This window comes from Macaca fascicularis, chromosome 15 (assembly GCF_037993035.2).
Source record: "Macaca fascicularis isolate 582-1 chromosome 15, T2T-MFA8v1.1".
Lineage (NCBI taxonomy): Eukaryota > Metazoa > Chordata > Mammalia > Primates > Cercopithecidae > Macaca > Macaca fascicularis.
This window is the reverse complement of record NC_088389.1, coordinates 17,493,886-17,782,243: the sequence shown is the minus strand read 5'-3', so window position 1 is coordinate 17,782,243 and position 288,358 is coordinate 17,493,886. Positions and strand designations below refer to the sequence as shown.

The window sequence follows — 288,358 nt, the reverse complement described above, 5'->3', positions numbered from 1 at the left end:
GCAGGGCAGGAGAGGAAGGGATGAGAGAGAAAAAAAGGCAGGCAGGTCAAGGTAAGTCATTTTGGAGAGTTTGAGTGTTACTGAGTGCAAAATGAGCACTGGGAGTTGGGAATGGCTGATTCTGTGTTTTGGAAATACCACTGACTCCAGCATGGAGAATGGGTTGTAGGAAGAGAGAGGAGAGGAAAGAGACAAGTTGGTAGGGATCTGGCCCCACCAGATGCTTGGTGTTCCCCAGGGCTGGCTTCATGGGCGTGAAACTTGTGCAGTCACACAGGGGCCCACGCTCCAAGGAAACCTTTGCTTGGTTGAATGCCCTGCATTTGTTATCTTGAAATCCTTAATAATTTTTTCTTTGCACTTGTGTTTTGTAAGTCAAGACCAATGGGACCAAGAAACATGAGCACGTGTAGGGGAGGTGTGCCCAGTCTGTGTGCCCACCACAGTTCCTCACTGCCCCGTGGCATACAGTGTGTGTGCTGCCCCATGAGCACAGAATGATGGTGGGCGCACAATGTGTGGGGGTCCAGTGAAAATCAAAGCCAGAACAAGGCAGATAGGTTACATCGATGACTCAGGCCATGCTCTCTGTCCCAACCAGAAGCTGCTTTGAATGCAGAGGAGGAGCAATGGTGTTCTCAGAAACGCAAACGAGCAAGGAAACGTATCATAGACTTTCTTATGCATGTGACCTCCCTGTAACCAACCACTTAGGCTGAAATCACGACAGAAGGTAAGGGAAGGATACGACAGTCTATATTGTTCTTTTTCCTTTCAGTACTTTCTTACCCAGCAGTAAGCTGAAGGTAGACAATATTGGTAGAATGTGTGCATATCAAGAAGTGAAAAAAAAAATTAAGTTACTTTTGTGCATCATTCCTGCTGTTCTGGTAAGAATGAAATTTGTATGTATGAGCACAGTAGTTCATGTGTGTAATCCCAGAGCTTTAGGAGGCCAAGGTGGGTGGATCACCTAGGCTCAGGGGTTCAAGACCAGCCTGGCCAACATGATGAAACCCCGTCTAAATTAGCCAGGTGTGGTGGCGGGCACCTGTAATCCCAGCACTTTGGGAGACTGGGGCAGGTGGATTACCTCAGCTCAGGAGTTCGAGATGAGCCTGGCCAACATGGTGAAACCTTGTCTCTACTGAAAATGTAAAAATTTAGCCAGGTGTGGTGGCGTGCACCTGTAGTCCCAGCTACCTGGGAGGCTGAGGCAGGAGAATCACTTGAACCCAGTAGGCAGAGGTTGTAGTGAGCCATGATTGTGCCATTGCACTCCAGCATGGGCAACAGAGTGAGACCCTGTCTCAAAAAAGAGAGAAGTCTGTATGTAAGTCTGAGACACAAATGACAAACTGTATAATTTTGATGTGTTGCATGCTAGTTAAATGTTCTTATATTTGCATTTAAAACTGGCATTACACAGTATAAAGATAAATAGAAAAATGGATGCTAATAACTTACATTTTTAAACTTGTTTTTACTTAGAATAACATTAAATTGTTTATTTAAGAAATATCACCAGTCACGGTGGCTCACGCTTGTAATCCCAGCACTTTGGGAGGCCAAGGCGGACGGATCACCTGAGATCGGGATTTCGAGACCAGCCTGACCAACGTGGAGAAACCCTGCCTCTACTAAAAATACAAAATTAGCCAGGCGTAGTGGCACATGCCTGTAATCCCAGCTACTTGGTAGGCTGAGGCAGGAGAATCACTTGAACCCGGGAGGCAGAGGTTGCAGTGAGCCAAGATCACACCATTGCACTCCAGCCTGGGCAACAAGAGCGAAACTCCATCTCAGAAACAAAATAACATGACAAGCCCAGAGAGAGAGACCATGGAAGAAAGGAAAAAGGTTTATATTTCAGTACCTTTTATACCTTTTATCCAATGTTTCCCCTGCTTTAAGAACAAGGGGCCCTGCATTTTTTATTTCCCACCGGGCCCTGCAAATTACTAGCCAGATCTAGTATCATCTCCTGAAAGTCTCACTCAGCCTTCTCAGTCTTTACTGTTTATTCACAAGCCAGACTGTTACAGAGTGCTGTCTTCTTCCTGCCTTTCTCCCAGACATCACTCCTCACTGAGAGGACAAGGTCCTCCTATTGAGTGGATGTGTGTGTAAAGTACAAATATGCTCACACGACACTTTGTAGCTTGATGTTTTCAAATGGTATATTATGAACACATCCCCCTTGCTAATAACCATTCTTAAACACATTTTAATAGCTACGTATTATTCTAACATTCTAACATTAGACCACAATTCAGTGACCCCCTGTTTTCAGCTTTTCAGAGTTATTAGCGATGCGCTGATAAACCTTCATGAACACTCAGCACAGAGCAACAAAAACGTTCCTCTTACAAATCAACAAATATCGGTTGAATAAATGAAATCATAAATTCACAATAATTTTCTTAAATTCTTACAGGTATACTGTCAGGGTCAAAAAGTATGTAATTTGAACAATTTTAATATTCTCCCAAAATGTAGTACTAGTTTGAAACAGTACTAGTTTGAACAATGGATCTCACTGTTGTGAATTTTTACCAAATTCTTTAAAAAAAAAAAAAAACTCTTCTAATTTAATAGGCAGAATTTCCTATTATTAGTTTAATGGTCATTTCTTTGATTTCTAGAGAGTCTGAACTTTGCTGGCCATTTGTATTTCGACCTCTGTGAATTATCAAGGTACCGTTTGCCTATTTGATATTGAGTATTTTGTCTTTTCCTTACTGATTAGTAAGAGTTCTTCATATGTTGATACCAATTCTATATGTCACATATATTGACAATAGGTTTTCTTACTTTGTGACTTGTTTTATAGTTTCATTTGTTCTATTAATGCTCTTTAATGATTTTATTTTATTTTATTTTATTTTATTTTATTTTATTTATTTTTTGAGGCAGAGTCTCACTCTCTCACCCAGGCTGGAGTGCAGTGGTGCGATCTCAGCTCACTGCAACCTCCCCATCCCAGGTTCAAGTGATTCTCCTGCCTCAGCCTCCCGAGTAGCTGGGATTATAGGCATGGGCCACCACGCCTGGCTAATTTTTGTACTTTTAGTAGAGAAGGGGTTTCACCATGTTGGCCAGATTGGTCTCAAACTCCTGACCTCAGGCAATCCACCCACCTCGGCCTCCCAAAGTGCTGGGATTACAGGCGTGAGCTACCATGACTGGCCTAGGATTTTATTTTTAAGAAGTCAAGTTTCTCCATCTTTTTCTTTGGAGATACTTAATACGTTCTCATATATGCTCAAAAAGCCCTACCTCCACAAAGCTCCCGGCTCTACCCCTAAGAAAAGAAATATATTATCGAATATTCTTATGATTTTCTACCATTAAAAGGCGAGTTAAAGCCCTGTTTACATTATTGATATCGCATTCTTTTGTAAATTTAAATTTTTTTTTAAATTTGATTGGACATGTTTGTTAAGTTTTGTCCTGTCATTTGGCTTCCGATGTCTATGTGCCTACACACGCACACACACACAGTCTTTCACTATGTGCTCTGTTTGCTCTTTGTATTCCTTTTATGCATAGGAATGTGGCTCATGTAATGCTCTTGGTTCTCTCTTTCTAGAGATTATATTGGTTCCCTACTATAAGCAATACTGACATCAGCTCGTGAACTCTTCTCCCATCTCTCCTTCCCTCCCCACCCAGTTTTAGTCACCACTCTTAGTTTGGAGCTTCTCTCTGTACTCTTGAGTACAGTTAAGTTTCCTTCTTGATTTGGAGGCTTCAAGTGACATCCTTTTACTTCCAGCTAGTGCCTCTGAGGCAATTAGTCCCTACACTTCAGTCCTCCTGTGCCCCATGTGTGTTGGCTGTGCTATTTCTACACTGCCAGCGCACACGGCATTCACACACTGTCTCTGAGCCCTTCCGTTTGCCCTCTGGATCCACACTCCCTGCCCTTCTCTGTTCTGACCTGTGTGGATTTCATGAACAGTTCCTACGTCCACCACCTCCCGTGTCCTCCACCTCCACCTCAGCTGAGGAGGAGCCCAAAGGACATTGAAAGAAGGGAGGAGAGTGAATTCTGTGAATTCAGGTTAGTGGTTCCCAGGCTTCCTGTCTAATCCTCTTAGGTTGGCAGTGTTTCTCCACCTAATTTTTATTATTTTTATCTATATTATTTATTTATAGTATTTATTATTATTTTTTGAGACAGGGTGTCACTCTCTTGCCCAAGCTGGGTGCAGTGGCATGATCACAGCTCACTGCAGCCTCAACTTTCCAGGCTCAAACGATCCTCCTGGCTCAGCCTCCCAAGTAGTTGGGACCATTAGGTACATGACATCATGCTCAGCTAATTCTTATATTTTTTTGGAAAGATGGGGTTTTGCCATGTTGCCCAGGCAGGTCTCAAACTCCTGGATGCAAGTGATCTTCTTGCCTCTACCTCCTAAAGTGCTGAGATTCCAGGCATGAACCACCGCACCCAGCCCAGTTGACTTTAGATCCAAAAACCACTTCCCTCATCCCTTGGGACCTAGTGGTAGGCCCGGGGTTAGTGCACCATTCCTGATAGTCCCTGAATCCTATTTTTGTCAGTCATCCCTTTGTAAATAGACTTTCTTTTTGCCAATGTGCCTTCTACTTCCTACTGGGATCCAGAATCAGATACATATAGTTTTATCACGGTCTTAGTCCATTTCCATGCTGCTAATAAAGACATACCTGAGACTGGGCAATTTATACAGGAAAGAAGTTCAATGGACTCACAGTTCCACATGGCTGGGAAGGCCTCACAATCATAGCACAAGGCAAGGAGGAGCAAGTCACATCTTACATGGATGGCAGAAGGCAAAGAGAGTGTGTGTTCAGGGAAACTCCCCCTTATAAAACCATCAGATCTCATGAGACTTATTCACTATCACAAGAACAGCACAGGAAAGACCCGCCCCATGATTCAATTACCTCCCCTTCCCGCAACACGTGGGATTGTGGAGCTACAATTCAAGATAAGATTTGAGTAGGAACACAGCCAAACCATATCAATCACCTTTATCCTTATCTTTTCACTTTAGGTTTTCAGTTAAATATATTCAATACTGACCACAAAACTTATATATCCAATGATTTGTTAATTGTCTAAATATCTTTCTCTACTATTCTCCTTAGGAGAGTCTTATGAAAATAACATTCTCTGGGTTCCTGCATGTTCATAACTGGTTGGTTGGTAGCCTTCATATTTGCAGGACAGTTTGCCCGGCTACAAAATCTTTGGCCCATTTTCTTTCCTTAAATATCTTTGAAATATTGCTGTGTTGTTAAAACATAGAATGTTACTGTCTAGGATCTTGATTCCATTCTGATTTTCTTTTCCTTAGAAATAACTTGGAATTTTTTACCTGCATGCCTAAAGGATTTTCATTTTGTCTTTAAGGAACCATAATATCACCAAGCAAAGTCTCAGTGTTGACCAGGCTAAGCTAATTTTCTTAGGACAGAATGTACCCTTTCACTGTTGAGATTAAACCTTCTTATATTTCAGGAAATACTTTTTAAAATTCAGTTTTAAAATATGTATTCTGTTCTGTTGTTTAGGCTTTATTCTCTAGAGCCTTGAATTATATGTATGTTGGATCTCCTTTGCCTAACTTCTGTATCTATCACTTTCTCTCAAATCCTTGTTATCTCTTTATTTCTGTTTGATCTTCCTCACTTTTCTATTTTCTCTATTTTCCTTTTCGAAACAAGATCTGGCTCTATTGCCCAGACTGGAGCGCAGTAGCACCATCCTGGCTTACTGCAACCTCCCCCACTTCAGCCTCCCTAGTAGCTGAAATACAGGTGTGTGCTTCCACGCTTGGCTAACTTTTGTATTTTCATTAGAATACAAAAATGTTTCACCATGTTGCCCAGACAGGTCTCGAACTCATGAGCTCGAGCAATCCACCCACCTCAGCCTCCCAAAGTACTGAGATTACAGGCGTGAACCACCACACCTGGACTATTTTCTCTATTTTTATTACCATTCTTTTGGAGATGTTTACTCACCCTTGTGTTTCTTCTAATTTAATATTCATTTCTGAAAAAATATTGTTTTCTCTCTGTTTTCCAATTCTATCTGATTTTTAGAAATCCTCCTGTTGTTGAGCCATCTCATTTCCATTCTCTTCTCTTTCTGATGTGTGCTGTTCTTTCAAAGCTTCTTTTATTTTTGTAATTGCTTTCAGCTCATTTAGCTTTGTGTCCACATATGTTCTTGCTGTCTATCACAACAGTATTTGGTTTATTTTGATTTCCTTTTCTTTCTCATAAAAACTATTACTTGGAGTTAGATTGTATTTTGTTGTTGTTTCTTAAATTTAAAAAGCTGATTTTTCCTGGATTCTTAGAAGAAAGCTTCTATAGAAGGGGCAGAGATGGTCCAGATGGCTTTCTTTACCTTTTCTTTTATTATTATGAAACACTCAAATGGTGGTCTCTCTATGCAACTGCTTTTTAGCTTCTCAGAATTAAGCCTGGGTCAAAAAGGCATACTGTCTCTAGCCCTGGGTTTCCCAGAGTGCTATGGGAGTTACTCTTCAAGGTAATGCTCTAAGCTTTAAATTTTCATTGTCCAATACAGTAGCCACTAGCCACATGTAGCACTTAATATGTGTCAAATCTGAATTGAGATATATAAAATACCAAAGACAGTATGGAAAAAAGTAAAATAGCTCATTAATACTTCTTTTGTTGATTACTTGATATGGTTTGGCTGTGTCCCCACCCAAATCTCATCTTGAATTCCCACATGTTTTGGGAGGGACCCAGTGGGAGATAATTGAACCATGGGGGCAGGTCTTTCCCATGCTGTTCTCATGATAGTAAATAAGTCTCACGAGAGCTGATGGTTTTATGAGGGGGAGTTCCCCTGCACAAGCTCTCTTTTTGCTGCCCACCATCCATGTAAGATGTGACTTGCTCCTCCTTGCCCTCTTCCACGATTGTGAGGCCTCCCCAGCCACATGGAACTGTGAGTCCATTAAACCTCTTTTTCTTCCCAGTCTCAAGTATGTCTTTATCAGCAGCATGAAAACAGACAATACATTACATGTTGAAACAATACCATGTTGAGCATACTAGATTAAATAAAATATATTATTAAAATTAATTTTGCATGTTTGCTTTTACTTCTTAATGTGACTACTGGAAAACACAAAATTATGACTTGCATTTGCAGTTCACATCATATTTCATTTGGACAGCACTGTTTTAGACTTTATATTTTTAAATTTGCTATTACAATATGACAAAATCTGCTCTCAAAGACTTCCTTCCTACTATCTGAACCTTTTCTCTCACTGACCCCTAGGTTTCCTTCCCTGTTGGATTTGTTTTCTAGACGTTTTATTTCAATATTAAACTTCTGGAATGAGTCTTGTGGATAAGGATTAAATCCTTCAGGACTTAGACCCCTCATATAATTCATCCTTCAGCATCACCTCTTTTGAACTTACCCCTAACTGGCATTTTAGGGAGCCACATCCCAGTGTTGACAGTGATTCTCAGATCTGCTTGCCCAGAGCCTGCTCTGGATGGAGTATGTAAAATTTTTAGAGATTTTGGGGTTCTGTGGTTCAGAGTGCCCCTCAACAGTCTATCTTCATTTCAACAGTCTATCTTCACTTATGGTGCTCCCGATTCACAGCTGCTACCCTGTCCAGTACTTCCTGGTACTCCCAGGAGTTTGGCCATATCTGCCCCTAACACTGGGGTTTACAGAGAATCTTCATCATCTAGTTTTAATAAAGAGATTGCCTGTGGGCTTTTTTTTTTCCTTTTGCTGTTCTATTGATTTTCAGGAAAAGTTTTGGTGTAATTAAAAACTATACTGCTCCACAATCTCAGTATGACTAGAATTCCTTCACTTGCTATATTTAATTTTGTAAACTATGTGGAATTAATTTTGGTGAATAATGTGAACTGGAAATCTAATTTTATTTCTTCATGTTTTTAAAGCAATTCTACTTTTTCTTATTATGAAACTTGTATGTACATATTGAAGAAAGCATACAATATAGACAAGCAAAAGGAAACAAAATACAATTTTATTATAATTTTCCCACACAGAGAGAATCATTTCAACAGTTTGATCTAGATGCTTCTAGGAGATTCAGTATCATTATTTATGAAACAGGGGAAATGCTACATTTTATTGAATCTAATATGGAATCAATTGTAAGAATTACCTTTTGCTACCATTAAGAGAAAAAAACACAGCTAATTAAACTAGACACACTAGCAATCAATTTTATGTATCTTGATATATGAAAATCTGTTAATCTTCAAATCAGATAAAAGTTATAATAATGACCTTACAGGACTGACCTTACAGGACTGTTGTAGAGATCAAATGATATAATGTATATAAAGTACAATAAATGATAATTATCATTCCATCATTTTAATATACTGAAATTTATTTATCCAACCTCCTATTGTTGAACATCTAGGTTATTTCCAACTATTAGCTACTATAAATATTAATAATTTATAAATAAATAAATGTAAACGATCGCCAAATATAAAGTGTTAAATCTTAACACTAATTGGGAAATGCAACTCAAAACAGTGACGAAATACCATCTGCCCTTTTTGAATTAACAGGATTCCTTCAAGTCGAAGAAAAATTGAGAAGACCTCAATGCCTAACAATAGAATGTAACTAAATAAATTGTGACACAATGGTATTCTCGGACATTTAAAAAAAGATGATATACAAAGGTGAACAATTTATAATGTCAAAAGCTATAACTCTTAATGAAAACATAGTTACGCACATCTGTGTACTAATAGGAGATAAAAGAAGAAACAGAAACACATTAGTAGTGGGAGATTTTAATTCACTTCTCTAAGTTCATGACATGCACATACAAAATAATAATAAAAAAGACCTAAAAACATAGCTAATGAGATAAGTCTCATATAATCACATTGACTAATCATAAAAAATACAGACTATAGGCCGGGTGTGGTGGCTCATGCCTGTAATCCCAGCACTTTGGGAGGCCGAGGCAGGGAGATCACGAGGTAGGAGTTCGAGACCATCCCGGCCAACACAGTGAAACCCCGTCTCTACTAAAAATACAAAAATTAGCTAGGCAGGGTGGCACGTGCCTGTAATCCCAGCTACTCAGGAGGCTGAGGCAGGAGAATTGCTTGAACCCAGGAGACGGAGGTTGCAGTGAGCCGAGATTGCACCCTGCACTCCAGCCTGGGTGACAGAGCAAGACTCTGTCTCAAAAAAAAAAAACAAAAAACAAAAAAAAAACAACTGACTATACTTTCCTTTCTAGTGCTTCTGTTGATTCACAAAATTGATCATATATTACTTCAAAAAGAAAACAACAAAGATAGGAATAATGAGACAATACTCTCTGATCACAGTAAGACTAAAAATTAATTCTAATACCAAAACACACACAAAAAATTCTATCTGTAAAATTTAGAACTCTCAAACAATTCTTGGATCAAGAAGAAGTTAAACCCCAAACTGGAAAGTGTTTAGAAAATAATAATAGTGAAAATCCTGAATATTAGATCTATGAGGAAAATTCATAGCTTTTGAGCACTCAGAGGAAAATTCATAGCCTTTGATACCATATTTATGATTAAGAAAGAATCAGCTAAAATGTTCTAAGTATTTAACCTAAGAAATTAGGGGAAAAAAAATAAAGAAAACCAAAAGGAAGGAATCATAAAAGGAAAAGTAGACACCGGTAAAATAGAAAAGAGAAAAAATATAGCAACACTAAATCCAAGTGCTAATACTCTGGGGGTAAAAAGAATATATCAGTGGTTTGGTAACCTAACCCAAAAATAAGAAAGTAAAATTACACAAAATAACAATGACAATTGGAAAATAAACACAAATAAAGAGACAATTATAAGCATTGTAAGAGATACTTTGCTCAACTTTATGTAAATAAATTTGAAAACTAGAAGAAATCAATACTTTTATTAGGTAGAAATAATTTATCAAAACTGACTCCAGAAGAGAAAGAAATAATATACAGACAAATGACCATAGAGGAAATATAAAATGGTGGTGGAGATTTATCCGTCTTCTCAAAAAATAACTGTGTCCAGACAGTTCTACAGAGGAATTTTATCAATTATTTAAGAAACAGGTAATTCCAGTGGTACTTAAATTGTTCCAGTGCCTATTTTTTAAAAGATATTTAAACTGTTTTTGTGAGACAAAACTATTTGACCCCCAAAACCCAACAAAGAGACACACACATACAGCCCACATGCAAAAACACACTTGTGAAGATTAATACAAAAGTCCAAATTAAAATAGTAAAGGAAATACAGCAGTACTTCAAAACAAAATAAAACTAATATACCATGACCAAGTGAAGTTTACTACAGTAATAGAAGAATAGTTCAATATTTTAAGATCAATTAAAATCAATATTTTAAAATCTATTATCTATTCTGTGATAAGGTAAGTATAGTAACATGTTAATGGTAGAATGCAGGTGGTAGGTATACATGTTTGTTCACTGTAAGATTCCTTCAACTTTGGTATATGTTTGAAAAATTTCATAATAAAATGTTGGGAAATATCTATTAATATAATTCATCATATTAATAGGTCTAAGGAGAAGGCTCATAGAATCATCTCCTAAACATTGAAAAGGCATTTGAAAAAATTCAATATATATTCTTAATTTTTAAGACATTTAATAACATAGAAAGAAATAGTTATTTCTTTAGCATATAAAATAGATTCATCTCAACCCATAAGCCTTAGCTGATACTTTTATTAGGAAAAAAATAATTTATGCTTAATGCTTAATGGGAAAAACACTACAAGCATTCCCATTAAAGTCAAGATAGAACAAAAATGTCCAATATTACTCTATTGGACTATTATTTAACGTTGTTCTGGAATAAATAACCAATGTAATTAAAGAAGGACATTAGAGGTATGAAAATAAGAAAGTGGGATATTAAATTATCTTTATTTGAAGATGATATGATTGTATAGCTGGAAAACCCAAGAGACTCAACTAAAAAACTGTTATAAACAATAAGATTGTTCAATAATGTAGCTGGCAACAAAATTAAAAGGAGAATCAAGAGTATATATGTATTATTCATACCCATATGCACATATTCAGTATTTTATCATAATGAGATATTAAGTAATTTTATCATAATCAGATAAAATATTCAGAATTTTATCATAATGAGATACTCATAATGAAAAATGTGTAATAGATAAGTGAATAAAGCCTTGAGATACTACTGAGGACCACACATGATGACTTTAACAATGGAAAGTTATTTTATGTTCTTGGGTAGGCAGTTTCAGTATGAATATGTCAGTTCTTTTTAAATTAATTTACAATGTATCAGCATCCCATCAAAATGCCAACTGTATAGTATGATGAAACCAGCCAATTCTAAAGTTCAGATAAAAATGAACAAACCAAAATAAGAAACTAATTCTTAAATGCCAAGAAATTAGGGGAAAATAGTGCACCAGATAATAAAACACATTGTAGGGCTGTAATAAGTAGAACAGTGCAGTAATGGCCCGGTACTTACATACACAGATGTCAACGGTAGTTTAATGTATGATAGAGGTGGCATTTAAAATCAGGGTGGGGGAGCGGAATATTGATCATTCAACAATAGATCTTGAGATAACCAAGCAGTCATCTGGGGGGAAAAAGTTGAACCTTGACTTTGTATTTTACATGAAAATAAATTCCAGGCTGGGCCTGGTGGCTCATGTCTGTAATTTCAGTGCTTTAGGAGGCTGAGGCGGGAGGATCTCTTGAGGCCAGGAGTTCGAGATCAGCCTGTGCATCACAAGGAGACCGCCCCCCGATCTCTGCAAAAAATAAGACAATTAGCAGGGCATGGTGGTGTGTACCTACAGTCCCAGCTACTCAGGGGGCTGAAGGAGTTTGAGGTTACGGTGAGCTATGATTGTGCCACTGCACTGCAGCCTGGACAGCAGAGTGAGACCCTGTCTCTCTAAAACAAACACCCCAAAATGATCAAAATAAATTCTGGTGGCTCAGATATTTAAACATGGAAAATGAAAGCGTAAGCTACAAGAGACTGTACTTATAATCTTGGAATGGCAAAGACCTTTCTAATATGACATACACATAAAAAACACCCAGAAGCCATAGGAAGATTTGTAAATTCGACTACATTTTTTAACATTTGTAAAGCAAAAAGCATAAGAAGTTAAATCCCAAGAAACTGCAAACTGGATGGGATTATTTGCAATTCATAGAACAAATGAAGCATTCCTGAAAATGGAAAAGAACAAGAGCAATCCCAAGAGGGGGGAAATGTACAAAGGCTCCAATGCATACATTTCTCAAAGGGTGTGATATGGCCCCCAAAGAGCAAAAATTGCTTCTTGAGGGACAAAGTATCTCAGACATTGCAATGGTCTGTGGCCCTCCAAAGCTGTTGTCTTAATCCACTTATTTTTCCAGATGAGTTTTAGAATAAAATTCCATGTGTGTTACTTGGAGTTTCAAAAATTCTTAGATTAATTGGGGGAGAATTAACATCTGCAGAAAATCTGCAGTCCACTGTTCTCATTCCGGAACATTTCTTGCCGATTCTCAGATATTTCTCATTCATTCAAGCGTCCTTTCATATAAAGTTTTATGGCTCTTCCCACGTAGGTCTGCACATATGTTTTAGTTGTTTAATAATTTGGGTTGGTTTTTTGAGTTATATTTTTATCCCAATATTACTTTATACATATTTATTCCTACCACATTTATTTTATAAACTGCCACTTTACCAAATCATATTAGGTTTTGACTCTTTACCCCTCCATTTTATTTAATTTCCAAAATGAAAGTATCATTATTGTTTTCTGGATATAAAAGTACTACCCATTCATCATTTTAAAATGCAAAGAACTTAGAAGAGTAGAAAGTGAAAGCCCTTCAGTAAGTCTACTTTTGGGGTAACCACGATTTCTTATTCGCTCTAAGTATTTTTCAGTTAATTATCTGGGGTTCCCAGATAGAAAAATCATCTCATCTTTAATTAACATATGACAAGGTAATGTTTGGAGCATTAAATCAGTGCATTTTCTTTAAAAAGTAATTTTAATTATGAAATATGTTGAATATACAAAAAAAGTATAGAAAGTGATGACAGACACCCATTTCAGCGTTACCAGTTTAACACTTTGCCATACCTATCCCTCCCGTATTCTTTTCTCACTCTGCCTCCCCCAAGAATACTACTCTCCTAGAGTTGGTGGATGTCATTCCCATGTGCTTACAGCATAAGTATATATCCACGGCAATGTATACAAGTCTCTTGCGTGTTTTTTTAATTTATATGAACAGTGGCATACTCTTCATATCTTTTTAAAATCTGATTTTTATATTTACTCCTGTTGATACATATAGATTTAGTGCATTCCTTGTATCTGCTTGCTAGTATTTTATTGCATGAATATTTTTCCATTTCCTTTTTAAGGTACTGTAGTATTGTTTCTCTTTTTAAACTACTTCATGCAGTACATGAGAAACATTTTTATTCAGGTCTCTTAGGCACATGGGAAAATTTATCTAGGGGAGATACATGTAAGTGGAATTGCTAAGTCACAAGTTAGGTGCACCTTCGTCTTGATTAGTCCAATACCACCAAAATCTCTCCAATGTTGCACCAGTTTACTCTCCCACCAGCAAGAGTTCTTGTTCCCCCGAATCTTCTCCATCACTAGGTATCATCAGCTTTTAAGTTTTGCTGATCGATAGATGTGAAATGTATCTCCTTGTTGCTCTAATTTCATCCTGATTACCAGTGAGTTTGCAGAGTTTTTCACTTTTATTTACCATTTGGATTTTCTCTTAGAATTCTCTGTTTAGAGCCTTTGCCCATTTTCCCATTTTTCTTCTTATTGATTTGTAAACGTTCATTATATATTGTGGAGACTAATATTTTGTTGCAAATAGTTTCTCCCAGGTGGTGGTTTGTCTTTCACTTTATGATATGTTTATTGTACATAAATATTTTGTTTTTAGGTAATAAAATGTATCAATTTGCTTTTACGATGTAGTGCTTTTTCTATCTTACTTAGCAAATCCTTCCCATCCCAATGTTCTAAACATGTGTTCCTACATTTATTTTTATAAAATTTTGCAAATTAGTCTTTAATCTACCTGGAATTTATTTTTATATAAAATAAGGTGGGAATCTAATTTTATCTTTTCTATGTGAATAAATCACCCCAGCATTGTTTTCTCCCTTTGTTTAATTTTAGAAAATGTCAAACATACACCAAAGTATAAAGAGAGAATAGGATCATAAACTTCATGCGCTCATCACCCAACTTCAATAATGATCTAATCACAGCCAATCTTATTTCACCTCTACCTCCAAATACTCCTTCTCTTGAATTATTTCGAAGGAAATCCAGACATCAAACAATTTCACCTGTAAATATTTTAGCATGAACCTTTAAAAGTTTAGATATCTAACCACCATAACACTATTAAATCAAAAAACAACCCCTTTATATCAATAAACAAATTTCTACAAATTATATCATTTTCTTTTTGCAGTTTGTTTTAATCAAAAACCAAATAAAGTCCATCCACTGCATTTGGTTGGATGTTTCCTAAATTTATTTTAATCTGTAAGTATCTCCTTTCTCATTTTTTCCTCTTGAAAATTCTTTATTTAAGAAACTGGACTGCTTGTTCTGTACAGAGTCCCACATTCTAGATTTGCCTGATTGTATCCTGTGGTATCCTGTAACGTGTTCATCTGCCCTTGTGTTGCCTGTAAGCTGAAAGTCAGTCAGTCAGTCAGCCTAGCGACTTGATCACATTCAGGTTTGATGTCTGGTAGGAGCACTTCCGACAGGATTTTGTGTACTTCCATCAGTAAAGGCTATAATATCTAAAATCACATTTTTGGGATGTTAGCAACCATGGGAGATTATTCTCTAGATCCATCGCTTCATTAGGGCTTTTTCAAAAGGTGATATTCTAATTCCACTACTCCTTGATCATTTATTACAGCATCACTTATTAAATACTCCATCGTGTTCTCACCATTTGTGCAAATCCCTTACACACGTGGGTCGGTTTCCAGACTCTTTTACATTCTTTTGACCTATTTGTGTGTCTTGGCACTAATACCACATTATTTAAACTACTCCATTTTCTTAGCTGGCAGGAGAACCTATCACTGAACTCATAGGCTGATACACACACTTATCAAAAAAAAGAGCTCTTTTTGACTCTCTGTGATTGCAGACATATTCTGAAATCAGCTTAAGTTCCAGAGAAAACTCTCTTTTTGTTTTGGAATGGTACTGCATCAAATCTATATATTAATTTAGATAAAATTTTCATATTTATGATATTGAGTCTTCACAGCCATTAACGTGACTTATCCATGGATTTATATCCTTCAGAGAAGTCTTTTACATCCTTCAAAGAAGTTGCATAATGTTCTTTTTAAACTTCTTGCATATCTTTAGATCTTGTGAGTGGAATCTTTTTAGAAATTACATTTTTAAATGATTTGTTGCTGGTATAGAGGAATGCAATCAATTTTTGTACATGGAATTTGTATTTATTGGGCTTGGCAAACTCTATTATTCTGATAGTTTGTTGGTAGATTTCCTGAAAACTTATTTCAAGTGTGAGCAAGGGTATTTTTACCTGGGAATAATGACACTTCTATCCTTTCCAATCCATATATTTATCTTGCCTTATTAATTGTGTTTGTCCAGTACAATATTGAATACATGTGGTCATAGCAATCAGTTTTACTTGTTTTTTTTTGTTTTTTTTTTTTTTTTTTTTTCTCCTTCTTCTTTATTTTTAAATGGAGACAGTCTCATTATATTGCCCAGGCTGGTCTCAAACTCCTGCGCACAAGCAATCCTCCCACCTTGGCTTCCCGAAGTGTTGGGACTAGAGGCTTGAGCCACCACACCCATTTTTGTTTATTTTTGCATTCAATAGGAATGGTTTTTGCTATTCACAACTAGATAGTATGTATAGTGTAACTTTTTTATACATACCTGATATGGTTTGGATCTGTGTCCCCACCCAAATCTTACCTTGAATTGTAATAATCTCCACGTGTCAAGGACAGGACCAGGTGGTGATAATTGAATCATGGGGGCAGTTTCCCCCAAACTGTTCTGGTGAGGGTGAGTACGTTCTGGCGAGATCTGATGGTTTTATAATGGGCTTCCTCCGTTGTTCGGCACTCATTTCTCTCTCCTGCCATCCTATGAAGAGGTGCCTTCTGCCGTAATTGTAAGTTTCCTGAGGCACGCCCCCCGACCCCAGTCATGGGGAACTGTGAGTCAGTTAAACCTCTTTTCTTCATAAATTACCTAGTCTCAGGCAGTTCTTTATAGCAGTGTGAGAATAGACTAAGACAATACCCCTTATGAAACCAGGCATGTTCCTCTCTCTTCCCCAGATAACTTTTCGTAAATGAGCATTCAATTTTGTCACATGCTTTCTCCCACAATTGTTGAGCTGATAATATGGTTTTTTTTCTTCTCATATATTACTGGGCTAACTATGTAAGTACTTTTTAAGATTAAACTTTCATTCCTCAAATAATCTCTACTTGGTTATAATGTTTTCTTCCATTTTTCATGTATTACTCAATTTGTTTCACTAATACTTTATTAAAGATCTTTGCCTCTGTGGTCATAAGTAACTGTGTTACAGCAGGCGATCCTAGTAGTCGCCTTCTCTGTTTTGGTATTAAGGTTGCATCAGCTTCATAAAATGTGACAAGGCACTTTCCTTCTCTCTCTATTCACTAGAACATATTGTACAGGATAAAGATTTTCTAGTCCTTGAGGTTTTGATATATCTCACTTATAAAATCATCTATACCTAGTAATTTTATTTTGTCTTGTTTTTGTGGTTATAGTTTAAAATACTGATATGATTTTATTAATGTTGTAGATCTATTCAAGCAACCCCTTCTTGGGTCAGTTTTATAAATTCCATTTATCTTAGAACATTGTTCAAACTTTTAATTTATTGTTGCAAAATTCTTCATAGCATCCTCCTTTGACTTATTATATCTGAAGTTTTGTTCCCCTTTTCATTTTTAATGTTATTTATTTGTGCCTTTTTCTTGATAAATCATGCTGGAAGTTTATATATTTTATTAATCTTTGCAAAGAATCAATTTAGGGTCTTGTTTCTCTTCTCTTCTGTTAATTTGTTTCATATTTAATTGATTTCTATGATTTTCTTTGTTCTCATTGTTATCATTGTCCTTGGAGTTTACTTATCTCTATTTTTCTGGAATTGGATACTTAACTCATTGATGTTCCATCTGTTTAAAGTACTTTCTTCTTTCAGTATTGCTACTCATATTTTTTTAAAACATGGCACTTTTATTTTTGTTTCATTTCCTAAATTAACGGGGCATTTTGGCAATCTACTTATAATTGATTTCTAATTTTATTACACTGTTATCAGACTATATGATCTGCATGACATTGCAATTTTCAAAAACTAGTCTGGTCTAGTACTAGGGTGACTTTTATAACTATTCCATAGATACTTGTAAAGACTAATTGTTCTCAAAATTTTCAATATAAGGTTTTAAATAACTTTATTCTTTCAACCTTGTTAACTGTGTTGTTCAAATCTTCTCATCTTTACTAGCTTTACTTTTCATCTCTTTGACGTATCAATAAGAGAGAGCACATTAAATATCTCCATGATTGTGGATTTGTCTTTTTCTTGTAATTCCAGAAATATCTTGCTTTATATATTTTGAATTTGTTGTTGGATGCATACAAGTTTAGGATTCTTACATGTTTCGGGTTGTTTCTTATCATCTTATAACATTACTCCTTGTTTCTATTTTTTATTTTTTGGTCTCAAAATCTATTTTGCCAGATCTTAATATAACTTTTAAATTTGTTTTTGGATTAAATTTCTCTAACATAACACCTTCCAGTTTTTAAAAAATTATCCAGTCATCACTGGGCATGGTGGCTCACACCTGTAATACCAGCACTTTGCAAGGCTAAGGTGGGAGAATCACTTGAGCCCAGGAGTTCAAGTCGCGGTGAGCAATGCTCACGCCACTGCACTCCAACCTGGGCAACAGAGCAAGACCCTGTCTTTAAAATAGGAAAAAAAAAAAAAAAAAAAAAACAATCATTCTGACACATAATCCTTCACTATAGACCTGTTCACTTCCCCAGCCCCAATCTAAGTATCGTTGTCTTTTAACTGGCAAAATTATTCCGTTTACACTTATTTTGAGTACTAACATACATTTCCTTGATCTTATTTTGAGAACTTTCTGTTTGCCATCCTTTTTCCTTACTTCCTCTCCCCCATCTCACCTCCTCATTTCCTGCTTTCTGTTTGATCAATCAGATTTGTTTATTTCCTCTCCTCCTTTCTTCTCCTAATTATTTGGAAAGCTTTATTTAACATCTGTTATATTTCTCTGCTTTCAGATGGTATGCTTAAATTTTTATAATGCATGCTTGAATGACCAAACTCTGAGTTAATCAGTATTCATGCCCTTGTCTCAAACCATTCAGGCATCTGATAACCACTCCCTTCCACATTGTCCATGTTATCCTTGTCTAGAAATTTAATTCCACACTGTTTTAAAACTTACCCAAACTAATGCCCTATGTCATATCTAGTCTTCTCACTGAACAGCTGCTGAACTTTAATTTGTACTCCTACAGCTCTGGCTTTTGCAAACTTCCCTCTTTGTTTCTATCATCTGGGTGTTTGTGTGTGTGTGTGTGTGTGTGTGTGTGTGTGTGTGTGTGTTTATGTGTAAGGGAATAAATAGAACCCATACTTTGAAAGTATTACGGAATATTTGATCCAGGATTTCTAGGAGGATTCTAGGTGAGAGAAAAAGGGGTACCACGTCATCTCAGTTTGTTATTTCCTAAATTGAATGTCACGTCAAGATTTTCTAGGCATTCATATACATGAACTTAGAGAAGAAAATTTTGTTAAACATATAGAGTATTATATTGTATACACTTTCCTGCATCTTTCTTTTTTCTATCGGTAATAAGCATCTTTTCTTGTCAACATCTATGTATCAATCTGATTCATTTTAATGATTACAGTGTACTGCATAGTATGGATTTAAAATAGTTTATTGAACCACATTCTGTTTGATGGACACTTAGATTATTTCCAAGTTTTGCTATTATAGAGAATGCTGCAGCAGACAGCATGTACAAGCTGCCTTAGGAATGTGTGACAATGTTTCTTGCTCTAAGGTAGCAAAGACATGGAATTATGTTATAGAGTGTACAGTTTTTCATCTTAGTCCTGCCCAAATGCCCTTAAAAGTGGGAATGCCATTTTGAGTACATATAATACAAACTTCATGTTGCTCTTATAATGTATGAATGTATTACCCCCATCTTGCCAACACTTATTACATTCAAACTTAAAAAAAAATTGCTAAGGTAATGAGTGAATAGTAGTACCTCTTTATTTTACTTTGCAGCAAGTTCCCTGATTATTAGTAAAATGAAGCATCTTTTAAAATAGGATTAGGGACCATTTTAATTTCCTTTTCTGTGGATTGCCTATCCACATCCTTTGTCCATTTTCTGTGGACAAAGATTGCTGGATTTTTTTTTTCTTCTTGATTTGTAAGAGTCCTTTCATCTTGATCCTAATCCTTTGTCTCTTAAATAGGTTGCCAATATTTTTAGCATGCTTGTCATTTTTCAAAATCTTTTGTAGTGTCATTTATCATGCAGAATTATGACTTATAGTGTAGTCAAATTTATTAAACTTTGCATTTATGGCTTTTGGTTTCTGTGCTTTATCTAAGAAGCTGCCTGTGCCCCAAGTTGATACTAAAGTCTCCTACATTTCTTCTAATACAGTTGTTTTACATTTTCCTCTTAGGATTTTAATTTATTGAACTTTTTCCTTATGGATAGTGTGAGGTAGGATCTAATTTTATTCTTTCCAAATAGTATACAATTTTTCCAATATCATTTATTGAATACTACATAGTTTCCTCAAGCATTTGGCATTGTATCTTGTTTAAATTAATAAATCAATGAACACGATATAGCTGAACTCTATTCAGTTCTGTTAATTGAATAGTCTTTTCCAGCACCAATAGCACACCCTTTTAATTCCTATTATTTTATAAAATTATGACTCTTATAGAACAAAAAATAGATTATTTTAAATATTCCTCTGGTCAATTCATGTACATTTGTTCTTCCATATTAATTTTAGAACCAGCTTGTAAAATTCCATGAAAAATCATATTGAGTTGCAATTGATATCTCATTGATTTTAAAGGCTATTTTGAAATAATTTGTTTTCCAAATGCTTTAAGCTTTTTATTGGCTTAAACTTCTGTTATGAATTTTTCGTTTTATTGCATGCAAGAAAATACAGCCTTCTCCCAGCAGTAAATGCTAATTGAGAACCTACTCAGTTGTATAGCCACTGTACTAGACTCTGAGGATTGAGTGGTCATGAGACATTTTCTCTGCTCTCTTGTGGCTTAAACTTCCTACCTTTTGAAACTTATTAGCATTTCCTTTGTGGGTTAGAAGAATGATTAATTTTTTTTAAATGCTAACTGGAACGTGTTAAGATTATATACTCTATATTTGTAGATTGCCGATTTTGAAATGTATCTAGTAAATAACCTTATTAATGAAATTATTCATATCTCTCATATTTTTATTTCTTTTTGCCTACTTGATTTGACAAAGACTAAGCGATGCAATAATATTAAGGTCTCCCATTAAGATTGTGACTTTGCAAAATTCATCTTAGTATTTCTCATAGCTTTTGCTCGTATATTGCTTTTTAAAAAATACCATTTGTTAGATTTTTTAATAAAGAAAATGTTAAAGAATATCCCATAATCCCACCATCAACATAATCTTTGCTAACCCCCATTGTGTGTGCCCATGCATGCACACACACACGGCTAGGAAATACAAATGGTAGAAAAACACTGAAAACAAAAACTCAAGTTTTCTGTGTCACTATCCCTCTTTCCACTGTTAACCATCGGCAGGCTTTATCTTTAGTAACCTTCTTTACCTCCAGTGCTGTCCCATAGAAGCTTCCGTTTCTGGAACTTCAGTGATGAATTGGATGTGGGCTCTATCTAATGACACAGCCTCCATCACATCTTGGAGCCGGTGTTCTCAAAACCCTACCCCAGTCCTGTTGCCAATGCCTCCTGCTCTGAAAGTCCTTAAGGCTAAGAAGCCTGCCTTCTAGAGCAGTGCTTATCAGGCGTCTACGTGCACGCAGATCCCGAGGCATGTTGATAAAAGCAGATTCTAATTCAGTGGGCTGGTGTAAAACCTAAGATTCTGCATTTCTTTTTCTTTTTCCTTTTTTTTTTTTTTTTTTTTTTTGAGACAGAGTCTTACTTTGTTGCCCAGGCTGGAGTGCAATAGTGCAATCTCGGCTTACTGCAACCTCCGCCTCCTGGGTTCTAGCGATTCTCATGACTCAGCCTCCTAAGTAGCTGGGATTACAGGTGTTACCACCGTGCCCAACTAATTTTTGTATTTTTAGTAGAGACAGGGTTTCACCATGTTGGCCAAGTTGGTCTTGAACTCCTGACCTCAGGCAATGCACCTGCCTCAGCCTCCCAAAGCGCTGGGATTACAGGCGTGAGCCACTGCGCCCAGCTGTTCTGCATTTCTAACAAGGTAACCAGGGTGATGTTTGTGGGCCACCCTTTGAGGAGCAAGGGCCTGTCCTTAAACTTGGCTGTACTTCGGAATCCCTTGGGGAGTTTTATAAAATACTAATATCTGGGTAACACCTCCCAGAAATTCTGATTTGGTATGGGTTACAGTCTACACATAGAGCAGTTGAAAAGCTCCCAGGTAATTATAATATGCAACAAAATTTGAGAACCACTGTTCTACAGATGGTGTCTCCTTCATCTCCACACTTGCTTTTGCTGCAAAGTTACACTCAGCAGGTGCTTGAACGGATGCAGTGCGTGCGGCTTTGGTAGGCTTTTCCCCTGGCGTCCTAGAGAGGACCAAGCTCTCTGCCATGTGCTTCTCAGAGTAGGCTTTCTTTGCCTTGGAAAGTTCCAGGCCCTGAGGATGCTTCTCACTTTGTCTTATTCTGCAATCATGGGGCATGTCCCTGAAGTTTCATGCTCCCTCAGGGTTCCCCTTCTACCAGGAAGGCACTGTTTTTGTCTTGTGGTATCTCCCAGAGTGAGAGATAACAAAATCAGAACGTTCTGGCTATGCTGAAAGCATCCATTGAGCAAATATATCTCACCCCATCTTTACTTCCTAAATCAGATCGTCTTCCCAGGAGATCTTCTCCATCATCCAGCATCGAACCGAGGCCTGCCTCCATCTGCCATTGTCCTACCTGACCCCCCTTTATTCAGCTTTATCTTTGCAGTGCCTTTCCTTAGAAAAAGTGGTCCTCAGAGTGGGTCCCCAGGCAGTCACCTCAGCATCATCTGGGAATTAGTTAGAAATTCAAAATTCTCAAGCTCCACCCCAGACCTACTGAAGCGGAAACTCTGTGGGCGGGACCCAGCAATTAGTGTTTTATCAAGTCCCCCAGATGATTCTGATGCCTGCTCAAGTTGGAGCACCCCTGCCTGAGAGCATCAGATGATGATTAATTTGGCCTGGGATAGTGTTCAAGCATCACTAGGTTGAAAAGATTCCCCAGGTGAATCTTAAGTGCAACCGGGGCAATGAAAACTGCTTTAGAGGGTCCTAATTCCTTAACAGGCCATTTCTCGGGGACCGAGTAATACCCTGATCTCCAGCTACAGTGGTTCTGGCAACTTGAAACTCACCTAGTTAGTGATGCTGCTAGGATTTTATACTGATCTTCCTCTTTTCTTAAATTTGTCTGGATTTTCTGTAACTCTTGGGATTAGGTGCCCCAGTATCTAAGGGGAGAGTTGTCATCTGCTCCAATGGTACGTGCTCTCTCTCTCTCTCTCTTTCTCTCGCTTTCTCTCTCTTTCTTGTTTTTCTCTCTTTCTTCTCTTGTTCTCTCTCCCTCCACCCCCCCGTCTCTGTGTGTGTGTGTGTGTGTGTGTGTGTGTGTGTGTGTGTGTGTGTGTGTAAGGGGTTTCCTGGATATGGTTCCCTCGGGAAGAATCATTCTAATCTCCTCTCTGAGACCTTGCTTCTCTTCCTTAGTGAATTTCTGTGCCCTCAATCACCGTTTCTGGTCTAGTAACAGCTTAGACATGGCCCCTTCTCAAATGCTGTGCCTACATTTATTTCCCTTTCCTGTAAGTCTATTCTGCCTTCAAGATCACATTTGCCATTTCATATCCATCCAGTCTGTTCCCGAGATCTCAATGTTTCTCTCCAGAAAATCTGTCTCTTCCTCCAGCTTAGTGGAGCTGTTTTTAATTCTGTTTCCTTTCTTCTACTGCGTCTGTTGTGATCATCTGAGGCATACTTTGCTCCAGACACCCTGATTTCCTGGACAACTGAATTCTCAGAGACAGAGTCCTTCAAGTATGAGCTTCCTTAGCTCTTTTTGTAATGTTTTGTGTTTGCGATGTTACTGAGTTGTTCCTCTGTGAACCTAAGATGATAACACATCTCTTTATAACAGATTTCCTGTTCCTTCTTTATGTTAATAAAATATGCTATTTTGAGAGTGAAGCCTGGAGTTGAATCTCTAAATCCAAGGCCATGATTATTCCAGAGGCAACTGTAGACCTTATGGTGGGGTATGTGAACCCCAAGAGCCTGTGGGGAAGCCACATTAATTCCCAGCTCTCCTTAGCCCTGTACCACAAGGCAACATAGAAAGACGTGGGGTTTTTGGCAGCCTCTCTCCGCTGTCTACCTCAGCCTCACAATAGCAATACAGTGGTGCAGGCTCGCAAGTGGCATTGTAAGGCATGGAACTTGGATGCAGTATAAATTGTACTGAAAAATCATAATAGCGATAGGTAATTGTTCCTTCTCTTAATGTATAAAAGGTCTGTGTGGGCCGGGCGCGGTGGCTTACGCCTGTAATCCCAGCACTTTGGGAGGCCAAGATGGGCCGAGGTCAGGAGATCGAGACTATCCCGGCTAACATGGTGAAACCCCGTCTCTATTAAAAATACAAAAAAATTAGCCGGGCGTAGTGGCGGGCGCCTGTAGTCCCAGTTACTCAGGAGGCTGAGGCAGGAGAATGGCGTGAACCCGGGAGGCGGAACCCTTGCAGTGAGCTGAGATAGCGCCACTGCACTCCAGCCTGGGTGACTGAGCAAGATTCCGTCTCAAAAAAAAAAAAAAAAAAAGAGGTCTGTGTGGCAGGATATCAAAGAGATATCTGCACTCTCATGTTTATTGCACCACTATTCACAATAGTCAAGATTTAGAAGCAATCTAAGTGTCCCTCAACAGACAACTGGACAAAGAACATATGGTACATATATGCAACGGAGTACTATTCAGCCATAAAAAGAGAATGAGATCCTGTCATCTGTAACAACATGGATGAAACTGGAGGACATAATAAAGTGTTAAGTGAAACAAGCCAGGTACCTGCTTGGGAGGCTGAGACAGGAGAATGACATGAACCCGGGCAGTGGAGCTTGCAGTGAGCTGAGATTGTGCCATTGTACTCCAGCCTGGGCGACAAGAGCAAGACTCCATCTCAAAAAAAAAAAAAAAAGAAAAGAAAGAAACCAGGCACAGAAAGACAAGCTTCACATGTTCCCACTTATTTGCGGGAGCTAAAAATTAAAACAATAGAACTCATGGAGATAGAGAGTAGAGGAGGGTTACCAGAGGCTGGAAAGGGTAATGTCGGGGAGAGGAGGGATAGTTAATGTGGACAAAAATATAGACAACAGGGTGATGATAGTCAATACAAATTTATTATACATTTTAAAATAATTAAAGGAGTATCATTGGATTGTTTGTAACACTACAGTAAGGATAAATTCTTGAGGTGATGGCTACCCCATTTACCCTGATGGGATTATTATGCATTATATGCCTGCATTAAAGTACCTCATGTACCCCATAAATATATATATACCTACTATGTACTCACAAAAATTTAAAAATTTTTTAAAAGGTCTGTGTGGTAGCCTGAATAATGATGTTTCTGTCCAAAGATGTTTATGGCTTAGCCTCTGGAGCCTATGGCTATGGTAAAGGGATATTGAAGATGTGATGAAATTAAAGATATTGAGATGGAAAGATTATGCTAGATTACCCCAGTGGGTCCTAAATGTAATCATCAGGGTCCTTCTAAGAGGAGGCTGGAGGCTCAGAGTGAGGAAAAGTTGGTGTAACAACAGAACAGAGACAGATGAGAAGATGCTACACTGTTGGCTTTGAAGGAGGAGGAAAGGATCACCAGCAAAGGAAGACAGAGGGCTTCTAGATGCTGGAAAAGGCACGGAAATTGATTCTAGATGCTGGAAAAAGCACAGAAATGGATTCTGTCCTAGAGCCTCTGGCGGGAGCATGAATATGCACCTATATTTTCAAGGTGATTATGCTCCTTGATTCTGACCCAGTGAAACCCTTTTGGACTTCTGACCTCCAGAACAGCAACATAAGAAGGTTGTGTTGTCTTAAGCCACTAAGTGTGGTAATTTGTTACAACAGCAGTCGGACACTAACAGAGTCTATATATGGGTAAACTTTATTTTACTTATAATCAAAGTATACTGTCTACAATGCCTGTCCACAGGGGCCCTGAGGCCTACTGGCATCTTCAGAGAACCTTGTGGCCTGTGCTGAGGCAGGCACTGTTTTGCCCTTTTGCCCAGGGTGAGCTGCAGCAACTCTTAGCCTAAGGCCTCAGGAACCAATTCAACCCACTTTTGCCAAGGCTTATGCCTGTATAAAAAATAGCAGCTTGCCTGTAAAAAAAAAAAAAAAAAATCTGATGGCCTGGTCCCCTCAAAAGCCTCGGTCCTTGAGTATTAATTTGCTCCCTATGTTCCACTGCTTGTTCAGTAGGCACTAGGCCCAGTGTGTCAGCTAGGAACGCTATCCTGAATATGCAAACTTCGCCACCCTAACTGGGGCCTTCTTCCCCTGAAGGATCCAGCCTGCCCCTGTACATTTATGGCTTATGGGGGGTGACCAGAATGGGTACTTCCCATAGACAGCTGGCTCCTGAGAATGGAAGACGAAGCAGCTGAGCTACCCAGACCCAGCTCCTGCCTTCAAACTTCCTACCAAGCATATCACCTCCCACTTCCAAAGACAGAACCCAGGGAGCAGACAGAGGCCAGGGGTGCTACCCAGAGGGACCTCTCTCCTCCTGGAAGGAAACAGCAGAAGTGAGGAGATGAGTTTCTCCCAGCACACTCATTGAACACTGTGCACCAATCAAGCCCAAAGTTCTACAGAATCTATCTCATTGAGTCGCTGCAACGACCCTATGGAGATCAAGTCTATTCGCATTACCATTGAGTTCTACACTGAAACCCAGAGAAGTGAAGCAATTTGCAACAACTACTAAAATAATTTTGTGCTTCCAATCAACTAATTCAGCAAGCATCTCTGTTCTGCCATGTTCTTGAGTTGATCCCAATGGCCCTTCCTCCAGAAACAAGAGCAATGCTGTGGTTGAGTGCCAGTGAGCATTGGTGGGTAGGAAGTTTAGTTCTTCTTCCTCTGTTTCTCATTTGCTATGGAGCCCCCACTGATCTGCACCTGGCCTTCAATATCATCACCCATGTGAAGCTTTGCAAGGCACGGGGGACCCACACATCTCCCATAGGTCAATCCTGCGTAATTCTGGAAAGTCAGCCCCGAACGTTGCAACTGGAAACAAAATTTTGTTTTAGAAAAACAAATCTGACATTGTCACTCCCCTGCTGCAAACCCCTATATGGTACCACATTGCTCTTAGGGAAAGTTGCAACTGTTTAAAATGGCCCATGAGGTTCTGCCATGTCTGGTAACCTATTCACCTTGCTAGTCTCATTTCAAGTCACCTCCTAATTTCTTTTTCTAATTGAATTTTAAAATGTTTATCAAAGTACATGTATATGGTTTAGAGTCAAATAGCAGCATGAACTTACAACAAAAACAATAGTCCCCACTATATCTTCAGTTTACTCTCCCACAAGACAGTCACTTTTCATGCTTTCACTGGTCTGCTATTTACCTTTGTACTTCAAAATAATGGTTTATACTGCTAGTTTCACATTTTTAAAGAAAATCTGTTGACTTTTTAGTAAAAAAGAAGAGTATTTAGTTATCTTACACCACACCACACATATCCCCCTTTTCCCATCCTTCCAACATAGTTACATCACAATTTTTGTTGAGTACTCAATATTTATATAAGAACTGTATAAATATTGACCATAGCTGAGTCATGTAGTGTACTATTAATATATGCTTTTCTTGTATGATTTTTGTTTTTTCCAGAGTTAATAATTGCTTTGTTTTTATCATTTGCTAGTTTTCACCCATTTTTCCCTTTGCCTTTCTGTGGGATCTCATTTCCTGGATCCCATGCTTTTCTGTTTCTTGATTTTTCTCCCTCGTTTAGCTGTAGTCATATGTCTTCCAGTAGCATCTTGAGAAGGAACACATAAGAGCTAACTTTACTTTTTATCTTGCATATCTGAAAATGTGTTTATTCTACTCTTAGGGACAGTTAAATTATAGCTACATGAGCTTCAGAATTCTTGGTTGGAAATAGTTTTTTCTTATAATTTTTAAGTCTTTGTGTCACGTAGCTTGCAGGGTTGCTGTTGGGAAGGTATACTGTTCTGGTTCCCAATTCTGTCTATGTAACTTTTTCCTTTCAGGAAGTTTCCAGGATCTTCTCTTTATACTTGATGTTCTGAAATTTCACAACAATATGCCTAAGTGTGGGTCTTTTTTCATTGGGCTACAGTGTTTCCTTCCTTCCATCCTTCCTTCCTGCCTGGCTGCCTGCCTTCCTGCTTTTCTTTTTTCCTTTGAGACAGAATCTCACTCTGTCACCCAGGCTAGATTGCAGTGGTGTGATCACGGCTCACCGTAGCCTCAACCTCCTGGGCTCAGGCAAATTCTTCTGCTTCAGCCTCCTGAGTAGCTGGGACCACTGGCACAAGCCACCATGCCCAGCTACTTTTTTAATTATTTGTAGAGATGAGGTCTCCCTATGTTGCCCAGGCTGGTCCTAAACTCCTGGGCTTAAGCGATCCTCTCGCCCCAGCATCCCAAAGTGCTAGGATTATAGGCAGGAGCCACTGTGCCTGGCCTGGAGTGTTACCTTTCAATACTGAAATTCAAGTCCTTCAATTCTGGGAAATTTTCTTGTATTTTTTTGATTATGTTCTCCTTTTTGCTTTCCCTTCTCTTTTTCTAGAGCACTTATTAGCATCATTCTAGACCTCCTGAATTGATTTATTTCTTCTCTCTTTCTTGGTCTCTGATAGTTGGATGTTGGACCTCCTGGATTGATTCTTTGATTTTCTCATACTTTATACCCTATTTAACAACAAATGTTCTTAGCTGGGCAACATGGTGAGACCCTGTCTCTATAAAAAATACAGAAAAATTAGCCAGGTGTGGTGGCACATGCCTGTGGCCCCAGGTACGTGAGAGGCTGAGGTGGGAGGCTCACTTGAGCCCAGGAGGTCCAGGCTACAGTGAGCCATGATTGCACCACTACTCTCCAGCCTGGGTAACAGAGCAAGACCCTGTGTCAAAAAAAAAAAAAAAAAAAAAATCTGTTTTTATTCTAACTTCTGGGTTATCTGAACTGTATCTTCCAACCCTTTTGTGTTATCTCAACATTCCCTTAAAAAATACATGTGTAACATTTAAATCTTATTTTATGACTGCAATGTATTGTCTCTTTTTCCTCCTAGTTGCCTTTTTCTATTTTCCTGAATCTTTGGTCTCTGGCTTTCATTATACAGTTTTCCACAAATACCTGGTGACTCTTGACTATCATTCATGTTTAAAAGTGTGATGTAAGAAGCTGACCGGGGCCGGGCACAGTGGCTCACGCCTGTAATCTCAGCACTTTGGGAGGCCAAGGCGGGTGGATCACCTGAGGTCAGGAGTTCAAGACCAGCCTGGCCAACATGGCGAAACTCCATCTCTAGTAAAAATAAAAATAAAAAAAGTTAGCTGGGCATGGTGGCCTTTGCCTGTAGTCCCAGCTACGGGGGAGGCTAAGGCAGAAGAATCACTTGAACTCAGGCCAAGATCACACGACTGCACTTCAGCCTGGGCAGTAGAGGGAGACTTCATCTCAAACAAACAAACAAACAAACCAAAAAAACAAGCTCTATGCACCTGGGTGGGGCCCAAGGGTGACCAGGCCGAGACTGGAGATTTCATTAGAGGGCTTCAAATATCAAATCGTGGTCTCTGTACATCTTTTCCCCATGCCAGGTGGTTTCCCCAGAAAAGAATTCTCTAGTCTCCTGACCTGGAGAGGGAGGGAGACATGGGAACAGCTTGAAGCCCAACTGCCCACATCCTGTACACAGCATGGGAGGACAAGGTGGTAATTCCACCCTTTAATTCTTTCATGTGTTTTCCTCCCAGTTTTAGTCTGGAACTCACTCTTTCCTTTGCAAACGCCCTAAATCCTGAGTCGCCTCCAGTCAGCTTCTCAAAGATTCAACTTCTTGTCTTCTGCTGTGCTGGGAGGTATAGTTGCTTGCCTGGCTAAATGAGGTTTCAAGCTGTCCTCTCCTGTCGCTCCCTCTCTCTGCCCTGTGGTCCATGCCTGTGGTCCCAGCTACTCAAGAGACTGAGGCAGAAGAATTTGCCTCAGCCCGGAAGGTTGAGGCTGCAGTGAGCCATGATCATGCCACTGCACTCCAGCCTTGGTGACAGCGTGAGAGTCTGTTTCAAATAGAGAAAGAAGTGCCAGCCTCCCGTGTCTGAGCCTTTCCCAGGTCCCCAGGTCCCAGGGGCCGGTTATTTTGCTCCTGGCAGGCTCCCCTTCCTGCAGGCTGAGATGTCAGCTTTCTCCACTTTGCAAGTCCCTTACCATCATCCATCTGCCCTCCAGCTTCCAAAATCTTGTGAAAATCTCCTGTCTGCTTTGGTCTCCTCTCCTGTTCTCTTTATCCTGTGGGTTTATACGTTTTTAAATTCCACTAAAGTTCATTTTGGTGAGGTTTCAGGAGTGGGTAGGAAAAACACATCTTCAAACAGCCATCTTATCTAACGTTCCTGACATTTCTCCGTGGTTTTCTTTGTGTGAGCAGCATCTGCTTCCTCTGCAGTTCTCAAACATGCCAGAGTCGTCCTGCCTTTGTGCCTTTGTGTGTGCTGCCTCCCCTCCTGGAACATGCTCCCCTCCTTTCACCTGCTTGTCACCTGGCTCACAGTGACTTACCAGACACGCGTCAGCTTAAAAGTCGCCCTTCACCAGTCCCGCGCCTCCTGCCTACCTAAAGCGGTTCTAGTGACTAATTTGTCACATACCAGCGCTGCTGCTCCTGAATCTTCTGTGACCCATTCTTTCCCTCTCAGACTCAGGAGGTTTTCAGAAAGAGATAGAGAAGCCAGGAGGGGTTCCTTCCCGGAGCCTGGAGCACCCTGCGGGAAGCCCCTCGGGCCTGGGCTTCACTCACCCTCTGCACCGATGCCTGGCTGCTGCCCTGAGTAGCTGAGCCCGTCCCTGGGATCCCTTCCAGCTGCTGGCCAGGAGCAAGAGGTCAGCTGAAACAAGGCCTTCTCTTTGTTCTCCCAGCCTCCCCACGCATCCTGGATCTTTTCGTTGCACTCTGTTTTTCTCTGTTCCTGTCACTCTCTGTGTGTCTCTCTCTATCTCCGTCTCAGTGTCTCTCTCCCTGGCTCTGTTTTCTCCTCTCCTCCTCCTCCCCACCCACTTTCTCTTCTCCCATTCTCTCTCTTCTTTCCTGTCCACCCACCTCATTTCCCCTTTGTCTGTCTCCACGTTCCTCCCGCGCCCTCCCTGGCTCTGGCTCTGAGGTTCCCTCTCTCTCTCTCTCCCTGGTACCCACGCACTCAGAAGGCACCTCCGCCTCCTTTCACTGCCTCTCTTCAGGTGCGTGGCTGCCAGGGCCTTCCTGCAGCGAGACCCAGGTGTAGTGTGGCCCGGTGGCCGACCGGACCGCCTGCTGTCTCACACCCTTGTAAGGTTACTATTTATCTAGTGCAACCGAAGTTGGCGCACACATCTGGCGCCTGGTACTTAGTGCAATTATTTATGATTTCCACCAAGATTTAAAAGCTCATCGCCGGCCTTGTAATGCAGTAACTGATTGCGCTGCTAATGTAATTAAGAAAAGATTATGATGTCCACGTGGCGTACCAGATGGTGGCATTCATAGTAATCGGCGTGCACAACTGGCAGACAACTGCACAAGGGCAGCCGAGCGGAGGCAGCTGGAGACCAGCATCTTCCTCCAGTCACTCAGGAAGGAGAGGAGGCTGCTGGGAGTGCTGGACAGGGAAGGGTGGGGAGGGGAAGGGGAGGAGAAGAACCCAAGAGGAGAGGACGGCTCCAGCTCCCCTGATCCTAAGTGGGCTCCTAAGTGGGCTCTGTTTTTGCACACACACGCACATGCACTGATAAAGTTTTGCTCATACACATGCACTCAAGGGCACATGCAGACACACACACACACACACACACACACACACACACAGAGACCTCCACGAATAAGGGACTCTTGCCTTCGTGTATTCAAAAACTTTGATGAAGTGTCTAGTTGTGCTAAGCCCTGAAAATATATCAATAAATAAAACAGTGATTCCCTTCCTTGTGGAGCTCAACAGATTACAGAAGGAAAACCCACTGATCAAATTACCACAAGAATACATGAAAAGTTGAATTGCATTTAATATTACAGAGGAAGGTGGATTGTGTTATGAGGGCTTTGTGGGGCGTTTTACCGGGTTGGGGAGTTCAGGGAAAGCTTCTCTGAGGAAATAACAACTGAGGTGTGATCTGAAGAGTGAGTAAGAGCTAACAGGTGATAACAGAAAGCAAAGGTGTTTGAGCAGAGGGAGCATGTGCAAAGGCCCTGGGGTTGGGGGTGGAGTGGGGAGAGCACAGCTAATACACGAGTCTAAGAAAAATCCAAGGCAAACTTAAAGAAGAAAAACAAAACTGTGTGCCAAGACTTTTAATAAAGCTATGGTAATGAAAGCAGTGTGGTATTGGTGCAAGGGTGGACAAACTGACCAATGGAATAGAGGAGAAAGTCTGGAAACAGACCTACACATACACGATCCCTATAATGACAAAGACAACACCATTGCCCAATGGGAAAGGAGTGATCTTTTCAGTAAATGGTGCTGGGTCCATTGGATATCCATAAGAAAATAAGTGTGTCTTGACCCCTATCTCACACCACACACAAAAATCTATTCTAGATTACTGTGGAACTTTGCAGAGCTAAATGTGAAAGGTAAAACAATAAAGCTTTTTTTTTTTTTTTTTTTTTTTTTTTTTGAGATGAAGTCTCGCTCTTTCACCCAGGCTGGAGTGCAGCAGCACAGTCTCAGCTCACTACAACCTCCGCCTCCCAGGTTCAAGCAATTCTCCTGCCTCAGACTCCTGAGTAGCTGGGATTACAGGCGCGTACCACCATACCCGGCTAATTTTTTAATATTTTTAATAGAGATGGGGTTTCACCATGTTGGTGAGGCTGGTCTCGAATGCCTGACCTCAAGTGATCCACCTGGCCTCAGCCACCCAAAGTGCTGGGATTACAGGCATGAGCCACCATGCCCGACCCAGCCAACAATAAAAGTTTTTACAGGAAAACATAGAACAGCTCTATGACCTTGGAGTAAGCAAACGTGTCCTAAACAAGTCACAAAAAGGCTATGTAAGAAAAGAATTTATAAATTGAACATATTAAAATTTCTATTCCGAAAAGATACCAGCAAGAGAGTGAGAAGCTAATGGAAAGAGTGGGAGAAGATGTTTACAGCTCATTTAATGAAGAACTTAGATTCATAAGATACATAAAATTTGCTACGACTCAATAAGAAAAAGACAAACCACTTTTTTTAATAGGAGAAAAAAACTTTAACAGGCATCTCACAAAAGAAGATATTCAAAAGGCCAATACACATATGATAAGGTGCTTGACTTCATTAGTCATAAGAGAAATGCAAACCAACTAAAATTACAAGATACTGCTACTACCCACCATGATAGTTAAAAAGACAAAACATCAAATATTAAAGAGGACATGGAGAACAAGGACTCCCATTCACTGTAGGTGGGTACTTCGGCAAATTCATTATCTACTAAAGCTGAATATATGCATACCCGTGGCCCAGCAATTCCACTTCTTGGTATGTGCCACACTAAATGTTTATCATGGACATGTACTAAAGTGTCCATAGTTGTACTGTCTAGTCAAAAACTCAAAACTATCTAAATGCCCATAAATAATAAAATGAAAAAATTTATCAAAATAGATAAATTGTGGTATATTCATGCATTTAAATATTATACAAAAATGCAAATAAGCAAATTACAAAAGGGTCTGATATCATAGAACCTTGGAGAGACTTGGCCTCAAAGACGCCATGTGTAAGGGAAAGTGGGAGTGGCACATGGGGCTTAAAACAAGGGGGTTGACTGAAGGCTGGTGGATAATGCTATCTATTCCTAGACCACCCAACCCTACTCCTACACGCAGAACACCCAGAACTCCAGTGTCTAGCCACCAGGCAAGAGGTCAGAGGGTTCCTCATTGGAGAAGGCCCCAGCAAAAAAGACTACCTCATTCTAGCCCTACCTCATTTGGGGTCTTCGGCCCAACTACTCATGTACACAGGGCTCCCAGTCAGCTTTTCATTGCCTGCCTCTTAAATATAAACAGACAACCAAGATAAAATAAGAGAAATCAAGTGTATAAACAGAAAACGTGACTCCAGAGGAAAATCAAGATAACATGCAAAGTAGAAGAGTATTTCAAAAGAATCAAATTAGTGTGCTCAGAAAAATTAAAGATGAAAAACTTGTGACTAGACTGTACTGTACTGTCCATAAAAAAGGAGCTATCAATAAGAAAGGACTCTGAGAAATCAAAAATTGAAGTGCTGAAGTGAACAATTCAATAGAATTAAAAGATAAATTTAAAGGATTTTCCCAGGAGGTAAGATCAAGATAAAGGAGGCAGAAAACACAAGAAAATAAGAAACATAAAGGATTTATTTAAGGGTTTCAATAGTTGACTAATGGTAGATCCAGAAAAAATTTATTTTAAAAGGGGACATGGAGGAAGAATTAACAAAGATATAATACAAGAAGTTTTCTCACAGCTGAAGAATACAAATCTACAGAATAGACAGAACCACTGAATGCTCAACAAAGATGAATGCAAAATAATCAACATATAGACACACTGCCGTGAAATGTCAGAACACCAAAAATAGGCAATATAAAAAGCTTCAAGAAAGAAAAATATGTCATACATAAAGGATTAAGTACCAAAATGCCATCAAATTTTTCAATAGTAACTAACATTGGATGCAATATTTTCAATATCATCAAAATTCTGAGAGAAATCACTTTCAACTGAATTTATATGCCCAGCCAAACTATTGATCAATGTGAGATTGAAAGAAAGAGCCTCAGAAAGTTTACCTCCAGTGCACTCTTTTTAAAGGAAATTATTTGAGAATGTGCTCCAGCAAAATGAGGGACTAAACCAAGGAAAAGGATACATGGTATCCAAGAAACAATGTGCCAACCCAGAGAAACAGCAAAGAGAAATCTCAGAAGAGAAGCAATGCACAGAGCCAAGGAGGAGCCAATCCACATTGTAGATGGAGTTCCTGGAAAGGGAGGGTATAATAAAATATGGAATTGGATGGGAAGGCTGGAAACAAATGAAAATATGATAATGGCAAATAGCACAAGCGGAAAAGGGCAGGTAGAAATTCCAGGTTGGGGGTTGGGGTGCGGAATGGTATTAAAAAAATAAAATACAATCATAATACACGACTTGGCTCTCCAAAGGAACAGTAGTATTTAAATAGTGTTTTTTGGCGTGGAGGGGTATAAGCTAAACGCTCACCTATCACAGCAGGAATACAATGACTAATGAAAGATACATAATAAATCAAGAAACAGAAATGGAAGCATATTATTGCAAGTGATCAGAGATACTGTAACTAAGAGCTGTAAAGGAGCTGAAAAGTGGCTTCTGGGATGAGAACTAGGGATTCAGGGTGGATGTGGGCAGAGATGTATTTTTTTAACCAATGTATGTAACACACTGATGTCTTTTTTAATGGCCTTTAACTGTGGTTGCTGAGTAGAACTCTGATTACAGGTGGTCAAGAACAGATTCAGGGAAACTGGTTAGGAGAATATCTCATCAGTATCAGCAGGAAACAAAGGTTTATTGGACTAGATTTGTGGTTGGTGGAGATGGGGACAAGATGATGGAAAAAACGCCATTAGGAGATCAAATCGACAGTCCTTGCTGGTGGGTTGGGTGAAGGGATAGTGAGAAAGATGGGGATCCAGGGAGGACACCTAGTTTCCTGCTTGTGTATGTGGGTGGACAGTGGCCCTCCACTGAGAATCCTGGTCAAGAATCAAGTTGTTAGGAGGAAGTAGTGGACTCAGATGGAGACAGGTAGAGTTTAAGGTGCTTGGGAGGCAGGGAGGAGAAGATGCTAGACAGGAGGTTATAAACACAGCTCTGAGCTCCCATCACATACCCCGGGCTAGGCAACAAGCCTGTTAATGCAGGTGAGCTCTCCTAGGGAGGGACTGAGGATGCCAGAAAGAAGTAGTTGATGGTATAAGGGTGACACTGGTCTCACATCAGATATATCCAGCACAGAGACCTGAACTGGTACAGATCTCAACATAGTCACACATCCTTACAGGCACACTTGTAACTCAGACCCCCCAAGGATTAGCCTTTACTTCAATTTTTTTTTTTTTTCGAGACAGGGTCTCACTCTGTCACTCAGGTTGGAGTGCAGCGATGTGATCACAATTCACTGCAGGCTCTACCTCCCCAGCCCAATCAATCCATCCACCTCAGCCTCCTCAGTAGCTGGGACTACAGGTGCATGCTACCACACCCGGCTAGTTATTTTTTTATTTTAACTTTTTGTAGACACGTGGTCTCACTATGTTGCCCAGGCTGGTCTCAAATTCCTGGGCTCAAGTGATTCACCCACCATGGCTCCCCAAAGCACTATGATTACAGGCATGAGCCACTTTGCCTGGCCTAATATTAAAATAAGATAGTTCAAGCACTCATCCCCATGCTGTGGAAGACCTCCACCAATATTTCTATCCTTGGGTTTCCAGAAAGTCCCTCCTGAGTCAGATCGCACTGTAGCTACCCTCAGCACGGGCCCCAGCCCCTAACTGTGGTCCTGACTTCCAACTTTGGCTGATTGTATCCACACCCTGCCCCATTTATTTTCCCCAAATGGCACCAACAAAGGTTGTCGAGTGTAGCAGACTTCTATTAAAATGTAGGGACAGTTACAGTACACAACAGGAAGCAAATTAAAACTCAGTATCAGGCATCATTGTTCCTAGAAATTTATCAGCTGTACTGCCTGTACAGGGAATTCTGTACTGGCCATGACTTCCCTTGGAATCCCTCCCTCCCTCCCTGTTAGGGTCCTGTTCATTCCCTCTGGCCTTTCCTCCCCTCTCCCTTTGTCTTGTCTCTGCATCCTCCATCCCCTGCCTTCCAGGCTGACCCCAGAAATTATGCAAGAAATTCAGCTCTCTGTTCTCCTTCACCTTGCAGACCTTGCCAGGCCACTTACAACACCCAAGGGGGCTGACAATTTATTTCACCAAACAAAGAGCCATCTCTCATGAGATGAATGATGTCCGTCCCCTAGAACGGTAAACTGGCTGCCTTCTGGCCATTCTTTATTTTTATTTTATTTTTTATTTTTTCAGAGGCAGGGTCTCACTCTGTTGCCCATGCTGGAGTGCAGAGGCATGACCATAGCTCACTGCAGCCTCTAACTCCTGGGCTCAAGCAGTCCTCCCACCTCAGCCTCCCAAGTAGCTGGTACGACAGGTGAGTACCACCACACCTGGGTAATTTTTTATTTTTTGTAGACACAGGGGTCTTGCTATGTTGCCCAAACTACTGGTCTCAAACTATGGGGCTCAAGCAATCCCCCCGGGCCTTGGCCTCCCAAAGTGCTGGGATTACAGGTGTGAGCCACCACACCCAGGCTGGCTGTTCTCTAAAAAGCACCCCTCACACACACTCATAGGCAGGCATCTACATTTACTTTTACATTTGCTCATGTGCACACATGCTCATAATTGCATGTACACACTCATGTGCACACATTCACACTTATACACACTTGGACATGCAGATGGGCTAAAGGCTTTTCACAGTGAGCATCTAGGGGTAGATGGAAATCACCCCCTCAGGTTAACCCCACCCCCAGTGTGAATGTGTGCATGCACATGTCCGTGCATACACTGACTCTGCTGCTTTACACACTGAACCATTTGAAGGGAGTCTGTTCCTGAACCCGTGCCTGTTACCTGGGGAAAGGCCTCTCCTCTGCCCAGAAGCTAGAACTGAGCTGGTGAGCCTGAGTTGGCTAGGACTGTGCTGGGGTCTAAAACATGGCCCTGTCACAATGTCACAGAGGCGACCTCACCCTGGGCAAACAAGCCAGGAATGGGGGGCTGTGGCAGGAATAACGGCCCCCTCAAAGACGTCCATGCCATGTCCTAATCCCCAGAACTTGGGAATATGCCAGTACCCACGTGCACAAGGGGGCTCTGCAGACATGATTCAGCCGAGGATCTTAAAATGAGCTGGGCAGGCCCAATGTAACCACAGGAGTCATGAGGGAAAGGGAGGCAGGAGTGTCAGAGAAGATGACAGGACAGTGGGGGAAGAGGTCAGAGGGCTGGGACATGGGCTTTGAAGATGGAGGAAGAGGTCCCAAGCTAAGGAATACAGCAGTCCCTAAAAGTTGGAAAAGGCCTGGGAAGGCTTCTGCCCTAGAGCCTCTGGAAGGAATGCAGCCCTGCCTTCCTCTTAATCTTAGCCCTGTAAAGCTCCATTTAGACTTCTTCACAACTGCAAGGGACTACATTTGTATTGTTTAAGCCACTAAATCTGCTGCCATTTGTTTTGGGTTTGTTTTGTTTTGTTTGAAACAGAGTCTCACTATGTTACCCAGGCTGGAGTACAGTGGTGCAATCTTGGCTCACTGCAACCTCCGCCTCCCAGGTTCAAGTGATCCTCCTGCCTCAGCCTCCCAAGTAGCTGGGATTACAGGCATGTGCCGCCAGGCCCAGCTAATTTTTGTATTTTTAGTAGAGACAGGGTTTCACCATTTGGCCAGGCTGGTCTCAAACTCCTGACCTCAGGTGATCCACCTGCCTTGGCCTCCCAAAGTGCTAGGATTACCAGGTACGAGTGACCACACCCAGCCTGCTGCCGTTTGTTACTGCAACATTAAGAAACTAGCACAGGTGTTTAATTAGATCCCATTTGTCAATTTTGGCTTTTGTTGCCATTGCTTTTGGTGTTTTAGTCATGAAGTTCTTGCCCATGCCTGTGGCCCGAATGATATTGCCTAGGTTTTCTTCTAGGGTTTTTATTGTTTCAGGTCTAACATTTAAGTCTTTAATCCATCTTGAATTGATTTTCATATAAGGTGTAAGGAAGGGATTCAGTTTCAGCTTTCTACATACGGCTAGCCAGTTTTCCCAGCACCATTTATTAAATAGGGAATCCTTTCCCTATTTCTTGTTTTTGTCAGGTTTGTCAAAGATAACATGGTTGTAGATGTGTGGTATTATTTCCGAGGGCTCTATTCTGTTCTATTGGTCTATATCTCTGTTTTGGTACCAGTACCATACTGTTTTGGTTACTGTAGCCTTGCAGTATATTTTGAAGTCAGGTAGCATGATGCCTCCAGCTTTGTTCTTTTGGCTTAGGATTGTCTTGGCAATGTGGGCTCTTTTTTGGTTCCATATGAACTTTAGTTTTTTTCCCAATTCTGTGAAGAAAGTCATTGGTAGCTTGATGGGGATGACATTGAATCTATAAATTACCTTGGGCAGTATGGCCATTTTCACAATATTGATTATTCCTATCCATGAGCATGGAATGTTCTTCCATTTGTTTGTGCCCTCTTTTATTTTGCTGAGCAGTGGTTTGTAGTTCTCCTTGAAGAGGTCCTTCACATCCTTTATAAGTTGGATTCCTAGGTATTTTATTCTCTTTGAAGCAATTGCGAATGGGAGTTCACTCATGATTTGGTTCTCTGTTTGTCTGTTTTTGGTGTATAGGAATACTTTTGATTTTTGCATATTGATTTTGTATCCTGAGACTTTGCTGAAGTTGCTTATTAGCTTAAGGAGATTTGGGGCTGAGACGATGGGATTTTCTAAATATACAATCATGTCATCACAAACAGGGACAATTTGACTTCCTCTTTTCCTAATTGAATACCCTTTATTTCTTTAAAGAGCTTCTGCACAGCAAAAGAAGCTGCCATCAGAGTGAACAGGCAACCTACAGAATGGGAGAAAATTTTTCCAATCTACCCATCTGACAAAGGGCTAATATCCAGAATCTACAAAGAACTTAAACAAATTTACAAGAAAAAAATCAAACAACCCCATCAAAAAGTGGGTGAAGGATATGAACAGACACTTCTCAAAAGAAGACATTTATGCAGCCAACAGATACATGAAAAAATGCTCATCATCACTGGCCATCAGAGAAATGCAAATCAAAACCACAATGAGATACCATCTCACACCAGTTAGAATGGCGATCATTAAAAAGTCAGGAAACAACAGGTGCTGGAGAGGATGTGGAGAAATAGGAACACTTTTACACTGTTGGTGGGACTGTAAACTAGTTCAACCATTGTGGAAGACAGTGTGGCGATTCCTCAAGGATCTAGAACTAGAAATACCATTTGACCCAGCCATCCCATTACTGGGCATATACCCAAAGGATTATAAATCATGCTGCTATAAAGACACACGCACACGTATGTTTATTGCAGCACTATTCACAATAGCAAAGACTTGGAACCAACCCAAATGCCCACCAATGATAGACTGGATTAAGAAAATGTGGCACATATACACCATGGAATACTATGCAGCCATAAAAAGGATGAGTTCATGTCCTTTATAGGGACATGGATGAAGCTGGAAACCATCATTCTGAGCAAACTAACACAGGGATAGAAAACCAAACACCACGTGTTCTCACTCATAGGTGGGAATTGAACAATAAGAACACATGGACACAGGGTGGGGAACATCACACATCGGGGCCTGCTGGGGGTGGGTGGAGGGGGAAAGGATAGCATTAGGAGATATACCTAATGTAAATGATGAATTAACGGGTGCAGCACACCAACATGGCACATGTATACATTTGTAACAAACCTGCACGTTGTGCACATGTACCCTAGAACTTAAAAAAATAAAATAAAATAAAATAATTAAAAAAAGAAACTAGCACAGGTGCCCTGAGGTGCTGCCAGCTCTTGGAGGCCAGAGATCAGGTGTTACCTCCTGCGAGACTCAAGTTCGGACCTCCCTGGGTCATTGCCCTGCAGCTATCTGAGGAGCTCACAAAGACTAAGGAGAAAAGTTCTTCCCAGGCTGCCAGGGAGCATGGGCTTTCCGGGACTGCGTGATGTGGCAGCAGGAGGAGGAGGAGGCTCTGGAGAAGGAGTTAGGCCTGATCATGAAGCAGCCCCTCCCCAGAGGCCACTCCTGCAGGAGGTGAAGCTGGAGGCCAGGGACCTCCTTTCAGGAACAGTGGCCACGAGCCCCTGGGTGTGTGGCTAAGGAAGGGGCAAACTCTGCCATCCTTCAGTCTCCCTTTGGAAGGGATTCCAGGTTCTTTAGCTGATGATAGCCAAGCCCCCAGCCTCAGAGGGGAGCCAGTCAATTTCAGCTCGTGTTAATTACCAGACCGGGCAACTCAGGTGCGGGTCTGTGCCGGCCATCTCTGGACCCCACGCTGGAAGAGCTGTCCAGCAAACACCAGTGAGCATGTGTAGGGGGCGGCAAGGGACAGGAAGCCCAGGCCCATCTGGGGTTGCTACAGAAAAGGGGATCCTCTTGGGCCCATGCAATCATCCAGCCATGTTCCTGGGCCTTCTGAATGGAAAATTCCAGGGCATCCTCAACCTTAGTTCCTCACACACTTAGATGAGATCCTAAGTGTCTCTCTTGACTTTGTGCTCATAATTCCAGCAGAACCCATGGTTCTCCTGGGCTGTGGCAGCACAGCCTCCAGTATAATCCCAGGAAATGACCTTGGATGAATGTCTTGAGTTCTGTAGTCCTCAGTCTCTTTCTCTGTGAAATGGATCATGTAATAGTTATCAACCTCACAGTGCTGTTTTAAGGATTAGGTGAAATAATGAGTATAAACTCCCTGGAATAAAGCATAAGAAAAGACCTCTTTTTAAAAATCTTTTAAAGTCTGGACACCAAATTTCTGAATCACATTCTGGCCCGTCACCATCTGATGCCCACCAAGCACTGGCTATCCTAAGAAAGTGAGTACCCTGGGCCATCCGGAATTTTCTGGGTTTTGCAGATGATTGGATCCCACCCCCACACTGGCCACTTTTCCAACTCCACTTCCCTATTGATAAATGTTCTGATGTAAATGACGAGTTGATGGGTGCAGCACAGCAACATGGCACAAGTATACATATGTAACAAACCTGCATGTTATGCACATGTACCCTAGAACTTAAAGTATAATAATAATAAAAAATTTTTTAAAATTTAAAAAAAAGATAAATGTTCTCAAAAATTGGTGGAGAATCCTAGAAATCCTTTCTAAGTATTTATCTATGAATGCTAAAGGATAAGAGAGCAAGAGTGGTGTTTATTATGGTGAAAATGGAAAATTCCATGGCCAATAGCAAAGGTATTATTAAACATACAAAATGGGTTTGCTGACCAAAATGTTATGCATTGATATAAAGGTATCTATACATTTTCTGAAAATTATGATGATGTATCTGTATGGAAATAGAAATATGTTCATGATATATTAAAAAGCTCATTATTTAAAACTATTTTTAAAATAATTATATATGTAACATATAATACATACATTTTGATGTATATATGTGTGTTTATGTCAGATACACACAAATATCTTAGATTTATGCACACATCTTATATACATATACACATATACATATAACTTATATTTTAAAACATGTATATGTGTATATCTGCATGTGTGTATGAATGTATATACACAGAAAATGGAAAAACAATCTGGAATTAAATAGACCAAAAAGTTAGTGATTGAAATGGTTATTACTGATTAGTGGAATTTCAGATGCTTTTTATTTTCTTCTTTATAGCTTTATGCATTGTCTGAAAAAAAGGCAATATGTATATACTAGTCTTTTCGCAATGTTAAAATAAGACATTTTACACACACAAACAGTATTGATGATGTAATAAAATATCATGAAACCACCAATCAACTTAAGACATATGTTACTTTTATTGACAGGAAAATTACTTTATTTTTTAAAATATGTGTTCCATGTCTTTGTTATTGCAAACAGTGCTGCAGTGAACATATACATGCATGTGTTTCTTTAATAGAATGATTTATACTTCTTTGGGCATATACCCAATAATGGGATTGCTGAGTCAAATGGTATTTCTGTCTTTAGGTCTTTGAGGAATTGCCACACTGTCTTCCACAATGGCTGAACTAATTTACACTCCCACCAAGTGTATAAGCACTATTCACAATAGCAAAGACTTGGAATCAACATAAATGCCTACCAATAATAGACTGGATAAAGAAAATGTAGTACATATACATCATGGAATACTAGGCAGCCATAAAAAAGAATGAGATAATGTCCTTTGCAGGGACATGGATGGAGCCAGAGGCCATTATCCTTAGCAAACTAACACAGGAACAGAAAACCAAATACCACATCTTCTCACTTATAAGTGGGAGCTAAATGATGAGAACACATGGACACATAGAGGAAATGAAACAAAATAGGGCTTTTCAGATGATGGAGGATGGGAAGAGGGAGACGATCTGGAAAAATAACTAATGGGTACTAGGCTTAATAACTGGGTGATGAAATAATCTGTACACCAAACCCCTATGACACAAGTTTACCTGTGTAATAAACCTGCACTTGTACCCCTGAACTTAAAATAAAAGTTTTAAAGAAAAGTTTTCTATTATTATTCAAATAAGAAATATATAAAAATAAAGTCTCTAGTTCACCTCATTTTTATTGAATTATGAAATTTTATTGAAAAACTTTAAAATGTAATATGAAAAATTGGAAAATATATGCCATATTTTTGGATGGAAAATCTTAATATAAAATGTCAATTCTCCCAACAGTAATGTATAAATGTAATGAATTACATAATAGTAGCATTATAACTCATTATAATGAGTTACATTATAATACCATCTGATTATAGAACCATTTTTAACTGGATGAAATGACAATGAAGTTCCTGTAAAAAGAATAAATGTCTAAGAATGGTCGAAAAAAATATAAAGGGAAATATCTTGCCTTGCCTTATAGATATTAAAATATACTATAAAGCCACTAGAATCCAACAATATGGTATTGGCATAGAATTAGTGGATTCACAGAAAACTCTGGAACAGAATAAAGAACCCAGAAATATGTCCTAGTATGAAAATTTAATACATAATAAATACCTCCTTAAGAAAAAAATATTAATAAACAATGCTAGCAAAAAGCAGCTATTTGTAAGAAAATGAAGTTGGCTCCTTCAAACCATATAAAAATTTAAACTCCAGTGGGTTAATAAGACTTCAATGTAAAAACAAAACATGAAACCTTAGAAAAAAATTTAGGTGAATACATGTATAATGCAGTATGTAGGGGGTCACTTTTACCTATGACAAGAAACCTAGAATCTATAAAGAAATAATCATTTTTGACTACATAGAATTTAATCTCATCCAGGAAATTTTTATTTCAGATATTTTATTTTTTGGTTCTAGAATTCCCATTTGCTTATTTTTATAGTCTATTTCCAACTGAAGTTTTCTATTTAATCATTCATTGCTAGTATATTTTTCTTCATGTCCTTGAGCATAGTTATAACAGCTACTTTTAAATTCTCGTCTCTTAATTCTAACCTCTAGGTCACATTAAGGTTATTCTCCATTGATGGCCTTTTCTATTAATATGGCTCACATTTTCCCATTTCTTCATATGTCTAGTAATTTTGGACTGTATCCTGGACACTGTCAATGGTAAGTTGTAGAGACTCTGGATTTTATTATGTTCTTCTGAGTATCGACTTTTTATGTTAGCAGGCAGTTAACTTGGCTGAACTCAAAGTTCAAACTCTCTCCTCTGGTAGGCAGCAGCTGAAATCTCTGTTCAGTTATTTTAGCCACAGTTAGGATTCGAGGAGCCTCCCAAATGAATTCACAGTTCAGAAAACAGCCTGAAGTTTGGGTGCAGTTTTTAAGGAGAATTCGGAACATATCCCCCATGGAGTTCTCCTTCCTGGAATTTCCCCCTTTACTTTTCAATTTCTGTGAAGTCCTAGATTCTTCCCTGTGATTCCTTAACAAGTAAGAATGCAGATTTCTATCCAACTTTTAACTGACTTACGTGGTGTTATGTGGGGCCTGCAGGGCAGTGACCCAGGGAGACCTGAACTTGATGGTAGCCAAGCCTCCAGCCTCAGAGGGGAGCCAGTCATGTAAAATGTAAAAATAAGAAACACTGTCATTCCCTTCTTACAAATGTCAGATGTTATAATTTCTGCCTGGTTTGGGTCACTTTTAGTGCCCCCACATAGCCTTTTGTCCAGAATTTATAATTGCTATCTGTGGGAGAGATTGTCTTTTACAAGGTACTCTGTCATTATTGGAAGTACAACTCTCTGACTACATACAATTTAAACTTTTTTAGGCCGGGCGCAGTGGCTCATGCCTGTAATTCCAGCACTTTGGGAGACTGAGGCAGGTGGATCACTTGAGGTTAGGAGTTCAAGACCAGCCTGGCCAACATGTTGGAACCCCGTCTCTACTAAAAATACAAAAATTAGGCCAGGTGTAGTGGGTGCCTGTAATCCCAACTACTTGGGAGACGGAGGCAGGAGAATTGCTTGAACCCAGAGGCAGAGGTTGCAGTGAGCCAACATTGCCCCACTGCACTGCAGCCTGGGCACCAGAGTGAGACTCTGTCTCAAAAAAAAATAAAAAATAAATAAATTTTAAACATTTTTAGATGGCTAAATGTTCCCATAAAAAAAGCTAAAAGACAAGTACTGAATTTGGGGAAAATATATTCGTAACATCTATGACAGAGAAAGAGTTAATTTTTAGCTCTTACAAATTGTTAAGCAAAAGACAAAGCATCCAATAGAAAAATATTCCCAGGATATGAATAGGCTCAGAGAAGAGTAAACCCAAATGGCCAATAAACATATGGCTCAAACTCCTAGTACTCAGGGAAATGCAAATTAAAGTAACAATGAGATAGCACTTCTCACCCATCATACTGGCAAAAATTCAAAAGAATGTTAACACCTACTACTGATGAGAGTGATAAGAAAAGTATATTTTCATACATTGCTGGTTCAAATGAGAACTGATACTGCCTTTTTGGAAAGCAATATGGAACAAATCTATTTTAAAGATCTAAGTATATGTAGGCTTCAACCCAACAATCCCACTCATAAGAAATTTATCCCAGAAATAAACAAAAGCACTCGGATGTAGGAATATATAAAGGTGTTAATGTCACAATATTTGTAGTGGCCGAAGAGCTAGAAACAATCTGTCGATAGAAAAGGGTTTAAATCATTACACGGTCATGCCATGGAACAAGATGCAATCATTAAAAAAAATAGATTCAGCCAGGTGTGGTGGCTCATGCCTGTAATCCCAGCACTTTGGGATGCCAAGGTGGGCAGATCGCCTGAGGTCAGGAGTTCGAGACCAGCCTGGCTAACATGGTGGAACCCCGTTTCTACTAAAAATACAAGAAATTAGCCAGACGTGGTGGCGTGCACCTGTAATCCCAGCTACTCAGGAGGCTGAGGCAGGAGAATCACTTGAACCCAGGAGGTGGAGGCTGCAGTGAGAGCCAAGATCGTGCCATTGCACTACATACATACACACACACTCTATATATATCCATATATATTTAAATCCTATTTTCTTTTTTGATAAAAAGCTCAGAAAGAATAATGAAGGGGATGGGAGGAAACTTTAGGAGGTGGTGAAAATGTTTATGGCCTTGATGATGATGGTTTCACACATATACACTTATCCCTAAACGCATCAAGTTGTATAGATTAAATATGTACAGCTTTTTATATGTCAATCATGTCTCAATAAGGCAATTTTTTAAAAAAGAAAAGAAAGAGTCAGAAGAAGAAGAAAAGATGAAAGTGTAGTCTTCTGGGAGTTTCAGAACCCAGATTACAGAGTCTAACCTGCCCCTCCTCCACTGCGTCTCCTCCTACCTCTGTATTCCTGACACAGGTGCCTGGGGCGCTGTCACAGGAGGTCCTGGGCCTGGGACCTCCATCCTCATGCATTCTTCTTAAGGAACTGTCTCCTGCCAGCACCAAGTATCCCTTAAAAAGGCACCATCTCAGCAGCTGGAATGGTGCAGCACCGGCACAGGCACCCCCAGCTCTGCCAGACAAGGAGGTCCCGTCCTCTCTGTGACTCGAATACATCCCCATACACCATGGATGGTGCTGGGACTTAATTATGTCCTCTACAAATTCATATGTCAAAATTCTAATTCCCAATATGATAGTATTTGGAGATGGGGCCTTTGGAAGACAATTAAAGTGATAGCAGATATTATTGGATCAGTGTTGAACTTCTTGGGTTGACCATGGTACTGTGGTTATGTAGGAGAGTGTCCTTGCTCTTAGAAGATGCTCTGAAGTATTTTGAAGTGAAATGTTCTGATATCTGCAAATAACTCCCAAATGAGGCTGGGTAGGGGAAGAAAACAAATGTTGCAAGACGTTAATAGGTTAGTGAAGCTAGGGGATGGTAACTATTCTTTTCTTTCCATTTTTTGGTGGAGTTGAAGTTTTTCAAAATAAAAGTTGTAGGAAAGCTGGGTCCGTGTCTGGTCACTGGCCAGCTCCCCACGGCTGCTGTGTTGATCCTCCCCATTCTCCCTCCTGATCCTTCTTCCCCACCCTCCAGTCTGTTCTCACAGAGCTGCCCAAGAGATTGTCTTAAGACATGCCATTCCCATGACTAATGCTTTCTTTTTTTTTTTTCTTTTTTTTGATAGAGTTTCACTCTGTTGCCCAGGCTGGAGTGCAGTGGTGCAATCTTGGCTCACTGCAACCTCCACCTCCTGGGTTCAAGTGATTCTCCTGCCCCAGCCTCCCAAGTAGCTGGGATTACAGGTGCATACCACCATACCTGGCTAATTTTTGTAGTTTTAGTAGAGGTGGGGTTTGACCATGTTGGCAAGGCTGGTCTCAAACTCCCGACCTCTGGTGATCCGCCTGCCTCAGCATCCCAAAGTGCTGGGATTACAGGCATGAGCCACCATGCCCGGCCGTCCTAAGGCTTTCTTGACTCCTAAAACAAAATCCAAATTCCTTACTGAGGTCTCTAACTCTTTCCACGATCTGGTCCCACTGGCCTGCCATCCTCAGCACACTCATTGTACCCCAGCCTCAGGGCCTTTGCATAGGCTGTTCCATATGTCTGAACCCTCTGCTCCCAGATTTTCATGTGGCTCTCTTTTTCTCATTATTCACACATCTGCTCAATGTCATCTCCATCGAGAAGCCCTCCCTGACTACTTTTACTTAAATAGCTTCCCCATTCCGACCCAGTCGAACTCTCTCTCTCAACCCAACTTAATTTTCTTCTCAGCTTTTGTTTTGTTTGTCTCCCCTGCTGGAATGTAACATGCTCCCAAAGCAGAGGCTCTGTCTAGTCAATGATGCTCTCTTAGCACCAAGAACAAAGCCCCGCACATAGTAGGTACACAATTAATACGTCTTGAATGAAGATGTAGATAGTCACTGATACAGACACATATAAATGAATGTGTTTACACAAACACACACTGTCACACAGGAAGACGCACAACTGCTCAGTAAAGTACACACAGAGAAATAATCACAGACATATCTGTGAACAGCACACAATTACGTAGCTCATATAAACACATAAACACACATTCATACAAGACATTCGGATGGACTCATGCACTAACACACATTAATCTTTACCTATACATCTACTAATCCACACACATACAAACATTGACATGCACAATCATGTACACCCAGACACAAAAACATGCTCACACAGCCACACATGTATGAAGAGTCAGGAGTACAGTCATGAACGGACACCTACACACACACGCTCACCCTTGCCTGGCCTGGGACTGATGCCCTTGCTAAGCCTGGCTTGGATGGGCACCACTGGGCCACTCTGCAACCCTTGGCCCAGAGGACCTCAAACCTCCTGGCAGCACTCTGAGAGGGGGTGGGGGCTGCTAGGCGCCCCTAGAATTATGACTGCTCTGAGGCTGCCGTTAGGAGCAGCAATGTCACCGAGGCCATTAGCTGCCTGGGCAGGGCCGTAAAACACGCCTGGCTCGGCACCCTCTCCTCCAGCCACGTCTGTGTCTGCGGTCACCCTGCCCACAGGGCAGTGCCGAATGACAGAGACACCTGGCCTCTCATGGCCAGGTGCTAATGAGACGAGGTCAGCAGGAAAAAGCTCCCCAGTGCCCCCAGGTGGCTAATCACCTGGCCGGTCGACTGACGACCCTATGGGGTCAGGGCAGGCAGCAGGCAGTGGTTCTCAGCGAGGCAAGGCAAACTGGTCTATGCTCTGCCAGGAGCCAGCTGGATCCAGCAGAGGCTGGGGCTAGAGAGGCTATGGCCACCAGGGGAGGGACTGAGATGAGACCTGGCCCCCCCAGTTGGGCTCTGCCAGTGCCTGGAACTACCAAGGCACACTCAAGGCCAGACACCAAGCAGCAAGCCAAACCCAGAGCCCAGCAGCTGGCATAGCCCAAGCTGCTCCAGGCCCTCTGCCCGGTGTGCCCAGGATGACAGTCTGAGCTCCCAAAGTCTTCTGGGAGCTGGATGTGCCCGTTGCCCCAGCACCCTTGTGGGAGACCCTAAGGAACCCTCCGTGGCCATCCTCCCCAGCCCCTGGTCACAGGGAACCTTTGCGTGACGTCCCCCTGCTGGGAGCAGGAAATGGAGGGACAGCTTCCAGAGGGGTCCCTACCATACATCCAAAAGCCTAGAAGCTGAAGAGAATGCAGTTTGTTCAGGAACTCAGTGACATAGCTGTGAAGAAGGACCAGCATGATGGAGGGTGGTGGTGGGAGGGGACACGGTGCGTTCAAGGCTTGAGAGAAACCCAGGCTGGCTGGAAAGGGGTGGGGGAGCTGAAGAACAGATGATGCCCAAACCGTGCAGGCCCAAGACAATGATTTGGGGTTTGAACCTGAGAACACTGGGAGCCACAAACGGGTAAAGAGTGATGCGATCTAATTTGACACCATGTCTCTGGCCGTCTCCTGCAGCATATGGCCATTATTCCAATACAGAAGTACAGAGGTGGACTGGGACAGGAAAAGGGGAGGAGACATCTTACATTGTGTCAGGGACTATGCACCAGCACCCCATGTTTTGCCAAAAGAATGCTGCTTGCACCTGGTGTTAAACTGAGAAGCTGGGTTCCATTCATTCATTCGTTTATGAACGCATGCATTCTTGTATCTACCATCATATAACCCTCATGGAGATAAGAAATAAACCAGCTCCTGCTGTCCAGGGGTGTACTGTTCAGTAGAGGAGGAGGAAAGGGAAGGGGCAGGAGCTGGAACCAGCATTTATGGAGCGCCTGCTGTATGCCTCACAATCACCCACTGAGGGAGGTACTTCCCAGGCCGTTTCATAGACAAGGAAACTGAGACTCAGGATGAAGCCACCAGTCCACATTCTCACAGAGGGCTCCAGCCGTGGGGGCAGAAAGGTTTCAGAGTGACAGAGAGCAGCCTGAGCTCCTCCAAGGGTAATTTCAATCCTTGACTTCAGGCGGAGCAAGGTTCTGAAGTTCCCAGAAAGGATGAGACCCTCGGGGATTGGTCTGAGGGCCCAGCACTGCCTCCCCCTCAGCTGTGATTAATGCCTGACAGTCCCGCCACTTGCAGGGAACTCATCAGACTAATATTTCCTCATGTGAACTCCGTGTCGCCCTCAAATGAGAAATCCCAGCCCCTTCGCGTTCCGTGCCCCAGATGAATGGGCTCCCGTCCCAGGGCCTGTGAATGATGCAGCCCACGTCTGCAGAGGGAGGTCGATAAAGGCCCTTTATCAGCAGAACCATGGCTCCCCATGACCAGCCATTGGACCCCAGCTCCCCTGTCACGCTGCTCCCCTGGAGCTGACCCTGGATGCCTGCCAGAGACGGGGAGGCAAGGTCGGTGCCCAGCAGATTGGAAGAAAGGGCTCCGTAAGGGAGAGATAGGCCTTCTCCAGCCCTGCCTCCCATAGCTGAGGCTCTTGGGGATCAGCCGGAAGGGGTGGGGTCTGCCAACATTTTGCGGTGAGCCCAAGGAAGGCGTAAGCATGTAGCCAGCTAAGAGCAGATGCCTGCTGAAGGTAACCTAGAACCTCCAAAGTTCTGTGGAGTGGAAATGGAGGGTGTGGAACCAAGTGGTTCTAGGAACAGAAAGTGGTTGGTCTAGTGGTAAGAGAAATAGAGAAAATAGAAACAGTACCCAGTATCATTTCTTGAGTGCTCACCATGTGCTAGGCATGGTGCCAAACATCAATACGCGTTGTTGCACCTACTCCTCACAGAGCCCCGTGTAAAAGGAGGTATGATCCCCTTTTACAGGCGAGAAAAGTGAGGGCTAGAGCAGTTAAATGATACTCTGAGTGGAGATGTCAAGATTCAACCTTAGATTTCCCTAGCTTCCAAGTTGTGCTTTTAGCTATTCATCATGCAGACATTCAACTGCTACTTGTGAAATGGCATCTTTGTGCCTGGCATTGAGCCAAGTGCTGGGAATACACAAGGCAGACATGGTCCCTGCCCTCATGGAGCTTCCAGTCCTGTGGGGAGCTGACCTCCCACAAGGGGACTGTGGTGCTTCAGTGGGAATGTGGGTGAGGCCTGGGTGCTCAAGGAGAGTCTCACCAAGGAGAGGGTAGCACCTTATCTTGTGCTTAGCACAGTGCTTCCTAGGAAGAAGCCAGTTCAACCCCGAGTGTGGGTCCTGAGAACAAGTCCTCCTTGAGGTGGCCAAAGGTGGGAAGAATCCAGGGCTGAACGTCAAAGCACTGAAGGCCAAAGCCAGGAAAAAGAGAGCAGCCATCCTGCCCAGCAGATGCCCATGGGCTGATAGCGGAAGTGGAGTTGGAGTGTGGATGGGACAGAATCAACCAGAAGGAAACCTGGGGTCTCCTGCTTGAAGGAGGCAGCCAGAGCTATGTGGATCCTGGCTGCGGGGCAGCTTGGGCTGGACTCCAGGTGGAGACGGAGAGGATGGATGTCCACACCCAAAAGGGATCTCCCCGCTGAGGGTGCTCCCTACCCCGACAACAGGAGATACGTGGAGTCAGATACACAGCAGGTGATCCACCTGTGGGAGGCCCCGAGCCAGAGACTCAGGGAGCAGGTGTGACTCAGGGGTGAGCTGGCATGCGTGATGAAGGGAGTTCAAGCCCCAGACAAGCAGGGTGGGTTCCAAGCTCAAGCTCCAGGCCCTGCAGGAAGAGGGACAAGGGTAAAAGCCAGATCTAAGTGGACCCACAGCCAGAGCGCAGGGTGCTAAGAGTAACATTGAAGGTCACCTGCTGACAATGCTGTGGCCAAGCGGCCACTCTCCAGTCAGTCAGGGTGGGCCTGGGGCTCCCACTGGGAAAGACAGGGTAGGCAGAGCCACCCACGCCTGGGGCTGCCAGGAGCTGGAAGGAGGGGGTGGGAAGAGCCTCAGTCCTGGCTGCAGAAGAGCTCCTCTCTCCTGCATTTTACCTGTAGTTTGGCTCTAGGACTTCATCATGTGCAGTTTCCCGTATTGTAAAGGATGGACACATCACACCCTCTGACCTTCTCCCTCCCTGAGCCCCACCTGTGCAAGGCTCCACCCTGTTTCTGAAGCTGCCTTGAACCTGACCCTCAATTCATCCTTGACCCTTACCCTGTCCCTGACCCCATTCCTGAGCCTCACTCCATCCTGAAATTTCTTCCCTCTCTGGGCTTCAGCCCCTCCCTGTCTTTTCACCCCTTCCTCAGTCCACCCAGTTCTAAGCCTCTCTCTTCCCCATCTGGTTACCCCATTTCTGACTCCTGCCCCACCCCTGCCATCCCACATCCCACCCCAGATCCCTCCCCATCCTTCCCACCCACACTGCCTCTGGAATGGGGTCAGGATTCAGCAAGGCTCTGGGAAGAGAGATGAAGGTATCTGTTGTTCATATTCCCTATAAATTATTTCAAAGCTGATCGGGCGCGGTGGTTCGCGCCTATAATCCCAGCACTTCGGGAGGCCGAGGCAGGCACGTGAGGTCAGAAGTTTGAGACCAGCCTGGTCAACATGGTGAAACTCTGTCTCTATTGAAAATACAAAAATTAGCCGGACGAGGTGGTGGGCGCCTGTAATCCCCGCTACTCGGGAGGTTGAGGCAGGAGAATCGCTTGAACCCAGGAGGTGGAGGATGCAGTGAGCCAAGATTGTCCCACTGCACTACAGCCTGGGTGACAGAGTAAGACCCTGTCTCAAAAAATAATAATAATGATTATTTCAAAGCTGAGAGGTTCCTGTTTTCTTTGTGGTGGGGCAAAAATGGGAATTTCAAAATCTACTTTATAAAACAGGTGGGAATTTCAAAATGACCTCATTAAAATGCCAGATACAGTATCAATCCACACCTTGAGACATCAGAATAGTGGTCCCCCTTGTGCGAGGAGGGAGGATTGAGACTGGAGCAGGACACAGCGGGAGGGGGACTTCTGGGGGCGAGTGATGTGGTTTCTGGAGTTGGATGTTGCAAACACAGGTGTATTCAGTTGGTAAGATTCATCAAGCAATATATTTATTATGTGTGCACTTTTCGGTATCTATGCTATAGTTCAATAGAAAGTTTTTTTGTAATGCTCTGTAGCCTGGGCAGATTGGACCCTTAGGGCAACAGAGCTGGCTGTTGGGTCCCTGTAGCAGTGGGGACATGCCACCCTGGGGGCCTTTGGAAAAGCATAGTCTGGTTCTCTGTTCCCAGGACAGCTTCATCCCAACAGGATGCTGACGAGGAGCCCCCCGCCCCCCCTCTGCTCAGCCACACACCCCATTGTCCGCTGGGACCCTGCCTTGGTGCCAGCTGCCTTTCCTACCCTAACAGCTGTATTTTTCAGGTACAATATGACAGGCTCAATCTATTCCTGTTATATATTTCCCAGTAAATGGACAAGGTGAAAACAGTGTCAGTTCAAATCACTATCATGACACTTAATTCTGATTTACTGTACCTTTTGCTGCAATCTTGAAAGTGCCTGCATCCGTGGTGAGCTGGATCGCCCAGCCGGGCCCCATGGGGTCGACGTTAAGATCAGCTTCAATAAAAGAATTTAGGGTAAGGCAGCCCCAGGTGGGCGGGGGGCAGGCTGGGGCCCAGAGGACCAGCCAGCGGAGACGCTGAAGCTGCTGCTGCTCTTCCACACCTCCCTCCCTCTACTCTTTGTCCCCAGCCCGGTGTTTGCAGCAGCTGGGAAATTTATGGAGGCTCCATAAACGGGTTTTACAGACAGCTGTTAGAGCGTGTGGAGCAAGGCTTGGCTGTCGGGGGACCCAGTCGCAGGCTTACAGCCAAGACACTTAAATATTATGGCCCCACATATATAAAAAGTGTGCTGCACACGTCCTCGGCTGCCTCCCTCCTCCTGACCCAGGAGCACGGGGTCTGGCCAGAGAATAGCAATGCTCGCAGTGGCTGGCTCGGCAGAGACAGAGTACCCGCCGCAACCCCTTGCTGCAGCCCCTGCAACCACCACCAGGAAACTCTGGCAGGGCTGGGAGCAGAGAGACTCATCCAAACAGCACTGCCAGCACGTGCTGGCCCCCGCCTGCGTCTGCCCTGCTGGCCCACTGCGCCAGGCTCAGCTCACCAAGTTCTCTTAGCCTCAGGGCCTTGTTCCAGCTGTTTCCACTACCTTGAAAGCTCTCCCGTCCTTTCTCCCAGTCCCGCAGCCTTTTCTTGGCCAATTCCTACCTACCCTTCCAGAACCCAGCCTAAATGGTGCTTTCTCAAAGGCACGGTCATCACCCTTCAGAGTCAGGTCTCCTGCTAGAAATGCTCATAGCCCCCATGGACTTCTTCATAACATTTATAACAATTGTAATTAAATAATTATTGGTGTCATTATCTGTTTAATGTCTGTCTTCCCCACTGGACAATAAACTCTGTGAAAACAGGGACTCTATCTGAATGTATCCCTACTGCTTTGTGCAGGGCCTGGCACTCAGTGAATATGCAATGAATGACGGCATGCCTGCATGAATGAATATGCAAAGATGAATTCCACACAACCCTCAGACAGAATACAGTGAAATGTGCTCAGTTCCTAAGAGCAAGAGAAGGATTCCGCAAAGAGAAGGCACTCTACAAGGGGGAATCCAGACAGGCTTCCAGGAAGAGGCGCCATCAGACCTCATAGTATAAGTAAAGAGCTTTCATTCAGAAGCCCCAACCATGAAGCTTAAAATGTGAGACAGTGGGCCGGGCACGGTGGCTCACGCCTGTAATCCCAGCACTTTGGGAGGCCGAGACGGGAGGATCACGAGGTCAGGAGATCGAGACCATCCTGGCTAACACGGTGAAACCCCGTCTCTACTAAAAATACAAAAAAAAATTAGCTGGGTGCAGTGGCGGGCACCTGTAGTCCCAGCTACACGGGAGGCTGAGGCAGGAGAATGGCATGAACCTGGGAGGCGGAGCTTGCAGTGAGCCAAGATTGCGCCGCTGCACTCCAGCCTGGGCAACAGAGCAAGACTCCGTCTCAAAAAAAAAAAAAAAAAAAAGTGAGACAGTGAATGAGTCCCTTAGTCTCGGTGAGCCTCAGCTTCCCATCTCTAAAATGGTACTGATGATGGTGCCTACATCACATGGTTATTGTGAAGGTCAAATGTACTTAGTACAGCACATGTAATAAGAGTTCCTTAAACTATATCACTAGTAAACACAGCCGGAGCTTGGTAATGCCAGGCAATGGGAATGACATGTATGAAGGTATTGATGAGAAATAAATATTTTCTGCTGCCTCAGAAGCCATGCCTTGTATCTCAGAAATTCACCCTGAGCTATTTGACCAGGAGAGTGTCTGACCTGATAAGAGTCAATCGTAGGCGGCTGGTCAGTGACCTATGACCTAAGGCCAGTGAGATTTCCTCTCATGGGTGATTGATTGAAGAGATATGAGAAGAATTGGCAGGAAGAGCAGAAACTGTAAGTTCCATGATGAAAATATCATGGCACAACAAAATAGAAATTAAGTAAGTGCAGGGGTCAGAGAGAGCCAGTCCAGCCTATCTCAAGCCTTATGATGGAAGTCTTATTTTTTTCTGTTGGAGGAGGCAGCATAGTAGTGCAATTAAATTCGACTTCTCGCTCACAAGGGTACCAGCTGTGTGACCCTGGACAGAATACTTAACGTTTCTGAGATTCAATTTCCTTGTTTGTAACATAGGGATGATAAAAGCATTATCTCAGAAAGTTGTGTGGATTCAATGAAATAATGTGGTGGACTATATTACTGGTATCCTCGCCAAGACCAACCAGCCTGTTTTCAAAGATATTGTGACTGCTTACGACTTGGCACTACCCCGGGGCCTCTAATCTTTTATGGATAGAAAACAGGCTGAGAGGCTGGGCATGGTGGCTCATGCCTGTAATCCCAGAACTTTGGGATGCCAAGGTGGGCACATTGCCTGAGGTCAGAAGTTCGAGACCAGCCTGGCCAAATGATGAAACCCTGTCTCTACTAAAAATAAAAAATTAGCTGGGCGTGGTGGCATGCGCCTGTAGTCCCAGTTACTCAGGAGGCTGAGGCAGGAGGTGGAGGTTGCAATGAGCCAAGATTGTGCCACTGCACTCCAGCCTGGGCGACAGAGTGAGACTCCATCAGAAAGAAAGAAAAAGAACGAAAGAACGAGAAGGAAAGAAGAAAGGAAGGGAAAGGAAAGGAAAGGAAAGGAAGGAAGGAAGGAAGGAAGGAAGGAAGGAAGGAAGGAAGAAAGAAAGAAAGAAAGAAAGAAAGAAAGAAAGAAAGAAAGAAAGAAAGAAAGAAAGAAAAAAGAAAGGAGAGAGGGAGGGCGGGAGGGAAGGAAGGAAAGAAGGAAGGAGGGAAGGAAGGAAGGAAGGAAAGAAGGAAGGAAGGAAGGGAGGAAGGAAATAAAACAGGCTGTGAAATATGCCTAACCCTCAAACTGAATATATTCTCCAACATGGAGAAAGGATAGATGGAGACTATGAAAACTGCCAATATTTGGCCAGGCATGGTGGCTCACACCTGTAATCCCAGCACTTTGGGAGGCCGAGGTGGGCAGATCACAAGGTCAGGAGATCAACACCATCCTGGCTAACATGGCAAAACCCCGTCTCCACTAAACAAAATACAAAAAATTAGCCAGGTGTGGTGGCGGGCACCTGTAGTCCCAGTTACTTGGGAGGCTGACGCAGGAGAATGGCGTGAACCCCAGAGGCAGAGCTTGCAGTGAGCTGAGATCGGGCCACTGCACTCCAGCCTGGGCAACAGAGAGAGACTCCGTCTCAAAAAAAAAAAAAAAAAAGAAAGAAAGAAAATTGCCAATATTCAACCATTTTGGTTCACAAAAGTGGTCCCATAGAGTTCAACATTAGAAGAGGAAGGATCCCTCAGGATCCAAGAGCCCTGGAGAACACAAGACTAGGGCATTCCTTCCCGGAGACAGAATCAGAACCTGATCAAGGAACATTCCCTGTGCCCAGTGAAGGAACCCTTTGAAATGTGTGTACAGCCTGATTTCAAAATTTTCCAGTGCTCTGACTGCCATGTGACTCCCATTCTGATCCCTTCAAATAGGAGTGTTTAACTGAGATTGCCCTGTTCCATTTCACTATGGCATATTGGGTGGGAGGTAGCCAGTCTTTTTGGTTCATAGATCTCTGAACCAAAATGAGCCAGTTATTTCTTCTCCCTGATGAGTTTCAACTTGATCACAAGATCATACAAGATCCTGGACTTTGGGCTTCAGCCTGAACTAGTGGCTGGATGGAACTTTGGATTGCTTGCCTGGAGGTGAGCATGTTCTACATGTAGGAGGTAGAGGGAATTGAACATTTGGTGACCAGAAGAACAGGGCCAATCCAGATTTTTTTTGGCCACTAATGCCCCAGCCCCTTGAAGTCAGTCTTTGCCATGTAACTCACTTTGACCAACAAAATGTGAGTGGAAGTGACATGTCACTCTAAGCAGAAAGTCAGTTTGTACTAGAGTCAGTTTGTACTTGGCCCCATTTTCTTTCCTGCTAAAACAACAAACACAACCAGCAATGGTCCAAACAGAGAATGCTCCAGCAGCCTGTATTCTGGAAGAAAAAAAGTGAATTGCCAAACCCTAGCCAACTTGCCCTGGACAGTAGCATGAGTGAGAAACAGACACTGTAAGACCCTGGGATTTTTGAGATTGTTTGTTACTGCAACATAGCTTGGCTTATCCTGACTGATCCAATCACTTAGCACAGGGCCTAGCTCAAAATAGGTGCCATGATGACTTTTTTCCTATCTCTTGAAAGCCAGAAAATCATATTAAAATTCCTGGAGACATACATAAAGTATGAGTTTGGTTTGGTAAATAATTCAATGGAACTAGAGTGAAGCCTACATGGAGGGGAGTAGTTAACAATAAAAGTGAGAAACTGAGGCTGGGTATGGTGGCTCATGCTTGTAATCCCAGCACTTTGGGAGGCTGAAGTAGGCTGACTGCTTGAGGCCAGAAGTTCAAGACCAGCCTGGGCAACAAAGCAATGCTCTGTCTCTACAAAAACTGTATATATAAAAATTAACTGGGAGAGATGGCAAGCACCTATAGTCCCAGCTACTGGGGAGGCTGAGGTGGGAAGATCACTTGATCCCAGGAGTTCAAGGCCACAGTGAGCTATGATCACACCATTGCACTCCAGCCTGAGCAACAGAGACAGGCCTCCTCTCTGAAACATAAAAATAAAGTGAGACACAGAGGCCAGATTATCAAGCACTTGCAATAGAAGCCATATGTTTGGCTGAACTTATTTTGTAGAGGGTACAAATAAAATCACCTTTACAATTCCAGTGTTAATTTTCCTATCAGAAGAAAGAGTGTCTTTCTTACCCTCTCACACCAAGTTAAATCTGAGATCCCCAGTAGGAGTCAGTTGAGGTTACGGCTATCTCACAGAGAGGAGCAGAAAATTCAATCTGTCCACCAGAGGGAGGGCCTGTGTTCCCGGCTGCTGGCTTCTCTGCCTTTCAGTGGCACAGCTGAAAACAGACCCGCCCAAAGCAAGAGGCATAAAAGAAACAATTGATAGACCTCCCTACGCTAAAATGTAAAACTCCTAAATGACCGCAGACACCATAAACAAGCTAAAAACAAGCTATAGCCTGGGAGAAAATATTTGCAATTTATATAACAGATAAGGGATTAGCATCCAGAATATATAAAGAATTCTAGCAAATCAATAAGAAAAAGACAAATGGCCCAATAGAACACTCAGCAAATGATAAAAAACAGTCGATTTATAGAAAAGGAAATTCAAATGGCCAATAAACTTGAAGAATGTTCAATTTCACTAGTAATCAAGGAAATAAAACATTAAGTGACCATGAACTATATTTCACTCATCGGATTGGCAAAAAAAAAGAAAAAAAATTAAAGCTTGATATGAAATGTTAGTGAGAGTGTGTGGAATTGGGGACTCTTGGATCCTGCTGATCATGATGCAAATTCGTATCACCACTTTGAAGAACAAGAAATCCACTTGCCCGTATCTCCCCTGGAGAGAATGTTTGCACATGTACACAAGGAGACCTCTGTGAGGGTTTTCACTGAAGTACTTTCCATAAGAATAAAAAATTGGACAAAGCCCAAATATCTATCAACAGGCGTTTTGCTGAATAAACCATAGCATGGCCATACTATGAAGTATTTAAAAGAATGGGGTAAATCTATGACATCACCTGGAGAGATATTGTTGGGTAAATAAAGCAACAAGCAAAAAATACTTAGAGTAGTAAATTTTATGTAGAGACAAAGAGAACGAGAAAAACAGAAACACCCAAAATATTTTTTTTACTTTTGTATGGATATGGATGCATAAAAAATATTTGAAACAATGATTCAAAAGGAAATAAGAGTAGCAATCTCTGAGACTTCAGGAAAGGACTTTGTGTGGTGGTGGTGGTGGTGGTGGTGGTGGTGGTGGTGATGACAGTGGCAGTGGTGGTGGTTATGGTTGAGTGAGTGACAGGAAAGAATTAAAGGGGACTTGAGCTTTATCAATATTTTTGTATTTTTTACAGAAGACAAAAAGGAGAAAGTATTTATGAACTGCTTGTATAATTGAAAATTAATTATTCATAAAGAGAAAAACAGGCTGTCTGGCAGCTTGGTGAACCCCCTCCCACTGACAGAAAGACAGTGCAGAGCTAGGAGCACACACATCCCACCACTGGGACAGTCATTTTTCAGGGTGCAGTGGAGGGAGAAACAGTGTGTTAGTCAGGACAAGCTAACTGCTGTAAATAACAACACCAACATCTCAGTGCTTTAACACAAGTTTTTCTCTCACTCACTTCACGAGTTAATGCAGGGTTGGGTGGAGGCTCTGTTCCACACAGTCACTCAGGGGCCCAGGCCCCTTCCATGTTATGGTTCTGTCACCTCAAGGCGCTTTGCCTTTCAGGCCTAGAAGTAACCATACCTCACATTCTATTGGCCAGAACTGAATCAAATGGTTTCACCTAACTGCAAAGGAGGCTGGGAAATGTAGTCTAACTGGGTGCTAGGAAGAGGAAAATGGCTTGGTGATCATATAGCAGTCTCTGCTACACTCAGCCCTGGTGGCTCCAGCTTCTATTTACACAGTTGTTTTAGGACATATCCCAGCCTGTCTTCTCACAATAAAATGGAACAGGGACCCATTACCTATAAACCATCTAAAAATTCAGGTCTTAAACATAAACCGCCCAATTCTCCTTGCTTGGCACCCTGCAAATAAATGCCTTCCTTTCTCCCACTACAAACCTTGGTGTGGATATCTGGTCCTACTGCGCCAGCAAGGGCACGCCAAATCGGTTTAGGACTCCCAATAGCATCTCCCCCGACCTCCCTGCACCAAGCCATTTTCCCCAAGGCACCCTCATGCTGTCAGTTTAGGAGGAGTTTCCAACTCTAACCATCCTCTGAGCCTAGACCCGCCCTCTGTCCCCATCTCACTGTCTTGGTCATGGAGGAAAAAGGAAATCCCTCCCCATCCCCCAGATCCAAATGAAATGCCCACCCTACTTGTATGCCCCGAAGACTATTTTCTCCAGGAGGAAAGTTCACCTTGCTATACAGGGCTGGGGAATGCAAATTCCACTCAGAAGCCACAGGAAACTTGGAAAAGGTTCTGAGTAGGGCACTGAAGTGATGAAATCCATGCCTCAGGAATTGGTGATGGGGCAGCAGTGAGGGGGGTGAACTGGGTTTGGAGGTGATAACGGGGTCCTGCTGTGGTACTTATGCGACAGGATCACTTAGGCAAGTCTGGGGCATAGGAAGAAGATGAAGACACACTCAGCTCTCCTCAAGATGTGTCCTTGTAGCTCCCAGCATCCTGAAATTAGGTCAGCTAAGGGGATGGATTTCCAGACACTGCCCAGTCTCTGGCACAGGGCAGAGGAGCTAGGACAGGTGGGAGAAGCGCTTGGTGGAGGATGGAGCCCCAGGTGAGCCCCCGTCTTTCTGAGAGGGAGCGGCTAGGCCATGGAACCAGAAGCAGCCCAGGGGAGGGGAAGCTGCACGCTAAGGCTATCTTGAGGGCAGGAATGTGGCCAGGGCAGGCAGGGCCGGATTCATGAGTAGGTACCTGTGAAGTCACACCCAAGCTCCAGTGGGCCCTGAGCTTGGTTTAATGCTCTGCTGTGGCTGTTTTGAAATTCTTAGCAATTTTATCTTTGAACTGTGTTTTGTAAGTAAAGATATTAGGGGCAATGGAGCATGCCATGAACACAGTAGATAGCATGCACAATGCACATCCCTGTTCCCCGTTCCCAAGGGTTTCCATGTCCATGAGCCCAGAATTCCAGTGGACCCATGATAACTGGGAGTCCATGACTTCCAAAGCAATCAGAAGGCAAGCGTGTTACTTCTGCGGCTAAGTGGGGTGCTGAAAGCCCCAAGAGGTCACACTCCCTCTGCAAACCAGAACTTGCTTCAGACAGAAAGAAGGTGTTCTGAGAAACGCGAACTACCAAGCAACCCTAGCATATCCTTTCCTGTCCATGATACTTCCCTGCATTAGCCAACCACTTGGCCAAAAACCACAGCGGGAGCAAAGGTACAGATAGCACAACCATTGTTCCTTTCCTTTCAGCCCTTCCATACTCATCTGTAAGCTGGAGGTAGACAAGTGTTAGGAGAGTGTGCGTATACCTAGAAGTGGAATAAAAGCAGGGAGTGAGTGTTGTGCAGTATTTCTGCGTTCTGGTGAGGACAAAAGTCTTATGTCAATGTGAGCTATGAAATATGTGTATTGGTGGTGGGCACCTGTAATCTCAGCTACTTGGGAGGCTGAGGCAGGAGAATCGCTTGAACCTGGGAGGCAGAGGTTGCAGTGAGCCGAGATCACGTCATTGTACTCCAGCCTGGGCAACAAGAGTGAAACTCCGTCTCAAAAAAAAAAAAAAAAAAAAGGAAATATGCGTATAACGTAGGTGACTCTGCACATGAGTTAAATGCTCTAATGTTTGCATTTAAAACTGACTTTGTAAAATACACAGTAAAATTTGCACTAATAATTTGAAATTATGTGTTTTTTATTTTTACTTAGAGTGACATTACATAGCAAACTGAAACCATTATAAGTCAATAGAGAGGTCACTGAGGAAAGAAGAAAACTTTTTCTTTTAATTTTTTTTGTGGTACTTTTCTCCTGCTTTTTGAACAGGGGACTTGTTTTCATTTTGGAACTGGGCCCTGCAAATGATGTTGCCAGCCCAAAGGCTTTTTTTTTAATGGAATCTCGCTCTGTTACTCAGGCTGGAGTGCAGTGGTACAATCTCAGCTCACTGCAACCTCTGCCTCCCAGGTTCAAGTGATTCTCCTGCCTCAGCCTCCCGAGTAGCTGGGATTGCAGGTGCCCACCACCATGCCCAGCTAATTTTTGTATTTTTAGTAGAGATGGGGTATCACTATGTTGGCCAGTCTGGTCTCGAACTGCTAACTTCAAGTGATACGCCCACCTCAGCCTCCCAAAGTGCTAGGATTTCATGCATAAGCCACCACACCCAGCCTGCGAAAGCATTTTGACTTGTTTTCTTCTTGACCAGGGATTTGAACTCTTCTGTAATCTGGCTCTATCTCTGATCCTGGTAGCAAATTGTCCCATGGTTTAGAGCTAGGTTTGAGCCAGGCTGCCTCGATTCAAGTCCCAGCTCAGCTTTTGCTGGCTGAGTGAGCTCAGGTAAGTTACTGGACCTCTCTGGCCTCTATTTTGCCGTCTCTCGAATGGGGATTTTTAACAGCACCTACCTCCAAGGTTGTTGAGAAGGCTGCATGAGTGAATACCTGCGAAGTGTTTGCAACAGCCCTTGAGATTTCCAAATGGAACTCAGCTGTGTGAGCTGTTATCACGGCATTTTCCGTAATTCCACTGCCCAGTGGAGGAAGCCCCCAGGTGCCATCTCCTCTTGTATCTTGGTGCCACCAGGAAATTGGGCCAAACTCAGGCTGAGGAAGGGGCTGTGGCAAATGCAGCCCTGGACTTCATGTCTACAGGAGTCCATGCTGCCTTCAGGGCTCTGTGCAAGGCTGTGGAGGCGGTAGTGGGTCTGGGGTGGCACTGGGGGACATTGAGGGTCTCTTGGCCTCCATGTCTGAATTCATTTGCCAGGGCTGCCATGACAAAGAACCACAGACTGTGGCTTACACAACAGGAATTTATTTCTGGAGGCTGGAAGTCCAAGTCAAGTTGCCAGCAGGGTTGGTTTTTCCTGAGGTCTCACTCGGCGTGGAGATGACTGTCTTCTCCCCGTGTCTTCGTGTTCTTTCCTCTGCGTGTGTCTGCGTCCACATCTCCTCTTCTCCTAGGGACAGCAGTCCTGTTGGATTAGGGACCTCACCCCAGTGACCTCATTTCAACCTTCTTTACCTCTTTAAAGGCACTCCCTCCAAACACAGCACGTTCTGAGGTAGGGAGTAGGGGTTAGGACTTCAACACATGAATTTTGAGAGACACAATTTGGCCCACAACAATGTTTGTGAATGCGTGGCCGTTCCCGGCTGTCTGTGACTGTGTGATTGCACATCTGTGTTTCTGTGTCAGAGTCTGTGTGTCTGTCTGTCTGAGCGTCTGACCATAGAGGACTCTGTCCTTATAAATTTTGGGGGCTGGGGCTCCTGGGTCTCGGCTACCTTTGCTTATGAGATCTCAAAAGGGTTCTGTGTGGACTTGACTGTGTCTGTAAGTTGGCCTGCAATCCAGGATGTCATAGGTCGGGGAGACTGGGACCTCTGAGAACAGGATCTGTCCCTGTCTGGGCCCCTGTGAACGTTGTTCCTATCGTGCATCTGTCTATGATCTGAAATCTAACTGTCTCTGGGCATGTGGCTGTAAGGCAGGATTTGAAAGGAGAGGGGAAGGATCATATTAATTTGAGATTTGAAAGGAGACAGAGTGTTTACAAAAGCAGAGGAACAGCGGGTTAAACATCTGTTGACGATGACGGTGAGGACAGCAGCTGAGGCTGGGCCGGCTCCAGTGTGAGCTCTGTGGCATGTTGACATCTTTAAAACTGTCACAAAACCAGATACAGAAGCAAAACAGTGGGACTGAGGGAATCTGCTGGTGGGGGCCGGGGCGGGCAGCGCAGGAAGCAGAAGGGTCTGGGAGGGGGACTTCATGAAGAGGCTTCTTTGTCTCGGGACCAGGGAAGCACACAGCTGACCCCTCCAACACTGACCTCTTTCTCTCTCTCCACTCATTTTCCCTGCAGCTGAAACAAATCTGTGCACCCCGAGGCCTGGGGCTGCCGGGTGGGTATGGCCCTCACTGCCAAGACCCCACCCAGACTGTGCTGGGGGCTTTACAGGAAGCTTCTCTGTTCCTCCCTACAAGTCTGCAAGGGGCAGAGGGCAATTATGATTCCCATTTAAGAGCTGAGGAGGCTAGGCACAGTAGCTCACACCTGTAATCCCAGCACTTTGGGAGGCCCAGGTGAGAGGATCATCTGAGCCCAGGCATCCAAGACCAGCCTGGGCAACATGGCAAAACCCCATTCCTACAAAAACACAAAAACTAGCTGGGCTTGGTGGTGCATACCTATAGTCTCAACTACTTGGGAGGCTGAGGCAGGAGGATTGCTTGAGCCCAGGATGTTGAGGCTGCAGTGAGCTATGATTGCACCACTGCACTCCAGCCTGGGAGACAGAGAGAGACCCTGTCTCAAAAAAAAAAAAAAAAAAAAAATAGGTGGGGGGGAAACTAAGACCCAAAAAGACACGATGACTTGATCAGGCTGTAGCACCTAGGATTTCAGTGAGGTCTAATTGCTCCCAGGATTCAGAGGATGGTGCTTAGGTAAGGAATGAATAACTTGAACTGAATGATAAAATATTCTTTGTCCTATGAAGTGGAATCTATGTCCAGGCCCTGGTTAAAACCCCCAAGGGCAGTCAAGCATGGTGGCTCATGCCTGTGAAGCCAGCCTGGACAATACAGTGAGACCTTGTCTCTACAAAAATAAGAAAATTAGCCGGGTGTGGTGGAGCATGCCTGTAGTCCCAGCTATTCAGCAGGCTGAGGTGGGAGGATTGCTTGATCCCAGAGGTTGAGGCTGCAACAAGCTATGATCATATCACTGCACCCCAGCCTGGGTGACACAGTGAGATCCCAACTCAAAATTAAATTTAAAAAAAAACTGACCAGGTGCAGTGGCTCATGCCTATAATCCCAGCACTTCAGGAGGCCAAGGCAGAGGGATCACCTGAGGTCAGGAGTTTGAAACCAGCCTGGCCAACATGACAAAAGCCCGTCTCTACTAAAAATACAAAAATTAGCCAGGTTTGGTGGCTGTAATCTCAGCTTCTCAGGAGGCTGAGCCATGAGAATCGCTTGAAGCCGGGAAGCAAAGGTTGAGGTGAGCTGAGATGGTGCCACTGCACTCCAGCCTCGGCAACAGAGTGAGACTCCATCTCAAAAAAAAAACAAAAAAAACAAAACAAAAAAACCCTCAAGGATGATAGCTAACACTTACTTTTCCCCCACCACACCCATCAGCCATGTGATAAATGAGGCTGATCATTTTGATCTATTCTTCTTGGAAAACCAATGGCAAATAAGTGACAGGGATACTAGTGGCTCCTGAGCCAGGGAACAGACCTTTCCTGGGGAAGCAAACAGGGAGGGGTTGAGGTTCTCCCGTTCCTCTACTCTCCTCCGCAACCATAGACACAGTCCCGGCATTGGTTTGGCTCAGCTGTGAACTTGGCTTTGAGTCCCAGCTCCGCCAAATGCTAGCCTGCAATTTTTCCTTTCTCTCCTATTCTCCCCTTGTTTGCATCCCTCCTTTTATTTCATCCAATGGGCTTAAATGCTCAGCTCTTTCAGGCTGTTCTTTCATCTCCAAGTCTTGGGGTGCAAATTATCCCCTTGGTTGTACCCACTGGGTCTTTCCCTTGGTGGCTTGTTTGTGTGCTTTGTAATTTTCTTTTTTTTTTTTTTTTGAGATGGAGTTTCGCTCTAGTCATCCAAGCTGGAGTGCAATGGCATGATCTCAGCTCACCACAACCTCTGCCTCCTGGGTTCAAGCAGTTCTCCTGCCTCAGCATCCCCAGTAGCTGGGATTTCAGGCCCCCGCCACTACGCCCAGCTGATTTTTGTATTTTTTAGTAGAGACAGGGTTTCACCACATTGGCCAATCTGGTCTTGAACTCCTGACCTCAGGTGATTCACCCGCCTCAGCCTTCCAAAGTGCTGGGATTACAGGCCTGAGCCACCATGCCTAGACTGTAATTTTTGTCTATTAACTCACATGAAGCAGGGTCTGTCTTCCCTGGGTTCCCCGTGAGCCCTGGGTTGTGTCTATCGAGCTGTTTGAAGCTTGCCTCCATGGGGAGCCGAGATTTTCCTCCGGTCCCAGGTGAGATTGCTTACTAATTTCGCAGGGTAAATGCCAGTGGCTCCAGGCTTTACACTGGGGCATGCTGTCGCCCTGGACTCCCATTTGTTTTTTCCATTCCTGGCCCAAGAGATTGGCAAGATTTTTTGCCTCCTTTGCATACCAGCAGGCAAAATTTTTCCCCCCAAGTTTTGATAGGTAGAGCTGCTGTGCTTGTTTATTTGTAAGCATGGTACTCTCTAATTTCCATGATATCAAGGCTTTGGGCCCCATCTGTGAGTGTTGACAAGGGGCGTTTTCCAACCCAAGCATTCCAATGGCCCCTGCACTTTTGGCTTTGACCCGTGGTTGATTTACAAATGTTTTGCTTAATTACCAAATTTTCCTTTTTCCTCTGACCTTTTGTCAGTTCTAACAGATTTTTAGAGTGGATACTAACTAGAAAGGATAGAGCTAGAGAGATGTCTAGAGATGTTATTTTAGTTGAACGTTTAAATACATTGACAATGCCTGATTATCAGCATGCAGGCCAGTTATGGAGCGGCGAGGTCAAATCCCTGCTCCAGGCCTGACTTAGCTGTGCCACTTAAATGCCCCGCTCCACTAATGGTCTCAGGCGACTGGCTGCTCATTGGGAGGACAGTGGGAGCCCTGGGCAGAGTTGTTCTGTCCCTCTTCCTCTGTGGCTCCTGGCTCTATGCACATAGCTCTGTTCCAGCCCATTGCATTCACAGGGCCCAAGGCTCCCAACACCCTCCCTCGCCCCAGCGAGCCCCTCAACCTCACATTCTGCTCACTGTCCCACCTCTGAATTTCCTCTTTTTCTGGTCCCTGGGGCCTCCTTTTCCTTGGCTGTGAACTCAATCATGCATTTATATTTTTTGTTTATATTTTGTCGAGAATTATAATATACATAGAGCAGGAGGGGGAATTTCCCATACTGGCAGTTATGGCCTGAATGTGTCCTCCTCAAATTCATATGTTGAAACCTGATCACCAAGGCAATGATATTAGAAGGTGGGGCCTTTGGGAGGTAATTAGGTCATGAGGGCTCCGTCCTGTGCCTGGGGTTAGTGCCCTTATAAAAGAGGCGCCAGAGAGCTGCCGTTCCCTTCTACCATGTGAACACACAGCAAAGAGCCACCTATGGAGCAGAGAGCCCTCACTGGAAACTGAATCTGCCGGCACCTTGATCTAGGACTTCCTGGTCTCTAGAACTGTAAGAAATAAATGTCTTTTGTTTTAAATTACCATGTCTGAGGGATCTTGTTACAGCAGCCTAAATGGACTGAGGCATTGGCTCAGTGCACTGCATTAGTTAGAAGTCCCTGACACAATTAGCTACGTGACTTTGAGCAAGATACATAACTTCTCTGAACCCCAGTTTCTTCGTGTATAAAATGAGTAGGCCCTACAATAAGAATATCTACATAATAGATTTTGTGAGTTTTCTTAGGCAGAGTCTCGCTCTGTCACCCAGGCTGGATGGAGTATAGTGGTGTGATCTGGGTTCACTTGGCTCACTGCAACCTCTCTGCCTCCCGGACTCAAGCGATTCTCCTGCCTCAGCCTTCTGAGTAGCTGGGACCACAGGCACCTGACACTGTCCCTGGCTAATTTTTTTTTTTTGTATTTTTAGTAGAGACGGAGTTTCACCACATTAACCAGGCTGGTCTCGAGCTCCTGACCTCAAGTTATCCGCCCACCTTGGCCTCCCAAAGTGCTGGGATTACAGGCGTAAGCCTGCACCTGGACCCCAAATAGGTTGTTATAAGGCTTGTGTAGACAGGGGTGCCAAGAGTTTAACATATATGGTGTCTGGAACAGGATTGATGCCCAATAAGTGATAGGTGCTATTGTCATTCCTGCTTCTATTTTACATATAAAGGTCTGGGGCTTAAAGAGATTGAGTAGCTTGCCTAAAGTCACACAGCTGGACAGCGGTATAATCTCCAGATGTTTGCGTTTTCCCAGACCAGGAGCCAGACATAGGAGTGAATAGGTCTTCAGAATGACCTGGGCCACAATCGCTGTCTGAATACAACTTCATGAGAAACCCCAGTTGAGAACTGCCTAGTAGAATCCAGCCAACTCCCAGGTTTGTAAGCAAAGAAAACAATTCCTGTTATTGTAAGCCACTGTTTTAAGAAGGCTGGTCCCACAAAAATAGATAACAGGCACAGTGTCCTAACGCTTACAGGGCACAGTTAACTCCTCAGCAGATGCAAGGAAACACAGAGCTGCATCATTTGTTCATCCATCCTGTATTAGGCCATTATTTCATTGTTATAAAGAAAAACCTGAAGGCCGGGTACGGTGGCTCATGCCTGTAATCCTAGCACTTTGGGAGGCCGAGGCGGGCGGATCACCTGAGGTCAGGAGTTCAAGACCAGCCTGGCCAACATGGTGAAACCCCATCTCTACAAAAATTAGCCAGACATGATGGCTGGTGCCTATAATCTCAGCTACTCAGGAGGCTGAAGCAGGAGAATTGCTTGAACCCAGGAGGCGGAGGTTGCGGTGATCTGAGATCGCGCCATTGCACTCCAGCCTGGGTGACATAGTGAGACTCCATCTCAAAGAAAAAAAAGAAAGAAAGACAAAGAAAAACCCGAGACTGGGTAATTTATAAAGAGAAGAGGTTTAATTGACTCACAGTTCCACAGGCTGTACAGAAAGCATGATGCTGGTATCTGCTGGGCTTCTGGGAAGGCCTCAGGAAATTTATAATCATGGTGGAAGGCGAAAGGGAAGCAGGCATGTCACATGGCCAGAGCAGGAAGAGAGAGAGAGGGGAGAGGTGCTACACACTTTTAAATGACCAGATCTCATGAGAACTCACTCACTATCATGAGGACAGTACCACAAGGGGATGACACTAAACCATTCATGAGAAATCCACCCCTATGATCCAATCACCTCCCATCAGACCCCCCACTCCAATGCTGGGGGTTACAATTTGATATGAGATTTGTTGGAGACAGAGATCCAAATCACATCACATCCACTCACTCAACACACATTTATTAGCTCTTGTGTGCCCTGGGCTCTTTACTAAGCCCTGGGGATTCAATGGCAAATAAGACAGAAACATTGGAAAGACAGGAAATAAACAAACAAAAGCACCAGGTAGTGAGGCGTCAAGATTAAAGTAAAACTTGATGGTATAGAATGACAAACGGGGCTTTTCAACTTTTAGGTGACCAGGGAAGGTTGCTCTGAGGAGATGGCATTTAGGTTGAGGTGAATGTTAAGAGGAAATATGATCTGGAAGCAGACCACTCCAGGCAGAATGCAGATGCCATTGGGGGAGTGAGGTTGGTGTGTTTGAGCCTCCTTCAAGGGCCAGTATGGCTGGAACAGGGTGGATGTGGGAGCCGTGGACAGGAGGGGGTGCCTGAGAGGTAGGCAGGGGCCACAACATGGAGTGCTTTGTAGACCACAGAAAAGATGCTACGTTTTCTTCTAAATGCAATGGGAAAGCACTAGTGGGCATTTTTAGCGAGTGGTATATCAGTCAGAGTAGGATAGGCCACACTACAGTAACAAATAAACCCTAGAATCTCTGTGGCTTGCTCCAATAGACATTTATTTCTCTGCTACATCACAGTCTACCAGGTTTCTGGAAGGTTGCTTCTGAATGGTAACCCAGGAGCCCAGGCTGCCTCCATCTTGTGGCTCCATCACCTTGTAGCTTCAAGGTCACTCTGAGGTTATCTACCTGAGGGCAGGTAGAAAGGGAAGAGAGAATGGGGAATCCCACAAGGTACTTAACTACTGTAGCCTAGGATTAATACACAGCACTTCTGCTCACATCTCCATTGACCAGAACCAGTCACATGGCCAACCTAACTGCAAGGGAGGCTGGGAAACATGAAGGAGCACACCAATATGCTCCAGGGCCCCAGAAGCCTCTACCACAGATGGCAATGTACTCTGATTATATTTTAATTGGCATTCTGGTTTCTGTGTGAGAAATTTAAATCATCAGTAGTGGGAGTTTCAGCCACATCAGACTCTGAAATGACATCCTAACTCCTTCCCCTTTGGGTTTGTCATTTGTGGTCTTATGTGCCAGGTAAATTTTACCTCCTGGAACAAAAAAACAAATGCTGAAAGTTGTGTCCTAAAGGGACATTCAGGTCAAAGATGTAGTAAAGCGTTCAAAGCCAGATGTTTAATCAGGGAGGCCCTGATTCTCAGACCTTGGGATTTCATGGACTGGAAAATTCCAAAAACAATTTGGAAACCAACAAAGAGTTGCCTACAGAGAAGCCAACAAAGAGTCTGTCTCATAAGTACCTATGCTGTCACCACAATTTCATAAAATAAAGTCCATCTTAATATTTATCAGTTGGAAGGAAATAATAACACAATGAAAAACATTCCAGCCAGGTACAATGGCCCATGCCTGTAATCCCAGCACTTTGGGAGGTGGAGGTGGAGGATCACTTGAGCCCAGGAGTTCAAGACCAACCTGGGCAACATAGCAAGATCCCATCCATTAAAAAAAAAAGAAAAAAGAAAAGGAAAGAAAATAACACTCTTTTCACTGAAAAGACATTTGACAAATTTACACATATCACACACACGTGCACATGTACCACACACTCGCCAGATAGTCACAGGTACTATACATTAGTTGGCCTTCTGGAATTGCCCCTGAGAATCTTTTATCATCATTAAATAAGTGAATCTGTGCCATGACCCACTGTAGAAACACATGGAGTTGCCTGTGTGAGAAGCTGCTTGATGATAAATTACCCCGTTTCATTCAAAGAATCACCCTAAAAACTTTCAATTTGGGAGTTACACTGAAAATCAGTTTGTCAGCCAGGCACAGTTCTAGCTACTCAGGAGGCTGAGACAGGAAGATCACTTGAGGTCAGGAGTTTCAGGATGCAATGTGTGATTATTGTGTCTGTGAATAGCCACTGCACTCCAGCCTGGGCAACATAGCAAGACCCTGTCTCTAAAGTAAAAAATAAATGAAATAAAATCATTTTGGCTTCTTTAACTGGGGCATCTTAATAGTCACCTCGTGTCCCTCTCAATTGGTAGCCATATAGGCTTCTTATGTTAATAACTGCTTATCTATTTGTGGTGTCTTTCCCCTTCATGCCCCCAAAGTGAAATCTGTGTATACCGTGTAGCTTCAGTTTTAAGCCAGAGTATTCCAAACATCCACTTACATTCAACATGTCCGGCCATTTTCATGCATTGTGGCAACACACAGACAGAAATGCAATTCTGTTTCCATCATGCCGCATTGTCCCTATTTCTCATTTCCCTACTTGCATTTCCATCTCATTGACAAGTGCTGGTCTGTGAACTCATGCTCGGAGCTATAGGGCTGGGTGTGCAACAGGAGCCAAAAGCCAAAACCAAACACAGTGGTCTAGGAACTGTGATTCTGAGAGTCAAGGGTGGCCACATGGGCAATGGGCAGAAGCCTGGGTGAAGACAGGAAGAGTAGACACAGGCCTTGGTGCTTAGTGAGAGGCTATGGAGGACCTCGAAGGGTAAGCTAAGAGACCTAGGAATCTGTCAGGACCTGCAGGAACTGGCCAGACTTCATTCACTTCTGGAGCCTTCCTTCACCAGGTCCCCTTGAGTCCCCATGCCTGCAGTCAGACTGGCCTCCTTGCCATCCCCACACAAGACCTCTTTCTTATATTTTTGTGCCCTTTGCACATGACCTTCCTGCCTGAAGCATCTCCTTCCTGGGCCCCTGCCCCACCACTTCCGCTTGGCCAATGTGTATGTATCCGTCACAAGGAACATGCCTTCTCTTCTTCCGCACAGCTAAAAATAAGTTTGGTGCTCAGTAGAGGCACCTCTTTTACTGTCCTAAGCCTTGAGGCTGACAGCGTGGAGGTGAGGCACAAGAGAAAAAGAGGAGGCAAAGATGGCACCCAGGTTATTGGCTGAGCAACTGGAAACATGGAGCTCCTGATGGATGGGATGGGGAAGACCGAGGGAGGAGAAGGTTTGAAAGAGATGACCAGAGCTGAGGTCTAGATGTGGGATGCCCATGAGCTATTCAAATGGACACGTCCTGTAGGCTGCTGGATATACATGTTCAGGGTTCAGGGAAGAGGACCAGGCTAAAGGCATCAGTTTGAGAATCACTAGCATAAGTGGTTGTAAAAGAATTTTTGGATGAGGTTATGTGGGATGTGGCTCCCACTGGCCCTCAGCCTGGGACACTAGATCCTTCCAACTGGGCGTGGTCCTCCACTCAAGCCTCATGCCTCCCCCTCCCAGCTGTGCACCCTTCATACTGGCCCTAGCAAACCTCTCACCCTTCTGCGCCCTGCACATGTGGACGGCTTTCCTGGCTTGTCTGCCTATTGACTGCCCCTCGTTTCTCAAGGACTGGCTCATACCTTCTTTTTCTCAGTAGCTTGTTCCTGGAAAAGTGAATATTTCTTTTCTTACTTTTCCCACAGCACTTTGACCATATGTATTGATACCTTTGGCAAATGACCTCGCACTATCCTATAATACCTGTGTTGTGGATAAGTATTATGAAAGAGTGTTTTCTCCTTGGCAGTTCCTTCTAGCACCTTAACCTGGTTCTCATCCCTCTTTAAAAGTTAGGCTTCAGCTGAGTGTGGTGGCTCACACCTGTAATCCCAGCACTTTGGGAGGCCAAGGCAGGTGGATCACCTGAAGTCAGGAGTTCAAGACCAGCCTGGCCAACATGGTGGAACCCTGTATCTACTAAAAATACAAAAAAATAGCTGGGCGTGGTGGTGGGTGCCTGTAATCCCAGCTACTTAGGAGGCTGAGGCAAGAGAATCACTTGAACCTGGAAGACAGAGGTTGTACTGAGCTGAGATCGCAGCCTTGCACTCCAGCCTGGGCAACAAGAGTGAAACTCCATTGCAAAAAAAAAAAAAAAAAAAGATTAGGCTTCATATCTCAAGGAAGAAGTGATCCAAAACAAAAACAAAAAATCAACAGCAAAACAAAAGCTTAATTTTGTAGCTTTGAGTTTTTACATTTCATTACTACAAATCTATGGCATCAAGAGAATAAGAAGACAAGCCACAGACTGGGAGAAAATATTTGCAAAAGATATAACTGATAAAGGACTATTATTCAAAATATGTAAAGAGCTCTTAAAACTCAACAATAAGAAAAAAACTGATTTAGAAATGGGCCAAAGACCTTAACAGATACCTCACCAAAGAAGATGATAACATAAGCATATGGAAATATGCTTCACATCATATGTCAGTAGAGAAATGCAGATTGAAACAACAGTGAGATACCACTATGCAGCTACTGGAATGACCAAAATTTGGAACACTGACAATAGCAAATGCTGATGAGGATGTAGAGCAACAGGAATTCTCATTCGTTGCTAGTGGGAATGCAAAATGGTACAGCTACCTTGGAAGACAGTTTAGCAGTTTCTTGCAAAACTAGACCTACTCTTGGCATAAAATCTAGCAATCAGGCTCCTTGGTATTTACTCAAAGGAGCTGAAAACATGTCCACACAAAAATCTCCACCTGATGTTTATAGCAGCTTTGTTCATAGTTGCCAAAACTTGGAAACAATCAAGAAGCCCTTCAGTCAGTGAATGAATAAATTGTGACACATCCAATCAATGGATTATTGTTCAGCCCTAAAACGAAATGAGCTATCAAGCCATGAAAAGACATGGAGGAAACTTAAATGCATATCGCTAAGTGAAAGAAGGCAATCTGAAAAGGCTACATACGTATTGTTGCCGGCATTGAATCCATATCTGTACAGGTCTGCAGCAACCTCAATTCTTGCCTCCTCAGAAGAAAGAACTCAACTGAGGGGCAGAAGGCAGAAGGAGAGATGGAGGCAAGTTTTAGAGCAGTAGTGAAAGTTTATTAGAAAGCCTTAGAACAGGAATGAAAGGAAGTAAAGTACACGTGGAAGAGGGCCAAGCAGGCAACTTCAGAGATCAAGTGTGTGGTTTGACCTTTTGACTTGGGGTTTTATATGTGTGCGTACTTTCAGGGTCTTGCTTCCCTTATCCCCTGATTCTTCCCTTGGGGTGGGCTGTCCTCATGCACAGTGGCCTGCTAGTGTGGATGAGGGAGGGGAGCATGCGCACTGTGTTTACTGGAGTCATACTTATGCTCACTTGAGGCATTCCTCCCGTACCAGTCTAGCATTCCTAGAGGAAGATCATATACCAGTTAAACTCTGCCATTTTGCCTCTTAATGCTTATGCTTGAGCCCACTCGCCCAACTCCTGAGATCTTATTGGGAAGGTGCTGATCGCCAGTTTCAGGTGTTCTCTGACTATTAGAAGACTACCTTTCCCTAGCAACGGATGTTACCAAATATCGTTTTAGGAGACAGTCAACAACCACCTGACCATCAGCTGATGGTCGCTGACATTCCTGCTGTATGTATGTGGGCGAGTGAGGGGAGCCCTCTCCTGCCCTGCTTATGCCTGACCAGCTACCCACTGTAACAGTATGATTCCAACTAGATGATATTCTGGGAAAGGCAAAACGGTGAAGACAGTAAAAAGGTCAGTGGCTGCCAAGGGTCAGGAGGGAGAGAGGAATGAACAGGCTGAATACAGGATTTTAGGGCAGTGAAAGTATTCTGTGTGATACTCCAGTGGTGGACATATGTCATTACACATTTGTTCAGACTCATAGAATGTATACCACAAGAGTGAGCCCTAATGTAAACTATGGAGTTTGGGTGACGATGCTGTTTTAATGTAGGTTCATCCGTTGTAACAAATGTACCACTCTGGTGGGGGATGTTGATAGTGGAGGAGGCACAAGGGGGCAGTAGGGTGGCAAGGGTAGCAACCCTCTGTACTTCCTGCTCAACATTGCTGCAAACCTCAAACTGCTCTAAAAAATAAAGTCTATTAACAAAAACTAGTTAAGACCAAAAACAAAAACAAAACAAACAAACAAAAAAAGCCTTGGCAGAGAAATAGTCTGAAAGAACATATGCTTTCGACTTTTTTTTTTTAAAAAAAGAAAGCTTCCGGAATGGGTGTGAATGTGAGGAAGGCTTGGAAGATAAAACCAGAAGGTTTGGACGCTAATTGTGGGATGGGATGAGCTTGGGATGGGGCGAGCTAGAGATGGCACAGCCATGCTCCTTGAGTTCCAGAACCAACTGAGGTGGGGTTAGGGGCAAGTAGAGGAGATAAGCAAACAGAATCATAACACAGCTTTGGGCCAACACATGGGTCGATTTTCCTGGGACCACCCATTTTCCTGGCAACCTGTTCTTTCTGCAGGAGCAGCTGTGTTCTTTAATGACCCTGTCCTTCTAAATGGCCTTGATCGGGCCAGAGTGGTCACCTGGTCATAGCTAGACCCATTGGAATCTTTTCCCAGGATTTTTAAAGTGAATCTTAGATAGCCAATTCTTATTCAATGGTAGAAGCAATCAGAGGATATAAAACTATGAGCAGTCTGATTCTGCCGTGTGGAAGGAGAAGGTCTGTGATCAGAGAATGAAGCTGAGATAAAGGAAGCTCTGGGCTTCTGATTTCAGTTATTCCTGAGTACACCTGTGGCCCTAAGCTTCCTGAGGTTTGCCTGGCGCAGGAAAGTGGCCACATAGATGTGATGGGACCCTGCTGTCTGTCTCAGTTTATTGGGTCTGGGGTAGTTCTGACTTTTACTGGGTCTGTCAGATCATCTCTCCATAAGTCTGGAATTGGAGTTTAGTGATGCCTTGTCAGAGTCTGCAGGCCACTGGGACTGATGTGACATAGACTGTGGGCTGAGAACACCATCATGGCAGCAATTGTTAGACTGTGGACAGAGAGGAGAAGAAGAGAAAAGTGGTGTGTTAGAAAGGGCAAAAAACAAAGGCAGACACAGGGAGAAGAGGAAACAGGAGGAAGCATAACCCTGGAAGAGGCCTGGAAATGTGCTTGCCATACGAGACTGCTTCCATGAGAGAATGCCAGTTGGTTCCATGAATTCTGTTTTATGCCTAACTGGGTTTGAGAGCATTTCTTTTACAGAAAACCAAATGATCACTGAACAACATCTGAATCTCCCTACAGCCTGTGAACATCTTGAGGGCAAAACTGACTCTGTTTGTCTCTCTAAATTCAGAAGCTTGGCCTGGACTCCCAGTGAGTGAAGAAACAGCCATTCCCGAGAATCAGGGCTGTATCCAACACAATATGCTTCAGGACTCTGGAAATCCTGCTCCAGAGTTTTGTAGACCAGGTGCAGTGGCTCACACCTGCAATCCCAGTGCTTTGGGAGGCTGACAGGGTAGGATCGCTTGAGGCCAGGAGCTCAAGACCAGCCTGGGTAACACGGCGAGATCTCTGCCTTAAAAAAAAAAAAAAAATCTAAAAATTAGTCAGGAGTTCAAGGCTGCAGTGAGCTAGGATTGCACCGCTGCACTTCAGTCTGGGCAGCAGAGTGGGATCCTGTCTCAAAAAACAACAACAACAACAACAAACAAACAAACACAAAAAAACAAACAAAGAGTTTTGTAGAGTGAAGTGCCAAGCATCGACTTCAGAATCTAACACCTCCAACTCTTATTTTCCATGATGTAACTTAAGAAAGCCACTTTATCTCTCTGAGCCCTAGTTTTTGCGGTTATAATACGGCAATCACACTCCCTGCTTTACAGGATTGATGTTGGTTATTGAGTGAAATCGTTTAGGCAGAAGGACCTAGCCTGACCCAGAAGAAATACCCTGTGAATGGCAACGATCATGATTTCTAACAGTTGCGGATAAGGACCGACATTCATTCAAGAATTCTTTGTCGAGTGCCTGCTAAGTCCTACAGTGGTAAATAAAAGAGACAAGGCTCCTCAGGTGCCTGCCCCTGTGAAGCTTACAATCTAAAGAAAGGGAAGTCGCTTTTGTACCAGCTCTCTGCGGCACAAAGGCCCTCTCTGTTAGGGAAGGTGTTGAAACAATCACAAGTTGGATCCGTTATTCTGTGGGGCCTCAGTGTCATAAAAGCAGGTCTGCATGTGTTTATGGCCTCTTCATTTCAACAACACTGTTTGTGGGTATCCTCCGTTCATTTCTCACATCCATCCAGTCAAAGTCTTGTGAAAGAGAGCCAGCCACATTTACACACCTGTCCCACAAACATGCTAATTCCACCTGTCTGCTTTCTGCTCCTACCAGCATCTGCATCCCATTTGAGAGCACAGATCAGGTCAAAAACTGTGCAGATCAGGGAAAAGTTCTGTTTAGCCAGCAAGACTCATAACTGATGAGATTTTACTCTCACTCTTTCAAGGCAGAATCAATCCATTCTAGTTCCCACAGATCAATACCAGAAAACAGCCCTAGGAGTAATGATGTATTTATTATTATAATTGAGAGAGCCCTTAAGGAGGGCCAAAGAGGAAAGAAGTGAGTGGTGGGGATCTGAGCTCCAGGAAGCTGCCCGAGTTGGCCCTGGACCTGTGCAGGTGAGGTCTGGTAAGCGTGAAGACCTGCTTCACATAGCTCTCCACATTTAACCCATCTCTTTCAGAACAAGTACTGTTTGTGGCATTGAACACTTTCTGGGATCTTATCATGGATGAAATGCACTGACATTTTTTCCCCTGATCATAAAGGTCATATAGTTCATTATTAATTTTTTTAAAAACTTAATTGCTTTCTTCTTTGATAATGAAACAGTGATTTTTTTTTATTGGCCTAGAAATATGGCCAGTTTCAGGAAGTGACTGCCATTGACAAAGCCAATTTCCCATCTTCCCTTGCAGTGAGGAGGTGCAATGTGACCCATTTCTAGCCAATGGTATCTAAGCAGGCCTGGTGGGGAGTTTCTGAGAAAGTTTTTGCTGCCAGGCCATGACATCTGAAGCTGGGGGAGGAATCCTGCACCCATGAGGCAACAAGCATGAGCAGAAGAGACATCAAGTTAAGGATGTCAAAGAAGTGTGGATGGACACGTATTCTTAATGGCTTCATTCTTTCATAACAAGAACACTGAAGATGATTACTGGCCAGTAAAATAAACGTCTACTGTTCAAGCTACTGTTGGTCGGGTTTTCTGTTATTTTTATCCATATTCCTAAGTGATGCAAATATGCTAAAATAAAAAATGATAGTCTCCGTGTAAACCATTCCCAAGACAAAGCCACTGTTAAACAGTTAACATTAGGTATATATTTTTTTCAAGTATTTTATGCATATGTGAATACATATAAATAATCACAAATACATATAAAATTCATGGACTCATATAATAAATGCCTTCTGTTCTAGAACCGCTTTTTCACTTAACAAAATACCATGATATATTTCTATGTCAGTACAGCTTTTTTTAATGACTCAATCTATTGCTAGACATTTAGGCTATGTCCAATATTTTCTCATCATAAGCAATGCTGAAATAATTATCCTTGAACATACATCTGTGTGCACTTGTCTGATTGTTTATTGTGGATAAATTATTAGACATGGACAAAGGGTACACAAATATTAAATGTTGACACATCTATGTAGAAAATGTTTATTGAGGGGCTAGTATGTGTAGCACATTTATGCTTAGTGAACAGAACAGATATGTCTCCTGTCTGGGTGGACCTTTTTGTATGCTGGGAAGACTGACAGTTGAATAGGTTAACAAATAGTGTATAGTTAAAAATTGTGATGAGTGATAAGCAGGAAATGAACTAGTGGGGTATGGAAATAACAGGGACCTACTTAGATAGATGACCTGTGAAGGCCTCCAAGAGGGTGACATTTGAGCTGAGAGCTCAAGGATGAGAAGAGTCCAGACCCTACAAGACTGAAAACAGTGCTGTAGGCAGGGTCACCTGGGGAAGAAAGAGCTTTGATGTTTAAGGATCTACAAGGAAGCCAGTGTGGTTAGAATGGCTGAGAGGAGGATGGAGGAGAAGCTGAGTCCATATAGCATGGGTCCTTGAAGGCTGTGCTGGAGCATTTAAATATCATTTTATTTTATGGAAAGTCACTGGAGGGCTTTAAGCAAGGGAGCGCCTGCTGCATTTTTATTATTTATTTATTTTTTATTTACTATTTATTTATTTATTGAGATAGGGTCTCACTCTATTGCCTAGGCTGGAGTACAGTGGCATGATCACGGATCACTGCAGCATTAACCTCCCAGGCCCAAGCAATCCTCCTACCTCAGCCTCCCGAGTAGCTGGAACTACAGGTGTGCTGCACCATGCAAGGCTAATTTTTGTTATTTTTCATAGCGATGGAGTTTCATCATGTTGCCCAGGCTGGTCTCAACTCCTAGGCTCAAGTGATCCTCCTATCTTGGCCTCCCAAAATACAAGGATTACAGATGTGAGCTACTGCACCCAGCCTTTTTTTTTTTAATTTTAAAAAAGTATTTATTTATTTTTTTAGAGACAGGGTCTCTCTGTCATCCAGGCTGGAATGCAGTGGTACAATCATAGCTCACTTTAGCCTCAAATTCCTGGACTTAAGTGATCCTCCTGCCTCAGCTTCCCAAGTAACTGAGACTACAGGTGCACGCCACCATGCCTGGCTAATTTACTGCTTTTTGTGGAGATGGAGTCTCACTATGCTTATTGATCTTGAACTCCTGGTCTCAAGTGATCTTCCTGCTTCAGCATTCTCCAAATGCTGGGATTATAGGCAGGAGCCGCCACACCTGACCTATTATTATTTGTTAATGATTGTTCTAGTTGCTATTTTCCATTGTTTGGGTAGGGCAAAGCCAGGAGACCAGTAAGGAAATCACTAGAGTGGTCTAGGCCAGATAATATGGTTTGGAGTAGGCTGTACGGAAATATACAATTTTGTATATCTTATTTCTATACGTATATACAAATAGCTCAATAGATTAAAATGGCTATTCCTATTACATACAATAGATATATAATATACAATGGATATACTTGTTTTTATAGGAATACTTATTTAAAAATATACACATTCTCAAGGCCGGGCGCGGTGGCTCAAGTCTGTAATCCCAGCACTTTGGGAGGCCGAGACGGGCGGATCACGAGGTCAGGAGATCGAGACCATCCTGGCTAACACGGTGAAACCCCGTCTCTACTAAAAATACAAAAAACTAGCCGGGCGAGGTGGCGGGCGCCTGTAGTCTCAGCTACTCAGGAGGCTGAGGCAGGAGAATGGCGTAAACCTGGGAGGTGGAGCTTGCAATGAGCTGAGATCCGGCCACTGCACTCCAACCTGGGCGACAGAGCGAGACTCCGTCTCAAAAAAAAAAAAAAAAAAAAAAAAAAAAAAAAAAATATATATATATATATATATATATATATATATATATACACATTCTCAGCAAACTAACACAGGAACAGAAAACCGAGCACCACATATTCTCATTCATAAGTGGGAGTTGAACAATGAGAACACATGGACACAGGGAGGGGAACATCACACAGTGGGGCCTGTTGGGGTGTGGGAGGTAAGGGGAGGGAGAGCATTAGGATAAATGACTAACGCAAGTGGGGCTTAAAGTCTAGCATGCCGTGAACCACCATGGCACATGTATACCTGTGTAGCAAGCCTTCATGTTCTGCACATGTATCACAGAACTTAAAGTAAAATATATATGTATACACACAGACACACACACGCACACACACAAACAGATCAATGGATAAAAACAAAGCATTTGTAAACAGAACTTAATATATGATAAAAGTGTATATTCTTACACTAGTGGCCCATAGTTTCTTCTGAAGTTTACATTACATTTTCATATTTGTTAGAGCAACATTTTATCATTATTCTTCCATTTCAAAAATTTCATGGGTATTTCCTCATACTTATTTATCAAGATAAGTTTCTTCTTTTTTGTTTGTTTGTTCATTTGTTTGTTTTTGAGATAAGGTCTTGCTCCGTTGCCTAAGCTGGAGTGCAGTGGCATGATTATAGCCTACTGCAGCCTCAAATACTGGGTTCCAGTAATCCTCCCACTACAGCCTCCCAAGTAGCTGGGACCACAGGCACACACCACCATACCTGGCTCAATAAAAAAAAATTTTTTAGAGACAGGGTCTCACTATGTTGCCCAGTCTATTCTCAAGCTCCTAGCCCCAAACAATCCTCCCACCTTGGCCTCCTAAAGTACTGGGATTATAGGCATGAGCCAACACACTCGGGCCAATCAAGGTAAATTTTAAAATAATTTCTTCCTGTTCCATCTCACCTCACCCCTCAGATCATATTGGTTCCTTGATCTGAATTTTACTAAATTTATAAAGTGAGTTGGGGAGATATGGCATCTTTGCACTGTTGAGACTTCCTCCCCAGGGATTTGTTATATTTTTCCAATTATTAAGATCTTCTTTTATGTCCTTCAGTCAGGTTTCATAGTTTTCTTTCCATGGACCTTGCCATTTCTTGTTAAGCTTATGCCTAGTATATACTTTACAGTATTCATTGCTAATGTGAATATGTTTTTTTTTTTTCATCATACTTCCTAAATGGAAATAACTGATATTTAGTGTTGTATTTGGAGGTCTCTATAAGTAATACCTCCCTCCCTATTCTAAGTTTGGAACAAACTGGGGCATAGACACAGGAAAGAGATATAAGACAAAAATACTACCTTAATTTTTGATGAAGCTGACTGGAAAAAGTAGCTTTTGATCTGTAGCTAAGTGGGCTTGCTATATTTCTCCCTGATTTGAGTAGATTTATTTCTATAGTGACGGGTAGTGCAGGACAATAGTATCACTCTGTCTCTGAAACAGGTTCACTTACCCCATAGTGAGAGCACATGGTAATATTTGCTCTCTGCAGTCAGCTGAATCCAAAAAGAGAACTCAGAAGCATCTATTATTGTCTACATTTTCCAAACTCACTCATCTTCCCTTAGAGTGGAGAGAGGCCAGGAGTCTTATTCTAATGGAAGTCCCTCTATATGGAAAAGAAGGCTTCTCCCTTCAGTACCATAAGACAGGGTAAGGAGAAAGAAGAAGAATGAGAAGGAGAAGGAGAAGAGGGAGGAGGAGAAGCCTTCTCCCTTAACATTTAGGAAAACCATTGATTTTGGTGTTTATCTTATAACCAATCACCTTACCAAAGTCTCTGTGATTTTTAATTGATTCTTTTTTATTTTTCTTTTTTGGGAAACACTTAAATCATAAGCAAATAATGACAATTTTATATCTTCCCTTCTAATATTTATATTTCTTATTTATTTTTCTTATCTTATTGCATTGGCTTTATTCTATAGCCATTATATCAGGCATCCTTTTGACCCCGACTTAAATGAGAATACCTTTAGTGTTTCACCATTAAATATGTTTGTTCATAGCTTCTGATAAACTTTGTCATGTTAAAAGTTTAAAGTTTCTTCCTATAATAGTTTACTAAGAGTTTTTAGAAATTTGTGGGCCTTAGTTTTGAAGTTTATAAAATACTTTTAAAGCATCTATCCCATTGATAATATCCTGTAATTTGTTTTCCTTTAACAATGCAATGAATTTGCAACTTCCCTAATGTTGAATTTTTCTTGCGCCTCTGGAATAAATCTTGCTTGATCATGGTGGGTTTTGAGTTGTTTTAATAGTAAACTGGATTCAAATGGCTAAAATTTTATTTAATAGTTTTACAACTACTATATACTTAAATGAGTTGGTCTATAGTGGAGGTTCACATATTGAAGATTTATCAGTGAGCTTTAGGAGGTGGTCCTGGCTCAGATGAGTTTGGGAAATGCCAGGTTAAACAAACCAAACAGGTTTCTTTACTTCTGGACTTCACAGAGGCCTTCCTTAATATACGAACACTTATCGTGATTCTCCAAAAGGTACACTATAAACGGCATGCAGTACTTTCTCGAGTTGCCTGCAGAAGCCCATTTTCAAAAACCAAATATTAAATTCTCTGGGGGACTCGTGTTCTAGGTTAGTAATCTGCAGTTCTTTTTGGTATTGTCTGTTGGATTTTGGTATCAGGGTTATGCTAAACGTGGGAAATGAAATAATTGTTTTTGTTTCTTTTATTTATGTATTTTTCCTGTGTAACAGTTTAAGTAACATAGGGGTGATCTGTGCCCTGATGGAATGATAGGGCTTGCTGTAAAGCCATCTGAACCCGTGGCATTTCTGAGTAGTGAAGACACTGGGAATGCATAAGTGCACGGCTTCCCTACAGGATGTTTCCCCCTGACAGCCCATTCTGCTTGGAGCCCTTTTCTTTAGGATCAAACAGCTATTATGGAAAAGCCTAGAATGTGTGAAAATGAGACTCAATGCGTTAGCAAATCGATGCTGATCACTCCTGCATGGTCCTCAGTTCCTAATAAATGCTCCAGCCTCCTGGCAAGAAACCTTTCAAATCTTGCACACGCTGGCCTCTGCCGGGGTGCTTGGCTGGGTCGTGTGGGGGCATGGTTGGTTAAGGCGCAGAGTCCGCCTTTCCTACCAGCCACTCTAGCTGAGGGTCAAGCTCTGGACCCTCCCCCAACCATCCAGCTCCATTTTATCCTTGGCTTATGCCTTTCCCCAAGTACTGCAGAGTAGGACTCCAGCTAAAAACCTCTTCTAGATGCTTGCCTGAGGCTGGCCACAGAAACCGGACTCTAGGCTTGGGGGATAAATCATCTAACCAGCATAAGGAGAGGCCTGAGAAATGCTAGGAAATTGGGGTTAGTTTGAGACAACTGGCTGAGTTCACCTTAGGTGAGCTGGTGGGTGGGGGAAGATGAGCTGAAGGATTCTAGGGTTCAGTGAAGCCTAGAATGGCTGGGTGGGCGGAGAGTCCCTAGAAGGGGCCAACTTCTAGCCTGAGGGCCTGGGGGCTTCTAGTGATCTGCAGCCGAGCCGAAGACTGGTCTTGGGTACGGCGAGGCCTACGAGAGCTAAGCGGGCTGAGGGTCCCTGGAAAAGACTAGCCTGGGGGTGGAGACCATCCATGCCCCATGCTCCAGAGGCCGGGGGCTGCCGGGGGCCTGAGGCTGGACTGGGGTCGCCGGCGGGCTCGGGGAGGCCCGGGTGGGCGCACCGGGGCCCTGCCTGGAGCTGACGGGCTGGGCCGAGGGGGAGGCTGGGGAGGCGGGGTGCCGGCCGGGGCGGCGGCGCGGGCTCGGGACGCCAGGGCTCCCTCTCCCTCCTCCTGCCCTAGCCAGCCTCGGGCGCCGGGCGCCTCCCTCGATCCGGAGCCAGCGCCAGCGCCGGGAGGCCCGGGGCCCGGCCAGCCGCCGCGGCCCGCGGAGGGAGCCGCCACCGCCGCCACTGCTGTTGTCGCCGCCGCCGCCAGGCCGCGCCCCGCCCCTCCGCCGCCGCCGCCGCTGCTCCCGGTGAGGCTCGCGCTCGAGCTGCGGCGCCGGCTCCTGCCGCCTGGGCCCCGGGCCCGGCCCCTCCCGCGCCGCCCGGGCGATGAGAAGCTGCTTCTGCGTGAGACGGAGCCGGGACCCGCCGCCGCCGCAGCCGCCGCCGCCGCCGCCCCAGCGGGGAACAGTTAAGTGAGGCCCGGGCGCCGCGGAGGCTCGGCCGAGCCGGCCCTGCAGCCGGGAGGGCGGGCGGGCGCGGGGCGCGGGACCTGGGCCGAGGGGCGGGCGGACGGGAGGAGCCGGGCCGCGCCGAGGCCTGCGGGCTCCGTGCCCGACCTGCGGCGGGGACAGGCCTGGGCGGCCTTTGCCGAGCCCCGAGCGCGCCGCGGCTGCCGGTGCCCGGGCTCGGCCCGGCGGCGAGAGGCAGGAGAAGCTGGGGGACCCGAGTGCCGGCAGCGCCCCCGAGGCCCGGGCAGGTGAAGGGTGCGGAGAGCCACCCCTGCCCGCGTGAGAGGGAGGCGGCCCACCTGGGCACAGACTGGGGACAGTCTGTCGTTTGACCGGCCTGGCCTGGGGTCCTGCTCTCTGTGGTCACGTGGGTGCAGACCAACGTGCACCTGCCCCTGGGGCATGACTGCCTCTGTGATCTGGGCACAGCAGAGAGGATATCTAAACCCTCTGGCACCTGTCTGCAAGGTGACATGCCCAGCCTGGGTACCCGAGACCCACAGCACCCATCCAGGAACATGGTGGGCACGTCGAGCACTCTACAGTGACTCCAGCACCAGTGAGATGCGAGGAGCAGGGGCTGGGACAAGAGCTGAGGCATGGCACCAGGGGACATCACATCCTTAGAGGCAGGCACCAGGGAACGGGGTAGACCCTAGAGCATCTTTTGTCCTCTTTGTTACCAACACACAACTGTTCTAAATCAGCAGCCCTTCTCACCAGGAAAGATGAGACTCTTCTGTTCCCTGCCCCTCAACAGCCTCTTGCGCAAGGCACTGAGGAAGACCACAGCAGGGCAAAAGGCAAATGGCGGTCACCCCTTCCCTGCTCCCTGCCCCCACCCAAGAACCAGAGCCCACTCCAATTGCTGCCACAAAAGCAGACAGCAGACCAGCTCCTCTTAGGGGCCTTTGTCTCTCGTAGTTCCTTCTCAGTATAATCTCATTGTACATTTCTCGACAGCTGGCTGGATCTCATCTCGTTTTAACAGGGCTAGGAAATCTTATCAGCAGCACCAGAAAAGCTTAGAAAGTTAAAAGATAAGCTCTGTGAAGCCTTGACTAGCTGAAAAACTCAGTGTGCCAGGATGTTTAGTTACAGTAGATGGTGACACCTTTCTTGCTTGTTGGAAATCATGTGGGGTACTTGGAGATACTGTACCAGGCTCAGAATCTTTAAATAGGGCCTCTGAGAGCTGCTTCTGCTTGGGACCCGGGCTCCAAGCCCCATGGGAAGCAGTTGATGTGGCGATTACTGGTTCATTTGAACCTAAACTTATCATCGGTAATCCACATTTTTCATTCCCTCCTTCTAGGCTTTAGGTCACACTCCTAATTCAGGCTCAAGGCATTTTCCCTGCCCTGTCTCCATCCTGCTAGGGGCCTTTTACCACTTCCAGCTGGAATATTGTGCAGGGAGTTATGTTATGTGCAGGGAGTTTAGAATTAGACCTCAGCTTAAGGGAGTTTAGAATTAGACCTCAGCTTAAGGGAGTTCAGAATTAGACCTCAGCTTAAGTCTTGGCTTTCCTGCTTACTTTGTGCCCTTGGACAAATTATTGAACTTTTCTGAGTTTCAGTTTCCTCATCTGCATAGTGAAACTAATGATCGTATTCATCTCATGGGATTATGGCGTGATGTAAATGAAATATTGCAAGAAAAGTCTAGCTCTGCCTGCTACTATAGCAAGAAGTCAGTAAACGGTAGGGGTTATTATGAGAGGTTTGTTAACGGATGAATGAGAGGAGTAGCTTATTTATTTTTAGAGTTTCTGTCTTTTTTTTTTTTTTTTTTTAGTTTTTGTTTGTTTGTTTGTTTGTTTTTGAGACAGGGTCTCACTGTCACCCAAGCTGGAGTGCAGTGGCACCATCATGGCTCACTGCAGCCTTGAACTCCTGGGCTCAAGAGATTCTCCCACTTCAGTCTCCCAAGTAGTATAGGTACCTGCCACCACGCTCGGCTATTTTTTAAATTGTTATTATTTTTAGTAGAGATGGGGTCTTGCTATGTTGCCCAAGCTGGTCTTGAACACCAGAGCTTAAGTAATCCTCCCGCCTTGGCCTCCCAAATTCCTGAGATTACAGGCGTGAGCCACCACGCCTGGCCTATTATTTAGTCTTTAACAGGACAACCAGGAAGTGATGGTATAGTAGAAAGAACACTGGGCTTGGATTTAGGAGCTCATGTTTGACTCTCAGGCTACCTCCTGGACCCCAGGTGACCCTAAGTGAGTCACAGAAACTTTCTGAATCCCCATTTCCGTAATGTAAAAGTGTCTTAAGAATAAAGCCTACCCCATAAAGCTAATCAGTCAAGAAGGCTGAAGGAGCTAATGTATGTAACTGCACTGGGTACTGTACGAGGTGGGGCTTCTCATGAAATTTAAGTGCGATTCAGCATCCAGCAGCAGATCGTGGTGTTTTTTTCAGGTCCGATGTTTATACAGTCTGTTGAGGGGAGAGCTTTAAGAAAAAGAACACAAGAATATCCTGTGTTTGTACATGTTACAGAACCACGCCACCATGTGAGCACACTGCTGGATACCCTCTCAGGGCCTTGGAAGCGGTAAGGGAGAAGTGTCGTCTCTATCCATTTCATGGAGGATCTGCTCCTGGGGGGATCAGAATCCAAATGGCATAGGCCCCTCTGAGTTGGCTGGAAATGCTCCATACTCAAAGGGAGACACCCTTTCCACACTGCAAAATAACGATGGTGCTGGAGTCAAGCCTGGGAAAAGTTGAAGGTGCTATGATGATGATGAAGATAACAAATGACTACATGGCTGGATGTGGTTAGGATAAGCACACTGTGTTGCAGAGCCTCCTTTGCAGGTTGGGTTGTGGAGGGGAGGCCTGGGTTTCTTGAATGAGCTCCTTCTCCCCAGGCTGCTCTGTCTCTCACCGAGGCCCACCCTGGCCAGCATTTCCCCAACTACCCACCCCTCAACCCCGGCTCTCCTTGGCCTTCTACTTGCTGGGCTGCCCTTGGGAATCATGGCTTCCCTGTGCTGTCTGCACTAGTTGCAGTGGGTTTGCCAGAGTCAGGTCTGTCTCCAGCTGCCTGGGAGGCAAAGCCACTGCAGAGTGTGCCTGACATTACCTCCCTTGTTGGGGACATCCTGTGGGCATGCATTTGGTTTACTTGACACGCGTCTGGCGAGATGCGGAGCTTGTCCAGGCAGAAATGTGAGAGCCCTGTGGGCCTGGAGCCCAGGAGTTGCACATAGTAGCTTTGTAGCTCCTACTTCCCTTAGGACTGGAGGGCCATCTTGTTGGACCTGTGGCAGGGGTCAACACGAGTTTGTTCTTTCTTTCTTTACACACACCACACACACACACAAAAACAGATTCTAATCAGCAGAGCAGAATATTCAAAAGAATATCCCCTGATCTTTTAGAAGAGAGAAATAAATGAGTTCATAATGTGCTAAATAAGCCTGTGGTATTGATGAAAATGCAGATTCTAGGACCTCATACTCAGACTTCATTCAATCAGAATCTCTGGGGAACGGGACCTGGAATCTGCATGCTTAACAGACACCTTGGGTTATACTTCTGCTTACCAAAATTAGAGGCCTACAGTTCTTGACGCTTTCTTAAAAAGTGTTAAATACACATAACATAAAATTGACCATCCTGCTCATTTTTAAGTGCACAGATTGGTGGCATTACCCACATTCACAGTGTGGTGCAGCTACGCTGCAGAACTTTTCATCTGGCAAAACTGAAACTCTGTGCTCATAAAACAACCTTCCATTCCCCCTTTCCTCACCCCTGGCAACCACCATTCTGCTTTGTGTTTCTGCAAGTTTGACTACCCTAGGTATTCATAGAAGTGGATCATACGGTATTTGTCTTTTTGTGACTGGCTTATTTAGTTTAGCATACTGTCCCCAAGGTTCGTCATGTTGTAGCACATTTCAGAATTTCCTTCCTTTTCAAGGCTGAATAATACTCCATTGAATATGTGTACCATATTTTGTTTATTCATCCATAGATGGATGCTTGAGTTGCTTCTATCTTTGGGCCATTGTGAATAATGTTGCTCTGAACATGGGTCTACAATTCTCTTTGAGACCTGATTTAAATGCTTTTGTGTAGATACCCAGAAGTGGAATTGCTGAATCATATGGTAATTCTATTTATAATTTTCTGAGGAACCACCACACTGTTTTCATAAAATAGTGGCTGTAAGGCCGGGCGCGGTAGCTCAAGCCTGTAATCCCAGCACTTTGGGAGGCCGAGATGGGCGGATCACGAGGTCAGGAGATTGAGACCATCCTGGCTAACACAGTGAAACCCCATCTCTACTAAAAAAAAAATACAAAAAAATAGCCGGGCGAGGTGGCGGGTGCCTGTAGTCCCAGCTACTCGGGAGGCTGAGGCAGGAGAATGGCGTAAACCCGGGAGGCGGAGCTTGCAGTGAGCTGAGATCCGGCCACTGCACTCCAGCCTGGGCAAGAGAGCAAGACTCCGTCTCAAAAAAAAAAAAAAAAAAAAAAAAAACAAACACATAAAATAGTGGCTGTACCATTTTACATTCCCACCAGCAGAGTGCCAAAGTTTCCAATCTCTTCACATGCTTGTGAACTGTTATTTTGTTGGTATGTTTGTTTTTGGTTGTAGCCATCATAATGAGTCTAAGGTGAAATGTGGTTTGGATTTGCATTTCCCTAGTGGCAAGTGATATTGAACATCTTTTTGGGTGGTGGTTGGCTATTCATATATTGTCTTTGGAAAGACTTGTTATTCAAGTCCTTTGCCCATTTTTAAATTAAGGAATTTGTTTTTGTTGTTGAGTTGTAGGAATTCTTTATAGATTCACATATTAACTCCTCATCAGATATATGATTTGCAAATATTTCCTCCCATTCCATAGGTTGCCTTTTCACTCTGTTGACTGCCTTTTGCTGCAAATTCTTGATGCTTTCTACACATTATAACTGTGTAGAAACAATATTATTTGCTATTCCGGTTTTGTAGGGATGGAAACTCAGGCCCAGTTTACTTTAACTTGCCTAAGGTTATGCAGTAAGTCTCAGAGCTGGGATTCAAGCTTGGGTCCCTTGGACTCCAAAGGGGTGCACCCCTTCCATTCCTCTGCTCTGCCTGCCATTCCCCGCTTGGAGCTAATAGCATAAGGAGGCCCCATGGAGGTGTGAAGGAAGGGGCGTTGGTTGGAGAAATGTTCAGTTGCAGGCGGGGAAGCATGAACGGAAGGCCTGGAAATCTCTTCCGTTAGACCACTGGGGTGCCCCTTCCTGTAGCTCAACATCATTGCTTAGATCTTAGAAACAGCAGAGAAGTGCAGACAGGTTTTTTAGTTCAGTTTGATTGTGTTTTGTTTATTTGTTTTCTTAAGCATTTTATAAGCTTGTTTCAGAGCCCATCTGCTCCTCGCAGTTCCCCGAGCAGTCCCTGTGTGTTCACACCACGGTGCCTTTGTTGAGGCTGTGTCTTCTGCCTGCAAGACTTTCACCACTCCACACACCCCCATCTTTCGGGGAGGTCAGTTCTTTGCTCACCTCTCCCTGCCTGACCAGGCAAAAGGAAGAGTCCCCTCTTTTGCAGTCCCTTTCTCTTGGGGTATTTCCCACAGCCCGTGAGCTCCATGTCTTATTCATTGCTCTATCACCCAGCACTGTGGAGCTTCTCCTTGGCTGCGCGCTCTCCAGTCTCAGTCCCAGCCTGAACCAATTAAATGAGAACCCGAGGATAGGGAATGGGAAAGCTGTGCTTCTACAAGCTCTCCAGGGCATTCTTCCTGCAGCCAACCTAGACGCCCATTGGCCCCTGACAGGCCCACATCCAGCCTGGCTGCACTGAGTTAGATCTAAATCTGGAATCTCCTGGAAGTGCCGCAGTCCCTTCCCCCCTCCTCTGCAAGTGGCTAACCTCTGGGGTCATGGTGTGTGTCCTGCATGGAGGTATCAGTGACCCCAGACCCCGGGCTTTCATTGGAAGGGGTCTGACAGTTCTGCTATTCCCCCGCCCCTTTATGTGCCCCTGACCCTTTATGTACCCTCCTTAATCCAGTGAAACCTAGCAATTTTGAGAGGATAGGAATTTTGTTTATCCTTCCCCATTCATTCATAATCCATTTATTGAGCACCCACTGTGAGGCGGGCATTGTGGTGGACATAACACACCTTTGAGTAACTTATGGTCTGCTAGGGAAAGCGTGTTCTAGCCTTCTGAGAGGCAAGGCTGTGTGTATGTGTACGTGTGCATGAGTGCATGTATGCACATACGTGTGCTAAGACTACATGCTTGGATGATGTCAGGATTCTGAGTGGTGGCACCTCTCTGGCTGGGCAATTGGAGAAGGTTTGAGGGGAATGGAAGGTGCGACCCTGTTTGGTTTTTTTTGAGACAGACTCTCACTCTGTCACCCAGGCTGGAGTGCAGTGGCTCGATCTTGGCTCACTGCAACCTCTGCCTCCCAGGTTCAAGCAATTTTTCTGCCTCAGCCTCCCAAGTAGCTGGGACTACAGGTACGTGCCACCATGCCTGGCTAAGTTTTGTATTTTTAGTAAAGACAGGATTTCACCATACTGGCCAGGCTGGTCTCGAACTCCTGACCTTGTGATCCATCTACCTCAGACTCCCAAGGTGCTGGGAATACAGGCGTGAGCCACTGCATCTGGCCGTGACCCTGGTTTTATTTATTTACTTATTTATTTATTTTTTTTGAGATGGGGTCTGGCTCTGTTACCCAGGCTGGAGTGCAGTGGCACCATCTCAGCTCACTGCAACCTCCTCCTCCTGGGTTCAAGTGATGCTTGTGCCTCACCCTCTCTAGTAGCTGGGATTACAGGCACTCAGAACCACACCCAGCTAATTTTTGTATTTTTAGTAGAGACGGGGTTTCACCATGTTGGCCAGGCTCAAACTCCTGACCTCGTGATCTGCCCACCTTGGCCTCTCAAAGTGCTGGGATTACAGGTGTGAGCCACCATGCCCATGCATGACCCTGGTTTTAAATGGTGGGGTGGGTGTCTGCAGGGGAGGAACCTGGTGCTCTTGGCTGAACTGTCAAGAGGAAGGAGGGGGAGACTCGAGGGCTGATTCTGAGGCTTTTCCCCATGGAAGATTACCTTTAGATTCATTTCATCCATTCATTCATTCTTTTCTCCATGGAAGATTACCTTTAGGTTCAGTTCATCCATCCATTCATTCATTCGTTCATTCATCAAATACCCGATGAGTACCTGCTCTCTTGTACTTAAATTTTGGACTGTAGACCAGCTGTTTTAGTGTCAGCTGGGAGCTTGTTAGAAATGCATGTTCTTAGACCAGCTCAGGCCTACTGAATCAGCATCTCAGGGGGTGGGGTTCAGGAATGTCTGCCTTTCACAACCTCTCCTAGTGATTTTTGCACATGCTAAAGTTGGATAACTCCCACCTCAGAATGTGGACTTTCCATCTCATTATTGTAGCCTCAGTGCTTAGCCAAAGTGGCTCCGTACTCATTTGTGGACTCACTGTTCACACGCCAGGCCCCCGTAGGGACCGGGAATGTGGGAGGATGCTTCAGGGGGAAGATGGCAAGGTCAGCCAAATTTGAAGTATTCCTGAGCCATGTGGGCAAAGACACCAGACAGACACCTCTGAGTCTAAGGAGAAAAGCCTGGCTTGGAGGTATTTTGGAAGTTATTAGCATATGGGTAGAATGACTAGATGACTAAATATATGAAAAAATAATTCTCAAGACCCATGTGAAAGTCCGAGAGGGGTGTGGTGGCCTGGCTGGCCTGAAGACAGGTATTCTGATGATTCTGGCTGGGGCCCCTATTTGCCTGGCACTGAGATGATATTAGTGTTTTTACTCTGTGAGCACTGTGCCCCTCAGGGCAAGCTGTGACTCCTATCACCAAACACTCAGGAACCATTGCTTTTGGGACCCTGGGGATGGTTTCATTTGTAGGCATCTGCCTTCTGTTAGGGTCCTTTTTTTTCCTTCTCTACAGGGGACAATATGACACTATCCAGCAAGACCTGATGGGAGTGGACACAGACTACCCTCATTTGCAGTAATCATGGGCAAGCAGGTGGTACCCACAGTGTACCAGAGAATGCCCTACCCTCGAGTAATGTTCCCTGGTTTGCACAGAGTCAGGCCTGTAAGGGGCAGGGCTTTGGCCAGGACAGTGCTATAGAACTTGATCCTGGATTTATTTTTGGAAAGTGAATCCTGGAACCTACCATTGCTCCTTAAGGGTTGGAGGAATCTGAACCCTAGTCCTGCCTCATGTGGTTTATGCAAAATCTATGTTTGGTAATCAAATGGTTAATAGAAATCTAAGCATAGGGCAGATTGAATAGACATGTGCATACAGTGGATTCTTCTGTTGCAGGGAAGAGGAAGTGCTCACAATTGTTAGTTCCCTAGCTGGAAAATTATTTGCGATCTAGGAGAGCTTAGAAAAATATTTACCTTAGTTGCCCAACAACTTAGCAGTCCTTCTAGCAGCCAGTGACTTGTTGCCACCTGACTATGTCCACCAGCATTTGTCAGAGTGATTTGACTCTGACTGGTCACCAGGTAATCTGTCTAAAGTTCAGAAGGCGTCAGGATGCCACCCTGAAGCTCCACAGTGACAGCCTCTCAAGTCTGTGCACTGTCCCCCACAGGTGACCTCAAAGCCAGCTGCCCATTTAACTGGGCACGGCATGGACACTGGCCCCAGCTCTCAGCCTTCTGAGGAGGTAGGTCTCTGCACCTTTCTGTAAGGAGGTGGTTGGGTTTGTGTGTGGTGTGCATTGGTGAGGCCTGGCCACAGGTTCCCTCCTTGGGGATAGGCAGTCCCTTGCCTGTCCTTCCGACCCTTGCTTGCAATTTGCCAGCAGAAAGGTGTCAGTAATCCTGGGGCACCAGAGGTGGGCATGGATTCTTACAGACCATTGCTGCTGCTGGGAAACAGGCAAAGACCCTCTCTATGAAGGCCAGAGCAGCAGCTTTTACTGGGGGACAACCCATTTCCAGCAGCCACCTGCTCTTGTGGCGTTTCCCACGGCGAATGAAATGTTTATTCTTTTCCCTTCCTCAGCCCTGGAAGCTGGTAGATGTGAGCAGGCAGTTTTTGTCTTTGGTGCCCTTGACTTTGGATTTCAAGCAAGCTGATCGCAAGTTTGCCCTTCTGTAGGGATGTAATTAAGCCACGGTTTTTGTCATTTCAATTACAGTAGCCCAATTTAGCCTGCCCCCCTTTAATACTTTGAAATTACTCTCCTCAAAAGTTGTATGCCAGTCATGCTTTCAGCCTTGACCAGCAGTGCTCGCTGGCGCCGCTTCTGAGCCGGCGTCACCACGGCAGGAGGCCGAGATGGCGGGAGGCTGGAACGCGGGCCCACTGCCCACAGCACCTCCTTTGAAGGCAGCGCCCCCTGCCCCCTGCAGTTGTTGCTCCCTGAAAGCACTTTAAACTCCTCGGCCCACACCCCGCCGCTGGAAGGGCCTCAGTGGAGAGAGGTCTGAGCTTTGTTAGTTGCGTTTTGATTTCAGTACAGGAGTTGATAAAACTAGATAAACCCCAGGCTCAGGAGGGCCGTGGAAATTAAACAGAGATGATATCAAAGTTCCCCTGAGTTTTCAACTGTGATACAGTAGCTCAGTTTTCTCCCAGACTGGGGCCGGGAGGCACGCCTTTGATTCCGAAACAATGTTCAGCATCAGTTAAGCCCAGCACTGCTGACTTTCAGGGATTAAGCACACTGTTGTAGTAATTCTTTGATCAGCTACAAGGGAGCAGTGTGCCGTCTGTATGAAGGGTCTTTATAGTTAAAGTTCATTTCTCCGTGAACCTGGGATGACAGTCTTGTGCTAGGTGCTGCAGTGCCGGGAGCTGGGGCCTCCCCAAGCGCTATCTGCAGCACTGCAGGCGGAAGCTGGAAGCAAGCTTGCTCCTGGCTTTGTTGTGTGGTTTGTATGGTGCTCTTTGAGTATGGCATGGTGGAAAAAATCCTCTTGGCTTAGAAAACACTTCACCTTAACCCTCCCCAGCTTTCCCATTCCGTACACATGTGGGCACATGTGCATACGTGTATGTGTATGTGCACACACACACACACGCTACTCTCCTGCCTTGCAGAGGAAGCCTCTCAGGAGGAGACAACGCCTGAACCGAGGCTCTGCAGTCCCCAGCCTTGGAAATGACCTCGCAGAGGCTGTATGCCCGCTCAGGGGAGAGGTCAGAATGGAACCTTCTGGGACCTGATTACCTGCGAGGTGAAAGTAAGAGGACCTGCTCAAGGTCCAGTTTGAGTCCCTGGCATCCCAGCACCTTTATTCCTTACCCAGCATGTATTGAGAATAGACTTAGATTGGCCCAATCCTACAGTTCTGCAAAATCTCAACATTTGTCTTGTCATCCAAAACACTGGGTCAACTTTGGAGGTTCCCTATAGAGACCTTCCTTGCAGCCACAGCTGGGATGGCACAAGTTTCGCCATCTTGCTTCCCCCTCCTCCCGATTGGCCCTGCAACTTCCAGTTGGATATGGAGCCCCTGTGAGCTGTCGATCCTGCTCACACCGTGCCATAGATCAACCTATTCCCTACTGTGCGGTGCTCGGATCTCCCTCATTAGGCCTAAATTTACCTCCATCCTACACAAACATGGCCTTAGCTCATTTTTATTGTTGTAAATTATTTATGAGGGGAATGTTGAATCTTGAAACTGAGGTGTCAGGAAAATTAATCCCATGCTACTTTTATCCTTCTGTACTTTTTCCCCCCTTGCTTGACTTATTGAGCTGTGGCTAGAGAAAGAAAAGCTTTGGCATTTTAAAATATAATTAGTGTTGAAACTGCTTTCTCAATTGGATGCCTTTCTGCCTAGTACAATGGAAAACAGACCAGACCCAGGGAGGAAGACCAGTCGTCCCACTCCTGGGAGGTAACCCAGCCACCTACCAGGTTTGATGTGAGCTTCAACTGGGAAGGAGCCTGAGAAAGCTTCTTGAGAGCTGCAAAGCACTGTCCAAATGCTACGGACCTGTCAGTGTGTTTTGTGGGCAGTTTGGACTTTGAGATACAGATGGATGCTGGATGAGGAGCTGTTGATACAACCTGGGGTTGTTGCAACCAGGCCTCAGGATTTGATGTGAGAGGGCCCGCATGAATGGCCTCTTTGAGTCCTCAGCCGCAGGGCCATCCTTCCTGGCTTGAGGCTCCGCGCGGCCTGGGAAACGTGGAGCACTAGTTAATAAATGGCCTTTTGTTAGGAAGGTCAATTGAAGTGCCGGTAGAGACGCCGTTAAGAGTAATTTGCAGTCAGAAAATATGTAATTCAGGGCAAGCGGCTTTGAGTGATGGCCCCTGCCATGGATATCTTGGGCGTTTCTCATTAAAAGCTGCCTTGGTTGGTGATGGCGCTTGCTCCATGAGTCGGCCGCAGCGCGCGCGGCCCGGAGCCATTTGTCCATATTTCACAAAGGCCGCCTTCGTCTGTCCGGGGCACAGCAGCTGGGGGGAAGGAGAGAGAACGGCGGGCGTTGGTTGGAGATGCTCTGCGAGCAGCTCTGCGGGGCCCTTTGGCAGGCCAGGCCCAGCTCCTTTGTCTGCCTCAGCCGGGGGCCGTCTGCAGCCATCTTTGAACCTTCTCCTGGGCCGCCGCAGGGCATTGTGGGAGCAGCATGGCTTCTTCCGGGGCCTGGTGACCCTCCCTCCTGCTGTTGAGAGCGGGCTCCAGGCAGAGGGCCATTGTCATCATTGTACCGGGAGGTACGATGTGACCAGGGGGTGTGGCAATGAATCCACCAGCAAATAAGATATTGCTTATTCATGCTTAACCCCACTTCCCTCTCTCTTCTCCTTTTTCTTTGTCCCTTTCTTTTCTCTCTCTCTATGATAGTAGAGTCCATACTATCTTAAAAAAAAAAAAAAAAAAAAAACTTACCTCACATGTTCTTTATTAAATTCACAGCGTGATATTTTAGCACTGGCAGAATTCGTACATTCTGTTAATGAGTTGTTAATTGCAAAGCATTCTTGGTAACCAACAGCAGGTACCAATATTTTGCAAACTGCAGCAATGTTATTTTCATGTTACCAATACTACGGAATTTTTCAAGTGCTGAGCCCTTTTGATCAGTGCCTGCTCTGGATCTGCAGGTGCAGATATTTAATTCTAAACCTTTACTGGGGACATGCATGTGTATTCACTCAATAAATATTTACTTAATGCCTACTGTGTGCAGGAAGCACTAAGCCCTGTGTTTTATGCAGATAAACCTGCCTGGTAAATGAAACTTGAAAGTAGAAAATGATGCAGTGATGCAGTGTGATACCCCCTGCCCTGGCCGTTTAGAAGCTTATTTTCAGAAGAATTAGATAAAGCATAACTTTGTTAAGCTTTTGTTGTAAACAGAAGAGGAGACTGCAGCTGTGCCAGGCACTTCCTAGCCTTGATCGAGGACTCAGCTCCATTGCACTGACAAGTCTGTTTCCGGAGCTTTTTGTGGGTTCCACTGACTTCATGGGAGACTTGCATACGGCATTTTGATTGTTCCTATTGAGGAGGCTGCAGTCATTTTTAATGGCCTCTGCCTTTTCTAATTCTAGGCTAGAAGCAAGAATATTCTTCCTGCCTGCTTAGTGAGGTAGGGTGTTTGGTTTGTGTTAGAAGCAGTAACCAGCCTTGAGAGATCTGGCAGACCTACAGCCAGTGGAGTTTAATTGCTGCAGAAGGAGGTGGAATTTGACTTGCTCTTTTTCACTGCTTGTCCTTTTAAAAGTACTTAGGTTCATTTACATATGGTGGTGTCTCTCTTATTTGCTTTCTGGTGCACTGCCACTCCAGCTGCCCAGACCCAGTGCTCTCTATATTCTACCTGTCTCCTCTGGTCACATCAAGAGGCAGTCAGCAGCAGAATAATAATTCCATTTTCCCTCCCTTTCTCTCAAAGTGCCCAGCAAGAATTATGATCATTGTTACTATTTGGCTTTGAGTAAGTGCCCACATGACCCGAGGGTAAAACACAACAAAGGGATCTGCCAGTCCCCTAGGGAGTGACGCCTATCACATTTCTGACCAGTTACCTGGACTTGTATGTCCCACACCCCACCAGCCTTATGTGCTTTTTTGAGCGCCTACTGTGTACCAGGGACCTCTCCAGACCTTTCATTTACATCTATTCTCTTTGACTCTCTTGGTGCTCACAGGAGCTCTGCAAGGGTCAGTATCATGACCTCGTTTTATAGCTGAGAAAATGAAGGGTCCATGAGGTTAAATTGCTTACTCAAAGTCACCAGCTAGTCAGTCATGGAGCCGGGAGTCCAACACCATTCCTTCACCCAAGCCCAGAACACTTATTTCTATGTTTACAACATTCTTTGCTTCTTTGCAAAGCTCTGCCTGCTGAAGGCCTAACCTTGGCTGTGGGTTTGGAAGTCTAGGCCTCCGTAGGAGAGATTGCAAGGGAGAGAGAGGAAAGGTGTTGTTAGGCTTAGCCATGTCTGACGTGTCTTCAGAGCAGCTGCTGGTATCTGTTCAGAAATCAAGCAGCTGATGGCGGAGTTAAGAATGACGTGCTCTTGGGTTTGAGTCAAACTTACCTCCTGAGAGTAGAGACAAGCTCTCATGTTAGCTCAGTGTTCAAAGCTAACTGGAGAAGAGTGGGGACCAGAGGTGATTTGAATTCTTGACCTAGAGAAAGGGTCACATAGGGTCAGGACTCATTCAACTAGTTCAGGTATGTGAACCTCAGGGTATTTGCCCCAAGATTCTGGTTCTGTCTGTTTGAGACTTTATATTATTCACATAAATGCTATGTTTGAATTTTATGCTTTCTTTTTCCTTTGCTGAACCAGGACCAGTCCACCATGCCTGAAGTCAAAGACCTCTCAGAAGCCTTGCCAGAAACGTCAATGGATCCCATCACAGGAGTCGGGGTGGTGGCTTCTCGGAACCGAGCCCCGACAGGCTATGACGTAGTAAGTCAAGATACTAGTTTGTACATTTTGCTCACTGATTCTACAAGTATTTATCTCCTGTGTCCAAGACCCTCTGACCCTTGCGTGTTAAGATGTGCTTCTTCCCTCTAGGAACTTAATCAAGGGAGGGTCTGGAGAGCATCCTGGTTTGGGAGTTAGAAGACCTGAGCCCATCTGGGCCATTTCCTGGCCTTGACCACCTCTATGATGGTCATTTTCACCTTCTGTAAAATTAAGGAGTTAGATTCATTGATTTTCAACTTCTGGTTGTGACATTTCATGAAAAGGATCCAGAGTCTATGAACGACTCCTGGTGGTTGTCATGTATTGTCATGCATGTGTAAATATTGTAAAGGCATTGTCCTACATCTGTGTAGCTCTTTACAGTTTAAAATGTTTCCTACCTGTGAACTCATTTAACTCTCATGGGCTTTTGGAAGGCTGGGAGGGCAAGTAGCTGTATCGCCTCTTTGCTGATTAGGAGAACCCAAGCTCTGAGAAGTGAAGTAACAGAGTCCCAGTCTTTGGATATGGTGAATCATCAGGACCAGACTCCCTCCAAGTCCAGCGCTGTGGCTGACCACACCACCACAATTTAGTGGAGAACTTTCCTTGCTTTTCAGCAGACATCTGTGCAGGTAGTAGTCCTGATGATTGGTAGTAGTCCTGATGATTGGAACTGGTTATTTTGTTGTTTCCATAGGTAAATTCTGCTTCAGTTGTAAAATTCTGATTACATAGTACAGAGGAACATTACGGGAGTTTAATTAACATGGATATTATCATGTGTTCTGAGATTCTAAGGTGGTCTTAGGTTTACTTTCCTCACTTTGTGACGTTTTGTGCTTATTCACTGAAAATGTGCACCAAGAATACATAAGAGTGAAAGAACACAAATCTCATTAGCCAACACTGAAAACCTCCCACAGCAATTAGAATAGTGTCTGATGTCCTGCAGTGAGGAGGATGCAATGCCTGGTCCAGCAGAAGATGCCCCAAGGCAGCGTTTCCCAACTTCGGCACTGTTGACGTTTCGGGCAAGACAATCAGATAATTCTTTGTGCTATCTTGTGCTTCATAGGATGTTAAGCAGCATTCCTGGCCTCTCCTTAGTGAATACCAGTAGCACCTGTCCCTCCTCCCCTAGTGGTGACAACCCAGAATGTCTCCAGACATAGCCAGATGTCTCCAGGAGCAGGGGGTGGCTGGGCAGAATCAGCCCCCTTTGAGAACTGCAGTGGTCAAGGCAGATCTGTACTGGGTCAGCCAGTGCTGGGTCCTGGGTAAGGAAGGAGGAGCCTGTCCAAATGCTACACATCCCTTTTCCAACTGTTTGAAAGCTCATAAACATTTTAAAAGTGAAAAAGTGAAGGAATCTTTTTCTGACAAACATTTGAGTCTTTCCTGCTGCTTGACTTCAAAGCACGATTTGAATGTATAACTTTCCATAAAATAGAATCATTAGGCATGGCTTTGTGCCACGAAACTCTGGGGGAAGCTAATAAAAATGTTCCTGATTTGAGAAGCCAAAGTATCTTTTGATGAATTAGGGATGAAGCAGCAAGTCATGAATCAAGGCAGGGACTGGGAGTTCCCGCTGTGGGAGAGGACGGGCTCAGGGGTCACTCTCCTAGGAGGGCTTGTAGGGAGCTTGAGCCCAGGGCAGGGGTCTCCCCATCTTCCCATGCCCTCTTTTGTTGATCTGTATCTTTAGCATTCCATTTGTACCTTTAGGGTCATCCTGCTTGCTTGGCTAGTGGGTGGCAGATGGCCTTTGATAGTTTGGTTTTCTGGAAGTCTTGGTAAGTCTGACAGGAGCAGAATCTATCCCTATCATTTTCTCCTAACATCGAGCTCAGGGCAGAAGAGCGCAGTGTCAAATGAGTAAAATTAATAAGCACATTTCATGATTGTGCTGTGCCGTGCATTTTAGTGGGAGGTGAGCAGGGCAAGGGGCTTGAGCTCATCCGCCCGGTAATTACCCAGCTCTGCACGGCCGAGGTAGAGACTGCTCCGGCTCCCTCTGAAAGCCCTAACAGGGAGAGAGGTGGGAGTCCCCTCTTGGTGCTGGCCTCTGGACTGTGTGCAGACAAGCGTCTCGTTCCCCAGAGGTCTGGCCCCAAGTTCAAGGAAGGCGGGGAGGGCATGGTGAGAAGAGAGACTTCTCATTCCTTTTATCTGGAGTTTCATATTAAGTCAACATCCAAACCAAAGTGCACGGCGCTCTGTGGTGGCTAGGCTGCAGAAATGCTCAGACAGAACTCCAGCAGATGAGGAAGCCCTGCTGCGGATTGGGCCGAGACCTCTCTCTGTCTGGTGTAGCTGCTGTAGGATTAATTTCTCCCTGCACACAGAGCCCGTTGAGTACTGCCACCGCGCAGCCCTGCGAGTTAGGCACCAGATGGACTGGTGACCCTGAGTAGCACAACTGCTTTAAAATGAGCTTAGGTCCCATTGCTGCTCGAGGTAAAAGGTGCCAAATGTTCATTTATAAAAATTTAATTCAATAACTTCCCTTCTCTCTGGGTCAGGGGAGCCTTCTTAGGCTAGGGGGCTGGGGATTATATGCTAAACTTCTCAATTTATTGTTCCGATGTCTGCAGTCCTCTCTGAAAGAGCCTCCCTTTTCTGTTCTGCACCCACACTATCTGGGAGTGACTGGTGCTTCTCTCCCCTTGCAGTCAGAGTTGGGGTGAGGCTCGTGCGTCTTCGTGATGCCACGTGCCCGGAGTAGTGACTATATGTCATAGATGACTAGTGTTTGCCAAAGATAGTGCATGCGGTTTTATCCTGTGTGGATGGTCAGTTTTCACAGAATTGTAATGCTATAAGAAGCACTTCCTGCTACAATTCCTGTGTGCGGAATGTAACCTTTGATTTACAAGCCACTCTGGGATGTTGCAGTGTCTGTGGGGCATCAAGCTGGACATTACTGAGAATCATTGTTGGGTGTGTTTCCAGCGATATACATTTTACCTTTCACCCACATTCCTTTGCCTTTCTAAGTAAATGCTTATGACCAGGCGTGGTGGCTCATGCCTGTAATCCCTGCACTTTGGGAGGCCGAGGTGGGCAGATCACTTGAGGTCAGGAGTTGAAGACCAGCCTGGCGAACATGGTGAAACCCCATCTCTACTAAAAATACAAAAAAATTAGCTGGGCGTGGTGGTACGTGCCTGTAATCCCAGCTACTCATGAGACTGAGGCAGGACAGTCGATTGAACCCAGAAGGCGGAGGTTGCAGTGAGCCAAGATTGCGCCACTGCGCTCCGGCCTGGGCAATAGAGTGAGACTCTGTCTCTGAATAAATAAATAAATGAATAAATAAATGCCTACAACTCAGACTGAAACTGCAACACTATATTTATGAGATGACTCTTTTTCCATAAAAAACATGTCTTCCTTTCCTTGAAAATATACTTTTCTTGGTTAAAAAAAAAAAAAAAAAAGTTAGCAACACAGAGAAAGTGAGACGAATCAAACACTCCAGAACATTTTAATTTTACATTGTTTATCTGTCCACCCCATTTTTTGAGTACCTACTATGTGCCAGCTAGGAGCTGGGGAAACAGCGATGAGCAAAACACACACAGCTCTGCCTTCACGAAGCACACAGTCTGGAGAGGAAGACAGGCAATGATGGTTGCAAATAAATAAAAGATGAAACTGGGGGTAAGTGCTTTGAAGGAAAATCCTTATAGATGATTTATCTTTCAGATCTAGCTTTCCAGATAATTCTGACAGCATGAACCCCTTGCATCCTACTTCTAAAAATCACGGATCATTCCTTTCTTTCCATACCTGGAAGCCTGCTAGGTGTTGGAGCCTTTCCCAGGAGACCACCTCGAAGGTGCTCACCGTTCTTCAGCGCCAGCTTTCTCACCTGCCACCACATGGCTCCTTTTTTGTTGTTGGTGACATCTGCGAGGTTGTCCCATGGCTGGGTTCAGCTCCCTGCCCACCTGGCTGCTGCTGCTCTGGCCTTTCTGGCCTGTGCAGGGGTTGGACGCCGCTCTCCCTGCGTCTCCCCCTCCTCTGTGACCCTCCATGGTGTCTTAGTCCATTTGTGCTGCTATAACACAATCCCTAAGACTGAGTAGTTTATAAAGAGCAGGATTTATTTCTTACAGGTCTGGAGGCTGGGAAATCTAAGGTGAAGGGCCTGCATCTGGCAAGGGCCTCAATGCTGCATCATCCCATGGTGGAAGGCGGAGGGACAAGAAAGGGAGAGTGAGCAGGAGGGGACCACACACATCCTTTAATCAGGAACCCACTCCAGGGATAAGGCTGTTAATCTACTCATGAGGACAGAACCCTCAGGACCTAATCACTTCTTACGGGTCCCGTCTCTCAACACTGTTACATGGGGGATAAAGTCTCTAGCACGTGAACACTGGGGGCACATTGAAAGCGTCGCACGTGGCTTCCCATAGAACAGCTGAGACCAAACTTACTTTTAATGAGAACTTTCTGGGACTTTGGGGGATAATGGGAGTGAGATATTAAAACTCAGAGGATCTTGACAGCTGTGGTGGGGGTCCAGGTCCATGCTCAGACCTCTTCCTAGCCAGCCCTCTGTCTTACTGTTGGCTGACTTCATCTTGCCTACCTCAGAAAAGCGTTGTGAGCTGCCAGGATAAACTGCGTCCTGGTCTCAGAGAGACTAGGAGATATTTTATTCTTTTTCCTCACGCCAATTTAAGACCTCCTCCATTCTCTTCTTGAGAAATCCCACCCAACACACGGGCGTCTTTCTGGCAAAGTAACCCTGAAGTGACAGATCAACCTCAGGCTCTGTGACTCTTTCGGAAAGTCCAGATAAGGGATTCCCAAGCTTTAGTGGGCCTCAGTCCCCAGGAGGGCCCCGTATCAGAGTTCCTGCCTGAAGGTGCTTTCCACCCTCGGGCATATCTAGAAGAGCAAAGGCCTGATGATAATAAGCATAGGTTTCAGTGGCAGGCAAGGAGCCACTCCCCAGGAGGTCTCTCTGATAACCACATATAGGATAAAAATCCAAATTCTTTGATTTGGCTTTCATGATTTCAGTGTATCTTACAGTTTCACTTCCTTCTACTCATCCTTTCTCCAGCCCCATTGAACGGCTCACTTTCTCACATCCAGAATAAGCAGGAACTTTGTGCCATTGTACCTTTAAACCCTCTTTTTTTCATATTTCTGAAATGCCTATACCCAGCGCCCCAAATTTTAAGTAAAATTTTTCTCATCCTTAAAACCCAGGTTACATAGCCCCTTAGTGAAACTTTTTCTGACCGTTACTCATTCATTTATTTGCTCATTGGTTTCACAAATGTTTATTGGCCACTTAGCTATTGTCCAAGGCACTGGAAATCCAGTATCCTGAGAAGGCCAGGCTCCATCAAGTGAGAGGTGAGAGATGAGGATGGGCAGGGGGGTGAGACCAGATCATAGCCGCTAAGGAGTTTGCTATTATTCTGAGGGTGGTGGGAGTGATTGGGAGATTTTAAGAAAAAAGAGGCTCTTAGCCAGATTTGTGTTTTCCCAAGTTCACTTGGTTGGTACGGAAAACAGTTCGGGGGAGGATAAGCAGTGAGGCAGGTGGGCGTGTGTGGAGGCTGTGAATTTGTGCAGAGTGAGAGCTAGAGCCTGTGCCAGGCTATTGACAGTGGACATGTGAAGCAGTACATGGATCCTGGGGCTGTGGGAACTTGGGACATGGGAACCCAAATACGTATATTCTTTGATGGCAAGAATGGGTTGAATGTTGGGAGTCGGGGGAGTGGGGAGGAAAGGGAAGGATGAGAGTGCCACAGCGTGTCTTGTTGGCCAGGGGTAGATGCTGGTGTTCTCTGCTGGGACAGGAACGGAGACAGCCAGGTCGGGTGGAGGCAGGAGGGAGACTCTTGGGTCAGTTTTGAACACCTTGAGTTTGAGCTGCTTATATGACTCTAGCGGAGCCCTAGGACCGAAGGTCTGGAGAGGGGTCTGGGCACCATCTTCATATAGCAAGGACCGTGGGCATAACTGGGCTTGTCTGGGGAGGGTTGTGGGACTAGAAGAGAGGTTGTGCCATTTCAGACTCCACTGCCGTGGAGGGTCACTGGTTAAGGATGGGCAGAGGAGGAGGCACTCAAAAGGGGACTAAGCCTGAGCATCCAGAGAGGTAGGTGGAAAATTAAAGAAAACTAAGGGGAAAAGTGTATTTCTGTAAGAAGGTGTGGTGAGTAATGTTCAAAGTTGCCAAAGTGAAAGGAGCCTGAAGGGTGTCCATCGGGTTTAATGCAAGGAGATGGTTGTGAACTTGGTGGCAAGCTCAGAAGCAAGGATAGAGTGAACCTGCAAGGTAAGTAGGAGGTGGTAACAAGAGGTTGAGAGTGTAGATGACGTTTGAAGAGGAGAGGCCAGGGCGTAGTGGGAGCTAGAGGATGCCATGACCCCAGGAGCCTTTTCTCCCTTTGTTAAAGGTAGGAAAGTGTTCAGTGTGTCTAGTTGCTGATGAGAAGGAACCAACAGAAAGGAAAGGGTGTAGATATAGGAGAGAGGGACTGGCTGATGAAGCAGGGCCCATGAGGGGGCAGAGGAGTTGGGATCCAGAGCCCAGTCAGAGAGGGGCACCGGGTCATGTTTCTTTAGCCTTTGCCCCGTCCTGCCCCTGCGCGCTGGGAAGCCAGCCTTGGGCTCGGCCTGTGAGGGCAGCACATGGGCCAGCTGCCCTGAAAGTCTCCACTTCCCCTTTTTTGCTGCTCCCCCCTCCCCCTGTGTCTCTTTCTCTCAACACTATTTCTGAAACTAATTAGACAAAGAACCTTTTTTAAAAAACAACTGGACCTTTATAATTTATATATGCCCAAAATGTAATAGGAATTTTCTGAATAATTGGAGTTTCAAATGCTCGAACGCAAATATGAGGGACTATGGGGATCCTAGGAGAAGTCAGCTTCTCTCTGGGCCAGTGGGCTGGGTATAGGGAACATAGGGAGGGATAAGTTTAAAATCCCGAACCTCCAAACGAGGTCCTATTCTTTTACTTACTAAAGTAAGAGAAGGAAAAAGAATCTCAATGGTGATACAAGTTCAAACAAGCTTGCATTTTTATATAGTGCTCAAGGAATTTTTAAAAATCATGTTATGAAAAGCATGTGAAGATGGCAACTATATCTTGTTAAAAACATATGGCAGATATCAAGTGAAAATGTGGGACATTGGCATATCCCGTCTGAGCACAGCTGTCACATGGATTTTCAGAAAGCCGAAGCTGTGGTGGGGGGCTTTTCGGGGGGCAGGAAAATTGCCCTCTTTCCCCATGGGCTGGAGGACAGCGGCAGCCCAAAGCCTCAGGCAGTTGCCCCTCCTGGAACTCTGCCTCCATGAAGCGAATGAGGAAACAAGGGCGGCGGCAGCTTGTTCCGGCTGTCCTGGCTTCCTGAACACAGAGCTTTGCTATCGGGGGCCTACTAACTGCAGAAATAACCACAGACTTTGAGTCCTGCCACACAGATTGGTTTATTTTCAGAACCAGAGCTTGTTTTGATAAAAGGCACCAGGTGCTCCTCCTTTTTGTTTTGTTAGAAAATACATTAAGCTGAGATTTACTGAAAATGCGGAAAGTGGTTTTGTAACTAGCCCTGGGCCTTTGTTCCCTGTGGCCTGGATTAGCAAACCTCTTTTAAGGTCCTTCCCTCCACATTCCCCTTTGTCCTGCCACACCCTGGCCCCAAGGGAGCAGAGCTGCGGTCTGAGAGGATGCACGTGGCACACTTAGCACAGTGCTGGCATCCAGGAGGTGTGCAGGAGGCAAACATCACCTGTCGTTAGGTGATCCCATTAGAAATAGTGGCCTAAAGCACCTGGTTGCAGAGGAGCTGGTCTTTTCTTCTTCTAGGCTTCCCTTCCCTGCCAACCGTGAATTTTTTGTTTTGACCCAAAGTTCCCACTAATGACTTGTTCCGTAGTTGGTTCATTTGGAAAGTGGTAGGGAACAGGCAGTGTTCTGGTACTTCCTTCTGTTCGCTAAAACTTCCTAATTCCCTATTTAAAAAGCCTTCTAACAATGAAACGCCAATTAATTGGATTGATGAAAAAAGATGAGGCGCTTGCTTTAATTTTTCTTTCATTTTTTTTTTTTTCAGTTAAACTTTTTATTTTGAGAGAATGGTGGACTCACATGCGGGTGTAAGAAGGACCACAGAGAGATCCTGTTTACCCCGAGTGGTAACATCTTGCAGACTAGTACAATGCCACAACCACGATACTAACATTAATACAGTCAAGATACAGAACACTTGTTTTAAAATGTACCCAGGTTTTTGTTTTTATTCAGATATGATGTGGCCAATAAATTAGGAGAGGATTGCCACTGGAAAGATTATTACTCACAGTTCCCAAGAGGAGTAGACAGGCCACACCCTGCAGGGCCACCTGGGAAAGTGCAGGTGGGGAAGTGCAGGGTGGGTCAGGAAGCACAGGGAGCCAGGGAGAAATGAGCCAGGAAGGGCAGTGTCAAGCAGGGTGAGAACACTTAGAACTGATTAAGTTTGAATAATTTTGGCAGGTTCTGGGGTACATGGGTGAGTCCCTCTATGTCAGGTACCTGGCCCTGGGGAATCGTGTCCTGGACTGCAAGAGCCCATGAAAGCAGGCAGATGGAGATAAGAACTCAGCACTGGTTGCTCTACATATCCAAGGTGTGCACACGAGCAAGTCATTCACCTGGGAGGGGCAGTCCCTCCCTGCTTCTGTAAGGCCTCAGGATATCAAAGCATCATAAAATATAGAAAAAACCTGCCATAATACAATTTCTATCACCATAAGGATCTTCCATGTTGTCCTTTTATAGCTACACTCACTTCCCTTCTACTACCACCTTCTTCTTCATCCTTGATAGCCACTAATCTGTTCTCCATTTCTATAATTCTGACATTTCAAGAATCTTATATAAATGGAATTATATAGTATGTCACCTTTTGGAATTGGCTTAAAAAAAAACTCAGCATAATTCTCCTGAGATGCATGCAGAGAGTCTATTGTGTGGGTTAATAGTTTATTTCTTTTTACTGATAAATAGTATTCCATGGTATGGATATCCCACAATTTGTTTGATCATTTACCCATTGAAGGACATCTTGGTTGTTTTCATTCGGGAGCTATTATGAATAAAGTTGCTGTACTCACATGAAGGTTTTTGTGTGGCTGTGTTTTTATTCCTCTGGGATAAATATCCAGGAATGCCTTTGCTAGGTCATGTGGTAGTTGCACATTTAGTTTTTAAAGAAAATGTTAAACTACTTTTTGGGATAGCTGTAATGAATATATGAGGATCCAGTTTCTCTCCATCTTTTCCAGCTTTTGTTATTGTCAATATTTTTTTGTTTTAGTCATTCTGACAGGTGTGTAGTGATAATTCATTTGGTTTCACATTGAATTTCCCTAGTGGTTAATGAATGATGTTGAACATCTTTTCATGTGCTTATTTGCCATCTGTATGTCTTTGATGAAAATTTCTTCATGCCTTTTACTCATCTTCTAATGGGATTGTTTGGTTTTTTGCTGTTGAGTTTTAAGGGTTCTTTGTGTATTCTAGCTATGAGTCCTTTGTTGGATATGTGGTTTCCAAATATTTTCTCCTAGTCTTTACTTGCCTTTTCATCTTAGCAGGGCCTTTCACAGAGCAAATGTTTTTAATTTTGATCAAGTCCAATTTATTGCTTTTTCTGTCTGTGAATCATGTTTTGGTGTCAAGTCTAAGAACTCTCTGCCTAGCTCTAGATCCTGAAGATATCTCCTGTTTTCTCCTACAACTTTTATAGTTTTACATTAACACTTAAGTCTGTGATACATTTTTTTCCTTAATTTTTGTATAAGACGTGAACTGAGTTCAAAGTTCCTTCTCCCCTCTTTGAAAGAGTAATTGCTCTAGCATTATTTGTTGAAAAGGCAATCTTTTCTTTTGAATTGCTTTTGAACCTTTCTCAAAAATCAACTGAGCTTATTGTGTGGTTTTCTACTTTCATTCTATGTGTCCATCCCTCTGCCAATACCACCCAATAGTGATTACTGCAGCTGTATGGTAAGTCTTGAAATTGGATACTGTATTAGTCCATTTTCTTTTGCTTATAACAGAATATGTGAAACTGGATAATTTATAAATAAATGAAATTTATGTCTTACAGTTCTGGAGGCTGGGAAGTCCAAGTTCAAGAGGCACATCTGGTGAGGGCCTTCTTGCTTGGTGAAGATTCAGCAGTCCCAAGACAGTGCAGGTCATCTCATGGCGAGGAGGCTGAGGGTACTAACATGCTAGCTCAGATCCCATCCTCTTTTTATAAAGCCACCAGTTCCACTCCCATGATAACCAATCAATCTATTAATCTGATGAATGAGCCCTCATGATCCAATCACCTCTTAAAGGCCCCCCTTTTCAATACTGCTACAATGGGGATTAAGTATCAGCAGGATTTTTTGAGGGTACATTCAAACCATAGCAGGTAGAATGATTCCTTCTACTTTGTTCTCCTTTTCCAAAATGATTTTAGCTATTCCAGTTATTTGTCCATATAAATCTTAAAATAATATTGCCTATATCTAGAAAAAACTTATTGGGGTTTTAATGGGAATTAATGTTAAATCTGCATATCAATTTGAGGAGAATTCACATCCCCACTATGTTGAGTATTCCAATTCATGAACATAGTATGTCTCTTCATTTATTAGTTCTTTCATTTCTTTCACCAGCATTTTGTGGTTTTCAGCAAACAAGCTCTATAATGTTTTGGTAGATTTAAGCCTAAATACTTATTTTTAGATTTTGAGCAATTATAAATGGAATGGTACTTTTAATTTTGATGTTCACATGTTCATTGCTGTTACATAGAAATTCAGTTAATTTTTATAGGTTTATCTTACATCCTGTGACCTTGCTGCACTCATTATTAGTTCTAGGTTTTTGGTTTTGTTTTTTTTAAGATTCCTTGTGGTTTTCCACCTGGGCAACAATCTCATCCTTTTTTCTTTCACATCTGTATGCCTTTTATTTTTTTTTCTTGCCTTATTGCAAAGGGTAGAACATCTAGCACTATGTTACCTGTGAGAGAGTAGACCTTCTTGCCTTATTGCTGATCATAGGTGGAAAACATTCAGTCTTTCACTTTTTTTTTTTTTTTGAGACTGAGTCTTGCTCTGCTGCCTAAACTGGAGTGCAGTGGTGTGATCTCAGCTCCCTGCAACCTTCACTTTCTGGGTTCAAGCAGTTCTGCCTCAGCCCCCAAAGTAGCTGGGATTACAGGCATGCGCCACCATGCCCAGCTAATTTTTGTATTTTTAGTAGAGATGGGGTTTCACCATGTTGGCCAGGCTGTTCTGAAAGTCCTGACCTTGTGATCCACCTGCCTCAGCCTCCCAAAGCACTGGGATTACAGGCTTGAGCCACTGTGCCTGGTCCCAGTCTTTCACTCATAAGTATAGTATTAGCTGAAAGTTTTTTGGTAGGTGCTCTTTATCAAGTTGAGGGAGTTCCTTTCCATTCCTGTTTTTCTGAGGGTTTTTATCATGAATAGGTGTTGAATTTTGTCAGATGCCTTTCCTGCATCAATTGATATGATCGTGTGATTTTTTTTTTCCTTTAGCTTGTTAACATGGTGGATTAAATTGGTTGGTTTTTGAATATTAAACCAGCCTTGCATCTGTGGAATAAATTTCACTTGGTGATGGTATATAATTGTTTTTATTTATTGCTGAATTCTCTTTGATAATAGATTGTTAAGAATTTTTTTCTGGCTGTTACAGATGTCTGAAAAAGAAAGGAAAAAAATGTTGTGTTTGTGTTTATGAGGGATATTGATACGTAGTTTTCTTTCTGTATCCTGTCTTTGTCTGGCTTGGTAATACCAGATTCATAAAATGAATTGGAAAGTGTTCCCTCCTCTTCTGTTTTCTGGAAGAGACTGTGTAGAATTAGTATTAATCATTTTTTAGATGTTTAGATGTGGAAGTCTGGGATTCTTTCTCTGGCCTTGTTGGCATGGGTGGGTGTGGGGCCACTGTATTTTATGTGGCATTTGGCTGGAGTAGAGCAATTATTGTCTAAACATTTTCTCTCTTGCTAGGCTGCCCCCTGACTAGAGAAAGCAGGCTTTTGTTGTTTTTGTTTGTTTGTTTTTTGGTTTGTGTTTATTGCTGTTTCTGGGTTGCTGATTTCTTTAGCTTCAAGTCTGGGATATATGAGGCAGAAAGAAAACCAAGGAACTCACCACCATGTTGTTCCCTGGGTCATGAGATCCCTAGCTGGTCAGACATATTCTTTCACCTTTCAGAGTCTTCTTGTGTTTGTTTGGTATAATTTCCAGTTTTTTTTAGTTGTACTTACTGGGAAGATTAGGGAAAAGTTTGCTTACTCCATATTCCTGGAAGCGGAAGTACTGGCTTGCTTTAATTTTATGTTAGTTCAGAGTTAGCCAAAGAACCTGTTTATTTCTAAGCCTGTCATAAATCTTTCCAAAACATTTAGGTTTCAACCTTAATATTATATATATAGGCAGGAAGTGTGCTATTGTGTTCTTGTAAAATACTTGCTAGTTACTCCTTAAAGTCTGTGAGACTCAAAATGCTTCAGGGCCATCTTTCTCAATTTTTGTGGTCCAGATTTATAGTATTAAAAGGCTGTTTGCATGAGGGATGATGCAAATTAGGAAGAGGAGACATGGCTGGAGATGAGGATTGTGGCTGGTGAGCTGTATTGAAAGGTAGAGACCACTGAAGAAAAGAAAGAGTCCATGAGATGTCTCCAAGAAGGGGAGACAAGACTGGAAGGAAGGATCTGTTCTGGTTCTTGAAGTAGGCAGACATCCAGGGGATCTGTCAACTTGCTTCTGTTATTCATTCATTCATGTCTTTGTAAAGTATTGTTTTGTTTTAATAGCACAAGCATTATACTGCATAAATATACTTTCATTGTAAAAGATTCAAGCAATAAAGCCCTGTCCCCTTCCCTTTCCCAGAGGTAATTATCGTTAACAGTTTGGTCTGTATCCCTCCAATCCTTTCCCCACAAACCTGCAAATACCTATTTATAGAGAGAGGCCCTATAGTTTGGTGGTGACCTTGGTTAAGTTACTTTACCTCTTAGTGCCTCAGTTGTCTTGTCTCAAAAGTGAGGATTAATACCAGGACTTTCCTCACAGAATTGTGTTGAGGATTAAATTAGCTAATGTTTGTGATGTATTTAACAGTGACTGGCAGTAGCGTGAGTGTTGTGGCTGTTACTTAGTGTTATTATTATGTATTCTTATGCAGTACATAATGTGCCTTTTCTTTTTCCCTTAACATTATATGTAAGAAGTCTTTCCATGTCATGATGTGCCACTCAGCCTCTATTCTTCTACTTGTATGTTTCCCTTCTGTAGAGTAACTTAGTAACCACTGCGCTGCTGATAAAAATTTAGATTTTGGCCGGGCGCGGTGGCTCAAGCCTGTAATCCCAGCACTTTGGGAGGCCGAGACGGGCGGATCACGAGGTCAGGAGATCGAGACCATCCTGGCTAACACAGTGAAACCCCGTCTCTACTAAAAATACAAAAACTTAGCCGGGCGAGGTGGCAGGCGCCTGTAGTCCCAGCTACTCGGGAGGCTGAGGCAGGAGAATGGCGTGAACCCGGGAGGCGGAGCTTGCAGTGAGCTGAGATCTGGCCAGTGCACTCCAGCCTGGGTGACAGAGCGAGACTCCGTCTCAAAAAAAAAAAAAAAAAATTTAGATTTTTCTTTTTGGTCTGTGAAAAGCAATACTGATGATGAGTATTCCTATTCATATATCTCTGGGTGTGTGCTGGTGGATCAAAGGATGTGTGCATTTTAAATTTTAGTAGTTACTATACCAGGTAGCTTTTCAAAAATGCTTTACCAGTTTATATATACTCCCAGTAAACAGTATACCCAAATAACTATTTACCCTTGTCCATACCATTACCCTTTATTGTCAGTGTTTTCATTACTTTTCAAAACTGGAAGCTCATTTTGTGAATGTACAGTTCTGTGATTAGCAATAAGGCTGAGCATCTTTTCATGTTTCTTGGCCATTTGCATTTGACTATCAGTTTCCAGTTTTTGTAGTTGGCTCGTGTGGCTGGCTTTCTCTTCCTTGTTTCTAGGCTTCCCTCATATATTCTGTGTATGGATTCTTTGCCTGTTGTATGTGTTACAGATACTTTTCTCTTAGACTGTCAATCTTTCAACTTTGTTCATAGTATCACATTTTGTTGATACTATGTTTGTTCCTCTTATCAAAAGTTGATACTTTTGTTTTGATAAAAACTTTTGTTTTGTTTTTATGTCATCATATCTGTCAATCTTTTTCTTTCTTTCTTTCTTTATGATTGTTATTATTTGTTTGGTCTTAATTCTTTAAAAAGACCTGTCTAGATGCTAAAACTAGGAGGTGATATTTTTATGAGAAACAGTATATTTACAGAGTCTCAGAGTATCTTCCACAAAATACTTATGAATTACAAAGGAATAAAAGTGGGGAAACCAAGCAGATACCACTGTAAGCGAGTGATCCAAGTTAACATTACCAGTAATGAGACAAGTAGATGTCCTGTGCCTGCTGATATGCTACACTGAGAAGGACACAGCATGTAAATGACCATATGGATATGAAAACACATATAGCCGGGCGCGGTGGCTCACGCCTGTAATCCCAGCACTTTGGGAGGCCGAGGCGGGCGGATCACAAGGTCAGGAGATCGAGACCACGGTGAAACCCCATCTCTACTAAAAATACAAAAAATGAGCCGGGCGCGGTGGCGGGCGCCTGTAGTCCCAGCTACTCGGGAGGCTGGGGCAGGAGAATGGCGTGAACCTGGGAGGCGGAGCTTGCAGTGAGCCAGGATCGCGCCACTGCACTCCAGCTTGGGCGACAGAGCGAGACTCCGTCTAAAAAAAAAAAAAAGAAAACACATATATACACACATGCATAGAAATGCAGTGTATACATATATAAACACAGAGAAAGAGGGGAAGCAAATATAGTAATGTTAACATTTTAGGGAATCTGGGCACAGGGTATATAGGCATTCTTTGAATTATTTTTGTAGCTGATCTTGAAATCTGAAATTATTTTTACATAGAAACTTAAAAAAATTAGAAACAGAAAAGCCTGACTATCCCAGGATAATAGAAATATCATCTATTTTCAGCTAATATACCATCTGTTTTATTGATTTGGCTTTTTAAACATCAGAGTTTTATTTTGGAGTGGAGTGTAAAGTGGAGTCTAACTTATTTTTTTCCAATTGTGTAGCCGTTTTCCGAACACTGTCCTCTCCCTGTAGTTTTGATGAGCTGCAGTTGTCATACGCTAGGTCTTTGCATATACATAGATTTCTGCGTTACACTGATGAAAACACTCGTTTCCGATCCCACAGATGAAACCCACAGCAGCTTCTTTTTCCTTAATATAGGGCCTTTATGCAGGGAATACAAGACATGGGGGAAACAGAAATAAACTTTATTACCACCTCCTTCTGACCCCTGATGACCCCAAACCAGACCCCAGCTAGCAGGTGAGGGGCTGATCCTGGAAGCCCGATCCTAGGGGTCTGCAGAAATGCTGGGTGGGCTTTGCTCTTCAGGCTAGGATGTGAGGCCCATGTGCGTAGAGGTTGTAGTAGATATAACAGCAGCTACACTGCAGCAGGCTAGGGCCAGGGGCATTAACAATACTCAGGTTAGGTCGAATCATACCACTGACAGTAAATCATGCCTTTAGCATTCAACACTACTTTTCTGCTTAAATTTAAAGTACTGCGTTATGAGGACATTGTAACATCTTGCTTATAACTTAAGGCCTGCAGGCTTCAAATGATCTAGGAAGCAGCCTGCTGACCACAGGAAAAAATTTTGTTGTAGGGTGGCGTTTGCTTGGGGCCCCAAAGAGAGGGATATTCCAGACTGTTTTTAGGCCGTATTCTCTTTAATTAATCAATTTAACCTATTCTTCCACAATAGCTCACTGTTTCAGTGATCGCAGGTTTATAGCATCGTTTTGAAGTTAGCAAATTGTTGATTTTCTAAAAACTGAGGTAAAGTTGCCCGTAACGTAAAATTAACCATTTTAAAGTGAACAATTTAGTGGCATTTAGTACATTCATAATGTGGAACAACCACCACCTCTATCTAGTTCCAAAACATTTTTATTGCCCCAAAAGGAAATCCTGTACCCATTAAAAGTTGTTCCTCATTCTCCCTTCCCTGCCATCCTCTGGCAACCACCAATCTGTGTTCTGTCTCTATGGGTTTGCCTGTTCTGGATATTCCATATAAATGGAATCATATAATATGTGACCTTTTTGGTTTGGCTTCTTTCACTTCGGATCATGTTTTCAAGGTTTTTATAGTGTGTTTTAATGTCTGCTAGAACTATTTCCTTCCTCCTACTCTTTTTCAAAAATGTTTTGGTTACTACCACATATTATTTTTTCTACAATAACTTTAGATTCAACTTGTCAAATTGCACAAAATACTATGTTTTGATCCTCAGTGCAATTGCAATGAGTTAATAAGTTGATTTGAAGGGAATCGACATATTTGCAATACTGAGTTTTCCTATCTGGGGACATGGTTTGAATACTTAGGTCTTGTTTTAGTCCCTTTTAGTGAACTTTTAAAGTATCCCACAGATGTTTTGTCATTTCTGTTATTGTATGTATGTGTTTGGTTTCTGTTGCACATAGATTCTTTTTTTATAGCTTTATAATTGACATACAATAGACTCATATACTTAGAGGGTATGATTTGATGAGTTTTGGCCTATGTATGTAAATGCCTGGGAAACCATCATTACAGTTAAGATAATGAATGTATCCATCACCCCTAAAATGTTCCTCCTACCCTTTTACAATGCATCCCTGATTTAGCTTGGGTATTTGTCACCCCGAATCTCATGTTGAAATGTAATCCCCCCATGGTAGAAGTAGGGCCTGGTGGGAGGTGATTGGATCACTAGGGCAGATTTCTCATGAATGGCTTAGCATTCCCCTCGGGTGCTGTCCTTTCAAGAGAGAGCTCTGGAGAGACCTGGTCATTTAAAAGTGTGTGGCACCTGCGTTCATTCTCTCACTCTTGCTCCTGCTCTGGCCATGTCACATGCCTGCTTCCGCTTCACCTTCCTCCATAAGTAAAAGCTCCCTAAGGCCCCCCAGAAGCCAGGCAGATGCCGGTGCCATGCCTGTATAGCCTGCAGAACCATGAGCCAGTTAAACCTCTTGTCTTTATAAATTACCTAGTTTCAGGTATTCCCTGAGACTAGCAATGCAAGAATGGCCTAATACAAGCCCTCACTCCCCCAACCCCATTTCTGGGAAACCATTGGTCTACTTATTTTCTGTCACTAGTCTAGGTTGCATTTTCTAGAATTTTATGTAAGTTCTTTATTTTGTCTGGCTTTTTTCTCTAAGAATAATTATCTTGAGATTCATTCATATTGTTGAGTATGTCCATAGTCCTTGTTTGTTTGTTTAATGAGTAGTGCTCTGTTGTACACTTGTATGACAGTTTACCAGTTGAGGGTTATTTGGCTTGTTTCCAGTTTGGGCTATTAAAGTAAAGCTGCTGTGAACATGCATATGCAAGTCTGTGTGTGGACATATGCATTCATTTCCTATGGATAAATACTTAGGAGTGGAAGGGTTGGATTACACAGTAGATGTATGTTTAACTTTTAAAGAAACTGCCAAATTATTTTCCAAGTGGTTGTATCATTTTGTATCCCAGCAGCCAAGCATTAGAGTCTCAGTTCTTCCACATCCTTGCCAACACTTGAGATAGTCATTCTTTCAATTTTAGCCATTCTAGTGGGTGTGTATTTGTTTATGATTTTAGTTTGCATATCTCTAACAAGTTATGATTTTGAGCTTTTTTTGCCATTAGTATGACTTCTTTGGTGAAGCATCTGTTCACATTTTTTACCTGCTTTTCATTGGGTTGTCTTATTCCGTTGAAAGGGTTCTTTGTGGCCGGGCGCGGTGGCTCAAGCCTGTAATCCCAGCACTTTGGGAGGCCGAGACGGGCGGATCACAAGGTCAGGAGATCGAGACCATCCTGGCTAACATGGTGAAACCCCGTCTCTACTAAAAATACAAAAAACTAGCCGGGCGAGGTGGCGGGCGCCTGTAGTCCCAGCTACTCCGGAGGCTGAGGCAGGAGAATGGCGTGAACCCGGGAGGCGGAGCTTGCAGTGAGCTGAGACCCGGCCACTGCACTCCAGCCTGGGCGACAGAGCGAGACTCCGTCTCAAAAAAAAAAAAAAAAAAAAAAAAAAAAAAAGAAGGGTTCTTTGTACATTTTAAGTACAATTCCTTTGTTGGATATGTATGAACTATTTTCTCCCAGTCTGTAGCTTGCCTTTTCATTTTCATTTTCTTAACAGTATTTTTGAAAAGCAAAAGTTTTAAAATTTGATGAAGTCTAGTTTATTAATTTTTTTTCTTTTATAGTTAGTGCTTTTTGCATTACATTTACTAAATCTTTGCTAGCCCTAAAGTCAAGACTTTTCCTTCTAATCCCTTCTGGAAGTTTTATGGTTTTAGTTGTTATATTTAGATCAATGATGTATTTCAAGTTAATGGTTATATGTGGTATGATATATGTATCAAATATCATTTTTATATATAGCCGTCCATTTGTTCTAGTACCCTTTCTTTAAAAATATCTGTTCTTCATTGAATTATTTTGGCACTTATGTCAAAAATCAACTGATCGTAGATATATAGGCACATTGCTAGACTCTGTTTTACTGCATTGATCTATGAGTCTGCCTGTATGCCAAGTCCATACTCTTTGATTACTGTAGCTTTATAATAATTCTTAACACCAAGTAGTCTTTTAACTTTATTCTTTTTCAAAGTTATTTTGGTTGTTCTAGGTCCTTCAAATTTTAATACAAATTTATTTAAGAATAAGCATGTCAGTTTCAAAAAAAAAAAAAAAAAAAAAGCCTGCTGGGATTTTGATTGGAGTTGTATTAAATGTATGGGTCAATTTGCAGATAGTTGACATCTTAACAATATTAAGTCTTCAGATCCATGAATGTGGTACATCTCTTCATTTATGTAAGTCCTCTTTAATTTATCTCAGCAGTCTTTTAGTTTTTAGTGTAAAATTTGCAGATCTTTTGTCTAATCTTTTAGATATTTCATATTTTTGATGCTATTGTAAATGGTATTTATCTTTACTTTAACTCCATTCTTGTTTATAGAAATACAATTGATTTTTGTAGATTGTCTTGGTATTCTGCAACCTTGTTAAACTCACTTATTAATTCTTATACCTTTTTGAATATTTCTTACAACTTTCTGTGTAGATAATGATGTCGTGTGTGAATAAAAACAATTTGACTTGTTCCTTTCCGGTCTGTATGCCTCTTACTTCTTTTTGTTACCCCCCTGCACTGGCTAGAGCATCCAGTACGCTATTGAGTAGAAGTAGTGAAATCAAGCATTCTTGCCTTTTTCCAAATCTTAGGGGGAAAGTGTTCAGTGTTTCACCATTTACATATGGCATTCGCTGTGGATTTTAAAATAGATACTATTTAACAGAAAGTACCCTTCCAGAGCGTTTTTAAATCATACATTGATATCAAATTTTATCACATGCTTTATCTGCTTTTATTGAAATTATCATATGGGTTTTCTCTTTTTAATTTAATTTTATTTATTTATTTTTATGGAGACAGGGTCTTACTCTGTTGCCCAAGCTGGTATCCAGTCTCAGCCTCCCAGAGTGCTAGGATTACAGATGTGAGCCACTGTGCCCAGCCTGGGTTTTCTCTTTTAATCATTTAATATAATGAAATATACTGATTAATTTTTGAGTGTTAAACCAAACTTCCATTTCTGGATTAAATCCCCCATGGACATAATAAATTGTCCTTTTAATATATTGTTAGATTCAATTTTCTAAAATTTTGTTAAGAAATTTTATGTGTATGTTCGTAAGGAATATGGATTGGTCTGTGGTTTTCTTATAATATCTGCTTTTAGTATTAGGGTAATACTGGTCTCCTATAATGAGTTGAGAAGTGTTCCTTTCTTGCCTGTTTTCTGAAATATTTAATGTCTATTTGATATTATTTACTCTGTAAATATTTGTAGATTTTACCAGTGAGGCTCTCTGGGCCTGGATGTGGGAAGGTTTTTAAATAACAGTTCAATTTTTAAAATAGATATAGTGTCATTCAGGTTATCTATTCTTAAATGAGCCTTGGTAGTCTGTGTCTGCTAAGGAATTTTTCATTTAATTTAATTTTTCCAATTCCTGGGCATAAAGCTATTCAAAATATTTCCCTGTTATCCTTTTAATGCTTCTAAGATCTGGAGAACATACTCTTTTTTATCCCCAATAATGGTAATTGGTGTCATCTCTCTTTTTTTCTTGCTCAAACTGCCATCCTGGACCAAAAAGTAGTTCTGTTTTTAGTTCTTTCCATTTTATTTTTAGTTCTAGTCTTAGTTTTATCAATTTAATCAATCTTCTCAAAGAATCAGCTTTTGGTTTTATTGACTTTTTCTCTTGTTTTTGTTTTTAACTTTACTGTTCTTACTTTTTAAATTTTTCTTCTGCTTACTTTGGGTTAAATGTTCTACTTTTTAAGGTGGAAGTTTTGGTCATTGATTTGAGACCTTTCTTCTTTTCTAACGTAAGCATTTAATGCTATGAATTTCCCTCTAAACTCTGAATTAGCTGCATTCCTCAAATTTCGTTGTGTTGTGTATAATTTTATTCCATTCACAATGCTATCTAATTTCTCTTCTGATATCTTTTTTGACCCATAAATTATTAAGATGTATGTTTTTTTGTTTCCATGTATTTGGGGACTTCTGGATATGTTTCTGTTACTAAGAATACTTTCCATGTGGCCAGAGAACATAGTTTTATGGCTTACAATATGAGTCAGCAAGCTTTTCTGTAGAGGGCCAGATAATATATGAGCTATATGTGAGCTATATGATCTCCATTGTATATTATTATGTTTTCAACTCTTGAAAAAATATAAAACTATCTGTAATTTATAGTCTATATGCAAACAGGCTACAGGCTGGATTTGGCCTGCAAGCTGTGATTCATTGACTTCAGCCAAGACTGTGATCCATCTTAGTGAATGTTCCACATACACTTGAAAAGAATGTATATTCTTCTTTTGTTGCAGTTGAGTGTCCTACAAATGTCAATTAGGTCAAGTTGGTTGCTAGTATTGTTCAAGTTTTCTGTATTATTACTGATTTTCTGTCAATTTGTTCTATCAATTATTAAGAGAAGGGTATTAAAATCTCTGACTATAATTGTGGATTAGTCTAGTCTAATTTTTCTCAGTGCTGTAAGTTTTTGTTTCCTGTATTTTGGTGTTCAGTCATTAGTTGCATAAACATTAAGGAATGATATGTCCTCGTGATTAATTGACCCCTTCGTTATTATCGAGTGACCCTCTTTATCTCTGTTAATATTCCTTTCTCTGAAGTCTGCTTTGTCATATGTTAGTATAGCCACTACAGCTTTCTTTTGATTTGTGTTGGCATGAAACATTCTTTTCCACCCTTTTGCTTTGAACCTATCTGTGTCTTTATATTTGAAGTGCGTTTCTTGTAGACATCATATTATCTAGTCTGACAACATCTTCCTTTTAATTGGAATGTTTAGGCTGTTTACGTTTTACATGATTATTGATGTGGTTGGGTTTAAATGTACTAATCTTGCTCTTTGTTTATTTTTTCCCATCTGTTGTTTTTTCCCCTTTTCCTATTTTTCCAACATATTTTTTATTAATTATTTTTATCTCGTTTTATTTCCTCTGTTGGCTTACCAGTTCTATTTCTTGTTGTTGTTGTTGTTGTTTCTCAGTAGTTGCTTTTGAGTTTATACCACGTATCTTTAACTTATCACAGTCTACTTTTAAGTAATACACAACTTCATGTGTAGTGTAAGAACAGGATGTTTATTGCTCCTCTTCTGGCCCTTGTGCTATTGTTGGCATACATTTTTTTTCTACATATGTCATAAACTCCACAATACATTATTATCATTTTTGCTTTAAAATTTTATTATCTTAGACTTAAAAATAATAACATAGTCTTTTATAGTTATCCCTATGGTACTATTTCTAGTGCTCTTCATTGCTTTGTGTAGATCTGCATTTTCATCTAATATAATTTTCCTTCAGCCTGAGGAACTTTTTTGAACATTTCTCACAGTATTGGTTTGTTGGTGATGTATTCTCTCAGCTTTTGTTTGTATGAACAAAGTCTTTATTTTGTCTTTGTTTTTGAAGGATGTTTGCCTTGGGTATAGAAATCTAAGTTGGCATTTTCTTTCAGTACTTTAAAATTGTTGCTACAAATACAAAATATTAGCCGAGTGTGATGGTGCACACCTGTAATTCCAGTGGCTCAGGAGGTTCAGGTGGGAGAATCACCTGAGCCCAGGAAATCAAGGCTGCAGTGAGCTGTCATTGCATTGCTGCACTCCAGCCTGAGCAAGAGAGTGAAACTATGAAAAAAAAAAAAAAAAAAAAAAGATGTTGCTTCATTATCTTATGGCTTGCATTGCTTCTTATGAGAAGTCTGCTGTCATTCTTACCTTTGTTTCTCTGTACATAGGGGGTCTCAGGCTGTCTTTAAGGTTTTCTTTTTATCACTGGTTTTAAGCATTTTGATTATGATATACCTTGGTGTAGTTTTCTTAATGTTTATTCTGCTCAAGAGTCACTGATCTTCTTGAATTTGTGGGTTTATAGTTTTCATCAAATTTGTAACATTCTGTTTATTATTAAAGTATTTCTTGTTCACTTCTCCCTTTCTGAGACTCTAGTAACATGTATATTGAACCACTTGATATTGTCCCACAGCTTAAATAGCTAGAATAACACATGGAAGGAAATAACAAAGATAAAATCATAAATTAAAAGTAAGAGAATAGGAGGGAGAGATGTTAATTAAGAATTGAGTCTTTGTAAAAAGCATAATAGATAAACGTCTGGCAAATCTAATAGTAAAATGAAATAATATAAAGATAAGGAAAATTTACTTGGGAAAAGGAAAGTAAGAATATAGGAAATTTCAAAATTACAAAAGAAGATGATGTGTGGCTCTTATGTACAGCCATGTTTGACTAAAATTGAAAATCCTGATGAGTTAGGTAATTTCTACTGTTATCTGAGAAGAAATCCTAAAAAGCCTGTATCCAAGGAAGAAATTGGAAATATTGTTAGAGAATTATTTGCAACAAAAGCACTAGGCCCAAACTGCTTTAAAGTAACATTTTCTCAAATTATCAAGGAACAGTTAATTTTTACGTGATACAAACTATCCTAAAGCTTTGAAAAAAGATTGGAAGCTTCGTCATTTGTTTTACAGAGCTAATTTAACCTTAACAATTGACCTTGCTAATGTAACTGGTACTGGTTCCCCCACCTCATTTTATTTTTTAAAATGGTTATTGGTATGGTTTACATGTCTTGCATAAAAGAAAATTAATTTTTGGCCAGGCGTGGTGGCTCACACTTGTAATCCCAGCACTTTGGGAGGCCAAGGTGGGCGTATCCCCTGAGGTTAGGAGTTCAAAACCAGCCTGGTCAACATGGTGAAACCCTGTCTCTACTAAAAATACAAAAATTAGCCAAGTATAGTGGTGGGTGCCTGTAATCCCAGCTACTCAGGAGGCTGAGGCAGGAGAGTTGCTTTAACCCGGGAGATGGAGGTTGCAGTGAGCCAAGATTATACCATTGAACTCTAGCCTGGGTGACAGAGTAAGACTTGGTCTCAAAAAAAAAAAAAAAAGAAAGAAAGAAAATTAATGTTTTAAAAATATATTTCTCTTACATTCAACAACCTCATTGAATTATTGTTTCTAATTCCCTCCCATGTTTCCTGGCTGTTCCATGACCCTTTAGATTATGGTTTAGAATGACAAACTTATGAGGTATATATGATGGGAAATTATGTGATTACAAATTCTACCATGTGTGTGGGGAGTGGCAGGTGATTGGGGAAGAATGTAAGAAGTGATTGACCTGTGGACTAAGCAAATACACATTCACTCTGTTCTCCATGCTCCTTTCTTAAGGCCTATTGGATTGTCTTCTAGTGCATCTCCCTAACTCCATTCTAATCTTCTCCGGTTTTCCCTGAACTGTTGCCAATGGAAACTTTCCAAAAAATGAGGTTACTCACCTGCTTAGAATTGTCCTCTGGCTCTCTGTTTTTAGACATAAAGACAAATTCGTTGTTTTACTTACCACCAAGTGCTGAGCACCTAGCACTCAGTAAGTGTCTATCCAATGGATAGACTTCACTGGCATCTGAGACTTGTTTAGATTTGCTCCTTCCCTACTCTTCGTGTTCTCATTCTGCCCCCGCTGAACTGTACACAGTTCCTCAGAGGTGCTGTGCCCATCCTTGCCTCTGTGCTTTCGTGCGTGCCCGCCGTTCCTCTCCCCGTGGAATTATGTTCTGGTTCTGTGTGTTTCGATAGCACCTTTTTCCTCCATTGCAGTGCTTACCACTCTTTAGTTACAGTTTAATTACAGTTACCACTCTTTAATTACTTCCCTGTGTACTGAGCCCCATGAGGAGGAGGCCACGGAGCTGTGCCATTCGCATAGGTGTACCCCCAGTACGCAGCACAGGGCCTGGTGCACACATTCTCCACCAGCATGCACAGGACATTTATTGAATTGAATTAGCTGGCTCCTTTCTGTTTTGCCTTTCTGTGTCTGGGATATTGGATGCCAACATCCAGCTAAGTTATGTTTGTGTTAAACATGAATTGAAATGCAATTACAGCTGGCAATGTGGTTTGAGAGCTGAGTAATAGAGTAAATAAGAAGAGTGACTTAGGCATGAGGACCAGTTTATCTCCTTTCCTTTCTTGCCTCCTGTCATTGGGCATGACTCATGAACGGCGCGAGTTCAACTTGTCTTCTCTTAAATCCCATCACTTTAACTCTTCCTGCCCTCCTTGTCTTGATGGGTCTCTTTCAGGGCCCCTTTGTTAAAACCAGCAAGAAGCCCAGAGCCAGGCCTTGCAGTCTGAGTTGGCTGGCGCCAGAGAAGGCTGCACTCCCCACTCCAGGGCAGAGGTGGAGCCAGCACCATGGTTGGGAGTGTGCACGGGGCTGCTGAAGTTTTGGCTGGATCACTAGTTTTCACTACTAATCACATCCTGCTAGGGCCCTAGCTAGGGCAAACACAGTGTATTTTATCAAAGATGTTGCCACTTTACCTTAGACCCATTGCTTTCATAGCCTTCTTGAATTGCATTCAGGAATTGTGTCTTAGGTTTGGACCCACCCTGAGGTTAATTGATTTGGCTTGATAGAAAAACTCCTCCCTTCTTGTTCTTTTGTTTGTTTGTTTGTTTGTTTTGTTTTGTTTTGTTTTGAGACGGAGTCTTGCTCTGTTGCCCAGGCTGGAGTGCAGTGGCACAATCTCCGCTCACTGCAAGCTCCGCCTCCCGGGTTCATGCTATTCTCCTACCTCAGCCTCCCAAGTAGCTGGGAGGTGCCCACCACCATGCCCGGCTAATTTTTTTTTTTTTTATTATTAGAGGCGGGGTTTCACTGTGTTAGCCAGGATGGTCTCGATCTCCCGACCTCATGATCCACCTGCCTCGGCCTCCTAAAGTGTCTTTTTTTTTTTTTTTTTTTAAGAGACAGAGTCTCACTCTGTTGCCCAGGATGGAGTGCAATGGCAAAATCTCAGCTCACTGCAACCTCTGTCTCCCGGGTTCAAGTGATTCTCCTGTCTCAGCCTCCCGAGTAGCTGAGATTACAGGCATCCGCCATCATGCCCAGATCATTTTTGTATTTTTTGCATTTTTGTAGAGACGGGATTTCACCATGTTGGCCAGGCTGGTCTCGAACTCCTGACCGCAGATGATCCACCTGCCTTGGCCTCCCAAAATGCTGGGATTATAGGCATGAACCACTGCACCCAGCCTCCAGACTGTGCAGTTGCTTATTAATATGCCTTTCTATTGTTTCTCTAAATCAGCTGGCGTGCTTATTTTATAAACCCACTTTCCTGGGTCCAAAGGGAGATTTCATCAAACTTTAGAGATGGAGCAGAGAAAGAGGGAAGCTTTTATTTATTAAGCCCCCACCACGACGGGCCTGTACTGAGTGGTAAATGGTCGGATGTAGCACTTACCTACGTGGAATTGACAGACCCAGACTGAAGGATTAAAATGAAAACAGAGATTGGAGCACCCTTCAGTGACCCTCTTCCTTCCCAAGGTTAATCCCAGTAGGTGAGTTCTCATTTCCACATCTTCCTGCCTGACTTTTGCTTGGAATTCCCTCCCCCATTGTGCTGTCAATCTCTCCCCCTTCTCTATGTCTTCCTTTCCATGAAGACATGCCCCTGTCCCCTCTGTTCTTAGCAGATGCTGCCTCCGCCACCCTCCCTTCATCTCACTAGCCCCGCCAGCTACCATCTTTGGATGCCCTACTCCCCAAAATCGTCCCTGCCTGCCATCTCCTCTTCATTATCCCCACTCACCCCTCAGTTCCTAAATTGTCTAACTCAGTGGCTCTTTCCTAATCCTTATTCTTCTCGACCTCATCTCGACTTTGGTTATTGTTGACCAATTTCCTCCTTCCTTAATATATTCGTTTTCTGAATGCAGAACTAGTACGTGTTCACTCTAGACTATGTAGAAGATGTTAAAAAGCACAAGGAAAAACATAAAAGCAACCTGTAATTCTACAACTCAGGAAAACTATTGTCCACACTTTAACTCTCTTTTAGTTTGTGTATGTATGTGTGTTTTAGCAGTAATGGGATTCTATTTATATAAATTTTATAACCTGCTTATTATTACATCATATTTTCTTAGTGTATTTTTGCAGTATTTTCTTAGATCATCGGATATTCTTCTGTAGTCCTTCTTTCCTAAAATACTGCATTGCTTCCATTTGATCCCAGCTGCATTCAGCTTTGTTCCTCTCTGACCGCCTTTCTTATAGTAGCATCTCCCTCACTGTGCACCCTGCCCAGCTCCCACCCAGCCTCCTGCACTGAGCACTCTTCTCTCACTTGGCATCCGGCCCTGCCAGGCGCCGAGCTTCCAACGGCACGCAGCCAGCCTGTGCTCTCCATAACACCGGGCCTCCATTTCCACCAGCCTGCTGGACAAGCCCACAAATCTTGACTGGCTGACACCTCAACCTGAATATTCCCAAACCGAACTCCTCTTCTGTTTCCTTACCATTCCCAATAGAAGACCCAACCCACAACTACCCTTCTTCCAAATGTTCCCACGAGACAGAAGCCAGAATCCTCCCAAGGGTTCTCTGCCAGCCCTGCCTGCCAGCACCCCATCAGGCACTTCTTTATCTTTTCATCCTCCTCTTGTGTCTCTGCTACCACCTGGATGAGGTCCTCACAATTCTTGACGCGGGTAGTTTCTTCTAAGCAGTCTCTGGTGCCTCCCATCTCGGCTCCAGGTTTCTCCTGTAAGTGCCACTCTGAGAATTTCTCCCCCCTGCCCAGGGCTCTCCAGCCATGCTCCCCCTCTTGCTCCCTAGGATGGGGCAGGTCCTAAGACAGCACCTGCCCTGCAGCCTCCCAGGTTCCAGCTCCTCCCACCAGATCTCTGTGGTCGTATGGTCTGCTGTCTCTGTCTCACCTGTGTGGCCAGTGGTCCAGCCAACCCCATGCTTCCCACACATGCCAGGGAGGACCCACACCCTGGTCTTTTCTGTCCTGTGTTCTAGGGGTGTGCCTGCCCGTCTGCCCCTGCTTCGTTTCTGCCTGCTAGCCCTTTATGATACATCCCATCTGAAGACACCTTTGGTTCTGTTTATCCTCCCAGCAGCCTGCCCCTTCTCCTTCTTCTGCCTTATGCTTGCTTCTGAGAGCTCTCAGCACTTGGCGCTCCCTTACAGCACTGAGGTGATTCTGTCTGACACTTCTAGTGACACCAAATATCCATACTGTGTCTGCCCCTGCGCTAGTTGCTTCCACACACAGTATTTATTTCACACAATAACCCTGCCAAGTTACTGCTGCAATCTTGTTTTACAAGTAAGAAAGCAAAGCCTCCAAGAGCTCAAGGGTGTGGCTGAGCGGAGGTCAAACCCAGGTCTCCTGCCTCTGCGTGGCTCTCTTCCCTGCGTCCTCACTCCTGATTCAGCTCACCTGGGAGCCATCCTCGAAGGGAGAGGAAGGAGTGCCTTACATATCATCAATGCCTAGTGAATGTCTGCTGAAAGAAAAGGAAAGACTTGTGGCCTGAAGAGATGAATTGCAGCCTAGTGATGATGGCCCATGCTGGGGAGGGCTCTATTTGATGCCAGGCCTGCCTGCATATCTAGGTGTGGAAGGGAAGCAGTGGTTTCCGATGCAACACCAATACTTAGCATAATAAGTGATTACTGTGTACTGACCAAAGCACTTTCTTTGGTGCTGTAACTACAACTGTATGAGCTAGGACCTATTGTTTCCATTTACAGACACAAAAGCCAAGGCTCAGAGAGGTTAGCCAAGGCCACACAGCCACTACTGGTTGGTGAACCCAGGATTTGAATCACATCTGTCCAGTATCAAGGCCCACGTTCTAAACTCTGTATGCTGCTGGCGTGGGAGGCTGGTATTGGGTGATTTGGAGCAAACATTGTTATCCCAGATTCCAGCCAGGAAGAGGCTTTGGAGCCTGCCCTGCTTTGCTTTTTCTTCCTTCCCTGCTCAGCAGATGCACCTTCCATAATGAGATTATCTTGAACTCCCTGGATACTGTGGTAGAGAGAGGGTTGGAAAACCTTGTCTTTAAATTTTTTTTTTTTAAATATTGCATGACATTTAAAAAATTATCAAAGCTCATCTCAGAAAATCTAAATCATATAGAATTCTATCAACCAAAGAGTGAAAATATTACCTTTCTTTTTTCCTCTAATGCCAATACATCTCGTTGACAGTTTGCAAGTATCTTTCTAGACCTATGTTTTTCTTTTCACCAAAAAAAGTATTTATTTTTAATTAAATAAGGAACAGAAGAATATCTTTTATCTAAAAAAAAAATTAAATAGTAACAGCCAAAGCTTAAGTACCTTTCAACCACACCAGTTTGCTCATTTTTCTTCCTGACTTTTTTCTCTGCATTTATATGTAAATGACTTACAGAAATATATCGTTGTAATTTGTGTTTTTAATATAAATTAGATCATGCCATCAGCTCATGCTTTATTTTTATGAAAGATGTACACGTGTCATGTAGATCTTTCTATGTTTTCACACTTTATATAGGTAATATCCTACGTGGGATATATGTCACACTTATCCGTATTTTTCAACATGGGATTTTGTTGTTGTTGTTGTTCGTTTGTTTTTGACAGATTTTCGCTCTTGTTGCCCAGGCTGGAGTGCAGTGATGCAATCTCAGGTCACTGCAACCTCCGCCTTCCAGGTTCAAGCGATTCTCCTGCCTCAGCCTCCCGAGTAGCTGGAATTATAGGCACACGCCACCATACCCTGCTAATTTTGTATTTTTAGTAGAGATGGGCTTTCTTCATGTTGGTCAGGCTGGTCTCAAACTCCTGACCTCAGGTGATCCGCCTGCTTGGGCCTCCCAAAGTGCTGGGATTACAGGCATGAGCCACCGTGCCCGGCCAACGTGGTTTTTTTTCTTAGTAGTGTTCTTGAGATATTTTTCCTTGCTGATACAGCTCTAGTTCATATATTTTCAAGTGGTATAGAATTATATTCCATGAATATACTATAACTTAGTTATTCATTCTTATGTTGGCGAGGATTTGGGTCATTTTCAATAATGCAATACTGTAAACAATGTTGTAAATAATATCCTTTTGTCTCTATGCTAAGGATTTCTCTAGGGAACAAGTTAGGAATAGAATTGCCGGTCATTTTCTCCTTTCTGGATATAATCATGTGCCCTCTGAAGTGGCGTGCAGGAGGTTCAGGTTTATACTCCACTCATTTTGTTAGACATTTGCGGTTTGGTCAGTGATTTGCTGTGAATGGTCGAGCACTGCCATTTTGCTTGTGGGTAATGTCTTTTTCTTATTGCTTGATAGGGGCTTTTTTTTTTTTTTTTTTTTTTTCCCCCCAGAGTCTCACTCTGTCCCCCAGGCTGGAGTGCAGTGGCGCCATCTCGGCTCACTGCAACCTCCGCCTCCAGGTTCAAGTGATTCTCCTGCCTCAGCCTCCCGAGTAGCTGGGATTACAGGCACCCACCACCACGCCCGGCTAATTTTTCTATTTTTAATAGAGACTGGGTTTCACCGTGTTGGCAAGGCTGGTCTCGAACTCCTGACCTCAAGTGATCCACCCGCCCTGACCTCCCAAAGTACTGGGATTACAGGCATGAGCCCCTGCGCCCAGCCTAGAGGGGTTTTTTATTTCCTTATTTTGGATGTTAATCCGTTGTCACTGTGCACTGCTCCCAGTCTAAGGCTTCTCTTTTTACTTTGTGTCTTGTGTCCTTTGTAGCATCCAAGTTTTCAATTTTAGGGTAGCAAGATTCATCAGCCTATTCTTTTATAGATGGTTTTGTACATGTCCATCTATTTCTTTAATAATTCTCTCTATTAAAACATAAATATACTCCACATTTTTTTTCTAAAAGTTTGGAAGTTTTGCTTTTCACATTTCATCTTTAATCCATCAAGAATTTGTTTTTGACAAATTGAGGTAGGGCTCAACTTAGTTTTTCCTCTGTAGTGACAATCAGGTGTCTGGGTACTATTGATTCACTAGTCCCTACTTCAGCCACTGATGTGTCACTGGCAGTGCCATGGTAGACCAGGTGTCCTGTGGCTGAGAGGAGCTGGCCTTCCCCTGGGTGAGGACCAGCCACGAGGCAACCTCTCGGCTGCTGATGCTGCTCTCTGCAGGCCTGTGGAGGTCCCGGGCCGTGTCATAGCTTGGCCGTCTGGGTGTGACAGAAATGGGAGCTCTTCTGGCCCAGAGCCTCCCTCCTGATGACCTGGAACAAGGAGGACATACCTGCTCCGACGCGGCCAGGTGCCCTGCCTGCGTGTATCTCCCATTTCCTGTCTCGTAGGCCTCCCATGGAACTGTCTTCCCTGCCTGGCTCCCTTCATCAATCAGGAGGTGCAGAGCCAGGGCTCCTAATCCCTTCGCCTCTTCAGGGGCTTTTGCTGGGAATCGGGATCTGCTTTCTGCCTCCCTGCCCAGCCTCAGGAAGCCGTCCCCTCTATGCCTGGTGTGGCCAAGGCACCTGTGCCACAGGTGGAATGAGGAAAGGGCTATCTTGTGTAGTCTTAGATGCACCAGGCTTCAGTCTTCGTGTATTTTTCATACCGTACATTCTTTTCATGGTTCAATGGTTCTATCAGTCATTTAGCAAATATCTGATTGTGTACTATAAACAAGGCATGGGGCTAGGAACTCAGAAAAATATTCCATGAATAAGGTAAGATCTTTATTTTAAGGACCAGAGATAATAGTAAGTAGGTAACATTTTTTGAGTGTCTGCCATGTGCCAGGCCTTATGCTAAGTACTTCTAGAAATATTAATAGCTTTACTGAGATATAATTCATATACCACAAAATTCACTTTTTAAGAGAGTACAGTCCATTGGTTTTTAGTATAGCCACAGAGTTGCACAATTGTCACTGCTGCCTAATTTTGAACATTGTCGTCACCCCCTAAAGAACCCTCCTCTCATTAGCCATTCTCTCCATCAACTATTCCTGCCCCCAGCCCCTGGCAGCACCAATCCACTTTCTGTCTCTAAGGATTTTCCATTTCTAGACTTTTCATATAAACAAAATAATGTAATGTGTGGTCTTTTGTGTCTATCTTATTTTACTTAGCAAACTGTTTTCAGGGTTCATCTAAGTTGCATTATGTATCAGTACCTCATTCCTTTTATGACAGAATACTATTTCATTGTATGGCCATGCCACATTTTTATCAGTTGATGAACGTTTGGATTATTTCCTCGTGTTGCTAATTAAGAAAACAACATGCTGTCATGAACGTTTGAGTGCAAGTTTCTATGTAGACACTTGTTTTCATTTCTCTTGGGTATATACCTAGGATTAGAATTGCTGGGTCATATGCTAACTCCATGTCTAACATTTTGAGGAGCTTCCAGACTGTTTTCCAAAGTGGCTGCACCGTGTTACAATCCCACTAGCAGTGCAGAGAGCTCGCATTCATCCATGTCCTTGCCAACATTTGGATTGCCTGTCCTTTTAATTGTAGCTACCATAGTGGTTCTGAAGTGGTATCTCATTGTGGTTAACTGCTTTTTGTGCTTTCTCTCATTTAATGCTTACAGATAATCCTATGAGGTAGATATTATTTCTATTGTCATTTTTAGGTGGGGCTCAGAGAGTAAAAGAGTGACTTTGGAAAACCCTAGTATGTAAGTGGCAGAGCTGGGACTTGAACTCGAATCTACCCAACTCCAGAAATCCAAGTTCTTGCCTGCTGGGATCATCAGGGAGGTTGTAGAGTGGCAGGTTCTTTCAGCCAGGCCCTAAATAATGAGAACATTTCAACAAGACAGATGCAAGAAGTAGCAACACGAGCAAAGGCAGGGAGACCGGAAATGGTGGGGCACAGTTAGGAAAGACCTATCTGAGGAAGGAGAACTAGAGTGGAGAGGGGGTACAGTATCAGGAGGCCCAGAGGGGTACAAGGCCAACAGGGCTGGGTGGTCCGCTGTGTCCCTGTGCCCCGTGAGTGGAGAGGACCACCTGGAGACTGAGGGAGATGCATTAGTCTCAGGGAACAGGTTTATGCTTTTCATTTCTTTTGCTAAAAAAATGAGACATTGGCCGGGCACGGTGGCTCAAGCCTGTAATCCCAGCACTTTGGGAGGCTGAGACGGGCGGATCACAAGGTCAGGAGATCGAGACCATCCTGGCTAACACAGTGAAACCCCGTCTCTACCAAAAAAAAAAACCAAAAAACTAGCCGGGCGAGGTGGCGGGCGCCTGTAAGTCCCAGCTACTCGGGAGGCTGAGGCAGGAGAATGGCGTAAACTTGGGAGGCGGAGCTTGCAGTGAGCTGAGATCCGGGCCACTGCACTCCAGCCTGGGCGACAGAGCAAGACTCCGTCTTAAAAAAAAAAAAAAAAAAGAGACATTTCAGTTGAAAGTATAAGAAAATGTTGCAAATAAAATCAGAACTGAAAAACACTTGAGAGTTCCTGCACTCTTCACTGTATTAATTAAATGCCTCTTCCTTTCACTTTATATTTGTAGAAAGCATCTTGGGCGCACCACCTGTTAGGGAGTCCACGGATGGTTGGATAGGCTCCTTGCCTCTGCTGTGCCCACCCTGCTCTTACTGAGTTTAAGTGGCTCACAGTTGGCCGCTGTCTGGCCTGGGCCAAGTGCGTGTGTTTCCACTGTTGATGATCTAACATACCCAGAGGCCTTTGAGCTTCATTCTCGTTCATCGTGTCAGCCAGATATTTCCTTTGGAATGTCTGCAGGATTTCCTGGCCGCTTTCACTGCTTTCTGTCTGCTGAGTACACCTTTGAGTTGTGGGTGGGCTCTCTTGAAACAGCGGGGTGCAAACAGATTGATGAAATTGGTGGTTAGCTTGTCTTTTGAGAGTTTCTCTTTGGCAACGAGCACTCAATTCCAACGTTGGAAAACCTCTGACGGTTGAAATGATTGACTGCACAGCTCCTCGTTAGGTGGCTTAGTTGGATAGCTGATTTACAAAGTGCTTCTCAAGTTTAAATCCAGCGGATTTTTATTTTTCACCCCATCGAATGAAGTATTTACAATTATTTTTCTTATAAAAGCTATATATGCTCATTGCCAAAAAAGCAGAAATGCAGGGGGAAAAAAAGAACATTAAAAATACTCATAATCTCAACTGTGCAGGGCCAAACAGTGGTTAATGCTTTGCTTTATATTTGCCTAGATCCTTTTCTATACAGATAATTGTTTTGAAAACAAAATATAGGATTGTACTTTACAAACCATTTTGTAACTTACTGTTTCTCCTGAACTTCCCATGTTAGTATGTGTATGTGTACAAAGTTGTTTCAAATGGCTGTTGAGTCTCCTATTGTGAGGATGTCCTCTAATCATTAGAAATTTATCATCACCCACTCTTGCCTTTATAAACTGAGCCTCAATAAACATATCAATAACGCTTATCCCGTCTTACCAGGCTCCAGTTACAGAGCCCCACTTTCTGTCCCTTTAATACAACAACTTTATTTCTACCCTAGGGTCTTCACAGTAGCTGTCCCCCAGGCCCCCGGCCCCCAGATCTTTCAGGGATTAAGGGAATCCCTTAAACCAGGGAGACTGCTTACATTTAACCTCAGAGGTCGTTTTACAGTGAGCATGTCTTACAGGCCAGCCGCAGGTAGCCAGTGCCACTGTCCAGGGGACTGTTCAGGGCTTCCTGAACGCACATCATCCTCTGTGACTGCTGCACAGTGGTCCAGAATGAGACCTCTGAACTCAAGCCACAGAAAGCAATCAGAGACCTGGGCTGTGTGAGAAAAGGGTTTGTAGAGCCCTGTGTCGGTTCTGCGGCACTGGCAGCCACCATCCCAGGGACTCCCTGGGTGCTGCAGCTCCGCCTCCAGGCATCTGCATGTTGAGTTTTGATGAACTCTAGCAGTGGGGAAGGTTGGAATCAGCTGGACTTGCAGCTTTGGACATTGTCACCCACTTGGGAACACACTAACAAGCTAACTAGGAGTGAGATTATGTTGCATTGCTAGTCACGTCCCTGATGGCAGCAATAGCGGCAGCTTGCCTAAAAGAAATAACAAATTATCATACTATCTTCCGTGAGGTATTTCTTTTCTGCTTTTACTTTAACCAAGTGCTGCCTGCATGCACAGTTTAAAAAATCAGAGTGCTCATAAGAAAATATAGCAGCCCCCGCCCTGTCTCCCCACCTTCACTTTTTTATTTCCCAGAGGTGTTTACTTTCCACTTTTTAAGATTTTTTTCCCTCTAGTACTTTATCTTCGTATTTCTAAATAATTTTATTATATTCCTTATTTCTTGATTATTTTCTTCTCTTATAATCTCCTCCCATTAGGCATTATCACAATTTTTGGTGGATTAATACTCAGTGTTCACATAGATTACAATGCAGACATTGGGTACCACTGAATCAAGTAACATATTAGGAGTGTGTGTTCTTTCTCATACAACCTTTTATTTTTTCTTGGAATTAATCAAACTTGTTTCATTCATTTGAGGAGTTGTCCAGGTGCCTATTGATTTTCACAGTACGTTCTTAAAATGTCTTTTTAAGTTTTAAATTGATTTTTTTTTTTTTTTTTTTGTCAAATAGCCTTAGGTGCATTGTTTTCATTGTTCTAAATGCTCTAAGGCAGTTGTCACATGCCCATCCCTATTTCTTTCAAACACGAAAGTACAGTTCTAAATGCTCTTCCCTCCACATCCCCTCCTCCCCAGAGGTTGCTGCCCTGACGTCTCTTCCTTTCCCTGTCTGGGCCTGGGCGTGCTGCTGTCGCCTGGCTGCTGTGCTGTGTGGGTTCTGTTTCCTGGAGTTTATGGTTTCCTCTTTATTGATTTAATCCTCGGTTCTGCTGATGCATCCTCCAGTAGCTTCCTTAGAAAGGGCCCCTGGGAGATAAACTTTTTAAGTCCTTGCACATCGGCGAAGGTCTTTATTCTACCCTCACACTTAATCGATAGTGGGCTTAGGTGTGGAATTCCAGAGTTCCTCCGAATTTTGAAGACATTGTTATCTTGTCTTTTAGTTTCCAGTGTTGTAGTTGGGAAGCCTGATGCAAAATGATTCCCGTTCCTTTGTATGTGACCCGTTGTTTTTCTCTACAAGTATTTAAGGTGGTTCCTTTATCCCCAGTGTGGCGGGATTCTCTGTTCTTTCGTTTTGGAGTGGGTCTTTTTCATCCACTTTATAGAGACACTCAGGACCTCTTTAACACAGAGGCTCCCCCTCCCCTCTGTTTTTTATTTTAAAAGTTCTGTCTGAAACTTTTTGTTAGCTGGATGTTGTCTTGACCCTTCAGTTTTCATTCCTATAATTGATCTCTTCATCTTTGTACTTTACCTTCTGGAAGATTTTCTCAGCTTTCTCTTCCAGTGTTTATAATTTCTGGTCTCTTTATATTGTCCTCAAATTGTTCCTTTTTAAAGAGGTTTTCATAATACTGTCTATTCTTGTTTGGTATTTGCAGTCTATTCACCCGTCCCTCTGAGGATTTAATTACAAACTGGGTTCTCTGTCCTGAGCCAGCACTGCTTCCCCCTATTCTCTGTGCTTCCTTCAAGCTCCCTTTTTTCTATTTTGGGCCCTTCTGTCATGTCTGAGCCTGTCCCCAGTGCCTGGTGACCCTTTGTTGTGCGTTGGGATTTAAGATGAAGGCACCAGCTCATGGGCTGGAGCCCTGTGGGTGGGGGGCCTGCTGGCTGGTGTGCTACACAGTGGGGCAGACGAGCAGGGAGCTGGCTCAGGGATCATGGGCTGGTCCACCCTGGCGCTCTCCAGAGACAAAGCCCTCAGTGTCCAGTGTTCAGGGGAGGCGGCTGGAAGCAAGAAGGAGGCTAAGCGCGGGTGGCGGGGAGGGGCCTGCCATTGCCATTCAGTGTGCACGCATGGTTACTCAGTTACCCTCCTTTCCCCTCTGAATTGCACCTCCTCCCCCACCTCCTCCCTACCTCCAACCTCCTTCCCCACCTGCCGGTGTTCTAGAGTCCTGAGCCCGTGCTGGGTTCCTTTCTGCAGAAAATACACCTGAAATGGGGGTGGGCACCTGGGAGTCTAACCACTTTGTTTATGAACTTGTTTCAGCCCACCCAGTTCAGCTCTAAACTTGCGCTTGCTGCCCCGCCCCTACCCCAGTGGTGTCTGGTGATTCTGGATCCTCAGCCTCTGCTCAGTATCAGCTCCCATGGGCCCCTTAGGTCACAACCCCTCCACTGGCTAAATCCCTTGCCTTCCGCGTTCCGCAGCGCCAGGCCTTTGTGCTGCCTCTCCCGTTTCGCCCTTCGTTGTGGAGGCTTCTGCACTCTCCATTTGATTGTTGGTTTAGAAGAATCCTGGCAGGAAGAGAGATAAACCATGTGTACAGTCCGCCACTGCCTAGCCCCGGGGCCTTCCTGCTCCCCCTGAGAGGCGGCTCCTACTCCCGGGGAAGAAATGCTAGGAGAGAGGTTGTGAGAATGTGTGAGTGTGAGTGTGCAAGAGCATGTGCGTGCGTGCACGTGTGCACATGTGTATGTGAGGCCCTGTAACAGACTCTGAAGGTTCTGCAGTCAGCAGACATTGAATTGTCTTGGGAACAAGGCAGCAAACACACAAGATAACCAAAAGAGTAGGTGGCCTCCGTGCTGAAATGGCTGTGTGCCTCAGAGTGGTGATTTTGAAGGGGATTCACTCAGCTCAATGGATTAAATCCTGGAAATTTCATTTGAAAAACTTCCCATGACCTTACTCGGGTAGCTGGCAGGGTATGTGGCTTTCACACTGCCCTGATTGCAGAGTGGACTCGTTCATTTATCTTTTCAACAAGGTTTGATGGAACCCATCCGTATCAGGCATTGTGCTTGGCACAGGGGGTAAAATGGCAAGCAGAACAGGCACTGCCGTTGTCCTTGTGAAGCTTATAGTCCAGGCTGGGATAGCAGGGGGAGGGCAGATGTTCCTCGTACAACTATATCATTTGTGTTTGGAAAGACCAGATTTGGTCCCAGAGATTGGCGCTGAGCCCCAGGACAACTGAGGACTTTTTGAACCCTGATGTGGCCTGACATCACTTTCAAGGCTTGGTTCGCCGGAGCAGATGCCCTCTTTTTTGGTTTAAAAACATTAGCACTGTCTTTGGAGTGCTCATGCACTAAGGCGGGCACTTCGCATGTTCGTGGTCTCCTGTGTCCCTGGCAGTGATGCCCGCAGGGAAAGGCAGCATGTCCACTTTGCAGAGGAGGACAGGACTGGTTTAAGCTATTGGGTCTCAAGTTCAGGTCCACCTCTGAATTCCATGCTGCTCTTGCTGCACGCAAAGCATTTGGTCCTGTACCCCACACCCCACCTCCCCACAGCTTCCTGATGCTGGGACCTGAGGCTGACTGCTGAGTTCGTAAGCTTCTGCAGTGCCACCAGGAGGGCGTGGGCACCGTCAGGTAGACCCTGCCTTGAGTCAGGTATGAGAGCTCCTCTTGGCACTGTGACTTCAGCCCATAGATAGATCATTTATCTTGCAGATCATTAGCTCTCCTGACTTGGGATGGGAAGAATTTAGGTTATTAGGCACCTTTATGTGACTGGGCTGGGGAGAAGCCTCTGGGTACATCTTGTTGCTGTAGGGAAGACAGGCCACAAATACCCTCCTTGTTCCACCAGGGCCACCTTCCCAGTGCTCTCAAGGAGCCAGGAACTCACATCTCACTCCTCATCCAGTACCTGGTCCTGTGGGTCCCTGAACCATCCAGACCTCCGGGATCGTTCCAGAGCCCTTCTCTGCCCAACACCGCCTTCCTTGGAGGTTAGGGGAGGTTCTCTCTCTCCCTCTCTCTCTCATTCTTCCCACCTTACCTCCCTGGGCCCCTCATTATACCTTTACACATTTCCACCTCATCGCAAATGAGTTGTGGCCCAGGTCAAAGCTGGGCCTTTGGTCATCCTTTTTTAATGCTTCGCAGACAAGGACTGGGGGGCTCTAACTGCCCAAACGGTGAAGCGTGGGCTCAAACAGAGGGGCCCACACTGCCAGCTTCCCCCATTACATTTTCATTTCTCACTCCGAAAAAGGACAGCTCTAGCAGTGTGGTGGGTGGGGAGAACCATCACTGGCAAGTCCTGGAGACCTTTCTAGCCTTAGGTTAGAATGCACACCACCCCTCCGTGGCATTTCCAGATATCCAAACAAGCCCTTCTAGACTCCCTTGTCTCTTGGAAGGTTAAAGACACAGCTCCCTCTCTTCCAAGGCAGCTTGTGGCTCCACAGCCTTGGAGTGTCCTGCAGTTTCTGGTTTTGAAGGTTTTTTAGAAAGTATGCATTTATTATAGAGAGACCGTGTAGGTCCCCTTATTCCCTTTGTTTAGCGCATCTTTTAGTTTTACATTTTAGTGGTTCTGAAATTGGGATGCATCGTAAAACAGATGCATGTGTTTGGATGTGGTACTATGCCTTTTTTGTGTGAAGGGGCGTTCCCCAAATGACTGCATCCTAGAATTGAGGAAATCCAGTAAAAAGTGCATTGGGAGACAAAAATCTTTCAAAACATGGAATCCATGCGAGAAAATGAGCATACAGGGTCCTTGGTATGTAGGAGCTGGGACCACTGCCTTAAATCTCATGTTTCCCTAGAAACTGTATGTGTGACCATTATGGGAAAAAATGCTCACAAGGCCTGACCCCCATTCCATCCTGTTTCTATCTGTGGGGGTGACATACTTGGAGCAAATAGTTCCTAAAATTATCCCCATACCATTCCTCCTTCAGCTTTCAGGTCAAATATATTTGCATCTTTATCATAAGGGCCTTTCTTTTCCTGTTGTTACATTTGCTAATTTACAATTGTTTGGTTTGAAAAACAAGGATTTTTTTTTTCTTTTGCCTCCTGGCCTTTTGGTTTTTCTGAGGCAGCCTCAGAAAGCGTGGCTGTGGTGGGCTCCAGGAATGTCCTGGGGAGCCTGAGCCCACTGGGCTGGGGTCCTGGCTCCCGCCTCTGCCTTGAGCGTGTGACAGGCAGAGGCCATCCATGTGCCGTGGGGCCCGCGTAGAGCCTGCAGTCAGTGTGCAGGATGGGGCTGAATCAGGGCAGTTTTGTGTGAAGAATGGAGGCACTTCCAGCAGTTTGTCAGGATGGGCAGGAGCTTGTCAGGTCAAGGACTGGATCCCAAAGTCTAAAGCTCAAAAGGACAACCCAGAAGGAGTCAGAAAGTGAACTGCTCAGAGACCTCCTGCAGAGTTTATCCCAAAACAGTCGCTGCTCCTCAGTCTTCCTGGATGCTCCCCTTTGCGGTGCTTGAAGGAAAGTGTGCAAGGTTGATTCATACTCTCACAGGGAGGCGGAGTCAGAAAGCAGACCAAGCCCTGACCAGCGATTCACAGAGCAGTCTGGAAAGAAACAGGAAGAAAGCACCACCTTCTTCTAGCCTTCTCCTCCTCCTCTCCATCTCCTTTGCACTCTCTCCCACAAAGCCTGGTCTTTCATGTCAATATCCCCCAGCCCAGCCCCAGTCTAGGTCACAAGGGCTTCGATACTCAGATCAAGTCTGGCTGGCGTCATTCTCAGACACTTCCTAGTAGAGAACTTCTACAGCTGCAGATGAGAAAATGACTTCTTATTGAGACTAGAAACAGGGAACCCAGTGAGTCTTGTTTTGTTTTTCTATATCCCGATCCAGTTTCTGACTTTGAACACCACCCTCAGGCTTGTACCGAGAGGACACAGGGTGGAGTGAAATGTCTCCGCCCTCCCTCCCACCCAGCCCCGAGGAGAATCCCATTGACTGAAGCACCCAGCTGGCCCCAGGGCCCTAGAGCAGGAGGCTGTGTCACCCTCTCCATGGGCAGCGCCCCCACAGGTGGCTCATCACACCCACTGGGCTCCTTTCTTCACCCTGCCCCATCCCCCCCACCGCCCCCGAGTAAGTGGTAATAGCCACTTAATGTGCTGACTTAGCCAATCCCTTTTTGGTCCATTACGACAAAAGTTGCTCTTTTCTCATTAGAGCCATTTCTGTCAGGGTGTCTTTAATCAATGGCTTCCCCAGGGACAGTATTTTTAGAAGTTGTATTTTTCACACTCTCCCTTTTCCCCTTTTGGAAAATCTCATCCCAGTGCCTAGTGAAATGAACTAATGAGATGCCGGGAGATCCCAGGCTGGTGTTAATTGGAACAGGCACGAAAGAAGTGGCCCACGCACACCTTCGGTTCCTTCCTGCCTTACCTGCAATCCTTTTCTCTGTCTCTCCGGTGTAGGTTGCACAGACAGCAGATGGTGTGGATGCTGACCTCTGGAAAGACGGCTTATTTAAATCCAAGGTTACCAGATACCTGTGTTTCACAAGATCATTTTCCAAAGAAAATGTAAGTCTAGTTGTAGTTTCCATTTGCTGAGTGAGCACAAGTAATTTACATTCCTGTTTGGAATTTCCTCATTTTGTTGTTGTTGTGGTTTATTTTCATTGCCATATTAATTTATCTGTGGTTTTAGTGAACTGGGTAGAATCGGCAGCCAGCACTGTGTTTCATTTATTAACAGTATTATTAACCACGTACCCAAGTGTACCGTGAATTCCATTCAATTGTGTTCTCAAAAGGAAACCAGGAAATTTCTCTCCCAGCTCTCATTTGCCTACCTTTCCTCCAAGCAACAAATCACAGGATAGTGCGGCAGTGAGAATTCTCCGGTGGAGCGGGATTTAATGCTGGCCAGCAAAGGCAGCCTGGCTCCGGGAGGGTCCCTGTGACCCCACCCCATCCACAGACATCATGCCTTTGCTTCCACAGTGACGTTTCCTCTCTGAGTCTCTGTGTGACATATTGCATTTCATTATTTTTGTAGGTAAGTATCCACTCATGCAGATTTCTCTTACTATGGTTTTTTTTTTTTTTTAAAGTACTCGCACCTGTAAATTAGGAAACTTTAAAGACACCTACTAAGGTTTGTTTTTTTTTTTTAAACATCTAATAAGGTATTTTAATAGATGGCTTAGAAAAAAAGGAAATAGTTTTGGTGAGTATCTACTCTGTACAAGGCCTGCCCTGGGCACCTCATTCTGTCCCCAGATAATCTCTACAAGTGGAAGTTCCTTTCCATTGAAGAAACCAAGATCCAAGAGGTGACGTGCTTGTTCGAGGTTACTTCTCTTCCCCAGCCCCAAATAGGGAGGAGTTGGGATTTTCATTTTCAGGGCTAACATTTTATTTTTGGCCACATGTTATTGTCTCTTTGTCATGTAAATTTTATTTTGGGGAATATTTTTATTGATTTATTTATATAAATTATATTATAAAAGTAATATTTATTTGCAGTTAAAAAAAAATACTGAACCCAGACAACAAACATACTCATTCAACAGCATGAAAGGGGGAAAGCGTTAGTCCTCCTCTCTGCCACCTGGCCCCGCAGGCCCGGGGTCCCATCACAGGGTCCTTGCATGTCCCCTTGGTGTTTTCTGAATGTTGGCCATCATGTGGCTCTCCGGCTTGTACTCTTTTCTGCCACCTATTCCTGTTGTTTGTGGTTAATTCTTGGGCAGGAGAATTATTCTGAACAGGACTGGGAGAAAAGTCGTTGCTTTATTTTTTTCCCCTAATCACAAGAGCAATATATGCTCATCGTAAAGTACAGAGTTTATAATGGAGAAGGGGAAGATCTTGACACAAAAGTCTGGAAGTCTTTTCAGTTCAGGCTTTTCAGTGTATTTTAAATACCAGGAAGGTGGCAGGGCTAAAGAATGGACAAGGGCACTATGAGCTTATAATGAGTCCCTGCAGGTCCCCCAGCTCACTGAGCAGCCTGAGGCACCCAGGAGAGGGCTGAAGGCTGAGTAGAAGCTTCAGTTAAAAATGAGTAGAGGCCGAAGAGGCTTCAGTTAAAACTGGCCTGAGGACAGCCATGATCTCTGTGATCATTTTTTGTTTTTGTTTTCATTGCATGAAATCAAAAACACTACGGGGTGTTGGTACCTAGGCTAGCAGAGTCCCTGCATCCCTTGGAGTGGGGACAGTGACAGGTCTGAATGTGACAAAGAGAAGTCACTGGGGCTTGTTAGCATTGAGTGTCATGGGTAAGTGTATTAAGGAAAACCCATTGATTTTGTCAACATGTGTTGAACATTAAAAAGATTTTTCTTGGGTGTGATGAAGGGATATAAGAAGAGGACAAGGGCAGTGTGAAAAGCCTCTATCTCGCTTTCGAAGCAGTATAGGAGATAGGTGCATGGTGCATACTGTTTTTGGAAAAAGAATGAATGGATCCAATAGTGGGATCCAAACGATCGAGTTCCAGCAGTTGGCAGGGGCCCACCTGCCAGCTCAGGAGTGGAGGAGGAATTGGAATATTTTAATCTGTTACAGCCAGTCTATGCTGGCCCTGTAGTCCAAACCAAGACTTTGCAGAGCATCATTTTTTACAGCTGTAAAGGAGGGATGTGGGATCTCAAGACTGGACAGATTCTTAATTAGGTGACTTGAGACTCCCAAGGTAGGAGTTTTGGGAGACTCCTTTGGAACCTAAATTCCTTTCCCCCAATAATGCTATTAATACAGAAACCTGGCTTTGGAGTGACATTGCTTCCTGGGGAAGGATCGAGATTAATTGCACTTTTCATGCCCTGTACTTTCTGCATTACCTGTAATAATAATGTACATAGATTAGGTAGGGAGGATATTAAACAGAAGGATTTATGAACATTTGAATATTAAGTTGGTTATCTGTGGCTACCTTAAATGCAAGGTTGTCAAAAATAATTACAGTATACTAGCAAATACTGGCTACCAGAGACAATATAAATACCCTGAGTCAGTGCATATTGGGCTTTTGGCATGAATCATTTGCTCAACAAGGATTGGGAATACGTTCTTCATATTTATGAGGAGGAAATGAAAGAGAGCACAGATGGGGGAGGGGAGAGGAACAGGCAAAATTAATGGTGTCGCAGACCCACTGTATTAAACCCAGTACAGTGGCAGCCCCGTGTAAGGAGCGACCACACTTGGGCTGTGGGGAGCTCTGACAGTGCAGCCTCCCATTTTGTATGCATGCAAGGTTTTTTTATGCTTTGTTTTTAATGGCCACACCACTGATGTTCAGGTTTTATGATCAGGGACATTTGTAGAGTGTGTGGAGGGTGAGGTCACTAAGTGGTTTGCAGTTGACTTCTGTAAAACCCAACTTGTCAAGTAGAAGACATTTGAGAAGGATATTGATGAATGCCCATCCATCTGCGGGGCAGGAAAACATGCCTAGTTGTTAATTTCTCAATGCAGAAAGCAGTGATGACATGGAAAAGCAACTGCCATGAAAAAAAATTATGATAGATTAGACCAGGCGATTCTGAAAGCAGCTGATGTTTGCAAGTTAGGTTAACAGTTCAAACCCTTCCTACACGGTCAGAGATTTATTCTGTGTTCTGAGGGTCCCACTTACCACTCCCTAGCCTGCACTGTACATTGCCTTCCCGAGGCCCAGCTACCTGGAATATCAGAATATCAAATTGTTGGCAAATGTGATAGTTCTGAGAGGAAGAAACGATTTCCTGATGACTGTGCCATAAAAACACTAGTCAGAGGTTACACTTGCTACTTTGACCTTCCTATTTAAATTCTAATAATTTGTTTCATTTGTGTACTTTTGGTTCATAATATTTATTAGTGTATATCAATACTTTTGATATTTTTAATCATATAGTTTAGATTTGACATCTCAGCAAACCCAACTTGATATATGTGTGTGTGTGTGTGTGTGTGTATCTATATATGTATACACACACACACACACACATATGAAACGAAGTCTCCCTGTCAGCCAGACTGGAGTGCAATGGCACAATCTCAGTTCACTGCAGCCTCCACCTCCTGGGTTCAAGTAATTCTCCTACCTCAGCCTCCCAAGTAACTGGGACTGTAGGCACCTACCACCACACCCAGCTAATTTTTGTATTTTTTAAAGTAGAGACAGGGTTTCACCATGTTGCTCAGGCTGGTATCAAACTTCTGACTTCAAATGATCCACCTGCCTCGGCTTCCCAAAGTGCTAGGATTACAGGCATGAGCCACCATGCCTGGCCGATTTTTTTTTGTTTGTTTTGTTTTTGAGACAGTGTCTCACTCTATTGCCCAGGCTGAAGTACAGTGACATGATCTTGGCTCACTGCAGCCTCAACCTCCCAGGCTCCAACAATCCTCCTACTTCAGTTTCCTAAGTAGCTGGGACAACATGCATGAGTGCCACCACACCCAGTCAATTTTTTTAATTTGTAGAGATGGGGTTTCGCCATGTTTCCCAGGCTTGTCTCAAACTCTTGAACTCAAGCTACCCGCCCACTTTGGCCTCCCAAAGTGTTGGGATTACAGGCGTGAGCAACAGCACCCGGACTCCAGTTTGATTTCTGACTCTGGCCTGGTTGAAAAATGTGTACCCAAAATTAATTTATTCAGCAAGTAATTACTGAGCACCTGTTGTGTGGCAAAATCCATGCTAGGCTTGTATTTATAGTAGGAACAGAGATAGTTTTGGTCTTCATGGTTCTTAAACTCTAGAAGCAAGACAGATATTAAGAAAATAACCCCACAAATTGATAGGGAGGGAAAAAGAGAGTGCCAAGAGGGAACATACACAGTTTAGATGATAAGAACTCCCTGCTTGGCTTTCGGAGACATGGCACAGTGCAGGTGGAGGTGGGATCTTGGCTCCCATGTGCAGAGATGGAGGTAGCAGCCCTTCTTCTCTAAGCGAGATGGAACAACAGCCTCAGAAGTTGCTGTCCAGGGCAGAGTGATGGCTGACCAACTAGATGCTTGTCCAAGGATGCTGAACAAGTAAACGGAGAGCATGCTCACACTGGGCTTTGGGGATGAGGCACTTCTGCAAAATGGGCACGTGGAGTGCATTGCTAGTATCCTAACAGGAGAGATTTGGGATTTGAGCCCATCATTCTTTCCTTAACTGGCTCTGACTAGAGAGGGGGAACCAAGCTGCAAATTACTCTGAAGATTTTAATGAAATCTCCAAAGTGCCCCCACATATTTAAGTTGTAGGGTAGATATCTTTAGAGCTCATTTCCAGCTTGAAATGCGCGCTGCAAGTGCCGGCGTGTTTGCAAAGAATTCTCTCTCGCAATTACAGAATGTGTACCGTCTTCGAAAGATATTTGTACACCAGTTACAGAAACTGCGCACTGTGGACCCCATATACTACCACTAAATAGAAACTTTAGGAGGCCCTTGTGCATGTCATTTTAGAAGACGTGTAATATTGAGGCAGCAGGACTTTCACTCTGTGTTAGTTTATGATTCTTGGGATTTTGTAAAATGTATCTAGCAACTGAAATGTGTGTCAGTATGCAGACTGGTGATCATTTAGGAGTGTGATTGGTTCCCTATTAGGTTTAGATGCATCTCTGTCCTACGAGTGCCTCAGGAATTTGCTCTTCCTAAAACCTCCTGGCCTTGAGATCTGATGCTCAGAGCTGAGTGGCAGCCTGGTCCCGGGACGTGTGTGCACAGCTGCCCTCTGCTGGGTTATGTCTAAAGCATCTCCTGGGTTGCTCCTGCCTCACCAAGGCTGTGTCTGAGTGAGTGGCTTTGAGGTTCTGCAGATAAAACTCCTTCCCGGGGGCCACACGAGTCCCTGTGTAACCACTGGGGAACATTAAGTGTCACCTACTCTAATTAACCTGCTGTCATAAAGCTGCACGAGTCATTGTGTTAAATATGCATCTTGAAGCCAAAATGGCAAAGCCACCACAGGCATGTTCAGATTAATAGTCTGTATCTCTTTTCTTTCTTCCCAAGAGTCATCTGGGGAACGTGTTAGTAGATATGAAGCTCATTGACATCAAGGACACACTGCCTGTGGGCTTCATCCCAATTCAGGAGACAGTGGACACACGTGAGTCATCCTTTAGTAGCACTCATCACAATGAGGGTTTTCTTCCTCCAGATATATTTCTAGGTGTTTTTTTATGTGCATTTTTCTTCAGAAACATTTTTGGAGGTCTTACTGCATGCCCATGAACAAACCCTGCTGCTTTTGATGTGTGTCTGGCTGGGTTCTCCAAGGAGTTTGCAGAGCATTCTGGGTAGCGGCATGTAAATGAGCAGAACGTCCCTTTCTTTTAGAATGGTGCTCCCTGCTGAATGGACTCACTGGGGAACGGAATGGTGAAACTGGATATAGTTTGTCTTTAGTCCTTCCTCTGGTGTTGCTGAAGCCAAGCTTGGCACAAGACCCAGAAGGAAGCAGAAAGAAAACAATCAAAAGACGCCCAGAGAACACAAAGCCAATAATGTGCCCATTTGGGCCCCATAGAGCAAACAAGAAAAGTGAGAATCAAAAAGACTGCAAATTAAAATTCATAGGTTCAGATTGGACTGAATATTCTGACCACTGAGCAGGTCCAAGCAGAAGTGAATCACTGAGGAATCGGCAGCGTCTTCAGGGTGCTGGAGCCCTTGGAGCTTCTTGACCCACACATGAGTTATTAAATGGTGCTGGAAAACCTCTGGCAATTCGGCTTCCTTGTTTTGGTGTAATTTAACTTACCTTGTTTCATTTTTAATCGCTGGTCAGCCAACTTTATGATATCTACAACAGTGAAGTAGTGAATACAAAACAAATACAGAGAATCCTTTCATTATGACTCAGGGTGTGTTTATTAAATTCTCTGTCTCATTTTCTGTCTCATACTTTATTCTCTCATAATTAGCCCACGTTGGTCCCACTATTTTTTGCTGTTTTCTTGCTAGCACTTCATATGATATGAACTAGAGTTTCTGTCTCTACACAGATCCCACCTAACTGTTATTTTCATGAAACCAGCAGACCCCATTGTATAGCATATTTTTATTTTCGTGATGGTCTCTTTACGTTTAGACATTGGATTGCTTTTTGTCATTTATGATTTTATGTATTACCTGATAATCATAAGAGCTGATACTTAGTGTGCATTTACTATGTGCTCACCCCTGTGATAAATGCTTTACCTCCCTGATTTCATTTCATCTTCAGAAGACCCCTCTTATGAGACGGGCATTATTATACCCATTTCAGATATGAGAAAAGTGAAGCACACTCACTCCTTAGGGATTAAAGAACTTAGCCAAGGTCACGCGTCTGGAACTGGAGGAATAACTAGAATGCTCACATACGTCTTACTCCAGCTACACTTTTTTTTTTTTTTTTTTGAGATGGAGTCTCGCTCTGCCGCCCAGGCTGGAGTACAGTGGCCGGATCTCAGCTCACTGCAAGCTCCGCCTCCTGGGTTTATGCCATTCTCCTGCCTCAGCCTCCCGAGTAGCTGGGACTACAGGTGCCTGCCACGTCGCCCGGCTAGTTTTTTGTATTTTTTAGTAGAGACGGGGTTTCACTGTGTTAGTCAGGATGGTCTCGATCTCCTGACCTAATGATCCGCCCGTCTCAGCCTCCCAAAGTGCTGGGATTACAGGCTTGAGCCACCGCGCCCGGCCTCCAGCTACACTTTTAACCACAGCACCACACTGGAAGAGCCTGTGTATAAGCACATTTTACAGATATTATATTAATGTATAGGGTTTTAAAAAATTAAGATATAACTCACTTACCATGCAATTCATCCATTGAACATGCACAGTTCAGTGACCTTTAGTAAAGGCAGAGTTGTGCAACCATTGTTGCACATTATATCACCCCCAAAACCCATTGTCAGGACAGCACCCCTGTACCCCTCAGCAATCACTCCCTTATTTCTCTCCAACCCTCACCTCCCCACTCCCTACCAGCCCTAGACAACCACTAATCTACTTTCTATATAGATTTGCCTATTCTGGGCATTTCATATGAATGGAATCATACAGTGTGTGGTCTTTTGTGACCAGCTTCTCTCTCTTAGCATAATGTTTTCAAGGTTGGCCCATGTTGCAGGATAGATCATTACTTCATTCCTTCTTATCGCCAAATAATATAACATATGGATATACCACATTTTGGTTATCCATTCAACTGATGGATATCTGGGTTGTTCGTAGTTTTTGGCTGTTAGGAATGAGGCTGCTATGAACATTCGTGTACAAGTTTTCGTGTGGGCTTATGTTTTCGTTTCTGTTGGGTATCTACCTAGTCATGGAATTGCTGGGTCACACGGTAACTTGATATTTTTGAGGAACTACCAAATGGTATTTCAAAGGAGCTGCACCGTTTTTCTTCCCACCGGCAGTGTCCGTAGATTCCAGTTCCTCCACATCTTCACCAGCACTTTGTTATTGTCTGTCTTTTTGATTCTAGGCCCCTTAGTGGGTATGAAATGGAATCTCCTTGTGCTTTCCGTTTGCCCTTGTCTGATGGCAAATGACGTTGAGCATCTTTTTATGTGCTTGTTGGCCATTTGCGTTATCTCCTCTGCTTAGGATCTACAGTCTTCTCAAAGACTTAGATCACTTTCCTCCTTTTCCCCTGTGTTTTTCAGTTTTAAAATTTGCACTGGTGTTCGTTCTTTGACAGTGAGTTGACTTCGAATGTCTTTATATTGATGTGCCGTGGAGCCACAACGGGTTTTCCATTCTGCATTTTCCTCTTGGTTAGTTGGACCAGTTCACTGAGGCTCTGTCCTGTCTGGACTTGGGGACCAGCGGCTCTGGGGCCCAGGGGTCTTGGTTGGGAAGTTTCTCCCCTGTGACTGGGAGTGCACAGGTTGCTGCCCCAAGTGTGGACTCTGCGATCGGTCCTGGGCCCAATGCCAGGGGCCTTGTCACACAGGAGGGTGAGCAGCAGGGAGCCTCTTCATGTCCGGTTCTAGCAACATTTCCTGGAGGCTTTACCTGGGGGACAGAGGAGCCCAAGCTGACCATATAAGCCTTACAGTCAGCTCTGTATCATTGGAGAGTATTTAAGGCCCTGATTTTATAAAGTCAGCCAAAAACAGGAGACTCCTGTAATTCATTTAAAATATAGTTTGCTGTAATCCATATAGCACTGAAAAACTGGAAGACTGTTTGTTTTAGTAAAGTACTGTGTACTTTCTCTGTGTTCATTAGCATGACTGAACACATTTATATTGACTATGTATAATATGTTTACTTAAAATTAGGCCTGCTTAAGCATGTGTAATTAGTGGCTCCATCTCTTACCCCGAGTTTGCTGCAGACGGAGGAATGGAGCCAAGAGCAGTGTGGCAACAGCAAGTGAAACACCCGGCGTTAGTTTTCTTTGTGTAAAGGTCTCATCTTCTTCACGCCTTCTAAGGCCAATCTGATCAGCTGATAATCTTTGAAGGTGCAGAGTTGCTGTGAACAGCGCCCCCCATTCCCCAGGTTGCCGTCCCAAGTGTGGACTCTGAGGTTGGGTCTTGTCACACAGGAGGGTGGGCAGCAGGGGCCTCTTCATTTCCAGTACTAGGTTCATTTCCTAGATGTTTAGCAATGTTTAGGGTCTGGATTCAGAACGTTGTTTCTCTCCGCTGGTAGATCTGCTCTAGCCCTCAGTTTCTGTGCCTGAGGAACGCACAAAGTTATCTGACTCTTCAAAAAACGACCCTACCCCCCTAAAAATATAATAACAAAAACAATTCCACTGATTTTCTTGTCCCCCTCCCCACTCCTGGCCCCTATAAGAACCCCCGGGCAGGGCTGTACTTCCCCTCATTCTGTTCCTCGATTTGAATGTGCTGTTGAATGTCTTACTTCCTGCCACAGAATTGCAAGGTCTTGAAACCCAATACCAAGTACGGGCATAAATTACACGCTAGAGGCTTACTTGCCAATAATGACAGTAAGATCCCACACAGCTGTTCTTTACTGAGCACTTACTGTGTGCCAGGCACTGGGCTAGGTGGATCATGCGTGTTGGCACAGTGCATCCAACCCACATCCCTGCGGGGTGGGTTTCATTAACGCCCTTTTACAATTTACCAAGACTCAGAGAAATTAAGTAACTTGCCTAAGGTCACAGTGCCAGAAAATGTTGGTGTTGGGATTTCAACCCAGGTCTGTCTAACTCGTGTATTAAATGGCTGCAGTTAGTTGAAACTCAGGCTTAAAAGCACAAACACACACACACCTCCCGTTGGTCAGCACTGGAGGTTGCTCAAGCACCAACTCCTTACTCTAAGGCTTGATAAGTAAGAGAAAAGAATCATGTGCTTATCCTTTTTTTTTCCTATACAAAATTTATTTCAGGGAGACCAAATAGTTGATGAAGGAAAGTTATTTTTTATATATAGAAGGATTCTAGCTAAAAAATGCAGAAGGAGGCTGGGCGCGGTGACTCACGCCTGTAATCCCAGCACTTTGGGAGGCCAAGGTGGGTGGATCATGAGGTCAGGAGTTTGAGACCAGCCTGACCAACATGGTGAAACCCCATCTCTACTAAAAATACAAAAATGAGCCAGGCATGGTGGCACGCATCTGTAATCCCAGCTACTCAGGAGGCCAAGGCAGGAGAATCACTCAAACCCAGCAGGTGGAGGTTGCAGTGAGCCAAGATCATGCCACTGCTCTCCAGCTTGGGTGACAGAATAAGACTCCATCTCAAAAAAAAAATAAAAGAAAAAAAGCAGAAGGAATGACAGAGTTCAAAAATCACCATTGTGAACCTTTAATAAAGCATGGATCTTAGCAACAGTCGTCAGAGGGTGACAAAGTACTCAGAGGATGGCAGTTGGGGAACTGTATGACCGAGGGCCCAGGCCGACACCAGTAGAGCTCAACAAGAATGGCCCAGCCAGACTCCGGGCCTCACCATATGACAGCCTAGACTTACACGTGCCCCCGGACAGCGTGTGCATGTAAAAAACCTAACCTGAGTCTAATCAAGGCTTTAGCTCTGTCAGTCTACAGGAGGCACAGGGGAATGACCCGATTTCTCCAACCTGTCAGTGCCCTGAAGAAAAGGGAGCAGGAGTGGTTGCTCCAGAGTCAAATGGTCTGGGAGGCCTGACACCCAAAGGCAGTGCCTCAGCATCCCGGGGATCCGGATGCAGACAGACTGGAGAAGACGTGAATGTAGACTCTCTATTGGATGATACTCAGGAATTCTGTTCATTTTGTTAGGAATGGTGATGGCATGGTGGTCTTTAAAGAACAGTGACCTAGATGCCTACTGAGGTATTGGTGGCGACATGACGTGGTGTCGTCAGGGATTCATTTTAAATATCCAGCAAAGTTGCAGGGGTGGGAGGAGAGGAAACCAGCTTGTCCGTTGTGCACAGCATTGACACTGGGTGACGGGAACACGTGGATTCATTCCGCTGTTCTCTCTGCTTTGGGGTATGTTTGAAGATTTCTATGATAAAAAGCAGAAAAGAAAAGAAGTCCACGTGGTGAAATGTGTTAATGCTCAGGGCATCAGCGTGCAGCTTTCTGGTGGCTGAGCAGTGAGCAGATTGTGGTTGCGGCTCTTAGAAGCCACCCGGATTTACTGCAGGGTGTGCGGTCCCCTTCTCAGCAGGGGGTGTCTGGGTTGAGTCCTGCATGCAGAGCAGGGTGACTGCAGCCCCAGGGAAGGCAGGCGGCAGAGCCCAGCCCTTCTGTCTAGCAGCTTAGGTGACCTGCCACTTCTGCTGCCAGGAACAGGGTGTGACGAGGGATGTGGTTTTCAGAATAGAGATGGTGGTATCTCTGGAAAACTCATACCTTTTCTGTTGTCCTTTCCTTCAGAGGAAGTGGCTTTTAGGAAGAAGAGGCTGTGCATTAAATTTATTCCACGGGATTCAACGGAAGCTGCAATTTGTGACATTCGGATCATGGGCCGGACCAAGCAGGCCCCACCTCAGTACACGTTTATCGGGTGAGTCTTAATGACAGGACTCAGCTGCTACTCTTTCATGAGCGCACTCAGGCCGCTCCAGGCAATGAGGCCCCAGAGATTTCCATGTGGCCCCCAGGCTCTCAGCCATGGGCCTCTGTCAGCCCAGTGCTCCTCACTGCCCTTCCTGCTCAGCTGCGGCCTCTCTGCGCCTGGGCTCGCACTGCTGACTCTACCTTAGGGCCTTTCCTCCCCTGCCCTTCTGCGCATTCAGCCTTGAAGCTCCTCTGGGTCCTTCCCCGACACCCTGTGATGCCACCAGCCTCAGCTCTCCACACTCGTTATTCCCCCTATAGGAAAGGTCACAGGGACCTATTTTGTACCGTGGGGCCAAGGTCACTGGATGTGGTCATGAGTGAGGCAAAGGCCCTGCTGTCACAGAGCTGATGTTCGAAAAGGGACAGACGAGCAATAAACGAGAAAATAAATGAGATAATTCCAGAGAGTGAAGACAGTGGAACACAATGATGGAGTGGGGGCCTCTTCCGTGAGGGGGTCAGGAAGGTGACACTTGAGCCTGAATGTCAGAAAACCAGCCATGCACAGATGTGAAGGCAGGGCCTTCGAGGCAGAGCAGAAGCAGAAGGAGAGAAGTGGGAATGAGCATGGTACGTTCTGGGAGCAGAACGCAGCCCCATACAGCTGGAAGAGCCAGGGAGAGTATTGGGACAAGGGCGAGGGTTGGCAGGACCTCCTAGGACATGGCCTGGAGTTTATTCCAAGCACACTGGAAAGCCAGTGGAGGGCTCCAAGTCAGGAAGAAACATAAATATTACACAGCTCCATGATAATTCCCCAGTAAGCAGAGAACTGCTGAGGCCTGGGCCCGTTTGTGTCTTGTTTCTCCAGTAGCCTCAGCCCTGAGCATGGGGCTGGCTCTGTTGCGGCTCCATAAATACTTAGTTCAGTGAAATCCCAGGGTTTCACTTAGGGCTCTGTTGATTGTAAGTGACAGGAAACCCAACCCACTTTGGCTTGAGCAAAAGAAAGAATTTGTTGGCTGGCATCACAGAAGAGTTGGGGAAGCAGGACCGGCGCCTGGAAGCGGAAGCTTGAAAGCCGGCACTGGGTTCTGGTTTCCCTGTCTCCCTCTGGCTGTGGTGCTGGGCTCTGTTCTGACATGTTTCCCCCTCGAGGAGGCCTGGTGCTGCAGTAGCTCCACCTGCTTTTTCATCCAGGTTCAAGTCCAGAGGCCAAGAGCAAGTCTGTGTTCCCGCTAGTTCAAAAGAAGTTCTAGAATTTAGTCTCATTGGTCTTGATTGATCTAGGTAGGGTCATGTGCACCCTGGGCTGGTCACGGTTTTCTGGAAAATTCTTCCATTGACCAGGCCTGAGCAGGAAGTAGGATTAGCTCCATGGGAACTCAAGGACTAACCATGACTGGTGCTGCCCCTACAATACAGAGGGGAAGTCAAAAGTCAGAAAGGGGGTTAGTGGATGCCAGCTGTCTGGAAGGAAATAGATGTTCACTGTCCTCGGTCAACTGAAATCCAGGTGTGCCGGTTACTTGGTGTGGCAGATGGTTTACAGCCCCCTCAGCCATGTGCGTCTTCCCTGGCCAGGCCTGGGAGGTGCCATGTGTCTCCCTGTGGGCTCCCAGAAACACTCTCTCCTCCTCAGCTTCTGAGGCCAGCCTCCTGGCTCAGGCCTGTACTCTGCTTTACTCTTGTTCATTTGAGCCCAGAGCTGCCTTTTTATCAGCCAGGGCCTTTCCTGATAGCCTAGACCCGGTGAGAGCAGCAGATGAGCCCTTGTGGCATTTGCTTGAAGCATGCAGGGAGCAGGTACCACGGAAATGCAGAGTTTCACCTCTGGGGGCTTCGGCTCTGGCATCGGAATGCTCTGTGTCAAGATCATGTGGTTAAGAAGGACTCTGTGATCATTCCCTTCCTACACACTCAAAAATCCTGTTTTGCAACATGGCTTACACTAATTATGTAAACAGGACTACAGGAGTAGGAAATAGTTAGAATAAACATACTTCAGGCACCTCAGAAGCACCCATTTACATACAAATGGCAGAAACCAGCAATTTCGTAATGAACTTTTAAATCTAATTTCAGTCGCTATCTTTAATTATAAACTATCCTGTTGTAAAAAGATTCCATTTTTGGCCGGGCGCGGTGGCTCAAGCCTGTAATCCCAGCACTTTGGGAGGCCGAGACGGGCGGATCATGAGGTCAGGAGATCGAGACCATCCTGGCTAACACGATGAAACCCCGTCTCTACTAAAAAATACAAAAAACTAGCCGGGCGCGGTGGCGGGCGCCTGTAGTCCCAGCTACTCGGGAGGCTGAGGCAGGAGAATGGCGTAAACCCGGGAGGCGGAGCTTGCAGTGAGCTGAGATCCGGCCACTGCACTCCAGCCTGGGCGACAGAGCGAGACTCCGTCTCAAAAAAAAAAAAAAAAAAAAAAAAAAGATTCCATTTTTAACCAATTTAACCAATTTTAAGGAAAAGATATTTACCAGTATGTACCTTGATAAAACCAAAGCCTTTTTTCCTTTATATCACTTTGGAAATATGGCTATAGTTTTATTTCATCTTGGGGCAACAGTTCTCTTCCAGAGGAAGACAATTCCAGTGTTATTTTTAAGCAAAGAAACAGAATTCAGTATTCAGAACTCTAAGCCACTTATTCTTAAAAGTGGGCACAGTTCTACGTGTTACTTTGCAAGGGTTTGGGATTGTCAGTTGGGGAAGATAGAAACCTCACATTCCAAACAGCACCTCGAAAGCCTGGCAGCTAGAGGCCATGGCCCAGATGTGGAGAAATCAGTGCAGCTCACTGGAATCACTCATCTAAGAGGACAGGATTGTGGTTTTACATGGTTCCTGTGGTGTCCTGAGAAGCTTATTAGGGCTTCCCACAGAATAAGTCTTTTTCCATTTTTTTGAAGAGATTATATTCCTCTACATCAGGTCCCAAAGATGCAGTTCTGTGGGGCAACTGGGAAATTGGAAACTGAATATGGTGAACATGATCCCATCACTATTCCTAGGAGCGTGGCTGTCTCCTCAGCACTTGCGAGTGCGTGGTGTAGTAGGGGTCAGGGCTGTGGTAACTGTGTGAGGGAAGTCACAGGAGAGCTTGTGCGGTGTCTGGGAGGCCCCTTGGTGTCCACTCCTACTTGTGTGGTTTGTGGGGCGAGTTTTGCAGTTTGAAGATGATTCCCAAACTGACCCTGAGAATGAGGCCGATGGCAGGTGACACACAGCTGGAAGAGGCTGTATCCTGAGATTGGGGTGTGTTATAGAGTAGGGGGCTAATTCATCTCATGGTTAAAAACCAGCATCTCCCTATCTGTCTCTCCTAACTGCACAAAGGACTTGATGTGGATTATCATGTCATACTCTACAAGGAAATGGCAAAACAGAAAGAAGTTTGGAGAAGCAAGGAAAGTACCAGTTGGAGTAGGAAGGCAAGCTCGGGGAGGGTGACACAGGCGGCCTTGTCCTGAAGGCCTGCCTAGATGGAACGGGTCACCCTCATGTGAACTGTGATGCCCAGAGCACAAAGGAGGTGATGGAACCCATTTCATGTGGGCGGTGAGAATTGATTCCCCGGCGTTTGAGGCCATGACTCTTTTAAGTTAGTTGGTTTGCTTTGTCACTCAGGTAAATGCTTTGTGCTAATCAGAGCCATGAAGATTTCTCTTTTTTCCTAAAGGGAACTGAACAGCATGGGGATCTGGTATCGAATGGGCAGAGTACCAAGAAATCATGACTCATCTCAACCCACAACGCCTTCCCAGTCATCAGCTGCTTCCACCCCAGCCCCCAACCTTCCCAGGTGAGGCCTCGTTGGGGTGTCTTGTGTTGTCCTGTGGTCTTGGGTCCCTGCATAACATTTTAGAACACCACCAAGTGTCTGCTGAAATAGTGCAGAGGACAGCTGAACAACTGTAGAAGCAATATATCTTTAGAGGAGATTTTTAAAAATCCACTTGGAAATCTTTGCATTACGTGAATGCAAAGGCCATTCTATAGTCCATTTTGTACGTGTTCCGCAGGCTCCTAAAACTGCACATTATGCAACTTAAAATTGGCTTGCTATTCAAAAGAACTGCTAGCTACACACAGACATGTGTTGTGTAGCCATGGAGTTGGGGTCACTGGCCTTAAGGTCAAATTCCTTCTCTATCTTGGCCAGCAACTCATTTGCAACCCAGAAGGGTAGGTGAGTTCTTATATTCTTCATTTTCATATAATTTCTTTTTCTAATGATCTATAAACTAAGAAATGGGTAATTTGGGTATGAGAGAATAGTGAGGAGTTTTTCAGGAAATGCTAGTTTTAATCATTGTCTCCACAAAGAAGCTTGGGTGAGCCAACTGTTTGCTCTGCAACTGATTTCAATTATAATAGAGGTAGTAACAGTCTCTACACTTTCTGCAAAAATAATCCTGTCAAATAAAAATCCTGTGCATCACTAGGAGTAAACTGAGGGCAAGGAACAAACAGCACTGATGGATTAAGCTTGAGAAAGGGACTGCAAAAGTAAAATAAAACAAGAACGGTGAGGCAGCAACACTTAGGGATTGACGTAACGGAAATGAGAATGGATCTCGAAGCTTCCACGTGGGTGAATAGAGATGAACAAAATCTGTCAGGAACCGGACAGAAGAGTCACCGGTGGGTCTTCCTGGGCCCTCCACAATACAGCCTGCCCTCCGGGACATGCCACCAGCTCTCTGTACTCTGTTCCTCTGTGCCAAGCCTCCGCCTCACTCGGAAGAATGCGCTGTAATGAGGCCCCGAAGCCCTGAGGACTCTGTCCTCTAGGACATCCCCCTATAAAGACAATCTGGTCTTTCTTGTGACAGTTTCATAAACCAAGAGTAGTATTTAAACTTAACTACCCCTAGAATTGCCTGGAACTTTAGAAGGAGTTTTCAGTTTCCTTTGGCATAAAAAGTTAGAAATCGCTAATGAGCCTCCCAGAGTTGCAGGGTGAACAGTTGAGTCTCTTTGTTAGGTTCAGGAGTATGAGGCTAGCACCGCGCATCAGCACTTGTTCCTCTCTTTCTGAGCGAGAGCACTGTCAGCTCCACCCCAGAGGGCACTGCCGAGGGTCACTGTCACCTGTGCTCAAGGCTATCTCAGGTGTGTCACCTGCGCTGGGGGGTCAGCTAAGGCCATCACCTGTGTGTTGGGGTCCTCCATCACCTGTGCTGAGGCCCATCGCCTGCCTGTACTCGGGTCAGCTCAAGTTTGGGCTCCTTGCAGAGGCTGGAAAGCCCCCACAGGAGCAGTTGCCCTGAAGTCGTTACAGCTGCTCCCTGCTGACATCATGTGGTTTAGAAGGGCCCAGAAATGGGCACCACCTCAGGCAGGTTTTGACTTTCTGTGGATAAAGAGCGAGCACCAGTTTTCTCAGATAAAGCAGAGAGAGTGCTCTCGGAAACCTGCCGGTCACTGTGAGAGCAAGGCCACTTGCACCTGAAGCAAGGCGGCCGAGAACACTGAGCCACCAGCAGCCTGGCAGGATTGCAGGGCAGCGCATCAGACCCAAGTGTTTATAAGGCTCACGTACTTTATCACCTCTGCCATACCGTTTATGGTTTACAATGGCTGCAAGGAAATTGGATCAGTTTTGTTTTACTTGCCAAATAAAACAAATGTCAAAATAGTCAATATAAAATGTATTCTAATTTGGCTGAGTTAAGTCAGCCAGTATGCAGCAGGATAATTGAATGTACATTAATGCTTCCAAGTAAAAACCACTTGTCTGTCCCAAGTTGTCCTGTGCAGTAATTTACAGGTAGGATGCACACCTATGTGAGCCTCGACCATAAGGGTTTTTTGGTTTTTGTGGGATTTTTTTTTGGTATTGTTTTCCTATCCAGTATCTTTGATTTTTTTTTTTAATGAAATGTTGATTATTCATTCAAATTTTTCCATTGAAGACCAGCAAGGATGAGTATGCTGTTTTATTCCTTGAGGCTACAGGTCTCTGCACTCTCCAGAGAAGGAACCTGATCGCTTCCCCTCTGGTGAGCAGCAGTGGCTGGGGCTTGTGCTCCAGGTGCTGGGCGTCTGCCAGGAGCCTATAAGGTAGGGCAGGCCCCTCACTGGGGCCTGCAGGGCCTCACACCAGCTCGGGGATTTCTTGTCTTCCCTCTCCCAGCTCCAGCCCCAGACATTAAGCTGCGCTGAGAGCCTCCTCCTCCCTTCCTGCCCCTGGCTTCTGCACCTTTGCTTCCGGTGCTCCCTGCACATGAGGTGTGTTTGGTTGGCAGGCCTCAGCGCAGAGGACTCCTCTCCCAGGAAGCCCTCCCTGAGGCTCCTGGACTGGGCCTGTGCTGGGTCTTCTTCTGCGAGCGCTTCCGGGACATCTCGAGTCCCTGGGGTGGTGTGGGCACGTGGTGAACCTCCGAGGAGCTCCCCAGCACCCACCTGAATCCAGGCAAGCATTCAGTTTCACAATCAATGTGTCCCTTGCAACCCCTCCGGACGACTCCCTGTTCCCTGAGCACTGCGTGGGTTTTTTCCGATGGTGAGAGTAATCCAGGCTTGTAGAAAATTGGCAGAACGTAGAAAGCATGAAAAAACAGGAATTCCATTTCCCACGAGCAAATGCTTATAACCTTTTGTTATATTCCCTCGTCTTTTTCTTGTGTAGTTTTTACATAGGTGATATCATATCGTGTAATAGCAAGTCTGCGTCTTGCTACTGTTCTCTCAAGTAGCCTCAACCGTAAACCTGAGAACCACGTCCAGTGCGGTCTTTGTGTGGCGTGGATCGAGCCGCTGGGAGCGCGGTGACGCAGCGCCCTCTACTGCCCAGCCGTGGCGGTGGCGGGGAATGCGGTTCTGAGCCGGAGCTGGTGGCAGGCCCTTTCCCTGCAGAGCGCTGGCCCAGGCTGGCCGGGAGGACCTAGGAAGGGGTGGGTCACAGATCTTGCTGCTTTCTTGAGTCTGTGTTCTTCTCCAAAGCCAAAACCATGTGCTCCGCCTCCATTTCTTGTGTCATCACTCAGATTTCAAAGAATTCCCTGCCATTTTTTGGAATGCCATTCATTCCAGGCTTTATTTCAGACAAAAGGTGGATCTTTGCATGGTCTGTAGGCCATCACCTGAGGACCTCGTGGTTCTAGCAGCACTGCCTTCTCTGTCCATAAGCAGGAACTGCCTCTAGAAGCAGGAGCTTCCCACAGAAGCTCTGTTATTGCAGAAAATGCTGTGGTGTCACCAGCTTTGGAGTTGTCCTTTCGAAGCGGGCAGGTCCCCAGGGAGAGGGATGCTCCTGGGCTGTACCAGTGAGTTGGTGGCTAAGGCAGTAGAAGGTAGCTTGGCAGAGCTCTTCTCCCTCACAGTGACGCTTCATCTCACACACAGACATCGCCACACACATCTCTTGACTGTTTCCTAGTGAAGAAGGGCAGCCGCTTCTTCTGGGACCCGGAGCCTCTTCATTTCCCTGGCCGCAGGCACTCCATCCCCTGCTTGCCCATGTCACGCATGTCGATCAACAGGAGAGGGCTGGCCTCGGGACGGAGGCACGGTGCCATCTCTGTGGCCCTCTTTGGGGCTGGGCCTAGCTTTGTGAGTCAGCCTCGGGCGTGCGATCGGATGGTGGGGTTTCTGATTTCGGCTCTGTGCAGCTGTCTGGGGCAGGGGAGCCAAGAGAGGAAACACCTTCCCGGCCTCTATCAGAGCAGCCCCTCCACCGTCTCGCACATGCGGGGCATCACCTGTTTCTGCTGGGAAGAAAAGGTTCCGCTGCTGCTGCCGGGACAGAGGTTGGGTAAAGCCCCAGGAGGCAGGTGGGCTCACAACCGCTGGAGCAGCAGAAGCCCCCAGTGTGATAAGTGAATGGCTCTGGGTCGACCCAGGAGGAGGCCCCTGGTGAGCTGCTGCCCTGTAGCTCAGCAAGCCGCAGAACCATGGCTTGATAAAGACATCAGAGGCATGCTTATCAAATTTGCAGATGATACAGAGTCATTAGGGTGAGCTGACGTGCTGAATGACAGAATCAATACTCTGCATCTCCTCTACAGCCAGAACAACCTGCCGGAACCATGGGAGGCGATGGGCGCAGGCCGAGAGGGCCTCCAAGGTTCAAAAAATTCCATCACACAGGAACCAAACTGAGGCCTTCCTTTGCAGCCGTGTGTGCAATGGCGGGGGTCAGAGCATGGGTGTGTGGAGTGCAGCCTGGTGTGCACAGCGGGAGGCCCTGAGTGGAGTCCTGCTCCTGGGGCGTGTCCACTGCCCCACACCACCAGGCAGAGGTTACCCGAATCCAGTGTCAAGTTTGAGGAATCCAGTTTGGACCTGAGTGGAGACAGGCCAACCTGCTGCAGACGTCTTAAGGGTCAATAGCAGCAGAGAAAGTAGAAGTGTTTCCAGGTGTGGATGGGGGGTGGAGAGATGGCTGGAGGCTCCAGAAGACAGAATTAGGTCAGGTGGACTGAAGTTACAAGGAGGTAGATTTAGGCTTAACACTTCAAAAAAAAATCAATAAAGACACCTTCCCCAAGGTGAAAATTCTGTGGCATCAAGAAGCTGACCTGAGGTGTGATGCGCTCCCAGATGCTGGGGGTGGTCAGATGACATTTGGATCCTTCAGACTGCAGGAGAATTAGAGCAATCAGTGTTTCTTAAGCCTTATTTAAGAAACGTGTCATATTCCCTCTCCCCACCTATAGAAATTCAGGTTCAGCAGACCTCCATGTTAGGGCCACAGACACCTTGAATTTCAGGACCCTCCAGTGAGCAGGGAGGGCACAGAGCAGCGGGCCTTGGTTTCAGAGGTCCCCAAGCCACCATCGATGCTGCTTCTGTATCTGACTTGCAGCCATTGCGTTCCTCCACTCACCAGTGCTGAGGTCAGAGGAGGAGGCATGGATAGTGGAGAGGTGCTGCTGTGCAGCCTCCCTAAGAGGGAAGGCTCAGGGGCCTCCCAGCACATCCGGGGCCCTTGGCGATGTGGACACCATGTCTTGGTCCAGGGTAGGCAGGCGTGAGCTGACGACAAGTGGTATTCTGTCCCTTTCAGAGTCTGTCAGAAACACGTAGTCTGGCCTCCAGGTGGCTGGGGTTTTCAGGACATCTTGTGTTTATGTGAACATCCATCCTGCGGGGGCTCTCCTAGAAAATCTGCAACTTGTCGTTCCAGTAGCCCCACCCCGCCCTTCCCACTCACCTGGGCTGTCCTCACCATGGTCCTGAGGGAGAAGCTGCTGCCCAAACTCTCCTCCCCACAGACGCCAGGCCACGGGCACATCCTGTGACCTTTCCCTGACACTGTCTCTCTTGGGGGAAAGGGTTATTTTTCCACCCGAAGCCACAGAGCATTTCCCAGCCATTGAGTTCTGACCAGCAGCCTCCTATGCAAGGTGCAGTTCCCGGTAGCCTCTTGGAGTGTCAGCCACGCCTGGGTTGCCCGTAGGAGGTGACGTGGTGCTCGCTGTTGCAGTCATCTTCCTGTAATTTGTCAGCTCCCAGCAAGTTGTCAGTCACAGGTTCGGAAGTATGTTTCTTAGTGACAGACATAATTGTACTTAACTTTTTGCATGGATGTTATCAATCTGTGACAGATACTCTGGGAAATGGGGCATTTTGATTGCAGAATATCTGTCACATGCATTTAGTCTTCCTCTCAGGGACACCAGAATTCAGTCACAACTTTTGCATGTCGATGTCAGGTTTTGAGAACATAGATCCTTGCTGACCTCAAAAATCGTTCCATCACTCCGATCCCAGGGCTGTCATCGGAAAGGTTAATGGCCCTTCCTACAGGAGAGGAAAAATCATGCTGTGGTGATCTAGAATTCAGGCCGTGCCGCCGAGGCTTGTCCCCCCATCACATCGTTGTCAGAAGCCCATGAGCGTGCCACACTCCGTCCTGGCCTCTCCAACCCCGCCTTCCCTCTGGACATGGGGATCAACTCCACTACTTTCTGATTAACTCACAGAGTAAGTCAGCAGTGGGGGTGGTGCCTTAGGTGACCAGCTGGAGCCCTGTTGTCCAAACTGACAGCCTCAAATCCTTCGGCTGCCTTCTGTCCATTTTCAATTGTAAGATGGTCCTTGTACCCCAGATGACATCTGTCACCTGTCCTGTTGTTGCAGGACTTGAATGTGAGGCCCAGAATCGCACAGATCAGGGAGGCTGAGTTTTCCTTTTCCTGTTGAGATGTTTACCGCCTGTTCGGAGTGGCAAAAGGCTTGGCACTGGAGGCATTTGCCTGTGAGAAGTTTCTCCCTAGGGTTCAGCAGGGGAAGGCTCAGTGCAGAGGATTGGAATTGAAATCTGTGGTTTCATGTAAGGTGCATCATTTATGAGAGGGGTTCTGTGTATCCCGGGTGATTCCAATGACTCTTTTTTTCCCCTAGTAATAAATTGTGACGTGGATTTTGAGCTCCGCTTCCATAGTTGCAAGAAATGGTTTGGGGGCAGGTGAGCTGAGCAATGGAGCACTCTGTCCTGGTCCCATCAAAAGAGGGCTTGGCACACTGGGTGTGGTGGCTCATGCCTGTAATCCTAGCACTTTGGGAGGCTGAGACGGGAGGATCACTTGAGCTCAGGAGCTCAAAACAAGTCTGCGCAACATGGCAAAACCCCATCTCTACAAAAAAATCAAATACAAAAATTAGCTGGGTGTGGTGGCACATGCCTGTGGTCCTAGCTACTCAGGAGGCTGAGTGAGAGGATCACTTGAGCCTGGAGGTCAAGGCTGCAGTGAGCTGTGATCATGATCCCTCCATTGCACTCCAGCTTGGCCGACAGCACAAGACCCTATCTTTAAGGGAAAAAAAAAAAAAAAAAAAAAAAGGAAGAAGAAGACAAGGGCTTGGGCCCTGCGTTTCTGGCATGGGGGCCTTCAGACACTTCTGCAGGTCATGTCCAGGCATAACTATGGGTCTGGCTTCACTTGGAAAAATTGGATTTCCTCCTCCTTCACACTAAAGCCACACACGCTTTTCGTTTGTTTAACTCTAAAGACAGAACACACATTTTCGTTGTCTTTTAAGATGAAGACTGTAGCGCAGGGTTCTTTACACAGGGAGCCCAGACATCAGCACTGGGGTGTGAATGATCCTGCCGCGCAAGCGGCACCTTCCAGCCGAAAGGACTGGCAGCCAGCCCTGTCTCAGAGACGAGCCCTCTGGAGGGGTCAAACCTGGACACTAAATCCAAGATGGATCAGGGGTGGGCTTCTGGGGCTCAGGTATTATTTCTGTAAATAGCCCGCATTTACATTCTTTGCCTATAACTTTAAAGTCCGTGGTGGCCTGATAACTACATTGGGGAAGGCTTCCTGTTATCTGACCGCCCCCCACCTGCCCTATCCTCTCACATTAATTAGACAAGTCTCCTCTTGTCTCCGGGGCACACCATGCTCATTCCAAAAGCGTCTCTGCTCTGGCCCTCACTGTGCACCTCAGTTTGTACCAGCCCCTTCCCTCCTGGAAGAGTTACACTGGACTCCAGAATGCTTAGGATTGGCCCTGGCCAGCCCCGCCCCAGGCCTGTAGTAGCCCACATCACTTCTAGAAAGCCTAGCCCACATCAGTTCCCTTCTTCTCCTCCAGTTGCCTGCGTCGTACGGCTTGGCATCTCACAGTTCCCTGTCATCGCTGCATGTATTTCTGTTTGATCTTACTGACTAGATTTGCTGCTTGCTGATGACAGAGATCCTCATGTTTTCTTTTTTCTCCTTTAAAGCCTCAAAAGAGGCTAGTCACACAGAAATAGCAATGATGATCCCATTGCATCACCATTCCTCAAAATTGAGCAAGTACTTTCAACCATGTCATCTCATTCCATGTTCACAGTAAGTGTTCACTGGAAAATGTGTGGCCCCAAGATGGTAAAAAAACTCTGAATTCCAGGTGGCTAGCATGTGTTAGGCACCCAGAAAGTATTTATTGGATGCATAAGGTGAGTTAGTTTAATGCATAGGACTGGACATCATATTTTATGCATCGCTCCTTCCATCTGTCCATCCATCCAGCAGAGACTTGTCATGCATTTATTAGGTATGAGGTACTGTTCAAAGGCTTTACAAATAACTCCTTTAATTCTTTATTTTTATTTATTTTTTATTTTTGAGACGGAGTCTCACTGTTGCCCAGGCTGGAGTACAGTGGTGCTATCTCAGCTCACTGCAACCTCTGCCTCCTGGGTTCTAGCAATTCTCCCACCTCATCCTCCCGAGTAGCTGGGATTACAAACGTGCGCCACGTTTTTAATAGAGACGAGGTTTCACTATATTGGCCAGGCTGGTCCCGAACTCCTGACCTCAAGTGATCTGCCTGCCTCGACCTCCCAAAGTGCTAGGATTGTAGGCGTGAGCCACCGTGCCCAGCCAACTCGTTTAATTCTAATAATAGCTCTGTGAGTCAGTTACTATTATCAGCCCAGGTTTAAGTTGAGGAAACTGAGAGCGCGGAGGTTAAATCCCTTGCCCAAGGTCATACAGTTAGTAAGTGTCAGGGCTAGGATCTTCACCCAAGCAGGCAAGCTACTGTTAGTGTGCAGACAGACTGTCTCGAGGCCCCCGGCCGTGAAGCCTTTCATCAGGGAACCAAGCATGTGCCTGGAGGGGCTGGTGGGTAGGGGGGTTGCCCATCCAGGTGGCTCTGCCACCTTCCTGTGCAGCTTCTCCAGGCTTCTGACCAGCAGCTGGTGAATGAGGACTTCCCCAGGCGTGTGGGTGGGGAACACGTCCCGCAGAGGCCTCTCTGGTCGGAAACCGCCCAAGCAGTCTTAGGGAGACGTGTGAACTTTGGCCGGTGTCCAGCACACTTGCACTGTGGTCGCCGACTGAGGGAACATGTGGAGGCCGCCCCGGGAGGTCCCAGCACCACCATCCCTCCCTCGCTTTGAAGCGGGCGTTTAAGCAGGGTTACGAGCAGTGTGGTTTATTCTGGTGATCGTGAGAGCGGCATGAAAGAGACCTACAGAATGAGGTTATTTGAATATCTTCAAAATGCTCGTGAACAGAGCGGTGGCCGCTCTTGGACCAGTATCAAACTTAGTTTTGGTGTCAGAGTAATTTTGAAGGGGAAATTTCATTAGAATGCAGTTCGGTATTGTTAGATATGAATGATGAGTTTAGGCTGAGCAATACACTTTTTGATATTAATTTTTAATACAGCTTCTTGGGAAGTCAGAGCTTCTATTTAATGAAGAATTGACGATTCGTCAATTCAGCTCCCACCTCGGAGCTGGCCTTGGGGTTCGCGCTCTCATGTCAGATTTTTGAGAAGGTATTTGATGCTTGTAAACATGTCATCTTTGTAATTTTGGTGACTTTCTAAGTGTCTTCTTTTTCTCAGTGGTCATGGTGGTTATGTGTGCTTTTTTGTTGTTATCGTCCCAAGAAGCAGGGTTAGAAATGGGAAATTATTCCCTTCTGAGTCCGGCTCACGAGTGCGCGAGGGCGCTTTGTGCAGTTGGTTTCAGCGCCAGGGTTTGGAGAAAGGCTTTTTTCAGGATTATGAAAATAGTTTTCTGTGTGTCAGAACAGATTTATCAGTTCACTTTAGGGTCGGTTTTGTGAACCAGACCATTTAGAGGAGGATATTTTACCTTTTATCAGAGTGGAAGCTGACAGTCTATTTGCAGGTAGCTCTGTGGAATGTTTCACTTGGGTCTCTCAGTGTAAATCTAGCTGCCAAATAAAGTAAAAATGGGCATTAAACCAGTGATATTTCCCAGGATTTTGCTACCACCCCCCACCCCCGCCCCAACTATGCTGTTCTATTTCGATGCAGAGTTTCAATTATTAATTGGGATATTTAATAAAATCCTTTGCTTGCAGTTACTTTTAAAAGGCCTTTTGAGTTTATTTGGGTTCATTTTTGCCAGTGGGTAGGGTAGAATTCAATCTGAATATCCTTCATGAGCAGCAGATGTTTTGTTTCCAGTTGAATAATAATATTAATAATTATTATTATTAGAATAAATGCAATTATTATTATCATTATTATTTCAGCTATAATTTTCTGGGCATCTTGTGTCAGACATTGTGTAAACATTATATATATACATATATATATATGCGCACACACACAGATGGATAGATACATAGTTTTAATCTTTATAACCATGTTATGAGGTGAATAATTGTGTCCTCATTTTATTTTGTTTTGGTTTTGTGGGGTTTTTTTTTTTTTTTTTTTTTGAGACGAAATCTTGCTCTGTCACCCAGGCTGGAGTGTTGAGAAGACTGAAACTTGGAGAGATCATGACTCATCCGAGGGCAGGGAGTTAGGATTTAGAGGGGTTGTGAGCAGAGGAGAGGTCTCACCGTAACGCCCTGCCTGCCTTCAAGGAGCCTCAGGGCCTTCCTGATTGAACGCTGACCCTCTGCTGTGAGCTCAACCTTGCGTGGGACCAGAAATCACCATCCGGCCTGTAGCCCCACATTCCACCTCCTCCTCAGTCATGGCTGTATTTTGCTAAACAAATTGTTTTCCACAGCTTTTGAGATGGATTGGGCAGGGAGGAGACTAATGTTGCCTTTGGCTCTTTGATAGAGGATGTACTGCATTTGGTCCAGACTGCAGCTTGTCCTGTGCTCTCACGCACACGGCCCCTTATGAATCTGACTTTGGCAGTCCCCTGACTCTTGAATTTTCAAAAAGCGGATATTTTAGTAGGGCTGGAAGAAGATGAAAAGCTAGCAGTGCCCATATGTTCCTTGTTTTTAAAAGTAAGGTCAGCGAGGTTTAGAGACTCTTTAAATATTTCAGTTTATAAGATTAGACTAGATCATCTGGAATGGAAGTGTGGTGCCCCTGGTCCCAGACTTGGCTTTTTTCTTCATTTCTTTTATATGGGAGGTAGGTGTTTTGGCATTGCAAGGTTCAAGTGTAATAAAACTTAAACGTAGTGAATAAATACCATGATTTGGAGTGTTGCTGTGGCTATGAAAGTTAGTTTCCTTTCTTCGTCTTTTTTTTTTTTTTTATTAAGTAATCAGTGACTTGAAAAATAGCAGATTGGTACAAGGATTGTAACTTAAGAAACTGAAAACTCCCATGCTTTAAAAGAGTATAGTCTTTGACATTTTTCTGCGGAAGCATTTTCTTCACTCATTTAAATCTTCCTAGGCTAAGATGAAGCATTCATCCTGAAATGTACACTTGAATAGTTTGAAATTCAACACAAGTGTATCTTTTTAGTTAGGACATTTTCTCTTGGGTTATCAGTGGTCAGCGATGGTAGTGGTGGTTTTGCTTGACCCCAAGATATTTACAGACGCCTAGGATCTGAGCAAATATCTAGCCCAACCCCAAGTTGGGACTAGGTCTCGATTATTGGTGCAACACACCTAATGTTTTATGCCTGCCACCCAAAAAGCATTTTTACAGCCAGGATGTGCCCATAGTCACCAACAGTAACTGTTGGGAGACACGTCAGGGAGCGGTAGCTGTGGTCACTGCCCCGTACGACAGCCAAAAGCCCAAAGCAGGAGGGACCCTGCCCTTCTCCCAGTGCACAATGAGTGGGAGCTCTGTGTTCTGGCCGGCATTTCCCGTCACGTTCAATAGGACATGTTCACTCTTCATACTTCTTCAATTCTAAATTTCAGGAGTAATTTGTCACCGTAGAGGAGGGCGTCATTAATAACCATTATTTAGAACTGTCGAGTCTTCCTCTCTGTGTGTGTCTGAGTTAAGCATCCCCAAAATTGGCCTCGTTGGTGGCAAGCAGTGCCCCACATTGACAGATCGAGACTATCCCACCCCCACCCCCACCGACGCCCTCACAACCCAGTTCTTCCCCGTCTGCCTTTAATCACCGCGAGGGGAGCGACAGGGAATGGCTACAGCATGTCCTCCTGGAATTCATTAGTGTTATTACCAAAGACCGTGTTGTAAATTGAGATTTTTTTTTAGCTGCTTGGAAAAAATTTCTCCTTAACTATTTCATTTTATTGTACTTCAAAAAAAGAAAGAAAGATTTTTCTCGTCAAACTTTTGGAGCAGAATAGTTCGGAAACCCCGACTTCAGATCCCACTGGGTGTGGACCCTGCGTTGTAAATGAAGCTGAAATCGCATCTGGTTACCCTTGAGCTCTGGGGTGAGGGCCAAGGAAGAACCCCCAAACCTTCCGAGGGGTGGTGAAGAAAAAGAATTGCCATTCAATGTATGTTAATGCGCATTGTTATTCTTTAACATTAAAATTCCACTAAAGTACTAATAATTACTGTTAATATCTTTCGGTGGAAACTTACAGTAAAGGAGCAGTAGTGGAAACAGTATTTAAAGGCGAGCTGCCGGCATGATAAGAATGCAAATAAGCGTTATTAGCCTAATGATTTTGCCGTCGCCATGGTTGTGCGGCAGCAGTGTTGTGAATATGTCATCCGGCACCCGTGAATTTGGAAAGTGTGTCAAAACACAACTTCAATTAGTTTGCTCTAATTATGGCTCTGGAGAGTTGGTAACTACATCACTCCTCATTAAAAGAGATTTTCTTATATGGATTAATATAATATACAAAGGAAAGTTTCAAAGTTCCCGATGCCATTCACTCCCCCCATGAATGAGCCAGGGCGGGCCTGATGGATCCGGATCCGGGGTCTGTGCCTGCATTGGGCCCAGGCAGGGGGCTGGGGCAGCTCCCTCCTTCTGCCTGGCGATCCACTTCCTGCTGAAAGTGGCCACTGCCAATGGAGCCTTTTCCACAGGAGGGTCAGTGAACCCATCACAGGCTTTTAAGGAGAAATGGCTAACCTGAAACTATCAGGGTGTTCCTCCTTCTCGGCTTCTAGGTGGAGGCTGGAAGCAGAAAGGTCTCTGGACCTACTGTGGTCCAGTCCCATGTGTGCACTCAGCCCTTGGCCCTGTCCTGGGTCCTTCGGGGAGATTGTGTGGGAAAATATGTTGGTTTTGGTCACGCAGAATCACATGGTATCTATGAAATGTTAGTAAAAGTCTTTTCAGATAGCAAAGGTGTACATTAACGAAATATCCAAGCTGACATATAATATAATGACAGTTCTAAATGCTGTCATTGAGCCTTGGCCATCTTGAAAGAAGAGAGTTCACATTTTCTTGTCCTGTTGTGGACTTTCCCCTCCCCGAGGACACCTGTCCTGCAGCGCCCACTTTCTCGAGTCCCACTCTGCAGGGTTTGGATGGCCACCTTGTCACCTTGCCTCAAGTCAGCCTCGTGGGACTGTTCCTTGAGCTTTGCTGCCCCCACCTCCGTCATTCTGCTGAGCCCCCGGCCACAGAGGCATGATGACTTCCATTGGGGGTGCTCAGTGATGCATTTTGAACCCAAGAGTTAAATTTTAGAATGCTGGTTGAGGAGGCCTGGGTTTTGGTTTTCCTCTGATTTAGCCACACAGTGCAGATGATCCAAAATACAGCCTTGAAAACATTTTTGTGGGCCTTGCGTGTTCTCTTTGTCATCACTTTTGATGAGTAACTGTGTGTGTGTGTGTGTGTGTGTGTGTGTGTGTGTGTGTTTGATGAGTCCCTTGGGCCTTCTTTACACCACTCACAGGCAGTGCTACTTTGAGTGAGTTTTATCACTCTCTGAGCCTATTTCTTCCTCTGTGAAATGGGGATAAAAATGCCTCCTTTGCAGGATTTGTCATGAGAATTAAATGGGGGGACACAGAAAGCACCACCCTGGTGCCCAGTGAGCACCCGTGCATGCTGGCTTTCTGTCTGTGTCCAGGGTTCAGTGCAGAACTTAGCCTAGCATGAGCAGGGCATCCCCTTAGACCTTTCCTTTGCCACCACGTGGCTCCTGCCCTGCTACAGTTGCAACTCCAGTCACCAGCACCCCCTCCAGTGCCTCACAGCATCAGAGACCGGGCGCAGGCATCCTCCCCTGCGGAGCTGGGACTAGAACGGCTGTGCTCACAGGTGAGCAGCTGGGAAGGGGTTAAGATAGTAATTGTGTAAGTCTTCCAGGCTTTCTCCCAGTTCTGCGATAATTTGATGAAGAACTTCACCCTAATTAAATATTCAAATTAGGAATAAGTGTCAATATGGCTTCCCATTGCCTGGAATGATGATTAATTGTATTCAAAACTCTAGTGGCCCACTGTAATCTAAACCTAACCGTTGTGCTTGATTATTTCTGCACCACACTTGCCATGTTTTCGTTTTAAGATTTAAACTAGTAATTGATTTGCCATATGCCATCAAGCTGCACGTACTTTATGCATTTAGGAACTTGGGGAGTTTGGAATTGTGATTTCCTTCGTCTTCAGTGGCAGCTTTTTTTTCGCTTGTCCAATGCCGAGTGATTTGGTTGTGTGTGTGTGTGTGCACGTGTGTGTATGTTGCCCATGAGGAAAACCCATTCTACAGTCAGGCTGGTAGGTTGGAGTTATATTGATCATGGCAAATGGGCTTCCTGAATGAAAAATGAACAGGTCTGTGTTTGCACGCACTTCAGGCCCCGTGTCATCTCAGTAAAACAACAACATAGCGTGGTGGAAAGAGCATTAATGCACATCCTAGCCCAGCCATTTTCTTCAGCTGTGTGACTTTGGGTGAGTTACTTAACCTCTCTGAACCGCTTTCCCCCATGTCTAGGGTACCGCTTCCCTTGCTGGGTTGTTTAGATTAGAGATGCGTATGAAGCATGAGGAACAGTGCAAGTGCCCTGTGAGTGGTAACTGCCATAGTCCTAAATAATTACAGGAGTGAAAATTCCAGGAGCAAAGCCTTCACGCCGGCCTCGCAGGAAAGCCACTCCCAGCCATGCAAGTCAAATCCCATTTCCTACCTCTCTGACTCCCGGAGCCTCCGTTGCCCATCCTTGGCTTTGTGACATCTCTTGGGCCACTGTCTAGACTCTGGAATTACTATTCCATTGCTCAGGCCTTTTCTCTCCGACCACAGTCTTTCCTTTTCGCAGGTGGGACCATGGCTCCCATGTCTCTAGATACCTCCCAGGGCCTAACGGGGTGCCTGGCCTGTAGTAGACTCTCAACAGATGTTTGTTGTTTTGGTTATTTCTTTTTCATGCCACTGTCTTAAAATTCAAGCCTATAACTGTATTGTCCTTTATGGCCTATCTTTTGATATTCAGAGCTTTTTACTTTGTGATATAGGAGATTTATGTTTGTGTTTCAGTTGACTTACAGATAAATTCCTAAAGGGGAAGATACAAGTTTCATTTGGTTTCTTAAACTGTCTTGGTGCCAGGCAGTGCCTAGCACACAGTAGGAGCACAATAAAAAAGTGCGCTCAGTCAGTCGCCACATCCTAATTATAGCAACCTTGTGTGCTTGTTGATACCGGTCCATCTCCCCTGGTAAGGGGTTGTGTTCCTTGGGTAATATTTGGAATTAAGTTTTAGGTCTAGGCATAGAAGGTTTATAAGATAGTGAATATAACTGTAGAGGAAATAGGTCTGTTTTAAGTTTGACAAAACCTTACTTGTCTTGGCTGGTGTCAATTACAAAACAAAACAAAAAAGCGACTCATCAGACTGTGAGAAATGATAGTAAACTTGGGGCATGGTGGTTTCTGTCTGAGGTTGGCTCCAAAATCAATATGAAAAGAAAAATCACCACCACTGAAAATATTTTAGAGCCTAGCGTGATTAAAATAACTGACTTTCTGTTTTAGTGGAACCAAGTTAGGAGAAAGAATTACAGTATCTCCTCACATCTCTGGGTCTTCACAGATCTCAATCGTAATTCAGAGCCTCACTTGGGAAACACAGGGGACTTGGAGCAGGAATCCTGGCTGTGAAGTCATTGAGGAGGATTCGAGTGTTAGTCGGGCCCTTCCAGCTGAAAATGATTCATTTTAATTACCTTCCAGGGCGATCCGATACCTGAGCATATGGTCTTTAAGAAATAAGGTTCCCCAAACTGTCAGCAAGTATGGGCAATGGTCAGGGACCTCTTTCTGACACCGTTGACCAGCCTTGGAGAGCGGGCACTCTAGAAGGTGCTTATTAAAATGCCAGCAGGTGCAGCAAAGGTCCCCTTCCCTGTGACTCCCGCACCCTGCTTGTGCCAGGTGTTTTATAAGAGCCTTTTTCTTCATTAAATGGCATTCATTAAGCACGTCCTTACACCTGGCACAGAAGCTGTGCGTCACAGATGACTTCTTCCCAGTGGTGTTTGCAGGAATAAAACGGAATTTCATTTAGCCATTTGCTGTGTTCTTCCCCTTCCTATCTTAACTTGACTTTTGTTTCTTCTGCTGCCCCCACAATCCATTCCTTTCCTTTGTACATGACCTCTGATCTTTGTCCACCAGCAGACACATTATATAGAAAACAAGATATCCTTTCAGCACCAAGCACCACCACCCTGGATGCTTTCATACGTGTGTCTCTTCTACTCTCCCAACCACATTGAGAAGCATTCTCCTAGTTTTTGCCATCTTTTTTTCCGATTAAAAGAAATAATTTCTCATCAAAAAAAAATTAACACTTAAAAAATAGGGAAGAGCAGTGGGGCAAATCCACACTCCCATCTTAGAGGCTTCTGTCATCAATACCATGAGCCTCTCCTGCCCCTCGGTCACCTCTGAGTTACTCCCTCCGGGCCCTTTGCTGTACCATAGCTTAGCTGTGTGTGCCCATGGAAAAAAAAATTGTCTTATGGGATTGTTTATAATACATCACTCTGCAACTTTGTTTTTGCTTGGCTTGTTTTTTGGTTTTGTTTTACTTAACAGCCATGTCTTTGGGAGTTGGCCATTTTTACAGAAAAACCTCTGGCTCTCTTCATCTATTCGTTTCATATAATACTTTGGTATTATATGAAAATTCCACATTTTATTAGCCTCCTCTTGTTGATGGTCACTGGGCTGCTCCCAGTCTGTTGCCATGACAAATGCTGCCCCAAGGCCCTGGTTCCTGTCCTTTCCTTCCACAGCTGAGATCATATTCCATACCCGGATCCCAAGCTTCTCACTCCAGCCCTCCCCACAAAGCCTGTAAACATGGTTTTATGTCTGCATAGTATTCTGAGTCAGACATTGTAACGTTATTTCCAGTTTTTGAGGAGACCGTCATAATTAAGAGCATGAATTGTGTAATTTGCCCCATCGGCATTCAGATCCAAGCTCCTGCACACTCTGTGTTCAAGTCCAAGCTGTATCCAGCAGACAGGCAAGCTGTGGAGCCCCTCTGAGACACCTGTGGAGTGGGGGTGCTCTCAGCACCTCACTGTAGGATAGGGTTGGGGATCATAAGATGCATATGACAGGTACCCGCTGTAAACAAATCAACCGATGCTGTTTTTAAATTTTCTTAAATAGGTCATTTCCCACATTTCAGGTTCTTTCCTCAAATTTCAAAAACGGAAGAATAAATGCTGGTCCTTTTGTCCCATTACTTCCCCATTCTTAAGTCTTAAATTCGAATCATCTGGAATGTATTACTGTGTTTCTCCTAGAGAAGGTGACATGAATAATCTTCTGTTGTTGTCTTCCTGCACAAAAGACAACTTGAAGTAGTACAAAATTGCTGAATCACAACTATTTTCACCTTCAAAACTCGGCGGCTACATCGTCTTCCAGCATTTAGTATGGCAGAGGAAAAGTCTGAAATCACCATCAGTATTTGCCAGGATGAATCCTCTTTTCATTGCATTTTCTGGAATACTGTGAACCCCATTGGTTGTGTGTGTGTGTGTGTGTGTGTGTGTGTGTGTGTATAAGGGGTGGGAGATAAAAGTGGCAGCTGCCTCTGACTGTGAATGCACCTCTGCCTTGCTAGTCACCACTCCCTCGACGTTGCCCTTTGACAGTCTGGGAGGACAGCAGGCACTGCAGCTGCCTGGGCAGAGCCGTCTTCATTATATGTGGCCACTGGGTCCACAAGATTAATGGTAACATTTTAAAAATTCACACAGACCTGGAATCAGCACTAGAAAATACAGATTTAAATTAACAAGGAAAAAGCAGACTCCCATCAAAGGAAATAAATCGTGCTGGCAACTATTGTCACATAATAAAATGTATTCTATAACTGAAGGGCTTTTATATGGAGCTGTCTGCAGCTTAGTGGCCATGTTAATTGAATAAGGTGCCTAAGACTGACTTGGGGGAAAAAATGAAATTCCCCTCAGCATCTATTTAGCTGGAGCCGTCATCGTTGGCAGCATGTGCTTGCTGACCTATTTGTTTCAGAACAGCCAGTCCCTCCGCAGAGAGACGTGATGGCCACCAGAAGCAGCAGGGTGAGCCCTGTCTCCTCCGGGCAGTTCTGTGGACAGGGGGAAGGGGGGGAAAGCTTGGTAACGCTCCCCGAGGATTTAGGGACTGTTCTAGTTATAATTCTCCAGTGACCAAACAGATTTTGGAAGAATAATCCATCATTTGAGTCAAGTGGCAGAAATGGTTGTCCTCTGATGAACAGCCCTTGCTCCAGGGGTCTAAGACCTACTGGGGAAGGTGCCAGAAGGCCTTCACCTCCAGGCACTATCCTAAGTAGAGACAGTTTCTCAAGACTTTGAGTCTCCTTCTCCTTAGTCTATGGGGGAGCTTTATGAACTCTCCTAAAATCTAAACTCACGAATCTGCCTATAGAGTGGTCAACTTCGGGGCCACTAAAATGACTCCACTGAAACTGCTGTCCATGGGTGCACCAGGCACCATCATTCTCGTGGACCTCTTGGGGTTTTTTAAAATTATTATTTTTATCTATTTATTTATTTTGAGACTGGATTATGAAACTGACTAATTTTGGGGTTTTTTTTTTGTGTTTGTTTTTTTTTTTTTGGTAGAGTCGGGGTTTTGCCATGATGCCCCAGGCTGGTCTCGAACTCCTGGGTTCAAGCGACCCACTCGCCTCAGCCTCCCAAAGTTCTGGGATTACAGGCGTGAGCCCCCACTCCCGGCCGACCTCTCGGTTTTGTTTGATGCTGTTGAGCACCTGCTCATTCTTATAACTCCCTGGCTGGGAGCTGCAGAAGAGGTGAGCGTCTGATGCCCGTGGCCTAGTGCAGCTCCTGGTCTCTTGCTTCCTCCCTCCTCCAGGTACAGGGTCGTAATTGGGGCCTTCCTTCAGTCTCCTTAGACAGTTCAGCCTGTCCATTCTCATTAACCAGAGGCATTTGTATGGGAAAGAAGTCAAAGAGTGTTGGGTTAACTGACCACAATTGCAAGCATTAAAATAAGGATTTTCTGTCTATGGATGCTAGTCCACAGACACTGGATGCTATGGTCATAGGCACAGGCACAGACCAATAAAGAGTCTTTGAAAATGTTTTAAAAGACAGCCAAATATTTCATGAAACGGTGGTACCACAATTTTTTTAACCTGTCCTCCACTGTTTGATGGTTCATCTGATTCTAGCTTTTGGCTTTATAAGCAGTGCCGTGATGAATTTATTGTTTACGTAAAAATATCATGAATCAGAAATAGTTGCATTTTCCAAGCCATTAACCAACCCAGTCGTGAGGATGAGAAGGAGAGAAGTGACAAGGCTTCCTGGAAGTTTCCCCGAACTATCCCTATTGTAAGTCAGAATCAGATCAACAAGTAGATAATCTTAGAGGATTTTCCCTAACATTTGTTAAGCACTCATTGTGTCCTGGGCATTGTTCTCACGCCTGGGGACGTGGTGGGAAGAAAAGGCGTGATGGAGATCATGTTCTGGTTATACGAACACAAGTCAGACAGCCCGATGGAGTGGAAGGGCACCGCAGGGAGGAGGCAGGTATTATAAGAGTGGGTATGGGGGTGCCTCCTCAGAAGGGTGGCCTGACTGGGGAGGGAAGCCAGCCGCTGAGGTCTGGGGACAGTGGCAAGTGCAAAGGCCCTGAGGCAGAAACAAGAGCAGGGGCTGGAGGGACCAAAGCAGCTACTGAGGTTGGCGGACGTGAATGCAGGGAGGGTGGACAAGACACGGTCAGAGAGGAGGGAGGGGCTAGAGCTGGCAGCACCTCTCAACCGTGGGCGGGTTTGGATTTCATCCTGATGCAGAGGAAAGGCGCCACGGGTTCTGTTGCGGTGCTACACGGAGGCCCTCGTGAGCCGGACTCTCAAATAATGCCAGGGTGGCAAGAATGGGGAGAGTCGGAATAAGATTGAAGCTCGCGTGCTTGTATGTGCTCACACATGCCTGGTTCCGTGCTGTCAACCCTGCCTGGATGGTGGCCCTCTGTGCCCTGGGAGGGAACGCACCCTTGCCAAAGGCCATGTGGCTCCCTGGTGCTAGCGCTGGAATTTGGACCCACATCCAGCAGACTCGGGGCACTGCCCTTAACCACTACAACTGGTTTGCCTCCCTGGGTGTGCATTCGGGCCATTGGTCGTCCAGCTCTGTATATTTCCCTGTAACCTGTCGGGATCACTGAGCTAGTGGGCGGCAGAGGTGTCATGTCCCTGGCATCACTGATTTCAAAAGGGCCTTCAGGAGGGACCCTGTGGCCCGGATTTAGTCGTCTCATTTTATATACCCGATAGTGAAGCTGAATTGGGGTAACTCTGACGTAGCAATAACCACCTCCGGAGAACACATGGACTGACCTCTTCATTCATTCCTGGCTTTCCCTTCATCAACTTTACCTCCCAGGGCCTCACTTTCCTATTCTGTTAAATGAGAATAATTACTCCTATCTAAAAAGGTTGCTGAGGGGATGAGGCCGGGTGATATATCGAGGCCCCCCAGCCCAGGTCCTGGCAGGTGGGGCTCCACCCCACACTGGGGAACTGGAATCTCATCTCGCCTGAGACCCAGCTGATGGCAGAGCCTTCCTCCTTGTCTCTCACTTTCAGACTAATCTGACACCAAAGCACCCCTTGGCCACGTCTCCTTCAGCAGGTGACTTGTCCTGTTTAACCACAGGTCACCTGTCCCTGGGGCCCAAACTGTTCATTCTCATTAATGGGAAGCCTTGATGTGCCTTTCTGTCCTGTCCCCATGTCCCCTGCTTCCTGTGTCCAGGAACAGTGGAAGCAGAAATGCAGGGGAAGCTATTTGCTGTGTAGGGAGGAGCCCTTCTCCCTAAAGCTTTTTCTGCCCAGGGGGCCTTCCCACCTGCTACTCTCTGACTGCCGTCCCTTACCCACTCTTGCATCAGCTACTTTAGCTGGAGTATTCAGTAACCTGATTTCAATTCAGCAGATCCCTACTGAGCAGTTATTCTGCAAAAGATACAGTCAGCCTGTGACTCGAATCCTCTTTTAATTTCACATTTGCTGCATCAGGCACACATTGTCTATAGTGTATGAACAGAAACTTTCTTTTTTTTCCCTCTTGTAAATTCCTGGTTGCTGCTGCTGCTGATTTCTTCTTACCCATACCGGCTTTCCTCCATAATGGAGAGGTGAGATTCAGGGTATACAACAGAGACCCCTGGAGTCTAATTGGGAAAATACACACAGGGAGAAATGAAATGATAGAGACTAACAGCAGTTCATGTCAAAAAAGAAACCCACAAGTTTTCGTGGGCCAACTGCAGCACTTGATTTGGTCAACAAATGGTCAGTAATTGTCTACCCTGTGACAAAAAAGTATCCCAGAAAATGAAGTACAAAATTGATGATATTTGGCCCTGCTCCTGAGGAGGTCACAATCACATTGGGGACAATTTTGTATCAGATGACCAAAGTGTCTTGTGACACCTGGAGTGGGGTGAGAGAAGACACTCGGGCATCCAAGTCAGTCTGGGGCAAGCCCAGGAAAGGTTTTACCAAAGAGGGGATGGTTGGGTGGGATCTTGAAGTATGAATAGGAGTTTGGAGAGTAGGTAAGGAAGAATGGAGATTCCTAGGAAGAGGGAGTGGCATGGATAAAGAATCAGTCCTAGGCATGAGAAAAACAAGGCCTGTTCAGAGATTAACAAGGCTTCCACTCTTCCTGGAGGAGAGGGGAAGTAAGTAGTGGCAAGAGGCACAATCTGGAAGCGGGGCTGGTGTGCCGGCGATGTGGAAGTGTGTGGAGGGAGAAGACAGCTAAGCCAGGAACCTTGCAAACAGCAACCTCGCAAAGGTTGGAGGTGAAGTGGGAGTTGGGGCGGGAGTGGTGGGCAGAAAGAATCATTTCCAGTGAAGGAAGAGAACTTGGGGCAGGGGGTGAGTTGCAGGGCGAGTCACGGAAAATCTGAGGCCCTGGAGGGACAATCAAGTTTGGTCCCAGACATCAGTATTGCATGGGGCAGCTTGAGAGCCGGGCCCCTTGATTTCTCTGTTGTTCATATACTTTTTTGTTGTTGTTATTGCTCATATATATCTTTTAAGTCCTAAATTTCCCCAAAACTGTCCATTTAGCGGGTGTGTGGCAAGTCATGTTGACAGGAATGAAGTCTCTGCACAAAGTAGGTGGTGAATAATTGTAGGCTCGTGATCATTTGCTGCTACCATTCCCATCCCCACTGGCATCTTAGTTTTATTTCCTCACTCTCCCACAGACGGGCAGGGTTTTGAAATTGTAAATTGGATCTTGGCACATTTCTGCTTAAAAATCCTTCCAGAGAAAGGCAGAACCGATGCTGGGCTCCACGTGGCCTGGCCCCACCTTCTTCCTGGCCTTCTAGGCCTGGCAACCCTGGCTTCCTCCTAAGTCTGGAGGAAGTCAGACTCCCCACAGAGCCTCAGATGCACACCCCTCCTCCCTGCTGCATCTCTCTGATTTCTGCCTATCTTCAGTTCCCACCTCAATGTCCCTTCCTCCGGGAAGCCTTCCAGGGAGCCTCCTCCTACCCTGCCCTTCATAGCACTTGAGTCTTCCCACTTTCCATAGGAAATTATCACACTCGTAAGCAAGTGTTCAGGTAACTTTATGGATATTTTCGTATCCCCCTGCCTGTCCTGCCACCACTGAGTCCCCCGTAGATCTGTGTTGATGCATATTTGACCACCCAACAGCTCAGCCGGCCCCATTTTCTCCTCTGCCTCCTGGCTGTCCTCTTTGCCATCATCCATGTCCACCTGGCTCCCAAAGTTCTGCTAATGCTCCTGCCTCCTCTGTGAGCCTCCCTGAATGCTTCTAGCCCCTGGAGTATTTACTAGACTGCACAGATCGCTCTGCATCCTTGTTAGGTTGCGTGCATCTTTTTAGGGCTTTGGAGGCTTAGAAATCTTAGTCTGGCAAAATGAAGCAAAATACTTTCCTGGCTCCTGGAAATTCCCTCACTGGTACAGTGAGTGCAGTTACAGCACCTAACCCTAGATCCTTTTGGTCACACACACAAGGCCCTGTGCTCAGAAGGGCCCCACCATGGGTTTAATGCTCTGCTGTTGCCGTCTTGAAATTCTTGATAGCATTTGAATAAGGGCCCCATGTTATCAACACACCCTGGGCCGCGCATAATGTGTAACTGCTCCCATACCTGCCTCGAGGGGCGTTGTGAGGAGCCACAGGAGGATGTGTGACACCTGCAGTCCCAGGGCTGGCACCTGGTGATGCTCTCAGCAGGGTCACCTGTCATCATTTCAGTTCTGCTCAACCACAACCACAGTCGATAATTCACTCTTCTGTTTGCTCAGCTTCATTGACTAAGTGCTGTGGTCAGAGACATTGATGAACTGCTGAGAACCCTTCTACAGCTGCTCGTCACCCTCGCAGGGTTCCCAGGCCTGGCCAGCCTTCAGATTCACCGCTGGAGCTTGTTCAAAGTAGATTTCTGGGCTGCACCCAGCCAGGCCCACGGGATCGGACTCCCCAGGGTCAGGGCCTCTGAGTCTGTGTCGTAGCAAGTTCCCAGGTGACTGACGCCTTCATTAATGCCATGACGGGAGTTTAGGAACCTCCATCCTAGGAGTTTGAACCCAAGCCTCTTGCAATGGTGTTTGGCGCCCTTTCCATCTGGCCCTGGCTGCATTTCTAGCTCCGCTTCCGACGTGTGCCCTAACCCTATGGGGAAGTGCTGGCTCTCTCGGACTCCCCGGTGGGTGCCTTTCACTCCTGTAACATCCCTGAGGGGTCCTGAAGCCCCATTCCCTTTAGCAGAATATATTGTTCCTTCTTTTCATGTTTACCAGCACTCAGTTTTTCTTGTTCCCCGAGCACATGTCACATTGCACTGTGATTTGTTTCTGCACCTTTATTCCCTGCAGCCTGAGCTGAGGGAGCTCACCTCTGTACCCTTAGTTAGCAGCAGTAACAAAGAATATTCAGGTTCCCTCCATGCAAGCCAGTGCACCCAGTGGACACGTTTACTGTGCATGTGTCTGCTGGTTCCCCGAAGCCCCGAGCATACGGTTGGTGCTTGGTTCAGCCTGGCTGGGCCGTGGCTGAGTGTCCGCCATGAGCTCTCACTGTGCGACTGGCAGACCCAATGCCTTCACAGCCCTTGGTGGTCACCTTGCCCCTGGAAGGGTCATTCCGCTTCCAGCTCAATCCTGGACCTGTGGGAAGATCCCCTCCCTGGAGAGCCTTTCCTCCCAGGACCCCTTTTTTTTTTTTTTTTTTTTTTTGAGACAGAGTTTTGCTCTGTTGCCCAGGCTCGAGTGCAATGGCATGATCTCAGCTCACTGCAACCTCTGCCTCACAGGTTCAAGCGATTCTCCTGCCTCAGCTTCCAGAGTAGCTGGGATTAGTAGAGACAAGGTTTCACCATGTTGGCCAGGCTGGTGTCAAACCCCCCCAACCTCAGGTGATCTACCCGCCTCGGCCTCCCGGAGTGCTGGGATTACAGGCGTGAGCCACCGCGCCCGGCCCTGCCAGGAGTGTCTATGCACAGCAGTCATTCTAGAAGGTCACACATGTGCTGTGTGAAAAAGGCACCCAGTGATTGACGGCTTACTTTATGTGATAAGCGTTCCCTCCACCAGTCTCTTCCTTTTCGGAAATGTCGGGTGTGGCCACAGGTTAGGCTCTGAGCTATTGCAGCACAACCTCCAGTCATCCCACCAAGAGGTTTTGTTCTTGTTTTTTCCCCCGGACCTGTTGGGTTTTAAATATTTTCCTATTCGTTTAATTTTTCTTTTCAGCATTCACTACAGGCAGCTGGTGACCATGCCAAATGGATTGTTTACTTTTGACTAAATGCTCACTTAGGCTGTGTGTTCTTTGTAAGCTTTAATGGCTCACGCCTGAGCCATCAAAGACCGTGCTGTGTCTGTCTGGAAGGTGCTTTCCTGAGCACCTACTGTGTGCGCTGCCTGAGGGGGAACACACAGACACAGCAGTTGAGAGCTATGTGCCATTCTGATTTTCAGAGGTCATTAGTCTCCTGAACTCATAAGGCAGTAGTAATTCCCAACACCTTTATTTACAAAGGGCTTCATGTGCAGTGATCCTCAGCAGCCCTGCGGTGTAGGAATGGAAGCATTTGCATGGCTCCTGGAATAAACCAAGGCTGGTGTTCAGTGCCTGGGTGTTACGGTCCCACTGGTGCATTTTGCCCAGTGGGCAGAGATCTGGATCAAACCGCCACCCCACAGAGTATCTTGGGCCTGCTGTAAGGCTTGGGACATACTTTCTTCCTCTTGGATGTCCTTTCTAGTATGGGGAAAAAAAGGTGGCTGTGATATCTAGAAACTTTCAAATTCCTTGAGAGGACTTGAGCCCGGTGGAGGAGTCACGCTTGATTGAGAAGGAGGCGCTGGCCAGAGCCACCATCTCCGCCCGCTGCTCTGTGCTGCATTTCAGCTGTTGATGGTGTCAGTGCTTCCTGAGTCTTGCGGAATGCTCCTGTAACCTCCTTTCTCTCCTCCTTCTGTTCCTCAGGCACATCTCTCTAACACTTCCTGCCACCTTCCGAGGCAGGAACAGCACGCGGACGGACTACGAGTACCAGCACTCCAATTTGTATGCCATATCAGGTACGTGGAGCCACTGTGCAGGCCAGCTACGGAGTCTGCGTCCCGGGCACCACCTCCTTCCACACGTTCTCTGCCTTCTCATGGGATCTGTCTGCCTTACCTCTCTTTTCTTCCCTGCAAGAGGCCTGTTCCCTGCAGGGACCAGGCCTTCCCTTTCCTTTGTGTCGCCTCGGAACTTAGAGAAGGGCCAAATACTCAGCATGTTTTGAAACTAATGATGAAAAACAATGTGTGGATTTCACAGACTTGAAGGGAGGTTTCCAGAGAATACTCGCCACATTGTTCACCTGCCAGACCCCGGCAGGCTTCCCACGGGGCCTCGAGAGCAGCGCCGAGCTGAGCCCTGGTCGGCTCACCCTCCCATATCCAAGTCTGTCCTCACCTCTCATTTCTCACAGCCAGGTTTGTGGCCAGCGGGTACACTGGCGGTCTCCCCTCACACCCCTGGAGCATGAGTCTGTGGTTTCTGAACTCGGCCTTGAAATTGATAGTGTTACCTTGGCAGGAACTTCATCAGTCCTAGTTTTCCTTTTCACCTTCACCCAGGGAGGGGAAAACTTACAAGCCTTATTACAGAATTGAGATTCATTAGGTGCTTGGCAGCACAGGTGACTTGCTAAGAGCCAAGGAAACCCACAAACTCGCCTCCGATTATCCTGGGCCGCCAGTCAGGGGTGTTTGTATGTAAGGGGAAAGTGGCAAATCGGTGCCACTTACCAGCACACACCCTTAATGGTGAGTGGCATTTTGAACACAGGAACATGGCATTCATTCATGTACCATAATGAATCGGTTATTTAAAAGGTGATCTTTTTTCTAAAAATTGCAACTACAGGTTACTAAATAGATGAAATAGAACAATGGCATAATTCTTGTCAGTATTAGTTTTTCTCGTTATGATCACTCCCTAATAGGTTTGGAAGTATAAGCAAAAGCCAGTTGTTCCATTACTGGGTGACATTCCTGCTGGGAAGGGGAGGAACAGGGATGTTCTTAAGCCCCCGTCCCTGGCTCCACTCCAGGAGCCAGGCTCTCCAAGGGGAGAGCGAACGTGTTTGTCTAAAAACAGCATCTCCAGGGAGAATTTCTTTTGTGCTGTGGCTATTTCAGCAGAGTCGACAAGGAGCATAACAAGTGTGGAAAGATGACCTATTTTGTAGAAAAGCTGAATATTTCCCCAGATGCTTAGTGGCATAGAGGTGCAGAACAGGCCTGTGGAATCCGGCAGGGCGCCCCCATTCAGAATGCACACAAGGGAAGCTCCATCAAAACGGATGACTTTTTTTCTGCAGCTCGCAAATCTTTTTCCAGCCACAGCGTTCGGCTACACCCACTTTACCTGTGTTCTCTGATGGCTTTCCCAGCTGTTGGCGTTTCTGCAGGAAAGAGCCACGGAGTGAAATCTCCTATGGTTTGGCAGGAACACCGCTGTCTGCCTCTGGACCGCTGCTTCCTCGCCCCGCAGCTTTGATGAGGTGTTGTCTGGGTTCATTTCAGCTGTTAGTTTAGCAATACCAAGGTAACAGCCTCAAGACACAGGGGAAGCCATTCAGAAACTTCCTGTTACATTTATGTAAGTGGCAGTCAATTGGATTTTATCTTCCAAACAGAGGTAGTCGAGGCTGCAGCCCCCGGCAGCAGGCAGTTTCAGGCCTCCTCAGCGGCTGCAAGCACCAAATTGCTCTGCCAGGGTCTAGGACCGCTTCGTTGTGTTGCTGCCAGAAATACCCTGCAGGACCTGCTGGCTCCAGAAGGCCTGCAAGCTCAGCACTGGGCAACTATGGTGCAACTGGGAAGCCTGCCCGCCCACCCACTGGCAGCCTGCCTGCGAGTCGTTCTGGCTAGGAGGGAGCAGAGACCACCCCCCTCACCCCCATATGAACGGTATTTGGCACCGAGTGGCCTATCTCAGTTTGGTATTGTGAAGTTAGGGTTTCCACTGGTTTCTTCCAAAAACAGTTAAGGCAAAGTGTGCCCCAGACCCTAGCCCTTGCCCAGTACCGATGCCTTGATAGCTGGAGTTCTGCTGATAATGAAATGAATCATCAAACCGTTCTGCCTCTGAACTGGCCCTGGCACAGGTTCACTGCAGACTTCAGGAGCTGAGCCTTTGGTGCAGACTCCTGGCGTGCCCTGTGTCCCTCCTGAAGACATTCGATTACTGCTCCCTTAGTGTTCCGTCCCTTCCTAAGAGAAGTAGATTTCAAAACAGTGTAATTAGAAATTTGAAAAACAGCCCACACTTAACGTGTATGTATGGTTGTTGAAGTGTATTAACTTTTAAATGTTCGCTCAGTGGTATACCTGCTAGTAGATCCCTTTTCCTGTATCTTTCACTAAGACAGTTGCTCCCACCATGCCTGCTAAGGGTGAGACATGGCGCATAGTTGCAAGAGACACCAGTGGAGACGATATGTAGACCCATCCCTGGCACACAGCAGTGCTCGTGATGTGGTCATGGAAGGAAGGAAGAGATGAAGGAAAGCATTTAGCCCCCTGTCTGCCTTGCACAGGAGTACCCTCCCAGACCCCTGGGCCAGGTAGCCATCCTGATTTGCTGCTTGAATGCCTGCGGTGTCTGGGACCACCACCTCCTACCAGCCCACCCATCCCTGTGAGATGCTTCCTCGTTAAGATGGGCTCTGTCTTCCTGTTTTTTCACATCCACCCAGCGATTTGAGATACTGCGCATTCTGCCGGCCAAAATCTGCCAGGTGTTCTACACAGTCCAGTCATATCTCTCTCTTGACCACAGAAGTGGGATGAGGAGCTCTTTCTAACTCAGTCCTGAAATCCTGAGATACTTGTGGCCTGCGCTCTGCTCTCTTGTACCCTAATCCAAACGGCCACGAAGCCAGCATCCATCCTCACACTTGTCCTAGCAGTATCTCCTAGAAAATACAGATGTGCAAAAAGATTTATCCACAAGGATAAGCACTGCCACTTCTCAAAAATAATACTTCAAGACAGGGGCGAGAGGTGGATAGATCTTAAATGCCCCAAACAAAGACGAATGCTTAAATTACAAAACAACCATACAGTAGCCTTAACTTTTCAGCCATCCAGAAGTGATGACTTAGATTAAAAGATATATATGAATATTGTTAAGTGGAAAGAAAAACAGGTAACAAGTCAGAATGTGCAGTGTGATCTCATTTTAAAAATTACATCTAAGCTGGGAGTGGTGGTACATGCCTGTAGTCCCAGCTACTCGGGAGACTTAGGAGGGAAAATCCCTTGAGGCCAGGAGTTCGAGGCTGTAATGCGCTATTATGATGGCCTTTGGAAATAGCTGTGCACTCCTGCCTGGGGAACATGGATCTTGTCTCTTAAAAAAATTAATTAATTTTTTTAAATTAACAAAAAATACATCTAAAGGTCTGGAAAGGTCCACGCCTAAGTGTTTATAGTGATTTTCTTGGGACTTTCCTCTTTTTTTGGCCTCTTTGCAGTTACTCATTTTCCATAATAGCATGTGTTGCTTTTACAGTAAGAAAAAATATAGACCTGATGTGAACGTGTCATGTTCTTGGTAAACCCTGCTGGCCTGCAGGATCACCATTTTCTCCTGAGCGCTCACGAGCCGCCTCTGACTCATAATATGCTTTCAAAGTTTACTGCAGATCATTTCCAGACCACAGATCAATAATTTTCTTATTGTCACTTTTAGAAAATATGATTTTTTTTCCCCTGTTATCCAGTCCCCTGAAATCACCTTTTCACTCGAGTTCCTCAGAGATCACTGTCTGTAATTCCAGCACCATCCTTTACATCCTGCTGTCCCTCTGGATGTGGACTGGTCAGGCAAGCAGTGGGCTGCTCCAGCCACCTCCCTGCCTTCCTTGCTCTTCACGTTCCCCATCACTGTGTCGCTCTGTAGGGTTTGAAGATGGTTTTCCCTAAAAAGATAAAATGATGGTCGCTTGGCTTGGCTCACTCTGTTATCCATCTGGATTAGGGTTGGCAAACTAAAGCCTATGGCCCAATCCCATCCACAGCCTGTTTTGTATGACCTGCAAGCCAAGGATGGTTTTAATATTTTTAAATAGTTGGACAAAAATAAAAAGAGTAATATTTAGGGACATGTGAAAATTATATGAAAAACTTTAATGTTTGTAAATAAAGTTTTATTGCAACACAGCCATGCCCAGTCCTTGACAAATGGTCCTTAGCTGCTTCACATTCCAATGGCAGAGTTAGCTGTGTGCAGCCAACACCGGATGGCCCACACATCCTAAATATTTACTCTCTGGCCCTTTACAGAAAACATTTGCCAACCCCGGTTAGGGTCATCACTCCTAAGCCATGGGTGCTATGCATCCTCTTTCTTGCTCTAAACAAAATATTTAAAAACAATCTTTTTTGATGTTTCTTACCTTGCTGACTGTAGCTTTCCTGGTGCTGGTCTCACTGGTGTGACCCCTGTAGCTTTGTGCTTTTGGTTTTTTGAGCATGCCTTTAAGATCTTATGTCTTCGGAGAGACCTCTTCCGGGTCATGTGGATTTCTCTTAAGTTCTACTCCAGTCCCAACCCTGGGATTTCCTGGTCAGGACTCTTAGTGGCTGTTAGTTTTCTTAAGAACATCTTATCTTTCCTGAAAAGTCTTCTATTTTAGTCCCAAATGGTGCCACCCTACCTTTCTTTTCTTTGAATTTTTTATATGTTTAGATGTCTGCCCATTCATTCATTTCTCTTTCATCTATTCTAGAAGGATTTAAGGTAGCTCCAGAAATACATATGGCCAAATGGAAACGGAAGTGAGGAAACACAAGTGAATGGAAACAGGATAGAAAGTGGGCGTGGCTGTTTGCAGGGGATATCTAGATTAGGTTCTGAAGCAGAGGGCTGTCCCTTAGGGATAAGAGAGAAACAAGCTAGTTGCTTTGGAAGAATTAAACTATTCTCTTGAGCCCGAAGAGCTGTCCTTCCTCATAAACAGGGCCCCGTGGGTCAGCACTGACTCCCACATATGCATTCCTTGGAAAACTGAATAAAATGAGCAAAAAAACCTCTGCTGCCGAAATGACTGCTTTTGTTTTCTTTATTTCTTTATTTCTGCACTTTCCCACATTATTGCCATATGAGTGTTAGTCCTACGGATACATATTAAAACTAGTAGAAATCTCAGAGGACGCTGGACATGAATGAGAGAAATGTAAATATTTATAACCTGGAGGCAGGGAAGGAGGGCTCCATAAAATGCTGTAAACAACATAGCAATTGCTTTTCAATAATTATAACTGTAAGTTTGATAAGAATAGCGCATATATATATATATATCTCCGTGTATTGGGCAGACATCTACTTGTTTGAAATGAACCTAAAATGTCTGAAAGTTGAGTGAGATGTTTCTTAAGAAATGTTCTTGTGGTGGGCGTCAGGCACCTTATGGGGCTGGAGACCTCGGGGAATGTCAGGAAAGACAGATCTTCCCCAACCCGCTGCCCAAACCTGCTGCACCAGAGGCTTCCTGTACGGAGAGGCGCCGCCAAGGAGAGCGCAGTGCGGCTTTTCTAACCTAGGAAGGTTTTTTGTCTTATGGCAGGTTTTGCTTAACATACAGGGGACCATAGGATGGGAAACCACACCATACTATTCTCTTGTTGTATTTGTTGTTATAATCTGATTTCTATCTCCGAGTGCACAGTTTTTAACCAAAGAAAGCTTATTTTTTCTCTCTTGAAGAAAACGACATAATAAAATTAAGCAAATACCTATTAAAACTGGCATATAATAAAACCAAAAAATCTCAAACACCCCATGAACGCAGGGTGAGCCACCATGCAGAAACGCCGCAAAGCCACACAGTGCGGTGAGCTGTGGGGTAGGATTGCTTTCCTCTTTAGGACCTAGACAGATTGGCTCACTGACATCTTCATTTATCCATCAGCATTAGGCTGACTATAAAAGTGAAGGGGGCACACAATTGTCCCAGGACAGAAGCCTTAACCTGGATCTGTCCGGGCAGACTGGGGTGCATTGGCCACTCTGCCTTCAGCATTTTTTTTTTTCAGTTTTCTTTTTGATTACTGGAAAAGCCAGCTTATTGCCCTCCACAGCTGTTCGCTTTTTAAAATACCAGCCCCCCTTTCAGGATGTTTGACACCAGGAAAGATGTCGTTGTGGTCAAGTCAGTGTCCATCATCTCGTCAGTTTGGATCATGGCCCCTTGTACAGAGAGAAGGAGGATTTTATCTGTAACTCAGAACCGTGGGTGAGCCATGTAGCTCTGACATTGGAGTAGGAAAGCACAAAGCAATTAAAAATAATTAATGATTTCTGAATATCAGCCTTCTCCATGCAGTTTTAATCTAGTCCTCATTTAAATTGGAAGATGGACATTTAATTATCAGTATTATGAAATTCATGATTTATATATTTCATCCAATTGGATAAAATTTCTGCCACCAGCTTTTCATCTTATGATGAAAAAAATGTGTATCTTACAATGTGATCATTTAAAAACTCATCTACAGCATACCAAACAATTCCAAACATATTTTCCTTTCATTTGCAGTGATTACATGATTTCTGTCTCTCAATTAGGAAAAAAAAAAAAAACTCACCCGGAAAATTGAGAATAAATTTAATACTTTAATGATCAGAAAGCACTGCAGGGTTGGGAAAAGGAAGGGTAAAAGACTCAAAACAATAGGGTACTTGAGAAGCACTGTTCTCTCCTGTGTCAGGTGTGCTGACACAACTGTTTGGCATGTTGTAATGTTCATGGTTTGATGCTGCAGAATTTGCATCCACATTCTGGGTGTGCCTGTGGTTCTCCTTTTCCCTGTGCTAGGGTGAGGGTGTGGGCTGAGTGAGTGTGCTCCTGATAACCAGCAAGGAGGGAAAGGGCCGCTGTCTTCTGGTGCAAGCCCCTGAGTAGTGTTAGCCTCTGCTTTCACAGGTGTCCCTGTGGCCTTTCAGTGGATATGTTCTCGTGGCTCGGGGTGGCATTGCATTTCCGACCCCGGCTTCCCTGAGGTTCTTCACGCCACAGAGGATTTTCATAAACCCCGACAACTGGCTCAATTGGTAGTGGGTGAGCGTATGGGAAGGTGGGCCAGGATCTGAGACAGGAACATCAGTTTGGCACAGCCACTGATAATAGCATATGGGAAAATTCCCGAATGAAGTGAAAAGGTATTTATAATAATTGTGCTTGAACCAAGGAGGAAAGAAGTCATTTTAAAGGCAGATACATTTTTATCATCACCTATAAGAACCATTTTTATCATCCCCTATAAGAACCCTTATCTATCCATCTCCTCTTGCCCTGACTGACAACAAAATCAAGTATAAAGAAAAATAGAATAAGAAAAAGAAGAAATGAATGGGAACGGATGGGGAATTGATCACATGGTGTATTTGTATATCCTGATGTAAAAGGTGCGGCTGACAGGTGGCCAGGTTTGCTCTGTACACAACCATGTGTGTGCTGTCAGGCGCACGCACGCTGCCTTGTTTCGATTGATGAATTGCCTGCTTTCTTGATTAAACCTTCCGTCACTTAAGAAACAAAAAGCCTGTGTTTAGATGGCAGAGTGGGACATGTCAAAAAAATCTGTCTCCTTTACCTTTGTGCAGATGTTGGGCACAGACTGTAACATGTATTATTAAAATGAATGTGGCATTTACTGTGCATTATTCCTTTCCTGGGAGAAAGGACTGTAAATTATATGCTAATAATAAGCTTTAACCCTTTCGAAATGCAAAAGATTTAAGAGTGCAAATATTCATGTAGGCCTGGCTAATTGGATGTGCTTTTCTACATCCACCATGGTGGCTGTGTCACTGAAGTTAATGAACAGCGTGTGCAGGCAGACACACAGGGCACTTGGGGAACTCCTGCCTCCTGGAGGTTTTCTGTAGTGCGAGTGCCTCCTCTAGGACTTCACAGAGAGACAGACCCTGAGAACGCTGAGCTGGGCTCTGGGTCATCTTATTCCAGGTGAAGTCCGTGGTCAGGATCAGCTCCCCAGCAGGTCCTCTGGAGCTGAGTGTTAAGCGTGGTCCTCTCTTCGCACGCCTGCATTCTCACTTATGGGGCTGGCCCTGGGCCTTCTGGGCTGCAGCCTGGCAGGTATCAGGCTTTGGTGCCCAGCCCTTACTTGACTGTCTTCCTTGACCAGGCTTTTCTATAGCCTCAGCCCGGTTGTTCAGGTAGCCGACTCATCTCTCCAAAGACCTCCTTGGGCCCCTTGCTCCTCAGATCACACCTTTGTGCCCCGCCACAGCCTGACTGCATTCATTCAGACCTCAGACCTCACCTGCCTGGTGTTGGGGCTGTGGACAACCAGCCCCACTCGTGTCCCACCAGCCTGGGTCGCTCCCTGTGTCCTCCTTGCCTTTGTCTTGCGCTATGCTTGCCCTGCCTGCCACTCCAGCAACTCAGATTTCACCACCTTCACTTCTCTCTGTCCCTGGCTCTGGCTCTGAAGGCGGTTCCCAAGCTGCTTCTCCACCAGGCTTTTCTGATTCCCCTCCCGCTACTGACGCTGTCTCCTGGTTTACCCCACACTACTCTGTGTTGGAGAGTTTTCACCTGTGAGCACCTTGAGAGGGCAGAGACCATATTTAGAGAGGGTAGAGGCTCCTCTCTCTTTTTTTTTTTTTTTTTTTTTTTTTATTGAGGAGGTTATAGTAAACAAAGGCAAAGACAAGAGCAAGATTGTTCACTCCATTCACTCATCAGTCACCGAGAGCTGCCCTGTCCTGTGCTCCTGAGGGCAAGCCTGCTGAACTGACAGGGCATTTGGGGTTGGAAGCACAGGGTCAGAATCTTGACTCTGACACGTACTAGCCATCATACAGTGCTGCTGTGAGCAGTTGCCAAGGTTGTACACTGCACAGAATATGTGAATAGCATCCCCTAGAGCTGTACAAGGAGCCTGCACAATGCTACTTTGGGCAATGCTAGTATTCATACCTTTAAAACAATGCAGTAATGCCCGTTTCCTTCCTGGATTGTTGTGAAGATCTAGGGTATGTAAGAACATTTTATAAACCAGGAAGCAGTGTAGGAATGTCACTTCTCTCCATATTGACCTCCCCTGTGGGGATGTGATCCAAGAAAGAGCCCAAAGATTTGTTGAGAATTATCACATGGGACACGCTGGCTTGGGTCCAGCAAGGACTTCATCTTCTTAGCCGTGTGCTCCCTTGTATAATTTTGATCTATAAGATTACTTCTCAGAGTGCTCAGAGGAAATTTCTTCCTCAGTCCAGAGAAACTTGCAATAAAAGGCTCTCTGGCATGGCTCAGCTCAGTACCCCCTGGAAGCCGAGACATTCTGTCACGCATCACCACTTAGAAGTGGGCTATTTTCTGTGGCAAGCAGCCCACGATCCCTTTCTCAAGAAGGTGACAGAATGATGGCTTGGGGGCAGGAAGGAGAGAAGTGCTAGGCAGCGTGAGGCTGCGACTTCTATAAAATCTTCCAAGGTACCTTTGGTTTTTTGGAGGAAAAGTGCCTGGGGGGCTGATTTCTGCTCTAGGCTTTCATTTCTGCTTTTCCTGTGCCCCATGGGTAGGAAGAAGTTAAGACTTTTTCCAGTTAAGTCATCATGAAAAATAAAAATATTACTAGGTGACAGATACTTCAGTGCTCTTAAATAGGCAGCCACCTTCCCACTGTGCTTTCCTTCTCTTTTTGGTTTTTAAGCATGGCAGAGCTTAGGCAGCACGGGTTTAATGGGCCACATCCCCTTCTTAACTTGGAAAAGGCTTAAATCTGTGGTCGAGGCAGCCGAGGGCAGCTGGATGAAGCAGGGCGGGAGCCCAAACAGCTGGATGCAGGCCTGTCTCTCCCACCTACTGGCTGAGTGAGGCCAGCAGAGCACCCAGCCTTTCTGGATCTAAATTCCACGTCTCTCCGTATCAGCAATTGCAGTAACAACATTGATCATTTGAACATCGCAATAGTCGGCTCATTCTTATAGGACGCTTCCTGTGCACCAGGCATTGTCTGGTGCCGAAGGTGGAGGTGGTAGTGCCCACCTCCCGGGACTTAAAGCTGTGTGGGAAGGAGCCTTGTATGTTCCGCAGCCCGAGATGCCCCAGGCCTCACAGTGGCCAGCAAATGTGCATTTACTGGCCCTGGACTTCACAGGCATTCTGTCCGAACGCTGCCTTGACTGTAACGTTCTTAAACACACGAACACGGAAAAACCAACTTTCTGACACCTTTCTCCCTGTATGTTTATCTTCTTTGTCTAGTTTTTCAGCAGAAATATGCGCCCATGTGCCCCTGATAATTCCCTTCCTTAGAGACAGCACAATTGTAGACCTGGCCAGAGAAATGCTGAAGACAAAGGGAACCCCTTGAGCCCAGCCCGTCACCTGCTCTTAACACTGCTTCAGAGGTTTACTCTGGAGTGAAGGAAGTAGGGTGGTGACCAGACACTCCTGCCTAGAGGGAGCTTATACCAAATTAGCCTTTCGTTTCTTTCTCTACCTCTGTCTCTCTCAAAATAGTAAACTGTCAGCTGAGAGGGGAGAATGATGAAGGCAGCTTCTTTCATTGAAACACATTTAGGGAGCTAAAGTAGTTTTTGCTTTATTAAAATGGATTGAATTAATTAAATGAATTTACTGAATAATACCCAGGCTTCCTCTTACTTACCCTGCGTAAGGTGTGTCATATGCACTTGCCATGCATTGTGTTACTTAATCCCAACAAATCCTTACCAAGAAAACATTTTACAGATGGGGAAACTGAGGTCTTGAGAGCTTGTGATCAGCTCAAAGTTACAACCGTGATACATGGCAGGGCTTGAGATTCAGACCCAGGTCTCTTTGACTGCAGACACTGAGCTCGAAACCACGGTACCGAGGATGCTTCTTTAGTGCAGGTTGCGTGTGACCATTTCCCTCCCCTCATCAAACTGAAGGTTGGAAATGGCACACAGACCTGGCGTGAATCGTGCTAGGACTCACTTAGTGTACTGGGCCTCAGCACTGTTTACACTCTCACCTGGGCCCCTGGATGATCATCTCTGGGACCTCATCAGAGTGAGGCCTTTGACACTTGGCTGATGGCAGTGCCGGATCCAAAGGACAAAAGGAATAGGGGGTGTGGCTCCCATCACTCTTGTTGGGCAAAACGGTGAAGGTGGGGAGGGCAGGGCCTCCTTACTTAAAGTTAAGTGACCTTGGGCAAGGAACTGAACCCTTCTGTGCCTTTGTCTCCTTACCTGTAAAATGGGGGTGATGGTGACTTATGGTGAGGCTTAGAACCATGCCTGGGACACAGAAAGTGCTATTGATGTACTGCTGTGATTGTTGGTATCTACAGCCCTGCCCTCCCAACCCCTTCTCAGATCCTTTCCCAGCCAGGAAAGGGGATATACCAGGTACCTCAAAGAACCTCTGCCTTCATAGTGGGGGCTGCACTGGCCTTGCTGCTGTAAACCTATGTCTGGGGGAACCCTGCGCACTGGGATGTCTGTACGTGATGGCCTTCTCTTAGCCTATAGTGATGGTGGGCAGCCCAAGCCCATCGTTTCACTTACTGGGCCTGAACGCCGAGTTTTCTTCTCCCCTACTCTAGCTCTCCTGTTCCGTGAGTCTCCGCACCCTGCCCATGGGCAGAGCTCTAGTTTGAACTCGTAGTCACCTGTGTGCTGCCCTGCCTTTCCTGCTTGCAAGCATCGTTCTCTAGATTAGGCCTCCTAAAAGCCATCCTCTCCTAAACCCGAGCCCAAGGTTACTGAGCCAGTACAGCCTGTGAGCTTTCCCTGTGAGTGCTCCAGAATAACCCTCACCTGTGAGCCAGTCAGTCCCAGCCCCAGCTTCCACTCCTGCCTGCTTCCAGCCCTCTGTGTCCTCCAGCTTCCAGCGTTGCCGAGCTCCCTTGCTCAAGCATCTCTGAGTTAGGACAATAGTGGCAGGGCACTGGATTCCGGGTTGGGGTATTTAAACTCTCGATGGCCTGCTAAGGACGGACACAGGCGGTGCCAGAACTTGGGGAGCAGCTGGACAGTCGCACAAGCTTTGGTGATGAGATTTATCTTTCAACTCTTACACAGTATGAGGGTCCCCGTTTTGTGTCAGAACGAATGCATGTAACTGTTGACATTAGGACAAAAGAAATTCTGATCTTTCTTAGAACAGCGAAGCCACCTGTCTTGTTTGGACGGAGTACCTGCATCCATCCCCTGTCACACAGTTGGTGTTTGTGCCCCGAATACTGAATTGCTTTTTCCCTCTTTATTAATGGCCAGTGATGGTCCTAAATGCATTTATGTTTTAAAAAAAAAAAAAATCTTTAGTCCTGCAGCCTGGAGTTTGGATGGAATATATTTATCACCTATCCCAGAGAATGAGGCTCCTGATTCCCCAGATTTGTCTTACAATTGTCTCTAAGACAATGAATGATGCAGCACTCTCCTCCAAGGTTGAGATCCTTTGTTAGAGAGCAGTTCCTTACGCCTGACTTGTTTTATAGCATGAACGATCTCATGATCCACTGGCGAGGCAACATCCATAATTTTGAATGAGAGAGTAAAGCTTGCCTCGGTGGCCCTAAGCATTGCTTCTGGTGACACACTTAGAAGTCCTTAATCGCTTGCTACCTAGAGGCAATAAACACACCCGTCTTTATGTTTCATCGACTGTGTGTTTACCTGAAATATGCCCTGCGTAGCAAAACGCCAGTTTCACTCCTGTGAGAAGGTGCTTGGCTCATGAATTACACGGCCCTCACTCACCCCTATTTTGCCAAAGGTGGTTGTGCCTTTTGTAGGCCCAAGACGTAACTTCTTTGGCCGGGAAACCCCTTGGCTATTTATGCTTCTTGTAAAACTCTGGCCATCTGCTTGGTTTCCAAGTTCTAAGAAAGGAGATCCACCTCTGGTCATCATGTGGAGTTCAGGGTTTGTTCTGGAGGGTGGGATGATGACGTCTCCTTCACTGGTGTGTGCCTGATGCCCATCCCAGGGCCTGGCGTACAGGAGACGTTGCATGACACTCGATGTTTCATTAATTCTGAGAGGACCTGGGTCTTAGAACGAGTTCACCCTTTTGTTTCCCACCCTTTCCAGCTACATTACTTTAGACAGTTTACAGAACATTTCAGTCTGTTTTCTTTTTTTTGAAATTTTGAATTGTATTTTCTCTTCTGAATTTGAGGATTAGAGATAATGTACATGAAATACCTAGGGCCTAGTACCAAGTGGGCACTCCAGAAACAGAAGCTGCTATAACTGCCATACTGTTATTCCAGGGAATTGCTGCCTATTATATCAGAAAGCACTGGTCTCATTCACCCTGCAGTGTGACCCCACCTAAAAGTCCAGCCGGGGATGGAGAGGGTGCAGCTGACAAAGGGAGCTCATGCATGGTGGGACCCGGCATGGCTCAGGGAACCTTTTGGCGTAATAGAAGGCAAACCGTCCCTTCTGGTTCAGAAATTTGTAATTGCTGGAGATGTTATCTTGCTACTGGGTGAAATGATTTTAAAGAGAGAACTCAACATTTAAATCAGCCTCAATTTTCCGTGTTCCTTTTCATCAAGTCAGCTCTGGTTTGAGAGGGATAATATCGGCACTCAACCCTTTAAATTATTTTCCTTCTTTCCCTTTCTTTTTCTTTCTCTTTGGCCTTGGCTCCTTCCTTTCCAACCACTCTCCGCCCAGAACCTCTTATTTTAGCAAAAAAAAAAAAAAAGTTTCTTTCCTTGCTCTAGAATCACACCACCCACTGAGCACATCATCTGGAAGTCCCCTGTCCCCAAGCTCACTTGCTGCCAGGCCGGCGGCCCCCAGAGGCTCGAAGGCCACAGGGGCACACCGTCTTTTCTCAGGGTTGGAGAGAGTAGATTACATAACATCCTCAGATGTCCCGTCTCATGGCAGGTCACTGCCACCATAAAGAGTATGGCTGTAGATGCTGGGGGACTGCTGCTTTCTTCAGGCTACATTTTCTAAAAAGATATCATACCTTTTCTTTGGATTTAATGAGGACAGACATTTTAATCAGAGGTTAGTCATTTATTTTTGCAAACTATTGTTTTGATTCATCATTTTTGCAGATAATTAAATGGTTCAGTTGGCACAGTATGTCTACTTTATTAAAACAGGTAATTTTGGGGAAAAAAAGAGATGCTGTTTTTTGGATCACTGCACAAGAATTGCTTTTATCTTCATCTTTGAGCATAGTTTCTGGTTATTTTGCCAGGAGGCTGTCTTGTGTTCAGACGTTTGGTGTCCTTTCTGGTCTGGAGGGGCTTGCCCTTTGATGATTGGGATGTTAGCAGATACGCCCTTTGAAATGGGAAAAATGGGAACTGAAGAGTAAATTCTGTGCAGCCACCTTTTAGGAACACTGTTCGGTTTTAATTGGATTGGGAAAAAGAACCTACAAGTTATGAACTTTGCAGAGCAGCAGTTCTTATGCTAAAAACAGATTAATTGTAGCCCTCGCAGTGGGTGGAGTTTCAAAGTCAATTACTGCTTGTCCTATTATAATTTACACACATAGGATTTGAAAAAGTCTGCCACTTAGTATAAAAGTGAAAAGGTTACGTGTACTAGTTTGAGTATACCTATGCCTCTTCATTTGTAAATGCCTGTTCATGTGTAAATGCTTCAGCTACGTGTATGTGTATGGATATGCAACTCGTAGCTGTGGAACTGTAACTACATCTGTGGGCAAGATTCCTTATGAAGAGGAACCTTTAAGGTCTGGTTCTTTAAATCTGTAGTGGCTCAGCATATAGTCCTTTGTCTGGCAGTCCAATCCGCTTGTGGGCACAGTAGGTGGCCCCTGGAGAGCCTAAGGGGCACTCCACTCATGGGTCATGAACTAGTAAGGGAATAGCCCTTCAGGGGTCAATTTTTTAAAAACAAACTGCTCACAACATTTGCTTTCTTTAATTTTTTCCATGTTTGTGTCCCGCATCAGTTAATTTACTCATTAAATGGATTTATTTTAGATGGACCAATTAAAACTTTGGAAGCTTATTTTTTTGCTGAGCAGAGCAGACCTCTGAAAATACAATTTATAACATGGCTTCTGCCCTTCCACCGAGAGCTGTCTTATGGTACTGTAACCTCTGGTGCTTGTAGAAGTACAAAATTGCTGTTCTTTGTCCTCCAGCTCTGGGGCTGAGCTGCCGTGTGAGTGAGTTTCTCGAGCCTTCCCATTGTTTTAGGGTGAACAAGCAAGTCTGAAAAGTCCAGCCCAGCCCAGGAGTGGCATGCTGTATTTGTTTGCTTGCATAAACTCCATAGTTTAATTTTTTTTAATAGGAAGCTGCTATGTAGTTCGGATATTTAAACAGTTATTAACCGAATGACAATTAACAGATTGCATAGACAGATTTTCTTTTGAAAAGCTCTGAAATTGAGTACAGTTTGCAAAACTATCACGGCATAGTAATGACAATGAATTTTGATTTCCCGGAACTGATATTAGACTCCTTATTAAACTATGTGCATCTGCTTTTAATTTACTCCAAATAATTGGAAAATGCAATGAAGCTTTCCAATTAAAGCACGGCTTTATGCTGTTTAATAATACCCCCATAATATTATAGCTTATGAAGTGACAGGTGAGTTGGTGTATGAATAAAACATAAAGGCAGCAATAAGGGACAGAAAACCGGAGACAGTTGTGGGGATTTTAAATGCTGGATGTAATTTGCATATATTAATCTCTTCTTTTCAGCCTTATCAGGCGTTCTTCAGTATTTGAAGTTAAAATAGCGTTGACAGGCGGGAGTACGCTTAGTTTTTTCAAGGATTTATTACTTGTATAATTTCTGATCTTTAATAAGCAGATATGACTGATCCTCATAGTTCTATAGAAATCAGTTAATTGTTCCAGATGGCGTGTACTGATTATGCAAAATTACTTTTCACACCATTTTTTTTGTGATGGAGTTTGGAGTAAAATTAAATTTTTTATAGCCTTCTTATCATGCTGTTTTACAGTGGTTTTTCCACAGAAGTTGAATTTAATCTACTATATTACATTGACCAGCACAGTTATTCTAATGTAGCATTTTGTGATTTGACAAAGAATAATAGAACACATTGCTCATTGTTCATTACTGTGTCCCTAATAAAAAGGAACTCCTGTGTATAGAACATAGCTGTTATTTATGAAGAATGCGTAATTCATACAGTTAAAAATGCAAAATTATATTATGAAGTAGTTCCTTTTGAGGAGAGAATATCTGGGAAAAGCAAATGGAAATAGGCTTGTAGCTACAGATTTTACATGCTAAGGGAGGAGCCTTCTTTTAATGACGGCGTGTTTAAGTTGTGCTACTTTCTCCTTTGAAGACGGAAAAACCCAGATAATCTCATTCTATTAAGAGAGGTGTCACTGGTTGACTTGTCTTGATTTACATAATCCCAAAAGTCTTTCATAATTGAATAGCATTTCTAAAAGGTGGTTACACTTTAGTGTAAAGTATCCCAAAAAAAAGTCCAAAAGGCATCAATGAGAATTCATCTCTAACATTTTCCAAAGTGTCTGTTTATCACCAAGGCCCTTGTGTTGGTGTCGGATCCAAGTCCAGGTGGTGTGTGCCCCTAGGTAACATTTGTGTAGGCTGATCCTCGTCCAGGTTCTCAGATAACACTCTCTCTATGGCTCAGCTACTAGTGGGATGTGAAGTACTCAGCCGACTCACTCCAAAATGGGACTGAGGGGCTGTCACCTTGATGCAGGAGTGGATACAGTTTCCTTCCTTTGGGAGGACCTCTTCCCAGAGCACAGCGGGGTAGGGGTCGGGGGAGAAAGCTCTCTGTTGCATCAGAAATCCTGTTTGGATGTGCGGTATTTTAAATATAGCAATAAATCTATATAAAAATATTTCTATGTATACAGTCTGAAGGTTCACCTGTCTACAAAAGCGCCCATCATGTATTAAGTCTTATCAGGACTTGTGTAGACTTGGGACATATCTTTCTATTTTAAGGAGAGTCGAATCCCATGTATGATACTCACTCGATTGCTACAGGGTCCATCTGCTTGCTCCCGATACTTCTGGTCCCCCTCATCAGCCATTCCACAGGCTTGAGAACGCATCTTTGTTTGAACAGACTTGAGGAGGATTTGGATCTGTTTAAAGGGTTCGATTCCCTTGGCCCTGGGGGAATCAGACTTTTTTAAATATACTTCTACCAGCAACACTGATTGCTCTTCATACAGGGGGCCCTGGAGTGGAAGCAGGCCTGCATTGATGCCTCTGAGCAGGCTCTGGGGAAACAAAGACAAGCCACAGAAAGTAGCAGACCTGGGAGCTCTGAGAGCGCTGGGCAGGGAGCTCACAGGGTCCGCTGGGGGTGGGGGCGCTGGGCAGGGAGCGCAGGGTCCGCTGGGGGTGGGGGCACTGGGCACAGGGTGAGAGTTGCCCTCTGGGAGTCTGGGGTCTCCACAGGGACCTGAAACACAGATTCTGTTAGAAACCCAGATGTTAGCACTGCCAGTGCCGCACAGTACCGTGTACATTGTACTATATTCTGGTCTTCAGAATATTTTTGGTTAACTCTATTTTGTATCTATTCTGGTCTTGGAGGACATTTCACAGTAAGGTAATATATTTGGCTCCTAATAGTACTAGAATGACTAATTAAACCGAACATGAAGAAATGTGACTCCGAGCCTAGAGCACGCTCACATGTACAGTACCAACTCAATTCTGTATTCACTTTACCTCCAGAACTTCAGAAACTTGAAACCTTTCACATACCCTCTTCTGTAAACTCAAAATGTATTTTTGTGAAAATGAAAACTATATGAAAAAGAGAATGCATAAATCAGAGATGATTAAAAATATTTGTTCTAATGCAGTAATAATTTGGTAGTAATGCTTTCATCAGTATAGCTTAAGGCTACATTAAGTGGACAGACTTTATATGGATTCTCTAATTTTAATCTTCAAAATGCTATCTAATGTCTCATTAAGACTTGCATATAATGTATCTTAAGTACAGTCATTAAATATAGTTTAGGGAGATTTATGTTCAGATATTGCTTAAAGATGTTTTAATAGGCCCATTTACTCTGATGATATTAATGAGCTCTTAATACAGACTAAGCTTCTAAAACTAGTGGTAAAGACTCCCAGCCTGAACACAACAACTTGGAATTAATGCCTGGTTTGGACAGATGCCTGAGGGTTAGTCCTGCAGACACTCCAGGGTCAGCACCAGCCCCTTGCTGGATGGAGCCTTGTGTTTCAGAAAGGGGCCTCCTGTAATGGGGTCTGGCTGCTGACTCCAGAGCATCCATTCTTCGGCCAGCCTGAGTACAGTCCTTTTTCCTCCCCTAAACTGTGCAAAGGACATGTGCTAACTAGGCCGAAGTACCCCTCCAAGGTCATTTGAGAGGCATTGACAGCCGTGGCAGTGGCACTGGGGCCTATGAGGGGTTAAAGGAGGCTGTTGCTGAACTTCCCGTGGAAGCATCTGCCAGGTAAGGTGTGCACAGTCTGGCATCGTTATGTGGAACAGCTTCCCTCTGCCATGAGTGAACTGTAAAAGGTCACATGGGCGTGCTTTCATCTTTCAGGCATTCGTCGTAGCTGAAATATACGTAATAAAGTAGTCCTGCTAATTCCAAATCAGAAAGAAAAAAAAGCCCAACAGGAACCTCCGCGAGCCCCTCACACACACGCACAGTTGTTCCCCAGGCCCCACTTTTAAATGCGTAGCAAAAAAATCTCTGTTTTGGTATTTCCCTCTTTCAGAGAAATATTGAAAAGTACACTTTTTTTGGTTTCAATTATTTTAAGGGAGGAAAAAAAAGAACCCGTGAGTTCAGAGACTTTTCTAATTACTAAATTGGTTTGTTATAAAAAGATAATAGCAAATTTCTTCTTTTCATAATTGGACATTTCTTCCCTGTAGGCTAATGCAGGCACAGCCCGTGCATGCACAATAAGTTGTGCTTTTGAAAAGCCATAACTAGCTAATAACAGCTACAGTGTCATCAGAGAGTAATGGTGTGCTGATTAGCATAATTAATGACAAATGGTGGTGCGGAATTGGTGGATTGGTTTAGCGGATGATGAATGCGGCGGGGCCTGGGCTGGGGCCTGCCAACTAGGCCTCGCTGGCTGTCAGCCCTTCTGTTCTCCCGATGCAGCCCTCATTAGTCACGATGGGAGGTGCCAGTTTGTATTCTGTTTGGAGCACAGAAAACTTAATAATCCAAGCAAATGTGGCTATCCCTTTTTCCTCTGTATTTACTCACAAAACCCTCTCACTCATTCCCATTGTGGCTGAACCATTAAGACACAGCTATTTCCAGATTCCTCTGTGAGGCTTGAAGGCAAAACAAAAGGGAGCGTAATAGAGAGAGGCGCGTATCTCAGAGCTTTCATCTGACCGTCGATGAATTTACTCTCACTAGGAAGACTTCTGTTGGGTGAACCCTGTTTATCTGTGTACTTTATAAGGGGAAAAGAGATGAACTCAGTAAGCGATACATTCTGTCCTAAAACAAGACTAGCACATTTATCTTTGACTTGATTAATCAGACCTAATTTGCATTTGCAAATGAGACTGATAAAAATGGATTTACCTTTTAACCTTTAGAGGAGGAAAGGTATTTCTCTGCAAGATTTCTGGGGCTATCGTTTCTTAACCGATAAGAAGCCACTCCTTTATCAATAAAGATGAAAATCCGTAATTTGCATTAGTGAATGGGACTAATTATTATATAGTTAATTAGCATCTGGAAATGAGGATTATCTTAATTACAAAGCACAATTTCCCTAATAGCTACAAAACTGTAACTTTGATCCATGTGGAAATTGGTAACTATTATTATGTAATTAGTGATAACATTAATAGTGCAGAATATTTAGGTGTGATTTGCATATGCAAATGTGATATACCTGAGCCAAACAAGTGGACCATTAATAATTAGAGCATGATGTAGCTGACTGAAAGTTCTAGATAGTTGAATGGTACCTGTTACGCAGAATATCTAAATTAGATAGTAGAGTCAGCAAGGACCTTTTATATTTAGGTGGTCAGGGTGGGTTTTGCTTTAAGAATTAGTAGCTGCTGGGTTTAATAATGAAGCTAACTGCTTAGAGAAATAGCTAGCCCATAATCATCTCCTTGACTTTGATTTTTTCATGCTTCCCTGTATCCCTTGAATCCGAGATGTACTGTCCCTATGTACTTTCCCAATTCTGAATTTTGGATCTGTCTTACAATTGATGTGTACTTTTAAAGCAGTAACACACATGAGCATAGTGAATAATGAAATTGATGATGCAGCTTACAGTTCTTCAGGGGAAAATCAGACCTTTCTGAATTTTATCCACAGGGCCCTAGAGGCTCCTCCCATCAGAACTGGTTCTTTGTATCTTCTGGGGTTCTATCTACTTCCTCCCTCAGACTGACGCATGCTTCCCAAAGCCATGTACTCATGGTGGGGTGGATTTTAGAGTAGGCATGGATGGCCTTTTAAAAAATATCATTCATAATAGCTTGTCAGTGGATATCATTGTTCAGAATGGGACTAAAGTCAGTGTATTGATCAGTCTTTGCTCAGTTATCATGCCAGTAACAAACACCCCTCCAGATCACAATGGCTTACAGTATCACCATTTTGTAACATGGAACTTGGAACTTGAGTGACATGTATCACCGTGTCTTTGCTCTCTGGGACCCAGGCTGAAAGAGCAGCTCCCGTCTGTAACTTGCTATTTTTATAGTAGAGGGAAGAGTGAGACGTGGAAGAAACACTCAGTGGCTCTTAAAGCTTCTGGCCATAGTGGCAAGGCCTACAGCTGCCAACATGAGTGGGGCAGAAATGTATCCTCTTCCCCTAGCGTGCCTTTCACACGGCAGTGGGCAGATGGTCATACTCTTACAGGCAAGTGGGAACACAAACTCGGGGATGGTGACACTACCCACTGGAGGAAGCTATTTTGAGTTTAACAAGTGAGTGTTTGCTATAAAAATATAAAGTCAGTAATTATACTGGAAAAAAAAAATCAGTGAATCTGAGACATCAGACACCTTCCTAGAGTCTAGAAAACCCTGGCCGATAGTGCCTGTAGCTTTTCCCTGTGCAGACTTTTATCTTCAACCCATCAAGAGCTTGCGTCGTCCTGGGGTGTTGAGGAGAGCTCAGGGATTTTGATGGGTATTCCAGCACAGTGGAAGCAGCACTGCTCTCTGGGCTTTAAGCCCCATTTTGACCGTTTCCAAACATGGGACCGTGATTCCTTTCTCTGGAACTCAGTATGCCTAGCTGCAAAATGAAGCTGTTGGACAGGGTGGACCTCCTGTCCCTCTACCCTTCCACCAATCCTGTGAACACTCTTTGAGGGCCAGGCACCCTGCAGGGGCTGGAAGAGGTGTCCTGAGAGGTTTTGCCTCAGGGCAGGAGGGACTGAGGTTCCAACTGAGCATGACCAGCCCGTCATTTCCTGTAAGAACCTAGTAAAAAGTTTGTTCCTAGACCAAACAGTTCACTGATATTTCTTCCGCTTTTAAAAACTAAAAAAACAGACACAAACCTTTTCTTACCTGAATGATGAAAGTTACATGTTCATTGTAGAAAAGTTACAAAATGTGTGAAAACGTTGGAAAGAAAATAAATATCACTTACAACCCCATTACCCAGAGCAACAGTATTTCAGTGTATGTCCTTTTAACACTTTTTCTATGCCATATATTTACATGTAAAAGTATATGTCTACCTAATTGTCTATTCCGGGTTCTTTCTAAGTCAGGTTTATCGAGATATATTTACATGTAATAAAAATCCAAGCTTTTTATATGCACATTTCAGTGACTTTTGACAAATGTCAAATTACATGACAGCCACCTCCAGAAACAAGATACAGAATATAGCCATGAGTCCCGCAAGTTCACTCGCCTCCGTTTCCAGTGGTTCCCTCCCTCTCACCAGTCCCTGGCAGTCACTTGCCTGCCCAATGCTGTCATATACATGGAATCATACAATATGTAGCTTTGTGTGTCTCTAAGCATAAAATTTTTGAGAGTCTTCCACGTTGTTGCATGTATCAGGAATTTGTTCCTTTCTAACACTCCGAGTGTCCGTTCTGCTTTGAGACCTGGTCATGCACCTCGTCCCTTGTCATTAGGTCAGGTGGTCCGCAGGCTGGGATTAATGGTTGTATCATCCTCCCTTTTATGGATACAATGTACTTTACCTAGCCAGTCCTCAGTGGCTGGGTTTTTACATTATCTTCATTTCTAAAAGTTCTACTTCGGAGAACATTCCTTTAGATAAATATATAGATAAACACATTTTTAAATATTTTGACATATGATGACAAATTGTCCCCCGTAACGGTTGAATTTGTTTACACTTCTGCATATATGAAAGAGATTTGTCTTGTTTGGTTTTCCACAAAAGACTTGCTAACTGGCAATTTTTCTAAAAAAAATTTTGTCAGTTTGGAAGGTGAGAGGGTATTTTCTTGTTAATTTACATTTCTTTGATTACTGCTAAGGGTACCTGTGTTGAGCCACTTGTGTTCCTTGAGACCTTTGCCTGTCTGTCCGCAGTGTCTCTTCCGTTGCAGTCTTACTTTTGTTTGTGGAGTTGCAGGAGCTCCTCACGCAACAAGGCCTTCTTTTGCTCTCACATTACTACTGCTTGTTTCCAGTTTCTGCTTTGTACTTTCATTTCACGTTTCCTTTATGTTTTGTATCTTTGCCATCACATTTTAGAAAAGCCTTCTCAGTTTTCTGGTATATTCTAGTACCTTTATTTTTTTAACATTTAAATCTGAAGTTCTGCTGTGATTTGTTTTGATGTGTGACAAGATGAGAGTCTATGTTTTTCCAAATTATTTATTATTGTCCCAGCATCACTTGTTAAATAATCTCTTTTTAACCAACTCATTTGGAAAACAATCTTATAATAACCTCTTACTGTGATGTATTTTGTGGCTTGTGCTGTGTTCCATTGAGATGAATGCATATTCTAATGGGAGGGTCATACTTTTAATTATTATAAATGTATGTATTTTAATTTCTTATCTTATTATTCTTTGTAGTTATTTTTCAGAATGTTCCAGGTAATAATAACTTTTTTACCTGTAGAAATTTAGAATCACTTTAAGTTCCAAGGAAAATACTTTCAGGATTTTGATTGAAAAAAACCTTGTAGTTATAAATTAATTTGGGGAGAGTGGTCATTTAGAAAAATGCCCCATCTTTCCTTCCAGAGATATAACTATTTATTCAAATGTCTTTGTATATTATTCGGTAACATATTGTAGCTTTCTTTGCTTTCTGGTCATATAATGCCTAGGTTTTAAATTGTGTTGCATTGCCCATTATGTTAGTTTTGGTTTTGGTTTTGTTTCTTTTTGAGACAGGGTCTCACTCTGTCGCCCAGGCTGGAGTATGATCTTGGCTCACTGCAACCTCCACCTCCCGGGTTCAAGCAATTCTCCTGCCTCAGCCTCCCAAGTAGCTGGGACTACAGGTGCCCACTGCCACGCCTGGCTAATTTTTGTATTTTTAGTAGAGACAGATTTTCACCATGTTGGCCAGGCTGGTCTTGAACTCCTGGCCTCAAATGATCCTCCCCCTCAGCCTCCCAATGTGCTGGGATTACAGGCGTGAGCCACTGCACCCAGCCTGCATTGCCCATCATATTTTCATTGGTGATTAAATATTTAATTTAATATTGTTGGGTCTTTTTTTTTCTTTTTTAGAGGTGGGTGTTATCACTATGTTGGCCAGGGTAGTCTCGAACTCCTGGCCTCAAACAATCCTCCCGCCTTAGCCTCTCAAAGTGCTGGGATTACAGGCCACTCCACCTGGCCCTGTTTTTTTTTTTTTTAAATCTTCTTTTGGTAGCTGGCCACCTCTCTGTATGCTTGTTATTTCCAATAGCTTCTAGTTTATTTACTTGGATTTTCTTGGAAGATAACATCATCTGCAAATACGGATCATTTTGTCTCTTTGATAACATTTATACCCCATTGGTTTTTCTTGCTTTGTATTTTTGGCTAAAACATTGAAAGCAGTGGCAGTAGTTTTCATTCTTACCTGGTTCCTGACTTTTTTTTTTTTTTTTTTTTTTTTTTTTTTTTTGAGACGGAGTCTGGCTCTGTCGTCCAGGCTGGAGTACAGTGGCCGGATCTCAGCTCACTGCAAGCTCCGCCTCCCGGGTTTACGCCATTCTCCTGCCTCAGCCTCCCGAGTAGCTGGGACTACAGGCGCCCGCCACCTCGCCTGGCTAGTTTTTGTATTTTTTAGTAGAGACGGGGTTTCACCGTGTTAGCCAGGATGGTCTAGATCTCCTGACCTCGTGATTCGCCCGTCTCGGCCTCCCAAAGTGCTGGGATTACAGGCTTGAGCCACCGCGCCCGGCCGGTTCCTGACTTTAATGGGGATGCTTCTAGTGTCCCACAGTTAAGTCTGATACAGATTTTTGGGGAATTTGGAAGAGAGGGCTTGATTGTGGTAAAGGACACACTCTCTATTCCTATTTTCCAAAGAGTTTTTTTTTTTTTTTTATAAATTCAGACACTAATTTGAATTTCATATAAAAAATTGGAATATTTTAATGTAGTGTAATATTTTTTCTCACTTATTGACAGATACAGATTATTTTGTTTGGATGATTTAGCATTTAGAAAGTTATTGTTACATTTCTGAAATCAATTTTTATTACGGTGCATTCTTCTTTAAATATAGTACTAGATTTGAGCCGCTGCTATTTAAGTTAGGATTTGGGCATTTATATAAGTAAGATTAGGCTTTTTGCTTATCAAAATGTTATTTTTGTGTGATCTAAGTTTTTTTCAAATATAAAAATATTTCTAAAATATTAAAATGGCTGTTCATTTTGGGGAAAAAAGAACACCAAATATATATATATATATATCCTGTCTGAACTAAGTGGACCTGGAAGCTAGGGGCATTTCGAGGATATGGACAACTATTTCAGTTTCTTTCACCATGAGTGATTTTTTTCAAGCTTTCTACTTTTTCTTGAGTCAGTTTTATCATTTGTATTTTTTGAAAGAAAATATAGGCATTTCACCTAAATTTCATCTAAATTTTAAAGTTTATTGTTATAAAATTTTACCTAAGAGTTTATATTTATCTTAAAATTAATATACCTATAGTCATATATATCCTAATGTTATTTTTCTCTCTCTCTTTCTTGGTTAACTTTGCTAGAGATTTATTTGCTTTATTTATCTTTTCAAATAACTGCTTTTTAAATTTATAAAGCCATTAGACTTTTGCTTTATACTATTTAATAAATTTTTATCTGTATTAGTTCTTTGTTTTGTTTTTTTTTTCTTTGAGACCATATCTCGCTCTGTTGCCCAGGCTGGAGTACGATGCCGCCATCTTGGCTCACTGCAACCGCCGCCTCCCAGGTTCAAGTGATTCTCCTGCCTCAGCCTCCTGAGTAGCTAGGACTACAGGCGCCTGCCACCACGCTTGGCTACTTTTTCTATTTTTAGTAGAGATGGGGTTTCACCATGTTGGCCAGGCTGGTCTCCAACTCCTGACCTCAGGTGACCCACCTGCCTCGGCCTCCCAAAGGGCTGGGGTTACAGGCATGAGCCACCACCCCCAGCCACCCTTTTTTTCTTTTTTTTTTTAACTTTCTTTGTATTTATTTTAGTTTTTTTATAGCTTCCTTTGAATGGTTCCCTCATTTGTTTTCTGTCATTTTTGATTTTTAATAAAAGTATTTAAGTTTATATAAATATTCTTGTATATTGCTTTGGTGGCATTCTGTAGCTTTCATATGTAATATTTATTTATAAATACTTAATTTTAGTTTTGATTATCCCTTTGACTCAAGTGTTGGAAAAGACATTTCTAAGTAATTTTTGAAACCTTAATTTCTACTTTTATTACATAATTATCAGAGAATATGACCTCTATAATATTTTGTGTTTTCAAGTATATTTAGTCCTTGCAGTCTAGTATATATATCAGTTTTACTAAATGCTTCATTGATACTTGAAAACACATCTTCTTTCTGTCACAGTGTTTGAGATACACACACCCCCACCACTAAAGTTTTTTGGTCAAGTAGGATGGATGGGTATGTATACCCCCATATAGATATATACACCCCCATATAGATATATACATTCATTCATTCAATTTGACCAAAGAATGGTAGCTTTTGTTTTGCACAGTTCTTCTCATGTCAGTATCATTTTGATAATTGGTTTTATTTTGTATGTTTCTGTGCAGTGTTACTGAGGCCGTGAAGGTTTATGACGGTTAAAAGTCTATTGTGTATTTCACTCTTCATCAAAATAGAATTCCCCTTTTGTCGCATCTCGCATTTCTGGCCCTAAGTTCCATGGTGCTCCTGTCCCTTGTGGCCCTGGCTCTGAGTGCTGCCCCTCCTCCTCCCTCTGCTCTGGCCAGGTGAGGCTTCTCCTCTGGGAGTTTTCCACCTTTGCTGTGGTCGTCTCTTCTACCACAGAGAGCCCTCCTGTTCCCCACCACACCCCTGCCAGCCTCCGACCTGTCTGTGTCTCCAGCTCTTCCCAGAGCCCTCCCTGGCAGCTCCTGTCCTCCTCTGCTGGGTTCTGTGAGCACCACAGCCCCCTGTGCACCCTGAGCACATGCCTCTCAAGTGCCTTCCACCAGCTCATCCCCTGCTGCGGGCACCAGCCCTGCTTTCAGAGTTTCCCTGCCCAGTGAATGAATGCCCCTTGAGAGACCACACATTTGCTGCGAGTCCATCCCTGCTCAGAGCCTTTCTTTGCCAAATAATCAGCTTGTTATTAAAGGAGCTGATGGTCCTTCTAGACTCTTCTATTCTTATGGTTCACCATGGAACACCAGTTAATTCACTTTTAAAAAATTATTTCAAGAGCCTTGTGTTTGGCCATTTTGTGTGCTATAAAGAAATACCTGAGACTAATTTATAAAGAAAAGAGGTTTAATCGGCTCACAGTTCTGCAGACTATACAGGAAGCTCCAGCATCTGCTCCTGGTGAGGGCCTCAGGAAGCTTCCAATCATGGCGGAAGGGAAAGGGGGAAGCTGGTGTATCACATGGCAAGAGCGGGAGCAAGAGAAAGAGAAGGGGGAGGTCGCAGGCCCTTTCAAACAACCAGATCTCAGTGAATTAATGGGGCAAGAACTCACTTATTACCAAGGGAATGGTGCTGAACCATTCATGAGGGATCTGACCCCCAATCCAGTCACCTCCCTCCAGGCTCCCTGCCTCCAACATTGGGAATCACATGTCAACGTGAAATTTGGAGGGGACAAACTGCCAAACCATATCAAGCCTCATCCCAGAACTTTGATCACTGGAAGTGCTTGTTTGAAACCTTCCCATCTTCCCTGGTGATACTCCAAGGGCCCATACCAGAGTGCTAGGCAGCGTGGCATAGAAGTAAGGGCCAGGGGTTTTAGAGAGTGGCTGCTTCCCTGGCTGGACATGATCCCGTAACTTGCCAATGCTTCTGTCAGCTGCCCAGCTCCTTGCACCAACGGGTGCAAGGAGCATCCGTTCACTGGACAGTTACCAAGGAAATTCCCATGTGCCCAGCCCCAGGGCCAGGACTGGTCAGTAACATACAGTCCTAGAGAGCCCTGGGCAGTGAGTGGGAGCTCAGAGCACACGGGGCCCCCACACACCAACTGGATGCGACCTGCCACCATACAAATACAACCTGCAGAAGTCGGATGTGCTGGTCCCTCTGTTGAGAAGGCTCGGTGGCCACAGGCACATATTGCAGTCCACAGAACCGTCCTGGCAGGTGGTGACGGCCGGAGAGACCCGCAGGCCCTTTTCCTTGCAGGTTTGCTGTCTGACAGACAGGCCTGGCCTCCCTGGTTTCCTGTCATTAATGTGGTTTCGGATGAGAGTGACCCCCCACAGCACCTCCTTGCTAAGGCTCATTTCCAGAGGAAGGCAGAAAGTCATTCTTCATGGTTAAGAGTAAGGACAGCCTTTAATTTCAGCGTATTTAGCCACTTCCTTTCTGCCCAGAGGCATAGGAATATTTCTGAACCTGGACAGAGCTGGCCTGGGCCCAGTATGTTGAGTCCCATGGGCAGGTGTGCTTAGGCTGGGGTGAGTGTTACATCATTACCTGCAGCGAGAGACTGGCTTTTGTCCTCTCGTGACTGGCCTTACCATGGAAAAGCAAGTGACTTTTGTGTCTGTTTGGTTTCAAGAATAATAGTCAATGTTTATTGAGCTAAGTCACCTTCATATATAAACTCATTAAATCCTTGAAACCACTCTGCTTCCCATTTTATAAATAAGAAACCGAGATTCAGAGAGGTTAAGTGACTTTCCCAACGCCACACAGCAAATCAAGGCAGTGGCCCATGGGTGCCTTCATTGTGCCTCCTACAGAAGTCTGCAGTAGGCTTTCTCATTCCTCCACTCTTAGTTTTAAGTTGCTGTCTCATTTCCTAGGCTGAGCACTCCATGAGAGGTGCACTTGGCCTCCTCACATCTAGCATCAGAGTTAACTGTGAGAGCTCTGCAGTCAAGTTCATGTCATGGTCTGGTCTCCCCTGTGCCCAAAGCCTGGGAGGGTCCATCAGGTGATGAGTCCTGCTGCTCCCTGCACTGTGCAGAGCAGAGCCCCTGGCCCTCCCTGGGAAGGAAGGTCTGGCTCCCAGGCGGGCGATGGGCAAGCTCCACTTCCTCTCATTAGGCAGCCTAATGGATGGCCAGCTGAGCTTGCAGATCTGTCCGGGGACTAGTGGACTCTTACCTCCTGCTCCCAGAGCAGCCTGGGAAGCCAGCCTCCATTGGGGTGGCACAGATGGCAAGCCCAAATGACAAAGTAAACTCCAATATGTCTTGGAGACATTGTCAGCCTGCAGCTTATTTGTCATGTCATGGCAGCTTTGTGGACCAGGGATGCACTCCCTCCCCAGCCCTGCTCCCTCCCCGTGTGAGGATTATTTACAGGAAACTGCATTTGGTAGGGCTGGTGGGGAGGGCATGGAGATGGAGGGGTGCCAGAACAGACGTTGGTCATTTTCTCATGTTTGGGAAATTAATAACACTTACCTAGCATTTATAGAGTGCTTCACCCAAACTCTCTTCAAGTCTCGTAGCAACCCAAAGAGGTGTCGACATAATTAATCCCAGTGTACAGATGCAGAAACCACGGCACAGAGAGCTCAGTCAACTCGCCCAGTCACACAGCTAATGAGAGCTGGGATTCCGGCTCAGGCTGGTTCAGTGGAGGCTGAAAGGGCACTTGCTCCTTGCTCAGGGCTGGGTGCTGGGAGGCAGATCAAGCAGGAGGAATGACACCCTGTATCCCAGGGATGTCCTGCAGCCCGGCAGGTGCAGACCAGCTGTGCCGCCCAGCCCCAAATGGGACACATTGAGGCAGGGAAGGGGCACTGTTTGGCCTTTCTCCCATGGTGACTGGGCCCTGCGGTGAGTGACTGGGACTGGGGCTGTGCTGGACAGCAGGGTCACGTACTCCACCCTAGGTGGCATCTCTGCATCACCGGAAGAGCAGGGGTCAGAGGAGGAGGAAGAGGCTTGGCAAGCTGAGTGTGCCCAGCCTTGCTTTTCACACTACCACTGCCGTAGGGAGTCAGGCCCTTCACCATCTGGGCTTCAGTGCCTTGAGCTGTAGAAACAAAAATGGAGGCATGAAAAGCCCCATCAGAGAATTGCAGTGAAGATGAAATGAGATAAAGTTTGCAAACTGGCCCAGCCCACAGTAGGTGCTCACCACTGTAAAGAATGGCTGGGAAGCAGTGCAGAGGGGACCCTCTCAAAGGCCTAGGCCCTTTGCTGCACCTCCAGGTGGTCAGGGGTCAGGGGTACTTAGTAGAGGGTCTCAAGCAAATGATCCCAAGAGCTGCAGCCCATCCAGGCTCTGAGCAGGGACCCTGGAGACCAGAGACAGCAAGGCTCTGTGAGAACTGGATTCAAGCCCAGTGGAATGGTCAAGGCTGCATCTCCCTATCTCCAGCTCCCAAAGCAGTAGGAGTTCAAACCCACCGGGACAGGGGAGCTGAAAAGCTGGACAGAGGGATGAGGCACTGTGGGAGCTCCGTGGGGGGACATGACCCTCCCACTACCTTCCAGAGGCAGGAAGAGAGGAGGCACAAAGGCCCTGGGCGGGTGCCTGGGACTCATGTCATCTGGAGGGGGGTTATTTGTCTTTCCGATTTAGCTTTAAAGATGCCCCTGAACCCACAGCCTCTGGTCACAGGTAAGCAATGAAAAGCCAGGTGGAATATGAAGAGCAGATTAGGTTAGCCGTGTGACTGATCCCAGGCTGTTTGCCGAGTCTCTGTGTAAATTTCATGCAGGTTGTCTGATTGAGGACACCTGGAATGCCACGGGCTTGGTGGTTATGAAAGTCCCACTGTTTCATTCCTTAGCCCCGCTCACCAGTTCTGTGCAGGTTGAACCGTACCATCAACCCCATTCCCAGCAGCCCCCGTGCGTGTGGGAGGCAGGGGGTCCTTGTGTCCTGCACCAGCAGATGCACCTCCTTTTTCCCTAGCCGATGAAAAAAGGAAGAATGTGACTCCGTGCCTTCAGCTGTAGCGTGTGCTCACGTGCAGGCTCCCAGGGAGAATGCGGGTTTTAAACAATAGACCCGGCCTAACTCCTGGTGTTCAGGTGGAGGCCGTTCAGCCAGCCCCGAGCCCCAGCTACTTGCTGGTCATTCTGCTTGAATCTGGGACACAAAAGGTAAAGACGCGGCCCTGCCTTGGAGCCTGGGAGGCTTTCCCTCCTCAGCTCCGGCCGGCACTGAGGACTCAGCTCCGGCCGGCACTGAGGACTCAGCTCCAGGCGTGCGCAGACTCCGCGGGCCCACAGGGTTGCCTGGGAACCGGGGAAATGTGTTCCCCGTTAGAGCGCCGTCCATTTGGTGATTTGGGGGCAGCCGGTGCAACACGTTCGTTCGGCAGGGCCTCAGGTCGTTTGGCCAGACTGGAAATTGGTTCTATCCCAAATGTTGCTGGAAATAACAAGGCAGCTGTTCAGCCTCTCTGTTCTCAGTTAATAAGTGAGAAAAGTGTGTGAGCCCGGCAGAGGAAAGAAGGAGTTGTCAGAGCCCATTTCCCCCATGCCTTTGATCTTGCTGACGTGTGTGTGTGTGGGTGGGTGGGTGTGTGGGTGGGTGTTGGGGGTGGGGGTGATTTGGGAGTTTGGGTGAGTTTTCTGGCCGAAGTAATTGGAATGTCTTAGGAAGCGGGGAAGGAAGGGAAGTTCAAGGGTAATTGCTAACTGATGCCAGAAAGAAAAAAATGAAATGCTTAGGCACTTCATGGCCCTTTATTTTCCAACCATTTCTGCACATTGCAGTCTAGTTCTTTCTCGGAAATAAGTGACCTGCTAATACAGGGTGGGGGATAGTGGCTGTAGGACAATGGGGTTTAATTTTTAAAAGCTCTGGACTCAAGTCCTAGCTCTGCCCCTGAGACAAGTCACTCACCTTCTTTGAGCTTCAAGTCAGTCTTCTGTCAAGAGGGGCCGAAAATGCCTGCCTCCCGGGATTGTGGTAAAGACTAATTAAGAGAAGACTGGCTGAAAGTGCTTTGTCAGCTGTGAAATACGTGAGGAAGAGAAAAATCCCTATTTCTTCAAGTTCAGCAGGTTTTTAGTGAGCGTCTATTTTTGCCAGAAAACCCCACAGAGGTGCCACCTCCCCGTGAGCATCCCCGCCCACTCCAGTGCATTGTCAAGGACCCATGAACTGGTCAACTGGGTGAGCAAGCAGGGGAGGGGTGAAAGGTCCAGCTGCAAGCAGGGAAGCAGCTGAGGGCTGGGAGCCGACCTCGGCCTGGCTGGTTAGAAGGGACTCCCGGAGCTCAGGAGTGTTGCTGTTTGCCCCTTCTCCCTTCTCAAGTCTGGAGTTTTATTTTCATGCCTGAGGTTGGAGGTCCTAGTGACTTCTTTCTGCCCGTGTGGACTGTAGAGAAATCTGCTGCCGACAGCAGCGGCCTGTGTATCACTGGCTGCTTCATGGAAGAGGTGTTCATCTCACAGGCTTGGCCTCTGCTTGCCCATGAGGCTCTTGCGGTTTCTTTCTTCTCACCATGCCCCATCTGACCTGTGCATAGCTCGTACATGCACACGATCTCGCATGCGTTGTGTGACACGTGTGTGTACACTCTCACATGTGCGCATACATACCATGTGCATGGTCTTGCACATGACACACAGCCTCACATGCATTCGTGCACACATGACACATGTGCATGCTCACATGTGTGCACACATGACATATACACAGGTGGCCTCCCCTCCTCTCTGGATTATCAAGGATACCATCCAGCTTACCTTCCAGGGCTGGGACAAGGGCTTACCAGGCCCCGACAGGGCAAAAGACAATGAGACAGACAAGGTGGAAGTCTGGTGTCCCATCGGGGAAAGTCTAAGTGAGAAACAGACGCGGTGAGGCAGAGAGCACTGGGAGAAAGGAGAGGCAGGGACCTCAGAGTCAGCACTGCCACCACCCGCTAGCACCTCCCTTTGGTCCCTTCAGTATTTTAAAACCTGCTTTCTGTACTGAGAAATAGCCTTTCTTCTTTTATTTTCAAACTTCAAAGATCAGTTTTGAAATAAAGTTTTTTCTGATGAAATTCCAAAGGTTTTACACATGTGTGAAAGGAGAAGTTTGGCTGTTAAAATGTGTTCACCCTGCCCCTCACTGCCCTGACCCACCAAGGTCCCACCGTGCCTCCACTTTGTTCTCCTAAATGCTACACCAGCTCACAACCACCAATAGCGTGTTGTTCCAGCCTCTTTCCTTCATCCCCCTAATTTATTTTTGTTCAGCTAGAGCCTGGTGGGGCAGAATTGATTTTTTTGTTAATTGGAAGAAATCTTTCCTGTTTAGGCACTGTTTACCACTCTGCAGCTAATCCCATCGAGCCTCGGGCCCAGTAAGCGGGGACACCCAAGTGGCCTGGGGCTGGGTGGTAGAAAGGTGGCCCCCGGTCTTAGCCAAAGGAATGCCCTATTGAAGAGTCAGGATACATTTGCAGTGGCCAGGGGTATGGGCCTTGCATTTTTTAACCCCTGCCCCATAAAGACCCAATTAAATAAGTGAGGTGGAGGTGAATGTTTTCCTCTTCTTTTTCATTTTACTTTTGTTAAGCACTACATAATGCGCATGCCCCGTAATACAGTGAATAGCCTTCTGGCAGGGGTCGATGACCATAATAGAGTTATTTTTTTTTTTATCAGCCAGGAAAATGCTTCCTTAATCAATGTTCTTTAAATGCTTTGACACACGGTAACATGCACCCCAGAGATGCACATGCCTCTCTCCACCAGACTCCACTGATAGGAATACTGGGCAGCCCTTTCTTCCCTTCCCTCCGGTGAGCCTGTGGGTGCGCAGGGCAGCCACTCCGGGGATGAGCGAGCATGCGCCATGATGGCGATTCCAGGAAGGATCTTGAACCGTGTCCTGGCAGGGCTACCTGGGCCAAAACCTTATTTCTAGGCCCCTTAAAGGTGTCCAGGCTTCAGCTCCCTCCCCAGTAAGACCCGCAACACTGTTTTGAGCTGGCTAGAGGTAAATTTATTTTATTTTATTTTATTTTATTTTATTTTAGATGGAGTCTCGCTCTGTCACCCAGGCTGGAGTGCAGTGGCGTGATCTCAGCTCACTGCAACCTCCGCCTCCCGGGTTCAAGCGATTCTCCTGCCTCAGCCTCCCAAGTAGATGGGACAACAGGCGCCCGCCACCGCGCCTGGCTAATTTTTGTATTTTTAGTAGAGATGGGGTTTCACCATGTTGGCCAGGATGGTCTCGATCTCTTGACCTCGTGATCCGCCCACCTCAGCCTCCCAAAGTGCTGGGATTACAGGCGTGAGTCGCCATGCCCGGCCCTTATTTTATTTATTTTGAAACAGGGTCTTTCTCTGTCGCCCAAGTTGGAGTGCAGTGGCAGGATCATCACTCACTGCAGCCTCGACCTCCCAGGCTCAGGTGATCCTCCCACCTAAGCCTCCTGAGAAACTGGGACCACAGGCACGTGCTACCATGCCCAGCTGATTTTTTTGGTATTTTGTAGAGATGGGGTCTTGCCATGTTGCCCAGGCTGGTCTTGAACTCTTGGGCTCAAGTGATCCATCTGCCTCAGCCTCCCAAAGTGCTGGAATTGCAGGCGTGCGCCACCAAACCTGACTGAAGTGAGTATTTGAGCCTGTAATGCTCCCTGTTACAGTTTTGCTGTTGTGGTGGTTCTAAGACAATAAACTTGGATAGGTCATTTATCTTCCTTCCTTCCTTCCTTCCTTCCTTCCTTCCTTCCTTCCTTCCCTCCCTCCCTCCCTCCCTCCCTCCCTCCCTCCCTCCCTCCTTCCTTCCTTCCTTCCTTCCTTCCTTCCTTCCTTCCTTCCTTCCTTTTTCTCTCTCTTTCTTTCTTTTTTTTTTTTTAACGGAGTCTTGCTCTGTCACCCAGGCTGGAGTGCAGTGGTGTGATACCGGCTCACTGCAACCGCCACCTCCCAGGTTCAAGCAGTTTTCCTGCCATAGCCTCCCAAGTAGCTGGGATCACAGGCGCCCGCCTCCACGCCCAGCTAATTTTGTATTTTTAGTAGAGATGGGGTTTCACCATGTTGGACCTGGCTGGTCTCAAACTCCTGACCTCAGGTGATCCTCCCACCTCAGCCTCCCAAAGTGCTGGGATTGCAGGCATGAGCCACCACACCCGGCCTCATAGGTCATCTTGAACATCTCTTCCCAATACAGTAATTAGACCTTAAATGTTTTTGTTGAATACTTACCCCCAAGATATTCCCGAGTCTCCAAATTTAAAAATAGCTCTTTAGCACATGATTTCTCCCACAGAATGTAGTAATGGAGACATGAAACATTCAGGTGAACTTCTTAGAGCTAATGGTTCTATAAATAAAAACTGACATCATTCATAAAGCTATTTAAACAAATTTTGTCACTAAAATGAATTTATATATTACGTCATTGCTAATAATGATTTTAACTGTGAGTTTTCTTTTTGTAAAAAAGAATTGAGCCCAGACCCAGGGTTTTTTATAACAAACTGACAGGATTCTTGACTGGGGTTTTCATCCTGCCCCCTTCTGCTTCCAGCTCAGATACTCGGAATATGGTAGAATCCTGGCTGAATCATAAAGATTGCCTGAGAGTGAGAGAGGAAAGGATCAGTTACTCTTTGGCCACTTTGAATGTGCAGCTTCCTTATCCTCCTGGGATATGGGGTCTGAGGCATCACCTTCCTAGAGGCCACGTCCATCTGCATTGCAGGGTGTTCTGTGCAAGAGCCGTGCTCCCCTCAAGTTTCTTCACCTGAGCTAGTAATTGCTTCACCAGCAGCAGGCTGCTGATAGCACCCCTCTTTAACTTCAGTTTATAAAAGAAAAGAAAAAGTAAGCGTCTTACAATTCCGGAACCTCCTTTCCTCTTGGGCGCCTACATATGGCCCCCAGCTTCATCCTGAAGCACCATCAAGAATCCTATGCCGTCTGCTCACGAGTTTAACCAGCTCTTCAGCTCTCACCAGAGTTTCCTCCACAGTCAGAAGCCCTTGCACCAGGCTCGCAAACCCTCTCTTATTTCCACATTGCATGTGTGGCAGGCTCATTCCTTCCAGAGTAGAACTGAACTGCACCCTCGGCCCACCCTCCCCTTTTTAATCGATGTCAGTTCCTTCCCTCATCCGCACCCCAGCTGAGTCCCTCCCCTTTCTTACACCCTTGGGATCCCTTCTTCCCTCCATCACCAACATTAGCAGTTGGCTCTTGGGTGGGATCAGATTTTTAAAATAAAGAGACGAAGTGTTACTTCAAGGGAGGTACCGCTTTTGCAGGAGAAAAGTGGGGCACCTCTCAGCCAGGCTGAAATCTGGGAGCTGCATCTGACCGGCTCGCTCACTGGCCCACCTCCCCGTCCCACCTCCCCACTCAGGCATGCTGCCCCAGGAACCCCAGTGTGTGCCAAGTTTAGTGACACATGTTTATGTCATGACCTTCAGGACTTCCACCAATCCTAGCCACCACGAATGTTGTATTTTTTTTTTAATTTTTGTATTTTAGATTCAGGGGTACCTGTATGTTGTGTACTGGTAGAGATTGGGCTTCTAGTGTACTCATCGGATGTTAGAGTCTCAGGTCCCAGAGAGTCAGATTTCAGGGGCGAGGACACAGCTGCCAGTACTTCCGTTTTCTCTGCATTGCATTGAATGGAAATAGGGAAGTGTCGCCTGTCGTTCTACTGAGGGAGAACAGGTGATGTGTGTTTGGGATTTTACAGGCAGAGCATTGAAAGCCCACCTTGTGTTTTCTGAACCTTAGGCACAAATGAAATCACGACTTGGTGCTTGTCCAATAGCCTTGCTGGAGTCAAGCTGAGAGCCCCTCTCCACCAAAACCAGACAATAAAAGTGAGCAAAAAGCTTGTGCTCTCAAAGTATGTCTGGCAAAAGATGATTTGGGGACTTTTTCACCATAAAGACTGAGCAGAAAGCACGTAGCCATTCTCACCATCTCCTTGAGCTCCCGGACTGCACAGTCAGTAGCCCTGCACTCTCCCTCAGCATGGGGCAACCTTGACCTTTGATTGTGCGGTCCCTGCCAGGTCTCTCTCAAATGGTTTTTCCACTGACCCGATAAATGATTGCGTAACAGTCAGGAGACCCCTATTCAGACAACAGCCCATTCTGTTACTCGCCCACCAGGTCACACTGAGCAAGCGGGTAAACCTCTCTGCGCCCAGGCTCAGCTTCACCAGGCCCGGGGTAGAGACCAGGACAAATGAGATAATGGGTGTGAAGCCCCTAGGAACCCTATCAGGCACCACACACACGTTTGTGTGTGTCTGAGAAACCTATTATTTCTAAGCCGTTTTGGGGCCTCTGGGCTGCTTCTTTTGGGGGGCTTTCTGACCCCTGGCCAGAGCCAGCATCCTCACTCGACACTGGCTCTTCACTTTGCCTGCCTGCTGGGTTTCTCTTTTCCCTGAGGGTCTGGTCTTTTGGATTCACGTGATATTCTTCCTCCCCTGGGGCTTTAGGGAAAGTATTTTTAAGAACAGGCTCCGGGTCTCCCATTGGGCCTTGCGTTTCACGGTGGTTCCCCCTCATTCCAGCCTGCAGTTTGTCCCCGACAGCAGCCCTGGCATATTGGTATCATTCTAGGCTGTGAGGTTCCATTGAAATGGGTCCTTCTATACTTTACTGTGACCAGAGTCCCTTGAAAAAATTCAGGGCAGATTTTCAAATGGCTGGAAGTCATTACTCAGGGAAGCACAGAAAGGTTCAAGAAAGGGAATCAAGAATCCAGCACAAGTTAGAAATACTGTGTTCCTTAGCTTCAAAATAGGAAGAGCTCAATTTGAGTTAGGTAGAGAGAGAGAGACCGAAAAAACACCCTCTGTCTGGAATCCAGAAAAGGCATTCACAAGGCATCTGAATGTATTATCTTTCTACTACTGAAAGTCAATACCTTAGAAACCTTAAGTGCTGAGAAAACTTACTGAGGATATAAAGATGGATGACCAAGGATCTCTCAGGGTTCCTTTCATCCTGCAAGTTTGAAGGGCTCAGATCACAGCAGGTCTGGACCTAAGAGAACCCCCAGGTTGGGTTACATACTAAGGAAAAAGTAATCAGTTGGCAGGTAGGGTACCTGGCTGTGCTTTGGCACCGGTGTTTCTTGATGCCTTGTCGTAAACTCGGTTGGGGTGTCACGAGCCTGGCCTGCTGCGTGGTCCCAGTGCAGGCCTCCCCTTGACTGCACTGGCAAGGCTCCCTTGCCTCTCCCAGCCATAAAACGGGCCAATTGTGTTTTCCTCAGGGGACTGTGACCCACGGGGACAGTCTAGCATGTTGCTCGGCACAAAGTCCAAGGCCATCTCCAAGACACAGCTGCATCACTGTCTGATGACCAGTGCTGCATCACTGCCTGCCCCCAGCACCATTGGTCCTTCCAGGTAATGGAGAGCCCTGCTGGTGCAGAAAAGCTTCACAGAACTGTGCCCGTGAGACCACGAGACCCTCACCCCAGCGGCACGCAGGCACCCCGTGCACAGCAGCATTTCTCACGGTGCCATTGTGCCTGCGGTCCCAGAGCCAAAGACTCCGGAGGCTTGGGGCTAAGGATGTGTATTTTAGCACGCAGCCCAGGTGACTGTGGCATGCCCGCGAGTTTGAGAGTTTTGGAGCGGAAGGATGCCTCTTCTGGATGTGGGGCAGCTTGGAGGACACAGTTTTTATAGCGCTCCCAAAGGCCGTGCTCACCTGCAACCATCCTTGCCTGCCCTGCTCGCCTGGGCCTCCCACTCTCCCACAGGAGCCGCTTGTCTCAGAGCCAGAATTGCCAGCTCCAGCCCACCCATCTCGAGGGAGAGAAAGGGCTCCAGGGCTCAGTGATGGTTTTCACAGGCGGGCTTCATGAGTGGAGCCGCCCTCGTTGGGAAGCAGCTGCCCCTGAGATTTGGGGCATGTGCTTTGGACTTTGAATTTGGGGCTCCCATTTGAAACCACTTTTCCCCAGCCGTGGCCTCTGCAGTGTCCTATAACTCAGTCTTAGTGGCTCTAGAGGCCTACGTGCCTGTCTTCTTGAGGGATCCCCTAGGGATCCCCAAATCAGTTGGCTGTGTGCCCCATGGCCGCTGGGCCTGTAACACTCCGCCCAGCTGCTCTTGCTGGCTGTAGCTCTGCTCAGACCTCCCTGGCAGGGTGGACGGGCTCCGTCACCACACTCACTGCACGATGAGGCGACTTTGTTGCCGCCTTGCTGGACACATCCCTGGGAAGGTCACAGGCACTCGGGCCTCAGTGTCTCCATCTGAAGAAGGAAAGCATTCCACAACATAAGTCGCCAGACTAAACTTCTGGCTCAGGTCTTCCCACATTCTTTGGTTTGTTTATCCTCAGAATTCTAACATCTCTGCTTCAGCTCGCATCCAGCTGTGCTCTCGGTCGTGCCAGGAGATGCCCCCAGATGCTCTGCTTCTGCTGCACTTCCTATCTATTGCAGAAGCATCTGCTTGGACTCCATTTCTTTCTCTATCCCCTGTGTAGAGAAGTGGAGCCAGGAGTAGCCAAGCAGCTAATGGCAGGCCAGAGGGATGGGCATCCCCTCTCCCTGACTGGGGTCTGGAGAAGGGAGGGCCAAAGGATGGATTTAGGCCTCAGCACGTTGGGGAGATGATGCTGGGGTGGTGGCGGGCAGTGGAGGTGGGGGGGAGGGCAAGTTCCAGAGTGATCTCCAGATGGAATGAGAAGGCTCCCTGAGTTCAACCCTGGCTCCAACTCTGCTGGCCAGATGCTCTTGGGGAGGTTCCTTAACTGCTCTTTGCCTGAGTGGCCTCTGTAAAATAGGAATAATAATAATAATAATAATAATAATATACACACATGCCTCATGAGGTTGCCTTGAGGATTAAATCAGTCAATACACAGAAAACCTCAAGACTACAACCTGACACAGAGCAAGCATTTGAAAAACGTGAGTCACCACCACCGTTCTCTTTGGGATTTACAGAACTGGTGACTGTTATGAGGTCTGGGGACAGGTCTGTGTTCCTCCCAGACCCTGGGACCAGACATCCAGGTGGGTGGCAGAGCTATTCACCGGGATCAGGAAAACAGAAACTGGAACCTCATAAGGAAGAGAAGTCCACCTATTCTTCCTTTTCCATGGAGGCCAGGAGTGATGCCTTGATCCAGTTCCCTTGTCCCCAGCTGGGCCTGTGCATGGCCGTCGCAGCACCCCCACAACCCCCGCAGGCTGGCCCTGGTGGCTTCTACGGGGATTGCTGTCTGTCGTCTTTGGATCACGCTACTAGAGAGTAGCTTGCATAGATTCCCAAGTTTGTAATTAAAACAATCGAGAAACAGTTTTCATATATATATATATATATATAAAAAAGAAGAGCTCTTTTAAGCAGATGTTGTGTTGTGAGCCATGTAGGAAAATTATTTTATCATCAACCCAGCCCGCCTATCTCAAGGCTTGAAAGAAACTAAGGGAACGTCTTTTCTACTAACCCAGCGTTTTTTAGCTCCTAATATCATTTCACATTTAAAGGTGACAGCAATATCTTTAACGTTTTTCTATTGGATTAATAACATTTAATGTTCGAAGCAATAAAGCGAAATGTTTTCGTGAGGGTGCTTTATATCACTAGTGGAAAATCCAACTTTAAAAAAAAGACCACACACACAAAGTAATAGACGTGGAGAGCTGTAAACCCAGAAAGGGAACCCCGGCGTGGAGGTGGGAGCCTGGGCGTGGAGGTGGGTTCTGGGGTGGGCGTGTGGGTGGGTGTCCAAGGCCCTGAGCCCCAACTGGCCGGCCAGCACTGGGAGGGGTTCGGTGCCCATGGGGGTGAGAGCATGGGGCCCTCGCCCACCCGCCAGCCATTCATCTCCACCCAGCAGCGGAATATGACAATGTTAGCATTTTTCATTTCCCTGACGTTACCATTAATAAAGCAATGATCCAAAAGAGGCTTCGCTGAGTCTGTGCTTTATGCTCCCATCACTCACGACTAGATAATTTCACACAGGATCGTTTTAAAATTAAATGACGATAAAAACGCTCTGCTGTTCTGTGTTTGCCAGTTCATAGAAGTCTATCAAGTCATTAATGTGTCATGACAAACTGCTCGATAGATACAAGAGTAATTAATTATTTGAATAAATAACAAGTTGAACTTGGAGCCTTGAACCACAATGACATACGCATCCCATTAGGGGCGTCCTGGAGCCTCCGCGGGGCACCGGTACGGAGAGTTAAAACGCAGGCCAGGGTATTGGAAGTGATGAAAACCAATTTCGTAAACACAGGGTAATATTTTACAGGGAGAAAGCCGAAGTGTCACATTGCGGTGCCCACGTGAGGTTCGGTGTCAAAAGTTCCCTGGCAGCGGCCATTCCAAGACACCACTTGATCAGAGATGATTTCAGAGAACAATTATACAGATTTTCATAATCACCATTAATCTCTGCATATTTTTCAAGATAATTACAGCAATTATTATTTAGATTTCTCTTTTATATGCCCATTGTAGAAAGGAACAAGTGCTTATTATACTGGATAGTTCAGAGAACCTTGGATGAGAATTCTTTGTCATCTCTGCGTTCATTATTTCAACTCGCGCTGCCTCTGAAAGTTCATCAGCGGCAGAAATTAGAATAATACCAGCAGGCCCTGTTATTAAATCTTAAGGTTGAGCTGAGACCGTGGTTAGAGTGGCTGGCGGAATTATTCGTTTGTGGGACTGCTGAGCTCAGGTGAAATTACTGTCAGGTGGCAGGAGATACCCCTGACAGGTACAGGCAGAGATGGGTGGCCGCCTCACCCCCGTGTCCCCTGATAGGCGGCCGCCTCACCCCCGTGTCCCCTGATAGGCGGCCGCCTCACCCCCGTGTCCCCTGATAGGCTTACGGAGTGAACTCACAACCAATATTTAGAGGATACATTTTCATGACATGCCCTTTAAAGATTAATATTAAATCTGAAATCTGGATAATTGACGGCATTCTGCCTCATAGACACAGCGACCAGATAGAAGGCAGCACAGCACATCCCTGCTATTTCCAGATCAAAGCGCGTCTCAGTTCGGCATCAGCTCCGTCTCACGCTGCACCTTCCGTCTCATGTCCCGGCTGTCCTGTGGGCTGGTCCACTCAAGTTGAGTCCTGGGCCGGTGGGTGTGGTGTGTGCTGCTCTCAAGAGAAGCCTTTTCCAAGGGAAATGGTTCTTGACAGTCCTGCTGGTTGGAAACATACCTCTGTGTAGGTCGGTGTGTGTCCTCCTGCCCCCCGTCCCTAAGAGGCTTGGGTTCTAAGGGCTCCCATCCTCTCACACGCACCTTGAGGACTGTCAGCCACATCCAGCTCAGCTAGATGATACGAGTAGCTATGTGAGGGGTAGGAAAGCCAGGTATTCTGTTTTGGACTGAGAAGTCCAGTATTTCTGCTTGCTATAAAATGAGAAAAATACAAGGCATAGAAATGCCTTTTTTCTCCGTAAATTAAGTTTTATTATGAAGAGATGACGTGGTTCGAATGCACTCAAGTGGTACCAACTCACACAAAATAAAAGTGGGGTTTAGATTGCTGCCAATGCTCTATGGCAGGTCCCTCTTTATTTGGTCTATCCCTGGCCACCATGGTGACTCATCTTTTGGAATCACCTGGTGGCTCTGGGGAGGAAGAAGCCTGGGGCCTTCTGAATAGCCTCTCCCAGGTGGCTGTCCCCCGAGGGGTCACCCCCCAGCCTGAGCTCCAGAGCTTCCATCCCCAATTCTCTGGGTTCTCCTGAAGGTGCTCAGGTCCTGGGGGACTTGGTCCCACTAACGAAGGTCAGAAGATCCCTGTGCTGTGGTACCAAATGTCATATTTTATACCATTTTCTTAACCTGTAGGGAGTCTTTGAAATCTTAAGCAAAATTTATAACAAGGTTATAGCTTTCCAGTTTGCACAATGCTCAAGCCTACTATCTTCGTCACTCCAGTACTTGGGCAGATAAATGAGTGATTAAATCATGGAATCCGAGTAAGGAGTTGGGATGTCCCTGTTTCATAGAGTCCTAAAGAATCCCCCTTGTGAAGCAGCTTTCTTCTGGGCACATGGCTTTATTCACTCATTTGTCCATCACCTCATCCAGGCCTTGGCTACTGAGAGTTCCCCCACCTACAGGCCCTGGGCCTGCAGGGACCATGGTTCCCTCGCAGAGCTCATAATCAGGGGAAGACATCCGGGCAGATGATCGGAGCACAGTCATCCACTCCGATGGGTGGTAGCTCAGGAGGCAGCCCAGGGGGTCATGTTTCTGCTCTTTGAGGAGTTCACAAGCAGATAAATAGGAAAGGGCTCTCCAGGCTGAGCCCACAGCAAGGAGAAAGGCCTGTCACAGATGGAAGGCTTGACTCAGTAGGAAGTGGTTAGTAGGCCAGGAGAACTAAATCCTAAGTGTAGGGAGCAGAGTGGCAGGAAGGAAAGAGCCAGCTAGAGAACAAAGCTAGGTTGAGATCAGCCTGGAAGGGCCTGGACCGTAGCATGTGACATGACCCTATAAGCTTTAGGAAACCGTTGAAGTTTTTAAGTAAAGGAATGGCACACGAGGTCTGCACTTGAAAGAGAACTCCAGTGATATTGACGTGGGAATATGTGTCTTGGCCATGAATGGCATCTGCTGGGAGAGGGCCCGGAGGACACTCCCTAATGTCCCTTAACTCCATGGAGCTTGCCTTCACTTTCACACCCTTCTTGATTATATTTTCTCCACTTCCATCTCTATATAACTTCTTCAGGTCACATGGAAAGGTGTTACCCTCTCTTCCTTCACATGGAGGAAGGCAGTGGATTTAGGAGATCACCGAGGCCACCCAGCTCTGCCGTTGACCAGCTTTGTGGCCCTGACTAGTTCCTTCCCTTCTGGGCTTCAGACTCCTTCTGGGGGTCGTGGGAATGCCAGTGCCAGGGCCATTGTGAGTTTTAAATAAGAACACCTGTAACTCCTGACATGCTTTGCTTCCCTTAGACAGATGCTCTCTTGTGCCGGTATTGGCTTCAGACACCCAAAGCATCCAAGACGCTCTCTCTCTTCTTGCCCTTTGGTTTCAGGGGAGGAAGGGAAGGCCCAGGACCTACATTTACCTTTGCAGAACATTTTTGAGAAGACTTTATGAGTAGAATCTGGGTGAGGACTACAGAAATCAGCTGTCATGTAGGATGGACCAACTTAGTGAGTTTTATATATTGCATCCTCAGGTTTAAAGCCAGGTTCTCAAATCACCAATACATATTTAATACTTGGGGTGACTCAGCATTTGTGAGAATGAAGACTATCAGAGCTGGATCTTAAACATCTTCTAGGCCAGGGCTTCTCAAACCTGGTTGCACATTAGAATCACTGGGGAGCTTTGAAAAAATGCCGATCCCCAGAGCCCACCCCTCAGACCAATTGAATCAGAACCCCTGGGGTTGGGGGTGGCAGGCAGTGATAATCTTTTCAAACTCACCAGATGAGCACCACCAAGATGAGTCACTGATCTAGCCCAACCCTTTTACTCTCAGATGGGGACACAGACTTGATTGCCTGAAAGCTGGGCCCCCTGATGCCAAGGCCAGTTCTCTTCCCATCATTACTTATTCAGTAGGTTTCTTTGGATGCCATTATATGCTAGATGCTGTTCTAGGAGCCGGAGGTGCAGCTGTCAGGGAGCTTACTCTCTAAATGCACAAGTGGCCTCCAGATTGGTGGGGCAGGGGGTGGGGGGAGCACATTGAAAATAGGTGCTTCCAGCAGTGGGTCAAGAAAGTCTCAGCCTCTGCACATCATTGGGGTGGTAATGATAATAATAGCTAACACATGCTGAACATTTATTTTATATGTGTTATCTTTCTGAATCCTTGCATCTCCCCTAGAATAATCAGCCCCATTCTAGAGGCTCAATAAACATGTTTCATGGGTACAGAGCTAGTGCCTGGTAGGCCGGGCATTTGAACCTAGGGCTGTCTGACACCAAAGCCCTTTCTGTTAACTGACTTTATTCTAAGGCCGCCAGTATAAAGATACAAAGAGAGCAGTTTCTGGAGAAATCTATCTGAATTTCCTCTCAAAGATGTAGCCCCTCCATCAGTTAGTTTTTGTTGCATAACAAACCACCCTAAACTTAGGGCTTAAACCAGCCAACATTTATAATTTCTCATGGCTCTGTGGGTCACTGGGTGATTATGCTGGTCCAGGTCAGCCTGGCTGGGGCTGGATGGCCTGGGATGGCCTGGCTGGAGCCGGATGGCCTGGGATGGGCTGAGATGGCCTCACTCCCTTGTCTGTAGTTGGCAGATTGGCTGCTCCAGGAGGCTTCTCTGAGCCTGTGCATTTGGCCGACCCAGCACTCCAAAGCAAGGGAAGTCTAACCCGGGTTCACAAGCATGTTTACGTCTCTGCTGGTGTCATAACTGCTGATGTCCCATTCACCAAAGCAAGTCACGTGGCCAAGCCCAGATTCGGGGGTGAAGAAATAGATTACACCTCTTGATGGGAGAACTGACAAATCATATTGCTAGGGGACACACATACGCGGATAATGGGATTTGCTGCCATTTTTGCCACCTACCACTGCAGGCCGCACCAAAGAAGCCTTCTGGTCCTGACAGGTGCCAGGAGTTGTTAAGGAGGAAAAAAGTATCGTGTCGTTGAATTTATTTACATATACTTTAGAGCACTTTCTATGGTGCCCTAGAGATGCATACTTTATAATTAAGTAACTCTGGTGTTTGTGATCATTTCTATTACAAATTGGATATCAGCCCTGGGATAGACCTATAATAACCTTGTGCATGCCACTCACTTTTGTGGGAAATCAGATTTTTTTTTTTTTTTTTTTTTTTGAGACAGGGTCTGGCTCTGTCGCCCAGGCTGGAGTGTAGTAGTGCGATCTCAGCTCACTGCAACCTCCACCTCCTGGGTTCAAGCGATCCTCCTGCTTCAGCCTCCTGAGTAGCTGGGACCACAGGCGTGTGCCACCATGCCCGACTAATTTTTGGATTTTTTTTTTTTTTTTTTTTAGTAGAGACAGGCTTTCACCATGTTGCCCAGGCTGGTCTCAAACTCCTGAACTCAGGTGATCTGCCCACCTCGGCCTCCCAAAGTGCTGGAATTACAGGTGTGAGCCACCGTGCCCAGCCGGAAATCAGATTTGATTGAAGTAATTTAAACTGAACATCACCTTTTCTGGGGCTATAACGTGAGGACTCCCCCGGGTGTTGTAGATCCTATCCTTTACTTCAGTATCCCGTACCTTGTGTAATATCCCTTGTTTGACATTTTCTCATAATGAGATTTGTTATGCATTTTGGCAGGAATCCTCCTGAAGCCATCGATAGAGTCTCACTCTCAGTGCATCCTTTTGGGAGGCCCACGGTGCTGGTGTGACCCAGTACCGGTGAAGTTAGCTTCGATCACCTGGCGAAGGTGCTGCGTGGCAGGTTTCTTCACTGTAAAATTACTGCTTTTACCTTTGTAATTAGTAGGTAATTTGTGGGGAATACCGTAGGCCTATGTGAATAACTTGTTCCTCATCAGATTTTCACCTGTCACTTTTCGCATCCATTGACTTTCATAACTCTGCCATTTCTCCAGTATATAAGGACGAGGTTTCCCTTATCCTCAGCCGATTTCTTTCTTTATATTGGTATGGACTGTGGTATTCTTACGCATTGTTGTCATTTTTTAGTTTGATGCTCAAATGGATTCGTATTTAGCCAATGGGAACCCCTTCGGGCTGGCTCTCGTGCCTTTCTGCTGTGTTCCTGTGATTCTTTGAGAACCTCTTTACTTTCTGGCACAACAAGATGTTCCTGGCCTTTTCCCTTCCTGCCCAGCACTGAATCAGCCACTTCTCCAAAGAGCTCCTGTCTCTTTTAGAGGAGACGCTAGAAAGCAGAGTCTGGATATGAGGAGTCCCATCGCCTCTGAACTGCCATTGCCTCAGCAGAGAGAAATGTACGCACATGTGTGTGTAGAGAGAAATATATGTACACATATACCTATAAGTGTACACAAACACACATAGATGTGCGCTTATGTATCTATCTGCAACCACATATTAAAACTGACTTTATAATGATACTTCTGATTTTGATCCAGTATCACAGAGTACATTCTGATCTTCCCATTGTTTTTGCCAGCTTGGAACATTAACATTCCTCAGCTCTGTCCCAGGCCTCCCTCTCTCACCATGTTCCAGATATTTCATCTTCTCTCATGGCCTCAATTATCACCATGTTGGTTACTTCCAAACTCACCCTCACACCCCCGCCCACCAGGCCTCATTTCTGGATCTCCACCCCGCAGCCCTCACCCATCCGTCTCGCATTCTCGGTCATGATGTTCTAACAAGTGTTGACCAGTTGCCTCCCCTTGACTGTCTCCCAAGCCCCTCAAACCTGACACATGCTCAGCAGGGCCCACGAGTTCATCTGTGCTGCTTTTCCACTGGCCCCCATGCCCCTGTCAGTACCTGGCATTTCGTTCTCCCAGCTCTTTAGGCCAGGATCCTGGAGTCACCCTTGATTCCGCCTTGCCCCTCTGCAGCCAGTGACCAGGTCTCTTCATTCTTCCATCTAAATGTCCCTTGGTCTTCCCCAGCTCCTCCATTCTTACTGCCACTGCCCTCATCCAGGCCACCAGTGTCCCTCGCCTGCTTCAGCATCAGAATTTCCTCCCTGGTGTTCCTGCTCCAGCCTCACTCCCTGCAATTCATTCTCCTCTCCACAGCCAGGGAGACGTTGTTAAAACCTGAATCTCGCCATCTCTCTCTCCAGCTCAAAGACCCTTTAGTGGCTCCCCAGGGACCTCATGATGCCCTTCAGGCCACTGAGAATGGCCATCAGGGCTCCTGGCGGGCTGGTTTTTGGTTGTCTCTGGACCCTACTTCTGTGCAACAGTGAAAAAGGCTGAGACAGAGCTCTAGGAATTGATCTGGAAACCTCTCTGACAGTCAAGTGAAAAAAAGTAAATTGCAAAACAGTTACTTATGCAGTGATGCTATTTTTATTAAAAACACAAATACATACAAAACAAAATTCTGGCCAGCTGTAGTGGCTCATGCCTGTAATCCCAGCTACTTGGGAGGCTGAGGCAGGAAGACCCCTTGAGCCCAGGAGTTCAGGGCTACAGGGAGCTATGATGGCACCACTGCACACTGGCCTGGGTGATAGAGCAAGAGCCCATGTCTGAAAAATAAAAAAATAAAATTCTGTCTTTTTTCTATACATGCAAACACACAGGTGAACGCATAGGAAACAGGCCGGCGGGACCCCAGGCGCTGTGTACAGACCACTACCAAGGCTTGCTCTGAGAAGGGCCCAGGGATCAGCGGCTCTGGATGCAAGGGGTGCTTTAACTTAGCTATCCTATTGGAATGGTTTCCTTTGAAAATATATTCCTGTGCTGAAGTATGAAAGAGTGCAACTTAAAAATATTTATGGGTGGGTTTTGAGAAGGTAAAAAGAGCGCTGGCAGAGAAAGCACGTCTTCCAAGCCTGAGGTTCCCTGCTCCACAACCAGGGGGTGTATGTGATGCTCAGCCCCAGGGACAGCGTGTTCAGCAGTCACAGGCCATGCCTGCCAGGCCCTTGCTTTCAGTTACCCGCCTTGGCTGCAGATCACACTGCCTGTTTTAGAGCTTGCCTTCTTCCAGAGGATTTGGTCGCTACTAGAGGTAACATATCTGCATTGGACCTTGGTTCTGCTTTTTGTTCTGCATCTACAAAGCTCCTTTGGTCTCGAGCTCACTGAGGAGTTTCTGTGTTCGTCACTGTGGGCAGCAGGTGTGTGCACTGACCCAGTGGCCTCTCAGCCACCAGGGCACCTTTGTACTCACGTGGAGAAGTATCACTGAGTTGTGTTTTATCTTTACCTTGAGCAAAATGCAGTTGATCCCTACCCCAAGCCATTAAATATTTATAACGTTAAAAAAAAGTTTCTTGAATGTCTCTGAGCCTCTCTTCTCTAAACTGTGGAAGAAAGAAAATAATACCTGGATTGCTCTGATGTTTAAATGAGATAAAAACATAAGGCCCTAGATGCAAACTAACTGCTCAGTAACTGTTAGCCACTAGTGTCAGTATTAGTCAGTATTAGTGTTATTACTGCTGTCCAGAGGAAAACACCCTTTTGCGGTAGACCCCTTTCCGCCTGCTTTCATGTAAAACCAGGAGTGCAACCATATTAAATTGCATAACCCAGGGGCCGTGAGTCCCAACCCAAAGACATTTGGAGGGACAAAAGCAATGTTTGCTGAGGAGTAACTCACTGGGTGCCCCAGACCGTGGCTCTCCCTGGTGTCTGCTGTCTCTGGTGTTGCAAGTCAAGCTCGACTTGAAAGCAAGATCCAAGCTTCTGAGTCTCAGTGAGAATGTTCTTATTGTTGTGTGTCAAGTTTCTCGTGGGTGTGGTCTGTGGGGCAGCTGCCCTCCCTCTGTGCTCCCACAGCTTTCAGAGAACTGACCTGGACCTGCATGAGGTTCTGCAGCCCGGCACTGCACCCTGGGCCCTGGAGGGAGGGACTGCCCTGAAGGAGGAGGTGGGTGGGCTGGTGGCCCTAGATTCCTCCCAGGATGCTGGGAATGCAGAGGGATGAAGCGGGCCCATCAATTAGAGTCTCCTGTGTAGAGACGGGGAGCCTAGGAGGAGTCGGTGCTGTGTGTGTGTGTGTATGTGTGTGTGTGTGTGTGTGTGTGTGTGTGTAATATTCAGATTGCTCATGCCAAATGGAACCTCAGAGAACGTTCGTTTGTGGTGTGAGGGTACCCCGGTCTGGGGGACCCAGTGAGTCACTCCTTGGCACACATTGCTTCCGTCCCACCAAACGTCTTTGGATTGGGTCTCACAGCCTATGGATTGTGTAATGTAATATGGCTGCACTTGTGTTCTTGTGTGAAAGCAGGTAGAAAAAGGTCAACCGTGAAAGGGTATTTTCCTCTGTACACTAACACTAACACTAACACTAATACGAACGGCCAACAGTTACTGAGCAGTTAGTTTGCACCTAGGGCTTAATGTTTTTATCTTGTTTGAATGTCATTGCAGTCCAGGTATTATTATTTTCTCTCTTCTACAGCTGAGGAAACAGAGGCTCAGAGACGTTAAACACTTGTCCCAAATTACAGAACTAGTTAGAGGTGGGGCCTGGTCTGAACTCATTTCCTGCAGAAACAGTCAGCTGCTTTTGACATAAAACCGCAGCCTTGCCCCCATTTTCTGAGTGGCTGCCGTGGTCGGGCTGTTCTTTCCGGTTGCTGTCTGGTCCCTCAGCGGTGCTGCGGAGTGGGCACGATGATCCTCGTTTGACGGATGAAAATCTGACTCGGAGGTTAAGTGACTTGCCCAAAGCCACACAGCTAACAAGCACTGGGTCCGGCCGAACGCTCACACGGGTCCGACTCCGGCGCCTGTACTCCATCCTCCCATGCTGCCTCTCACGCAGGGGACGCAGGAGGCTCCGGCAGTGGCTGATAAATCACTCCTTTTGGCTTATGAATAACATGGCAAAACAAATTACTTTGGAGATCTAGAAGGAAGTTGTTGGCCCTGTGTAAACTCAATTGGAATGTCACTGAGCAGACAGCTCTGGAGGCATCTACAAATACCTTCCGAGGAATATCCCCAAAGTGAAATCACCAAGAAAGCAAAACAGGCTCTGTGTTTTGGTTTGCAAATGAGTTTTGAGAAATGGCCTTGAGATCTTGAGTTGCTGGCATTTTTCCCATCACAAATTGTAAAGGACTTTTGAAACGCCACAGGAAAGGGGAGAAGAAAGGCTTGGGGTTGCTGACTATTTACAGCTTCAAGCCCCGAGCAGGCACACAGAATTAAAGGCCTCCCACCACTCCAGTTGCATTTAATTTTATTCCGAAAATGACTACCTGCCAATAAGCCTCATTGTTCACCAGCATCTCTGCAAGTACTTTGAGGTACTATTACCCGAGTTCACTTAACACCGCTTGACAACTTTAAGCAGATAACAATTGAGATGCTGGTAATGGAGTCTTTTTTTTTTTTTTTAATTTTTACATTTTTACCACATGACTTTATGACTCTCTTTATCAAGCGTGTTGAAATTAATCCATGTGCTGACTGGAGTATTTCCTCATCCCGTCTGTGTATTGACACACTGGGGAGGGATAAGGGTTGGCAGCTCTGAGCAACTAGGTATTCCGGGGCGATGGGTGGTCCTTAGTCCGGAGCCCTTGGGAATTGGTCGGTGGTGGGTTTGTGTTGAGCCTGCAGAAGTCTGAGGTGTGTGTTTGGAGGGGAGAAACAAGGGATGGCTCTGGAGGACTGCCTTGGCGGGTAAAATTATAGTTCCCATACGAAGGGAGGATGCAGGAGCTATAATCCCATCTCGTTGCCAGGCAAAGTTCCTACAGATTCATGGCAGAGCTGTCTGTGCAAGCAGGAATCCAATTTTATGTCCAAACAAATGCAGCATGCAGATTGGACTGACTGCTTCCCCAAGAATAGCAAAGACAGGCGTTCAGGTCAGCTGGCAAAAAAAAAAAAAAAACCCAGCACCCCCTTTTTCCTTCTTTAAAATAGGGGGTGGGATTAATACAGTAGCAGATTAGAGCTTTATTTGTTTAAACCTTGCAGAATCTGTAAGCATTCACAATCCCCTTGACTTGTAGTGCCTGATTGTAAAAAGAACAGTTGAATGAGCTCATTGTTTTCTGGGGTTTTTCTTTAATGTATTTTACAAACACTCTGGTGACAGGCCTGACACGCTGATTTCTATGTACTCGCACTTCAGTTTGGGATTACAGCATTAATAACAGAGTTCCATGCATCATGCCATTTTTAAGCATGATCGTTATGATAAAGGGCATATACTTAATTACAGGCCTGCTTAATTACAGCTCTGTTGAAGCTCGTTTGTTTAGGAGAATGCTAATTGCGCCACAGAGCCAGCAGCACATCCTTGCTTTCATCTGCTGGTGGTAGCTCGATGCTGTGGATCAGCATTTTGTTAAAACTGCCACCAAAAATTTAAAAAAAAAATTTAAAAACAAGAAGAAGAAGAAGAAAGCACTGGTCGGGTACTGAAAGGAAACCTGCCCCAGCACATGGCTTTTGGTAAGAGCAGAAGCCACAGTTAGCTGACCAGCCTTCCCTACGTGGTGGGTACTTTATCTCTGTTGTCTTATTTCATTTTTCTCCACTCTCACCCGTGGAGACAGCTGTAGTATTATGCCCACCTTACAGACAGGGCAAGTAAGGCTCAGAGAGGTGGGGTGGCCTGTGCACAGCTGCACATCTGCACCTCCTGAGCTGCAGCAAAAACTCAGGCCTGCCAAGCTCCAAGCCCCTCCTTCCCTGCCACAGCCCCCCATAGACCCAGTGCAGGTTACACTCTGGGTTTGAATCCTGGCTCCAGCCAAGGCTCATAACTCCTCTAAGCCTTGCAAGCGGTGTATTAGTTCATTCTTGCATTACTATAAAGAAATACCTGAGACTTGGTCATTTATAAGAAAAGAGGTTTAATTGACTCATGGTTCTGTAGGCTGTACAGGAAGCATGGCAGCATCTGCTTCTGGGGAGCCCTCAGGAAGCTTTCAGTCATGGTGGAGGCAAATCCAGAACAGGCTTATTACATGGCCAGAGCAGGAACAAGAAAGCCAGAGGGGAAGGCGCCACACATCTTTAAACAACCAGATCTCGCAAGGACTCACTCACTATCATGAGGACAGCACCAAGTGGGGGGAATGCTGCTAAACCATCCAGAAGAAATCCTCTCCCCGCGTAATTCAGTCATCTCCCGCCAGGCCCCACCTCCAATACTGGGGATTACAATTGAACATGAGATTTGGGTGGGGACACATTCAAATCACATTAAGTGGTAATGTTGAGGCTTGAGTTATTTGATGCATGTTCACCACCTTGTGTGTGGGCAGTAAGCATGAATTTCCTTTCCTTTTCTATTTTGTAGAACTGGGCTTGGGGAGAATTCCTCTACCTCCCAGGTTTGTTGGGGGTGGGGGGCTTTGTCATGGCACACTGAGAGCTCTAAGGCCTGGAGAGAGGGCCGCTGTGTACCTGGGTGTCGTCTTTGGCTCTGCCAAGGAAAGGGCAGGTGCTGTCCCCGCATCTGGGTTGTGACTGCAGACTGGTCAGGTAGTGTCGGCAGGAGAAGCCTCATCCAAGTCCTTAGGCTGCGTGGAAGGGACAGGTCAGGGGTGAAAATGTGCGTCTCATTCACAGCTCTGTCTCCAGTTCCTCGAACAGCATGTCACCCTGCATGGGACTCAGAAATAGACTAAATGCTAGAACATCACAGTCTCTCTGCTCTAAAAGAATAACAAAGACAAAATGCTGGTTTCAGCTAGGGAAAAAGAAAGGAAGGAAGTAAACGTGGCTCCCCAGGAGAAGCCAGGACAGAGATGATTCATGAACATTCTTTTGGAACGCATGAAGAATGCATGCCGTTGATTTTAAGAATTATGTTTTGCAAACCTCTAGATATTTTAAAATATGAAAAGGCTGCCCAGATGAGAGGAGACGTGGATGTTATGGAATTAAGAGGGGATTTAGCAATCCCACCGATCAGCTTTCTGCCCAACACACAAATTCCCTCCCTAACTTCCCAGCAAGTCGCTGTCTGCGTCTAGCCCTGTATGCTGTGACCACCATGAAAATATGTGCAGACATTTGATTATGTTCACCTCAAGTCTTCTCTTATCTCAGTCCCCACTTTTGCTGCAGTTCTCATGTGCTGGACACCATACTGGGCTCTGGGGGTGCTGGGCAGGGTGCTAGGATGAACAGAAATGGACAGGATTGTGCCTTCCTGGGCCATTGAACCTGATGGCTGCTTCTCCTTTCCCTCCTGTGGTCTAGCTTCAGGTTCCCTCACCACCCTGGCCTCCTTAAAGGCCCCTGGGATGACCCTCTGGGAAGGTGGTCCTGGCTCTGAGCGCCCCACTCCAGCTCCAAGTAGACCAGGGCGAGTGACTCCTCATCCGGGCACCAGGACTGCAGCACTGTAACCTTATGATGCTCCGTTTAAATAGTCAGATCACATCATTGACTTACTCACCTACAGCCGCCTTCTTTCCTGTCTCCTGCTGTTACTCCGCACCTCTTCCATTCCATCCAACACAGCTGGGTTTCTGGACCTACATTACGGGACTCTTCGTGGGTCTCTAGTGAACTCCTTCCATTACATTTGGCCCATGGTCGCAACTTTTTTTGACTTTCTTGGTTTTCACTCTGTTATCTGGTTTATAGACTGCCCACCTCGGCTTCCCATCAGGCATGCATTAGATAAGCATATCCTTTGTGTCTTCATTTGAGTCATTGATCATGCCCTGGGCACCTTTCCCAGGGGTCATTCAAGGTTAGCATTGGTCTCTTAATCAGCTTCTTGAATGTGTGATTCAACCAGTTATGGATTCTGCTAACCTCCGCAGTAGCCACTTGTATTTATCCATCTTGTATACATAGATAACATGAGAAATTTTGTCAGATGCTTTGCTGAAATCCATATTATTTCAGCCTGCCTTAATCTTTGATATACTAGATTGTCTAAAATAAGTGGGATTTGGTGGGCAGATTATCTGCTTAGCAGAGTCTCGCTGGTCCTGGTGGCACTTGCTTCTCTTTGGAGCCTCCTTGTGCTGGTGAGAAGGGCACTGTGAGAGCCCCACTCCTCTCAGTTCAGCTGCCACTGTGAGCTTCAGCCCATTGGATCCTATCACCTCCTCTTTCTTTCCTCTGAGTTTGTTAAAATCTGTTTTCTAGGCCATGTGTGGTGGCTCACACCTGTAATCCCAACAGTTTGGGAAGTCAGGCTGGGAAGGTCACTTGAGGCCAGAAGTTCGAGACCAGCCTGGACAGCATAGTGAGACCCCTATCTCTACAAAAAATAAAAGTCTGTTTTCTAGAAGAACATAGGGAGCATCTGACTGTGCCCCTCCTTCTATCACAAACTCTCAGACGGTGGTGGTCTGTCCCGAGGCTCCCGTCTCTGTTGCTTTACCAGACAGCTCCTCCTTGCAGTCAGGATTAGGTCCAAGCAGGTCCCCTCATCTCCTCTGCCACTGGTCCAGTCAGGAGCGTGTGGGCCGAGGGGTGGCGTGAGGCTGTGAAAGTCCTGAGGGCCCGCCTTGCCGCTGCCTGTTGCCCCTCAGACATTTCAGGAATGGGTCTTCCTTCCCTCCCAGTGGCTGCTGTGGGGCATCCCACAATGATCTCACATCTCATCTTTGCCTCCTCACTAAGGTGTTACTGCTGAGCCTGCCTCAGGGCCAGAAGGTGCCCTCACCCAGACACCTCGACGCCTTCATGTGGAGCAGGTTGACCATGGGCCCCACCAACTCCCCAGGGTGCCCCAGAAGGTCTGGGAGGGAGGGCTTCTCTGCTGGAGGCAGGTGTGGGGAGGGCCAGCAGACAAACAGGAAGTGCCTCTGAGGGACTTCAGGGCCCACTGGGAGGCGGGGTGAGCGCCCTGCCCACTCCTTGCAGTCTCTCAGTGGCTAAGGGAGGGCCTTGTCCTCATCATATATGGGTGTGTGTATGCATATACATATGTATACACTTATAATGGAAACATACAATTTATAACTTACATATTCTATATACAAAATATAAATCTATAATCTATGTAAAGGTATATTTTTACATAATATATGTGATATGTACATTTGTGTGTTAGGCTGTTCTTACGTTGCTATGAAGGAATACTTGAGACTGGGGCATTGATAAAGAACAGAGACTGAATTGGCTCTTGGCCCACAGTTCTGCAGGCTGTGCAAGAATCAGGGCACTGGCATCTGCTTCTTGGGAAGCCCCAGGAAGCTTCCAATCACGGTGGAAGGTGAAGGGGGAACAGGCATATCACATGGCCAGAGCAGGAGTGAGAGAGAGGGCCAGGGGAGGTGCCACGCACTTAACCAGATCTCGTGAGAATCAGTCACTACTGTGAGAACAGCACCAAGCCATGAGGGATCTGCCTCCATGAGCCAAACACCTCCCACCAGGGCTCATCTCCAACACTGGGGATTACATTTTAACATGAGACTTGTCAGGGACATATATCTAAACTATGTCAATATATACACAAAAAAATACTGTTGTTGATAATCTAAGTTTTACAAGTGTATAGTCCATTTTCATACTGCTATGAAGAAATACCTAAGACTGCATAATTTGTAAAGAAAGAGAGGTTTAATGGACTCACAGATCCACATGGCTGGGGAGAGCTCACAATCATGGCAGAAGGCAAAGGAGGAGCAAAGGGACGACTTACATGGCAGCAGGCAAGAGAGCATGTGCAGGGGAAACTCCCCTTTATAAAACCATCAGATCTCATGAGACGTATTCACTCTCATGAGAATAGCATGGCAAAAACCCACCCCCATGATTCAATTACCTCCCACTGGGTCCCTCCCACGACTCGTGGGGATTATAGGAGTTATAATTCAGGATGATATTTGGGTGGGGACACAGCCAAACCATATCCACAAGTTACTTTTTTCTCCTTGATTTGTATTAAAGCCCTCAACTCAGAGCAGCCAGTCTGGGCAAACCCTTTCTTCCTTATCTCCTAGCTGACTAGCGAGGCAAGAGCGCAGCGTGACAGGAGGCCTGGCTACTGTGTTCAGAAAGCCAGGCTTACAGGACTACCTATGTTTCTAGATCCTTCTCTTTCAAAGACATGACCATCAGTTGGAAGGAAAAAGAAACACACGCTGCTTGTGGGAGCAGGGAGAAACTGCTTCACGGGTGAGGGGGTTGACTTTGGAGCGATGGAAATGTTTTGGAACTAGATGGAGGTGGGGACCGCACACCGTTGTGATGTTCTAAATGCCACTGAATTGTTCACTTTAAAATGGTTAATTTTATATGAATTTTTTAAAACATTTCCCTCCCTGCTTAGATCTTCCCAGTCCCTGGAAGTGATTCCCAGGCTTTTTCCATCCGTGGCTTTCATCTCCAGCAGCAGCAGGCGGGGGTGGCAGCGAGCAGGGTCCCCAGGTCCTGAGAGAGGTTAGGCACTTGCCCCAGGCTGGAGCCCCCTACCCAGTTCCCCAGACCCCCGTGCATGGAAACAGCAGCCCTCCCTGTCCAGCACAGCCCCTGAGCCCCCAGGCCCTGACCCTGGACTGGGGACCTGGAACTCAGAGGTGACTCGCACATGCACCTGCCAGAAGAGGAGAGGAGACACAGGCCTGGCCAGACCCCAGGGAGAGCCTCAGGGAAGGCATGCTGCAGGAGAGGCACTCAGAAAACTGGGAAGGACAGTTGAGGTGCAAGCATAGAGGGAGGAAGGGATGGGCAAGCCAGGAAGAGGGTCAGATGCAAGGGGCCAGGGCCTTGAATGCCAGTCGAGACCCCCATCTTGGAAATCCTGCCCTTCTCTGTCCATTGGAGGCACAGACAGTACTGACAGCCTCTGACTAGGGTGGCCTCCATGGGAGGAGCCCCCCTTCCTCTCTGCCATCCCCAGTACTTCCCAGCCCCCTCATGTCCTGGTGTAATCAGGTCTTTGCACATCACCTTACCACCTTTTTAACACACAGGTTCCCTAGACATACAGTGACATGTAGATAGAAACAACTGACACCAGTGAGAGGCAGTTCTTCACCCCCAAATACTAATAAGGTCTTTAAAACATCAGAGGCAGAAAGCCTGGGGAATGAATGGAGAGTGGGTTCTACAGGGGAGCAAGGAAGGCGTGGTCTCCAGCTTGCGGGTGTGTGCAGAGGCTGAGCTCGTTGAGAAACTCCCCGGCATTGGGTCCCGTACCTATGAGCACTCGCTATTTCCGGAGCCTGTGCACAGTACTTGGGCGTGCAGGGAGGACTCTGCTGCGGACCCTGCTGTCTGTCTAGCAGGCAAGAGAAGCCGTGGAAGAGGTGGGTGTGTGCAGAGAGCGGGACGTGTGGACCGTGACGGGTGAAAACAGTGGGCTTCGGGACTTTACTGGGGAGGTCCAGTAGCCTGTACTATCTAGAGCTTTGGGGCCACTGCTGCCTACCTTTGTGACCCCAGCAAGCACCGACTTCTCAGAGCCTCTGCTTCCCAATCTCTAAAATGATCAGAAGTGTTACGAGTGCCCAGCCCAGCTCAGCAGCACTGGGAAGGGCCTGGAAGTCAGGTCGGGCCCACGGTGGCGGGAGCTGGCACACCTCTTCCTGGATATCCGGTGGGACTCTGCCCCTCTCTAGAAGGCTTTGTGGCTCTTCGAGGCTCCTTTATTCATTGCCGAACTTTTTCATCTGTGAAGCATCACACACGCATAGGTGCTCAGAGTTCACGCACAGGTCTGCATGCGGGATGTACTGAACAAGATTGAGGCCCGAATGCGGGACATACTGAATGAGATTGTTTGGGGCCTTCCCCTCACCCCACTTTCTGGGGAAGTGTTGCCTGTTCGGGCCCTTTGTCCCGTCCCTTCTGGCAGCTCACAGCAGGTTGCCAGCACCACCTGAAAAGGCCTCTGACCAGGAGTGTCTGAGTCCGGCAACCACACTAGACAGCATCCCTGCTAAGAAAGGAGGGTGCAGGGAATGCAGCGGCTGCTGCCACCTGTGCTGTGTCTTTTTCTTCATGCTGACCCAAGAAGGTTTCATTTCTTTCCTTCCCTAAAATAAAGCATGAATGAGTTCTATGATGTTTTATTTCTGTATGAACATAGCATGAGCCATTCAGCTTTTCTTGCTGATTGGGAGGATCTGTCCTGAGTTTCTTCTCCTTCTCTTATATCCTTTCCTCTTGTTTTGTTGCTTTCTGCTTCTACTACTCTTCTTTGTTAGGACTGAGAAAAAAAAAATATGACCACTGAAGGTTCCAGAGAAGTCATCATTCCAGGAGACATTGGGGGAAGCAAAGATTGTCGCTCTCGGGAGCACACTGCCCAATGCTGCCCCCACACTCTACCTGGCTTCCATTCTGCTCACTCCGTTTCTCCCTGAAACCACAATTTACCGCAAAGCCACCACCTCAGGACTTTGGGGCTCCGCATCCCTGCACTCATGACCAGGCCCCGCACGACTACGGTGCATGTTCCCGACTCTTCCCAGACCTAAGGGAGAAGCTGACACTGGAGAGGCCCCTACCACTGTCCCAGCAGCCACATGCTGCCGTGTTGGCTCTGCGAATGCTGGCGTCACATCTCATCCGGTGTGACCTGTTCCTCAACGTGGCAGGATTTCCAGTCCTGGTGTGGCACCAGAGTCCTCCTCTCTGAGGTTGTAATTCGTAGAGAAGTGCTCACTTATGGAGGCACACCCTGGGTCACTGTTGTCCGTGTGCTTTTGATAGTGATCCCCTGGGACAGGGTGGAGGGAGGGGCGGCCACAGAAAAGGAACCACACCCCTGGGCCCCTGGTTTTTCCGTTTGTTGCATCCCCGTTCCATGCCCTTTCTCTCGTGTCCTGTTAAAATTGAGCACACTGGTGAGCCTCAAGTCAGCGCTTGACGCCCTGGATCTGAGCGACTGAGAGTGACAGCCACTGTCGCCCTCACCTGCCAAGCACCCGCTCTGTGCCAGCGCTGGCCAGGCGCCCTACCCACTCCACTTCCAATGCACAGGCACCCTGTCATGTAGGCAGTGCCGTCTTTTTAAACGTAACTTCAGTTTTTCATCTTTTAACTTCAGTTGCTCATCTGCAGTCACCAGCTGAGATTTGAACCCAGCCAATCTGACTCCTAAGCTCCTCTTTCCTCCCACTTAGACTTTTCCCCTGAGCCCAACAGCACCTTAGAGCATATCTAATGCACGTGCCTACTGCCTTCGTCTCAGTGCAGTCTGTCCCCACCAGCTGTGTCACCTTCATCCGGCTGTCAGCCCCTGGTGACTCTCTCGTTACAGATCAGAGACCAGACTCCAGGGGTGGAGAGTGGGGGTTCTAGACCAGCCCTTCTCTGCTCCTAGAGCTCTTGTCTACACAACTGCCTGGTGCTCAGGGGATGACGAGGCGCCTGCCTCTCTCAGCACGTTGTGTCCTGGCAACAAGGGTGGGACCTGTCCTTTTTCATAGCTCCTGCACCCCTGTGCTAGGTGTCACCTGGCTCCATCCAGTGACGGATTCATATTCTCTGTTTCGACATCTTCGGTTGCTGGACAACTAAAAGCCATCTTCAGTACCTTTAATGCCATCTTTTTTTTTTTCTTCTTTTGCAGCAATGGATGGTGTGCCTTTTATGATTTCAGAGAAGTTTTCTTGTGTTCCAGAAAGTGTAAGTGTTATGCATGATCGCCCTTCCCCTCTGCCACCCCCAGCCTGAGGTCCCTCCATCCTGATTTACACAACACGCAGGGCTATTCTGGTGGCACTCATGCTCCTTCCCCCATCGGAATCTTGTCTGCCTGCGTGTCCTCTCTCTCACTGGAAGCTGAACCCCACAACCCAGTGACAGGAACTCCTGAGGTTGGGTCATGTGCATCTCTGGCCCTATCAGCCAGTGCCCCATGTAGTAGATGTTTGAGAAATGAAGAAAACAACAGCTAGGGGATGGGAAAGTAGCAAGAGACTGTCAGACAAGCTCAGGTGCACCGAGCCTTTGCCATGCTGCACGTGATTAACCCGACCTGAGCTTCCCTGGTTGTGAATGTTCTTTGTCTCCCAAGTCCAACTTAGTAAGTTTTGTTGTTTGTTATTTAAGGATGACAGTTTCCTGTAGAAAGGAGGCTGCCTCATTTTCCCATTGTCATTGCTGCATTCTGTGCTCTAACATGGGGGCCGCCACGCAAATGTGGTGCCTCTAGCTGTGGTCTCCTGCCCATGCCAGGCCACCATGGACCTCACCATCCACATCAGCACTCTCACACAGGCCAGGCCCACGCCATCTTTATCAAAGGGACCGAGTGAGCTGGCCAGAACCAAAGGCCGACTTCAGACTGTGAGGGGCGGCCACCCTGCATGGCAGTGGGGTTTCTGCCTCTCACTGCTAGGGTCGGCCCTCTGATGACGCCAGCCCCCAAGCTGGCAGTGGCCCCCTCCCAGCTGCACAGGCTTGGCCCAGGCTGGCTCAACAAACCCGTTTCTGGTTTTGATCCTTTCTGCAGAAGTTGGCCTTGAGTAGCTAATAAACATGAAGGCCCCAGCTTGGGCACAGCTAAAGAATCCTTCAGTGTTTTTCTTGGATCCAGCTTAAAACCACCCGGCTTGTGATTTGACCTGCTCTGTAGATTCCATTTTCGTGAAATAGAATAGGCCTCCTCTGAACCCTTCTGGTAAGCAGCTTAATCTTGAAAAATGCTCGTGACGTGACATGCGGAGCTCGAGTAACTTCAGCCGACTCCACAGGGCCGCGTTGCCATGGCGACGCTGGCGCCTCTCCCGCCGTTCCCTGGGAGAGGCTGCTCTGTCCTGCTCACCAGCTCCAGTTGGGAGAATTTAGTGGGGTGGTTAGAGCCTAATGACACAGCAGCTGCACCTCTGCTGGGTCCCGGGCAGCATGGGCAGGCGGCCCCGCTCTCGCGCCCCTCGGGCTGGCAGCACAGACAGCACCACACTGTTCCGTGGCTACCGGCAGAGCAGCCGCCAGCGAAATGTGTGGCTCGGTGGCCCCGTCCCAAGATCGCCCTCGCGAATGTGCTGCTGCCGCCTCGGCCAGGGCTCCAAGGCCACACAGCCAGGCCCGGTGCCCTGCGCTCCCTGCTCTTCTCAATGCAGTGCCCCGCAGCCCCGCCAGGGGGCTGTCGCTTTGAATGGACGAGGGAATGAGGAAGGGATTTAACCCGCTGCTGCATCGCCAGGAGGCGCTGAGACCGGTTTTGAGTCTGGGTCCTCGGACTCCAAAGCCGGCCTCGCAGGAAACCCCTGCTGGCTTCGCGGAGGCTCCAGCTCCACTCCCACCCCTGGGCTATCGCCCTTCAGGACCATGAGAGCCCTGGGGTTCTGTCGAAGGCCCTCAGGTTTAGCCTGGGCCCCAGGAGGCTGGGCCAGGGACCCCTCTGGGGAACACAGAACACTTACGTGCCCAGCAGGGACTCAGACCAGGAGCCACATGGACTGGACGCCCTCCGCCCTCCGAGCCTCTGAGTCCAGGCTTCTGTGGGCCTCCAGCTCACTCACTGCCATGTGTATTTGATTTTTCATGCTGTCTGTTGAAAAGCCAGCATTTTTTTTTAAGTCTCCAATCTTCATGAAATTATAAAAACTCTCATTAAAATGCAATGTTATCATTTTTTACCACATTGATTTCTCAAATGATAATTGATGGGCAGTTGTTTCATTTACCTGGCATTTCCAAAATCCCCCCAGCTCCTGCCCTGGATTCCCCCTAAGGAACTCTTCCTCCCTGGGGTTCCTTAAACCTCCTGCCTTACCCAGACACAGTGGCTGGGTGGCCTCCGGGGAGAGCTTGGGCACCTCCAGTTTACAGCTGCAGCGAGAAAGAGCAAATCTTGCCTTCGTGTTCCGCTGGCAGGGGGAGAAGAGAGGTGAAGCAGGGCAGCCATGGTCAGTTCTCCAGGAGACCTGGACCCCTGTGAGTGCCACTAACCACAGCTAGGCAGAGGTCCCGCTGCACAGGGGCTGGTGCCTTGAGGGCCACATTCCTGCAGCAGGCTGTATTGTCACTTCTGCCACCCCCACGCATGACCGAGAATCCCACTGACTGTCTTCCTGTGGAAAGTGGGTGGAGAAACGCTAGATCACACCATGGCTTGAGACATTAACATTGTCATGCATAAAAGTAAGTGTGGGAAGAGCATTTTCCAGTGATTTAAAAGGGCGACTTCATCTGTATTTTCAGATGCAGCCCTTTGATCTCCTGGGAATCACCATCAAATCTCTAGCAGAAATCGAGAAAGAGGTAAGCAAGCCATCGAGGAGGGGAAGGCAGGCCTGGGCCATCGCCCGCACACCGGCATCTCTCGTGTTCCCCTAGGGACCCACTCCAGGAGAGGGACGGGTGGAGGTGTCCCTTTCTTCTGAGAAAAACACTTTCGTTTCACCCAAATGTGTTCCTTAGATAAAGTAACTTGATTCTAATGTATTTCCTACTTCCAGTCAAATATGACCCACATCTTGTCTTCTCTAAGTCAGAAGGTTTTACATGACAGACGGAGCCTCAGTTCTCCTTTTTTAAAGGGAGTCTCAGCTTTGGGAAGGTGGAGGTTGGAAGACAGGCACCAGGTTGACTTTTCTTCCTCCATTTGTTTTGTTTTATTATTTGCCACCAGGAGGAGTTTCGGGAAATGACCGAGCCTCTCCACGATTTAGGGGCAGGTCAGGGAACCTTCCATTGTGCTTCATAAGCTGGAACGCATCTGGCAGCCTGGCTTCAAACAGTTTGCACATTTTCCTAATAAGAAAGAAACCCAGGACTGGTGTGCGGATGATAACTCTGAGGAAAGGGGGTTGAGTCAGACCACCAGGGCCCTCCTGTTTCCTTAAGACAGCACAGGGTGTGTGGCTTCTCTTCTGTAGAGCGGGTTGTTAAGCAGTCACACGCCACAGCCAGCTCTCCTCCGAGAGGAACATTCATCTCAAAGATGGAAATGGTAGAACCATTTCAATATTCTCCATTCCTTGGGGTTTTCTCTCGTGTACCCAGCTAGCAGAAGCCGGTTGCATTATTGAAAGATGGCTGAAATCAAGCAAAATTGAATCAATGTAGTACAACAAATTTCTAAACCTGTCATAGCAAAAACAAGACAAAAAAGTCCCCCTTTGTCTTTGATTTTCAGTCAATCATAAAAACCAACCTGATTGTCATATATAGATTTTTCTTTTTTTGATAACTCAGGGAAAAAATGGCTGGCTAGGACATTAGAAACATAGGCGTGCATAAAATTTCACGCCTGCCCCTCTCAGAGCAAGGGAGCTGTGGGTGGCTGTGAGGTCCACCTGCTTATGGACGCCCCATTTGCACAGGACCTTGCGTGGGGTGCAGCCCAGGGGATGTGGGCAAGGCCTCAGAGGGGCTGCGGCTGCCACAGGTGGTCACCAGGGCAGAGGTTACACTGACATACCTCCAGACCAGCCCCACTCCACCGTGGACGGGGGCAAGTCCCATCCCCACTGTTGACCCTGGGATCACGGCAGAGCCTGTCTCATGCGGTGCTTTGTAATGCCAAATGGGTATAGGTGGGACGTGCCTGTAGCAAGGGCCCCAGCGTCGGGCCATCTCCCCTCCCATTCTGCACCGGCCTGCCTGTGGGCCTAACAGTGGCACTGTTTAAGCACCTGCTGTGTGCTCAGCCTAGGGCCTGAGGCTTTCCATACATGATCACTGGTTCCTACCCCAGGCCTCATTCCTCCCTGTGTCATGGGGAGAAATGGAGACTCCGAGAGCTGGAGTAACTAACTGGCCCAAGGCAAGATGGAGACCCAGTGCGTCGTGCTCCAAATCCTCTCCACTGTGACGGAAAGTGGTGGCTCTGTGTCCTTCCAAGGGGGCGCTCTAGGCTGGTGGGAAAATGGGGCCTAGGAGGCCAGTCAGCCTAGTTCCTGACCCTGGTGGGCCTTTGAAGTACTGGGGTGGGGTGAAGTGGGTGAGGGTCCCAATGTGGGGCCCAGGGCGTGTGGTGGGAACCTGTAAACCTTATTCTCTTCCCCACTCTAAGACTGAAATCTGTGATTCATTACAATGTAGTGTCTCAATGTCAGACGTTCCGAGTCACAGTGTGGCCACCCCTAGGAGGTGCAGAGCTAGGGGCGGGGGCACACCTCGGAGTCAGTGCCTGGCTAGAATTTCAGATCTTCCACTGACTTTTCTGAGCCAACATTTCTTTTTCTGCACAATCAGGATAGTAATAGTGCTTAGTCCAGAGTCTATGTGGGTTTAATTGCAAAGGTCCAGTGAATGGCCTGGACCATTGCCTGCCTCAGTGGCTGCTGGCTGCCACCATTATCACAGCCACCACCGTCACCATCATTACCATTCTCCTTGTCCACAAAGAAGGGCGTGAGTCGGCACAGGCCCACCCATTCCGCTGTCCAACTGCTCTGTTGCTGGGGCCGAAAGTGCCGTCCCTATGGACCAAAGCCAGCTGTATTTCTTGGTTTTAGCGATGGGTTTAAAAAAAAAAACAGGTCTGGGCCAGGTGTGGTGGCTCACGCCTGTAATCCCAGCACTTTGGAAGGCTGAGGCAGGCAGATCACCTGAGGTCAGGAGTTTGAGACCAGCCTGGCCAACATGGTAAAACCTCGTCTCTACTAAAAATACAAAAAAAAAAAAAAAAAAAGCCAGGCGTGCATGGTGAAGCACATCTGTAGTCCCAGCTATTCAGGAGGCTGAAGCAGGAGAATCACTTGAGCCCAGGATGCGGAGGTTGCAGTGAGCCAGGATTGCACCATTGCACTCCAACCTGAGCGACAGAGTGAGACTCCATCTCAAAAAAAAATAACAAAACAGGTCTGTATTTGCTATTAAAGTAAATTAAAGTCGATGTAAAGAAACGTGGGGAGTGGGGAGAGGTTAGAACCTTAAAACAGGGTAGAAAGCCGTAACAAGTATCGCCGCAGTCGAGAGCACCACAGAGTTTTTCATTTCACTTGAGGATTTAAAAGTTCCTTATGCCACCCATTCATGTGCACAGCCATTCGTGTAACGTTGATGTCCACACACTCTGGCCAGCTGGCTCCTTCCGCAGCCGTGGCAGAGGCTTTTCTCCGTAAATAAACCTGAAGTTGCTTCTTTTAGCCACTGAACTCAGCATTGCTCGTGGGAGTTGGGGGCTCAAGGAGAAGTGGTACCCGGAACCAAGCGACTGGCTGTCACTCTTGGGCTCTGCGAGTTTGGCCCTGGAGTGGGCTGAGTGTCCCCTGGGTCGAGATGAGTTTGATTTTGTGCCTTTCATTTATAACAGGTCTGGCTGCCCTTGATGAGGAGCCCGGGGGTGGAGAAGTCTCTGCTCAGAAATTTGCTTTGTTCACTGTAAACCTTGGTGTTTTATACCATTAAATTAAAAAAAAAAATAGAGCAAATATAAGTGGGAGACTGCTTTCAGGTTCAGGGGCATAGACCTTTGACCACGCTCCCACTTGTCCAGAACAGCTCCCCAGGCTCACCCGGGATTCCCAAACAGGGTGGCGAGCCCGGCCTCCAGGGAGAGGCTGCTCTGTACCGGGCAGGTGCTGCCCTTCACGATCCCTCGAACCCCGTGGGAGGAAGTGGGGTCCACCCATTTACAGAAGTCTGGACCCAAGAAGTTAAGTGATTGGCCAGCCTCCCACAGCAGCAACCCAGAGCTGAGCAGTGGGGCTGAGTGTGACCTGGCTGAATACATGACCGTCTTTATCTACTACAGAGTGGTCCCAACTTGAAGGGAAATAGAAGTGTGAGCTCTGAGGCAGCACTGTCCTCTCCTCCCAGAACTGCAGCCAGTGTCCCTCCTGCCAGTGTTAACTGTCCTCACCATGCTCTGCCTGGGGGATGTTTCTGAATTGAAGCCCAAACACAGTTGCCACCATTCAGCTTCAGGGACGGCCACCCTCCAACAAACCCTGTGACCCTGTGCACTCTGAGCATGGAGGTTAGGAACATGGGCAGCCAAAGGGAGCTCCCCAGAGCCAGCCAAGCACAGCTGCCCCCACCCCCACAAGGACACAGATGGCCTGGCCCAGGAGCTGCCCAGCACTGATTGACAAATGGGGTATCACCTGGTTAGGGGTGGGCAGTGTCCCTCAGCCCCCAGCATCCTGAGGGGCCCCAGGGAGCATGCACTGCTGGGCCCGCACAGCCAGGCTGCCCTGGAGAACTGGAAGGGGAGAGCTCATTCAGATGCCGGTGTCTGCAGGGACCCTCGTGGGCTGTGTAGACGGTGGACAGGACACAGCCTCCCAATGTGGATGCCTGGGGTAGGGGACAAATCTGCCGTATAGGTTTAGCTCTGGGGCAAGTTCCCAGGCCCCCTCACCCCCAAAGTGGAGCACAGGCCTGCTCATCCCAGCCCAGCATGCGGCATGGCGCAGTGGTCAGGGCACCCGGCAGCTGGTGGAGCGTGGTTAGAGGTGGCTGCTCTGCTCTTCACCAGGGTCTCCCCAGGAGTCGTGGTACCTGATGCGCTTGGGTGAAATTTCACCAAAAACGCCCAAGGACGGTCATGTTTTAAAGTTAAAATCAATATATGCGCCATTGAGCAAATTTTGAAGAAAGGATTTTTTGAAAGACAAAAAACCTTCCATGATTCGGACTTGCTCCGTGATGGCGTGGGTGGCTAAAAGTGAAGGAAGCCATAATTCATAGAGAAATTCCAACTCAAACGCCATCACCCTGCTGGCTCCCCGTGACAGAGCAGCGGCCTCCTGCCTGGCCATCTTCCAGCGGCCCTGTGCTCCTGCCACCTCTGTCACCTCGCACCCAGAGCAGGGGCTTTGCCGTCCTCCCAGGGCCTGCATACATGAGTCCCAGGCATGAGGAAGTGAATTTTTACCTCATCTTCCCTCAGCCAGGGAGGTGACCAGGGGCTGGTCAGTACCAGCCTCGTGGCCACTGTGGGCAGTTTTCTGGTCCCGGCCCCACCTGTCCATGCCTTGTCCCCTCCCCTCCAGTTTAGCTCTGCAGGAGGGCAGTGGGTGACCCGGTGGGGCTGTTGTCCCCGTGAAGCCCTTACTGTTCTCCAGACAAAAGGCTGTCTGTGTCCCGGAGCCTGGAAAGTGTAATTTCGCAGCCAGCGCCCATGATGAAGCATCTTCTCTGGGCGTGAGGAGATGGGCGTATAAATATTCTCTGTCTCTGCCGCTCTTTATTTCCCTGGTAAGCAGTTGCCCCATTTCTCCAGCTGACGGATTCCCCATCGCAACCGGGGTGGGAGCTGCCTGGCTCTGCAGTCCAGGCAGCAGCTTCTAAAATAATCCTCATGTCTTGGTTACCTGTGTATCCTCCCTCCCCGCCCGCGGTCCCGCCCTGGCATCCCTGGAAGACCTCACCATCCCGGCCGGGTCCGGGAGGCAGCAGCGCTGGGTGTGGGTTTCAGGCTGCGTGCATAACTACCCGCAAGCCTTGTGAGAACAGGACTGAACCTTTCCTGCAGTGACAGGGCACCGGGCAGTGGAGAAGTCCGGAGCGACCTCCAGCCCCAGGTGGAGCCGTTTCTACCAGCTGCTGACCTCAGCAGAAACCACAGTGATCCCCATTCCCTGCCGGGGGTGCCACCATCAAAACTGCGGCAGAGGAAGCACTCACTAGCCTGCTGCGCTCCTGGTGGAGCAACAGCCTCCATTTTCATTCGACTTTAAAGCCGAAAGATGAGGGAGGGTCTCATTAGTAAAGGGACACTCTAATATTAATCACCCCCTTAAAATTGACAAGGGAGGCAGTTCATTTAACCACTTAATTGCTGCAGGGTTTTATGGGCCGCTGTTTGCAGACATATTTAATGAAGAAGTTATAAATCTAAGGGAGCTTACAATTTTAATTTTATACCTAAATATTTTCCTTGTTCTCATGTTTGTAGTCAATCCTCAAGAGTGTAGTCACGTGGAATGTTCTTTAAATGAACATATTTGCTAACTGGCGTGATTTCAGTTTTTAAAACATTGGTTCCAGCAATTAGGCATTTTTTTCAGTTCCCAAATGACTAGAGAAATTCGTCTTGATTATAATTGCTCTTAGCCACGCATATCTAATTTGTGTCTTTTTAAGTGTTAATTAGTAAACAGTTTGAGCTGACATCTTTATGTGTTTGTGCGTTGAAAAATGGGGCTTATTGCTTATTTAGCTTGGGGCCGATTCCGCTAGTATTTACGTCACGACATTGAGGTGGAATTAACAAAAATGCATTTGGCAGCATGAGGTAAAAAGGATTTTTGAATTCAACTTTTAGATGTCCGCATTGCGCGAGCTTGTGCGGGTCTCTTCAAATATACGAGGTTAGTGTAGATTTGGGACCTATGTCCCACAGGAATAAAGTGAGGCAGATTTTTGTATCAGTAATGAAATGGCAGCGTCCCAATTTTATAAAAGCAAAATGTTCCTATTCCCGCACAATTGTTCATTCTTTCTACTTTTGGAAAGCTTTCCTGGTGCTTATTAAATGTTGAAGAATTTTGTGGCGCGAACTGGTGAGCCTGAAAAATGTGTGGTCCCTTTGCACCATCTAGTGGTAGAATCTTAAACTGCAGCAGGAAATAAGGTGCCTTTTCTCTGCCTATGAGATTTAACATTTCACCACCCAGAATCCTTGTTATTTATTTATTTTTCAGTTAGGAAGCTGAAATGTTTGGGGAAATAAATCTGCCTACCTCAGATATTCAAAGTTATGTAAATAAACAGAAGCCAACCAGTTATGCCCCTTTTTTTTAATATAGTGCTAAAAGACGCAAAACTGTCACCCAAATTCCTACAGAGCTGTCCCACTGAGCTGAGCTAATTCCAGCCCAAAACAAAGAGACGTAACGAATGAGTTAAGTAGATGGCCTTGCAGAAATCATGAGAGAAGTCTGAGGCTTCTTTTCAATACAGGATACAGCTTGGGACCACCGCTTCACAGACTCTACCAGCGTCTGACCACAGTGTCGGAACCAGTTTTATGCCACAGACAAGATTAATTATCTTCCCATAAATTGTGGAGGTTGTTTTGGGCAGTTTATCATTCTAAGCAGCTCCCCTGCCGATCAAAATTGATTTTTTAAATATTTAGTGTTTTCCTGAGTACCAAGGTTGTCCATGTTTATAAAAATGCAAACATTACAGGAACATGTAAAAGGTGAACCTCCCCCTCCGTCCACTCCTGGGGCACATGCACGCACGCACACGCGCACGCACGCACACACGCACGCACGCACACGCGCGCACGCGCACACATGCACCCATGCACACTCACGCGCACACACGTTCAGCAAGCTCGTGCAGTACCGCCGGCCGCGACCTGGCTTTGCACTATGTAGTATGTCTTACACGTCTTCGCATGTTCCTTTACAGATCAGCCTTACTCTTTTTAATGACTACATGTTGTTCCCTTTTATGATTATGCCATAATTTATCTAACCAATCCACTATCGACTGACTTTTGAGGTGTTTCCAATTATTCACTATTACGCCGCTGCAATAGATTTCCTTGTACACGTGCCCTGGCTCTCCTGGGTCTTTCCCTGGAAGAGGATGCATGTTACCATTTGCCTTTCAAACAGGATGGGGCTATTGGAAGTCCCGCAGTGGTGCCTGAGGGAACCTTTCCTCACATCCTTATTCTAGCTAAGACTCACTGGGACCTTCATGTGCCCCTCCATTTAATTAATAATCTTTGCTTATTTTGGCCAGGTGCAGTGGCTCACGCATGTAATCCTCACACTTTGGGAGGCCAAGGTGGGAGGATCACTTAGGTCCAGGAGTTTGAAACCAACCTGGATGACCCCATCGCTACAAAAATTAAAGTTATCCAGGCACAGTGGCTCATGCCTTTATTCCCAGCTACTCAGGAGGAGGCTGATGTGGGAGCATCACTTGAGCCCAGGAAGTTGAGGCTGCAGTGAGCTATCATTGTGCCACTGCACTCCAGCTTGGGTGACAGAGACCATGTCTCTTAAAACAAACAAACAAAAAAAAATCTTTGACCATTCTTCAAGTTGAACAACTTTTGAGATGCTTATGAGCCACCGTGTTCTCACGTGAGCCTCTTCTGCTTGCTGTCTGCTCAGCTGTTCTCTATCAGCTTCTGTAGCTTTTGCATTGATTTTTAAGAGCTCTTTATGTTTTAAAGGCAGCAAAATTTTCTCTATAAGTTCAAATACACATACTTTAATCACTGTCTTTTCACCTTGTAAACGATGTGTGTGTTCTGCTGTACAAAAGTTTCCAAATGTTCATGGGCAATTTTCTCTTTGTTTATTTGGGCTTTGTGTCGTAGAAGATTATAAAAACATTCACCCCTATTTTCCCTTATTATTTTACATATTAAAATATTAAATACTTTTCAACTACTTAATCCATCTGAAATTTATTAGAAGGTAAGAACTACAGACAGCTTTATTTTACCCTAAAACGTTGGCTGGTTTTGTCAATGTTGGCAATCTTTCTTTGACTCTTAAATACCACTTTTATCATATATAAGTGGACCAGTGGACATTTTTCTTGATTCAGTTCTGCTCCATTATTCTATTTTTACATTATTACCACACTATTTTGAATCTTACAGCTTTATAGTAAGTTTTAATATAGGGTAGGGTTGGTTCTCTCTTTTTTCCCCAGAATTTTACTAATTTAATTCACAGGACTATTCTTCCAGTTGAACTTTAGAATCCTGCGGGGGAAGGAAGTTCCAGAAAGCCCACTCTAGATTTTTATTGGAACTGCATTGAGCACATGGTTGAATAGAATAGTAATTGGAATCTTAGATCAAGCGTCTCTCCATCTGGAAACAAGGGATGCCTCTTGTTAGCCCAGGTCTTGGTCATTTCTCTTTAGGTCGTTCCTAGCTGCTTTATGTCTTTGTGGTTCTTGTGAACGAGGTATTTTTTCTCATTCTATTTTCTGTCACTTATATGTCAAGAAACCATTGACTTTTGTGTATTATTTCTGGAGCTAGATATCCCTCTGGCTTCTTTTACTGTTTCTGATGGCTTTCCAGCTGCATTTCATCGGTTCCCCAGGCAAGCAGTTACATCGCCGGCGAATGCTAAGGCCTCCATCCTGGCAAGGTTGTTCCTCTTCCTGTGTGCCATTGTCCAACACCTCGGCAGGGACTTGCAGGTCCCCAGGCCTCCTTATGTCATCCATATTTTTAATGGAAGTTTGTAGTTTCAATATTAAAGCATAGTGCTGCGGTTTGACTTGCTATTTATAGACGTCTTTTTTTTTTTTTGTTAAAGCGTTAGCCATCTATTTCTATTTTCCTAAATGTTTTTATCAGAAATGGATGGTGGCTTTTGACAATTGTCTTTTAATCATCCATTGAGATATTTCTTTCTCCCCAGGCATATTAATATGATGGATTGTATTAATAGAGTTCCTAATTCTGAGTGTCTTGGAAGCCCCCTCCCCCACTGCCCTTTTGGGTCTTGTTGGCAGCCAATGTCATCCTAGCAGCCGCCACCACCACACAGCTTGTTCCCGTGGTGGCCCAAGGCATTCATCATATGAATAAGAGGACCAGGCTAAGCCTGCAGAAACAAAGTGAAGCAGAGGTGATGTTTGCCAGGCAGAACCACCTGCCCTGGTTACCGCTGTGAGTCACAGTCACTCATGCAGAATTGAAGTCAAGGTGAACATCTCACCTTTTGCAAGTCCTTCAGAGGAAGATTTTTCCTACCCTTTTCTTATGGTTTCTGGGAACTTTTGCACCTCTAGTTTTAGGTAAAGTAATGCCTACTAAGATGAACAAGTGGAAGGCTACTTAGCACGTGTGTAAAAATAAGCATCAAGACAAAGGGTGGGGAGGGCCCCTTCCTGGAGCACCTCACAGCTCTCATTTTCCACCCAGTAACCAGTACTGGCAATCAGTGTGGTTTTAAATCTCTTCTACAAACAATCTAGAAGAGGAGAAATACAACGACTCGCTTTTTAGGTGGTATTCAGGTGAATTCTAAAATGCTGACTCAGTGACCAGGGAGCCCCCCACGGTTGTTTGCAGACACCAAAATAGCATTTAGGCTGGGCCTGGTGGTTCACACCTGTAATCCCAGCCCTTTGCCAGACCAAGATGAGAGGATCACTGGAGCCCACCGATCTTGAGAGTTTGAGTTTGAGATCAGCCTGGACAACATGGTAAAACCCCATCTCTACAAAAAATACACAAATTAGCCAGGTGTGATGGTGCATGCCTGTGGTCCCAGTTACTGGGGAGGCCAAGGTATGAGGAGGTCAAGGCTGCAGTGAGCTGAGATGGAGCCACTGCACTCCAGCCTGGGTAACAGAGTGAGATCCTGTCTCAAAAAAAAAGAAAAAAAGAAAGAAAGAGAGAGAGAAGAAAAGAAAAGAAAAAAAAAAGAGAAGAGAAGGGAAATGGCATTTATTCAGTGGCCAGGGTATCTGACAGTGCACAGCCCTGCCCAGAGCCCCCACCCAGAGCAGCACAGCTGGACATGCAGGTGCCACAGGGAGCGAGGGGTTGGAGAGAGCGAGGCAAGAGCAAGGCATGTTTTTGTCTTTGTTCATCATGCAGCCATCTTCATTTCCACCACAAAATGTGCTTTCTCCCATTTTTTTTTTTTTGAAATACATAGTTTTCTTAATCTATCTTTCATTTTCCTGCTTTTAATAGTCCCAGGTACGAGAAACATTTTGCTTTCTTGCTGGCTGCGCCCGCATCATCCTATACATGCACGTGCAAGACATAGTCACGGTGGTGAGATGGCAGTGGACAGTCTTCCCAGCTGGGCACTTTGTAGGGAGTGCTGGGGACTGTGGCAAACTGGAGAGCACAGGCCTCTGGAAAGGAGGCCACCTCCACCCACCACCCACCTGTGAGACTGAGGGTTTACTGGGTGAGGATGAGGGTCTGGAATTGTCATATCTCCCTATGTTTTTTTCAATAACATCTAGATAAATATCGGCATCCTATGCAAAGTCTTTTCACTTTTCAATGTTTATGACTATTGTGAAACACCACACAGGCCAGCGCTGTGTGAAGCTGCAGCTCGTACACTGCCTGCAGAGAGAAACAGACCAAATCACTAGACTTAGACTCAGTTTCATCATCCACAGGCATGACGTGCTGCGTGGACGGGCCCTGGGCTTGGTACTTGATGTGCATGAGTTACTGTACCATGGGATGGGCTGACATTCAGTCATGCCCAGAAGCCCCAGGGCTGTGCCAGCACAGTGCTGCTGACACAAGGACTAAAAACCAGGATGACCTTCTACCTGCCCAAGAACTGAGCCCCTAAACTAGCTGCTTTCTCTCCTTTGCATTGAGCTATGCCCAGAGCCTGGTGTGTCTCTTCACTCACCATCGACTTGTCCATCCACCTACCCACTTACCCACCCGTCCATCCACCTACCAATCCACCCATCCATCCACCTACCCATCCACCCATCCATCCACCTACCCATCCACCCATCCATCTACCTACCCATCCATCTACCTACCCATCCACCCATCCATCCACCTACCCATCCATCCACCCACTTACCCCCGCATCCATCCACCTACCCCCGCATCCATTCACCTACCCATCCACCCATCCGTCCACCTACCCATCCATCCACCTACCCATCCACCCATCCATCTACCTACCCATCCACCCATCCATCTACCTACCCATCCATCTACCTACCCATCCATCTACCTACCCATCCACCCATCCATCCACCTACCCATCCATCCACCCACTTACCCCCCCATCCATCCACCTACCCATCCACCCATCCATCTACCTACCCATCCACCCATCCATCTACCTACCCATCTATCTACCTACCCATCCATCTACCTACCCATCCACCCATCCATCCACCTACCCATCCACCCATCCATCCACCTACCCATCCATCCACCCATTTACCCCCCATCCATCCACCTACCCATCCACCCATCCATCCACCTACCCATCCACCCATCCATCCACCTACCCATCCACCCATCCATCCACCTACCCATCCATCCACCCACTTACCCCCCCATCCATCCACCTACCCATCTATCCACCTACCCATCCACCCATCCATCCACCTACCCATCCATCCACCTACCCATCCACCCATCCATCCACCTACCCATCCATCCACCCATTTACCCCCCATCCATCCACCTACCCATCCACCCATCCATCCACCTACCCATCCACCCATCCATCCACCTACCCATCCATCCATCCATCTGCCCATCCCCCCACCCACCCATCCACATTTTAACCCATCCACTCATCCTCCTGCCTATCCACCCAGCCACCTACCCATCCACGCATCCATCCATACCCACCCACGCACTCACTCACCCACCCATTCATCTACTCACCTACCCACCCTTCCACTCACCCACTCCCCACCCACCCACCGCTACCCACCCACTGTTCACTCATTCCTGCATTCATTCTAGGCCATGATCTCTACTGGGCTCTGGAGCTACAACTGAGGCTCCACAGCTGCCCTGAGCATGAGGAGGGTATGGAAAGTGTTGTTGTGGTCCGTTTTCCCCGGGGAAGGAGCACGCTTCCCAGAGCAAGTGTCCCTTTAGTGGTCCTTAAGGACAAGGAAGAGTGTTTCTGACAGAACTGGCTGGGAGAGGAGGGGGAGCCACGCAGGGGAAAGACCTCTCCCCAGGATGTGGGGCTCAGGGCTCTGCATCAGGGTGGGGAGCTGGGAGTCACTTGCCCTGCTCCTGGACGCAGGCCAGATCCTGGGTGGAAGGTGCTTTGTGAGCTAGGGTGCCCTGAAGGTGAGGGCACTCTCCGGGCCCTGAGCCCAGGGGACAGGCAGCCTAAGGCAGGGTGTCCCTCAGAGACAGACCCTCGGCATTGTCATCGCCCTGTGGGAGACCCAGGCTTGGAGGAGACAGGAGGGGCTGGGTACCAATGAGGATTGACAGAATGACTGGGATGTGGACTAGTAGAGAGGAAGGGACTGGACTGGCAGATGGCCATGCATTTATTCAGTGACCCGGGCTGGGTGCTGTGCTGGGCGGTGAGGACACAGCAGTGCCCAGACACACAGGCTTCTGCTCCTGGAGCTCTTGGCTCCAGGGAGCAGGGGCTGAACTGGCTGGAAGCAGGGGCGGGGGTGCCCTAGAACCACGTGGAGCTGGTGGGGCCCTTATTCCCCCCCCCCCGGTTTAGGGTGAGACCCACCCCCCAGCTGATCTTTGGCTCCGTGCTTTTGGGTTGTGGTTCTCAGGTTAGAGCTCATGAACCATCTGGGCAGGCTGTTAGGAAAAGAGAAGCGGCTTCCCAAAGGGTCTGCAGGAGCCCTCACCCACCCCTCTGTCCACACCCCGCAGTGTGGTCATTGAACGCATCTCCCAGCTGTTCCCCAACCCGGAGGCCTTGGTCAAGTGGCGTGGCTTCATGGGACCTCGGCTCACTCCCCAGTAGTGGCAAGGGGGTTCTGTCCTGCCAGACTATCCAGCTCCCTACTCTTGACCACAGGGGTCACAGCCCTGAGCTCCAGGCCCAGCTGCGGGGCCTCACTCTCAAAGACAGCACTGAACAAGGAATCCGCCTCATCTCCGGGGCATGAGGTGGGCATCCTGGCTTCCCCCTACCCCCAAGGCCCACCTGCTCGTGAATAACCTTCCTCTGGGCCAAGCACTTTCTTTGCGCTCTCTGGACCTGGGGCTTCCCGCTGGGTGTGCAGCCTCTCCAATGTCTCTAGAACCATGGCCCAAGTAGGAAGCAAGGACTCCCATGGAGAAAATGGGAAGGCTCAGACCACAGAGTGTCAGGCGGCCCCAGGCCGGTGCCTTCCCCTCTGTGGCCTCAGCCAGTCCCGCAGCTGCTGGAAGAAGACGTGCAGGGTTTCTAAACTGGACAGTTGCTCAGAATCACCTGGGTCCTTGTCGAAACACCGGCGCCCACACCCACTGAACTACTGCCTGGGGAGGGGCTCCGGAATATGCCTTAGAAAGCAGCGGGCAGCCCACCCTCGTCTTGCGGAAGAGGCCTGCAGGATGGGGCCATGGGGCCCTGAAGGCCCGTCCCGGGAATACAGCGCTTCAGGCCTTGCCGTATGACGTGGGCAGTGTGCTGGGCCCTGCCTCTCTCCTGCAGTGTTTCAGAAGCCAGGGCTGCATTCCTCATCTTCAGGAAACACATGAGGACATGGAGCCCCTTGTGTAAGCAAGCTGAAGCTTTAGGATTTTAGAAACAGGAAGAGCCTGTATCATGGCCGAGGCCGTGGGAGCACCTGAGATGGAAGGGGATGACTGGAGTGCTGAGCCGGGGGTTGGAGAAACAGACAGGTGGGGCTGCGGTGCAGCGTCTCCCCCACCTCTCCCTGCCTGTGCTAGGGCCAGGCCCATCCACCTGCCCAAGCCCACCCATCAGTGTCTGTCCACCCGTGCACCAGACTCTTCTCGTTGGCCCCAGCCTTGGCCCCTTTAGTTCCCTCCCACCTGTCCTCACCTGGCCTGGCCCAGCCCCTGCCCTCTGGACTACACCATTCCAGACCCTACCATGATTCACCCACGAGCTCACTAGTTCATGTCTGTCGGTCTGGCCTCCATGCTGGAGTTGCATCCCAGGAGAGGTGGATGCCAATGTCTAATGCAGGTTTCCCAGCCAGCACAGCACCTGCCCCCCTCCCCCCACGCCTCTCTGGGCCCAGGCCTGGTCCAGCACTGCCCAGCTCACTCTGGGACCTCAGGAAGTCAGATCCTTTCTTGGGCTTCACTTTCCTCCTCTGCAAAGCTCGGGTGCTGGGATCAGCCCCTTACTGCCCTTTCCCGTCTGGAGCCTTCTAGAGCGCTCAGTGTGAGACCTGGTGTGGGAAGGAGGGAGGAGCCTGGAAGAGCAGTGCACTTGCCTCCCCCTCTGGTGATTAGTGCAGTTAGTACTGAAATCACCTGAGTGTTTTCAAAAAATGCTGGTGTCCCGGTGCCGGTTAAACCAGGACCACTCCTGCCAACCCCGGGTGGGGCACATGCATCACTGTGGTTAAAGCCTTTGGTTCTGATGCGTAACCAGGGCTCTTTTCACTCTCAAGGCACTTGCACACGAAACGTCCTAGTTGTGAGTAGACCACTAGGTTCTACTGCCCCCTCTTTGCCTCGAAGCTGGGGCTGAAGGGACTTTGCCTCCTAGGTGCTGCTGGAAGCTACAGTTGGCACCTCCTATCGCAGGACACTGGCCTCACTATGAGAAAAGGCTTTTAGAAGCTGAGACTCTCGCACCGTGGCCGGAGACGCCTGCTGCCATCAGTGGCAGGGTCCCCAGGACCACTGGCAGAGCCTCCGGGACCCCTGGCAGAACCCCTGACAGTGACATCTCTTTCCGGAGAGAGGCCCCAGGCCCGGGCTGCCCAGCTGCTGCAGTGGCGGCCTGTGCCCACCAGAGGGCGCAGGCCCGGCGCTGCGCAGCTGGACGGAGCTGTGCGGACCAAATGCTTTTTAATTGAAAATTTTTTTAATTCAAAAAGGATTTGCTGTTTGTTCGCGAGTGCAGGTTTTTCTTATGCAGGAGACTAATGTCTTGAGTAAACAGATCCGGGCCCAAATCCACCTTCAAAGGTACTCGCTGTTTGCCCAAGGGAGTGAAAGGGCTTCCAGAAGCGGCCCCGTCTCCTGGGTAAACACGGCGGGAGGAGCGGGCAGGGACCGCGTCTGCGGGAAGGCGGCCGCAGCCAGAGGGGATTATGTCGCGGGACATATGTTGAAATTTCATTTGGGGAGTTAGGGAAAACAAGAAGGGGGGTGGGTGACGCTTTTCTCCAGCCAAGATAACCTAAAAAGGGAAAAAAAATCCCGAGGGAGAGAGGGTGGGGGCGCAATCTGTGCGCCCTCGCGGGGACCGGCGCGGCGCAGGCAGGAAGGGGCGCCTTCTCCGCCCTCCCCCAGCCCGGAGGGCCCAGCCATGCCCTCCCCGCGACCCTGTTCCCACTCCTGGCCACAGAGACTGGGACAGCGGCACAGGGTCCCCAGGACAGCTCCTCTGCCCAATCAGCCAGTTGCTCACAGAGGCGTGGAAGCGTCCTGCTCCCCCGCTCACCATCCAGAAAGCCCCCACCAGGCCCGGGCCTAGGCCCTCTGGCTGTGGACACTCGGGCTGGGGCTGCAGCCGCCCTTCACCTGCTCTCTCTGGCAGGCCAGCCCTCAGCACTCCCTGCCACTCCCAGGAAACCCGGACCAGCAGATACAGCAAGGCCTACTGAAGGAGCAGAAGGGCGCGGCCCAGGAAGCCTCCCCCAGCCCCTCCACTGCCCTGCAGACACCTGGCTGTGGGCTTTCTCCCTCTGTCATCTGAGATGCTTCACCTCTGCAGGCATCTCCCTGGCATGGCCTTGGAGCATCCAAAGTGGAGCGCCTCCAAGCCATGTCCCACCCCCGCCTCCCCCACCACCCACCCACCCCCACCCCCTCCCCCGCCAGTCCTTCCCCAGCTCCTCTCTGCACAGCATGTGGTCTCTGGCCCTTCCCTCCCTGCACATCCACATCCACACCCATTCCCAGGTCCCAGTGATTGGGTCGTAGAATTGTCTAAACCGGTCCCCAGAGCAGCAGCATGGGGTTACCTAGGAGCTATTTGAAATGCAGATTCTCAGGCCTGGCCCCAGACCTATCCAGTCAGAATCTGCATTTGACTGGGACCCCCGGGGACTGGTGTGCGTTCAGGGTTGAAAAGCCTGCTGCATGTTCTCTCCCGAGCCAGGGCTGATGGCCTAACTATCCACGCCGCAGGCCCTCAGCCCCGCTGTCCCCACAGGCAGGTGTGCCCGTGGCGCTCTTCTCTGCACCTTGGCACCTGCTGCCCTAGGTGCTGTCAATTCTCTTCGCCAGTCAGGCCCCAAATCTGCTTTCAAGATGTGAATGCCCCCTGCCCCGCGAAGCCCTCCTTGCCCTCTCCAGTGGTCCCCACGCCCCGTGCATGTGCCCTCGAAGGTGGCCTTCATGCTGGGCTGTGCTGGGCATGCCCGCCCCGTCCTCTGCTACCCTGGGAGCCCAGCGCAGGGCGGGTGTCTGTGGGGGCTTGATGAAGCCAGCCAGGGAATAAATTCGCCGCTGTTCCCTGCCGTGCATGTGCCTAGGCGGCCACCAGGTGGCAGTGTCCTCCCAGCGTTTGGCGCCGCCCCGCTCCTCAGCCTCCCGGAGCCGGAGCCTCCTGACCGCGGCCTGTGCCTGGTGGTTGGCGAGCAGGAAAGTGGAGGGCTGGGGCTGCATTGCGGGGTCTGTGGAGCAGCCAGACGTTCAGTGATAGCTTGCTCAGTGCCAGGGTGTGGCGGGCCCTGCGCTGCCGTTGCTCATTCCATCCTCCGGGCAGGCCTGGCTGTGGGCGCATCACCCCACCTGAGAGATGAGTTCACTGAGGGCAGGAGAGGAGAGGAGTCCGCCTGAGTTGTCCTGCAGCCTCGGGTCCTTCCCTCTGCACCCTGCCAGGCAGCAGATGCTGTGAACAGGGCTCCCTTTGGCTCGGGGGCCACATGTCTGCTCAGCCCACCTTGCACACGGGGCAGGGCCAGCCTCAGCCCCAGCTGAGACCAGGGTCTGTCCATCTGTCCCCGGTCGGCCTGGGGACTGTGGAGCAGGGGCAGCCGTGGACATAGTGCTGGGCTTTGGCCGTGGATGTGGCGCTAGTCTGTGGGCATGGCTGCAGTGCTGGGCTACGACTTGCTGGCTGCCACAGCCTCCCCACCAGTTTTCCACTTTAAGGGAAAAGGGCTCCCATGCCCCTTCATGGTTGGTTGGCATTTGGGCCCCACTCTGCCCCTGAAGGCTCAGCGCTGCAGCCCTCCTCACTCATCGGGGCCCTCGGGAGGGCTCCTTGCTACAGGCGGCTCGATTTGGGCAGCAGGGAGGGCTGGGCAGGCCCGGAAGGCCACCTGCTGGCAGGCAGGGCGTGGGCACCCCGGGACCCTCCCTGGGGCTGGTTGCAGTGCTTGGCGTCCTCCTAGGGCGGTGTTACCCCTACCGTGTTCCTGACAGCCTCCCTTCCTGGACTGCCTGTCTACAGGTGTCCCCCAAGGGGCTGCAACTCATGGTCAGCTCAGCTACAGGGCAGCTCCACTTCCATCTGCTCTCTGCAGGGGAGCTCTTCTTATGGCAATTCTACTGCTAAAACTTTTTTTAATATTTAAATGCTTGAAAACCACTGATCTAATCTAAGTTCCTGCTTCCTAAAATCCATGTGACCACGAGGCTGCCTTGACGTAGGGTTCCAGGCTGTTCCCCACACCCCACGCAGCCCCAGCACCTTGCACCTGTGTCCAGCCAGGCAGCTGCCAGCCCATTTCTGTGGCTGGAGTGCCCCGTGCCTGCTCTGCCCATGTGCCCGCTCTGCCCACATGCCCTGCTTTATGTTTGGGCACCAAGACCTCACCTGGCATCTAAGTGAACTACAGGTGCTCCCAGCCCCCTCAGAGGTACTTATCCCTTCTCTAAATTTCCATCAGACTTGGAACTCATTTTGGTGAGCCAGGGTCACTTAGGTAAGCTGGGGTCTCTGGTGTGAGGCTTAACTCTTGTCCTCAAGACAGGGAGCAGCAGGACTGAGCCATGGAGGAAGGTCCCCTCCCCAGGCAGCCACTCTGGCCCCGCTGTGGCCTGTCAGGAGTCCTCAGCAGGGGTGCCTCTGAGGACTCCGTAAGGAAGGCATGGGGAGGGTGTGGACGGTGCCAGGGACAGCAGTGGAGGCCCTTCCCATGTCCCTGGGCACCACCTGGCATTGGTTCTTGCTTCAGCGGAGCCAGCATATCACAGGTCCCCGGAGCCTGGCAGCTGAGACCAGCCTTGGCGAGGTTTGGGTTTGAGAATCTGCCCTCACCAGCAGGGGCACGAGAACTGTCCTGCTGGGCAGAAGGCCATGACAGTCAGCACAGGCCTGGCAGGTGGGTGGCACCATGGCTTTGCACACTGCTGGCGCCAGGCCTGGCCTCACAGGGAGCAGGCAGGGACTGTGGAGGATACCAGTCATCGCCACAGGAGCCTGTCACCCCCACAGGCGTGTCCACACACACATGCCACATGCACAGTTCACGGGCACAGCTCAGGGGCCCAAGAGGGCCAGCAGAGGGCAGGCTCTGGCTGGCACCAGCCTGGCCAGCAGCCCTATGTCAGGATGCCCCATGAGGCAGCCCAGGCCTCTGCCTGCTCTTGATCTGAGGTTGTGGAGGGGTTTCCCTGGTGTCCCATGGACTGACTGTGTCTCTCTGTCCCCACCCGCCCCTGCAGTATGAGTACAGCTTCCGCACAGAGCAGAGCGCAGCCGCCAGGCTCCCGCCCAGCCCCACCAGGTGTCAGCAGATCCCGCAGTCCTGAGGAGCCAGCGGCCACCTGCGGGGAGACCACCGCCCAGACTACTGACGGCAGGGGCTGCTGCCCCCGCCTCCTCCTGCCGCCTCCACCAGCCCTCCCTCCCACACTGCCCCAGCAGGGCTGGCCCGGAGACTGGGCAGCTAAGTGGGCGTGTCCTGTCTTCAGCTGGCCTGACACCCCGGCCTCCCTGGGGACGTTGTTCATAACCATGACTAATCTGTGTGTGCTGTAGTGACCAGCGGCTCCTAACGTGTCTGTGTGATGACCAGTTGTCCTCCAAAAACCTCACTCACCACGGAGTCCCCCTGAGGGCCCCGGGCAGTTGCCCCGGCCGCCCAGTGACGCCCACCGGCTCCCTCCGTTCCCTCCTGTCACCTACCAGGGCAGACCCCACTAAGCCGCTGAGTCCCTTCCTGGAAGACCCTGGGGGCCGATAGCTTTACCTAGGACTCTCCAGGGTCGCTGATCCTCCCTGGCCTAGGGCTGCCAGGACCAAGTTCCTCTCTGCAGGATCTCACAGCAGCCCTGAGAAGACGTGGAAGGAAGAAGCCAGTGGCCCCGGCGTGGACCCTGCCCTTTGGACATCCCATGGACTTCTCACCCAGTCGCCTGGAAGTCGGGGAGCAGCAGCCCTGCCCCCGGCGGAGGGGTTGTTGCTTTCTGGGGAGGAGGACGGTTGACGGCCCTGCCTGGATCCACCACCAGGACGCTGTGCTCGGCCACGGCGCGCCTCCCCCAAGGGCTCATCTGCGCAACAACCACATGCCAACGATAGCTCCAGGTGCCTCAGCCCGTGCCCTGACCCAGGGACCACAGGGACACCCTCTGAGACGTGCTGGCCCTGGGAGGATACAGGCACACGGGCACCTAGCCCCTCTCGGAGCCAGGCATGTCTTGACGGTGTCTGCTAACAGGAACAAGTCATTCTGAAAGGTCCCTCTGACCCAGGTCACCAAATTTGGGCCAGAACTGGCATTTCTCCTGAGTACCCACTGGTGCTGGCGTCCTCACAGTGCTGGGCGCCAAGTTCAGCCCCAGGCGCGTTTGCCTAAGCAGTGCTGGCTGCCATCTCTCAGGGCCCAGGCCCTCACGTGAAGGGCTGCCTCACTCTGTGGTGTCAGGCATTGGACTGTGTCCTGATTCCTCAGAATATGGGGACCTGATATCTTTGGGTCCCCAAGAGTTGGCTCTTGGATGTGGGGGCTTGATGCCGCGGTTGGCGGCTGCAGTATCTGGGTCCAGGGAAGCCACTGCCTCAGCAGGGACAGCCTCTCCCGCTGCAGGCCCTGGGCAGCCCACAGTAGTGCTAGCTGAGGCCCAGAGGAACAGGAGGAAAGGGAGGTAGCGCCGGACAGCGCAGCTGGCCAAGAGGCGGGCGGGGCCAGAAATACCTCATGCACCTGCACCAGCCCCTCCGTCTCCAGGCCCCAGGCCCCTGTGTGGACCATCTTCCTCCTCTGCCACCCCGATCTTCACTCGGATACCTCTTGATTTCTGTGGATTAGGGAAGCAGCCACTTCTCCCTCCCTGAGACCCCAGGACGCCTTCTCAGGCCTCCTGGGTAGCACAGCAGCAGGACCTTGTCATAGGACTGATGCTGAGCGGGGAGGGGGCTGCCAGGCTGGCCGCCGATGCTCCGTTCACATAAGCCAGTGTGGTTCTGGGGACCTGAGGAGCCCCGTGGCACCCACGGGGGGCACCTATGTCTGCCGTGGCTCCTCGGGTGGTGGCCCGTGTGACCAAAGCCAACAACAAGGGTGACTTCCGGCAGGCAGGGGCGGCAGGAGGGCAGAGGGCAGAGCTCTGGCCACTTCTGCCCACTTCATTAGGGTTTGTGAACTTTGTCCTTCGACCTCTTTTCGTGCCCTGGTTGTGAGATCGCCTCTGACAGATAATGCCAGGGGCCCTTCACTCCACTCCCGTGACTGGGAAAAGGCCTGTGGCAGCTCTGCCAGACCCTAGGAGGCTCAGAGGCAGTGGTGTGGGAGCCCTGTCTGCAAGGACGCAGAACAAGCAGCGAGGGCGGCTGCAGGAGAGGAAGGGGCTCCCACAGCCCCCACTGACACCCCTGCAGGCCCCTCTCGAGCTGGGGTCCCAGCCAGGTGCCCCCGCATGCCCTCCTGCAGTTGCTGGATGGACAGGACCTCCAGGCCACCAGGAAGAGGACAAACTGCGTGGACTCAGGCGAGCTGGAGCCATCTTCTCCATAGCATTACGGACTTAGCGTAAGAGTAAATGACTGTGAACGTTGTAGTAAACGGCAGCTTCAGATAAGCAGTGACAGTGTTAAGGACAAGTTGGTGTCTGTGGTAGGTTTTAGGCTGCTCCTAACCCACCATTTATTGCCTTCTGAGAGGTGGGTGAGGACAAGCGTGTGCCTGTGTGTGTGTGTGTGTGTGTGTGTGTGTGAGAGCACGTGTGCGTGTAAGCCCACCTGAATGGGGCTGGTGCGGGAAAACTGAGGCATGGAACTCTGGCTCATACCTAGGAATTGAGAGCTTTTCTGTCTTTTGGGAGAGTTCTTTTCTCCACGAGCCCTCTGGCCACTGTGGGAGGGAAGGACAAAGTTTCCCTTGGAAATGTGAAGAAGGTCTTGGCCTCATCCCTCAGGTCCCCCCCGCCACAGCACTTCCCACCACTGCTGCTGTCCCTGCCGGCAGCCTCTGTCCCTCCAGAATGGCTAACCAGAGCACACCGTCCCCACCACCTCCCCTTTCTCTCTGGAAAGTTGAAGTGTCTTTCCAGAGGCCTTGGAAATGGCACAAAGGTGACAAGGAGCAGGTGCTTTGCTGCGGGCTCCCTTGCAAATGTATACTTAAGGCCTTTCTTCCCACCCCAAGTCCAAGAACAAATGCCAGCCACATCCTCCACCACTTGGAGAGATGAGAACCCAGTGGGGTCGTGTAAAGGAATTGGAGGTCGGTAGGAGGACAAGAGGGACTCCCGTGTTCTAAGCACCTGCTCCCGGCCAGGCTCTAGGCCAGGCTCTCTAAGCACATTTCTCCTTTTATTCCCCCTAAAACCAGAGTGACCTGGAAGTAGATGTTCTTTGCTCCTTGTTAGAGTTGAAGAGGCTGAGGCTTGACCGGCTGCTAAGCGGCAGAGGCGGGGGTCGGCCCCCAGCCCCCGGGCCAGCCATCCCGTCGCAAGCCTGTGCTGGGGATGCTCTTTCTGTTTCCAGTCCTGTCATGGACTTCCCAGCCGCCACTGGGCCCTGCCGGTCACCAGGCCACTGTGCAGTGGGTGCTCAGCACAGTCAGGAGTGGCCTACCCGCACTCCTCCACCAAGATGAGGGCCCTCCAGAGCCTACAGGTGTCTGTGGGGAATCCCAGACTGCAGCTTCTCGGAGAACTGGGTGGGCCTGAGGATGAAGGCAAAGGAGGGCCTTGAGGAAGCAGCCTCCGGGCCTGGCAGCCACACGGCGGCTGAGCTCATGAACTCGGTTCGCGGCCTGCCTTGTCCCCAGAGGCCACGCCAGGCACTCACCCCTGAGCCCACAGCCTCTGCTTGGGCTGCCTGGCACCCTCAGGGCGGCCCGCTCTCCTCCTGCCACTCTGAGCACATGCCCGGGGGTTGCCACCAGTGACGGCTTTGTTTTCCCAGCCAAGGCCATGGAGCTGCTGTGTGACTGTGTCAGGCCTGGACAAGGCCCTTAGGGATGACGTCCCCGCTGCATATTTATTCAAGGTGACTCTTGTACTCGGCAAGGGAAGTCCACTGTGTGATTGTCTGTATTCTTAATATAATTTGTTAAATAAACGTTTGTTTTAACCTCTTTCCCCAGTTTGCTGTCGTGGTGTCTGAAGCCAGCAGAGGTCAGTGTCCTTCAGGGCAATCCCCCAGCTCTCTCTCCCCTAGCAGGGCTCTTGTCACCACCTGGCCTGTCAGCCTTCTAGAAAGGACTGGTGGGCTTCTTTGCCCCTCGTTTAGTTGAGACCACCTGGTTACAATCAGTGGGATTCTGGGGGATGCAGAAAGTCCCTCTGTTCTCTGGTGGCAGCCCTCGGGGTGCTCCTGGAAGGAGAAAGCTCCAGCTGCTGTGAAGACAGGAGCGGCTCCTGCAAGGTGGCCCCGGCGGGGAGGGCCGGAGTGCTTGGTGCCTTTCACCTCCTACTCGCCTGGGGCCCTTGTCTGGGGACACACAGCACATCGGAGTCTGGGTGGTTTCAATCCTGTCCCGCCTGCTCACCTGCTTGTGAGAGGCCACTCCAGACACCTGCTAAGGAGGCGGCGGTGCCCAGGGACAGGCGCCACGCTCCTTGTGAGGAGCCAACAGCTCAGGTTCCACCATCAAAGCTCTTTGCCTCCTCTTAGCATGCTCTGTGCGTCTGGGCCAGACACCGGTCTGCCTGCAGCCCGTTCACACCAGACTCGGGCAGGAAGGAGCTGGAGCACGGCCACCTTAGCTCAGCGCTCATCTCAGGGGCACCAGCCCTGCCTCCTCCGCATCCCAGACCCCCGCTCTGGGATGTCTCAGGCCTCTGTCCCACAGTAGGAGAGGAAAAGCAAATAGGAAAGATCAAATAGGAAAGCTGCGGTGCAGACAGAACAGCTGATGCTGGGTTCCAGCTCAGGCCTCGCCACTTCCTGACCATGTGGCCTTCAACGGGTCACCTGCGCCCTGTATCTGTCCAAAGGGACACAGTTCCCCGCCTCAATGGCTTGCCCTGGGAAGATGGAATGAGGATGCAGGCAGGGCATTTAGCACACACGTGCCAGGTCTTTCTGGGGGGCCTTGATTCTATGTTATTGTCCACAGAATGTACAGAGTCCCTCCTCTATGCTGGGTCTGGAGACACCAAGGAAGTACAAGTGGTGGTCTTTGGTATCGAGGACAAGGCTTCAAGCACTGCTTGGAAAGGCAAACAGAGCAATGCCCAGGGCCCCGGGGCTGCAAGGAGCTGAAATCTGCTACACTGGCCTAAGCCAAGGCGGTAGCGACCAGCCCAGGAGGAGGCCCATGGCGCCTAAGGCAGGTGCAGCCCAGCCTCGGAGGGCCAGCCCGGCAGCCCCTGTTCCTCCCCTGTGCTTCCCACGGGCCTCATGCACCTGAGCCCACGTCTCCCCCTGCGCCTCCAGCTGCTGGTTCCCAGCCTGACCACCATCTCAAGCCCCTAATGCTCCGGGGCTTGCTTTTCCCATCTGCGTCCCCCCGCAGTTCCCTGCAGCCTTTCTCTGTGCTTAGCTCTGTCGCTGGTCAGTCACTCCAAGCTCCAGCCACATAGTTCCAGCAGCCACCTGGAGGTATCTATTGTGGAGGTCCCATACTCACCTTGAGCTCAGCACATGCCAAGCTGAACGAACCATCCTATCTCAAGTCCTAAACAGCTCCTCCTCCTCCAACCCTCCCATCTTTGGGATAGCTCCACCATCTCCCCATAGAGTTACCCATGCCCCTACCTGGAGCCCTTTGGGATCACTCCATTTGCAGCTGGACAGTTCTGTCATCTAACTGTTTTCAAACCCAGCCACTATATTCTCTTGTTGCTGCTGTGGTGTTAGTTCTGGCCTCAAGTCCTCTCATTTGGATGGCAGCATTAGCCCCCTAGCCACACCTGCCTCCCACATTGCCCTGTCATTCATCCCCCACACAGCCCAGATCCACCCAGCAGGACTCCTCCACTTACCCTGCCCTCTTTACCCTAGGAATGAAGGCTGAGTCCCCACGAGTCCATGCCCCTCCCTCCTGGGTCTGGCTCACTTCCCACTGATGCCCCTGCTGAATTATTTGCAGTTCCCCAAACCCTTACCTCTCATATGCTTCCCGGCCTTTGCACATACTATTCCCTCTGCCTAGAATGCTTTTCCCCCATTTTTCTACCTGGAAAACTCCTATTCATCCTTCAAGACCCTGTTCCTGCACCTCCTCTGTGATGTCCATCCTGATGTCTCGGAGGCAAAGGTATTTTCCCATTCAAGCTGCCTGTGCCTTGCACACGGGACCACATGTCGCTGCATTGCAGCCACCTGTATCTCTCATTAGATTATGTGCTCCTGGAGGAAGGGGTCCATGTCTCTGTCTCATTTCTCTTTTTTTCTTTTCTTTTCTTTTTTTTTTTTTTTGGAGTCTCATTCTGTCGCCCAGGCTGGAGTACAGTGGCGCAATCTTGGCTCACTGCAACCTCCGCCTCCCAGGTTCAACCGATTCTCCTGCCTTAGCCTCCTGAGTAGCTGGGACTATAGGCACCTGCCACCACACCCGGCTAATTTTTGTATTTTTAGTAGAGACGGGGTTTCACCATATTGGCCAGGCTGGCCTCGAACTCCTGACCTGGTGATCCACCTGCCTTGGGCTCCCAAAGTGCTGGGATTATAGGCGTGAGCCACCGCGTCCAGACCCATGTCTTATTTATTATGCCCTCCTCCACCACTGTATACCCAGAGGACCCAGCACAGGCCTAGAAAAATGGGGGACATCAGCAAATGCTCTCTGGACGAATTCCTTAGAGTGGAAGAAGTAGACAGATGAACTAGACTCAATTGCTGAGGAACCCCTGAAGGACAGACACCAGCGATACAGGGCCCGTGATGACCAGCGGCAGGCCTCCTGGACATGCCCTGATGCTGGCCCCAGAGAGATCAGACGAGGACGGGAAAGCTGAGCCTTGTCTGGTTCATCTCTGAAGCTGCAGGACCAACACAGGGCCTGGCTGCAAGCTGGCATCAGTCCATGGTGGTGATGGTGGGACAGGAGGGTGAACTGCCACAGGCTGCTGTGTCTCTTTCTAGAACCCAGCTCTGGGGGATGCCAGAGAAACGGAGGAGGTGGATGGGTCACAAGATCCAACACTAAAATGGCCAGGGGCTCAGGTCTCAGGGACTGGAGAATTTCAGAGATAAGTCGATTCTAAACTAGATATGGATAATGCACATAAAAAAAAATTAGAAGCATGGCTTGCTTCATGAACATGGGCATCAGAAGCCTCAATAAAGTCTTTTTTTTTTTTTTTTTTTGAGACAGAGTTTATCTCCAGTCACCTAGCCTGGAGTGCATTGGCACGATCTCGACTCACTGCAAGCAACCTCCGCCTCCTGGGTTCGAGCAATTCTCCTGCCTCAGCCTCCTGAGTAGCTGGGATTTCGGGTGCCTGCCACCTCAACTGGATAATTTTCTACTTTTAGTAGAGATTTACCATGTTCGCCAGGCTGTTCTCGAACTCCTGACCTCAGGTGATCCACCCGCCTTGGCCTCCCAAAGTGCTGGGATTACAAGTGTGAGCCACTGTGCCTGGCCAGGAAGCCTCAATAAAGTATTGAGCAGAGTGAAAGATGGTCGGGTGCCTAGACGACAGATGACAGAGGTCAGTTTTCTGGCTGTGCCCATTCATCCCTCCCACGTTGCCCTCGGTGGGTCATTTTCATCTATTTGCAGGCTGGGGAGGGGTGTCAGCAGAGGGAGCACAAGCGGGCAGCTGCCTGGCCCTGAGCCCCCTCCTGCCCTCACCCCACACCTTGGGTCATATTGCTGCAGAGATGCAGGTCTTGGGAATGGTGGTGTGGGGGCAGAGGTCTGTGAAGGCCCTGAAGGCTGGACTCCTGATGGGGAGGGCACATGGGCAGAGGTTGGCACAGGTTGGAACACCCAAGACACATCCATACCCAGCCTCCTCATCCTTCTCTGGAGCGGGCACAGGGTTCTCAACTTCAGCTGCACGTTAGAACCTTCCGAGAGTGGTTTAGAATTCCTGTGCCCAGACCCACACCCAGACCAATCAAACAAGAATCTCTGTCTGCAGGAGGTACCAAGGATTCAGTAGTGTTCAAGCTTCCGAGGTGATTTCAATGTGCAGCTGAGAGTAAGAACTCAATTCTGGCCGGGCTCGGTGGCTCACGCCTGTAATCCCAGCACTTTGGAAAGCTGAGGCAGGTGGATCACCAGGTCAGGAGTTCGAGACCAGCCTGGCCAAGATGGTGAAACTCCATCTCTACTAAAAATACAAAAATTAGCTGGGCGCAGTGGCAGGCGCCCGTAATCCCAGCTACTCGGAAGGCTGAGGCAAGAGAACACTTGAACCCAGGAGGCAGAGTTTACAGTGAACCGAGATTGTACCACTGTACTTTTGCCTGGGCAACACAGCAAGACTCCATCTCATTAAAAAAAAAAAAAAAAAACTCAATTCTGAACTTTCACCACTTCCCCAGTTACATGTTACCAGTCAGTGGAGCTGAGTCCCAGGGAACTATGAATTCCCAGGGGCAGGTGGGAAAACAGACACCAGAAGAGCTCATCCACCAAGGGAAGAGAAGTAGCTGAGCAACCCACACCAGCAGAAGCAGAAGTCATAGATCAGCCAGAGCATGAAGTAAATATAAACAAAAGGCATCCTCCAAGAGATGTGGGAGGACCCTGGCAACATTGGGCAGGGAGAAATTGTTTGGAATAAGAGCCTGTCAGTTTTGAAATACTGACAGACCTAGAGAGACAAAAACAGATAAGCTAGTAACTGCACTTGAAGATTTTAACCCACCTCTCTCAGACACTATAGTCAAACTGCCAAAATATGAGCAAAGATATAAAATGTTTGAATAACCTGATTAATAAGCAGAGAACTTTCAACCCAGCATAGATCCCATATCCTTTCAGAATCAACTATGCACTAAGCCACTAAAGAAACCTCAATAAATTCCAAAGAGCCAACATCGTATCTAAAACCATCTATGATCATACAATGAAAAAATAAGAAATGTAAAGCAAAATGATAGCTTTTTAAAATGACACATGATTGGAAAATGCACTACAATTAAATAAGAGGAAAGCATAAGGGAAATTATTAACATCTTAGAGGAAAATAATAATGAAATCACTACATATCAAAATTTGTGGGAGGCCAAGCATGGTGGTTCACACCTGTAATTCCAGTACTCTGGGAGGCCAAGGCAGGAGGATCACTTGAGGCCAGGAGTTTGAGACCAGCCTGGGCAACATAGTGAGACCCCATCTCTACAAAAAAAATTTTTTTTTTAAATAGCCAAGCATGGTGGTGTGCTCCTATAGTCCCAGCTACTTGGAAGGCTGAGGCAGGAGGACTGCTTAAGCCCAGGAGTTTTAGGTTACAGTGAGCTATGATTGCACCACTGCACTCCACTCTCCTGGATGACAGAAACCCCATCTCTAAAAAATAAAAATTAAAATTAAAAAATTGTGGGACACAATTGAAGCAGTAGAGACAATGAAATTTACAGTTTAAATTTATCCAAAAGCAAGAAAGATTGAACATAAACAAGCCGCGCTTTTTACTGAAGAAGATAGGAAAAGCGCAAAAAGTAAATGCAAAGAAAGAGGAAATAATGACAATACAAAGAAACGATGAAGTCAAGCAAACAGAAATTATGAACAAAGTCAAAATTTGGCTCTTTGAAAAGACTGAAAGAGACAAACTTCAGATAAGGAGAAAGAAGAGGGAAATAAGAATTAAAACAAAAGATAACTGCAGATATAACAGTTAACTAACAAGAATATTATTAGTAACCATGTATTAATTACCAAATATCTGGAAAAATATAAAATGTCAAAATTGGTATAAGAATACTAAACACCCGGGCATGGTGGCTCACGCCTGTAATCCCAGCACTTTGGGAGGCTGAGGCAGGTGGATCACTTGAGGTCGGGAGTTTGAGACCAGCTTGACCAACATGGAGAAACCCCGTCTCTACTGAATATACAAAATTAGCTGGGCGTGGTGGCACATGCCTGTAATCCCAGCTACTCGGGAGGCTGAGGCAGGAGAATCGCTTGAACCCAGGAGGCAGAGGTTGTGGTGAGGTGAGATTGCACCATTGCACTCCAGCCTGGGCCACAAGAGCAAAACTCTGTCAAAAAAAAAAAAAAAGAGAAAAGAGAAGAGAAGAGAAGAGGAAAGAAGGAAGGAAGGAAGGAAGGAAGGAAGGAAGGAAGGAAGGAAGGAAGGAAGGAAGGAAGGAAGGAAGGAAGGAAGGAAGGAAAGGAAAAAGGAAGGAAGAAAGAAAAAAGAAAGAAAGGAAAGGAAAGGAAAGGAAGAAAGAAAGAAAGAAAGAAAGAAAGAAAGAAAGAAAGAAAGAAAGAAAGGAAGGAAGGAAGGAAGGAAGGAAGGAAGGAAGGAAGGAAGGAAGGAAGGAAGGAAGGAAGGAAGGAAAGAAAGAAAGGAAAGAAAGAAAGAAAGAAAGAAAGAAAGAAAGAAAGGAAAGAACGAACTAAACAACTATTAAACAATGTAAATAAAATTGGGTGCAGCACACCAACATGGCACATGTATATATATGTAACAAATCTGCATGTTGTGCACATGTACCCTAGAACTTAAAGTATAATAATTAAAAAAAAAAGGCAGAGATTGAAGTGAAAAAACAAACAAAAAAAAAAAACAATGTAAATAAAATTTAAAACCCTTTCCTCAAAACATCCCTGGGACCAAATCATCATATGGGTGAGTTTACTCAGACTCCTAAGAAATGACATCCCTTTTCTGACACAATTCATCCTAGAAAATAGGCAAAGGAGTAAGAGGCAGCCCAGTGCACCTTAAAAGATGAGTGGATTCCAAACCAGATAACGACAATACACAAACACACACAAAAATTAGAGATTGGCTTTGCTTTATGAACATGGATATAAAAATCCTCAACAAAATATTATCTAACTGAATTCAGCAGTATATTCAATATTCATTCATTAAGACTGAGTAGGGATTATCCCAGGAATGCAATAATGGCTTACAGTGGAAAGTTCATTAGTGTAATTCATCTCATTAATGAACTAAAGGAGAAAAATGCCACAATCAATTGATCCAGAAAATGCATTTGGTAACTATCTTACCAGGAATTCTCTTCAAGATAGAGACAAGTCAAGTATGCCCACTACCGTCATTTCCTCAGTGTACATTGGTGGTCCAAGCCAATGCCATAAGACATGAAAAATAAATTAAGTATAAGCATTGAAAAGAAGAGGCAGAGTTGTCATTCTCAGCAAGCCATGTAATTATTTACATAGGAAACCTAACAGAATCAACAAACTATGAGAACAAATGGAAGAGTTAGGCAAAGTTGCCAGATATAAAAGCAACTCCCATGACTGGATGCAGTGGCTCACACCTGTAATCGTAGCACTTTGGGAGGCCAAAGTGGGTGGATCACTTGAGGTCAGGAGTTCGAGACCAGCCTGGCCAACATGGTGAAACCCTGTCTCTACTAAAAATTACAAAAATTAGCCAGGTGTGGTGACAGGCACCTGTAATCCTAGCTACTCAGGAGGCTGAGGTGGAAGAATTGCTTGAACCAGGAGGTGGAGGTTACAGTGAGCCAAGATGGTGCCATTGCACTCCAGCCTGGGCAAAAAGAGTGAGACTCTGTCTCAAAAAATAAATAAAATAAAATAAAAGCAACTCCCAGAAATAAGTAACATTTCTCTATGTGTCCAACAGCAACTAGGAAATAAAACAGAAGATAAGAGAACCTTTCACATATACATAAAGTATTTAGGAATTAGCCTAACAAAAATGGCCAAGACCTGTATGAAGAAGATTTTTGAACTCTTGTAAGAGACAAAGTATATCTAAAGAAACAGCAAGATACCCTATGTTTATGGATGGAGCAGCTTAACATTCCAAGACCCCTTTCCACTAGAACATTCTAAGTGCCTTAAGATCAGGAATCTTTGTTCTTCATATATACCTCTATGAATAGGGGAGTGTTTGGCACAAAATCGGCCCTTGTTAAATATTTATTCATTGAATTAATGTGAAGATGCCAGCTTTTCTCAAATTGCTATATTCACCTCAAATCACAATTTAAATGAATCACAATAAAAATCACAAATTCTTTTCTAAAAATAATTCAAGCAAGAGCTGCGGGGAGACTTGACAAAGTTATTCTAAAATGCATGTGGAAGAATAAAAGTCCACACTAGTTAAATAATTTTGAAAAAAAAAAAAAAGAATATAGTAGAATGGGGATTCACTCTTTGGGATACAGACACTGCAAAGCTAATGAAAACAGTGTGGTGCCATTCTAATGTAAAGTGTTCACCACTGGGGAAACTGGATGTGGAATTTATGGACGCGAGGTTTTTCTGTAAATCTAAAATGGTTCTAAAATTTTAAAAAAAAGGCCAGGCGTGGTGGCTCACGCCTGTAATCCCAGCACTTTGGGAGGCCAAAGCGGGCAGATCACCTTAGGTCGGGAGTTCGAGACCAACCTGACCAACATGGAGAAACCCCGTCTCTACTGAAAATACAAAATTAGCCAGGAGCAGTGGTGCATGCCTGTAATCCCAGCTACTCGGGAGGCTGAGGCAGGAGAATCACTTGAACCCGGGAGGCGGAGGTTGTGCTGAGCCAAGATCGCACCATTGCACTCCAGCCTGGGCAACAAGAGCGAAACTCTGTCTCCAAAAAAAAAAAAAAAATTAAGCAGTGTGGCACTGATCCTGAAATATGATGATACATGGGTTGGGGAAGGTGGCTCATGTAACGACGTGTGTACACACTGCTGTGGGAAATATACCTACGAGTGGAATTAGCTGGATCACAAAAGAGGCATATTTGCAGAATTCGTAAACATTTCCAAATAGTCTTCTAAGGTGTTGTAGCTATTTACACTCACCCCAGCAATGACAGTTCCAGTTGTTCCACATCCTTAACAAAATTTGGTATTGTCCAACTTTATGATTAGCAGTGTTAGCAGATGTGAAGCTGTATTTCATTGCAGTTGAAATTTGCATTCCCTTGTTGACTAATGAGGTCAGGCACATGTTCCTATGTTTATTGGTCACCTGTAAACCTTCCTTTGTGAAGATTTGGCAAGTCTTTCACCCATTTTTCTATTGAGTGTCTGTCTTTTCCTTGCTTTACTCCTTATATTCTTTATGTATCCTAAAAGTGAGCCCTTTATCATATAAACATGCAAATATCTAGGCTGTGGCTTGCCTTTTCACCCTCTTAATGGTGGTTTGGTTTGGCTTGGTTTGGTTTGGTTTGGTTTTTTTGAGACAGAGTCTCACTCTGTCACGCAGGCTAGAGTGCAGTGGCACCATCTCAGCTCATTGCAACCTCTGCCTCCTGGGTTCAAGCGATTCTCCTGCCTCAGCCTCCTGAGTAGCTGAGATTACAGATGTGTGCCACCACACATGGCTAATTTTTGTATTTTTAGTGGAGACGGGGTTTCACTATGTTGGCCAGGCTGGTCTCGAACTCTTGACCTCCAGTGATCCACCCTCCTTGGCCTCCCCAAGTGCTGGGACTACAGGTGTGAGCCGCCATGCCCAGCCCTTAATGGTATCTTTCAATGAACTGAAGTTATTAATAAACATTGACCAAAGGCTGGGCGTGATGGCTCATGCCTGTAATCCCAGCACTTTGGGAGGCCAAGGTAGACGGATCACCTGAAGTCGGGAGTTCGAGACCAGCCTGACCAACACGGAGAAACCCCATTTCTACTAAAAATACAAAATTAGCCAGGCGTGGTGGCGCATGCCTGAAATCTCAGCTACTCGGGAGGCTGAGGCAGAAGACTCCCTTGAACCCGGGATTTGGAGGTTGAGGTGAGCCGAGATCGCACCATTGCACTCCAGCCTGGGCAACAAGAATGAAACTCCATCTCAAAAAAAAAAACATAGTCCAATTTTCAATCTTTTCCTTTATGATCGTGCTTTCTGTGTCTTGTTTAAGAATGTTTGCCTATTCTCCCAAACCCTTTAAAAAAAATGTTTGGCTTTTTTTCCCGCCAGTACCTTCCCTGGAAGATGAGTGAGGAAGGGTTTCGGGAGGAGGCAAGGTACGCCCTGAGCTCTAGAGGGGGCCGGACTGGGATGCATTGCCCAGGGAAGGTCAGCAAATGTCAAGGGGGGAGGTATTTCATTGTTCACTGGGCATCGGCAAACGTTTATGGAGGACAGCAGGGGTAGCCTTATGTGTGTCATCACCACAGTCCTGCAGTTAGGGATGCCCCATTTAGCAGATAAGGAAACTGAGGTTCCAGAGAGTCCTCGGAAGCACACAGTCAGACAGGGGCACCTCAGGGCCTCCAGCCCAGGCATGTCCAACTTCAGTGCCGCTCCCGTGCACGGCCTGGATTATGCGCATCTAGAAGGAAGTGTCCTGTCCTGTGGGGTTAAGGTGAGGACGGCTCATGAGGTCAGACAGGTCCAGTTCAGGGCCCAGCTTAGTCACTTCCCTTGATGTGCCCCTGGGGCTCTGGGATAACAGCAGCCAACAGCCAGCAGCCAGCATCAGGGCTTTCTGGAGGAGGAATTAAGCAAATCCGTTACATGCTTGGCCTGGGGCAAGGCACATGGCCTTGTGGGGGTGCAGCAGAGGGCGTCTGGCCATGGGGAAGCCCCACCAGGCCCCTCCACGGGCAGGAAGGGGGACTGAGGGTCTGAGGTCGTGTGAGCTGCCTTCCCCCACCTGTTCCCTGGCGTTGTGCAGATTCAGGAGCACGCTTGGAATCTGCTTTCAGGCTGAGCACCCGCGCCAGTTCGCTCAAGAGAGCTTCCTGCTGGGGAGGAGGAATGATATGGGGCCAGGCCTCCAGCACCCCACGTCACTGACTGGGGGGCGCTCCCTAGGATGGGTCCTGGCAGGGGCCGAGACCACCTCTCGCAGGCCCAGGAAGAGGCACTTCGCAGAGAGGCAAAGCCCCTTGGAGTCCTATTGCCCAGCGCGAGGGCCCCAGGAGGTCTCTGGCCTGCTTTCTACCCTGGAACATGAGGGTCCTGACACCTCCCTTTCTAGGTTGCCGAGCAGGGTGGACTTCCGGAGCCGCCCCGCACAAGGCCCCTCCCACCGTGACCCCGCCCCGTGACCCCGCCCCGGGCCCCGCCCCCCGACACAGGTTCTCACGCAGTCCGGCCGCGCGGGGGCGCTCGGTTCCCCGGCCCTCGCTGGGCCCTGCGGGAACGTCCTGGCCGCGCGCTCGGGATGCTCGGACCCCGGCAAACACCAGACGGAGGTCCGCGGACTGGCGGCAAATCAATCCCACGGCACCGCGCCGCGGACGTGTGTTTGGACGGAGGCTCGCCCGCCGCGCGAGTCCCCGCCGCGCGCCACCGGGCTCCAACTCCCTGCGGCGTCCGGACCGCGTGGTCCTGGGGCGGCTCCCACGGACTGCGAGGCCGGGCCCAGCTGCGCTCGCCTTGCTTGGGAATGCGGGTCGGGTGGGGAGGCCCGAGCAAGCCCCCCAGCTCCACCTGCCCTTAAAGGGTGGACTTGGGCAGTGACATCAGGAGCCTCAACATTCGCATCCGGAAAATGGGGAGGTCAACAGTCCCTCTTTTAAAAGGTTGTTGAGAAAGTTAAAGATGTATCACTATTGCCCAGCTTCCAGGCCTTAGGCAAGCCACCTGCGCCCCTCCCTGAGCCTCAATTTCCCCCGCTGTAAAATGGGGATAAGAAAAGTCCTCCCGTCAGAGAGCCATTGTATAATAAGATGAGCTTGGCCCACGCTGCTGGGCACCCTCTGAGCTCTCAGTAAATAGAGCTATTGGGGTTGTGCCCGCTCAGCAGAGGCCCCACCTGCAGTCCCAAGCCTGTGCCCCAAATCCCACGGGTTGTCATTTAGGGACCCAGACCCCCCAGTTTGGGAGCTGGTGGCTTAGAGGGGGTGCTCCCTCTGGTCCCTGGCTGGAGTGGCGGACTCGCTGTGCAGCCACGGGTGTCTGGGCAGGAGGCTTGGCGGCAGTGCCCCTCCCCTGGCTGCCCTTCAGGGCCCGCTCTGGTTGAGTCACACGGCGAAAACACTCCGCTTTTTGACACCATCCAGAAAATGGAAATGTCCCAGGCGCCTAATCCTTCCCTTCCTTTTGGCAACTTAAACTGCCCTGAAACACAGCCAACATATTGAACGCAGTGTGAGCGTCCACACCAGTGTAGGCCTCCCGCAAAGCCAGCCTTGGGGACTCGTGGAGCAAAGCCACGTTCCTCTGTCAGACTCTGCCTTGCTAGGTATGGAGTGACCCTGGCCCCCACCAGCCGGCATCTCAGCCGCCTTCAAACCCGCCGACCTGAGGGGCACGCCAGGAACTCTGACTTCCTTCCCAGCCAGGGCTATGCTGCCCCCACTCCCCCCCAGAAAAATATTTGAAATGGTCTTTGACTGAAATGAGATTAATCCTCAGTTCCCTGACAGTGTCTTTGGGCATGTGTTTTTATAACCTCCCTTTCAAATGAGAACCATTTGTCGCTGGGAAGCTGTGGAGGCCCTGCCCCAACTGCTGGGCCAGACATCACCGGCACCTGATTGAATGTCACGGACAGTGCGAGGGGTCAGGGCTGAGGCGAGGGCCGTGTACTCAGGGCCAACTGTCCTCTGCTGGTCTCTGCCTGAGTCCTCATCTCCAGCCAGTGGCGTAAACTAGAGGATATGAATTCCAACCTGGATTCCCCCTACCACCACAATATGCCCTTGACCCAGTAGCTTTGCCTCTCTGAGCCTCACTTTCCTCATCTGTAAAGTGGGGGAGATGATGGCCCCTGTCACCCAGGTGATGGACAGAGCCTAGTGCCTGAAGACAACCCACGCTTGATGTTTGATGAGGCTTTTGAACACAACCTCAGCTCCCTCGGAACTCCTGGTGGGAGGGCAGGGTACCGCCAGGCTGGGACCTTCCAAGGGCGGCAAACGTTCATCCTAAATATGGTTGGAGTCTCCTACTCTTCCAGACCTGCCCCTAAATGAGAGGCCATCTCTGCAAAAAACCCGAGTTGCTGATGCTTGCCTAGGGAGAGAGCTGTGCCACCATACAGGCTCTTTAATTAACTCTGAGCCCTGGCTCGGTGGCCTCCTCCCCTGGCACAATCCCCCGCCACCCCCACCACTCCAGGTCCTGTTTGAAGTCTGCAACACCCCCCCTCCCCCCTTTCCTGCCGTCCCTGCTTGCTGAAGCAACTACAGCCCCTTAGGGCTCAGCTGGGAGGGATTTATTAGAGATTTTCAATCATGGGGTCTTGGCTCAAACTTGTTGCTTCCTCGAAAATCTCCCCAGAAGTTGGCTACCTGTGAAACTGAGGCATGAAGGAAGGACTCGGATGATCTCAGGGTTCGGAACTCCACCTGGGCCTGTCAGAGAATTCATAGCTCCTCACTTGGAGGAAGAGAGCACAAAACAGCAAGAAAGATGCAGGTTCCTGGGACGATGTGGAGGTACCGGGCTTGGTTCACTTTTAAGTAGCTGCTTAGAAATAGTGTTTGAGCTTTGACCACCACTCCCCCCCCAACCATGACCCTTGAGTACAGGTGTCTGATCTCTGCAGTGTAAACCCCCATTGGTCTTGGGGTGGGAAAGCGTGGGATGGAATCCAGGTTGAGAGTCCTGAACGGTGGTAGAATCAGGGACCAAAGCCACGCTGATGTGCCATTTTTCTTCATCCGTGTGGCTTCCCTCCCCAAAGGCATTCCCTGGGCAGCTTTCAGGCTAAGGAGCCCAGGCTCTTCCACGGGAGCCCAGCCAAGAAGGGCCCGGGACAGAGGCTCCATGCATGGTTTATTTTCCTCCCCCTCTGGGCAGGGCTGACTCATTCCATTTCTCAGAACAATCTTCGCAATGATGGATAAGCTGAGGCCCCAACTGCCGTGGCTCTGGGGAGAAAAACCATCTTTCACAGTTTCACATGAGCCTACCACTTCTTGCTTAACAAGTGCTGAAAGCGGCACAAACAGAAATACCCCGGGCTCCCATGACCAAGGAGATGACCATATCAGGCTGCAGGGCTCAGGAATAGGAACTAGCCGGCCGTGCGGCCCCAGGGCGAGGTGTCCGATTCCCTCCCAGGATGCTCGGCCAACTGCGCTTTGAAGCCGTGGCTGAGGCTGCCGCGCTGGGGAGGAGTGGGACCGGGGGCCGGGCCTCCCCTGCACGATGTCCACAGATTCCCTGAGATAAAGGAACCGCAGCTTCGTCCAACTTGTGCTGAATCGCTCTTTTCAAAAGCCCTTTCAGATGGTTTCACTTCTCTGCCCGCTTTGTTGAAAGATGTAAAAATTTCAAACCACCACAAAGTAAACATTTCAAAACCCTCTCTTTTCCAAATCAGTCACATTTTCAAAAAAATCTCTTGATTTCCATCCCCCGCACCCCACTTCTTTTGCTGTCTTTGGAGTGTTTTTCATTAATTTAGAAGCAGTCCAGGTAAAGCTGGTTTTTCGAGCCGTGTTTTACGGGCGGGAAGTAGCTTTGTTATTTAGTAGATGTATTAGATAAGTCGATGTCTTGTCAAAATCAAGCAGGTTTTCTTTATTAGGGTGAAATCGTAATGAACTCATCTGCTTCTAATATTTATAAAGAGAAGAGAGGCCATTAATTCTACTGCTTGTGAATAAAACCATCTGTGATTTCTTTCCATTTGCTGGGTTTTGGTTTTAATATACATTTTTCACAAATAAGCACAGAGATTTTTTGGTGAAAATGTCACATTCAGGATCTCATAAAGAAAGAATGCAAAGAGGGAAAAACTAAATGTTTTGTTAGCTCAGTAATTTCTCACCTTGCAGAGTGGGGAACACTTGAGCCAACGTTAGCACATTAGGTGATAGAATCGCCATTCCCCGCTAATGCAATCCATGACATGTGACAAGGCAAACCTCGTCCGTTTTGAAGTTTGTTTTCCTTTGGGAATTACACAGTTCATTTAACCTAATCTGTCCTGACACTTGAATTATAATATTATGAGCTTCTTCGGGGAAGTAAAACAGTAGTTACCTGCTTAAAAGCAAAGCAGAAGTTAATAAAGTGGGCAAAATGTCAAGGAAAAAAGGCTAATCGAATCATGGTGTCATTCTCTAGAGAAAATATAGTCAAGTTGTATTTTTTTTTTTTCCAGTGGAAATCTTGGACGCCTAATGACATATTTCTGTCCAGGAAGAAATTTGAACTCTGAAGCCGAACTTGATTAAACCTCAAACCGAGAGACCTTGCCCAATGGGACCACGCCGGGACTTTGACTTCTGGGTGTCAGAGCTTAATTAAAATATTCATCCAGCTGCTCTCCACTCGCCAAGGGGGCCCAGAGGAATTAAACCAATAAGCTTAATTCTATTAGTTCACCTGCCTGTGTACATAGAGATGCGGAAGACCATCTACTGATTCAGAAAAAAATAATCAGACCCACCCTGTAAATTCAGCATGGGCAGCCGTCACTGCAACAGCAACACGGTCCCCCCAGCAAACGTAACATTCAGGAATCTCGACTCCTGTCTCCGAACACACACAGCTATTTTTAAGACTCTTCCAAGAAAACCAAAATGCCAAATGGGTCAATATAAGGATTGATGTGTGCGCATGTGTATGTTATGATTTATGTGTCGTTTATAATAACAGGTAACATTTACTTTGTGCCACAATGCCGAGCCTTTCTCATTCGTGTCTCAAGGAAACTATCACTTCCGCTCCAAAAAGTCAACACTATCATTACCCCCACTTGACAGATGAGAAAACTGAGGCTCTGTGAGATGAAATGACTTGAAGCCCAGAATTCTCAGACCACAGAGTCGGCTGAGCATTTAATCCCTAGTAATGAGGGCTCTACTGAAATTCGGATCTTTGTTTCACATTTGAATTGATGTCGTGTCTGCCATGCACACACCTAGTAGAAACTTTGGAAAGTACAGAAGCTGTAAAGTGAAAAGTCAGCCTCACATCATCCCCACCTCAGCCGCCTGTTCCCTCCCCTGGCAGCCACTGCAGACAATTTGTCTCTCTTTCTCTAGTGGAGGCTTATACCAGCCAATGTGGGTATGTCTCTTTTTGTAAAAACAGATATGGAGCATAACAGGTACGCTGGTCTGCAGCTTGCTTTTTTTCATTTAATAATATATCTTGGGAGAGTTCTCCATCTCGTTCCTCTGAAGACTACACGTCATTCCATCCAATAGAAGGAGCAGATTGGCCCCTATGGGATTGTCCATATTCAACCATTTTTGACCAGCAAAAAAAAAAAAGGCAATTTCACGTGATTCTGCCTATATACCATAATCGTTTACTGAATCTCCTATGATGGGCGTTTGGTTAGGTGGTTTCCTATCTTCTGCCCTTATAAACAGTGCCATGATGAGTATCATTTGCACACACCAGTGAGTATTATCTGTAGGATATTTCTAGAAGTGCCACTGCCTCTGTGACCCTGGGTAAGTCAAGTTCCTTACCTTAACCCTGAGTGTGAAACAAAGCAGCTGCATTAGATGATTTCTGAAGCCCCTGGCAGGCCCTATTGTTCTGCAAAACTGTACTTCCCACATTTGTAATTCTATATCATAGCTAGAGATTACTCACCACCACCTTGTGAATATAACCACAGCTCAAGCTCAGGGTCCCCCAAATCACTGTGGAAACAAATGTTTTCCACCAAACGCTAACTAACTCCCTGCTGGCCGTATTTGTCAACCAGAGAATGAGACATTTCCCGGTGATCAATACAAATGGAATAGAAATCTATCCTGGGCGGCAACGGCAAGACTTGGTTATCAATAAGGGAACCTCCAGAGGATATTGCATTCCTATGACAACAGCCGACAGACCTTGATTTTTAGTGTCAGAAGCTGTTTAATGCAAAGGTCTGTGGCCGGGGCCTGGCCAGGCGGTGGGTGGGGGGTTCGGGCTGGAACCAGGTCCTGAAAGGCTGTTGCAGAAGCCTGCTTGCCGCCCGAGCCCACTGCCCATCCACAGCCCGCTGTGGGCCACCTGTTCACGAAAGGCAGCCACGTTTGCCAGCTGGGCTACAGTGGAACCGGCCGGGCCAGACAGCTAGCCAGAGATGATGATCCGTAGCCACAGATCTGGTTATTTACGGCTCGCCCGTGGTCCCCAGTGACCGGGCAGCTCTCGGATGACAGCAGTTCATCTTAAACAAGACCAGGTACTTGGGCAGAGGTGGCAGGGAGCACAAACGACCATCCTGATAGTCTCTTTTCTGGCTGTAAATGTATCTGGTAATGGAGGGACTCAGAGACACCCCGTGTTACTTGCGGTTTGCAAAGTCTTAAGAAGGGTTAGTTACAAACTGCCCGAGACAAACTAGGATGTTCTGAAAACACAGTTCTTGCCCAAATAGCCGAGACAACTCTGGGTTCCATCTCTTGATTCCTCTGCCTCTTTTAAAATTATCTGCCGAGACAGACCAGGGCTGGGAAAGGCGGCAGAAACAGGAAAACGGCTGGCATGGAAAGAAGATGGGATCGGCAGTGATTTATTTCCAGCGATGCGATATTTTAGGTTATTGTTGTTGTTATGTGTGTGCAATAAATCATATTCTAAAGTATCTGTTAATAGAGTGTTTTATTCTCAAGAAATGATTCTTTTTTAAACAATTATTTCAAGTAGATGGGTTGTTTCTTGAAGTTGAATCCTCAGGTTTTATCAAGAGATGTGACAATGAGAACACGACAAGAAATGTTTCCACTGGGAAATTTCGCTCCTTAGAAAAGGTCTTGTCCTCGTAAAAAAGTAGAAGAAAAACAAGAAAGAGAGCCTTAGACGTTATTGCTTAAAATATTTCGTCTGAATATATGTAAATGTATTTAGGCCTTTGGCTTTTTAACCACCAAATTCATGTTTAGGAATTTTAGGCACCACGGTGAGCTTTCTCTCCGAGTTTCCAAAAGTAGCTCTCAAAATTGCATCTACCAAAGCCTTTAAAATCAGGTACAGAGGTCCCCCGAGGAAGGTCTTGGGGGGGATGATTACAACATTCCTCTGTGCAACACGGTAACACCCGACCCGGCTCGTGGGCGCTCTCGGACCCTCTGTTGAAAGCAACTGACTAGGCTGCGGCTTAAAACTAATCTTGTCCTCGGCTCCCTGGCAAGAGGTCAGCAGGCGAGTCATCCAGAAGATGATCCCCAGGCAGATCTGAAGGGTTCTGAGAATACAACAAGTTGTAAAAGGGCAGGGGAAGGGGGAGAGAGAAAGAAAGAAAAAGAATAGAGGCAAAATTAATTTTCACAATTAAGTATATTCTTTTTTTTTCCGTGTAGTTAATTTCCAGCCGCTCACGTTTATTGCACATTAATTATGCATACAGCTTTTATGCAACTTAAAAAGTGAGGAGTGTGATCCTTATTCTTTTATGGAGGCTCCGGCTGCCGTGCTGGAAGCCTCCGCGGCTTCAGGTCAGAGGGGCAGGAGCTGAGTCCGCCCTCTGCGCGCGAGCAGCCAGTGGCAGGGCCACCTCACCCCCAGCCAGTGCCAGGGATCTTGGATTCCCCTACCTCAACTTTCTTAAAAGCATTTCCTACAGCAGGGGTGGTGATCGGGGGCCGAGGGAGCCTGGACGATTGGCTGGATGTGTTTCTGGACTGAATCTTGGGGAAAGAACCCTGAACTAACCCCTGACCAGCCTCCCCATCAGCTTGCCCTGGCCAGTATCCGTGTTCAAGCCCACTGGCCCAGGCCTGGGTGTGAAAACAGTAATGTGATGAACAAGGCCTTGGCCGAGAGGCATTGGGGGCACATGTCCTTCCTCCAAGCCCCTCTGTGTGCCACAGAACGCCGAAGAGGTGGGAGTATTAACTGGGCTGTAAGATGCTTCCCCCAGTCCCAGCCTCAGACCCCTGATGACCCCCTAAAAGCCTCAGGGAGGGCTGGGCAGGTGGTCCGTCTGCCAACATGCTGTATGACACTAGACCAGTGCCACAGCCTCTCTGTGCCTTCTCCACATCTGCATGGAAGTTCCCCTGGACACCAGCAGGCCCATGTCTTTCTCCCCGGGAGGGCTCCTTGAACCTGAACCCCCCCTGCATCCAGCTCAGAACCCACCAAAGAGGACCCTCCCATGCAAACAGATGTCAGGGTTCACCACTTGGCACATCCACAGTGTGGGGCGCAGACAGCCCCTTCACCAGCTGCCTGAACTTCAGCCAAAAGCACAGATCCAGGAGCCCGAGGCCCCTCATCCCATCCATGGAGACCCTCTGGGACTCAAGCACGGTTATCCACATTGGACCAGGACCCTTGAGCTCTGCTCAGCGCTAGGCTCCCTGTATCCCCGGAAGCATACTCTTCCGCCTCAGCCCAGGAGCCAGGTCACTTCATCAGGACAGAGCTCCCACCTGAGCCAGCCTGGGTGATTTCCTATGCAGATCCTAAGCAGACAGAGTCAGGACCCTAACCCAGCCTCGCTGCCCCCACTGCTGTGGGCACTTTGGCTAAGGTGGCTCCCTGTCTCTGGTCCAGTTCCTCATCTGAAAATGGGATTCAGAATTGGACACAGAGTTGGGTGGAGCATTGTCTCCGAAGCACCCAGCCCAGTCTGAGTGCCCAGGGGATGGCCCGAGGGGTGGGCACAAAGACCCATTTTACAGGTGAGGAAACAGATTTTCAGAGGCAAGGTGCCCTGCCCAGCCTGGAGGTGACAGGGCCAGATGTGTGAAGGCTCCTGGTGCTGTCCTGGATCCCGCCACCGTCAGCCCCCCAGGGTTTAGAACCCAACCCCTGCTTCATCCACTGATGGTGGAGACAAGAATTTAGAAGAGGAAACTCACGCAACCGTTCCCCCTCTCCCGTGGGGCGGCTTTTGTGGCAGGCCTCCCGAGCCTTCCACACCAAATAGGTGGCCGCTCCCACTCCTCGGCCGAGCTCCCCACGTTCGCAACCACAAACCAGCCACTAGGCATCAGCCCCAGAAACAAAGCCTGCAGCGAGCAGAGCCAAGTTTCCTCCCACTAGCCAGGCCCTGCAGCCGTAACAGATCCCACCGCAGCCAGCAGCCGGAGCTTCATAACCAGGGACCTGACGACAGCCCTGGCTGCCACCCCAACCCCTGACCCAACCGTGGGATGGGGGCAGGGGCCTGGGCCACCCCCTTTTCTCTCTCTCTCTTTTTTTAAAAATAAAAACTGCTCTCCCAATGGTCCTGCAGGGATAAACTGTGAAACGTCTCTCCCATTCTCTTCTGGAATCCTGCAGTGACTCTGGGACATACTCGAAAAATAAAATTGTCATCATAAAGAAATCAACCATGCATAATCACAAACAACATGTTGAACATTTATTACTCTGTGTTCTGACAAACTAAAATGTGAAAACATGCCAAAATTTGGCTTTCATAAAACAATTTCTCATCAAGTTCTTTCCTTTGACAGAATGCCTCTGTTTCCATGCCTAGCTGGTGAGATCTGCTTCAAACACGGTAGCATTTCCAGAAACGGGTCTTGGGTTTGAGACTTGTATGATCCCCAAAGCATCTCTCTGGCTCTGTTAGATTTCCTCTGATTGACAATATTCTCTCCTAGTGACAATATTCTGGCTTTCCTAGTAAACAGTAGTGAGCAATCGGGTCACACAGGGACAGGGGTGGGTGTCACCATCATTCAGAAACAGGAAACTTTACAAGGTAGTCAGTCACGGGCACCAGAACCCCGCTTTTTTTTCTAACTGTGGCAAAATACAGATCATGCAACATTCACTCACTTAACCATATTTAAAAGTACAGTTTGGTGGCATTAAGTACCTTCATGTTGTTGTACAATCATCACCCCATTCATTTCTAGAACTCATTTCATCTTGCAAAACTGAAGCTCTGTCCCCACTAAATAAGAATGCCCCACTCCTCTGTCCCCCAGCCCTTGGCAATCCCCATTCCATTTTCTGCCTCTATAAACTTGACTTCTCCAGATACCTCACATAACTGGATTCATTCTGCATTGCCTTTTTGTAACTGGCTTATTTCACTTAGTATAACATCCTCCAGGTTCACCATGTTGTACCATGTGTTGGAATTTTGCCCCTTTTTAAGGCTGAATAATATTCTGTTCCCAAAGCCTTATTTCTAACATTACACAGAGCACAGACCCACATTCTGACATGAGAACACCCCAGATCTGCATCTTCAGACATCCATACATGCACCAAAATGCACCCTCGTCCCCTCCAGGCTCTGGCACACCTATGAGGACCACCCTCCTGGACCTGTGAGATCCTCAGTTACACCCACAGATAAACGCAGTCACCCATAGCCTCCATCTGCAACTCTCACCTGGGCACGCCCCCCCATGCACACCCCCCATCAGAAAGGCTCGTGGGAGATTTTGCAGATTCTTGGGGACATCATAGCTGGAAGATCCAGGGACCCATCTCAGCCCTGGGTCGAGGTGGGGGGATTTTGGCACTTGAACCCCTCTGCTGTTCCTGTCTCCAGGTCCCCTCCACAGGGTAAAGGAAAGGGTTGCTCAGCACCTGGGAAGGCCCCACATCTCCCCACCCAAGCTTAGATTCCGTGACCCCGAGGGGAGCTGAGCTTGGTCAGGGGGGAACTCCAATCAGCCCAGGTCTCACAGAGATTCGAGCCCAGATCCAATCTGCATGCCAAGCCCCACCCCCACTCTTCTCCAGATGGGGCAGAGCTGGAAAAACAGGACCCTCTATGCCCAGTAGCATGAAAGGGGACCCAGGGGTGGCCTCTGGCCAGGGACGTGTTCCCTGTGCACATCCCGAGAACCTACTGTGTACTAGCGCGGTGCTGTGCTGCCCCGGAGATCTCAAACTTTGGAATGGGAGTGTCATTCCGTCTTCCTCCAGCTGCCCCGCAGGGGGACCAAGCTCAAAGGAAGCTTTGCGAACAGTAATACAACACAGAACCTCCTCATCTAACACAGGTCCCAACGCTTACGCCTTGACTAATTCTCAAAATCCTTCCCTCTCAAATCACTGCTAATTTTCTTCAGATGATAATGGTGTTGTGGTTAAGAGAATGTTCTCATTCTTAGACATGCACACGGAAGTATTTAGGGATGATGCCTGGAACTTACTTCCAAACTTACAGCAGAAAAGTACATAGCTCTAGAGATGTATCTACACAGACAGATAAAGCAAGCGTGTGACATGGTTGTGTGTGTCGGCTCTGGGAGGGGCTCTGAGAATGTTCCTTGTGTTCTTCCTTCGACTCTTCTGTATGTTTGGATATTTTCATCATACAAATTTGGGCAGAAAAGCCCCTCGCCCTCATCATGCCGCTCCTTTGATTACCCCCCTCCCTCTGCATGCTGTCATCATGAAGTGACCAGGAAGCCCAAGAGGATTTGTCAACGGAAGGACGTGGAAAGAACGTTCTGCCGGGTACACAGGCAGGAATATGCAACTTCCCACCTCCCAGCAGAGGTGTCGTGTGGCTCAGCCCCGAGCTGCTGAAGGAGTTTCTTTAGGACGGGAGCATGAAGCTACCCCGGAGCGGCTTCCCCACCACACGCCATCCCCAGGGACCTAGAGAGAAACAGGAAGGCTGTCCCCAGACACTGAAAAAGAAGGTCTGTCCCCAGCCCTCTCTCCTCATGCCCTAGCTGTGCTCTGCGGTATTCCAAACAGCTGTGAAGTGTGTGGCAGAGAAT

The 288,358-nt window shown here is 46.3% G+C and overlaps 1 protein-coding gene and 1 non-coding gene across 12 annotated transcripts; both read left to right on the top strand.

Moving 5' to 3' along the window:
- Positions 1–83,795: 83,795 nt before the first annotated feature.
- MVB12B (multivesicular body subunit 12B) lies at positions 83,796–265,852 on the top strand. 11 transcript variants are annotated; one of them, XM_074016536.1, is made up of 11 exons: positions 84,595–84,770; positions 98,623–98,745; positions 99,227–99,383; positions 139,663–139,770; positions 145,204–145,300; positions 151,039–151,168; positions 154,857–154,979; positions 180,767–180,861; positions 240,466–240,521; positions 243,045–243,104; positions 261,991–265,852. In XM_074016536.1, exons 5-11 carry the CDS (start codon positions 145,231–145,233, stop codon positions 262,075–262,077), a joined length of 621 nt encoding a protein of 206 aa, XP_073872637.1. In that variant the 5' UTR covers positions 84,595–84,770; positions 98,623–98,745; positions 99,227–99,383; positions 139,663–139,770; positions 145,204–145,230; the 3' UTR covers positions 262,078–265,852. The 11 variants fall into 11 exon arrangements, with proteins under 11 accessions (XP_065386131.1, XP_045229749.2, XP_065386128.1 ...); XM_065530058.2 differs by lacking the exon at positions 99,227–99,383 and adding an exon at positions 87,241–87,376; XM_074016535.1 differs by lacking the exon at positions 84,595–84,770 and adding an exon at positions 93,270–93,519.
- Positions 185,810–185,903, top strand: LOC123569264 (small nucleolar RNA SNORD116). The gene has a single exon (XR_006692904.1). It is a non-coding gene; the product is annotated as a small nucleolar RNA SNORD116 (small nucleolar RNA).
- Positions 265,853–288,358: the final 22,506 nt, after the last annotated feature.

Coding starts and splice junctions, on each gene's coding strand:
- MVB12B (XM_045373814.2), top strand. CDS start 84,690: ATGAGAAGCTGCTTCTGCGTGAGACGGAGCCGGGACCCGCCGCCGCCG. Junction 151,169..154,856: donor CCTCAGTACACGTTTATCGG/GTGAGTCTTAAT, acceptor TTTTTCCTAAAG/GGAACTGAACAGCATGGGGA. Junction 154,980..180,766: donor CCAGCCCCCAACCTTCCCAG/GTGAGGCCTCGT, acceptor TCTGTTCCTCAG/GCACATCTCTCTAACACTTC.